Source organism: Aegilops tauschii, chromosome 5, assembly GCF_002575655.3.
Source record: "Aegilops tauschii subsp. strangulata cultivar AL8/78 chromosome 5, Aet v6.0, whole genome shotgun sequence".
NCBI classification, from domain to species: domain Eukaryota; kingdom Viridiplantae; phylum Streptophyta; class Magnoliopsida; order Poales; family Poaceae; genus Aegilops; species Aegilops tauschii.
In genome coordinates this window covers 163,424,522-163,712,879 of record NC_053039.3, presented here as the reverse complement: position 1 = coordinate 163,712,879, position 288,358 = coordinate 163,424,522, and positions in this window count along the sequence as shown.

Below are 288,358 nucleotides of genomic sequence, written 5' to 3'. Positions count from 1 at the left end.
ACGATGAACTAGATGCATAGGATAATTTTTTTGGTGGAACTCCAATTTCAAACGATTCCAATTCCATGATCCAATATCATCGCATAGCCTATACCATGCCAATGCTTTTACCTTCAAACATAAAGGGAAAACCTTTTTCATCACTTCATTTCCGGGTAAACCTGCAAGCTTAAACAATCCATAAATTTGTTCCACATATATCATGTGCATATCAGGATGTTTGGTCCCATCTCCTGCATAAGGATTAGCTAGCAGTTGTTCTATCATACCCGAAGGAATTTCATATTCAATATTTTCAGTAGGTGCAGTAGGTTGAGGGGTAGCTAATTGTGGTTCCGGACGAGGTGAAGATACCCCGAACAAACCCCTCAAAGGATTGTTTTCCATAGTAACAAGTGACAATAAATTTCAGCACACTATATAAATGTTTCCTTACCAAATTCCACTTACTAAAGGCGCTTCACTCCCCGGCAACGGTGCCAGAAAATAGCCTTGATGACCCACAAGTATAGGAGATCAATTGTAGCTCTTTTCGATAAATAAGAGTGTCGAACCCAACGAGGAGCAGAAGGAAATGACAAGTGGTTTTCAGCAAGGTAATGTCTGCAAGTGCTGAAATTGTAAGTAAGAGAGTAGTTTGATAGCAAGGTAATTTGTAACGAGCAAGTACCAATAGTAGTAACAAAAGTGCAGCAAGGTAGCCCAATCCTTTTGAGGCAAAGGACAAGCCAAAACGGCTCTTATGATAAGCAAAACGTTCTTGAGGGTACATGGGAATTTCATCTAGTCACTTTCATCATGTTGGTTTAATTTGTGTTTGCTACTTTGAAAATTTGATATGTGGGTGGACCGGTGCTTAGGTGCTGTTCTTACTTGAACAAACTTCCTACTTATGATTAACCCTCCCGCAAGCACCCGCAACTATGAGAAGAAGTATTAAGAATAAATACTAACCATAGCATTAAACTATTGCATCCAATCGGTCCCTTACGGAATAGCGCATAAACTGGGGTTTAAGCTTCTGTCACTCTCGCCACCCATCATCTAATTGCTACTCCACAATGCATTCCCTTAGGCCCAAATATGGTGAAGTGTCACGTAGTCGACATTCACATGACACCACTAAGGGAATCACAACATACATACTATCAAAATATCGAACACATATCAAGTTCACATGATTACTTGCAACATGATTTCTCCCGTGACCTCAAGAACAAAAGTAAGTACTCACAAATGATAAACATGCTCATGATCAGAGGAGTATTGAATAGAAAATTGGATCTGAACATATAATCTTCCACCAAATAAACCATATAGTAATCAACTAACAAGATGTAATCAACACTACTAGTCACCCACAAGCACCAATATATAGTTCCGGTAACAAGATTGAACACAAGAGATGAACTAGGGTTTGAGATAGACGGTGTTGTTGAAGATGTTGATGGAGATTGCCCTCCCCAAGATGGGAGAGTTGTTGGTGATGATCAGGACGATGATTTCCCCCTCCGGGAGGGAAGCTCCCTCGGCAGAATCGCTCCGCCGGAGGGCAAAAGTGCTCCTGCCCAGGTTCCGCCTCGAGGCGGCGGTGCTCCATCCCGAAAGTCCTCTACTTATTTTTTCTAGGTCAAAATGACCTATGTACCAGAAGATGGGCACCGGAGGTGGGCCTGGGTGAGCACAACCCACCAGGGCGCGCCTGGGCTTCCTGGCGCGCCTGGGCTTCCTGGCGCACCCAGGTGGGTTGTGCCCACCTGGTGGGGCCCCTTTGGTAGTTATTTGCTCCAATAATTCTTAAATATTCCATAAAAAATCTCTGTGAAGTTTCTCTTGTTTGGAGTTGTGCAGAATAGGTAGCCTAACGTAGTCTTGTAGGGTGGAACCCTAGATGGGGATCTTTCACGAATTGGAGGGGAAATCCCCAAGAACACGAAGAACACAAGAGAGGGAAAACACTCAAATTGACTAGATCCAATCACACATATGGAAGATCCAAGAACGCACAAGAGATCACAATGATTCAAGGACAACAAAGGAAAGATACAAGGTACTAGTTCATCCCAATCCTATGAGGAGAGAGGTCTTGATGATCCTATGATGGGGATCCTTCCCAAGATGGGGGCTTGATATCCACTAGGGATCTTCTCCTAGGAGGTCTTGATCTCCTAGAGGAGTGGGTACAAGGAGCAAAGCTCTCTAATGTCTCTCATATACTTTGCTATCCTCTAAATGAGCTAGGTGGGGGGTACTTATAGTCTAGGGGTGAAATAAGAGAGGGAGAGGGTTCCAAGGGAAAAAGCCCCAACTTGCACGCAGGCATTCGCGAAGTGGTCCGGGCACCCGGTGCAAAGAGGCCCGGGCACCCAGAGGTGGTGCAGCTGTAGGTGGCCGGGCACCCGGGGCCGAACGGTCGGGCACCGAGCTGGTTAGGGCCGGCTGTAGATGGCCCGGGCACCCGGGGGTTCCAAGCCCCGGCATCCGAGGGCGCGCCAGGTGGCTGGAGGCATGGGCCGGGCACCTGGGGAAGCCAAGGCCCGGGCACCCGGGGCGGGGCTGGCGGCTCAAGGCAGGCGGGCCGGGCACCCGCGGCTCCAAGGCCAGGCACCCGGGGTCGGCTGGGGCAGCTCCCAGGGAGAGGCCGGGCACCCGGGCCCCCTCATGGCCGGGCACCCGGGGCGGGCAGGGGCCGCGCCCAGGTTGAGACCGGGCACTCGGGGCCAAAGTGGCCGGGCACCCAGAGCGTGCAGGACTTCCCCTTCTTCGTCCTTCACGCTCCATTCTTCCTTCTCCTCCTCCGTAGGTCTCCAGTGAACTTGGTGATTTCTCCGTGCTTCATCGTGACGATCTCTGAAGTACCTCGGTTTCGACAGTGCGTGTGCGAGCTCTCGTCATAGGTCCTTTCCGTGCTTGCGGAGGTGGTGTGACATCCATGGTGGTGGTCGAGGGATGCTCCGCATCATCTCCCCCTCCCCCCTTGGGAGAGATCCGTCCACGGATCATGATCTTCATCACCATGGGAAAGAGAAGGTGTTGCTGTGTAGAAGTGGACACCCACCAAGCACTTGTCATGTTGAAGCTCGAAATGGTCACTCTCCAATGTCGCACTGTCTTGTAATTCCTTCAAAAGAAGCAAAGATAACAAGCACTTGGAAGAACAAATGTGGTTGGCATTAAAGCAAAACCAAGCATTCAAGAGGTGATTCACCCAACAAGTGTTGTCATCAAGCATAGCATATGGTTGGACAAAGAAGTGTGTCATGGCATTTAAGCATATAAATTGAGCACAAGCAAATACATCATGGAAACAAGCATGCAAATGGGAGGTGGAGATGCAAATATGTTTGACAAGTGAACTAGCATCTACCTCAAAGTCATAGCAAGAATGCATAAAGTGCTCAACAAATGGTCTATGGTATGCATAAGAACCATTCACAACACCAAACGAAATGAAATGTCTAAACACATGGGGCAAGCGCAAGTCAATCCAAGCATAATGTGCATATGGTGTGGTGAAGATAGTGAGGCACTCAACACAAATGAAGTCATTCAAGTGGCAATTTTGCAACAAGTGCCAGGCAATCAAGTCATTCAAGTGGCAAGCAATGGGACATGGCATATGTGAAGAAATGATATTATTGCAACCAAACATATGATAGGAGCAAATAATCCAAGAATTGGATGCAACACACAAGGCATATATATCATGATGCATGGAACAGTGAATATGACAAGTCGAAGCAAGTTCTCTAACATGTGTGCAATCAAGTGGTCCAAGATGAACATTAAGACTCATGGTGTAAGCAACAAAAGTAGTATGATCCGCGATATCCATGTTCAAGAAAGATGTCACCTCGAAGGCGTGTCCTTGTGCATTCTTCACAATGCTGAAGTGGTAGGAAAGGTGGTGTAGAAGCGATTCGTGGTCGAATGTATGAGGCTCGCTCTCAAGAGCTCGAATGATCAACTCACGTGACGTGGAAGTCGACACAAAGTCCAAGTATCCTACACATACACACAACAAAACAAAGAACATATGCGCATGGTAGATAAACACATCATCCATCATGATTGTTCTCTTCTCTTGCACATAACCATTAGAAGCACAAGTGCATGAATAATATGATGCAACAATGGCTATATCATGGCACTAGGTATATGGTGCAAAGAGGTAAGACAAGCATGCTTCACAAGAAATAGGTGAAAAACTCCAAATATATGTGAGAATGCTATGGGGGCAATATCATTAGCAAGAGGTAAATCATTGTTGCACTCAATATATGTCAAATCATCTAGCACGAGAGAGGCAACATATGGAGATATGTGACAAGAAGCAATAACAATCATGTGCAAAGCATGTAGATGGTTGTCATCAACCACATGAAATAAGCAAGTATGAATCATTGGTGATGCAACATAAGCAAGCATATCAATCATGTCGTGCAAACTAGTGGAGCGAAGATGCAACACACTAGAGGAAATCATGGCGATCATGTTATGTGAGAGAATAGTGGGTATAGGTAATGCACATGACATATGGCAAGCACGAGCACAAAGCAAGATCATAGTATCATCATAGGAATGGATCACAAAGGAAACATGGCAAGAACAAGCAATATCTCCACCAAGCTTGCAAATACACATACAAGTACTAGAATCAATCATCATGTGTAATGCAAAGCATGGGTCACAAATGCATGGCAAAGGCATATGAATAATCATGTCATGCAAAGTGAACATGGCAAGATGGGCATATAATATGTAATGGACAATAACCCTTAACCATGGGAGGGCCATGTAGAAGAAATGCGCGAAGTCTTTGCGCGAAGAGAGCGGTGGGAAAGACACTCCAAGGGATCCCAAGTCATCATTGCTCTCTAGAGCTCATTTTGTCAACTCATGGGATTGTGAAGTTGACAAGTATTCATGAGTACCATGTTCATTCCACTCAAGTGGTGTAGGTGATGTGGCAAAGATCAAATGGTGGTCATCATCATCAACTTGATGGAACCATGTGGGGGGTGCATCATATTCCACCATGGCCATCGTCTTGTCCAAAGGGAGGACGAAGTCATCGAGGATCGGCGTGTCATCATAAATGGGACCTAGCACCAAATGAGAAGACACAATAGAGGTAGAGGTTAAGTTGTTAGAAATCGAAATGGCCTCACATGCCCGATCAACTATCACACTCTCTCTATGTGGTGGTTCACTCACTCCCTCAAAATAGGTGCACTCAACGTCACATATGGTGGAGTCACTCATCTCACTCAAGTGGTGGGGGTTGTGGCTCTCCTCACATGGGAATTGTGGCAGCTCATCATACATGGGGCTAGTGGTGAAGTCACTCTCACTCCCAATATGGTGGAAAAAGTCACCCAAGTCATCATACGTCGCCGTGGTCGAAGGGAAGAACCCATGCTCAACCATCTCATAGTCGTCGCCGTGGATGAAGGCCGAAAATGGCACATCATCACTCTCGTCGTGGACGAAGGCCGAAGATGGCACAACATCACTCTCTCCATGGATGAAGGCCGATGTAGGCGTACTCGTTGTAAGTAGGCGAAGATGCCGTACTTCCAAAGGCGAAGATGCCTTGATAACCCTTGGCGAAGATGCCAAAGTAGTCGTGGTAGCCAGAGCTCCGTCTTGTTGGTGCTCGTCTCGTGGTCTTCTCTTGTGCTCATGAAGGTTTTCTTGATGGTGCCGCGTGGTATTTGCATCTTGTGGCCATTCCGAAGACTTGCGACTTGAGCGCCTCCGCCTTGAAGATGACGAAGAGGAAGAAGACTTGTAGTTGGCCCACACGTATCGGATGTCATCCAATTGTGCATCCAACTTGGCGTCGATGTAGTCCCTTGTCCATGCTTCGCTTTGGTGAATGTCGACGGTGAGTCGCTCAATGCCTCGCATTGCTTGTTGTAGTATGAAGATGGGCATTTTGGTGATGTAGTTGTTCGCGTCGTTGTTGTCGTGGAAGACCGGAGATGAAATGCCTTGCCTATCCATCACAAGACTCGAGCAAATGTGAGTGGAAGAAAGGAAAGAACTAGACCAATGTACCTTATCCAATGTTGAAGATGGATCGATGATCACTCAATAATGTAACAAGGAAATAGCACAATTGGTACCGGATCTTGTCAATTCTCACACATATACAATTAAGGCTTATGGTGGAGCTCGGTGAGGATAGTGGCACAAAAATTTGATGCAAAATTTTAGCAAGAGCCAATAATGTTGGAAAAGATTCACAAATTTGCAAGAGAAACAAGTAGACCAATAGCAAAGAATGGCACACGGAAACACGCACATAGATAGATAAATGGGGTCGTGCAACCAAGGAATGAGCACAAAATTTGGAATCCACGGAAAATGCTCGTGTTGCAAAACTCTAGAGAGATGCTAGCATGATTGCTCAATAGGCGGATACGACACTTGTGCACAACCTATAAGATGCAAAATGTATGAGCTTTCTATCCCAAGTATGCTATGTGTATGATGTTCCCGGTGTTCTTCTCAAGATGATCCGAGATGATCGGATATGACATTCTTATGCAATGTGGTATGATGCTATGGCTATTGCTTACACTCTTTGCTCTCTTTTTCTTTTGCTTAAAAGCTTATTCCTTTTTTTATATGGCCACTTATGCGAAATGCACAAACCAAGATAGCAATTGTGTATATGCAGGAACAATCTTGTGACACAAGGGATGATATGATGATACCAATATGATATGGAATGTATGCAATGGAATGGATCACTAATGTGCACAAGTAACGTTGCCGGCAATACTCAAAGGCTAGTCTCGATAGGCTAGTGACGCAAAATGGGCTAAAGGGTTAACAATGTAATGGCAAGAATGTACAATGATAGGATACCACGATACCAAGATGATATAGAGGTTACCGTTCTTGCTTACGGTTAGGGTGTCAAAATGGTGAAGTGGTCGATGTCGAGTCCTTGTCGAAGGTGAGTGGTGGTGTTGTCGATGTCGAACCATTCCTAGTTAGCCGAAACACCCTAGGAAATGAAAAAAACCGCAAACTCAAAATCTCAAAGGAAAATGTCAAATGGAGGTAGCGGAATGCGTTGTGGTTCCGGAGTTAGCAATGCAGAAGTGGTGGTGGTGGTTGATGACGAAGCAACCGTCCCTAAGTAGCCGAAACACCTTAGGAGACTCAAGTCACCACTCAAGCAACCACAAATGCTAAATGGGTTAAAAATGGGTTCGGTGGCGGAAAGCGATGGTGGTTTTGCGAAAGATATGGTGGATGGCCTATGCAATAATGCCAAAATGGTAAAATTTTGATGGAATCAAATGGTGTTGGAACCTACCTAGATGTATGGTGGATGTCAATAGCTACTCAACGAGCTAAAGAATGTCAAAATCGGACTCCGGGGGTGAAAGTTATGGCCGAAACCGTGATGGTGTTGGGCTGATTCGGGGGGATGCAGGTGCCCGGGGTTTGAGGGTGCGGGCACCAGGGGTGGTCTGCAAGGTTGGGCTAAAGAAGAGGCCCGGGGGTCTGGGTGCCCGGGGGCAAGAGGTGCGGGCACCCGGGGTGTTCCGGGGCAAACAGCCCGTGGTGCGGGTGCCTGGGGGCTCGGGGTGCGGACACTAGGGTGGTCAACAGAGACGCGCGGGAGGTCCGGGTGCCCGGGGTTTGAGGTCCAGGTGCCCGGGGGTGATGGATTTGGGCGGAAATTCATGGGAAAATGGGAGAAATTAATGGATTTCGTGGTGGGAAAGGTGGAGATGGATGGGGGAATGCTAGATCCACTTGAAACCAAACAAATCCATGGATCAAATCCAACAAAACCTCATCAAACCGACAAATCACAAAAAAAATTGGGGCTACTTTTGGTGGGGAATTTTTGAAATTGGGGAAGAACACAACAAAATTAGGCTAGAGAACAAGATGGGGGGCTCCAATTTCGTGACAAACCATGGCTCATGATACCAAGATGTTGTAGGGTGGAACCCTAGATGGGGATCTTTCACGAATTGGAGGGGAAATCCCCAAGAACACGAAGAACACAAGAGAGGGAAAACACTCAAATTGACTAGATCCAATCACACATATGCTAGATCCAATAACACACAAGAGATCACATGTCACATCCTAGTTAGTTCATGCATCAGAGTGTTGCATCATGTCTATATTTCACAGAAACCTGAAATGGGAATGCCAGAAAACCCCCAGCACCCCCCCTGGAACAACTGGGGTTTACTAAAATTTTTCCAATGAACCTGAAATGCCCTCCATAAATGTTCACCACCTTTGGTCTTGGCTAAAACCTCTGCCAAAAATGGTTTCATATTTTTGGAGGCCATCTTGGATTTTTGCACAAGCCATAAGTATTTGCATTTGGGCATTTTAAAAGCTATAAATATTTTTAAATGCCCAAATAATCTTGAAGGTATTTTTAGGCTGTTGGGAATAATCTCAAAGGTGCCTCAGAATATTTTCAGGATTTTTCCAAATGAAATAGTATTTTTACTATTTCAAAACACAGTACAGAAATAAATAAAAAAGAGAAAAGAACAGAAGGCAGAAAACTTACCTGGCAGCCCACCTGGCGGCCCAGCACTGTGCTGGCCCGCGCCAGTCAGCTGTCTGCTCTCGCCAGAGCAGGCAGAGAGGTGACGCCGGCGAGCGTGAGCTCGCCACGGCGCCAGCAGCTTGCCGCCCCCGCCGCGGATGAGCTGGCCGACCTACCTCGACGCGCCCCGAGCCCCTGGACATTGCTATTCTCCCCCATCGCCTCTCCCTCGCCTTCTCCCCACCATGGCCGACGCCGCCGCAGCCACCTCACCGGAGTAACCGCGGCCACCGTCGACCTCGCGCCGTACTAACGTGTCCTACAGCACCGCCGTCACCCACTCCTTCGAGCAAGCCGAGCCCCGAGCGCTCGTTTGCCCCGAAGCTCCGTTACCGACCTCGCCTTCGCCGCTCACCGTCGGAGATCCCCTCCGCCGTCGCCACTGCTACAGCTCGTCTCCGACCTCGCCGTCTGCTCCGTCGCAACCGCCGTGAGCATGGCCACCTTTCCATCCTCTCCTCTCTCTCTCTCGAGCTCTGCAGCCACCGCACGAAGTTCACCCGAACGCGCCGCCGCACGAGCTCGTCGCCGACGAGGCTCCGGCCATCCAACGGCCACACCACCGTAGCCATTAGCCTCACCGCAACGCCAGGAACCCGTAGCGCCATCGCTTGCCCCTCGCCGTGCTCTCTAGCTACGGTTCCGACTACGCCCGCACCCCGGCAGCCGCACGGCTCGTCGCCGGCGTCGATTCCGGCGACCCCGAGCTCCACTACCACCACCAGTCGACGCGGTTCGCCCCCAGCTACACATAGGTACTCTCCGCCGTCCTTTTGGTCGCCGGAGGGGGATCCCGCACTCCACCGCCGCGTCTGGACGTCGCCGGCGGCTAAACGCCGGCGAGTCAACGTGGTTTGACCACGGTTTAACCCCCCCAGGGTCACTGACGAGTGGGGCCCGCCTGCTAACTAATCTGAGTTAGAGTTAAAACTAATCCTAATTAACTAATTACCTAACAGTGACACTGACACAGGGGACCCACACGTCAGGATTGACCTGGACGACCCTGTTGACCTGCTGACGTCACACTGACGTCAGGCTGACGCAGTAAAGCTTTTACTGGAATTATTCTTATATTGGAAATTCCAGAAATTATCACAAACTTCAAAAAATCATAGAAAATAATCTATAGCTCAGAATGAAAAGATTTATATATGAAAAATGATCAGAAAAATCCACTCTATCCATCTGTACTGGTTTCATGCATGATTAAGCAAGTTAACTTACTGTTTTATACAGAACAAGATAAAGCACTAATATGGGCCATTTATGAACTTGGAATTTGAATCTTTGATTCAAATTAGTCCAAACCCTTCTGGCCTTAGTTGCATTAGCCCAATACATCCATTTTGCCATGTCCCATGCATGCATCATATTGTTGCACTTGCTTGATGTTGATTGTGCTTCGATGTGTTCATTGTGGTAGGCCCTGCCTCCGAGGATATTCACGAGTATCCAACTGAAGGGCAGTATCCCACCACCACTCTGTCAGGCAAGCAACCCATTGATCATTTCGATACAAACCCATCTTCTCGCTTCTGCTCTCGTTTACTGCATTAAGACAACGCGTTTCAAACTGCTGTGTGTTGCGGTAGTTGAACCCACTTTCCTTTGCATGACCTGTCATTGCCACAGTAACTAGATGAAACCCACTAGCATGTGTAGGAGTTGATTGAGCCTTGTTGTGTTCCTACAATGCTATGCTTGCTATGCTTAGAGTTGTGTCAGGTCTGGCTCATCAGGGTGATGAACTAGAGTGAAAGTGTGTGTGTCGGTAAGGAGAGTAAAGTGTTGAATACGATTTGGTAAAGGTATCGATGGGAGGCCATGTAGGAGTACATGGTGGGTTGTTTCATTGAGACCGTCCCTAAGAACTGAGATCTGTATGCGTGATTTAAGATTCAGCTACTACCACACATTGGGCCCGAAACCAATGGACCCCCTCGGCTTCTTAATCACCCTTGTCCTCTGTCCAGGAGTTGCACGTAGTTTCTGGTGTTTGTAGTAAGCTGGAGGCCGTGGACAGCGCTGACCAAGGGGTGGGCTGTGATGCGGTAGGCTCGTGGCCCGGTGTACCGAGTCGCCCGTTTGGTGACCGGGAACCCTGCACACATCGTTCGGGGCCGTATGTGGAAACCTCGGCCGGACTCCCTGCGGATGGAACCTGAATAGGCGATAAACCTGGACTAGAGACTCGAGTGTTTAGGTAGGCTGTGGCCGACACCCACGTTGGGCTTCCGCTTGAAGGTTGCCGAGTACACGTCGTGTAGCGACGATAAGTGGTGAGAGCGTGTGTGACGAAGTACACCCCTGCAGGGTATGAAACTATTCGAATAGCCGCGTCCGCGGTAAAGGACTACTTGGTCGCTTATGCAGTTCATAGACAAGTAAATGGATACTACTAAAAGCCTCAAGATAAGTGTGAGTACCGCGGATGGCCCTCTCGTTGGATGACGAGGGAGGATCCACGGTGGAGTATTGAGATGGTGATTAGTGGACTCGTGTGCGAAAACTATTTCACAAGTGGTGTACCGTAGGATAGCTTAGCCAAGAGTCAAAGCTGGCTTGCTGCAATAACCCCACTACCTCCTTGAGAATGAGCATGTATAGTAGGATCTGTTGTAAGACTTGCTGAGTACCTTTGTACTCATGTTGCTTTAATTACTGTTTTCAGACGACAACACCGCCCCTTCTGACGGGTTCTACGTAGAACTCGACGACGACGAGTGACGCGCCACCCAGGTGGTGATCTAGGCTTGTGAAGGGCCTATGTAGATAGACAGGCTTCGTCAAGCCTTCTTTCTTTCTAGTGTCTGTACCCAGACAGTTTGCTTCCGCATGTGCTTGTATGATTGTATGACTTGAGTGTCGGGTCATGTGACCCCTATCTGTATGAACAAGTTATGTAAGGCTCTCCGGAGCCCTTTAAATAAAGTACTTGAGTTGTAGAGTTTTGTTGTGATGCCATGTTGTATTTGCACATATCGAGCATATTGTGTGTATGTTTGAAATGCTTGGTATGTGTGGGATCCGACAATCTAGTTGTTTATCTTTAGCAGCCTCTCTTATGGGGAAATGTAGTCTAGTGCCTCCTTGAGCCATAGTAGTCCGCTACAGCCCGGTTCACCGGAGTCCTGCTAGCCCAGCACTACTGCTCTGGACACTTGACTGGCCGGCATGTGAGTCATATCGTTCCTGTGTCTGTCCCTTCGGGGAAATGTCACGCGGTGACATCCGGAGTCCTGTTAGCCCAGTGCTACAGCCCGGATTCACACGCTGCTGACCGACACGTTCGATGTTGATTCATGTATGCCTGTCCCCATACGTTAGTGCCGCTTTGGGTTCACGACTAGCCATGTCGGCCCGGGTTCTCTGTCATATGGATGCTAGCGACATTATCATATACGTGAGCCAAAAGGCGCAAACGGTCCCGGGCCATGGTAAGGCGACACCCGTGGGAGTACCGTGCGTGAGGCCGCAATGTTATATGAGGTGTTACAGGCTAGATCGGTGTGACTTGGAATCGGGGTCCTGACAGCATTGGCATCAGAGCCAGGCTGCCTGTAGGTGCGATAAGCCAAACTGGTCGATGTCGAGTCTAGAAATGCTTTAGTTATATGTAGGGGAATTGATTGTGGGAGGGAACGTAAGGTGCTTTTACTCCTTTACCTCATGCCCTCTGATCTGAGTCATACTCTTCTCATTCTACGCGGGTTAAGGACTAGGCTCTCTCCTCTCTATCAGGTTCACGTGTTACTAATCCGTAGTAACTTATAGGATTGTTGGTTCCATGCTTCGGTTCAGTTTCTATTACCCTAGTATGTTGTCGGTTGAACTAGAACCTTGACATGATGTTGTTGAGTGGTATTGCAAACTGTTGCGAATGTCTCAAATCCTTTTTCCGAGCATTTACAACCGTTATGCTGTCCAAATTCTCCTAGAAATACTAATGCCTTGTATTATTTCGTGCTTTCAGATGGCCACCCGTTCCCAGAACCAAGTGGTTCGTCTGACCCGGTGCATCGGCGTACCTGGTCACACGGCCATGTTGGTCCGAGTGATGGTTGAGACAGGCTATCGTTGGTATCCCGAGTATACCGTCGAGGAGCAGTTCCGAGACTTTAATCAAAGTCAGTATCTTTGCACAGTCAGGATCTTCCCATCCTACCCTGGAGCCACTGAACCCCTCCGTTGCTCTTATGGAGTTGGGGTTACTATCGAGATGTCTGTGCAGGACGCAACTTACTCAATGATGACTATCATGCGAGCCAGAACTGCCTTGCTTCAGAACACCGACTTCTGCTATATGCCAGCAGCACTCCCTGGGGCACAGGGGTACTATCAGGCCACTTACTGTGATTCTACCCATGAGGGCTCACTACTCCGTACCACCACCGAGATGCTTGAGGACAAGGACCGTGAGAATCGTGCCTTGCGAATGGAGCTCTTTAATGCTCGTGCTGATCACTGGGCCACACTGACACGGTTTGCACCTGCCGTGCAAGCTGGGTTCATGGACATGAGGGACATATATCCCGTGCGATCTGGCCTGCCAGAATGTATGGAATGGCGTGATGTAGGAGGCATCACCCCTCCTCGTGGACCTCGTCTGCCACCGTTTGTTGGACCAAGGCCACACCCGAGTCCCTATGGACCGCAAGCTCCACAGGACCGACTGTTTCCGGATGATCATGTTCAGCTCCCAGGACATGGCGGTGACTTCTATGAGGATTACTACGGAGACGTCTGAGTTGGTAGTAGCTCTACTAGTATTGTAACAGTTGTAATCTCCACAGTCCTGCGTGTCTTGTGGGATACGACTTGGTGTGTATCACGTTCCGGAGGTGTAGAAAAATAATGTATAGGAGCTTGGAATGCCTCTGATGAGATGTATCGTCCTTCATCGTAGCTGTACCTTGGCCTGGGCTTGTACTAAACTATGTATGGCGTGTATGACCGTTGGTATATGATGGTTAACACCCGCAACAACCCTGCTGTCCAGGCGCAGGATGAAGCCAATGCAGCCAGGGCGGAGGATCTGCCCCAACCGCCTTCACTGGCCGAAGTTATGCTGGAGGCAGAAAGAAACAAGCGTGAGACTAACCGCTTGCTAGAGCGAATTGAGCAGAATACTGCACGTCACCAGAGGAACGACCTGGTGTCCATCAATGACTTTATCAAGCTGTACCCACTGAAGTTCAACCACTCCGTCGAGCCCCTTGATGCGGATGATTGGCTTCGCAGCATCACCCATAAGCTACGTTCTGCCAACGTAGCCGAAGCTGATAAGGTTACCTATGCTGCCTATCACCTCGAAGGCCCTGCTAGCCTTTGGTGGGAGAACTTTGAGGCTATGCGCCCAGCTGGCCAAATCACTACTTGGGCTGAATTCAGTGAGGCTTTCCGTGAGCATCACATTCCGGAGGGTCTCATAGATCGTAAGCGGGAAGAATTCTGCAACTTCACCCAAGGCAGACTGACCGTGGATGCTTACAGCCGTGAGTTTGGAAATCTAGCATGCTATGCTCCTGAAGAGGTATCCACCGACGCCAAGAAGCAGGCAAGGTTCCGCAAGGGACTTAGCCCCGAGCTTCGCCGTGATCTCCGTCTGCATGAGTGCACCTCTTTCCAGAAGTTGGTCAATAAGGCCATCAGTGCCGAGACAGGACAAACTGACTATGACGCTGCACGCAAGCACTCTCGTGACTTTGGTTCCTCATCTGGCTCCGGATCCCAGAAGCGCCGGGTCTGGATTCCAAATACTGCTTTGCCACCCAGGTTCACTCCGAGGCCATCCTTCGAGGCGCCTCGCCCCAACCAGCAGCATGCACCGCCCAAGGTTTATGGTGGCCCCGCTGCTAATGCTGCTCCCCGCCCCAATATTGTGACATGCTTCAAGTGTGGAGAAACGGGTCACTATTTGCGCGAGTGCCCCCGAAACAACCTCAATCAACCTGGACAGTCCGTTGGCCGTGGTAAGCCAGCAGGAAAGACTTACTACGCCAAGCCAGCCACCACTGCACGTGGCCATGTCAACTATGTCTCTGCTGAAGGAACTCATGAGGATCCCAACGTCGTCCTTGGTACGCTCCTTGTTAATTGCCATCCGGCAACTGTTCTTTTCGATACTGGAGCATCTCATTCATTTATCTCTGAGAGCTATGCTCGATTACACAACACCACATTTAGTGACATGCCTACTTCCATGGAAATTCAAACTCCTGGTTCTAGATGGCAAACCTCTAAGATAAGCCATGGAAATGAAATTCTTGTTGACAGACTGGTCTTCCTTGCATCACTAATAGCTCTCAAGTCCTCGGACATAAACATCATCTTGGGTATGGACTGGATGTCAGCTCATTATGCTAAGATTGATTGCTCCACTAGAACTGTTCAACTCACCCATCCGTCGGGCAAGACAGTCAATGTTTTGACCCGAGTGTCTAAGCGTCAGCTCTACTCATTAAATGCCAACCCTCTTCCAGACCTCGAAGATGTGCCGGTAGTCCGTGACTTTCCGGATGTCTTCCCTGAAGAACTGCCAGGTATTCCACCTGACAGGGATGTTGAGTTCGTGATAGACCTTGTTCCAGGAACCGTCCCAATCTCCAGAAGACCCTATAAGATGGCACCCCTAGAGCTAGCCGAGCTTAAGAAACAACTCGATGAGTCCTTGAAAAGGGGTTTCATCCGTCCCAGTTCTTCTCCGTGGGCTTGCCCCGTCCTCTTCGTCAAGAAGAAGGATGGTACGGATCGGATGGTTGTAGATTACCGATCCGTCAACCTAGTAACCATCAAGAACAAGTATCCGCTTCCCAGGATCAACGACCTGTATGATCAGCTCGCTGGATCCTCAGTCTTCTCTAAAAAGGATTTGAGGTTGGGCTACCATCAAATCAAAATCAAGAACGGGGACATTCCTAAAACGGCCTTTGTTACTCGTTATAGCCAATACGAGTATACAGTCATGTCCTTCGGGTTAACCAATGCTCCAGCCACCTTCTCTCGGTTAATGAACTCAATCTTCATGGAGTATTTGGATAAATTCGTCGTAGTATACCTCGATGATATACTCATCTACTCCAAGAACGAGGCAGAACATGCCGAGCATCTAAGGCTAGTGCTAACGAAACTTCGAGAGCATCGCCTTTATGCCAAATTCTCCAAGTGTGAATTCTGGTTGCCAGAAGTGACCTATCTAGGCCACGTGATCTCTGGTAAGGGTATTGCTGTCAATCCAGAACGAGTTCAAGCCATCCTTGACTGGACTCCCCCTGAAACGGTCAAGCAAGTTCGGAGTTTCCTTGGCTTAGCGAGCTACTGCCGTCGCTTCGTCGAGAATTTCTCCAAGGTTGCTAAACCTCTAACCGAACTCCTCAAGAAAGATAAGAAGTTCGAGTGGACCCCACAGTGCGAGTTCAGCTTCCAGGAACTGAAAAGACGCCTGACGTCTGCCCCCGTACTCGTACCACCAGATTTTTCTAAAGACTTCGTTATTTATTGCGACGCCTCGCGACAAGGACTAGGTTGCATACTCATGCAAGACCGTCATGTGATTGCCTACGCTTCCCGACAGTTGCGTCCACATGAGGATAATTATCCCACACATGATCTAGAGCTTGCAGCCGTAGTCCATGCACTCAAAACATGGCGACATTACCTTCTCGGTAACCGTTGCGAGATTTTCACCGACCATCAGAGTCTGAAATACATTTTCACCCAACCGGATTTGAATCTCAGGCAAAGACGTTGGGTCGAGTTGATCTCAGACTACGACTTAGAAATAACTTACACCCCGGGCAAAGCCAACGTCATGGCTGATGCGCTAAGCCGTAAATCCTATTGTAACAACTTGATGTTACAACAAAGCCAACCACTTCTCCACGAGGAATTCTGTAAGCTTAACCTTTACATTGTTCCTCAAGGATTTCTATCCACCCTGGTGGCGAAACCTACCCTTACGGATCAGATCATTAAAGCTCAGAAGGTAGATCCGGGAATCTCCCGCATTAAGAGAAACATCAAGAAAGGAGTTGCGGATTGTTTCTCCGTTGATGACCAAGGTGTCGTGTTCTTTGGAGACCGCCTAGTGGTTCCTAAGGTGCGCAACCTGAGGCGATTGATCCTTAAAGAAGCTCATGAATCTCCTCTCACCATTCATCCCGGTAGTACTAAAATGTATCAAGACCTACGCCAGAGGTTTTGGTGGACTAGGATGAAGAGAGAAATTGCTCAATACATTGCTAATTGCGACGTCTGCCGACGTGTTAAAGCAGAGCATCAGCGACCTGCTGGCACCCTTCAGCCTCTGGCTATTCCTGAATGGAAATGGGATAAAATCGGTATGGATTTCATTACTGGGTTCCCCAGGACCAAGAGGGGAAACAATGCTATCTTCGTTGTTGTCGATCGTCTTTCCAAAGTAGCCCACTTCCTACCTGTTCGTGAGAGTATAACCGCTAGCCAGCTAGCAGACTTGTACATCTCCCGAATAGTGTCTCTGCATGGTGTTCCATTGGAAATTAACTCAGACCGTGGAAGTCTCTTCACCTCTCGATTTTGGGAAAGTTTCCAAAATGCTATGGGAACTCGTCTCTCTTTTAGCACCGCCTTTCACCCTCAATCAAGTGGTCAGGTAGAGCGAGTTAATCAAATCCTGGAGGATATGCTCCGAGCTTCTGTCATCTCCTTCGGCATGGATTGGGAGAAATGCCTTCCATTCGCCGAGTTCGCTTATAACAATAGTTACCAAGCTAGTTTGGGAAAAGCCCCTTTCGAGGTTCTCTATGGACGAAAATGTCGAACGCCTCTTAACTGGTCAGAGACCGGGGAAAGACAACTCTTTGGCCCGGATATGATTCAGGAAGCAGAAGAGCAGGTTCGCATTATTCGTGAGAAATTGAAAGCAGCCCAATCTCGCCAAAAGAGCCATTATGATCGCAAACATAAGGCTATGACTTTTGAGGTTGACGAGAAGGCTTACCTTCGGGTGACTCCTTTAAAGGGAACCCATCGATTCGGTATCAAAGGCAAATTGGCTCCTCGTTACATTGGACCCTTTCGCATTCTTGCCAAGCGAGGAGAAGTTGCCTACCAATCGGAACTTCCTCCGCATCTTTCCAAGGTTCATGACGTCTTCCACGTTTCCCAACTCAGGCGTTGCTTCTCGGATCCTATCCGTGGAGTGGACCACGAAACGCTTGATCTCCAAGATAATCTCACATATCGGGAGTATCCCGTTCGAATCCTTGATCAAGCCGAGCGTACCACTCGACGCCGAAACATCAAGTTTCTCAAAGTTCAATGGTCACACCATTCCGAGGAAGAAGCTACTTGGGAAAGGGAGGATCGTCTTCGACTTGAGTACCCCACCTTCTTCCCAACGGATCCTAAATCTCGGGACGAGATTCTTTTGAGTGGGGGTGAGTTGTCACATCCTAGTTAGTTCATGCATCAGAGTGTTGCATCATGTCTATATTTCACAGAAACCTGAAATGGGAATGCCAGAAAACCCTCAGCACCCCCCCTGGAACAACTGGGGTTTACTAAATTTTTTCCAATGAACCTGAAATGCCCTCCATAAATGTTCACCACCTTTGGTCTTGGCTAAAACCTCTGCCAAAAATGGTTTCATATTTTTGGAGGCCATCTTGGATTTTTGCACAAGCCATAAGTATTTGCATTTGGGCATTTTAAAAGCTATAAATATTTTTAAATGCCCAAATAATCTTGAAGGTATTTTTAGGCTGTTGGGAATAATCTCAAAGGTGCCTCAGAATATTTTCAGGATTTTTCCAAATGAAATAGTATTTTTACTATTTCAAAACACAGTACAGAAATAAATAAAAAAGAGAAAAGAACAGAAGGCAGAAAACTTACCTGGCAGCCCACCTGGCGGCCCAGCACTGTGCTGGCCCGCGCCAGTCAGCTGCCTGCTCTCGCCAGAGCAGGCAGAGAGGTGAAGCCGGCGAGCGTGAGCTCGCCACGGCGCCAGCAGCTTGCCGCCCCCGCCGCGGATGAGCTGGCCGACCTCCCTCGACGCGCCCCGAGCCCCTGGACATTGCCATTCTCCCCCATCGCCTCTCCCTCGCCTTCTCCCCACCATGGCCGACGCCGCCGCAGCCACCTCACCGGAGTAACCGCGGCCACCGTCGACCTCGCGCCGTACTAACGTGTCCTACAGCACCGCCGTCACCCACTCCTTCGAGCAAGCCGAGCCCCGAGCGCTCGTTTGCCCCGAAGCTCCGTTACCGACCTCGCCTTCGCCGCTCACCGTCGGAGATCCCCTCCGCCGTCGCCACTGCTACAGCTCGTCTCCGACCTCGCCGTCTGCTCCGTCGCAACCGCCGTGAGCATGGCCACCTTTCCATCCTCTCCTCTCTCTCTCTCGAGCTCTGCAGCCACCGCACGAAGTTCACCCGAACGCGCCGCCGCACGAGCTCGTCGCCGACGAGGCTCCGGCCATCCAACGGCCACACCACCGTAGCCATTAGCCTCACCGCAACGCCAGGAACCCGTAGCGCCATCGCTTGCCCCTCGCCGTGCTCTCTAGCTACGGTTCCAACTACGCCCGTACCCCGGCAGCCGCACGGCTCGTCGCCGGCGTCGATTCCGGCGACCCCGAGCTCCACTACCACCACCAGTCGACGCGGTTCGCCCCCAGCTACACATAGGTACTCTCCGCCGTCCTTTTGGTCGCCGGAGGGGGATCCCGCACTCCACCGCCGCGTCTGGACGTCGCCGGCGGCTAAACGCCGGCGAGTCAACGTGGTTTGACCACGGTTTAACCCCCCCAGGGTCACTGACGAGTGGGGCCCGCCTGCTAACTAATCTGAGTTAGAGTTAAAACTAATCCTAATTAACTAATTACCTAACAGTGACACTGACACAGGGGACCCACACGTCAGGATTGACCTGGACGACCCTGTTGACCTGCTGACGTCACACTGATGTCAGGCTGACGCAGTAAAGCTTTTACTGGAATTATTCTTATATTGGAAATTCCAGAAATTATCACAAACTTCAAAAAATCATAGAAAATAATCTATAGCTCAGAATGAAAAGATTTATATATGAAAAATGATCAGAAAAATCCACTCTATCCATCTGTACTGGTTTCATGCATGATTAAGCAAGTTAACCTACTGTTTTATACAGAACAAGATAAAGCACTAATATGGGCCATTTATGAACTTGGAATTTGAATCTTTGATTCAAATTAGTCCAAACCCTTCTGGCCTTAGTTGCATTAGCCCAATACATCCATTTTGCCATGTCCCATGCATGCATCATATTGTTGCACTTGCTTGATGTTGATTGTGCTTCGATGTGTTCATTGTGGTAGGCCCTGCCTCCGAGGATATTCACGAGTATCCAACTGAAGGGCAGTATCCCACCACCACTCTGTCAGGCAAGCAACCCATTGATCATTTCGATACAAACCCATCTTCTCGCTTCTGCTCTCGTTTACTGCATTAAGACAACGCGTTTCAAACTGCTGTGTGTTGCGGTAGTTGAACCCACTTTCCTTTGCATGACCTGTCATTGCCACAGTAACTAGATGAAACCCACTAGCATGTGTAGGAGTTGATTGAGCCTTGTTGTGTTCCTACAATGCTATGCTTGCTATGCTTAGAGTTGCGTCAGGTCTGGCTCATCAGGGTGATGAACTAGAGTGAAAGTGTGTGTGTCGGTAAGGAGAGTAAAGTGTTGAATACGATTTGGTAAAGGTATCGATGGGAGGCCATGTAGGAGTACATGGTGGGTTGTTTCATTGAGACCGTCCCTAAGAACTGAGATCTGTATGCGTGATTTAAGATTCAGCTACTACCACACATTGGGCCCGAAACCAATGGACCCCCTCGGCTTCTTAATCACCCTTGTCCTCTGTCCAGGAGTTGCACGTAGTTTCTGGTGTTTGTAGTAAGCTGGAGGCCGTGGACAGCGCTGACCAAGGGGTGGGCTGTGATGCGGTAGGCTCGTGGCCCGGTGTACCGAGTCGCCCGTTTGGTGACCGGGAACCCTGCACACATCATTCGGGGCCGTATGTGGAAACCTCGGCCGGACTCCCTGCGGATGGAACCTGAATAGGCGATAAACCTGGACTAGAGACTCGAGTGTTTAGGTAGGCTGTGGCCGACACCCACGTTGGGCTTCCGCTTGAAGGTTGCTGAGTACACGTCGTGTAGCGACGATAAGTGGTGAGAGCGTGTGTGACGAAGTACACCCCTGCAGGGTATGAAACTATTCGAATAGCCGCGTCCGCGGTAAAGGACTACTTGGTCGCTTATGCAGTTCATAGACAAGTAAATGGATACTACTAAAAGCCTCAAGATAAGTGTGAGTACCGCGGATGGCCCTCTCGTTGGATGACGAGGGAGGATCCACGGTGGAGTATTGAGATGGTGATTAGTGGACTCGTGTGCGAAAACTATTTCACAAGTGGTGTACCGTAGGATAGCTTAGCCAAGAGTCAAAGCTGGCTTGCTGCAATAACCCCACTACCTCCTTGAGAATGAGCATGTATAGTAGGATCTGTTGTAAGACTTGCTGAGTACCTTTGTACTCATGTTGCTTTAATTACTGTTTTCAGACGACAACACCGCCCCTTCTGACGGGTTCTACGTAGAACTCGACGACGACGAGTGACGCGCCACCCAGGTGGTGATCTAGGCTTGTGAAGGGCCTATGTAGATAGACAGGCTTCGTCAAGCCTTCTTTCTTTCTAGTGTTTGTACCCAGACAGTTTGCTTCCGCATGTGCTTGTATGATTGTATGACTTGAGTGTCGGGTCATGTGACCCCTATCTGTATGAACAAGTTATGTAAGGCTCTCCGGAGCCCTTTAAATAAAGTACTTGAGTTGTAGAGTTTTGTTGTGATGCCATGTTGTATTTGCACATATCGAGCATATTGTGTGTATGTTTGAAATGCTTGGTATGTGTGGGATCCGACAATCTAGTTGTTTATCTTTAGCAGCCTCTCTTATGGGGAAATGTAGTCTAGTGCCTCCTTGAGCCATAGTAGTCCGCTACAGCCCGGTTCACCGGAGTCCTGCTAGCCCAGCACTACTGCTCTGGACACTTGACTGGCCGGCATGTGAGTCATATCGTTCCTGTGTCTGTCCCTTCGGGGAAATGTCACGCGGTGACATCCGGAGTCCTGTTAGCCCAGTGCTACAGCCCGGATTCAGACGCTGCTGACCGACACGTTCGATGTTGATTCATGTATGCCTGTCCCCATACGTTAGTGCCGCTTTGGGTTCACGACTAGCCATGTCGGCCCGGGTTCTCTGTCATATGGATGCTAGAGACATTATCATATACGTGAGCCAAAAGGCGCAAACGGTCCCGGGCCATGGTAAGGCGACACCCGTGGGAGTACCGTGCGTGAGGCCGCAATGTTATATGAGGTGTTACAGGCTAGATCGGTGTGACTTGGAATCAGGGTCCTGACATCACAATGATTCAAGGACAACAAACAAAAGATACAAGGTACTAGTTCATCCCAATCCTATGAGGAGAGAGGTCTTGATGATCCTATGATGGGGATCCTTCCCAAGATGGGGGCTTGATATCCACTAGGGATCTTCTCCTAGGAGGTCTTGATCTCCTAGAGGAGTGGGTACAAGGAGCAAAGCTCTCTAATGTCTCTCATATACTTTGCTATCCTCTAAATGAGCTAGGTGGGGGGTACTTATAGTCTAGGGGCGAAATAAGAGTGGGAGAGGGTTACAAGGGCAAAAGCCCCAACTTGCACGCAGGCATTCGCGGAGTGGTCCGGGCACCCGGTGCAAAGAGGCCCGGGCACCCAGAGGTGGTGCGGCTGTAGGTGGCCGAGCACCCGGGGCCGGACGGCCAGGCACCCGGGCTGGTCAGGGCCGGCTGTAGATGGCCCGGGCACCCGGGGGCGCGCCAGGCGGCTGGAGGCACGGGCCGGGGACCCGGGGAAGCCAAGGCCCGGGCACCCGGGGTAGGGCTGGCATCTCCAGGCAGGCAGGCCGGGCACCAGGGGTCGGCTGGGGTAGCTCCCAGGGAGAGGCCGGGCACCCGGTGTGGGCAGGGGCCGCGCCCAGGTTGAGGCCGGGCACCCGGGGCCAAAGTGGCCGGGCACCCGGAGCGTCCAGCCTTCCCCTTCTTCGTCCTTCACGCTCCATTCTTCCTTCTCCTCCTCCGTAGGTCTCCAGTGAACTTGGTGATTCCTCCATGCTTCATCGTGACGATCTCCGAAGTACCTCGGTTTCGACGGTGCGTGTGCGAGCTCTCGTCGTAGCTCCTTTCCGTGCTTGCAGAGGTGGTGTGACATCCATGGTGGTGGTCGAGGGATGCTCCGCATTGCGTAGCTTTTACAGGTCCAGATTTCCAGCTGCCGGAATTCTCTCTCTCTCTGTGTATACCTTGCATATTATGAGAGAAAAGGCATTAGAATTACTCCATTAAGCTTTATTATGGATAAAAACATCATAAATAACAGTAAGAAAACATGATGCAAAAGGGACGTATCAGAAGCATACAGAGCAATTCTAACAAAACATGACATAATTTTGGCTCTCTCAAATAGGTGTGTCCAGCAAGGAATCCAGACTTAAAACACAAATTAAAACAAGCAAAGGCTCATATCATACAAGGCGCTCCAAGCAAAACACATAGTATGTGACGAATAAAAATATAGATTCGAGTAAAATACCGATGGTCGTTAGAAGAAAGAGGGGATGCCACTCGGGGCATCCCCAAGCTTAGTTGCTTGCTCTCTTTTGGATAATAGCTTGGGATGCGGGGGCATCCCCAAGCTTAGGCTCTTCTTACTCCTTATTCCTTCATCCATCGTAAGATAACCCAAAACTTGAAAACTTCAATCACACAAAACTCAACAAAACCTCTTTCAATAAGGATTATTTTCTTATACTTCAAATATGTGGGATTATTTTTAGCTAGGACACTCTTCCAAACCCTCTTTCAATATTATCACAAACATATTCATCATCAGGCTTAAATAAATTTTCAAGATCATAAGAAACATCGCCCCAATCATGATCATTGCAACAAGTAGTGGACATAGCAAAATTAGCATCCCCAAGCTTGGGGTTTTGCATATTATTAGCACAATTGACATTAATAGAATTTATAGTAAAAGCATTGCAATCATGCTCTTCATTCAAGGAGCTATCATGAATCACTTCATAAATTTCTTCATCACAAATTTCAGATTCACGAATCTCAAGCAAAACTTCATAAAGATAATCTAGTGAACTCAATTCACTAGCAATGGGTTCATCATAATTGGATCTCTTCAAAAGATTAGCAAGTGGATGAGGATCCATAATATTTGATTTTAGCAAGCGAAGATGCAAGCAAATATAAGACACATGGCAAAACAAGCAAACATGAGATCCGTCGAGAAAACGGCAAACGAAAAAGAGGGCTAAAAAAGGCAAATTTTTGTGAAGTGGGGGAGAGGAAAACGAGAGGCAAATGGCAAATAATGTAAATTGCGAGGAGATGAGATTTGTGATTAGGAACCTGGTATATGTTGAAGATCCTCCCCGGCAGCGGCTCGAAGCTACGTCGGTATTTCCCCAAAGAGGAAGGGATGATGCAGCACATCAGCGGTAGGTATTTCTCCCAGTGATGAAACCAAGGTTATCGAACCAGTAGGAGAACCTAGCAACACAACGTAAACAACCCCTGCACACAGATAACAAATCCTCGCAACCCGACGTGTTAAAGGGGTTGTCAATCCCTTTCGGGTAACGACGCCAGAAATTGGCAAACGGACGTAAGATAATTGTAGTATATTGATAGATCGAACGCCAAATAAAATAAATAAGAATAAAACACAGCAAGGTATTTTTGTATTTTTGGTCACTGGTGTGCGTCGGTCCTAAACAAACGGTTTTTAACCCCTTTCCGTGATGGCATTTGGAACCGTCGCCAAGTGAGTGTGGGCGATAGGGGGGTCCTTCCCACACGACCCAGAAACCGTCGGGGATAGGGCCCCTACAGTACTCCTACTCGTTTCTTCTCGCATTGCCATCGCAGTCGGTATTCTGTGGTGCTACGTTTACAATGCGCGACCCATCACAAACGGTTCACTATTATAGAACGTGTATGATGCGCAGACCATCACAAATGGTTCACCGTTAAGAAGATTAGCTAATCGTCGTACGAGTGTCGGACAGGATTACGAAACGTCGGACCGTCGTAACATCGTCGTACATGACAACTATCGCACACACTATTTTGTGGTGCAACGTTTATGATGCATACTTCATCAGAAACAGTTCATGGTTGTGAATTGTATACGATAAGGCAACTAACTCAAATGTTTAGTTTGCCCGCACCGTTTGTGATATTGTCTAACATCACACACGCTTTGCAAACGGCAACTGTGTGCATGCTTGCACATGTTTCCTCTTTGTGAACCGTCTCGGATTATGGTGCATATTGCAAACGTTTGTGTTTTACCAACCGTGTGTGCCGTAGCAACCTGGAGAGTGTAATTTCACCGTAATTTAATTGCTTCTTTTCCAAATTGTACCGGATTTGGATTTGAATTTGAATGTGTGCTACAACTTTATTCATATCCATTAGGTTCAAACAACCAATGAATTATTCGATTCATAGGTACATATGTTCAAGAATTACATAAGAACCAAATAAAGAATGATGAACCACAGTTGTATACTTGTACTATTAAAGACGGTAAAGAAAGAGGCGAAATATATTCCGGTTGCTGAACAAGGTGAAGCGGAATGCCCATATTGTGCCCTCCTCCATGCAGATGGAATGCACGACTCTAGTCCAACCCCTTGTGATGGCCGACCGCCCATCCTTCACGATCTTCATGAAAACATCTAGATAATCATCGTGTTCTGGTAACCTTTGCATGCCCACCAATCATGTAGTTTGAGAGGTAATCTTGAGTAAACTGCTTTGGCAACCACTGCAAAGGAAAAAGATTCAGACATTGTCATCTAACACAACTCATTATGGGCAGTAAAAAGAAGGCTGCAGAGTTCTTACTTACCATCCTGCAGTTCGCTGTTGTCTTGGATAAAGTGTAAACAAATAGTTTAATTGCCATCTTTGGACCCATTTTACTAACAATCTTTATCAACTTCCTCACTTGATGTTGGTTCATCGATATCTCATTGCCCCATAGGCAGAAAGGGTCGAAGCGCGGATCTTTACCAATGACATATGTACCTAAAAGTACCAAGTTAATATTAGAAGCTAAACAACAATTGCACAATGATGTAGTACAACACTCTTTTATAATATGTCTATATACATCCGTATGTGGTAGTCCATTTGAAATCTCTAAAAAGACAAATATTTAGGAACAGAGGGAGTATCTTATAACATCCAATATACTCACATATAAGATGAATAAACATCTTATATTATGGGCCGGAAGGAGTTTAGTTCATTCTTACAAATTATCGGCTGATTAACTGCTGCTGTATCCATGGGTTACAGTTAGTTTGAGCTAGTTCGGGCTCAAATATCCCTAAAGTATATCTAAACATGAGGGCTAGTTTGAGCTAGTTGCATCTATAACCCACCCAAAAAAACTATCCAACCCAAGAGGTGCTAATTGGAGCTAGTTCTCCTAGTGCATTTATTGTCAATCTAACCTTGCCATCCAAACAACTCTTTGGATGGAGTTAGTTCAGGGTTAGTAATGAGCTAGAAACTAACTCTAACCTCTAGCTAAGTTGAGTATCCAAACAGGGTTGTGTTGTTGCTGTTGCTGCTGCTGCTCTTCTACGTATATCTAGACATCATTAGAACATTAATGTAACACTCTTCCTTGTTGCTATGTAGCCTAGGATTGCATATATAGACATTAAGTACAATGCATGTTGCTATGTAGCCTCAGATATATAACATATGGCCCTAGTCAACCTGACGAAAAATGGGTTGTAGATATATTCAGTTAAAAGTCCGATTCACCGATTAGTCCCTTATCAGCCGCCGGCCTATATGGTACCAGCTACCGATATCCTGAACAGTGAGCAGATATAAGCCATGGGATGAAACTAACCTCGATGGAAAACAACAGTCGTTCCCAAAATTGTCCTGTGTAGGTACATCGAGAAGCATGTTAAGCACAACAGGCTAAACTTCAACCATAATTATACATGGCAGACAAAATAATCTCCAAAAGGTAGCTTCAGTGTGCAGGTTTAAGCATGCTAGTAAAGCAAAACAAGTGGAAAGGTGTGCTAACTTCAACAGGCCTAACATTTAGCAACAAGCAAACATAGTCATTCAAACTGGTATTGTGCCGGTCTAAGTACACTGGTTATGGTTAAATAAAAATGGAAAGGCATGTTAACTACAAGATGCAACAACCAAATGTAGTCATTCATAGTGGTATTGTTGAAACTGGTACTGATGAAATTGAACTGCACAGTTCATACTTGCACATATAGAACATCACATTGTGAATAACTGGAATAAACAAGGCAGACTACGAACAACCAAAGATAGCATTTGAAACTGAACATATGCTAACTACAAACAACCAAACAATCAAAAAACTTTAAAAGAGGCATATGCTAGCTATAACAGGCTTAACAGCAAGCAAATATATGCATTCCTATCGGTATGTTTAAAACTGGATTGATGAATGTACTGCACAGTAAATAATTGCACATATAGAGCATCACATTGTGAACAACTTAAACAAGGCATACTGCAAACAACCAGATATAGCAATTAAAACTGGACATATTCTCACTACACTACAAAAGGGACTCGACAAAAAAAATCATGGGTTTCCCCCTGTGAAGAGGCACGGCAAAACAAATCATAGGTTTCCTCACTTGTCACAGATGGGCTCGTTCCCGTGGGAAGAGCACGGACCCTGGATCCGCTCCATGTTGTCACAGATGGGCTCCTTCCCCTTGGAAGAGCACGGCTGTAGGGTGCCCTCCCTGATGTCGCAGACGGGCGCTTTCCCCTTAGAAGAGCAGATGGGCTCTTTCCCCTTGGAAGAGCCGGAGAGGGTGCCCTCCTTGTGGTCGCCGTCGATGAGGTCTAACTTGGAAGCTATGGATCCCAAGCCAGCGTCGCAGAACATGTCCTTCAGAAATGACAAAAGGGGCTCGATGGCGATGTAGAATGGCAAATTGTTGACAGCGAGCCAGAGGAGATCAGCGGCGGGGCCATGGATGAGATCGACGGCGATTGAACCCGTGGGGTTAGGGGTGGGCCACTTAACCTGTGACACAGCCCGCCTCAGGCCATCGCTGCCGATCACCTCGATGTCGTAGCCAGCGGCTGAGACATGCCTGCATACTCTAGCCCGCTGCTTGAGTGCCTACCGCCAGTAATGGTCGTTGGCTTCCTCGATGACGTCGGGCGAAGAGACCGCTATACACCTCTTTTGGACTAGTCGCTCCTCGAGCTCCATGGGAAGCATAGCCGGGCTTAGGCTGTGACGCTCTAGAGTGGGGGATGGGGATGGGGATCTGTGGGAAAGGGGGCGTTTGGCAGGCGCCATCTAAGAAACTCAGGGTGGCCTGGGTATGGAGATCGGTGGGTAAGCTGCACGGGCAAACCGGTAGATGTTGACAATGAAGGCCTTGCGGCGGCGGCGGCGGGGGGGGGGGGGGGGACCTTGCTAGGGTTTCGAGCGAGGGAGGGTGTGTGTGTGTGTGTCTGTGCGCTCGCCCGAGGAGGTTTTGGTGTGTGTGTGTGTGTGTGTGTGGAGGGGGTGCGGGGTGTTTGAGGAAATGATGCGAGTACTGAAAATTTTACTACGCGGGAGTCAAACACGGGAGTGAAATGCTGGGCTATTGAAAATTTGATGATTGTGCATCGCACACGGTCCCGAGATAACAACCGTGTGTTATGAAACAGAAAAACCCTCGAGGCGGGCAGATATTTTCTAGTGATGCAGGCGAGATTGGGAACAAGAGACATCACACACCGTCCGGAGATAACAACCATGTGTTATGAAACAGAAAAACCCTCGAGGCGGGTAGATATTTTCTAGGGATGCAAGCAGGATTGGGAACAAGAAACATCACACACGGTCCGAAGATAACAACTGTGTGTTATGAAACAGAAAAACCCTCGAGGCGGGCAGATATTTTTGAGAGGGGGAGCCTCGTGGAGCCCAATGTACTGTGCGGATGTGTGCGTGACAGGTGCGCCGGCGTGGCACACAGTTAGTTTGAGTGAACCGTGTCTGTTGCGTCATCCGACTTGTCTAATGTTCATAAATTTGGTGAAAAATGACGCGGGAGAGGGTCAGAACACGAACACACTTGCATGTGGACCAACTTTATGTATCAAAAGGATGGTTTGATTTTCAAATACCAAATGCAACTTTGATGTGGCACCTCTCTCGCAAAGCGCACGGTATTGCTTGCCCCCACCCCCCTCGTGTCGGCATGAAGGAATCCTAAGCTATGAATGCATGCCCCCTCCCCCAAACCGAGGTTCACCTAGCAAAGTGCGAAGTAGCTAGCAGCCCCACTCCTCCCTCGTATCGGCACGAAGTGAATCCTAAGCTATGAATGCATGCCCCCCAACCGAGGTTCATTCACTGAGCAAAGTGCGAAGTAGCTAGCAGCCCCCCTCCCTCGTGTCGGCACGAAGGGAATCCTAAGCTATGAATGCATGCCCCCCAACCGAGGTTCACCCTAGCAAAGTGCGAAGTAGCTAGCAGGCCCCCTCCCTCATGTCGGCACGAAGGGAATCCTAAGCTATGAATGCATGCCCCCCCAACCGAGGATCACCCTAGCAAAGTGCGAAGTAGCTAGCAGCACCCCTCCTCCCTCGTGTCGGCATGAAGGGAATCCTAAGCTGTGAATGCATGCCCCCCAACCGAGGTTCACCCTAGCAATGTGCGAAGTAGCTAGCAGCCCCCCTCCCTTGTGTCAACACGAAGGGAATCCCAAGCTATGAATGCATGCCCCCCAACCGAAGTTCACCTAGCAAAGTGCAAAGTAGCTAGCAGCCCCCCTCCCTTGTGTCGGCACAAATGGATTCCTAAGCTATGAATGCATGCCCCCCCAAACCGAGGTTCACCTAGCAAAGTGCGAAGTAGCTAGCAGCCCCCCTCCCTCGTGTCGGCACGAAGGGAATCCTAAGCTATGAATGCATGCCCTCCCCCCAACCAAGGTTCACCCTAGTAAAGTGCGAAGTAGCTAGAAGCCACCCCTCCCTCGTGTCGGCACAAAGGGAATCCTAAGCTATGAATCATGCCCCCCAACCGAGGTTCACCTAGCAAAGTGCGAAGTAGCTAGCAGCCCCCCTCGTGTCGGCGCGAAGGGAATCCTAAGCTATGAATGCATGCCCCCTCCCCCCCCAACCGAGGTTCACCTAGCAAAGTGCGAAGTAGCTAGCAGCCCCCCACCCCCCTCGTGTCGCCATGAAGGGAATCCTAAGCTATGAATGCATGCCCCCCCAACCGAGGTTCACCCTAGGAAAGTGCGAAGTAGCTAGCAGCCCCCCTCCTCCCTCGTGTCGGCATGAAGGGAATCCTATGCTGTGAATGCATGCCCCCCAACCGAGGTTCACCCTAGCAAAGTGCGAAGTAGCTAGCAGCCCCCCTCCCTTGTGTCAGCACGAAGGTAATCCTAAGCTATGAATGCATGCCCCCCAACGGAGGTTCACCTAGCAAAGTGCGAAGTAGCTAGCAATCCCCCTCCCTTGTGTCGGCACAAATGGATTCCTAGGCTATGAATGCATGCCCCCCAAACCGAGGTTCACCTAGCAAAGTGCGAAGTAGCTAGCAGCCCCCCTCCCTCGTGTCGGCACGAAGGTAATCCTAAGCTATGAATGCATGCCCTCCCCCCCAACCGAGGTTCACCCTAGTAAAGTGCGAAGTAGCTAGCAGCCATCCCTCCCTCGTGTCGGCACAAAGGGAATCCTAGGCTATGAATGCATGACCCCCCCCCCCCCCCCCCCGCAACCAAGGTTCACCTAGCAAAGTGCGAAGTAGCTAGCAGCCCCCCTCATGCCGGCACGAAGGGAATCCTAAGCTATGAATGCATGCCCCCCTCCCCCCAACTGAGGTTCACCTAGCAAAGTGCGAAGTAGCTAGCAGCCCCCACCCCCTCGTGTCACCACGAAGGGAATCCTAAGCTATGAATGCATGCCCCCCAACCGAGGTTCACGTAGCAAAGTGCGAAGTAGCAACCCCCCCCCACACACACACTTTCAGTCGGCGGGCCAGAGAGGCATATATCTCACCAAGATGGATCGTAAAATGGACCAAGAATAATCCACCTTGGTCGTACAATCTCTCTCTTGTTGTTGGTCAAAGTGATGCCGTCCATGCGACCACGGAAATGGGCTAGCTCGCCAATAATCACGCAAGTAGCTAGTCCCCGAAGACAACCACTGCATGCGTGTGGCCCAAACATACGTATGGAGATGTGTGTTTTTAAGTAACAATGGAACAACTTTGATGTGGAACCGTGATTTCGAACTAGAAATCCCCACACTGAGTGAGGGTTAGGTTGAAGATGCTTATGTAGGTTACACCACACTTCAAGCCAACAACGGGGATTCATGCATGCATGCGTGCATAGTATATGCGCTCAAACTTAATTAGGTCTGAATCTCACCATGACCTATACTACGATAACACGAACCAAATGAAGAATCCGCCATGGTAACCTATCTTGTTGTTGGTCAAGGTGATCATGGATGTCCATGCGGGCCCACAAATATATAGGCTTGTCTCCGGTAACCACGCGAGGGAGTGTATCGTTCGAAGGCAACCACTACATGCATATGTATGGAGGTGATGCGTGCATGCATGTTTGAATACACAACATTGATGTGGTGCGTGTGTCAAAAATTGTACACTAGCTCCCCACACAGAGCGAGATCGGTTCATGATGTGTCGTTGTACTAGCCACTTCGACTCGATGGGAGGGATTCATGCGTACACATGCATGTGTGTGTGCTCAAACTGTATCATGCATGTCATCCCGGAGCAAAAATAATAATCCCCTCCTAAGTCAAATTAACCTCTCTTGTTGTCAGGCAAAAAGTAGTGATGGACCAAGCGGGCCCACAGATGGAAAGCATCGATATCACTGATAACCGCTTAAGTGGGTGCGAGAGGACAACCACCACCGCTTTGCATGTGGGCCAAACATATATATGTTGAATACCCAAAATGCACAACTTTGATGTGCCACATGCCTCAAAAACCGTAAACCATGCACCCACACAGAGCGAGGTTCATATCAAGCGTACTACATATGATGGTCCCCTTCCCCCCTCTTCACCGCATACTATATGCTCCTGCCGTAATATATGTACAACCCAAAAGAATCCTCATCGATGGTGAAATTAATTAACATCTCCCGATATAGGTCTAAGTGATGCATGCATGCATCGACAATGGCCTCGTGGGCCCACAGATGGAAGCGTCACACGTAAGTGTCCTAGCTAGGATATGCATGTGGCCCAAAAAGGTGTTGTGTGATGTTGGAATAACCAATTTCACAATTTTGATGTGGCACGTGCCTCGGTAACCAAAAAGTCTCGACACTAAGTGAGGTGTACTTGTTCACGGACGCGTACGTATAGTATATATGCTAGTCCCCTCCCACCTCTTCGACGCGTAGTACATATACCACCATAACACAAACAAAAAAGATTCTACCTTGCTGTCAAATTAACCTCACTGCCGGCTGTTCGTCAAAGTGATGGACGACGACCTCGCGGGCCCATAGAAAGCGTCACACGCGAGTATCGAGTGTCGTGTAGGACAACCATCGACTGCATGTGGCCAAAACATTTATGTATGAAAGGGTTGTGTAATGTTTTAAATAATGATTTCACAACTCCGATGTGGCACCGGCCTGTCTAACAAAACGGCCAACCCACACGGTGGCTCACAACTCGTAGTGTACCGCGAGCCACCTTCCACCCCCATATGCACACACCCCCACACACACACCGTGAATCCACCGCAACTACGATGCATGTTAAATTAATTATCCTACGGTGAACATACATGTTACCAAAGGGGGACGTTTTAATTTCAAAAAAATCACAGAGATCATTAAGACGTTTTAGTACATTGATTGATTGATTTTCTACGGGTATAATGTGCAAAAATAAATTTGAGCTACATGCACACGTGACAGTGCACCTAAATGGATTGCAAAAACACATGTGTCTCACGGGGTGCATGTTTACTCCCCGTGCAACAAATTTCAAACATTGAGAATCTTGATTTTTAAATTCTAGTAAATCCAAAACTTATTTGAAGTTCATGAAACTTATTGTGTTTTCATATGGACACCAATACAAAGTGGCATTGTACTTTTTTTGTCAAATTTGAGACCAGTTTTGATGTAATCTTTATATAATTACAGACGTGAGATTATTAATAATTGGGAACCAATATCCCAAACGGATTATTTATTCGAACCGTGAGCGTTAGACCAACAATGGATACCTGCCATGCTTCAGTTAAGCAATAAAGCGGCAGCATTAATCATCCAAATAGAAAAACAATATATGTGCCGCCACACGACCGTGCGAGCAGGCGTGAGTTGACAGGACGCATGCGAGCAGTCCGCCGCGTAGGCAGACGGGGAGGCGTGCGTGCAGGTGTGTGAATTGACGGAGGCATGCTCACTGCGCAGTGTCATCGGGAGGCGTGCGAGTAGCTGTGTGAAACTTTGGTAGGCATGCCAGCAGTCCGGTGTGCAGGCTCACCGGGAGGCGAGCCATCGGTTTGACCGCCGCCCACCTCTCTCCCACTACTCCCACTACTCCATATTAATGGTGCGCCCGAGCGGCCGCACCCCCATCCTAGCTACGCACACACAATCCTCTCTCTCCGCTTGCATCCTCGATGCCGCTCTCAGTCCTCAAAGCCGTCAGTGTATGAGGATGCCGCCGAAGCGCCCCATCGGAGGGAGTGGCGACGCCGGGGCTGCTAAAGCACCGGAGCACTGCGTGGAGATGGAGACAGAGGTTGTCGTCACCGCCGGCGAGTTATCACTGCACCCTGACATCATCGACGGCGTCAAGCTTCCATAGCCGGAGGCGGAGTTCCACACCGAGTCCGACGACCACTTCGGCGATGACTCCGACGACCACTCCGGCGCCCACTCCGACGAGGACGGACAGCTGGTTAGTCATCTATACCCATTTATGTGTCAAATAGATCATAGGGTTTCTCTGATTACTCCTGCCTCCCCTTTTTGGAATAGAAGTCATGTGGTTATGTTCTCCCAATCCATGAAATCTGAGTAAGTTTCATTAGATCTGTGTAGTGTCTTGATTGTTTGAGTGGTATAGGTGATAAGTGATTAGTTGTTTCATCTGTGCAAATGATTTCTGCTAGTAATCCAACTAGGGTTAGTGTTCGTGCTAATAATTCCTAGCCAGGACTTGACAATTGATTTTTGAATGACCTACATATGTTTGTGCTATTATTTTCTTCAAGATTGGTCTGTACATAGACGACTGTGCTTAAAAATTGAACCATAATCTCTGGATATGTATAAATAAATAGCCATAAATTATTAATCCTACTTCACGACATGTAATCAGTGATTTGATGCCAAATTTGTTTTACTATTTGTATAGGTGCTGTCTGACGATGTGGACAGCGAGGATGAAGATGCCCAGAGGAGGTACAAAAGGAGAATCCTGAGGGAGCTTTATGCGGGAATGCATAACAGGCGTATTAGGACCTGGAACGACGACTATGGATGCCCATTTTGCAATCACAAGCTTCATGACGCGTATCTAAGTGTCCTGCCGCATGCAAGAGGACGGGCCGTTGGCTCCATCAAGCAGAAGTATTCTTGCAGGGTGGCGCACGGCGCGTACGCCGAGTACTTGGAGAAGCTTTAGGATCGTGCCGGACGCATGTGAGATGAGATGTGGGATGGATCGAACTATGTACGCTTCAGTATGCTTAATGACGGTTGAACTATGTACTTATGGTTGAACTATGCTTATGTACGTGTACGCTTATTATCTATGTCTGAGTATGTTAAATATTTCGCCAAATTTTGGTAAAAATTACAACGGGGGACCAATAAACCAGGACGGAGGTAGTACGTCAATCACACACGGTTCCCAAAATTGGAACCATGTGCAATGACTTTCATTTTGCCTGCTGCGTCAATCACACACGGTTCGCTCTAGCAAACCGTCGCCCCCAAAATTCTTTGTGGGACAGAAAACCCTCACAACCCAATTCAAAAAACAAAAAGAAACCCTCACCATCCCCACGTCACAAAAACCCTCACCCCGCCCGCTACCCCCTCGGCCCCTCCGGTACGTTCCCCATTCACACCTGCACAAGCTCCTCCGCGTCTATGCCATGGCACCGCCTATCGCGGCAGTAAACACTTAGCTCGCCGCCTGCCGCCGCCAGGCTACCGGCAAAGCCCACCGCATTTCGTCACTTCCGCTTGCCGCCGCCTATCGCCATCGACTTTCTCGATGCTGCTCGCGGTCGACCTAGCTCCGCTCGGTTGCGGAATCTGCCGTACTGAGGATTCTTTCTCATGGACGACAAGGTAACTAATTTAACGAGATATTATCTCATCTCTTATCCCAGTTCATCTGCCTCCTTTAATCACCTGGCGGAAATTGCCGTGAATTCATTTTTATTCGAGCTGGTTTGAGGGTTTACTTTCATTCATAGAATGTACAGTGCGCAGACACTTCAGGACTTTGCGACCGCCGCCAGAGATTCCATATCTCCGTACCAGATAACTTGAGGGCGCGTGGTATGTTCAATCTCACCCTAAATCGGTTGGCATGGCCTACTTTCCTGAACATATTCTAAATATTGCTACGTTTGGATAAAAGGTGCCACATGCACCATATACGTCAAAGGGGATTTTCCCCCTCTTATTTCTATATTAGGAAAATTAATGATGTATTGTTCTTTCGATTACTCTCATTTTTCCATGACACCATGTTTACCCTATCTGTTTAATTATAGATTTTTGTCCTTCGATTTCAACTGTTGTACAGTTCTTTCAATTTGGGCCCATATTTGCATGTTACCATATTTTCTTTAACAATCCTACCATTTTCTGCAGAACATCCCTCGCTATGCAACAGATTATGTAGTGCACAATTTTTCCCTTTACATAGATCAAGGCTCTACGGATGTCATACTGCACACAAACCATGGATTTACAATCGTTGCTACTGTAAGACTTGATGAATGTGGTGACTCCTATTTTGGCACTGGCTTTTGGAATGAAATTGCAAAGTTTTATGTACTGAAAGCTGGCACTAAAATTGCATTGCACATAAAAGGGCCTGGTCATGAGATATATGCTAACTTCCCCGACAAAATCATCCGTCCAAACTTTGTTCGGAGTAAATTTTCTTTTCAACTATCAACATATGTTGACTTACCCAGCAATGTCAAATGAATTGTGTAGTATTTAAGGAACCAATTGTTATTCCCTTTTCTTACTATATTCCTACCTAATAATTTCTAGTTACCAATACACTTTTCTATTGCCCTGTTTTAACTAAATATTCCCTGTACTCCCATTTCTATCAGAAAGCGCCGCTGACAAGGAGACTCCGGAGGTGGAGAACGGGGCTGCCAACAAGCAGAGGCGGGGCGAGCTAGAACCGCAAGCGACTCCAGCAGGCCTAGACTTAATCAGCAGCCTCCCTGATGATATGTTGAGAGTCGTCATCTCCCTCCTCCCAATCAAATATGGGGCGCAGACAACCCTCCTTTCCCGCGGTGGCGCCCCCTATGGAACTCCAGCCCTCTCGACCTCATGGACACCCACGAGCTCTGCCATGGCTATCGCAAAAGCTTGGATGCGTTCTCCAAGATCCTCGGCAGTCACCTTGGCCCAACCAAAGGCCTTAGAATGGGCAAGTTCCGTTCCAACGGCAAGGACCAAGCCAAGCTTGACGACTGGTTCCAATCCCCCGCCCTAGATCAGCTCGAGGAGCACACTTTGATGATGGGCATATGCGGTCGCTGCCAACGTCCGCACTCTGCCTCGCGCCCACGCTGCGCGTCGCCAAGTTCTGGAACTGCCATTTGCCGCCCCTTAATGACGCGCCCGCTCTTATTCTACCATGACTGAAGCACCTCGAGCTCATCGCCGTCTGCCTCTCAAAGGGTGACATGGAGCGCCTGCTCCGTGGCTGTACTACACTCGAGTACCTTTGTCTTCAGGCAATCAATGGGTTGAGTACCTTCCACATCACCTCCATGACTCTCCGGATTATTTATGTGTGTTGCTGGTGCGGCAGGAAGACATCACAAGATGTGTACCACGGTATGGTCATCCAGGACACACCTGCACTTGAGAGATTACTTGTAGTTGATCAAGAAGGTCCAACAAGAATCAATGTCATTTCTGTGCCTAAATTGACAGTGGTGGGCTACTCGTCTGACAAATACTCCGAACTTGTTATTGGATCCACACCCGTTCAGGTACAACAGCCGGCTTCTACCTCTCCTTCTACAAATTAACATTATTTATAATTTTAAAGATGTTTGTTTGTCTGTCATTCAGAAAATGATTCCGACAAGCTTGACCCCGAAACTGTGCACAGTGAAGGTCTTGGCACTAGAATCTATCGGGCCTGACCTGGAGCAAGTTGTCAGTTTCCTGAGATGCTTTCCGTGCCTGGAGAAGCTATATATCGAGGTGATGTTCCTTTCCTGTTGAATGTTAACCATAAGGGAGTTCAATTTTTGACACCTTTTTCCAAGTTTACAATGACTACGTACTACGATTTCTGAAGGTTCTTTTGGAGGATTTCAGTACATACATGTCCCCCCATATTGGTTGCTTGATCCATATGGTTACAATCAATAAGCATTTCTCCTTTGGATTCATCTGTACTAGTTTTCTTAGGGAACTTTTCATCCACTCCAACCTCTTGTGAAGAAGGCTACATTTTTCTAGAATATAATCAAATGCCCATGTTAATCATGTCATATCGAAGATGGCATGTTAGTGCATTTTACAAATCCTGCAAACCAAATAGCTAGGCTTGTAGTAATGTTCAAAACTGCATGTAGGCACTAACATGTTTTCTTCTTTTGCAGATAAGATTAGGCCCAGTGGTGGATAATGTGATACAATATAACAATCACGTCGAATGCCTAGATCTGCATCTCTCAGAAATTACTTTGAACTCGTATCGAGGGACCTTACCGGGGATTATATTCGCCAGGTTCTTTGTTCTCAGAGCAAGGGTGCTGAAGGAAATGAGGTTTGCCCTACATTTATTTCAAAAAATGAATGGTTTGTTGATCAGCGCCGGCGCCTGCGGCAGAATGGAGTAGGCTCCAAAAATGCTGAATTTCATTTTGGAACTTCAGATGACAGAGTAATCGGAAGTCATCGTGTCAACCCCATACATGACTTCTCAGTGGCTGACCACTTTGCAAAAATTGTGAGGTTTCGAAGCCAGACTTAGAAGCGGTGATATTAGTTTGAACCTCTCTGATATCCATGTTCAGCGGATCAGCGCGAGCGTTTACAGTTGATGAGCTGAATTTCATTTCTAATATCAGTTTGAACCTTGTAATCTTCGAATTTGAGCCATATAACTCGGGAATTTGAACCTTGTAACATTTCGAGCTTTTGTCGTACAATCATTGAAATGGCATCATATGAGACTCGTATATTGCTAGCACTATTTTGACCTTAATATGCAACGGTCTTAGATTTTATTGACCATTCTCGAATCAGTTTACCTTGTCGATCTCACAGCACACAATCTGTATAGCAAACTCGACTGCGATCTTCGACATTATTGCACACAGTTGGTTTCTTCCACCGTGTGCACTGTAGAGCACAGAATTAATTATCGCACTCGAGTGTCCATCATCACCCTTCTGTGTAACTTTGACCTCATCACCCAAGGGTAAACTTATGACCGAAGTCATCCCACACACTTCATTTTTACAAAGATTTTTGCCAATAAACGCCCATGATTTGTCCCTCTTCTAGCCAACACGTGGTCAAACTAGCCGGGCGGGAAGCTTGCGCGGTAAATAGCACGGTAGCGCAGGAACAGGCTCACCGACGATACATTTGGCGCCTCTTCGAGCCCACGCCCGCGGTGCGGTGTTGTCAAGCGTGCACTGGAATCCTCCGCTATGAACGCCGTGATAAGACGTGATGATTACAGGCCGGCCGGCCCCCATTTATTACAGCGGCCATTTAACCTACCCTTGTGTCTCTTCAACCTTTCGATCACGCCCCACCATTGCAAGAAGCACACCGACCATGAGAAATTCTTAGAGGGTATCCTGCGCGGCTCCAATGGCGCTCCGAGCGGCTACCGACGACGAGTAGCAGTTCACCATGCATGCCGTGGTGGACATCCACAGAAGGTTCATGGACCTCTAGGTGGTGTACACCAACGACCCGGTCTGGGTGGAGCACTCCATCCACATCATGGAGTTGTTGCTTACCGAGGAGAAGTACAAGCTGGTCGGGTTCGACCTCGAGTACACCCGCGCTCGTGCCGGGTCTCGTCCCAAGGTCATCATCGCCCAGATGTGCGTGTGCCACCACATCCTCGTCTACCACTACTGCTTAGCCACAAGGCCTTGCGAGCGTTTCTCCAGGTTTGTCAACAGCCCCTACTACATGTTCGCTACGGTGGACATCACGAACGATGTAAAGGCGCTAGAGAATTCGGGCATCGCCTGCCAGAATCTTGTCGACATCCAGGGCCAATACAAGATCTGGGGAAGCAAGGAGCATGAGAAGGACTCACTGGTTCACCTCACCGATGCCATCATCGACCCCTACTACAAAGACATGAAGGATTCGTGCAACAAGGACAAGTGTGCCTGGCACTCGGCCTGGATGGAGAAACTCGACAAAGCTCACGTCGTGTCAGCGGCCAAGGAGGCGTACACGAGCTACGACATGTACAGGCGGATCGTTGACATGAGGAAGGGCCTCCTTCCCCAAAACGGCCAGGGATCCAGCGGGAAGAAGAGCAATGACAAGCGTCGTCACAACAATAAGTAGATGATTAGATCCTCGTTTCTCCTACTTTAGCATGCATGTAATTGCTTTCTTTGGTGTGTGGAAATATTATGTTGAAGTCACTTGTGTAATTGTATGCTTAATTTGGTTATGGAATGCTGTTTTTTAAGTATATATGTTGATGCTCTGTAAACAGAGCGTACATGTTGTGCGGACAAAGAAAATCACATCGCACACGGACTAAACAATGGAACCCGTCGGTGATGTTTTCATCAATCACTCACAATTGTATACCAGCAATCGTTTGCTCACAACACACACGGCTTGTTAGCAGTACTCGTCTGTGTTGTTATCGGTCTTCGCACACGTTTCGGATTACAGACCTGTTTGCCTCGTATCACACACATCTTGTTCATTTGAACATTTCTGTTCTCATGTCTCAATGCAAACAGTTCATCCGAGTGAACCGCATGCCGTATATCGCACACACCTTTGATCTGGCTGACCGTTTCTTTTGTGTTGCCTAATCACAAATAGTTCATCCGAGTGAACCGTATGCTGTACATCGCACACACATTCATCTGGCTGCCCGTTTCTTTTGTTCCTCCTCATCGCAAACGGTTAATTGAGTTGAACCGTATGCCCTGCATCGCACACGCAACTAAAATCTGAACCGTGTTTGATGCATCCTCCATCGCAAACGTTTTGCACCTTTTTTGACGGTTTTTTCACCACCGTTTGCGATTATGGCATCACACATAGTTTCGTCGAAGGGTCTCTGATCATAGTGTCGCGTTAGCAGCATCCTGCAATAGTGGGTTTAATAAATCTGAAAATAAAAGGCAAATAAAATAGATCACGAAGGCAAATAATATGATAAAGAGACACGGGGGCCGTAGGTTTCACTAGTGGCTTCTCTCGAGAAAAATGGCAAACGGTGGGTAAACAAATTACTGTTGGGCAATTGATAGAACTTCAAATAATCATGACGATATCCAGGCAATTATCATTACATAGGCATCACGTCCAAGATTAGTAGACCGACTCCTGCCTGCATCTACTACTATTACTCCACACATCGACCGCTATCCAGCATGCATATAGTGTAATAAGTTCATGGAGAAACGGAGTAATGCAATAAGAACGATGACATGATGTAGACAAGATCTATCTATGTAGAGATAGACCCCATCATTTTATCCTTAGTAGCAACGATACATACGTGTCGGTTCCCCTTCTGTCACTGGGATCAAGCACCATAAGATTGAACCCACTACAAAGCACCTCTTCCCATTGCAAGATAAATAGATCAAGTTGGCCAAACAAAACCCAAATATCAGAGAAGAAATACGAGGCTATAAGAAATCATGCATATAAGATATCAAAGAAACTCAAATAACTTTCATGGATATAAAAAGATAGATCTGATCATAAACTCAAAGTTCATCCGATCCCAACAAACACACCGCAAAAAGAGTTACATCATATGGATCTCCAAGAGACCATTGTATTGAGAATTCAGCAAGAGACAGGAAGCCATCTATCTACTAACTACGGACCCGAAGGTCTACAAAGAACTACTCACGCATCATCGAAGAGGCACCAATGGAAGTGGTGAACCCCTCCGTGATGGTGTCTAGATTGGATCTGGTGGTTCTGGACTCTGCGGCGGCTGGAATTGATTTTCGTCGACTCCCCTAGGGTTTCTGGAATATTGGGGTATTTATAGAGCAAAGAGGCGGTCCAGGGGGCACCCGAGGTGGGCACAACCCACCAAGGCGCGCCTGGGCCTCCTGGCGCGCCCTGGTGGGTTGTGCTGTCCTCGGAGCACCCCCAGATGCAGGCTTGGCCCATTAGGTGTCTTCTGGTCCATAAAAAAGCTCCGTGAAGTTTCATTGCATTTCGACTCCGTTTGGTATTGATTTCCTGCGATGTAAAAAACATGCAGAAAACAACAACTGGCACTTGGCACTATGTCAATAGGTTAGTACCAAAAAACGATATAAAATGATTATAAAACATCCAAGATTGATAATATAACAGCATGGAACAATCAAAAATTATAGATACGTTGGAGACGTATCAAGTGCCAAAACATACATGAAATGAATCAATAGAACACCCCAATGACACCACGAGTATCCCACGCAAGACATACATCAAGTGTTCTCAAATCCATAAATGTATTCAATCTGATAATAATGAAACCGTAAAGGTAAAACTCAATTCATCACTAGAAAATAGAGAGGAAGAAACACCATATGATCCAACTATAGTAGCAAAGCTCGCGGTACATCAAGATCGTGCCAAATCAAGAACACGAGAGAGAGAGAGAGAGAGAGAGATCAAACACATAGCTACTAGAACATACCCTCGGCCCCGAGGGTGAACTACTCCCTCCTCATCATGGTGGCCACCGGGATGATGAAGTTGGCCTCCGGTGATGATTTCCCCCTCCGGCAGGGTGCTGGAACGGGTCCCGATTGGTTTTTCATGGATACAAAGGCTTGCGGCAGCGGAACTTCTCATCTAGGGTTCTTTTAGGTTTTTTTGGCATTTATAGGAATTTTTGGCGTCAGTCTCACATCAAGGGGGTGCCCGAGGGGCCCACAAGCCGGGGGGCGCGCCCTAGGGGGGAGGGCGCGCCCCTAGGTTTGTGGCCTCCTCGATCACTTCCTGGCCCAGCTCCAGTGCTTCGGGGGTCTCTTTTGGTCCATAAAAAAAATCACCATAAATTTTTAGCCCATTCCGTGAACTTTTATTTATCCACTAAAAACGACACCACGGTAGTTCTGCTGAAAACAGTGTCAGTCCGGGTTAGTTCTAATAAAATCATACCAAAACCATGTAAAATTGTTGCATACATGGCATGGATGCTTCATAAATTATGGATACGTTGAAGATGTATCAAACATCTTTTTGCAAGAGATTAGTAAGAGGCCTAGAAATTTTAGAGAAGTCTTTAATAATCCTTCTATAGAAACCAACATGACCAAGAAATTTTCTTATACCTTTTATATCTTTAGACATGGAATTTTGTCAATTGCATCAACTTTAGCTTTATCTACCTCAATACCTTGTTCAGAATTTTTTTGCCCAAGGACAATACCTTTGTTTACCATAAAGTGGCACTTCTCCCAATTCAAGACAAGATTAGTTTCTTCACATATCTGCAAAACACGATCAAGGTTGCTTAAGCAATCATCAAAAGAAGACCCATACACGAAAAAATCATCCATGAATACCTCAACAATCTTTTCACAAAAATCAGAGAATATAGTAGTCATACATCTTTGAACGGTAGCAGGTGCATTGCATTAGGAAAGGTACGTCTATAAGCATAAGTTCCAAAAGGACATGTAAATGTAGTTTTCTCTTGATCTTCTTTTGACACATGTATTTGAGAAAACCAGAATATCCATCAAGGAAACAAAAGTGTGTATGCTTAGACAATCTTTCTAACATTTGATCAATAAAAGTCAAGGGGTAATGATCTTTTCTAGTGACTTTTTTTTATTTCCCTGAAATCAATTACCATCCTATAACCACTTACAATTCTTTGTGGGATAAGTTCATTTTTATCATTACAATTCTTTGTGGGATAAGTTCATTTTTATCATTAGGAACAACGGTGATGCCTCCTTTCTTAGGGACACAATGAACATGACTTACCCATCTACTATCAGCTATGAGATAGATTATGCCTACCTCCAGAAGCTTTAATATTTCAGTTCTTACCACATCCTTCCTCTTAGGATTCAATCGTCGTTGATGATCAACAACTGGCTTAGCATCAGGCTCCATATTAATCTTGTGCTGACATAGAGTGGGACTAGTGCCCTTAAGATCATCAGGAGTATATCCAATAGCAGCACAGTGCTTCTTCAGAGTTTTTAGTAATCTCTTTTCTTCATGCTCTGAAAGGTTAGCACTAATAATAAAGATAACCCACAAGTATAGGGGATCGTAGCCGTTTTCGATGGTAGGGTATTCAACCCAAATTTATTGATTCGACACAAGGGGAGCCAAAGAATATTCACGAGTATTACCAACTGAGTTGTCAATTCAACCACACCTGAAAGACTCAATATCTGCAACAAAGTGTTTAGTAACAAAGTAGTATGGAAGTAACGGTAACGATGGCAAAAGTAACAACAACAGTTTTGTAGCGATTGCAACGACAGTAGCAATGAAAGTAGCTTAGCAAAGATCAATATGTGAAAAGCTCGTAGGCAATGGATCGACAATGATAATTGTGTCGGATGATATTTATCATGTAGCAGTTATAACCTAGGCTGACACATAATTAGCTCCAATTCATCAACATAATGTAGGTATGTATTCCATATATAGTCATACATGCTTATGGAAAAGAACTTGCATGACATCTTTTGTCATACCCTCCCGTGGCAGCGGGGTCCTAATGGAAACTAAGGGATATTAAGGCCTCCTTTTAATAGAGAACCGGACCAAAGCATTAGCACTTAGTGAATACATGAAGTCCTCAAACTACGGTAATCATTGGAAATAATCCCAATTATTGTCACCTTAGGGTATGCAGATCATAACTCGTAATAGGTGGTATGCAAATCATAACTCGTAATAAGTGTCTACAACTTGCAAGATCGGATCAAGAACACAAATATATTCATGAAAACATAATAGGTTCAGATCTGAAATCAGGCACTCGGGCTCTAGTGACAAGCATTAAGCATAGCAAAGTCATAGCAAAATCACTCTCAGAACATAGTGGATACTAGGGATCAAACCCTAACAAAACTAACTCGATTAAATGATAAATATCCTCCAACCCATCACCGTCCAGCAAGCCTACGATGAAATTACTCACGCACGGCGGTGAGTGTCGGTGTACAAAAGTAGGGGCTCTCCATTTTTACCCCTCTACTTGTGCACGGGCAGTCAGAGCCACGCCTACGGCCACACTTAGCAGGGCAAGGGGAGGGAGCAGAAGCGCAAAAACACCAGAAAGCGCTCCGGCCAAAAGCACGAGACGGGCAAAGCAATGCCAAGACCAAGAAACGCAAAGAGCGAGAGGGCGAGGTGGACTCCCCCGGCAAGAACCTTGCTGGGGCGGCCTCCGCAGCCCCGGCAAGAGCCTTACCGGGGCAACTTGCCCGACGCCAGCAGAGCGCGCCACCCTTGAGCCCAAGGGTTCCAACACCTGTCACAGCCCTAGAATAATTGTTTGTAATTAGTGGCATTGCATCCATGCATCATGTCTAAATTTATTTGAATTTGAAATGGGGACTGTTGAAACCCTAGCACAGATGAATCCAACTAGGTTCAAATAAAAATCATTTTTAATGAACCCAAAATTCCTTTGGAAAAGTTCATCATTTTTGAATTGGTATAGAACCTCTGCCAAAAATGGTGCACATTTTTCCTAGGTCACTTTGGATTTTTGAATGAAGTCATAAAGTATTTGAATTGGGGCATTTAATTGCTATAAATATTATTAAATGCTCCAACAATTCTGAAAATAGCTAAGGGCCTCTGAGATAATTCAGTAATTGCCCATAATTAATTTCAGGATTTATAGAAGTGATTCTGTGTTTTACTAAATCAAAAACAAACTTGCAAATTAGAAAACAGAACAAAAGTATAAATTAGAGAGAGAGAGTACCTGGGCCACTTACCTGGCCTTACCTGTAGCCGGCCCATTAGGCAGCCCAGCCCACCAGGCAGCCATACCATCTTCAACCTCTGCCAGTAGGCAGAGGCGATGACGCACGCGCTCGCTGGGAGGCCTCCACCTCCTGCTTCCACCGAGGCGTTCCTGAGCCTCCCCCTCGCGCCACCACAATGCCACGAACCCCCTGGAGCCCTCTCACTCTCTCCCTCGAGCGCCCTCCCCCTCCCCTACTCTCTCCACCGAGCGCAGCCGCAGCCGCACCGCCGACGTAACCACGGCCACCGTGCTCCCCTCAACTCCCCACCTCGTCTGCAAGCTCCGCCATCGTCCGCTGCTTCGCCCTACCCTGGCCCCGAGCGCTGGGACGGCCTGCATCGCCGGCGGCTTCATCTTCTTCCTCCTCGGTCGCCGAAGGCCGCGCCCGTCGATTCGCCGCCGTCTCCGCGTCCCCGAGCTCGCCGACCTGCTCATCCGACTCGCCGTGAGCCACTGACCCGAACCCCCCTCCTTTGCGCTCCATTTGCACGCTCTAGCCGTCGCTCTGCCGGAGACCGAACCGCGCCGCCGCCCGAGCTTCTCGCCGCCGTGGCCACAGTCGTCGTAGCTCCCAACCAAGCACACCCACGTGCTCACCGCGCCGCGTAGGTGCCGTAGGAGCTAAGCACGCCACTCCACGGCCACCGCAGCCCCGTTCCCGAGTGCGCCCGAGCTCCGGCCGCCGCGGTCAAGCTCCTCGCCATCGCCTCCGGCCACCCAAGGGCCCGACTGGCGCCACCGCCCGACGCACGCTGGTCTGGGCTCTCGAACGAGCCCAGCCACGCTGCGAACGGGGCACCACAGCCCGCGCCCGAGTGCCCCACCGCGTCTGCTGCCGCCGGCGGCTAAACACCGGCGAGTTGACCCCGTCTGACCAGGCTGACCCCCTCCCCTGAGTCAATGACAAGTGGGGCCCGCCTGCTAACTAACCTGGGTTAACTTTAATTAACTCTAAATTAGTTAGTTAACTAACAGTGACACTGACGTGTGGACCCCACACGTCAGGTTTGACCTGGACGACCCCGCTGACCAGCTGACGTCACAGTGATGCAGTGCTGACGCAATAACTCATTTCTGGATTTATTCTTATATAAGAAATTCCAGAAAATGCACAAAACTTCTAAAAATCATAGAAAATAATCTATAACTCAGATGGAAAACATTTATATATGAAAAATGATCAGAAAAATCCAATCTATCCATCTGTACCATTTTCATGCATGTTAGAACAACTTATGGCTGCTGTTTACGCCAAATCATGTAAATGGCATTTGAATTTCCACATATGAAGTTTGAATTTGAACCTAAGGTTCAAACCAACTCCATTTAATATGTTGCTAGTTGCATTAGCTCAAAACACATTCATATTGCCATGTCATAGCATGCATCATATTGTGCATTGCATTGATCGTGTTTCTTCTCTGTTTGCCGGTGTTGTCCCCTCTCAGTAGATGTTGCTTCGACGATGCGATCGATGACACCGATGAAGAGCTACACTATCTTCGGAAGTGTCAGGCAAGCAAAACCCCCTTGCTCATTCTGATACAATCCCACTCTCTCGCTCCTGCTCTCTTTTACTGCATTAGGACAACAACGATTCATCTGTTACTTGCTGCGGTAGCTGAACCCCTTCATCCTCTGCATGACCCGTCATTGCCACAGTAAATAGATTAAACCCACTAGCATGAGTAGGAGTTCTTTGAGCCCTGATGTGCCTACTCATTGATGCTTGTTGTCATGCCTGCTATTGCTTAGAGTTGTGTCAGGTCTGATTCATCGGGAATGAATTGGAAAGTTGTGAACATGTCCTACTGTGTGAGAGCTAAGTGTGTGAACACGATTTGGTAAAGGTAGCGGTGAGAGGCCATGTAGGAGTACATGGTGGGTTGTCTCATTGAAACCGTCCTCAGGAACTGAGTTCTGTGTTTGTGATCCATGAACAGTTACTACCACACATTGGGTTTCGGTAACTCGACCCCTCTCGACTTATTAATCAACTTGATCTCTGTCCAGGAGTTGCAACTAGTTTCTGGTGTTTGTAGGTAGTGTTAGTAGTCTACCAAGTGGCACCCGGTACAGGTGGGCTTGGGACAGACTAGGCACCATGGCACGGTGTACCAAGCGTAGATCCATCCGTCGAGGTGGGCTTGGGAACCCTGCACACATCGTTTGGGGCCGTGAGCGACACCCCGGCCGGATCTCCTTGCGGATGGAACCCGAATAGGTGATAAACCTTGACTAGAGACTTGTGTGGTTAGTCAGGTCGTGGCCGACTCCCTCGCCAGGCTTCCGCTTGAAGGTTGCCGAGGTACACGACGTGTACATGGTGGTAAGTGGCGAGAGCGTGTGTGACGAAGTACACCCCTGCAGGGTTAATATGATCTATTCAAATAGCCGTGTCCGCGGTAAAGGACTTCTGGGTTGCCTATAACAGTTCATAGACAAGTGAAAGTGGATACTCTAAAATGCGCAAGATAAGCGTGAGTGCTATGGATGGCGTTCTCGTAGGGAGACGGGAGCGGATCCATAGTGGTGTATTGGTATGGTGAATTTGTGGACTCGTGTGCGCCACCTCAAAAGAGTTACTTGCAGTCGTAGTTCAGGATAGCCACCGAGTCAAAGCTGGCTTGCTGCAGTTAAACTCCACCACCCCCTTTGTTGATACCGATGCATATGTAGCTAGTTCTGATGTAAGTCTTGTTGGGTACATTTGTACTCACGTTTGCCTATTTTATGTTTTGCAGAGAGATGTCAGTCTCGCTAGTAGTTCCATGTGGACTTTGACGTTTAGCTTGATACCTCAGCTACGATCTTGTGCCCTCGGCAGGATCTGGTAGATAGTCAGGCTTCGCAGCCTTTTTCTTTTGTAGTTGTCTGTACTCAGACAAGTTAAGCTTCCGCATGTGCTTGTTGCTTGTATGCTCTGAATGTTGGGTCATGAGACCCATGTCTGTAATATCTCGCTCTTCGGAGCCTAATGAATAAATACTCTGAGTCGTAGAGTCTTGTTGTGATGCCATGTTGTATTTGCACATATCGAGCATATTGTGTGTATGATTGAAATGCTTGGTATGTGTGGGATTCGACAACCTAGTTGTTTATCCTTGGTAGCCTCTCTTATGGGGAAATGTAGTCTTGTGCTTCCATGAGCCATAGTAGTCCGCTACAGCCCGGTTCACCGGAGTCCTGCTAGCCCAGCACTACTGCTCCGGAACACTTGACTGGCCGGCATGTGATTCACTTCGTTCCTGTGTCTGTCCCTTCGGGGAAATGTCACGCGGTGACATCCGGAGTCCTGCCTAGCCTGCTACAGCCCGGTTCACCGGAGTCCTGTTAGCCCAATGCTACAGCCCAGATTCGCACGCTGCTGACCGACATGCTCGATGTTGATTCATGTATGCCTGTCCCCGTAAGTTAGTGCCACTTTGGGTTCACGACTAGTCATGTCGGCCCGGGTTCTCTGTCATGTGGATGCTAGCGACACTATCATATACGTGAGCCAAAAGACGCAAACGGTCCCGGGCCATGGTAAGGCGACACCCGTGGGAATACCGTGCGTGAGGCCGCAAAGTGATATGAGGTGTTACCGGCTAGATCGATGTGACTTGGAATCGGGGTCCTGACAGCTTTGGTATCAGAGCCTGACTGCCTGTAGGTTTACGAAGCCAAACTGGTCGAAGTTGAGTCTAGAAATGCTTTAGTCATATAAGGGAATTGATTGGGGAAGGGAACGTAAGGCTCTTTTTACTCCTTTACCTTATAGCCTTCTGATCTGAGTCATCCTCTTCTCTTCTACGGGGATTAAGAACTAGGCTTCTCATCTTTCCATCAGGATCACGTGTTACTAATCCGTAGACTCGTAAGATTGTTGGTTCCAGGCCTCAGTTCAGTTTCTACTACTTTTAGTATGTTGTCAGTTGAACCAGAACCTTGATATTATGATGTTGTTGAGTGGTTATGCCACCATTTTGCAGGATGTCTCAAATATTTTTGAGCATTTACAGCCGTTATGCTGTCCGAGTCATCCCAGGTTTCTAAAGAATCTGATGCATTTGCAAATCCTTCCTCCCAGTTTCCGATGTTCTTTTGGGCCAGATTAAGCGGACTAAACGGTCTGTTGAGGTACTCCATTGCCCCGACATATATGTTGGAGCTATTATTATGACCCTAGGTGTCATAGAGGACCACTCAGTAATCTAGCAATGCTTTGTATCCCCAGTGTGATGATTCTGGCCATTATTCTCGAAAGCATCCCGCGATGCCATTTAGTTAGTAGGCATTCTATTCTGGGTTCTTGAGCCCGAGATTCACTCTACTCATTCATGTTGGTAGTGTTTGCTAGTTCCTTTAGGATATTAGTAACCTTTGCGATAGTCCTCGAGGTCCGTGGTATCTCCTTCTTCCAAATACCATGAACTACTTATGGTAGAAGTTCTCTTGAACCGAAAGATCACAACCAGAGTGCTCTTGACGAGTTCTCCATTCACATTGTGAATCTGCCAGTCCTTCTTCTTCTGCATGGGTTATCCGGGAGAAATATGTTGAACTTGTTCGACATACTAATCCATGCATCCACAACTCAGATAATCATATGTTCTTCTGGGTTGCCCTCTTCACTTGTATTCCGACCATTGTCTATCAATTGATAGTCAAGAGTATGTGTCCATTCGTTCATCGATGCCTATTATTCTTGTAGTCCGTCAAGTCGTTCTATTCCGGAATGACTAGGAGAAAAAAACTCCAGTACCTCATCCATTTTGAGGATTGGGTCAAAGTAGTTGTATTCCGCAGATCAAATTGCTAATCCAGCCTTTGATCTGTTCTACCTTGGAATGTCACCCTCTTTATGTCAAGAGTGTCATGGGAATTGCACCACCTCTTATGAATTCTTGACGTAGTAATACTTCTTACCATCATTGTTGATTCCTCGGTTCCCGTGTTATTGTAACCGGAATGCCGACAAGTGAATTGTGATGTGTGAAATCAATACTCCTAGCAACTCTGTTGCTTGGTAGTTATTGGACAATACTCTCATCCTTAGTATGCCAGTTATTGAATCGTCATCCTAAGATTTATCGTGCGACCTAGTCCATTTTTCCTGGTGCACTCCTCGATTAATGAGATAGGATTGTGTCAATCCATCACTCTCTTGGTCATATGGTCTTGCCCTGAAAAGCAAGATTGTTCTCGAGCTTAGCAACATATCGGTGGTACGTGATTTTCCGAATATCTTCTCAGAAGTATCACCAGGTCGTCACCTGACCGCTATGTTGAGTTCGTGATCATGTTGGTATTCTTGTAAACCACCCTTTCTCCAAGAATCTGTGTTGGATACCCCTGAGCTAGTTGGTTAAGCCAAACAACAACTTGGAGAGTTGGAAGATAAAAGCTTTCCTGGCTTAGTTCATTTTAAGGGATATCTTTTTGTGAGTGTGTTGAAGAAAGATGATATCTTCATTGATTGATCCTCGTGATCAGTTGTTGGACCTATCATCTTAACCAAACTTTGATTTGAGTATGGGCTATCATCAAATCAAATCAGAACCAACGATGTTCGTAATGTTGTCTTACTCGTGGTTGATCCTTTGAGCATACACCATTACATCCTTTGGTCTGATCAATGCTATCACCGTGTTCACATGTTGGTGGAAGTCCAGTGATATGGAAATTCCGATGAGTTGCTGTTGAGCCCATCAGCAGCATTTTGTCTCCCCCATGATTCATGTTGAATATCAACCTAGTGTTGAAAACTTTGTAACCATTGCCTTCATGTTGCGTTCATGAGGTATATGTTTGGTGCAAGAAGTGGCTTTCTCCAAGTTCACGTGCATTAGGTGCCAGTTGCCGTCGTGAATTCGAGAAAGTTAGTTTTGCTTCCTCTGGAATCATCCCAAGTCAGTCATGCACGTGCGAATGTATTCTATGGTTTGGTAGATTAATCACCTCACTCCATATGTATTCCCTAACATGCCAAGCCACTGATTGATTTGTTCAAAGAAAAGAAGTTCATGCGCTAATCCTGAAGGGCCCGGACGGATATGCACAAGACTTCATTATCTCGATGATGGTTCCCAATCAAAACTCGGTAGTGTTTTATTATAAGACTACCACGTGGTCATGCTTGTCTTGGACAACGTGCTCACATGTGTGTAGCAGAACCAACTCATGTTTTGGAGCTTGCTATCGTAGTTCATCTCCCGAGAATCTCGCAACGTCATCTCGTCGATTTGTGTTGCAAACCTTCATTTTCTTCTAGACTCGATGAGTCTGGAATATCCTGTTACCAACTAGATCTGAATCTCAGGCAGATATGACGGTTGGAACTTTTCCAAGATTATGATGTAGGTCCCGACAAGGTTGATGTTCTGGCTGACACACCTAGCCGGAAGATCTATCATTGTAGTATCTTGTTTGAGCTATTTAACCATCTTCTCCATGAGGATTTAGTGCAACTTATTCTAGAAGTTGATCCTCAGGGGTCCTTGTGCTCTCGGTTTCCTCGATTATGCTAGAACCATTCAACGGTGGAATCACTCTCGTTGAGTTATCCCCAGTTACCAGAATCATTCCCATCATTAGCATTTTGTTCCTAGCTTGCACCGCCATTGTGCCATTCTAACATGGACTACCCTTCTCGGTAATCTCTGGTTAGGATCATCTTCAACAGTGGTCCTACCACGTGCCCCATCCATTTCCGATGATAAGCAAAATCATTCGTTGCGTTGTCCTCAACAAGGTAGTTCACATCATCTATTCTAATCCGGGGATGCCATCCCTTCGTATTCCGCCAAACGATCGTTCGTGATTTTTCCTTAGGCTGGTTTAGAGAGTTTCAGTGATCTTTGTATCAAAAGTAATTCTTTTTGTCACTTAAGGGAATAATTCTACGAGTCATTTTCCCTAAGGTGCCGTTTTGGAATCATAGTAATTCACCTCCTTGCTACCCTGAAACCATGCATCATTCTTCTAAAGCGTGGAATTGTTGCCCACCAAATCGAACTTCGTCATTGTTTCTTCCATCCCTCTCGATGTGTGTTTTGTGTCTCAACTCGAGATGTTTCAACATCTCATTCCACGAGTTGATCTTGAATAGCTCAATCTTCGAGAAGATCAATCCCAGTAGAGTTTCTTTCCGTCATCGTCGCGTGGGTGAAGATCTCAAAAGCGAGGATGTCGAGATCAACATGATGCAACAAATCAACGTTCTTATGAAGTGCAATTGGACCATGGAGCTTGTGCTAGTTTTGTGACCCCTCTTCCTCTTACCCTACGTCCTGAATCTCGGGACGAGATTCTTGTTTAATGGGGGTGAGTTGTCACAGCCCTAGAATAATTGTTTGTAATTAGTGGCATTGCATCCATGCATCATGTCTAAATTTATTTGAATTTGAAATGGGGACTATTGAAACCCTAGCACAGATGAATCCAACTAGGTTCAAATAAAAATCATTTTTAATGAACCCAAAATTCCTTTGGAAAAGTTCATCATTTTTGAATTGGTATAGAACCTTTGCCAAAAATGGTGCACATTTTTCCTAGGTCACTTTGGATTTTTGAATGAAGTCATAAAGTATTTGAATTGGGGCATTTAATTGCTATAAATATTATTAAATGCTCCAACAATTCTGAAAATAGCTAAGGGCCTCTGAGATAATTCAGTAATTGCCCATAATTAATTTCAGGATTTATAGAAGTGATTTGGTGTTTTACTAAATCAAAAACAAACTTGCAAATTAGAAAACAGAACAAAAGTAGAAATTAGAGAGAGAGAGTACCTGGGCCACTTACCTGGCCTTACCTGTAGCCGGCCCATTAGGCAGCCCAGCCCACCAGGCAGCCGTGCCATCTTCAACCTCTGCCAATAGGCAGAGGCGATGACGCACGCGCTCGCTGGGAGGCCTCCACCTCCTACTTCCACCGAGGCATTCCTGAGCCTCCCCCTCGCGCCACCGCGATGCCACGAACCCCCTGGAGCCCTCTCACTCTCTCCCTCGAGCGCCCTCCCCCTCCCCTGCTCTCTCCACCGAGCGCAGCCGCACTGCCGACGTAACCACGGCCACCGTGCTCCCCTCAACTCCCCACCTCGTCTGCAAGCTCCGCCATCGTCCGCTGCTTCGCCCCACCCTGGCCCCGAGCGCTGGGACGGCCTGCATCGCCAGCGGCTTCATCTTCTTCCTCCTCGGTCGCTGAAGGCCGCGCCCGTCGATTCGCCGCCGTCTCCGTGTCCCCGAGCTCGCCGACCTGCTCGTCCGACCGCCGTGAGCCACTGACCCGAACCCCCTTCCTTTGCGCTCCATTTGCACGCTGTAGCCGTCGCTCTGCCGGAGACCGAACCGCGCCGCCGCCCGAGCTTCTCGCCGCCGTGGCCACAGTCGTCGTAGCTCCCAACCAAGCACACCCACGTGCTCACCGCGCCGCGTAGGTGTCGTAGGAGCTAAGCACGCCACTCCACGGCCACCGCAGCCCCGTTCCCGAGTGCGCCCGAGCTCCGGCCACCGCGGTCGAGCTCCTCACCATCGCCTCCGGCCACCCCAGGCCCGACTGGCGCCACCGCCCGATGCACGCTGGTCTGGGCTCTCGAACGAGCCCAGCCACGCTGCGAACGGGGCACCACAGCCCGCGCCCGAGTGCCCCACCGCGTCTGCTGCCGCCGGCGGCTAAACGCTGTCGAGTTGACCCCGTCTGACTAGGCTGACCCCCTCCCCTGAATCAATGGCAAGTGGGGCCCGCCTGCTAACTAACCTGGGTTAACTTTAATTAACTCTAAATTAGTTAGTTAACTAACAGTGACACTGACGTGTGGACCCCACACGTCAGGTTTGACCTGGACGACCCCGCTGACCAGCTGACATCACAGTGATGCAGTGCTGACGCAATATCTCATTTCTGGATTTATTCTTATATAGGAAATTCCAGAAAATGCACAAAACTTCTGAAAATCATAGAAAATAATCTATAACTCAGATGGAAAACATTTATATATGAAAAATGATCAGAAAAATCCAATCTATCCATCTGTACCATTTTCATGCATGTTAGAACAACTTATGGCTGCTGTTTAGGCCAAATCATGTAAATGGCATTTGAATTTCCACATATGAAGTTTGAATTTGAACCTAAGGTTCAAACCAACTCCATTTAATATGTTGCTAGTTGCATTAGCTCAAAACACATTCATATTGCCATGTCATAGCATGCATCATATTGTGCATTGCATTGATCGTGTTTCTTCTCTGTTTGCCGGTGTTGTCCCCTCTCAGTAGACGTTGCTTCGACGATGCGATCGATGACACCGATGAAGAGCTACACTATCTTCGGAAGTGTCAGGCAAGCAAAACCCCCTTGTTCATTCTGATACAATCCCACTCTCTCGCTCCTGCTCTCTTTTACTGTATTAGGACAACAACGATTCATCTGTTACTTGCTGCGGTAGCTGAACCCCTTCATCCTCTGCATGACCTGTCATTGCCACAGTAAATAGATGAAACCCACTAGCATGAGTAGGAGTTCTTTTAGCCCTGATGTGCCTACTCATTCATGTATTGGTATGGTGAATTTGTGGACTCGTGTGCGCCACCTCAAAAGAGTTACTTGCAATCGTAGTTCAGGATAGCCACCGAGTCAAAGCTGGCTTGCTGCAGTTAAACTCCACCACCCCCTTTGTTGATACCGATGCATATGTAGCTAGTTCTGATGTAAGTCTTGCTGGGTACATTTGTACTCACGTTTGCCTATTTTATGTTTTGCAGAGAGACGTCAGTCTCGCTAGTAGTTCCGTGTGGACTTTGACGTTTAGCTTGATACCTCAGCTACGATCTTGTGCCCTCGGCAGGATCTGGTAGATAGTCAGGCTTCGCAGCCTTTTTCTTTTGTAGTTGTCTGTACTCAGACAAGTTAAGCTTCCGCATGTGCTTGTTGCTTGTATGCTCTGAATGTTGGGTCATGAGACCCATGTCTGTAATATCTCGCTCTTCGGAGCCTAATGAATAAATACTCTGAGTCGTAGAGTCTTGTTGTGATGCCATGTTGTATTTGCACATATCGAGCATATTGTGTGTATGATTGAAATGCTTGGTATGTGTGGGATCCGACAACCTAGTTGTTTATTCTTGGTAGCCTCTCTTATGGGGAAATGTAGTCTTGTGCTTCCATGAGCCATAGTAGTCCGCTACAGCCCGGTTCACCGGAGTCCTGCTAGCCCAGCACTACTGCTCCGGAACACTTGACTGGCCGGCATGTGATTCACTTCGTTCCTGTGTCTGTCCCTTCGGGGAAATGTCACGCGGTGACATCCGGAGTCCTGCCTAGCCTGGTACAGCCCGGTTCACCAGAGTCCTGTTAGCCCAGTGCTACAGCCCAGATTCGCACGCTGCTGACCGACATGCTCGATGTTGATTCATGTATGCCTGTCCCCGTAAGTTAGTGCCACTTTGGGTTCACGAGTAGTCATGTCGGCCCGGGTTCTCTGTCATGTGGATGCTAGCGACACTATCATATACGTGAGCCAAAAGACGCAAACGGTCCCGGGCCATGGTAAGGCGACACCCGTGGGAATACCGTGCGTGAGGCCGCAAAGTGATATGAGGTGTTACCGGCTAGATCGATGTGACTTGGAATCGGGGTCCTGACAGCTTTGGTATCAGAGCCTGACTGCCTGTAGGTTTACGAAGCCAAACTGGTCGAAGTTGAGTCTAGAAATGCTTTAGTCATATAAGGGAATTGATTGGGGAAGGGAACGTAAGGCTCTTTTTACTCCTTTACCTTATAGCCTTCTGATCTGAGTCATCCTCTTCTCTTCTACGGGGATTAAGAACTAGGCTTCTCATCTTTCCATCAGGATCACGTGTTACTAATCCGTAGACTCGTAAGATTGTTGGTTCCAGGCCTCAGTTCAGTTTCTACTACTTTTAGTATGTTGTCAGTTGAACCAGAACCTTGATATTATGATGTTGTTGAGTGGTTATGCCACCATTTTGCAGGATGTCTCAAATATTTTTGAGCATTTACAGCCGTTATGCTGTCCGAGTCATCCCAGGTTTCTAAAGAATCTGATGCATTTGCAAATCCTTCCTCCCAGTTTCCGATGTTCTTTTGGGCCAGATTAAGCGGACTAAACGGTCTGTTGAGGTACTCCATTGCCCCGACATATATGTTGGAGCTATTATTATGACCCTAGGTGTCATAGAGGACCACTCAGTAATCTAGCAATGCTTTGTATCCCCAGTGTGATGATTCTGGCCATTATTCTCGAAAGCATCCCGCGATGCCATTTAGTTAGTAGGCATTCTATTATGGGTTCTTGAGCCTGAGATTCACTCTACTCATTCATGTTGGTAGTGTTTGCTAGTTCCTTTAGGATATTAGTAACCTTTGCGATAGTCCTCGAGGTCCGTGGTATCTCCTTCTTCCAAATACCATGAACTGCTTATGGTAGAAGTTCTCTTGAACCGAAAGATCACAACCAGAGTGCTCTTGACGAGTTCTCCATTCACATTGTGAATCTGCCAGTCCTTCTTCTTCTGCATGGGTTATCCGGGAGAAATATGTTGAACTTGTTCGACATACTAATCCATGCATCCACAACTCAGATAATCATATGTTCTTCTGGGTTGCCCTCTTCACTTGTATTCCGACCATTGTCTATCAATTGATAGTCAAGAGTATGTGTCCATTCGTTCATCGATGCCTATTATTCTTGTAGTCCGTCAAGTCGTTCTATTCCGGAATGACTAGGAGAAAAAAAACTCCAGTACCTCATCCATTTCGAGGATTGGGTCAAAGTAGTTGTATTCCGCAGATCAAATTGCTAATCCAGCCTTTGATCTGTTCTACCTTGGAATGTCACCCTCTTTATGTCAAGAGTGTCATGGGAATTGCACCACCTCTTATGAATTCTTGACGTAGTAATACTTCTTACCATCATTGTTGATTCCTCGGTTCCCGTGTTATTGTAACCGGAATGCCGACAAGTGAATTGTGATGTGTGAAATCAATACTCCTAGCAACTCCGTTGCTTGGTAGTTATTGGACAATACTCTCATCCTTAGTATACCGGTTATTGAATCGTCATCCTAAGATTTATCGTGCGACCTAGTCCATTTTTCCTGGTGCACTCCTCGATTAATGAGATAGGATTGTGTCAATCCATCACTCTCTTGGTCATATGGTCTTGCCCTGAAAAGCAAGATTGTTCTCGAGCTTAGCAACATATCGGTGGTACGTGATTTTCCGAATATCTTCTCGGAAGTATCACCAGGTCGTCACCTGACCGCTATGTTGAGTTCGTGATCATGTTGGTATTCTTGTAAACCACCCTTTCTCCAAGAATCTGTGTTGGATACCCCTGAGCTAGTTGGTTAAGCCAAACAACAACTTGGAGAGTTGGAAGATAAAAGCTTGCCTGGCTTAGTTCATTTTAAGGGATATCTTTTTGTGAGTGTGTTGAAGAAAGATGATATCTTCATTGATTGATCCTCGTGATCAGTTGTTGGACCTATCATCTTAACCAAACTTTGATTTGAGTATGGGCTATCATCAAATCAAATCAGAACCAACGATGTTCGTAATGTTGTCTTACTCGTGGTTGATCCTTTGAGCATACACCATTACATCCTTTGGTCTGATCAATGCTATCACCGTGTTCACATGTTGGTGGAAGTCCAGTGATATGGAAATTCCGATGAGTTGCTGTTGAGCCCATCAGCAGCATTTTGTCTCCCCCATGATTCATGTTGAATATCAACCTAGTGTTGAAAACTTTGTAACCATTGCCTTCATGTTGCGTTCATGAGGTATATGTTTGGTGCAAGAAGTGGCTTTCTCCAAGTTCACGTGCATTAGGTGCCAGTTGCCGTCGTGAATTCGAGAAAGTTAGTTTTGCTTCCTCTGGAATCATCCCAAGTCAGTCATGCACATGCGAATGTATTCTATGGTTTGGTAGATTAATTACCTCCACTCCATATGTATTCCCTAGCATGCCAAGCCACTGATTGATTTGTTCAAAGAAAAGAAGTTCATGCGCTAATCCTGAAGGGCCCGGACGGATATGCACAAGACTTCGTTATCTCGATGATGGTTCCCAATCCGAACTCGGTAGTGTTTTATTATAAGACTACCACGTGGTCATGCTTGTCTTGGACAACGTGCTCACATGTGTGTAGCAGAACCAACTCATGTTTTAGAGCTTGCTATCGTAGTTCATCTCCCGAGAATCTCGCAACGTCATCTCGTCGATTTGTGTTGCAAACCTTCATTTTCTTCTAGACTCGATGAGTCTGGAATATCCTGTTACCAACTAGATCTGAATCTCAGGCAGATATGACGGTTGGAACTTTTCCAAGATTATGATGTAGGTCCCGACAAGGTTGATGTTCTGGCTGACACACCTAGCCGGAAGATCTATCATTGTAGTATCTTGTTTGAGCTATTTAACCATCTTCTCCATGAGGATTTAGTGCAACTTATTCTAGAAGTTGATCCTCAGGGGTCCTTGTGCTCTCGGTTTCCTCGATTATGCTAGAACCATTCAACGGTGGAATCACTCTTGTTGAGTTATCCCCAGTTACCAGAATCATTCCCATCATTAGCATTTTGTTCCTAGCTTGCACCGCCATTGTGCCATTCTAACATGGACTACCCTTCTCGGTAATCTCTGGTTAGGATCATCTTCAACAGTGGTCCTACCACGTGCCCCATCCATTTCCGATGATAAGCAAAATCATTCGTTGCGTTGTCCTCAACAAGGTAGTTCACATCATCTATTCTAATCCGGGGATGCCATCCCTTCGTATTCCGCCAAACGATCGTTCGTGATTTTTCCTTAGGCTGGTTTAGAGAGTTTCAATGATCTTTGTATCAAAAGTAATTCTTTTTGTCACTTAAGGGAATAATTCTACGAGTCATTTTCCCTAAGGTGCCGTTTTGGAATCATAGTAATTCACCTCCTTGCTACCCTGAAACCATGCATCATTCTTCTAAATCGTGGAATTGTTGCCCACCAAATCGAACTTCGTCATTGTTTCTTCCATCCCTCTCGATGTGTGTTTTGTGTCTCAACTCGAGATGTTTCAACATCTCATTCCACGAGTTGATCTTGAATAGCTCAATCTTCGAGAAGATCAATCCCAGTAGAGTTTCTTTCCGTCATCGTCGCGTGGGTGAAGATCTCAAAAGCGAGGATGTCGAGATCAACATGATGCAACAAATCAACGTTCTTATGAAGTGCAATTGGACCATGGAGCTTGTGCTAGTTTTGTGACCCCTCTTCCTCTTACCCTACGTCCTGAATCTCGGGACGAGATTCTTGTTTAATGGGGGTGAGTTGTCACAGCCCTAGAATAATTGTTTGTAATTAGTGGCATTGCATCCATGCATCATGTCTAAATTTATTTGAATTTGAAATGGGGACTATTGAAACCCTAGCACAGATGAATCCAACTAGGTTCAAATAAAAATAATTTTTAATGAACCCAAAATTCCTTTGGAAAAGTTCATCATTTTTGAATTGGTATAGAACCTCTGCCAAAAATGGTGCACATTTTTCCTAGGTCACTTTGGATTTTTGAATGAAGTCATAAAGTATTTGAATTGGGGCATTTAATTGCTATAAATATTATTAAATGCTCCAACAATTCTGAAAATAGCTAAGGGCCTCTGAGATAATTCAGTAATTGCCCATAATTAATTTCAGGATTTATAGAAGTGATTTGGTGTTTTACTAAATCAAAAACAAACTTGCAAATTAGAAAACAGAACAAAAGTAGAAATTAGAGAGAGAGAGAGTACCTGGGCCACTTACCTGGCCTTACCTGTAGCCGGCCCATTAGGCAGCCCAGCCCACCAGGCAGCCGTGCCATCTTCAACCTCTGCCAGTAGGCAGAGGCGATGACGCACGCGCTTGCTGGGAGGCCTCCACCTCCTGCTTCCACCGAGGCATTCCTGAGCCTCCCCCTCGCGCCACCGCGATGCCACGAACCCCCTGGAGCCCTCTCACTCTCTCCCTCGAGCGCCCTCCCCTCCCCTGCTCTCTCCACCGAGCGCAGCCGCACTGCCGACGTAACCACGGCCACCGTGCTCCCCTCAACTCCCCACCTCGTCTGCAAGCTCCGCCATCGTCCGCTGCTTCGCCCCACCCTGGCCCCGAGCGCTGGGACGGCCTGCATCGCCAGCGGCTTCATCTTCTTCCTCCTCGGTCGCTGAAGGCCGCGCCCGTCGATTCGCCGCCGTCTCCGTGTCCCCGAGCTCGCCGACCTGCTCGTCCGACCGCCGTGAGCCACTGACCCGAACCCCCTTCCTTTGCGCTCCATTTGCACGCTGTAGCCGTCGCTCTGCCGGAGACCGAACCGCGCCGCCGCCCGAGCTTCTCGCCGCCGTGGCCACAGTCGTCGTAGCTCCCAACCAAGCACACCCACGTGCTCACCGCGCTGCGTAGGTGCCGTAGGAGCTAAGCACGCCACTCCACGGCCACCGCAGCCCTGTTCCCGAGTGCGCCCGAGCTCCGGCCGCCGCGGTCGAGCTCCTCACCATCGCCTCCGGCCACCCCAGGCCCGACTGGCGCCACCGCCCGACGCGCGCTGGTCTGGGCTCTCGAACGAGCCCAGCCACGCTGCGAACGGGGCACCACAGCCCGCGCCCGAGTGCCCCGCCGCGTCTGCTGCCGCCGGCGGCTAAACGCTGTCGAGTTGACCCCGTCTGACTAGGCTGACCCCCTCCCCTGAATCAATGGCAAGTGGGGCCCGCCTGCTAACTAACCTGGGTTAACTTTAATTAACTCTAAATTAGTTAGTTAACTAACAGTGACACTGACGTGTGGACCCCACACGTCAGGTTTGACCTGGACGACCCCGCTGACCAGCTGACATCACAGTGATGCAGTGCTGACGCAATATCTCATTTCTGGATTTATTCTTATATAGGAAATTCCAGAAAATGCACAAAACTTCTGAAAATCATAGAAAATAATCTATAACTCAGATGGAAAACATTTATATATGAAAAATGATCAGAAAAATCCAATCTATCCATCTGTACCATTTTCATGCATGTTAGAACAACTTATGGCTGCTGTTTAGGCCAAATCATGTAAATGGCATTTGAATTTCCACATATGAAGTTTGAATTTGAACCTAAGGTTCAAACCAACTCCATTTAATATGTTGCTAGTTGCATTAGCTCAAAACACATTCATATTGCCATGTCATAGCATGCATCATATTGTGCATTGCATTGATCGTGTTTCTTCTCTGTTTGCCGGTGTTGTCCCCTCTCAGTAGACGTTGCTTCGACGATGCGATCGATGACACCGATGAAGAGCTACACTATCTTCGGAAGTGTCAGGCAAGCAAAACCCCCTTGTTCATTCTGATACAATCCCACTCTCTCGCTCCTGCTCTCTTTTACTGCATTAGGACAACAACGATTCATCTGTTACTTGCTGCGGTAGCCGAACCCCTTCATCCTCTGCATGACCTGTCATTGCCATCGTAAATAGATGAAACCCACTAGCATGAGTAGGAGTTCTTTGAGCCCTGATGTGCCTACTCATTCACGTATTGGTATGGTGAATTTCTGGACTCGTGTGCGCCACCTCAAAAGAGTATGAGTAGGAATTTGTGGAGTCCTGTTAGCCCAGTGCTACAGCCCAGATTCGCACGTTGCTGACCGACATGCTCGATGTTGATTCATGTATGCCTGTCCCCGTAAGTTAGTGCCACTTTTGGTTCACGACTAGTCATGTCGGCCCGGGTTCTCTGTCATATGGATGCTAGCGACACTATCATATACGTGAGCCAAAAGACACAAACAGTCCCGGGCCATGGTAAGGCGACACCCGTGGGAATACCGTGCGTGAGGCCGCAAAGTGATATGAGGTGTTACCGGCTAGATCGATGTGACTTGGAATCGGGGTCCTGACAACAACACCAACAACCACATTGGAACCAAGGATCGGGAGGCACCTCCATGGTGGCATGCAGATCTTTGTGAAGATCATAAGCACTCAAGATCAGATGAGGACCAGAAGACGACGATCCTCGGCAAGATCCTTGCCGAGGAAATCCACGAGACCCCCGACAAGATCCTTGCCAGGGACGACTGTGATGCCGCGGCAAGACCCTTGCCGGGGGCACCTGCAAGGCCACAACCAGGCCCGCGTCTGCCAAGACTCCACCGCCGTTCCCATACAGCTGCCAGCCCAACCAGCTGGGCAGGCACCTGCGTGGCAACGTGCGGCTTCCAGGCCAGCTCAGCAAGCACCTGCATGGTGGCATGCAGATCTTCGTGAAGACCCTACCACCATGCCATCTCAGCAGCCTGCCAGCCTACATGGCGCTGCATGCATCATTGGCCTGGACGCGTGGCGGAGCAAGGCGGGGCGGCGACGGACGGGCCGGGCCTCGTTGCCATCCCCATTAAAGCAACGGGACACCTAAGGGGGCGCATTTAATGCGTCTTGTCCCGTAATGACAGGCGATAAGCTTGCGCACTGTACGCCTTTCCACCTCCTGTGTGCCACTGTGGTGACCCCTTTTGTCTATAAAAGGAGGCCCGAGGCGTCCAGGAGAAGGATTCGGATCTTTTGGGTTGCACATGCACCGTAGCTAGCTTAAGAACTCAAGAACACTCAAATACATACACCAAAGCAGGACTAGGGTATTACGCATCTTTGCGGCCCGAACCTAGGTAAACGATCCTTGTGCTGACCGCCAGATCCGCTCTTTGCACAACCCCGCGCCCGCCAACCGTAGAAGTGATCCCAGTGATCCCATAGGTGTCGTTCCCACCGACATCTTTGGCACGCCAGGTAGGGGGCGCCGTTGTGGAAATCCGGTCTGGTTGAAGCAGCGATTTCATCATGGTCGTCACTCCAAGGAAGAAGATGACCAAACGGGCGGCGTCGCCTGCGGATGCGGTGAACGCTCGCGCAACGACAGAAAAGCTAAGTCACGCGAAATCTTGTTTATTTTCACTTGTATAAGGTTGTTCTCCCCGAGAGATCTCGTTCTTTGTACGGGAAACCTTCCGCTATTGGCAACGCCTTTGTTTCTGTCTCGAGCCCGCTCGACAGTTCATGCGGCCGCGCTGGCGGCGGCAAGGTGGCCTACCGTTCCCAGCTGCGCTCTTGTCCTGCCTCGAGTACGCTCGACAGTTCAAGCGACCGCGCTGGCGGCGGCAAGGTGGCTCGCCCGGCAGCAAGCGGCCTTCCCGCAGGGTTCTAAGGATCCGTCCTTAAAGCACCACAGCATGGGTTTACGCGTCGGTAGCCTTATCTCAACAAGCGTAGGGTATGAACATACGAAGAAAGATCTAACGGGAAGATAGCATGCATGATATTAAAAGTACTGCAGAGTTATACTACATGAATTGTTGCTGCGGTTCTAACTAAAGATAAAAATTGTCTTGGTTATGAACCTGCAGCGGCGATAAGAAACGGGGTGCCTAATCCTGGCACTGGCCCTCTACCCTCCGAACTCTGTCGACGCGGCTGATGATAGGCTCGATACGCTCCTCGAGCGCCGCGAGGTCCGCATCCTCCGACAAGCTCTCTAGCGCAGCGTCAAAGTCGAGGTTGGGGTTCCAGTACGCCACCTTGGTGAGGACCTTGGTCATGACACCCCGGCAAAGCTGCCGGGCCTCATTGGCCAGAGAGGCCGCCCTGTTGGAATGGAACTGCTCCAGGGCCCCGAGAACACCCTCGAAGAACAGGGTCAGATTCGCATTGGGACTCACGTTCGGCTCCGAGACGTACCTCACGTTTGGCATCCCCATGGTAGCCAGCTGCGTGGTGATCCTGCCGACGACGTCGGCGAGGTGGCTGACCCAGAGGTTCTCGCCGTTCACGAAATCCTCGTGGTTGGCGGTGTCGTTCTTCCGCAGCTGCCTCTCCTTCTCCAGATTCTTGGCCAGGGTCTCCTCTCGGGCCTTGACCTCCGAAAGCGTCCCTTCAAGACCCTCCAGCTTCAGCTTCAGGTCTTTGATGGAGTCGTTGGCCTTGGAGAGCTGCTCAGCCTTGCCGAGGACTATAGCATGCGCCTCGATCAGAGCGCCGTTGAGCGTGTCCTTCTCCTTCGCCAGCTTCAGGGCCTGGTCCATCAGCCCGTCCCGCTCCACCTCCGCTCTTTCACCTTGCCGGCATGGACCAGGGCTTGGGCATTGAGCACCTCCTTGTGCCTCTGCTCCAGCTCCTGGGTCCGCTGCACGACAAGCTTCTCCACCTCCTCATCCTTGCCGCGGAGTGTTGCGGCGAGCTTCTCCTCGTGAGCGGCAAGGTCCTCCTCCTGTGAGTTTAGCTCGGCCTGGTGCTGGTGCCGAGCGGCCTCATCTTTGGCGGCCTGCTCCTTCGCCAGCTCCCGGGCCTTCTCGATGTCGGCCTGCTTCATGACAAGCTCCAGCTTGCACTCAGCCAGCACGTCCTGGGCGGCCTTCAAGTCCTTGTGGGATTGGGGGAACCAAGCCTGCGCCTCGGCGACGCGCTCCTCGAGGTCCACCTCCGCCTTGTCCACCACTGCCATCCTGGACTTGGCCTTGTCCAGGCGGGCACGGTGAAGCGCCTGGAGCTTCTAGAAGTTGGCGCTCATGGCCTGGAGGAGCCGCTCTTCCTAGGAACCGCCGCCACCGGCGCTTGGTTCGTCGACAACCTCGAGCCCGGCAGCGGCGAGCACCTCATCATCAAACACCTCCCCCTTGGTGGGCGCCCCGGTGCTCGCCGTCCCTGGGAGGTGGACTAACAGGTCATCGCTCACCTTCAGGTACCGGCCCAAGCCAGAGGCAGCGGAGGAGGAAGGTTGGTCGTCAACCACCCCCTCCTCGGCAGCGGCCTTGCCGGCCTCCCCGGCAGGACCCTTGCCGGTCTCCTCGGGAGCGGCCTTGCCGGTCTCCCCGGCCAGCTCCTTGGCGGCATCCTCAGCAACATCCTTGGCGGCCTCCTCGGCGGCGATCTTGTTGGCTTCGGCCTCAGCATCCCTGGCGACCTCCTCGATGACAGTATCGATGTTCTCCTGGTCTGCCAAGGGAGCGCCTAGATGCCAAGAAGGGGGATGAGGCAAAGCCGAATCAAAGTTCAAAAAGAAAAAGAACGAACAGGGACAGAAGGCAAATAACTCACCCGTGCCAGGCTCGGAAGAAGTGGCCCCCTCCCCACCAAGATTCGGTGCCGGGACGGAGCCGTCGGCGCCCGGGTTTGCCTCCTCCTCCTCCGTGTGCATGGGCTCGGTGCTTGGCGCCCTTGCCGGGGACGCCCCTCGGGGTGGCGTGGTTGATGGGGGCGGCATGTTGGGGGTGGCCCCGGTGTCGGCGCTGCTGGCCTCCCCAGCGGACTCCGCCCACCCGGCAAGCTCCTTCTCCTCCGCGGCAGCCTCGTCCTCCACGTGGCTGTCGCTGCCAGCCTCCTTGGCGAGCTCCGCCTCCGCCGCCCTGGCGGCGATGTAGTCCAGCTCCGCTTGGGTGGTGTCCCGGGTGAGCAGCGGCTCGGCATGGATGTACTTCTCCGACAACTTGTCGAAGAACTCCTGCACCTGATCCGCCCCCGGCTCGGCCCAATTTGGGTCAAGGCCATGCGCGTTGAAGTCCGGCATCATGGCAGTGATGTCGGTTTGGCGAGAGTTGTTGCTCAACGGGACCACCCCCGCCGGCAACCCAAACAGGGGCCCCTTGACGACCTTGCCGGCCTTCGCGGCCTTGCCGGACCTCTCGGTCCTGCCATCGCGGTACACGTCGACCTGAAAAAGCCTCTGGCACAAGTGGGCGTGCCCCATCACCGTGAAGTTGTGGTCCAAGCCAGGGCGAAGCCTCATGATGTCAGCCGCGTTCCTGAAAAGCCAGGCCGGCCTCCCCTTGTTATGCAGTGGAGCGATTCGGCGGCCGATGAAATCCGCCCCAATCATCTCGAGGGTGAGCCCGGCCATGGTAAGGCGGTGAATCCTGGTGGTGGCGAACGTGAGCTTCTCATCATCGGCGTCGACATCGCTCCAATCATCTCTGCGAACCGGCGGCGCCTGGCGAACCCGGCAGAATTCTTGCGGGTCCTCCTCCACAATCCAGCACCATCGGCCCCGCCACTCCTCCCACCTCTCCCTCTGAGCGCCTTTCGAATATGTCCCCTTCCCCTGGCTCCTTGGGATCTAGGCGACACAACCGGAGATGGCGCCTCCCTTTTGGATACGAGGATAAAAATAGTGGCGGAAGAGCGCCGTGCTCGGATGCACTCCGGCGAAGCCCTCGCAGAGATGGGCAAAAAGGGCCATGCACGCCACGACATTTGGAGTGAAATCCAGAAGGTGGAAGCCGTAGGTGTGCATGACGTCGTTGAAGAAATCGGAGAAAGGGGGGCAGAGCCCGCAGGAAAAGTAATCGACGAAGAATGGGTACCGATTCGGGCTGGCCTCGGCGAAACCGGCGGGGATGATGCGCGTGGCGGGGTGCCCCTTCGTCTTGCATCCCCACAGGGGCTTGAAGTAGTCCCGGAGGTGGATCGCGTCGACCGTCGAAGGAAAGTAGGCGAGCTGCATCTGCCGCGCTGCCAACTCGCTCTCCGGCGCCCCCTTTCCCCCGGCGTCCTAGGCCACTCCCTTGCCCTTGCCGGTTTTGGATGCCATGGCGGCTGAGGAAGACAAAGGATGAGGGACAACAAAGGCGCGGCGGCGGCGGCGAGCGAAAGCAAGAGCTTGAGAAGGAAGAAGGGAAGGATGGCGGTTCCGAGATTGAGGAAGGCTCAGAGGGTAAATGGGCGTCGCACCTGCGGTTTTTCCTTTTTATTGGGAAGGCGCGGGCCGCTTCGTTACCATTTACTGCGATGTGACGCATGAGGGCAGCAGCCACCCCAAGCATGACCCCCACGTCACGTACGACCCTCCACGTCGTGCATTCAACGCGGGTCGTGGGGAAGTGCAACGAGCGAAGGAATTACTGCAGAAAAAATCTGCCCCGCCTGCCCGCGCACCGTTCTGGGCCTGGCCCAACAACGCGTTGCGCTTATGTGTGGCCCAGGCCCGGGGGCTCCTGTCGGTGTACAAAAGTAGGGGCTCTCCTTTTTTACCCCTCTACTTGTGAACGGGCAGTCAGAGCCACGCCTGCGGCCACACTTAGCAGGGCAAGGGGAGGGAGCAGAAGCGCAAGAACACCAGAAAGCGCTCCGGCCAAAAGCGCGAGACGGGCAAAGCAACGCCAAGACCAAGAAACACAAAGAGCAAGAGGGCGAGGTGGACTCCCCCGGCAAGAGCCTTGCCGGGGCAACTTGCCCGACGCCAGCAGAGCGCGCCACCCTTGAGCCCAAGGGTTCCAACACCACCAACAACCACATTGGAACCAAGGCTCGGGAGGCACCTCCATGGTGGCATGCAGATCTTTGTGAAGATCATAAGCACTCAAGATCAGATGAGGACCAGAAGACGACGATCCTCGGCAAGATCCTTGCCGAGGAAATCCACGAGACCCCCGGCAAGATCCTTGCCAGGGACGACTGTGATGCCGCGGCAAGACCCTTGCCGGGGCCCCGGCAAGACCCTTGCCGGGGGGCACCTGCAAGGCCACAACCAGGCCCGCGTCTGCCAAGACTCCACCGCCATTTCCATACAGCTGCCAGCCCAACCAGCTGGGCAGGCACCTGCGTGGCAACGTGTGGCTTCCAGGCCAGCTCAGCAAGCACCTGCGTGGTGGCATGCAGATCTTCGTGAAGACCCTACCACCACGCCATCTCAGCAGCCTGCCAGCCTACATGGCGTTGCATGCATCGTTGGCCTGGACGCGTGTCGGAGCAAGGCGGGGCGGCGACGGACGGGACGGGCCTCGTTGCCATCCCCAATAAAGCAACAGGACACCTAAGGGGGCGCATTTAATGCGTCTTGTCCCGTAATGATAGGTTATAAGCTTGCACACTGTACGCCTTTCCACCTCCCGTGTGCCATTGTGGCGACCCCTTTTGTCTATAAAAGGAGGCCCGAGGCGTCCAGGAGAAGGATTCGGATCTTTTGGGCTGCACACGCACCGTAGCTAGCTCAAGAACTCTAGAACACCCAAATACATACACCAAAACAGGATTAGGGTATTACGCATCTTTGCGGCCCGAACCTGGGTAAACGATCCTTGTGCTGACTGCCAGACCCGCTCTTTGCACAACCCCGCGCCCGCCAACCATAGAAGGGATCACAGTGATCCCATAGGTGTCGTTCCCACCGACAGTGAGCATCATGGAATTGGTGATGGAGGAAGGTTGGTGATGATGATGGCGACGAATCCCCCTCTTCGAAGCCCCGAACGGACTCCAGATCAGCCCTCCCGATGAAGAACAGGAGGTGGCGGCGGCTCCGTATCGTAAAACGTGATGAATCCTTCTCTCTGATTTTTTTCTCCACAAATACGTACTTATAGAGTTGGGATTAGGGTCGGAGGAGCTCCAGGGGCCCCACAAGCCTGCAGGCCGCGCCCTAGGGGGTGGGCACCCCCCCAGGGCTTCTGGCCTCTTGGTGCCCCCTTTGGTTGATTCTTGCGCCAATATTTTTTATATATTTCAAAAATATTCTCCGTAAATTTTTAGGTCAATCTGAGAAAATTTTATTTCTGCACAAAAATAACACCATAGCAATTCTGGTGAAAACAGCGTGAGTCCGGGTTAGTTCCATTCAAGTCATGCAAGTTAGAGTCCAAAACAAGGGCAAAAGAGTTTGCAAAAGTAGATACGATGGAGACATATCGAATAACATGATATATCTTATTTTTATCAAGATAAGCATGTTTCAGTGTATCAGGTAATTGCTTAATTCGAATACGGAGTCACTCTTAGGGGGAAGAGGATCCCCAAGAGTTCCAACAGGCAAGTTATGTTTAAGGATCGGTACTTGTTTGAATAATATATCATCTATTTCATTCCTTTCATTCATATACATATCATTTTCATGGTCTAGCAAATATTATTCTAAAGGGTCGGTAGGAGGAACAACAATAGAAGCAAGACGAATAATTTCATCCTTACTAGATAATTCTTTTCCATGAGGTTGCCTATGAAACATAGAGAAATTGCACTCATGAGATACATCACCAAATTTTACTCTAACCTTCTCTTTAACACAATGAATTTCAGCATTAACTATAACAACCCGAACCTGATAAGATTCGATGTCTCTGTGCTCACTATGCTAGTCCCTGGATCAATAGCTAGCACACATAGTACAAGATGTAATATCGAAATAAAACAACATGTCATAGTATTACATCGTAGATCTAGAATTTAATATAATACATACCTGCATAGCTCAAGGCTAGCTCACAACAAAAACATAGCGGAAAAGCAAATAAAATCTCCATGAAGTCCATCAACACCACAGGCAAATGTCGAGTATAGACATCGTAACCTACATCGTATCACTCACTCGTCGTATACAATCTGCAACATGAAACATTGCAACCACGAAGGGTCAATACTTTGAACGTATTGGCAAGTCACACAGGGAATGATATAACAGACCTACATCTACATGCAAGGTATATCAAGAGGATAGTGTAGTGGTTGTTTTGCAGAAAAGCTAATTTTTCCCTGATAACTACATAATATAATAGTCAAATTTTAATTATGTCTTGCTACAATTAAATACATATGGATGAATTGGGCAATCCAATTATAGCCTATCCCAATTATTAAGTTTCCCACTCAGTTTTTATTAAAGTATCATCTGTCAAGATCATCCAACAACTGTAATGGCATAGTCGCTCAAATTTGTCCATAACCGGGGACACGGATAATCATGATTAGTTTTAATACTCTGCAATGTTTTGCACACTTTACCCACTAGACTCAACCCGAAGATTGAGACGAAGTCTTTCAGAAGTAGTCACCTCCACCCACCGGCAGCCGGTACACCTACTCATATCTACATCTGCTAGCTTACTTGGGCGAGGATCCCACAACCTACTCAACTAAGCCAGAGCCCATTTAGCTAGTGGTTGCGCATGGAAACTACTAGTCACTAAGTCTGTCTGATCGTTTTGAGCCTGGGCGGCCGCCCACTTACATTCAGAGGGTATAAACCATGATGTTCTTGAAACCACCTTCAATACAAATTCCGCCCAGAGGTGATTTAAATCCTTAGTTACTACTCAATTTGTTATATGTATAATCCTCACATAAGCTCATTGTATACACGAACCAATCCCCGTCTATATATCATAGCAAGAATACACTACCGCGATCTACAATAAGGCCATCCTAACTGCATCTCAATAGCAATAGCATACTACCATAATATTCCTACACATGCATAATATAGTAATGTGATATAGAACTACATGCATAAAAAATAATAGGATGAAGGATGATCAAGGTGTAACTTTCCTAGTACGTTTGATGAAGTTCGTCGGACTCACAATTCCTCATAATTCTACTCGTCATGCTCTGAGTAATCTATCGCAATGAAATAACTCAAATCAATAACCATGTCATATAGAAGAACCAAAAGAACAACAAAAAAAATATGGCAAGGTTGAACAAGAATAATACATATAGGCTTAATATATAATATAGATCTCGATGTGCTATAAGGTGACAAGTGAAGAAGTCAACTCCAAAGAGTCAATTGACATAGAGAGATTGCTATATAGGATTGTATTTGAGATAATATGGAATAGGCTCAAAATTATAGGGAAAACAACAAACATGTTCTTGAATAGAAAACACATGACATAGGTGTTCATTTGCAAAAAGAACGAATTGAACAGGAGCACTACAACTCAAGTTATAGTGATATGAAGTTTGAATGAAATATTTGAATTGAAAAGGACAACAATATTTGAATCTGGAGTTCACATGATATTTTCAGGAAGTATTGGATACAAACAATATATATGCCAAAGGAATCAACCGGATCGGATACATGGTTTGCAAGATATGATCAACATATTATTTGAATTGCTAAAATTTGGAAAGTTTAGAAGTTGAAACTAATGATTCCGGTGGATAGATAAGATCAATATGAACACACAGGAAAATGTTTCACTGAGTTTGGATGTGTAGATCAAAAGTTATAGCCGAAACAAAATGTGCACATATTGTGTTAAAAAAATTCTGCCGTGGCAGCGTTTTGAAGATGATGCTGCTGTGTTGTGCGGGTGCCATGTGGCAGTCCATGATTCGACAGAAAATGTCCTGTGTGTGGCGTGCTCACCTTAAACGGAGGTAAACTGCGGAGGCAGTGCTCCGGTGATCTTCTAGTGAAGAGAGTGATGGGAGGGTCCAGCGCACGTTTGAGGTGACGATAGGAACAGCTGGGATGACGGGGACGATAGGCATAGGGACTGCGGTGGCGCTCCGCGATGCTTTGGAGCGACATGGTGTTGGAATATTAGGCAAGTTCATGATTAATTCCAGTAAATAATTCATGACTAGAAGAGATACTAGCATGCAATAATCTAGCAAACTAGAAGAACAGCAAGACATGCATAACAGCAGCAAACACGTAACAATAGCTGTAGAAACAGACATGAACAGAGGATGTTGGACGTACTGATCGTTAGCTATTATGGGTGCGACAGTGTTGATGACGATGTTGGCGACAATCTGCTGCTGACGGCGATGAATACGACGATGAGTAGCACCGCCCGACTTGGACGGAAGACGACCCGTGATGACGAATTTGAGCAGTCGCGCACAGCGCTTCCCAAAAACCTAATTCGTCCTCTCCCGGTGCAGGATCGCAAAGACGAACGGTTCCGAAGACCTGCTCTCCCACGCGCCGATGCACGCCGGCGTTTGGGATGGAGTAGACTACGCTGGCGGCGCAAGTTGTGAGATGAGGCAAAACCCTAGGTGTTTTTCGGTGTGTCTCTGGCCGCAGCCGGTAGCTGTATATATATTAGGACCAGAGGCGGTATTGTGTCGCGACCACAATCCCAAACCGACTCGGTTTCTAATTCGTATACTTACCGGACAAGAAATCAAAAACTTGTCTGCCAAGACATAAAAATAAAACGGCAAAAGGAAGCTGCGCTCCTGCAAGGAGACGGACCGGATTTCGGCGGACCATTCACGCGCATGTCGCATGTACGCGCCGCCTCGCCTCGCCACGCCACGCCACGGCCCGGCCCGGCCCGGCCCGGCCAGGCGAGGCGAGGCGAGCGAGCGCGCGCGTGTGGTTTTCCCTTTCTCTTCTCACACACCACTTAGAGTGGTGGAGAGAACCCACTATATAAAGAGGTCCAACTCTTCTTCAACTTCCAAGGTGGGACTAAACTTAGCACCACCACTTGCCATTTTTACACATGGGCTTTGAGATTTCAGAAATTGCTATGGGCCTAGCCCATTAATTCTAACAATCCCCCACCAGATCTCAAATACCCATTTAGAGATTTGCCTTCTCTCATCACTTGTTTAATATACCAGTGTTTCAGCAGAGACTGTTAAGTTGAACTTCTGCCTAGAACTTTAAGCTACATCCATTCACAACTTGACAATGGACTATGCCTTGAATTGCTAGTTTTGTGTGAACAGGTTTCACTAAAAGTCTTAACCAGTACCTGACCGCCAGTAGGCTACCCCGCGGTTTGGAGCTTATACGTCATACTCCCTGGTCTCTTCGTGAGCTTACTAGAGATCACCCAAATCTCATAGACTGCGACGTTTACAGTCAGAACTCATATAGGTGTGTTCTTTCAAGACTGCTCTGTAGGACAGCATCTTTGCTAATTATAGCCAATAAAACCACATTAAGGCATGTTGCCAACCTGCCTTACAGATCTGAGCCTTACAGCTCTGAGAGTTTTGCATCTTCACTTGGAGACGATCATAAGTTATTACTCTCCTCAGTTAACCAATAGCTTGTTCTTCCCAGATCCTAATTCACGGGATCTCCGATCACAAAGGTTGGGTTACTACTATGGTGTAACATCTATGGGTCTCATACCCATCTCCCTCGATGCAATATCTATCACATTTCGTGATAGTCCCTTTGTAAAGGGATCTGCCAGGTTTTTGTCTGTTTGTATATACGTAACAGTTATTACTCCGGAGTTTCTCAACTTCCTGACAGACTTCAAACGTCTTTTCACGTGTCTTGATGACTTTGCATTATCTTTAGAATTGTTCACTTTAGCGATAACCGTTTGGTTATCACAATTCATAAGAATAGCCGGTACAGGTTTTTCAACAACCGGCAAGTCCATCAAGAGCTCACGCAGCCATTCTGCCTCAACAGTAGCTGTGTCCAAAGCAGTTAATTCTGCTTCCATAGTTGACCTCGTCAATATGGTTTGCTTGCAAGACCTCCATGACACTGCGCCACCACCATGAGTAAATACATACCCACTTGTTGCGTAAAGTACATCAACATCGGAGATCCAATTTGAATCACTATATCCTTCTAGCACAGCAGGATGCCCTGAATAAGTAATTCCGTAACTCATAGTACCTCTCAGATAGCACAAGACCCTTTCTAGTGCATGCCAATGATCATCACCCGGGTTGGACATGAACCTACTCAGTTTGCTCACAGCAAAAGAGATATCTGGTCTTGTAGCGCTAGCTAAGTACATGAGTGAACCGACAATTTGAGAGTATCTTAATTGATCTCTCGTTTCTTTCTTGTTCTTTCTGAGTGTCACGCTGGGATCATAAGGTGTTGGAGAAGGCTTGCTATCCATAAAACCGAATCGGTTCAAGACCTTCTCAACATAGTGAGATTGCGTTAATGTAATCCCACTCTCATCCTTAATAAGTTTGATGTTTAGAATTACATCGGCTTCTCCCAGATCTTTCATGTCAAAACTTTTCGATAGAAAAGACTTGACCTCATTAATTGCATTAATGTTTGTACCAAAGATCAGTATGTCGTCCACATACAAACATAATATGACACTATTGCCCCCACCATGGCGATAGTAAACACACCTATCAGCCTCGTTAATGACAAATCCTGCAGAAGTCAGAGTTCTTTCAAACTTCTCATGCCATTGCTTAGGTGCCTGTTTCAGACCATACAAAGATTTTAACAACTTGCACACCTTTCTCTCTTCACCCTTTACCACAAACCCGTCAGGCTGATCCATATAGATCTCCTCTTCCAACTCTCCATTGAGAAAAGCTGTCTTTACATCCATTTGATGAATGATAAGACCATAAGAGGCAGCCAAGGAAAGTAACACTCGAATGGTGGTCATTCTAGCAACGGGTGAATAGGTGTCAAAATAATCTTCGCCTTCTTTCTGAGTGTAGCCCTTGGCCACTAGCCGCGCCTTGTACTTATCAATAGTACCATCAGGCTTCAGCTTCTTTTTGAACACCCACTTACAGCCCACAGGTTTACAACCATATGGTCTATCAGTTAGTTCCCAAGTTCCATTAGAAAGAATTGAGTCCATCTCATTATGAACAGCTTCTTTCCAATCATCTACATCCGGAGATGCATATGCTTCTGCAATCGTCTTGGGTGTGTCGTCCACAAGGTATACAATGAAATCATCACCAAAGGATTTTGCAATCCTTTGTCTCTTGTTCCTTCTAGGAACTTCATTGTTATCCTTCTCAAGGACTTCCTCATGTGATTGTTCGAAATATTCATCAGTTGTACTAGATTCAGGAATTATCTCAGAAGAAAATCTAGCAATGCTATGCATATCTTTCATAGGAAATATGTTCTCAAAAAATGTTGCATCACGAGATTCCATTATAGTATCAACATGCATATCAGGTACTTCAGATTTTACCACTAAAAACCTATAAGCAATGCTCCGTTGAGCATACCCTAGAAAGACACAATCCACTGTCTTTGGTCCAAGTTTGCGTTTCTTAGGAATAGGAATATTGACCTTTGCCAAACATCCCCAAGTACGCAAATAAGAAAGTGATGGTTTTCTCCCAACCCACTCCTCATAAGGGGTTTTCTCTTTATTATTGTTGGGAACTCTATTCAGGACATGACATGAAGTCAATAGAGCCTCCCCCCACCATGCCTTAGATAAACCAGCAGTGTCTAACATGGCATTCACCAAGTCAGTCAATGTGCGGTTTTTCCTCTCGGCCACTCCATTTGATTGAGGTGAATAGGGAGGCGTCCTCTCATGAATAATACCATGTTCCTCACAAAATTCATCAAAAACTTTTGGAAAATACTCTCCACCACGATCGGACCTAAGACGCTTGATCTTTCTCTCTAGTTGATTTTCAACTTCAGCTTTATAGATTTTAAAGTAGTCTAATGCTTCATCTTTAGTTTGCAACAAATAAACATAGCAAAATCTAGTCGCATCATCAATCAAAGTCATGAAATATCTCTTTCCACCTTTTGTCAACACACCATTCATCTCACAAAGATCAGAATGTATGAGTTCTAGAGGTGCCAAGTTTCTCTCCTCGGCAGCCTTATGAGGCTTTCGAGGTTGCTTAGATTGCACACAACTATGGCACTTAGAACCTTTGGCAACTGTGAAGTTCGGAATTAAACTCATGCTGGATAGCCGAGACATTAAACCAAAATTAATATGACATAAACGAGAGTGCCAAATACTTGCATCATCATTAACACTAGCACAAATTTGGTTTATTGACTTATTGCAAAAATCTGAAAGAGAAAAGCGGAACAAGCCTCCGCACTCATAGCCTTTTCCTATAAATTGTCCAAATCTTGACACGATTACTTTATTGGACTCTAAAACTACCTTAAATCCATCTCGACATAGAAGGGAGCCGCTAACTAGATTCTTGTTCATAGTAGGGACATGCTGCACGTTCCTTAGTTGCACGATCTTTCCCGAAGTAAACTTCAGATCCACCGTGCCAATGCCACGAACAGAAGCATGTGACCCATTCCCCATTAGGACGGAAGAATCCCTTGCGACCTGATAAGAAGTAAACAGGGAGATGTCAGCACACACATGAACGTTAGCACCCGAATCAATCCACCACGAAGATGATTGAAATACTGAAAGCACAATAGGTAAATTACCATACCCATCAGTATTGCTAGCGGTCACCATGTTGACAGTCTTGGAGCTTGTTTTCCCTCTGCGGTCTGCACGTTCAGGGCATTCCTTGGAAAAGTGTCCAGGCTTCCCACAGGCGTAGCACTCTAGCTCAGCCTTGTTGAACTTCTTCTTCTTGAAAGTAGTAGTCTTGGTAGGCTTGTTGAAAACAGGTTTGTTCTTCCCTTTGTTCTTGTTCTGTGGGTACCTCTGCACCATGTTAGCAGTAGGCTGAACCTCACCTCCTTTTTCAGTGGTATCTTTAGCCCGAGCTTTTTCTTCAACATCAAGAGATGCAATCAGATTTTCAACTGATATCTCCTGTCTCTTATGCTTCAGAGTTGTGGCGAAATTCCTCCATGAAGGAGGCAACTTTGCAATCATGCACCCAGCCACGAATTTGTCGGGTAGAACACATTTAAGGAGTTCAAGTTCCTTCACAATGCACTGTATCTCATGAGCTTGTTCAACCACAGAACGGTTATTCACCATCTTGTAGTCATGAAAACTCTCCATGATGTACAGTTCACTGCCTGCATCTGTTGCACCGAATTTTGCATTCAGTGCATCCCACAGAATTTTTCCGTCGTTTATGTGCATGTACACATCACACAGACGGTCAGCAAGAACACTCAGAATGCATCCCACAAACATAGTATTGGCTTCCTGGAATTTTCTCCGATCTTCGTCGGTTATTCCCTCTGGAGCACCAACACTAGCGTGGAAAACTTTCAGAGCAGTAAGCCAGAGCGTGGTCTTCACCTGCCACCTCTTAAAGTGCACACCGGTAAACTTATCCGGCCTCAGTGCATCAGCAAATCCAGCCATAGTTAACTCAGGAAATTGCCTACAATTAGGTTTTTGGATTGTTGGAATATTAGGCAAGTTCATGATTAATTCCAGTCAATAATTCATGACTAGAAGAGATACTAGCATGCAATAATCTAGCAAACTAGAAGAACAGCAAGACATGCATAACAGCAGCAAACACGTAACAATAGCTGTAGAAACAGACATGAACAGAGGATGTTGGACGTACTGATCGTTAGCTATTATGGGTGCGACAGTGTTGATGACGATGTTGGCGACGATCTGCTGCTGACGGTGATGAATACGACGATGAGTAGCACCGCCCGACTTGGACGGAAGACGACCCGTGATGACGAATTTGAGCAGTCGCGCACAGCGCTTCCCAAAAACCTAATTCGTCCTCTCCCGGTGCAGGATCGCAAAGACGAACGGTTCCGGAGACCTGCTCTCCCACGCGCCGATGCACGCCGGCGTTTGGGATGGAGTAGACTACGATGGCGGCGCAAGTTGTGGGATGAGGCAAAACCCTAGGTGTTTTTCGGTGTGTCTCTGGCCGCAGCCGGTAGCTGTATATATATTAGGACCAGAGGCGGTATTGTGTCGCGACCACAATCCCAAACCGACTCGGTTTCTAATTCGTATACTTACCGGACAAGAAATCAAAAACTTGTCTGCCAAGACATAAAAATAAAACGGCAAAAGGAAGCTGCGCTCCTGCAAGGAGACGGACCGGATTTCGGCGGACCATTCACGCGCATGTCGCATGTACGCGCCGCCTCGCCTCGCCACGCCACGCCACGCCACGGCCCGGCCCGGCCCGGCCAGGCGAGGCGAGGCGAGCGAGCGCGCGCGTGTGGTTTTCCCTTTCTCTTCTCACACACCACTTAGAGTGGTGGAGAGAACCCACTATATAAAGAGGTCCAACTCTTCTTCAACTTCCAAGGTGGGACTAAACTTAGCACCACCACTTGCCATTTTTACACATGGGCTTTGAGATTTCAGAAATTGCTATGGGCCTAGCCCATTAATTCTAACAATCCCCCACCAGATCTCAAATACCCATTTAGAGATTTGCCTTCTCTCATCACTTGTTTAATATACCAGTGTTTCAGCAGAGACTGTTAAGTTGAACTTCTGCCTAGAACTTTAAGCTACATCCATTCACAACTTGACAATGGACTATGCCTTGAATTGCTAGTTTTGTGTGAACAGGTTTCACTAAAAGTCTTAACCAGTACCTGACCGCCAGTAGGCTACCCCGCGGTTTGGAGCTTATACGTCATACTCCCTGGTCTCTTCGTGAGCTTACTAGAGATCACCCAAATCTCATAGACTGCGACGTTTACAGTCAGAACTCATATAGGTGTGTTCTTTCAAGACTGCTCTGTAGGACAGCATCTTTGCTAATTATAGCCAATAAAACCACATTAAGGCATGTTGCCAACCTGCCTTACAGATCTGAGCCTTACAGCTCTGAGAGTTTTGCATCTTCACTTGGAGACGATCATAAGTTATTACTCTCCTCAGTTAACCAATAGCTTGTTCTTCCCAGATCCTAATTCACGGGATCTCCGATCACAAAGGTTGGGTTACTACTATGGTGTAACATCTATGGGTCTCATACCCATCTCCCTCGATGCAATATCTATCACATTTCGTGATAGTCCCTTTGTAAAGGGATCTGCCAGGTTTTTGTCTGTTTGTATATACGTAACAGTTATTACTCCGGAGTTTCTCAACTTCCTGACAGACTTCAAACGTCTTTTCACGTGTCTTGATGACTTTGCATTATCTTTAGAATTGTTCACTTTAGCGATAACCGTTTGGTTATCACAATTCATAAGAATAGCCGGTACAGGTTTTTCAACAACCGGCAAGTCCATCAAGAGCTCACGCAGCCATTCTGCCTCAACAGTAGCTGTGTCCAAAGCAGTTAATTCTGCTTCCATAGTTGACCTCGTCAATATGGTTTGCTTGCAAGACCTCCATGACACTGCGCCACCACCATGAGTAAATACATACCCACTTGTTGCGTAAAGTACATCAACATCGGAGATCCAATTTGAATCACTATATCCTTCTAGCACAGCAGGATGCCCTGAATAAGTAATTCCGTAACTCATAGTACCTCTCAGATAGCACAAGACCCTTTCTAGTGCATGCCAATGATCATCACCCGGGTTGGACATGAACCTACTCAGTTTGCTCACAGCAAAAGAGATATCTGGTCTTGTAGCGCTAGCTAAGTACATGAGTGAACCGACAATTTGAGAGTATCTTAATTGATCTCTCGTTTCTTTCTTGTTCTTTCTGAGTGTCACGCTGGGATCATAAGGTGTTGGAGAAGGCTTGCTATCCATAAAACCGAATCGGTTCAAGACCTTCTCAACATAGTGAGATTGCGTTAATGTAATCCCACTCTCATCCTTAATAAGTTTGATGTTTAGAATTACATCGGCTTCTCCCAGATCTTTCATGTCAAAACTTTTCGATAGAAAAGACTTGACCTCATTAATTGCATTAATGTTTGTACCAAAGATCAGTATGTCGTCCACATACAAACATAATATGACACTATTGCCCCCACCATGGCGATAGTAAACACACCTATCAGCCTCGTTAATGACAAATCCTGCAGAAGTCAGAGTTCTTTCAAACTTCTCATGCCATTGCTTAGGTGCCTGTTTCAGACCATACAAAGATTTTAACAACTTGCACACCTTTCTCTCTTCACCCTTTACCACAAACCCGTCAGGCTGATCCATATAGATCTCCTCTTCCAACTCTCCATTGAGAAAAGCTGTCTTTACATCCATTTGATGAATGATAAGACCATAAGAGGCAGCCAAGGAAAGTAACACTCGAATGGTGGTCATTCTAGCAACGGGTGAATAGGTGTCAAAATAATCTTCGCCTTCTTTCTGAGTGTAGCCCTTGGCCACTAGCCGCGCCTTGTACTTATCAATAGTACCATCAGGCTTCAGCTTCTTTTTGAACACCCACTTACAGCCCACAGGTTTACAACCATATGGTCTATCAGTTAGTTCCCAAGTTCCATTAGAAAGAATTGAGTCCATCTCATTATGAACAGCTTCTTTCCAATCATCTACATCCGGAGATGCATATGCTTCTGCAATCGTCTTGGGTGTGTCGTCCACAAGGTATACAATGAAATCATCACCAAAGGATTTTGCAATCCTTTGTCTCTTGTTCCTTCTAGGAACTTCATTGTTATCCTTCTCAAGGACTTCCTCATGTGATTGTTCGAAATATTCATCAGTTGTACTAGATTCAGGAATTATCTCAGAAGAAAATCTAGCAATGCTATGCATATCTTTCATAGGAAATATGTTCTCAAAAAATGTTGCATCACGAGATTCCATTATAGTATCAACATGCATATCAGGTACTTCAGATTTTACCACTAAAAACCTATAAGCAATGCTCCGTTGAGCATACCCTAGAAAGACACAATCCACTGTCTTTGGTCCAAGTTTGCGTTTCTTAGGAATAGGAATATTGACCTTTGCCAAACATCCCCAAGTACGCAAATAAGAAAGTGATGGTTTTCTCCCAACCCACTCCTCATAAGGGGTTTTCTCTTTATTATTGTTGGGAACTCTATTCAGGACATGACATGAAGTCAATAGAGCCTCCCCCCACCATGCCTTAGATAAACCAGCAGTGTCTAACATGGCATTCACCAAGTCAGTCAATGTGCGGTTTTTCCTCTCGGCCACTCCATTTGATTGAGGTGAATAGGGAGGCGTCCTCTCATGAATAATACCATGTTCCTCACAAAATTCATCAAAAACTTTTGGAAAATACTCTCCACCACGATCGGACCTAAGACGCTTGATCTTTCTCTCTAGTTGATTTTCAACTTCAGCTTTATAGATTTTAAAGTAGTCTAATGCTTCATCTTTAGTTTGCAACAAATAAACATAGCAAAATCTAGTCGCATCATCAATCAAAGTCATGAAATATCTCTTTCCACCTTTTGTCAACACACCATTCATCTCACAAAGATCAGAATGTATGAGTTCTAGAGGTGCCAAGTTTCTCTCCTCGGCAGCCTTATGAGGCTTTCGAGGTTGCTTAGATTGCACACAACTATGGCACTTAGAACCTTTGGCAACTGTGAAGTTCGGAATTAAACTCATGCTGGATAGCCGAGACATTAAACCAAAATTAATATGACATAAACGAGAGTGCCAAATACTTGCATCATCATTAACACTAGCACAAATTTGGTTTATTGACTTATTGCAAAAATCTGAAAGAGAAAAGCGGAACAAGCCTCCGCACTCATAGCCTTTTCCTATAAATTGTCCAAATCTTGACACGATTACTTTATTGGACTCTAAAACTACCTTAAATCCATCTCGACATAGAAGGGAGCCGCTAACTAGATTCTTGTTCATAGTAGGAACATGCTGCACGTTCCTTAGTTGCACGATCTTTCCCGAAGTAAACTTCAGATCCACCGTGCCAATGCCACGAACAGAAGCATGTGACCCATTCCCCATTAGGACGGAAGAATCCCTTGCGACCTGATAAGAAGTAAACAGGGAGATGTCAGCACACACATGAACGTTAGCACCCGAATCAATCCACCACGAAGATGATTGAAATACTGAAAGCACAATAGGTAAATTACCATACCCATCAGTATTGCTAGCGGTCACCATGTTGACAGTCTTGGAGCTTGTTTTCCCTCTGCGGTCTGCACGTTCAGGGCATTCCTTGGAAAAGTGTCCAGGCTTCCCACAGGCGTAGCACTCTAGCTCAGCCTTGTTGAACTTCTTCTTCTTGAAAGTAGTAGTCTTGGTAGGCTTGTTGAAAACAGGTTTGTTCTTCCCTTTGTTCTTGTTCTGTGGGTACCTCTGCACCATGTTAGCAGTAGGCTGAACCTCACCTCCTTTTTCAGTGGTATCTTTAGCCCGAGCTTTTTCTTCAACATCAAGAGATGCAATCAGATTTTCAACTGATATCTCCTGTCTCTTATGCTTCAGAGTTGTGGCGAAATTCCTCCATGAAGGAGGCAACTTTGCAATCATGCACCCAGCCACGAATTTGTCGGGTAGAACACATTTAAGGAGTTCAAGTTCCTTCACAATGCACTGTATCTCATGAGCTTGTTCAACCACAGAACGGTTATTCACCATCTTGTAGTCATGAAAACTCTCCATGATGTACAGTTCACTGCCTGCATCTGTTGCACCGAATTTTGCATTCAGTGCATCCCACAGAATTTTTCCGTCGTTTATGTGCATGTACACATCACACAGACGGTCAGTAAGAACACTCAGAATGCATCCCACAAACATAGTATTGGCTTCCTGGAATTTTCTCCGATCTTCGTCGGTTATTCCCTCTGGAGCACCAACACTAGCGTGGAAAACTTTCAGAGCAGTAAGCCAGAGCGTGGTCTTCACCTGCCACCTCTTAAAGTGCACACCGGTAAACTTATCCGGCCTCAGTGCATCAGCAAATCCAGCCATAGTTAACTCAGGAAATTGCCTACAATTAGGTTTTTGGATTGTTGGAATATTAGGCAAGTTCATGATTAATTCCAGTAAATAATTCATGACTAGAAGAGATACTAGCATGCAATAATCTAGCAAACTAGAAGAACAGCAAGACATGCATAACAGCAGCAAACACGTAACAATAGCTGTAGAAACAGACATGAACAGAGGATGTTGGACGTACTGATCGTTAGCTATTATGGGTGCGACAGTGTTGATGACGATGTTGGCGACGATCTGCTGCTGACGGCGATGAATACGACGATGAGTAGCACCGCCCGACTTGGACGAAAGACGACCCGTGATGACGAATTTGAGCAGTCGCGCACAGCGCTTCCCAAAAACCTAATTCGTCCTCTCCCGGTGCAGGATCGCAAAGACGAACGGTTCCGGAGACCTGCTCTCCCACGCGCCGATGCACGCCGGCGTTTGGGATGGAGTAGACTACGATGGCGGCGCAAGTTGTGAGATGACGCAAAACCCTAGGTGTTTTTCGGTGTGTCTCTGGCCGCAGCCGGTAGCTGTATATATATTAGGACCAGAGGCGGTATTGTGTCGCGACCACAATCCCAAACCGACTCGGTTTCTAATTCGTATACTTACCGGACAAGAAATCAAAAACTTGTCTGCCAAGACATAAAAATAAAACGGCAAAAGGAAGCTGCGCTCCTGCAAGGAGACGGACCGGATTTCGGCGGACCATTCACGCGCATGTCGCATGTACGCGCCGCCTCGCCTCGCCACGCCACGCCACGGCCCGGCCCGGCCCGGCCAGGCGAGGCAAGGCGAGCGAGCGCGCGCGTGTGGTTTTCCCTTTCTCTTCTCACACACCACTTAGAGTGGTGGAGAGAACCCACTATATAAAGAGGTCCAACTCTTCTTCAACTTCCAAGGTGGGACTAAACTTAGCACCACCACTTGCCATTTTTACACATGGGCTTTGAGATTTCAGAAATTGCTATGGGCCTAGCCCATTAATTCTAACAATCCCCCACCAGATCTCAAATACCCATTTAGAGATTTGCCTTCTCTCATCACTTGTTTAATATACCAGTGTTTCAGCAGAGACTGTTAAGTTGAACTTCTGCCTAGAACTTTAAGCTACATCCATTCACAACTTGACAATGGACTATGCCTTGAATTGCTAGTTTTGTGTGAACAGGTTTCACTAAAAGTCTTAACCAGTACCTGACCGCCAGTAGGCTACCCCGCGGTTTGGAGCTTATACGTCATACTCCCTGGTCTCTTCGTGAGCTTACTAGAGATCACCCAAATCTCATAGACTGCGACGTTTACAGTTAGAACTCATATAGGTGTGTTCTTTCAAGACTGCTCTGTAGGACAGCATCTTTGCTAATTATAGCCAATAAAACCACATTAAGGCATGTTGCCAACCTGCCTTACAGATCTGAGCCTTACAGCTCTGAGAGTTTTGCATCTTCACTTGGAGACGATCATAAGTTATTACTCTCCTCAGTTAACCAATAGCTTGTTCTTCCCAGATCCTAATTCACGGGATCTCCGATCACAAAGGTTGGGTTACTACTATGGTGTAACATCTATGGGTCTCATACCCATCTCCCTCGATGCAATATCTATCACATTTCGTGATAGTCCCTTTGTAAAGGGATCTGCCAGGTTTTTGTCTGTTTGTATATACGTAACAGTTATTACTCCGGAGTTTCTCAACTTCCTGACAGACTTCAAACGTCTTTTCACGTGTCTTGATGACTTTGCATTATCTTTAGAATTGTTCACTTTAGCGATAACCGTTTGGTTATCACAATTCATAAGAATAGCCGGTACAGGTTTTTCAACAACCGGCAAGTCCATCAAGAGCTCACGCAGCCATTCTGCCTCAACAGTAGCTGTGTCCAAAGCAGTTAATTCTGCTTCCATAGTTGACCTCGTCAATATGGTTTGCTTGCAAGACCTCCATGACACTGCGCCACCACCATGAGTAAATACATACCCACTTGTTGCGTAAAGTACATCAACATCGGAGATCCAATTTGAATCACTATATCCTTCTAGCACAGCAGGATGCCCTGAATAAGTAATTCCGTAACTCATAGTACCTCTCAGATAGCACAAGACCCTTTCTAGTGCATGCCAATGATCATCACCCGGGTTGGACATGAACCTACTCAGTTTGCTCACAGCAAAAGAGATATCTGGTCTTGTAGCGCTAGCTAAGTACATGAGTGAACCGACAATTTGAGAGTATCTTAATTGATCTCTCGTTTCTTTCTTGTTCTTTCTGAGTGTCACGCTGGGATCATAAGGTGTTGGAGAAGGCTTGCTATCCATAAAACCGAATCGGTTCAAGACCTTCTCAACATAGTGAGATTGCGTTAATGTAATCCCACTCTCATCCTTAATAAGTTTGATGTTTAGAATTACATCGGCTTCTCCCAGATCTTTCATGTCAAAACTTTTCGATAGAAAAGACTTGACCTCATTAATTGCATTAATGTTTGTACCAAAGATCAGTATGTCGTCCACATACAAACATAATATGACACTATTGCCCCCACCATGGCGATAGTAAACACACCTATCAGCCTCGTTAATGACAAATCCTGCAGAAGTCAGAGTTCTTTCAAACTTCTCATGCCATTGCTTAGGTGCCTGTTTCAGACCATACAAAGATTTTAACAACTTGCACACCTTTCTCTCTTCACCCTTTACCACAAACCCGTCAGGCTGATCCATATAGATCTCCTCTTCCAACTCTCCATTGAGAAAAGCTGTCTTTACATCCATTTGATGAATGATAAGACCATAAGAGGCAGCCAAGGAAAGTAACACTCGAATGGTGGTCATTCTAGCAACGGGTGAATAGGTGTCAAAATAATCTTCGCCTTCTTTCTGAGTGTAGCCCTTGGCCACTAGCCGCGCCTTGTACTTATCAATAGTACCATCAGGCTTCAGCTTCTTTTTGAACACCCACTTACAGCCCACAGGTTTACAACCATATGGTCTATCAGTTAGTTCCCAAGTTCCATTAGAAAGAATTGAGTCCATCTCATTATGAACAGCTTCTTTCCAATCATCTACATCCGGAGATGCATATGCTTCTGCAATCGTCTTGGGTGTGTCGTCCACAAGGTATACAATGAAATCATCACCAAAGGATTTTGCAATCCTTTGTCTCTTGTTCCTTCTAGGAACTTCATTGTTATCCTTCTCAAGGACTTCCTCATGTGATTGTTCGAAATATTCATCAGTTGTACTAGATTCAGGAATTATCTCAGAAGAAAATCTAGCAATGCTATGCATATCTTTCATAGGAAATATGTTCTCAAAAAATGTTGCATCACGAGATTCCATTATAGTATCAACATGCATATCAGGTACTTCAGATTTTACCACTAAAAACCTATAAGCAATGCTCCGTTGAGCATACCCTAGAAAGACACAATCCACTGTCTTTGGTCCAAGTTTGCGTTTCTTAGGAATAGGAATATTGACCTTTGCCAAACATCCCCAAGTACGCAAATAAGAAAGTGATGGTTTTCTCCCAACCCACTCCTCATAAGGGGTTTTCTCTTTATTATTGTTGGGAACTCTATTCAGGACATGACATGAAGTCAATAGAGCCTCCCCCCACCATGCCTTAGATAAACCAGCAGTGTCTAACATGGCATTCACCAAGTCAGTCAATGTGCGGTTTTTCCTCTCGGCCACTCCATTTGATTGAGGTGAATAGGGAGGCGTCCTCTCATGAATAATACCATGTTCCTCACAAAATTCATCAAAAACTTTTGGAAAATACTCTCCACCACGATCGGACCTAAGACGCTTGATCTTTCTCTCTAGTTGATTTTCAACTTCAGCTTTATAGATTTTAAAGTAGTCTAATGCTTCATCTTTAGTTTGCAACAAATAAACATAGCAAAATCTAGTCGCATCATCAATCAAAGTCATGAAATATCTCTTTCCACCTTTTGTCAACACACCATTCATCTCACAAAGATCAGAATGTATGAGTTCTAGAGGTGCCAAGTTTCTCTCCTCGGCAGCCTTATGAGGCTTTCGAGGTTGCTTAGATTGCACACAACTATGGCACTTAGAACCTTTGGCAACTGTGAAGTTCGGAATTAAACTCATGCTGGATAGCCGAGACATTAAACCAAAATTAATATGACATAAACGAGAGTGCCAAATACTTGCATCATCATTAACACTAGCACAAATTTGGTTTATTGACTTATTGCAAAAATCTGAAAGAGAAAAGCGGAACAAGCCTCCGCACTCATAGCCTTTTCCTATAAATTGTCCAAATCTTGACACGATTACTTTATTGGACTCTAAAACTACCTTAAATCCATCTCGACATAGAAGGGAGCCGCTAACTAGATTCTTGTTCATAGTAGGGACATGCTGCACGTTCCTTAGTTGCACGATCTTTCCCGAAGTAAACTTCAGATCCACCGTGCCAATGCCACGAACAGAAGCATGTGACCCATTCCCCATTAGGACGGAAGAATCCCTTGCGACCTGATAAGAAGTAAACAGGGAGATGTCAGCACACACATGAACGTTAGCACCCGAATCAATCCACCACGAAGATGATTGAAATACTGAAAGCACAATAGGTAAATTACCATACCCATCAGTATTGCTAGCGGTCACCATGTTGACAGTCTTGGAGCTTGTTTTCCCTCTGCGGTCTGCACGTTCAGGGCATTCCTTGGAAAAGTGTCCAGGCTTCCCACAGGCGTAGCACTCTAGCTCAGCCTTGTTGAACTTCTTCTTCTTGAAAGTAGTAGTCTTGGTAGGCTTGTTGAAAACAGGTTTGTTCTTCCCTTTGTTCTTGTTCTGTGGGTACCTCTGCACCATGTTAGCAGTAGGCTGAACCTCACCTCCTTTTTCAGTGGTATCTTTAGCCCGAGCTTTTTCTTCAACATCAAGAGATGCAATCAGATTTTCAACTGATATCTCCTGTCTCTTATGCTTCAGAGTTGTGGCGAAATTCCTCCATGAAGGAGGCAACTTTGCAATCATGCACCCAGCCACGAATTTGTCGGGTAGAACACATTTAAGGAGTTCAAGTTCCTTCACAATGCACTGTATCTCATGAGCTTGTTCAACCACAGAACGGTTATTCACCATCTTGTAGTCATGAAAACTCTCCATGATGTACAGTTCACTGCCTGCATCTGTTGCACCGAATTTTGCATTCAGTGCATCCCACAGAATTTTTCCGTCGTTTATGTGCATGTACACATCACACAGACGGTCAGCAAGAACACTCAGAATGCATCCTACAAACATAGTATTGGCTTCCTGGAATTTTCTCCGATCTTCGTCGGTTATTCCCTCTGGAGCACCAACACTAGCGTGGAAAACTTTCAGAGCAGTAAGCCAGAGCGTGGTCTTCACCTGCCACCTCTTAAAGTGCACACCGGTAAACTTATCCGGCCTCAGTGCATCAGCAAATCCAGCCATAGTTAACTCAGGAAATTGCCTACAATTAGGTTTTTGGATTGTTGGAATATTAGGCAAGTTCATGATTAATTCCAGTCAATAATTCATGACTAGAAGAGATACTAGCATGCAATAATCTAGCAAACTAGAAGAACAGCAAGACATGCATAACAGCAGCAAACACGTAACAATAGCTGTAGAAACAGACATGAACAGAGGATGTTGGACGTACTGATCGTTAGCTATTATGGGTGCGACAGTGTTGATGACGATGTTGGCGACGATCTGCTGCTGACGGTGATGAATACGACGATGAGTAGCACCGCCCGACTTGGACGGAAGACGACCCGTGATGACGAATTTGAGCAGTCGCGCACAGCGCTTCCCAAAAACCTAATTCGTCCTCTCCCGGTGCAGGATCGCAAAGACGAACGGTTCCGGAGACCTGCTCTCCCACGCGCCGATGCACGCCGGCGTTTGGGATGGAGTAGACTACGATGGCGGCGCAAGTTGTGGGATGAGGCAAAACCCTAGGTGTTTTTCGGTGTGTCTCTGGCCGCAGCCGGTAGCTGTATATATATTAGGACCAGAGGCGGTATTGTGTCGCGACCACAATCCCAAACCGACTCGGTTTCTAATTCGTATACTTACCGGACAAGAAATCAAAAACTTGTCTGCCAAGACATAAAAATAAAACGGCAAAAGGAAGCTGCGCTCCTGCAAGGAGACGGACCGGATTTCGGCGGACCATTCACGCGCATGTCGCATGTACGCGCCGCCTCGCCTCGCCACGCCACGCCACGCCACGGCCCGGCCCGGCCCGGCCAGGCGAGGCGAGGCGAGCGAGCGCGCGCGTGTGGTTTTCCCTTTCTCTTCTCACACACCACTTAGAGTGGTGGAGAGAACCCACTATATAAAGAGGTCCAACTCTTCTTCAACTTCCAAGGTGGGACTAAACTTAGCACCACCACTTGCCATTTTTACACATGGGCTTTGAGATTTCAGAAATTGCTATGGGCCTAGCCCATTAATTCTAACAATCCCCCACCAGATCTCAAATACCCATTTAGAGATTTGCCTTCTCTCATCACTTGTTTAATATACCAGTGTTTCAGCAGAGACTGTTAAGTTGAACTTCTGCCTAGAACTTTAAGCTACATCCATTCACAACTTGACAATGGACTATGCCTTGAATTGCTAGTTTTGTGTGAACAGGTTTCACTAAAAGTCTTAACCAGTACCTGACCGCCAGTAGGCTACCCCGCGGTTTGGAGCTTATACGTCATACTCCCTGGTCTCTTCGTGAGCTTACTAGAGATCACCCAAATCTCATAGACTGCGACGTTTACAGTCAGAACTCATATAGGTGTGTTCTTTCAAGACTGCTCTGTAGGACAGCATCTTTGCTAATTATAGCCAATAAAACCACATTAAGGCATGTTGCCAACCTGCCTTACAGATCTGAGCCTTACAGCTCTGAGAGTTTTGCATCTTCACTTGGAGACGATCATAAGTTATTACTCTCCTCAGTTAACCAATAGCTTGTTCTTCCCAGATCCTAATTCACGGGATCTCCGATCACAAAGGTTGGGTTACTACTATGGTGTAACATCTATGGGTCTCATACCCATCTCCCTCGATGCAATATCTATCACATTTCGTGATAGTCCCTTTGTAAAGGGATCTGCCAGGTTTTTGTCTGTTTGTATATACGTAACAGTTATTACTCCGGAGTTTCTCAACTTCCTGACAGACTTCAAACGTCTTTTCACGTGTCTTGATGACTTTGCATTATCTTTAGAATTGTTCACTTTAGCGATAACCGTTTGGTTATCACAATTCATAAGAATAGCCGGTACAGGTTTTTCAACAACCGGCAAGTCCATCAAGAGCTCACGCAGCCATTCTGCCTCAACAGTAGCTGTGTCCAAAGCAGTTAATTCTGCTTCCATAGTTGACCTCGTCAATATGGTTTGCTTGCAAGACCTCCATGACACTGCGCCACCACCATGAGTAAATACATACCCACTTGTTGCGTAAAGTACATCAACATCGGAGATCCAATTTGAATCACTATATCCTTCTAGCACAGCAGGATGCCCTGAATAAGTAATTCCGTAACTCATAGTACCTCTCAGATAGCACAAGACCCTTTCTAGTGCATGCCAATGATCATCACCCGGGTTGGACATGAACCTACTCAGTTTGCTCACAGCAAAAGAGATATCTGGTCTTGTAGCGCTAGCTAAGTACATGAGTGAACCGACAATTTGAGAGTATCTTAATTGATCTCTCGTTTCTTTCTTGTTCTTTCTGAGTGTCACGCTGGGATCATAAGGTGTTGGAGAAGGCTTGCTATCCATAAAACCGAATCGGTTCAAGACCTTCTCAACATAGTGAGATTGCGTTAATGTAATCCCACTCTCATCCTTAATAAGTTTGATGTTTAGAATTACATCGGCTTCTCCCAGATCTTTCATGTCAAAACTTTTCGATAGAAAAGACTTGACCTCATTAATTGCATTAATGTTTGTACCAAAGATCAGTATGTCGTCCACATACAAACATAATATGACACTATTGCCCCCACCATGGCGATAGTAAACACACCTATCAGCCTCGTTAATGACAAATCCTGCAGAAGTCAGAGTTCTTTCAAACTTCTCATGCCATTGCTTAGGTGCCTGTTTCAGACCATACAAAGATTTTAACAACTTGCACACCTTTCTCTCTTCACCCTTTACCACAAACCCGTCAGGCTGATCCATATAGATCTCCTCTTCCAACTCTCCATTGAGAAAAGCTGTCTTTACATCCATTTGATGAATGATAAGACCATAAGAGGCAGCCAAGGAAAGTAACACTCGAATGGTGGTCATTCTAGCAACGGGTGAATAGGTGTCAAAATAATCTTCGCCTTCTTTCTGAGTGTAGCCCTTGGCCACTAGCCGCGCCTTGTACTTATCAATAGTACCATCAGGCTTCAGCTTCTTTTTGAACACCCACTTACAGCCCACAGGTTTACAACCATATGGTCTATCAGTTAGTTCCCAAGTTCCATTAGAAAGAATTGAGTCCATCTCATTATGAACAGCTTCTTTCCAATCATCTACATCCGGAGATGCATATGCTTCTGCAATCGTCTTGGGTGTGTCGTCCACAAGGTATACAATGAAATCATCACCAAAGGATTTTGCAATCCTTTGTCTCTTGTTCCTTCTAGGAACTTCATTGTTATCCTTCTCAAGGACTTCCTCATGTGATTGTTCGAAATATTCATCAGTTGTACTAGATTCAGGAATTATCTCAGAAGAAAATCTAGCAATGCTATGCATATCTTTCATAGGAAATATGTTCTCAAAAAATGTTGCATCACGAGATTCCATTATAGTATCAACATGCATATCAGGTACTTCAGATTTTACCACTAAAAACCTATAAGCAATGCTCCGTTGAGCATACCCTAGAAAGACACAATCCACTGTCTTTGGTCCAAGTTTGCGTTTCTTAGGAATAGGAATATTGACCTTTGCCAAACATCCCCAAGTACGCAAATAAGAAAGTGATGGTTTTCTCCCAACCCACTCCTCATAAGGGGTTTTCTCTTTATTATTGTTGGGAACTCTATTCAGGACATGACATGAAGTCAATAGAGCCTCCCCCCACCATGCCTTAGATAAACCAGCAGTGTCTAACATGGCATTCACCAAGTCAGTCAATGTGCGGTTTTTCCTCTCGGCCACTCCATTTGATTGAGGTGAATAGGGAGGCGTCCTCTCATGAATAGTACCATGTTCCTCACAAAATTCATCAAAAACTTTTGGAAAATACTCTCCACCACGATCGGACCTAAGACGCTTGATCTTTCTCTCTAGTTGATTTTCAACTTCAGCTTTATAGATTTTAAAGTAGTCTAATGCTTCATCTTTAGTTTGCAACAAATAAACATAGCAAAATCTAGTCGCATCATCAATCAAAGTCATGAAATATCTCTTTCCACCTTTTGTCAACACACCATTCATCTCACAAAGATCAGAATGTATGAGTTCTAGAGGTGCCAAGTTTCTCTCCTCGGCAGCCTTATGAGGCTTTCGAGGTTGCTTAGATTGCACACAACTATGGCACTTAGAACCTTTGGCAACTGTGAAGTTCGGAATTAAAATCATGCTGGATAGCCGAGACATTAAACCAAAATTAATATGACATAAACGAGAGTGCCAAATACTTGCATCATCATTAACACTAGCACAAATTTGGTTTATTGACTTATTGCAAAAATCTGAAAGAGAAAAGCGGAACAAGCCTCCGCACTCATAGCCTTTTCCTATAAATTGTCCAAATCTTGACACGATTACTTTATTGGACTCTAAAACTACCTTAAATCCATCTCGACATAGAAGGGAGCCGCTAACTAGATTCTTGTTCATAGTAGGGACATGCTGCACGTTCCTTAGTTGCACGATCTTTCCCGAAGTAAACTTCAGATCCACCGTGCCAATGCCACGAACAGAAGCATGTGACCCATTCCCCATTAGGACGGAAGAATCCCTTGCGACCTGATAAGAAGTAAACAGGGAGATGTCAGCATACACATGAACGTTAGCACCCGAATCAATCCACCACGAAGATGATTGAAATACTGAAAGCACAATAGGTAAATTACCATACCCATCAGTATTGCTAGCGGTCACCATGTTGACAGTCTTGGAGCTTGTTTTCCCTCTGCGGTCTGCACGTTCAGGGCATTCCTTGGAAAAGTGTCCAGGCTTCCCACAGGCGTAGCACTCTAGCTCAGCCTTGTTGAACTTCTTCTTCTTGAAAGTAGTAGTCTTGGTAGGCTTGTTGAAAACAGGTTTGTTCTTCCCTTTGTTCTTGTTCTGTGGGTACCTCTGCACCATGTTAGCAGTAGGCTGAACCTCACCTCCTTTTTCAGTGGTATCTTTAGCCCGAGCTTTTTCTTCAACATCAAGAGATGCAATCAGATTTTCAACTGATATCTCCTGTCTCTTATGCTTCAGAGTTGTGGCGAAATTCCTCCATGAAGGAGGCAACTTTGCAATCATGCACCCAGCCACGAATTTGTCGGGTAGAACACATTTAAGGAGTTCAAGTTCCTTCACAATGCACTGTATCTCATGAGCTTGTTCAACCACAGAACGGTTATTCACCATCTTGTACTCATGAAAACTCTCCATGATGTACAGTTCACTGCCTGCATCTGTTGCACCGAATTTTGCATTCAGTGCATCCCACAGAATTTTTCCGTCGTTTATGTGCATGTACACATCACACAGACGGTCAGCAAGAACACTCAGAATGCATCCCACAAACATAGTATTGGCTTCCTGGAATTTTCTCCGATCTTCGTCGGTTATTCCCTCTGGAGCACCAACACTAGCGTGGAAAACTTTCAGAGCAGTAAGCCAGAGCGTGGTCTTCACCTGCCACCTCTTAAAGTGCACACCGGTAAACTTATCCGGCCTCAGTGCATCAGCAAATCCAGCCATAGTTAACTCAGGAAATTGCCTACAATTAGGTTTTTGGATTGTTGGAATATTATGCAAGTTCATGATTAATTCCAGTAAATAATTCATGACTAGAAGAGATACTAGCATGCAATAATCTAGCAAACTAGAAGAACAGCAAGACATGCATAACAGCAGCAAACACGTAACAATAGCTGTAGAAACAGACATGAACAGAGGATGTTGGACGTACTGATCGTTAGCTATTATGGGTGCGACAGTGTTGATGATGATGTTGGCGACGATCTGCTGCTGACGGCGATGAATACGACGATGAGTAGCACCGCCCGACTTGGACGGAAGACGACCCGTGATGACGAATTTGAGCAGTCGCGCACAGCGCTTCCCAAAAACCTAATTCGTCCTCTCCCGGTGCAGGATCGCAAAGACGAACGGTTCCGGAGACCTGCTCTCCCACGCGCCGATGCACGCCGGCGTTTGGGATGGAGTAGACTACTATGGCGGCGCAAGTTGTGAGATGAGGCAAAACCCTAGGTGTTTTTCGGTGTGTCTCTGGCCGCAGCCGGTAGCTGTATATATATTAGGACCAGAGGCGGTATTGTGTCGCGACCACAATCCCAAACCGACTCGGTTTCTAATTCGTATACTTACCGGACAAGAAATCAAAAACTTGTCTGCCAAGACATAAAAATAAAACGGCAAAAGGAAGCTGCGCTCCTGCAAGGAGACGGACCGGATTTCGGCGGACCATTCACGCGCATGTCGCATGTACGCGCCGCCTCGCCTCGCCACGCCACGCCACGGCCCGGCCCGGCCCGGCCAGGCGAGGCGAGGCGAGCGAGCGCGCGCGTGTGGTTTTCCCTTTCTCTTCTCACACACCACTTAGAGTGGTGGAGAGAACCCACTATATAAAGAGGTCCAACTCTTCTTCAACTTCCAAGGTGGGACTAAACTTAGCACCACCACTTGCCATTTTTACACATGGGCTTTGAGATTTCAGAAATTGCTATGGGCCTAGCCCATTAATTCTAACAATCCCCCACCAGATCTCAAATACCCATTTAGAGATTTGCCTTCTCTCATCACTTGTTTAATATACCAGTGTTTCAGCAGAGACTGTTAAGTTGAACTTCTGCCTAGAACTTTAAGCTACATCCATTCACAACTTGACAATGGACTATGCCTTGAATTGCTAGTTTTGTGTGAACAGGTTTCACTAAAAGTCTTAACCAGTACCTGACCGCCAGTAGGCTACCCCGCGGTTTGGAGCTTATACGTCATACTCCCTGGTCTCTTCGTGAGCTTACTAGAGATCACCCAAATCTCATAGACTGCGACGTTTACAGTCAGAACTCATATAGGTGTGTTCTTTCAAGACTGCTCTGTAGGACAGCATCTTTGCTAATTATAGCCAATAAAACCACATTAAGGCATGTTGCCAACCTGCCTTACAGATCTGAGCCTTACAGCTCTGAGAGTTTTGCATCTTCACTTGGAGACGATCATAAGTTATTACTCTCCTCAGTTAACCAATAGCTTGTTCTTCCCAGATCCTAATTCACGGGATCTCCGATCACAAAGGTTGGGTTACTACTATGGTGTAACATCTATGGGTCTCATACCCATCTCCCTCGATGCAATATCTATCACATTTCGTGATAGTCCCTTTGTAAAGGGATCTGCCAGGTTTTTGTCTGTTTGTATATACGTAACAGTTATTACTCCGGAGTTTCTCAACTTCCTGACAGACTTCAAACGTCTTTTCACGTGTCTTGATGACTTTGCATTATCTTTAGAATTGTTCACTTTAGCGATAACCGTTTGGTTATCACAATTCATAAGAATAGCCGGTACAGGTTTTTCAACAACCGGCAAGTCCATCAAGAGCTCACGCAGCCATTCTGCCTCAACAGTAGCTGTGTCCAAAGCAGTTAATTCTGCTTCCATAGTTGACCTCGTCAATATGGTTTGCTTGCAAGACCTCCATGACACTGCGCCACCACCATGAGTAAATACATACCCACTTGTTGCGTAAAGTACATCAACATCGGAGATCCAATTTGAATCACTATATCCTTCTAGCACAGCAGGATGCCCTGAATAAGTAATTCCGTAACTCATAGTACCTCTCAGATAGCACAAGACCCTTTCTAGTGCATGCCAATGATCATCACCCGGGTTGGACATGAACCTACTCAGTTTGCTCACAGCAAAAGAGATATCTGGTCTTGTAGCGCTAGCTAAGTACATGAGTGAACCGACAATTTGAGAGTATCTTAATTGATCTCTCGTTTCTTTCTTGTTCTTTCTGAGTGTCACGCTGGGATCATAAGGTGTTGGAGAAGGCTTGCTATCCATAAAACCGAATCGGTTCAAGACCTTCTCAACATAGTGAGATTGCGTTAATGTAATCCCACTCTCATCCTTAATAAGTTTGATGTTTAGAATTACATCGGCTTCTCCCAGATCTTTCATGTCAAAACTTTTCGATAGAAAAGACTTGACCTCATTAATTGCATTAATGTTTGTACCAAAGATCAGTATGTCATCCACATACAAACATAATATGACACTATTGCCCCCACCATGGCAATCGCCACGCCACGGCCCGGCCAGGCGAGGCGAGCGAGCGCGCGCGTGTGGTTTTCCCTTTCTCTTATCACACACCACTTAGAGTGGTGGAGAGAACCCACTATATAAAGAGGTCCAACTCTTCTTCAACTTCCAAGGTGGGACTAAACTTAGCACCACCACTTGCCATTTTTACACATGGGCTTTGAGATTTCAGAAATTGCTATGGGCCTAGCCCATTAATTCTAACACATGGTTCTGAGCGGGCGCTCTTCGAGGTTCTCTAGGGCATCTCGATGCGGTGAGAAATGCGGGCAGCGACGGGCGGTGCTCCTGGTGGCCATAGGGGATCGGTGAAGATGGTGGGGGACGAGGTTGTCCCTGTGGAGTTCGGTGGTGTCACTAGGGCGCTCCGGTGCGTCATGTAACAATGGCGACGAGCGGTTGAAGTCAAGATTGCGGGCTGCTGCTTCGGTCGAGGTTCTCCTTCTGGTGTGTGCCCCTGCGTGAGAGAAGATGTGAGGGAGATATGGGAGAACACAAAGAACCTTCAAGATCAAAAGGGAAGGCCCCAGAGTGCAGGAGTCGCCGGAATTTATCACCGGCGTCGGGCATGGCGGCGGATCTCCTCGAGCTCGGTTCCGCGAGGGGAGTGAGGGAATTGGACGAGGGGATCGAGAGCAGTCGATCTGTGCCCACGAATTCGATGGAGGGGGGTTAGGGATCGGGCGAATCGAGCGTGGTCTGACTCTGCAGCGGCGGCGTTGACGTGTGGGAGGAGGAGACCGAGCGGAGATGGAAGACAACCAGGTGGGGCCCGCTTGTCGGCTGAACAGAGAGAAAGAAAAAAACACAGAGACGAAGTGGGTTATGGCATGCTCGGCGCTGGGCTGCTGTTCGGCTCCGGCCTGCTGGGCCCTCTGCTGCTGCCCGCTGCGCTGTGCGCCAGATAGCCCCTGGATTGGGCAAATACTCCGTTTTAGTTCTTTTCACTAACGGGCGCATACCCCCGCAGCGGCTTGGGCTCGGCCCGTCTACGTTCTTTTTTCTGCTTTCATCCCGCAAAAAAAGCACGAGCGTCGGTGGGAATCGAACCCACGACTTCTTCGTTCGAATTATGTCGCTGTAACCAGCCAGACAACCAGATACTATGTGTTCATTTACATCCTCTTTCTTTTTTTGTACTTTTTCTTTTTTCCTTTACTCTATTAATTTCTTTTTCTTTGTTAAATGCCTGAACGTTTTTCAATTTCTTGAACTTTTTTTTTCCAAATCTGATGAACCTTTTTCAAATTCTTGAACTGTTTTTTCAAAATCGATGAACTCTTTTTCAAAACCGATGAACTCTTTTTTGAAATTGATGTACTCTTTTTGAAAATCGATGAACTCTTTTCAAAATTGATGAACTATTTTTCAAAAACCGATGAACTCCTTTTCGAAATCGATGAACTTTTTTTGAAAATCGATGAACTTTTTTCGAGATCGATGAACTGTTTTTCGAAATCGATGAACTCTTTTGAAAATCGATGAACTTTTTTTCAAAACTGATGAACTCTTTTCAAAATCATTGAACTCTTTTCAAAATCGATGAACTTTTTTTCAAAATCGATGTTTTTTCCAAAATCAGTGAACTTCTTAAAAAAATTGATGAACTTTTTCTTAAAAATTCATGAACTTTCTAAAAATCGATGATCTTGTTTCCAAATTTACCTTTTCTTTTTTCAAGAGAATTTATATTGGTTCTTACTAAAGAAAACATTAAACAGGACGGTTTTATTGTATTAGATAGAAGAACCAGCTTGGTCTGGTGGTTAATGCATTAAGTTGCGACTGGGTTGGTTCTGGGTTCGATTCCCAGATATCCCATACCTACCATATTTTTCAATTACGATTAGTTTTCTATATTTTTCTTCGCGTTTGCTTGCTGAGTCGGTTGGTGGGTCGGCCCGCTACGCGTCGCTAGTGAGCGCCCGTATCGCCAGCCGGCGCCTGAAGCGCTGGTTAGGAGCACCCCCTGGATAGCTGGGTAGGTTTAGTGTAGAATAGGTTTACGATTTCCTATATTTATTTTGTTTACAGAAATGACTGTGGCTCCAAGAATGAACCAAATCATTTTATAAATAACACCAGAACATTTGTAGAAGTATATATACTAATATAGAAAATAGTGAACATTTTCCAGTCAAAATAATTATATAACATGCATATACTATTTTCATAAACTTTACTTTGACACTTATAAAATGTCCCATTAAATATTTTTGAACTCCAGAAAAATGCAAATAACATTTAAATCATATCCAACTCTCTTGTATTGAAGGAGTCATATTACCTTCTCTCATAATATTTATTTTTGAGTTGGAATTGTTTTAACTGTTTAACATCCAAATGAGAGAACATTCAATTATTCACCAATATTATTCTTTGAGGAAGTCATCTCATCCTCTCTCATATTTGAATTGGAAATATTATGAATATTCTCAAACCCAAATAAGATCCAAATGAATAGTTGGGAAAGTCCTTTTATTCCCTCTTGTTTATTATTCATTAAAAGCTCCAAAAGCTTCAAACATTAGTCAAATTCAACAAACAACAAGCAACACAATCAAGCTTTTAATTAATTCTATTTAAATAATTAACATCCCAAAATTTAGAATTTTGGGATGTTACATTAACTGTATTCAAGAAAAGTCTACCAAATATAGTGGCACAAAAATTATCTTGTTGTGAACCAAGTACTAGGAAATCAATAGGGTATTTGATCTTACCACACAAGACTTCAACATCTCAAACAATCCCAAGCGGTGTAATAGCATCTCTATTTGCTAGCTTAATAGTGACATCAATATCTTCAATCTTAGCAGGTGCGATATCATTCATAATTTCTTGATATACGCTGCGTTTGGATGTCTCAATTGGGGCCCTTGAATTGGATTTCGTATTGATAAACTTTCAATTCACATGTTTCGCTGGACACTGAATTGGCAGTCTGTATTGAAACCAAATTTCAGGCTGAAATCACTCCCACAGGAAGTGCCCATCCGCAATACAGAGGTCTACCGCTCCGAATTGCACTGAATCGAGAAATCCTGCAAAATGTACCGCTTCGGCCCTCACGCCCCATTCCTGTTTCCCCCGCTCGAACAGATAAGCAGAGAATGCAGAGCGAGCGGCGGCGGCGGACCTCGCCAACGTCCATGCATGTTCCCTCTCCGCCCCCTCCTCCTACATCTCCCGCGTCCCCATATGTTACCCATCCTCCCAGGTCGCCCTTCCTCCCCATCTCCCGTCGGTCCTCCTCCTACCAGGTCGTGGCTGCCTCCCCCATCCCCAGTCGCGGCTGCCTCCCTGGATGCGTCGATGACCTTCTCCCTTCCCTGCCCGGTGCGTCGCCAGCACCCTCTGTCGGCGTCCTGGGAACAGGGATCCCCAGACTTGCCTGGCTGCGGCCCACGACGCGGCTCCACCAACGGCCTGGTACGACCCATCTTCAGCAACAACCTCTCAAGACCCTCGCGAGGGGCCAAGCCTCGCGAGGTGGACGACACCGAGACCTCCTCAGGGGCGGCCTCACTAGGCTGGCTCCCGAGGAGCGGAGATATCTATGCAAGGGGCACCTCGCGAGGTTCACGTGACGTGAGCCATGACGACCAAGGCCAGGCGGGCGCCAGCGGGCGCAATGCACCAGTTTTCTCTTTGGTGCTAAAGAGGCAAGCGCAGACGACGAGTCCCGAGGCGTCAGGCAAAGGTTTCCATATCGGTGCAATGAGACCAAGACCAGCAGGACGGCGGGACGGAGGTCACTGCGGAGCCCGCGACGGCGTCACCACCAGAGCCTTTGGCAGGCGAAGACCACCTTTTGTCAGGATATCTTGTACTAGTTGTCTCCCTTCGAAATTGGCCGTTGTGGGATCCCTTCCCGCCTAACATTCGGGGAAGAGGACCAAGGACTCTATAAATAGGACTAGCCACTAGGATAGGAGGCAACAAAGCTTGGATCGGATCCATTCGACCAAGGACATCCCACTAGCTTACCGAGCCCAAGAACACCTCTCCTCAGGAGGTTGTTCTTACCTTGTACTTGTTCATCTTCAGCTTGCAAGGCAATCCACCACACCACACTGGAGTAGGGTATTATACCACAACGGTGGCCCGAACCAGTATAAACTCTCGTGTCTCTCGTTCTTTGGGTTCGTCGAGCTAGGCCTTGCGATCGTCGTGCGAGCGAGCAAGGGAGAGAGAGAGTTCTTCGTGCGCACCCCAGTGTTTGAACCTCAAGGGTTTGCCGGAACCCGTAATCCGACATTTGGCACGCCAGGTAGGGGGTGCACCGAAGCTTTCCCTTCGTCGATCCACGCTCCACTGCTCCGCCGCACCCATGGCCGACGCTCGCCGGGCCCGTGCTGAGCGCCGAGCCGCCCTTGCCGCCCGCGTCGCTCAGACGGCAGCCGTTGGCGGACCTCCTCGCCGTTCTCCATCACCCGCTGCCAACACCGCCACCAGCCCGACCGGAAACGCAACAAGCCTCGTCGCTGCACCCTTCTGTGTGGTGGGACGGACGCACCGCCACCCCGTCGCTGACTCCGGCCGGCTCGTCATCCCATGCTCGTCGCGCGCCCACGGACGCGCAGGCCATGCTGCTCGTGGCACATGAGCTCCTGCGCTACCGCCCGGTCGACGACCTCTACGACGATTGGCTAGACCGCATCGCCGAGCTCGTCAGCGCCGCTGGGGCTCTCCTGCACCGTCCCTCTCGCTACCTCGCCCACCTCCAGGTGCGGGCGACGTAGCCCACGGAGCGCCTTCACCACCTCCGCATCAAGACGCCGCCCTCGCACCAAGACGCGCGGCCCCGCGGCGTGACCCACCGCGCAGGGCACCCGCGCACGAAGAAGGAAGCTGCCAAGAAGTCCCTCGACCGCAAGAAAACGCCCCTGCACTCCCAGCACCACCACGTCAAGACCGCGAACCGCCTACGGCGGCGGCGCATGGATACCATGAAGGAAATATGCCCTAGAGGCAATAATAAAGTTATTATTTATTTCCTTATTTCATGATAAATGTTTATTATTCATGCTAGAATTGTATTAATCGGAAACATAATACATGTCTGAATACATAGACAAACATAGTGTCACTAGTATGCCTCTACTTGACTAGCGCGTTAATCGAAGATGGTTGAGTTTCCTAGCCATGGACATGAGTTGTCATTTGATTAACGGGATCACATCATTAGGAGAATGATGTGATTGACTTGACTCATTCCGTTAGCTTAGCACTTGATCGTTTAGTATGTTGCTATTGCTTTCTTCATGACTTATACATGTTCCTATGACTATGAGATTATGCAACTCCCGTTTACCGGAGGAACACTTTGTGTGCTACCAAATGCCACAACGTAACTGGGTGATTATAAAGGTGCTCTATAGGTGTCTCCGAAGGTACTTGTTGAGTTGGCATATTTCGAGATTAGGATTTGTCACTCCGATTGTCGGAGAGGTATCTCTGGGCCTACTCGGTAATACACATCACTATAAGCCTTGCAAGCATTGTAACTAATGAGTTAGTTGCGGGATGATGTATTACAGAATGAGTAAAGAGACTTGCCGGTAACGAGATTGAACTAGGTATTGAGATACCGACGATCGAATCTTGGGCAAGTAACATACCGATGACAAAGGGAACAAAGTATGTTGTTATGCGGTTTGGCCGATAAAGATCTTCGTAGAATATGTGGGAGCCAATATGATCATCCAGGTACCGCTATTGGTTATTGACCGGAGATGTGTCTCGGTCATGTCTACATAGTTCTCGAACCCGTAGGGTCCGCACGCTTAACGTTCGGTGACGATTTGTATTATGAGTTATGTGATTTAATGTACCGAAGGTAGTTCGGAGTCTCAGATGAGATCGGGAACATGACGAGGAGTCTCGAAATGGTCGAGACGTAAAGATCGATATATTGGATGACTATATTCGGACATCGGAAAGGTTCCGAGTGATTCGGGTATTTTTCGGAGTACCGGAGATTTACGGGAATTCGTATTGGGCCTTAATGGGCCATACGGGAAAGGAGAGAAAGGCCTCAAAAGGTGGCCGCACCCCTCCCCATGGTCTGGACCGAATTGGACTAGGGAGGGGGGGCGCCCCCTTCCTTCCTTCTCCTTTTCCCTTCCCTTTTCCTATTCCATGTGGGAGGAGGAGTCCTACTAGGACTAGGGAGTCCTAGTTGGACTCCACACTTCTGGCGCGCCCTAGGGGCTGGCCGGCCTCCTCTCCTCCATCCTTTATCTACAGAGGCAGGGGGGCACCTCTAGACACACAAGTTGATCTGTTGATCTCTCCCAGCCGTGTGCGGTGCCCCCTCCACCATATTCCACCTCGGTCATATCGTAGTAGTGCTTAGGTGAAGCCCTGCGTCGGTAGCAATATCATCACCGTCATCACGCTGTCGTGCTGACGAAACTCTCCCATGAAGCTCTGCTGGATTGGAGTTCGCGGGTCGTCATCGAGCTGAACGTGTGCTGAACTCGGAGGTGCCGTACGTTCGGTACTTGGATCGGTGGGATCGTGAAGACGTATGACTACATCAACCGCGTTGTGCTGACGCTTCCGCTTTCGGTCTACGAGGGTACGTGGACACACCCTCCCCTCTCGTTGCTATGCATCACCATGATCCTGTGTGTGCGTAGGAATTTTTTTGAAATTACTATGTTCCCCAACAGTGGCATCCGAGCCTGGTTTTATGCGTAGATGTTATATGCACGATTAGAACACAAGTGAGTTCTGGGCGATACAAGTCATACTGCTTACCAGCATGTCATACTTTGGTTCGGCGGTATTGTTGGCTGAAGCGGCCCGGACCGACATGACGCGTACGCTTACGCGAGACTGGTTCTACCGACGTGTTTTGCACATAGGTGGCTGGCGGGTGTTAGTTTCTCCAACTTTAGTTGAACCGAGTGTGGCTACGCCCGGTAAAAACACTAACTTGATGAACTATCGTTGTGGTTTTGATGCGTAGGTAAGAACGGTTCTTGCTCAGCCCGTAGCAGCCACATAAAACTTGCAACAACAAAGTAGAGGACGTCTAACTTGTTTTTGCAGGGCATGTTGTGATGTGATATGGTCAAGACATGATGCTATATTTTATTGTATGAGATGATCATGTTTTATAACCGAGTTATTGGCAACTGGCAGGAGCCATATGGTTGTCGCTTTATTGTATGCAATGCAATCGCCTTGTAATGCTTTACTTTATCACTAAGCGGTAGCGATAGTCGTAGAAGCAAAAGTTGGCAAGACGACGACGATGCTACGATGGAGATCAAGGTGGCGCGCCGGTGACGATGGTGATCATGACGGTGCTTCGGAGATGGAGATCACAAGCACAAGATGATGATGGCCATATCATATCACTTATATTGATTGCATGTGATGTTTATCTTTTATGCATCTTATTTTGCTTAGATCGACGGTAGCATTATAAGATGATCTCTCACTAAATTTCAAGATAAAAGTGTTCTCCCTGAGTATGCACCGTTGCCAAAGTTCGTCGTGCAGAGACACCACGTGATGATCGGGTGTGATAAGCTCTACGTTCATCTACAACGGGTGCAAGCCAGTTTTTGCACACGCAGAATACTCGGGTTAAACTTGACGAGCCTAGCATATGCAGATATGGCCTCGGAACACTGAGACCGAAAGGTCGAGCGGGAATCATATAGAAGATATGATCAACATAATGATGTTCACCATTGAAAACTACTCCATCTCACGTGATGAGCGGACATGGTTTAGTTGATTTGGATCACGTGATCACTTAGATGATTAGAGGGATGTCTATCTAAGTGGGAGTTCTTAAGTAATATGATTAATTGAACTTTAATTTATCATGAACTTAGTCTTGGTAGTATTAGCATATCTATGTTGTAGATCAATAGCTCGCGTTTAGCTCCCCTGTTTTATTTTTGATATGATCCTAGAGGAAACTAAGTTGAAAGATGTTAGTAGCAATGATGCAGATTGGATCCGTGATCTGAGGATTATCCTCATTGCTGCACAGAAGTATTATGTCCTTGATGCACTGCTAGGTGACAGACCTATTGCAGGAGCAGATGCTGACGTTATGAACGTTTTGACAAAAGCTCGGTATGATGACTACTTGATAGTTTAGTGCACCATGCTTTACGGCTTAGAACCGGGACTTCAAAAATGTTTTGAACGCCACGGAGCATACAAGATGTTCCAAGAGTTGAAATTGGTATTTCATACTCATGTCCGTGTCAAGAGGTATGAGACCTCTGACAGTACTTTGCCTATAAGATGGAGGAGAATAGCTCAACCAGTGAGCATGTGCTCAGATTGTCTGAGTACTACAATTGCCTGAATCAAGTGGGAGTTAATCTTCCAGATAAGATAGTAATTGAGAAAGTTCTCTAGTCACTATCACCAAGTTACTAGAACTTCGTGATGAACTATAATATGCAAAGGATGACGAAAGTAATTCCCGAGCTCTTCGCGATGCTGAAATCGATGAAGGTAGAAATCAAGAGAGAGCATCAAGTGTTGATGGTTGACAAGACCACCAGTTTCAAGAAAAGGGCAAAGGGAAGAAGGGGAACTTCAAGAAGAACGACAAGCAAATTGCTTCTCCAGTGAAGAAACCCAAGTCTGGACCTAAGCCTGAGACTGAGTGCTTCTACTGCAAAGGGACTGGTCACTGGAAGTGGAACTGCCCCAAGTATTTGGTGGATAAGAAGGATGGCAAAGTGAACAAAGGTATATTTGATATACATGTTATTGATGTGTACTTTACTAGTGTTTATAGCAACCCCTCAGTATTTGATACTAGTTCAGTTGCTAAAGAGTAGTAACTCGAAACGGGAGTTGCAGAATGAACAGAAACTAGTTAAGGGCGAGGTGACGATGTATGTTGGAAGTAGTTCCGAGATTGATATGATCATCATCGCACACTCCCTGTACTTTCGAGATTAGTGTTGAACCTAAATAAGTGTTATTTGGTGTTTGCGTTGAGCATGGATGTGATTTGATCATGTTTATTGCAATACGGTTATTCATTTAAGTTAGAGAATAATTGTTATTCTGTTTACATGAATAAAACCTTCTATGGTCATACACCCAATGAAAATGGTTTGTTGGATCTCGATAGTAGTGATACACATATTCATAATATTGAAGCCAAAAGATGCAGAGTTGATAATGATAGTGCAACTTATTTGTGGCACTGCCAATTAGGTCATATTGGTGTAAAGCACATGAAGAAACTCCATTCAGATGGACTTTTGGAATCACTTGATACTTCCGAACCATGCCTCATGGGCAAGATGACTAAAACGCCGTTTTCCGGAACAATGGAGCGAGCAACTGACTTATTGGAAATAATACATACTGATGTATGCGATCCGATGAGTGTTGAGGCTCGCGGCGGGTATCGTTATTTTCTGACCTTCACATATGATTTAAGCAGATATGGGTATATCTACTTAATGAAACATAAGTCTGAAACATTTGAAAAGTTCAAAAAATTCAGAGTGAAGTGGAAAATCATCGTAACAAGAAAATAAAGTTTCTACGATCTGATTGTGGAGGAGAATATTTGAGTTACGAGTTTGGTCTTCATTTGAAACAGTGCAGAATAGTTTCACAACTCAAGCCACCTGGAACACCACAGCGTAATGGTGTGTCCGAACATCGTAATCGTACTTTACTAGATATGGTGCGATCTATGATGTCTCTTACTGATTTACCGCTATCATTTTGGAGTTATGCATTAGAGACGGCTGCATTCACATTAAATAGGGCACCATCTAAATCCGTTGAGACGACACCTTATGAACTATGGTTTGGCAAGAAACCAAAGTTGTCGTTTCTTAAAGTTTGGGGCTGCGATGCTTATGTGAAAAAGTTTCATCCTGATAAGCTCAAACCCAAATCGGAGAAATGTGTCTTCATAGGATACCCAAAGGAGACAGTTGGGTACACCTTCTATCACAGATCCGAAGGCAAGACATTCGTTGCTAAGAATGGATCCTTTCTAGAGAAGGAGTTTCTCACGAAAGAAGTGAGTGGGAGGAAAGTAGAACTTGATGAGGTAACTGTACCTGCTCCCTTATTGGAAAGTAGTTCATCATAGAAATCTGTTCCTGTGACTCCTACACCAATTAGTGAGGAAGCTAGTGATGATGATCATGTAACTTCAGATCAAGTTACTACCGAACATCGTAGGTTAACCACAGTGAGATCCGCACCAGAGTGGTATGGTAATCCTATTCTGGAGGTCATGTTACTTGACCATGACGAACCTACGAACTATCAAGAAGCAATGATGAGCCTAGATTCCGTGAAGTGGTTTGAGGCCATGAAATCTGAGATGGGATCCATGTATGAGAACAAAGTATGGACTTTGGTTGACTTGCCCGATGATTGGCAAGCCATAGAAAATAAATGGATCTTCAAGAGGAAGACGAACGCTGATAGTAGTGTTACTATCTACAAAGCTAGACTTGTCGAAAAAGGTTTTTAACAAAGTTCAAGGTGTTGACTACGATGAGATTTTCTCACTCGTATCGATGCTTAAAGTCTGTCCGAATCATGTTAGCAATTGCCGCATTTTATGAAATCTGGCAAATGGATAACAAAACTGCAATCCTTAATGGATTTATTAAAGAAGAGTTGTATATGATGCAACCAGAAGGTTTTGTCAATCCTAAAGGTGCTAGAAAAATGTGCAAGCTCCAGCAATCCATCTGTGGACTGGTGCAAGCATCTCAGAGTTGGAATATACGCTTTGATGAGTTGATTAAAGCATATAGTTTTATACAGACTTGCGGTGAAGCCTGTATTTACAAGAAAGTGAGTGGGAGCACTACAGCCTTTCTGATAAGTATATGTAAATGACATATTGTTGATCAGAAATGATGTAGAATTTTCTAAAAAGCATAAAGGAGTATTTGAAAGGAGTTCTTCAAAGAAAGACCTCGGTGAAGTTGCTTACATGTTGAGCATCAAGATCTATAGAGATAGATCAAAATGCTTGATAAAGATTTTCAATGAGTATGTACCTTGACAAGATTTTGAATTAGTTCAAAATGGAACAGTCAAAGAAAGAGTTCTTGCCTATGTTGCAAGGTGTGAAGTTGAGTAAGACTCAAAGCCCGACCACGGCAGAAGATAGAAAGAGAATGAAAGTCATTCCCTATGCCCCAACCATAGGTTCTATAAAGTATGCCATGCCGTGTACCTAATCTATTGTATACCCTACATTGAGCAAGGAAGTACAATAGTGATCTAGGAGTAGATCACTGGACATCGGTCAAAATTTATCCTTAGTGGAATAAGGATATGTTTCTCGATTATGGAGGTGACAAAAGGTTCGTCGTAAAGGGTTACGTCGATGCAAGTTTTGACACTGATCCAAATAACTCTAAGTCTCAATCCGGATACATATTGAAAGTGGGAGCAATTAGCTAGAGTAGCTCCGTGCAGAGCATTGTTGACATAGAAATTTGTAAAATACATACGGATCTGAATGTGGCAGACCCGTTGACTAAACTTCTCTCACAAGCAAAACATGATCACACCTTAGTACTCTTTGGGTGTTAATCACATAAGCGATGTGAACTAGATTACTGACTCTGGTAAACCCTTTGGGTGTTGGTCACATGTCGATGTGAACTATGGGTGTTAACCACATAAAGATGTGAACTATTGATGTTAAATCACATGGCGATGTGAACTAGGTTATTGACTCTAGTGCAAGTGGGAGACTGAAGGAAATATGCCCTAGAGGCAATAATAAAGTTATTATTTATTTCCTTATTTCATGATAAATGTTTATTATTCATGCTAGAATTGTATTAACCGGAAACATAATACATGTGTGAATACATAGACAAACATAGTGTCACTAGTATGCCTCTACTTGACTAGCTCGTTAATCGAAGATGGTTGAGTTTCCTAGCCATGGACATGAGCTGTCATTTGATTAACAGGATCACATCATTAGGAGAATGATGTGATTGACTTGACCCATTCCGTTAGCTTAGCACTTGATCGTTTAGTATGTTGCTATTGCTTTCTTCATGACTTATACATGTTCCTATGACCATGAGATTATGCAACTCCCGTTTACCGGAGGAACACTTTGTGTGCTATCAAACGTCACAACGTAACTGGGTGATTATAAAGGTGCTCTACAGGTGTCTCCGAAGTTACTTGTTGAGTTGGCATATTTCGAGATTAGGATTTGTCACTCCGATTATCAGAGAGGTATCTCTGGGCCCACTCGGTAATAAACATCACTATAAGCCTTGTATGCATCGTAACTAATGAGTTAGTTGCGGCATGATGTATTACGGAACGAGTAAAGAGACTTGCCGGTAACGAGATTGAACTCGGTATTGAGATACCGATGATCGAATCTTGGGCAAATAACATACCGATGACAAAGGGAACAACGTATGTTGTTATGCGGTTTGACCGATAAAGATCTTCGTAGAATATGTAGGAGCCAATATGAGCATCCAGGTTCCGCTATTGGTTATTGACCGGAGATGTGTCTCGGTCATGTCTACATAGTTCTCGAACCCGTAGGGTCCGCACGCTTAACGTTCGGTGACGATTTGTATTATGAGTTATGTGATTTAATGTACCGAAGGTAGTTCGGAGTCCCGGATGAGATCGGGGACATGACGAGGAGTCTCGAAATGGTCGAGACGTAAAGATCGATATATTGGACGACTATATTCGGACATCGGAAAGGTTCCGAGTGATTCGGGTATTTTTCGGAGTACCGGAGAGTTACGGGAATTCGTATTGGGCTTTAATGGGCCATACGGGAAAGGAGAGAAAGGCCTCAAAAGGTGGACGCACCCCTCCCCATGGTCTGGTCCGAATTAGACTAGGGAGGGGGCACGCCCCCTTCCTTCCTTCTCCTTTTCCCTTCCCTTTTTCCTATTCCATGTGGGAGGAGGAATCCTACTAGGACTCCACACTTCTGGCGTGCCCTAGGGCTGGCCGGCCTCCTCTCCTCCATCCTTTATATACGGAGGCAGGGGGGCACCTCTAGACACACAAGTTGATCTGTTGATCTCTCCCAGCCGTGTGCGGTGCCCCCTCCACCATATTCCACCTCGGTCATATCGTGGCGGTGCTTAGGCGAAGCCCTGCGTCGGTAGCAACATCATCACCGTCATCACGCTGTCGTGCTGACGGAATTCTCCCATGAAGCTCTGCTGGATCGGAGTTCGCGGGACGTCATCGAGCTGAACGTGTGCTGAACTCGGAGGTGCTGTACGTTCGGTACTTGGATCGGTCGGATCGTGAAGACGTACAACTACATCAACCGCGTTGTGCTAACGCTTCCGCTTTCGGTCTACGAGGGTACGTGGACACACTCTCCCCTCTCGTTGCTATGCATCACCATGATCCTGTGTGTGCGTAGGATTTTTTTTGAAATTAATACGTTCCCCAACATACCAGGACCAGGCTCCGCCTCCGCGACGGGCCCCAGTGACCACAACAGGCCGTTGTGCCTTCACTCCCGAGCTACACAGCGTCGTCTGGCCCGGCGAGCCCGCCCTCGGCGTCGTCGCGCCCGTCGTGAAGACCCAGCTCGTCATCACCATCGCTGTCCTCAGGGCAGCACCCTGCACGGCGGCCATCTTCCCCGAAAACGCTCACGTAGAGGGTCGCGGTGCCATCATACTTGAAGTGGAGGGTGCACCTCCTGCCCAGGCCACGCGCGCGGGCAAATGTTTGCCAGCCGCGGGCCAAGACTGTGTTGCCCGCGGTGGAAACCTCCACCGCAGCCCACAAGGCCTTGCTGCAACAGCCATCAGCTTGCAGCCAGAAGCCGTCGAGACCTGCGGCCGGCAGCTCGCTGGCGAAGGAGCGCGGGAGCTGGAGCCATGTGCCGGCCGGTCGCTCCCTCCACACGACGAATTCCAGGAGCACCTCCGCCGAATGGAAGCGCGACCGAGGGGGCCGGGCGACCACGGCGTGCCTCCCCTCGGCGCAAGGGCTGCTTCGCACGGAGCGGCCCCCGCCGCGAGAGGAGGCACCACCGCGGCCGCCAAGGAAGACGCCGGGTCCCGAGGGGTGTGCCCTTGCCCCTGGGGGACCACGATAGGGGTCACAACGTGCTTGCGGGGACGGCCATGCCCCCACTTGGGCGGTGGCGAGCCGGGTTCCTCCTCGCGCGCTTTCCCCTTCTCTGCGGCTGAGAACCTCTTCATCGGCGCCATCGGTATCGTGACAAGATGGCGAAGTTAGAGGGAGGAAGAAGAAGCAGATGGAGTGGAGAAAGAGATAAGCGACGGGGGCTCCGCCCCCCTCCTCATTTATAGCCGGAAGGAGGCCAACCGCCGACCTCCACGATCATAGGTAATGATGGTTTTCTTTTGCATGCAGCAGGGTCTCGTCAACTCGAACGGTTGCCGAGGCAGCGTGGGGAAGCGGAGACGCCCATGTCCCGTAAATTGCCACGCGTCAACCAAGGCCGCAAGCTGTTGGGGCCCGCGGCGCTCCGCATTTTCCCTTTGGCTTCGCCTCGAAGCCAAGCCCGAGCGTGCCCTGGGCCCGGGGCTACTGTCGGCATCCTGGGAATAGGGGTCCCTAGACTTGCCTGCCCGTGGCCCACAACGCGGCTCCACCAACGGCCTCGTACGGCCCATCTTCAGCAACAACCTCTCAAGACCCTCGCGAGGCGGATGACACCGAGACCACCTCAGGGGCGGCCTCACTAGGCTGGCTAGGTTCACGTGACATGAGCCATGACGACCAAGGCCAGGCGGGCGCCAGCGGGCGCAATGTACCAGTTTCCTCTTTGGTGTTAAAGAGGCAAGCGCAGACGAGGAGTCCCGAGGCGTCAGGCAAAGGTTTCCATATCGGTGCAACGAGACCAAGACCAGCAGGACGGCAGGACGGAGGTCACCGCGGAGCCCAAGGCGGCGTCACCACCAGAGCCTTTGGCAGGCGAAGACCACCTTTTGTCAGGATAGCTTGTACTAGTTGTCTCCCTTCAAAATTGGCCGTTGTGGGATCCCTTCCCGCCTAACATTTGGGAAGAGGACCAAGGCCTCTATAAATAGGACTAGCCACCACCATAGGAGGCAACAGAGCTTGGATCGGATCCATTCGACCAAGGCCATCCCACCAGCTTACCGAGCCCAAGAACACCTCTCCTCAGGAGGCTGTTCTTACCTTGTACTTGTTCATCTTTAGCCTGCAAGGCAATCCACCACACCACACTGGAGTAGGGTATTACACCACAACGGTGGCCCAAACCAGTATAAACTCTCATGTCTCTTGTTCTTTGGGTTCGTCGACCTAGGCCTTGCGATCGTCGTGCGAGCGAGCTAGGGAGAGAGAGAGAGAGTTCTTCGTGCGCACCCCAATGTTCGAACCTCAAGGGTTTGCCAGAACCCGTAATCCGACACCCTCCCCACTCGCTGCCGCCCGGGTCGTGCCTCCCGCTTCCAGCATCGTCCCTGGATGCGTCGGCGTCGCTCGTTTGGCTGGATGAACGACCACCCCATGGCCCGCTCTGAACCCTCAATCTCTCTTGTAGGTGATGGTCGTACATCCACCAGAACATCAATAGTACAACCGCCCCATGGCACTCCCTTGCTTTTGTCCTAAAATATCTCTGGTTATCTCACTGAACCAGAGATAGTTATATGTTCAGATTCATGTGTAAGGACGAATTTGATGTTTCATATGCATGGTCAGATTCATCATATGTATATGGATAAATTTGATGTTTCATGTGTATAGTCAGATTCATATGTATATGGATGAATTTGGGGTTTTATGTGTATTGCGTGATTCTTGTATGGAAGCATATTCACACTCATGTAAATATGCAATTTCAATACCGAGTCATCCAAACATGAGTTGGTATTGAAACCTCAATAGCATTTCATAAGCCAAGTCAGTGACCAACCAAACAAATGAATTCATATTCATGTCGATTTTAGTTTCATTGTTTAATTGGTGTTCCAACCAATTCAATACGGAGCCCTCCAACACAGACATCCAAATGCAGCGATAGAGTAAATGGAATAACACTAACACTAGCACCCATATCACATACACCATGATAAGAATGATCTCCAATTTTAACGGAAACAACAGGCATGCCTACTACGGGTTTATTCTTATCTAGCTTATCACGTCCATTTCTAACGGGTTTGGCAATTCTAGCAGCATCATCGCAAAAATATATAACATGCCCATCAATATTATCAACCAAGAGATCTTTAACAATTGCTATATTAGGTTCAACCTTAATTTATTCAAAGGGTCTAGGTGTTCTAATATTACTTTTATTAACCATGGTTGTAGCTTTAGCTGTTCCTTAATTCTAATGGGAAAATGAGGTTTCTCAATATAAGGAGTAGGCACAACTTTATCAACATTGTAAATGATTGTAACACCCCGGATGTAACTTTCCATATTTGTAACTCCAACTCTTGCCATTTTCGGCTATGTGTTATGATATTCCCTTCGTGGTCGGGTTTTGTTTTTCGTTTGCATTTTGTTCATGTCATGCAAATCATATCATGTCATCATGTGCACCTCTTTTTCATACGTGTTCGTCTCATGCATCCAAGCATTTTCCCCGTTGTCCGTTTTGCAATCCGGCACTCCCACGCGCACCGGCGCGTCCCTCTTGTTTCTTTTCGTGAGCGGGTGTTGAACGTTCTCGGAATGGACCAAGGTTTGTCAAGTGGCCTTGGTATACCACCGGTAGACCACCTATCAAGTTTCGTTCCATTTGGAGGTCGTTTGGTGCTCCAACGGTTAACCGGGTAACCGCAAAGTCCTTTTGTGTGTTGCAGCAAAACCCCCTCTTCAAACAGCCCAAAACCCATCTAAGTCACTTCCATGCTCTAGGTCGTTCGATCACGATCGTGTGGGCGAAAACCGCACTCCATTTGGAGTCTCCTAGCTCCCTCTACCAATAAAATACCTCCCGCCTCCAAAATCTCGGGCAAAAACCACCGTAACCCTAGATCAAATCGCCCCGCCGCCACCGGACGTGTCCGTACCGTGCCGGACGGAGCCGCCGCCGCCCGCAGCCAACGGGACGCCGCCACGTGGCGCCCCGCGCCCACATCGCCGGCGGCCCGCCGGGGCCCTCCCGGCCCGCGCCTCCTCCGCCCCGCGCCCGAGCCCGCGCCTCACCGCGCCGCCTTCCCCGCCGGCCCGCGCCCATCGCCGCCTCCTCCCGCCGTGGAAGCCGCCCGTCCCCGCCGCTATCTCCGTTCCCCGCCGCCATGCCCCGCGCCGGCGCCGGGCCCCACGCCGGCGCCGGGCCCCGCGCCGCCGCCCGTCTCCGCCGCCCTAGCTCCTTCTCCGAGCTCCTCTTCCTCCTCCTCAACCCGGCCGGCCGCCGTCTCCCCGAACTCCGGCGAACTCCCACCGGCCCGATCCGATCTGGAACTAGGTTGACTTCTCCCCCCCCCCCCAAAATTCTTCCAAGTCCCGAGATAATTGCTATATGTTGCTAACTTCATTGCATCATAACTCTCTGCATATAGCTCTGTTTCGTGCGTGTAATATATCGAAATGTTTGCCTCGAGATGCTCTTCATTTTGTTCCATTATGCCATGTTCATTTGAGTCCATATTGATGCCCAAATCTCTGGTGCAAAAGTGCTATATGCTGTTAACTGCTGTTACTTATCAGAACATGAGGATTTGTTATTTTTGTTAAATTTAATGTGTGCATCTTATGGGAATGAGCTCTACATGTGTTTTTATGTATGCCATGCCATCTTTACAGGGGTGTATGCCATGTATTTCTGTGATCTCTCTGGTGACTAGCACAAGCATGCAAACTAGGCTTCGTGATGTTTCTGTTTTTAAAGACTTAGTAATTTTGCCAAGTCTGTGACTGCTGTTATTTTATTGCTATGTATCCATGTGTCTACAGAGAGATCCATGCTCCTTTTGGAGATGTTCAGTAAGGATGTTTTGTAGATATAGTTGTGCTATATCCATCCATGCCCCTGTTTGAAATTATGGAGTGCCATAGCATGACTCAATCTTGCTCTACTTTTGTTATAAAATATTTCTGGCAGATTGTTTACGTGTTATTGAATTTGGCCAAGGTTGTTGTAGTTGTTTCATACATGCTATGTACTTGCTCTTGCCATGGATAGCTTCATAAAGATGCCACCTTGCTGTAGGTGTACTTGTTTTGTCATGCATTGCTTTGTGGTGAGTGAATCAAGCTCACAAAGATGCCCTCATAATGTCTGTTTCTGCCATACTCTGTTTTCTGCTAAGTCTGAAACCTGTTAACGAAACTTGCTATGTTTACATGGGTGCCATCATATCTTCTGATCCTTTTTGGCTTATGGTCAGTAAGGGACTTTTGTTCTTTTCATTCATTAGATTCATACCATGCCTTGTTTTGCTATGTTAAATTCCTGTAGCATGTGTTTGGCTTGCTCTGAACTTTGCTACCTGATGCTGTTTCAGCCATGTCCAGTAATTTCACAAAGTCTGTGAACCTGATATCTTTTGCACTTTTGCCATGCTTGTTTGAACCTGCTGTGGTGTGATCTAGCCGTAGCTCAGTGTTCATCTTTGTCAAGCATCTTCTGTAGATTACTGCCATATGCTTTGTTGCTATGTTGGAGTGCTGTAGCATAGTTTCTTGATGTATTCTAAGTGCTATCATGCTGTTAATCGCAGATTCGTGTCATTCTTGTTTTGCTTGCCATTTGCAAACCGTGCATTCGTTTCCGGTGATCTTTATATTGATTTCAACCGAAATCATCTCATATTTCCAGTGGCATGCTTGGTTTGCCAAGTTACTGCCTTGTTCATCATTTTTTCTTCCGGAGCACGCATATGCATCGCATACCACATCTCGCATATCATACATGTATTGCATCATATTGTTTGTGCATTTCCCGTGATTGATTGTGGTTCCATTGCTTGTGTTCTTGCTGTGGGTAGAGCCGGAAGACGAGTTCGTGAATGAGGAACCTGTTGAGTACGCTTACGAGGATCAAGCTTTCGACAACTCTGAGAACCTTGTAGGCAAGATGACCATGCCCTCGAAATCACTTCTATCTTTGCTTTGCTAGTTGTTCGTTCTATTGCCATACTGCGCTACCTACCACTTGCTATATCATGCCTCCCATTTTTGCCATGTCAAGACTCTAACCATCCTTTCCTAGCAAACCGTTGTTTGGCTAAGTTACCGCTTTTGCTCAGCCCTTCTTATAGCGTTGCTAGTTGCAGGTGAAGTTGAAGTTGGTTCCATGTTGGAACATGGATATTTTGGAATATCACAATATCTCTTATTTAATTAATGCATCTATATATTTGGTAAAGGGTGGAAGGCTCGGCCTTATGCCTGGTGTTTTGTTCCACTCTTGCGGCCCTAGTTTCCGTCATACCGGTGTTATGTTCCTTGAGTTTGCGTTCCTTACGCGGTTGGGTGATTTATGGGACCCCCTTGACAGTTCGCCTTGAATAAAACTCCTCCAGCAAGGCCCAACTTTGGTTTTACCATTTGCCACCTAAGCCTTTTCCCTTGGGTTTTCGCGAGCCCGAGGGTCATCTTTATTTAAACCCCTGGGCCAGTGCTCCTCTGAGGATTAGTCCAACCTGTCAGTCGCCGGTGGCCACCAGTGGCAACTCTGGGCTCGCCTATCGGAAGCTTGGACAATCCGGTGTGCCCTGAGAACGAGATATGTGCAGCTCCTATCGGGATTTGTCGGCACATTCGGGCGGATTTGCTGGTCTTGTTTTACCATTGTCGAAATGTCTTGTAAACCGGGATTCCGAGACTGATCGGGTCTTCCTGGGAGAAGGTTTATCCTTCGTTGACCGTGAGAGCTTATAATGGGCTAAGTTGGGACACCCCTGCAGGGTATTATCTTTCGAAAGCCTTGCCCGCGGTTATGAGGCAGATGGGAATTTGTTAATGTCCGATTGTAGAGAACTTGTCACTTGACTTAATTAAAATACATCAACCGTGTGTGTAGCCGCGATGGTCTCTTCTCGGCGTAGTCCGGGAAGTGAACACGGTTTGAGTTATGCATGAACGTAAGTAGTTTCAGGATCACTTCATGATCATCCCTAGCTTCGCGACCGTTGCGTTTCTTCTCTTCCCGCTCTCATTTGCGTATGTTAGCCACCATATATGCTTAGTGCCTGCTGCAGTTCCACCTCATTACACCATCCTTTCCTATAAGCTTAAATAGTCTTGATCTCGCGGGTGTGAGATTGCTGAGTCCTTGTGACTCACAGATTCTACCAAAATAGTTGCAGGTGCCGATGATGCCAGTGCAGATGACGCAACCGAGCTCAAGTGGGAGTTCGACGAGGAACGTGGTCTTTACTATGTTTCTTTTCCTGATGATCAGTAGTGGAGCCCAGTTGGGACGATCGGGGATCTAGCATTTGGGGTTATCTTATTTTCATTCGGATTTGACCGTAGTCGGTCTATGTGTGGATTTTGGATGATGTATGAATTATATTTATGTATTGTGTGAAGTGGCGATTGTAAGCCAACTCTCGTTATCCCATTCTTGTTCATTACATGGGATTGTGTGAAGATGACCCTTCTTGCGACAAAACCACAATGCGGTTATGCCTCTAAGTCGTGCCTCGACACGTGGGAGATATAGCCGCATCGTGGGCGTTACAATGATAGTTTCATCTTTAACTATAATGGATTCCTCTATATTTTCTTTAATAGGGGGATGATATTTAAACCACTTCTCCTTAGGGAGATCAACATGAGCAACAAAAGATTCACAAAATGTAGCTACTATCTCAGAGTCAAGTCCATATTTAGCACTAAACTTATGAAAAGTATCGGTTCGCATACAAGATTTAACATAATCAAACTCAATATTTATACCTGACTCTTTACCTTTGTCGGACTTCCATTCTTCAGAGTTGTGTTTAATTCTCTCCAAAAGATTCCACTTGAATTCAATATTTTTCTTCATAAAAGAGCCAGTAGAAGAAGAATCGAGCATGGATCGATCATTATGAGAAAGCCATGCATAAAAATTCCGAATAATAATTTATCTTGAGAGCTCATGATAGGGCATGTGTGCATCATGTACTTAAGCCTCCCCCAAGCTTGAGAGATACTTTCCCTTTCACAAGGCCAAAAATTATATATATAATTCCGATCGGGATGAACTAGATGCATAGGATAAAACATCTGATGAAATTCCAATTTCAATCGGTTCCAATCCCACATTCAAATATCATCACATAGCCTATACCATGTTAATGCCTTTATCTCCAAAGATAAAGAGAATACCTACTTCTTAACTCCATCTTCGGATAAACCTACAAGCTTATACAATCCACAAATTTCATCCACATAGATTAAGTGCATATCAGGATGCACCGTTCCATCTCCTACATAAGGATTGGCTAGCAGTTTCTCTAACATACCTGAAGAAATCTCGTAATAAATATTTTCAGTAGGTGCAGTACGTTGAGGGGAAACTCTTTGTGCTTCTGGTCGAGGTGAAGATACCCGAACAAACCCCTCAAAGGATTGTTTTCTATAGTGACAAGTGAGAGTAAATTTCAGAATGGTGGAAAAAGGAATAAGCTTTATTTTCTGTTTGGGAACCGCCTATGATATATCTAGCATGGAAACTACTGGGAATTACTCAGTCGTTTTCGTTGACGGGAAAAGTATGCATCTAAAAAAAAATTATCTCTCAATTTAAGCTTTGAGCTCTTGCACCTCTACAAATCTCTACTACCCTCTGCGAAGGGCCTTTCTATTTACATTATGCAATTCTTATTTTTCGAGTCTCCATCTTTTCTTACAAAGCACCAACTAAGGGGAACTATGATCATACTTGAGTATTGGATGTAGCTAATATGTGAGTGTGTTTCATGAATGGATCAATGATTGAGCATGATGGGCTAGGGATAACTTGCTTTAGTGTTGATATTTTGAAAGACATGGTTGCTTATTGATATGCTTTAGTATTGAAATCTTTATGTCGAAACTAGACTATTGCTCTGAATCATACAAAAGTCCAAATGTCCATGCTACAAAGAATATGTGATGAACATGTTAGGCAGCATTCCACATCAAATTTTTTGTGTTTATCATTTACCTACTAGAGGACGAGTAGGAATTAATCTTGGGGAGTTGATACGTCTCCAACGTATCTATAATCTTTTGCTTGTTCCATGCTGTTATATTATCATTCTTGGATGTTTTACAATCATTTTTTAGCAACTTTCTATCATTTTTTGGGACTAACCTATTGACATAGTACCCAGTGCTAGTTGCTTATTTTTACTTCACAGAAAGTCAATACCGAACGGAGTCCAAACGCAGCAAAACTTTTTGTTGATTTTTTAGACCAGAAGACACTTGTTGGGCCAAAGAAGTACCAGAGGGGGGCTCCGAGGGGAGCACAACCCACCAGGGCGCACCTGGCTCTAGGTTGAGGGAGAGAGGTGACTTCTTGATCCTCTTCCATCTCTTCCTCTGTTGACCACCCAAAGGGATTAGCTTCGTTGTATGCTCTTTGAGCCGGTGTTGGGTGAGAGACCCGACTCTCCCCGACCGGCTCTTGCAAAGACATCTTGCTCTAAATCTGCTGTATAATTAGCTCGAAACAAGAACAGAGGATATTCCTGTGATACAATGGTCAAAACCTTTGCGAGATTATATAATGAATTTTTGTCGTGTAAAACAAGTATTCTGGGAGAAAGCAGAGTCTAGAGGGCACACGAGGTGGCCACAAGATCGGGAGGCGTGCCCAGGGGGTAGGGCACACCCCAAGGCTTGTCGCCTCCTCGTGCACTATTCCGACTACTTCTTATTTTCTAATCTTTAAATATTCCAAAACGGAGTAAAATTGCTTTTGGAAATTTTTTGGAGTCGGTTTACTTACCGTATCACATACCTATTCCTTTTAGGGTTCTGGAAGCTTTCCCTTATGTACTCCTCCGGTGTCATGGTATGAATAATATTAGTTTCGACATTTATGGGCGTACCTGAGATATAATGTTTGATTCTTTGCCCATTCACCACCTTCGGGTTGTTGCCCTCGGCATTGTTGATCTTGACGGCACCAGAACAATAAAATTCTTCGATAATGTAAGGGCCTTCCGATTTGGAGAGAAGTTTTCCTACAAAAAATCTTAAACAAAAATTGTATTGCAAGACATGGTCACCTACATTAAATTCCCGCTTTTGTATTCTTTTGTCTTGCCATCTTTTAACCTTTTATTTAAGCAACTTGGCATTTTCATAGGCTTGGGTTCTCCATTCGTCAAGTGAGCTAATGCCAAATAACCTCTTTTCACCGACAAGTTTGAAATCATAATGGAGGTCTTTAATTGACCAATAAGATTTATGTTCTAATTCGAGAGGTAAGTGACATGCTTTCCCATAAACCATTTTATATGGAGACATACCCATAGGAATTTTATAAGCAGTTCTATAAGCCCATAATGCATCAACAAGTTTCGTAGACCAATTCTTCCTAGATCTATTAACGGTATTTTGCAAGATTCATTTTATTTCTCTATTACTTAATTCTAGTTGACCACTAGACCGAGGATGATATGGAGATGCAATTCTATGGTTAACATCATACTTAGCAAGCAATTTACGGAAAGCACCATGAATAAAATGTGAACCACCATCCGTCATTAAAATATCTAGGGACTCCAAACCTTGGAAAAATAACTTCTTTAAGCATTTTAATGGAGGTGTTATGATCAACACTACTAGTTGGAATAGCTTCTACCCACTTAGTAACATAGTCAACAACAACCAAAATATGTGTATACCCATTAGAGAAGGAAAATGTCCAAATCAAATCCCAAACATCAAATGGTTGAATAACAAGTGAATAATTCATAGGCATTTCCCGACGTCTGCTAATGTTACCAAATCTTTGACATTCATCACAAGACAAGACAAACTTACGAGCATCCTTGAAAAGAGTAGGCCAATAAAACAAGATTGTAATACCTTGCGTGCAGTTCTATCTCCAGCATGATGTCCTCCATAAGTCTCGGAGTGACACTTGTGTAGGATTTGTTCCTGTTCATGCTCAGGTACACAATGTCTAATAACACCATCTACTCCTTCTTTATAAAGGTGATTGTCATCCCAGAAGTAATGTCTTAAATCGTAGAAAAACCTTTTATTTTATTGGTATGTGAAACTAGGTGGTATAAATTTAGCAACATTAAAATTAGCATAGTCTGCATACCAAGGGGTACTACGAGAAGAATTTATGACAGCTAGTTGTTCATTAGGAAAACTATCGTCAATAGGTAGTGGCTCATCAAGAATATTTTCTAACCTAGACAAGTTATCTGCTATGGGGTTCTCAACTCCCTTTCTATCAATAATATGCAAGTAAAATTCTTGTAACAAGAGAGCCCACCTAACGAGTCTAGGTTTAGCATCTTTCTTTTCCATGAGGTACTTAATAGCAGCATGATCAGTGTGAACAATTACTTTAGAATCAACAATGTCAGATCTGAATTTACAACAAGCAAACACAGCTGCTAAGAATTCTTTTCAGTGGTAGCATAATTTCTTTGAGCACTGTCTAGAGTTTTACTAGCATAATGGATAACATTTAATTTCTTATCAACTCTTTGTCCCAGAATAGCACCAACAGCATAATCACTAGCATCACACATAATTTCAAAGCGTAGGTTCCAATCAGGTGGTTGAACAATAGGTGCAGAAATTAAGGCGTTCTTAAGGATTTCAAATGCTTCTACACAATCATCATCAAAAACAAATGGAACATCTTCTTGCAAAAGATTGGTAATAGGCCTAGAAATTTTAGGGAAGTCTTTATTAAATCTCCTATAGAAACCAGCGTGACCAAGGAAACTCCTTATACCTTTGATATCTTTAGGACACGACATTTTTTCAATAGCATCAACTTTAGCTTTATCAACTTCAATACCTCGTTCAGAGGTTTTATGCCCCAAGACAATACCTTCATTAACCATAAAGTGATACTTCTCCCAATTCATGACAAGATTAGTTTCTTCACATCTCTGCAAAACACGATCAAGGTTGCTCAAGCAATCATCAAAAGAGGATCCATAAACGGAGAAATCATCCATGAAAACCTCAAAAATCTTTTCACAAAAGTCAGAGAATATAGCAGGTATACATCTTTGAAAGGTAGCAGGTGCATTGCGTAAACCAAAAGGCATGCATCTATAAGCAAAGGTACCAAAAGGGCATGTAAAAGTAGTTTTTTCTTGATCCTCTTGTGACACAGGTATTTCAGAAAAACCAGAATATGCATTTAGAAAGCAAAAATGTGTATGTTCTGATAGTCTTTCTAGCATTTGATCAATAAAAGGCAGAGGATAATGATCTTTCCTTATAGCTTTGTTTAGTTTTCTAAAATCAATTACCATTCTTTAATCGTGGTTAATTCTATGTGGGATAAGTTCATTTTTATCATTAGGAACAATAGTAATACCTCCCTTCTTAGGGACACAATGAACATGGCTTACCCATTTACTATCAGCTATGGGATAGATTATACCTGCTTCCAGATGCTTTAATAGTTCAATTATTACCACTTCCTTCATCTTAGGATTTAACTGTCACTGGTGATAAACAACTGGTTTAGCATCAGGCTCCATATTAATTTTGTGCTAACATAGAGTGGGACTAATGGCCTTAAAATCATCAAGAGTATATCCAATAGCGGCATGGTGCTTCCTTAGAATTTTCAATAATCTCTTTCCTTCATGCTCTGAAAGGTTAGCGCTAATAATAATAGGATATATCTTCTTTTCATCAAGATACACATATTCCAAAGTATCAGGTAATTGTTTAAGGTCAAACACGGGATCGCTCTTGGGGGGAAGAGGATCTCCAAGAGTCTCAGGAAAATTGTGTTCCAAAACAGGCATTTGTTTAAAGAATATCTCATCTATTTCGTTTCCTTCATTCATAAACATATCATTTTCATGGTCTAGTAAGTATTGTTCTAAAGGATCATTAGGTGGCACAACAATTGAAGCAAGACTAGTAATTTCATCTTTACTAGGCAATTCTTTATCACGAGGTTGTGTACGGAATTTTGAGAAATTAATCTCATGAGACACATCCCCAAAACTTACACTAACAGTTTCTTTCTCACAATCTATCTTAGCGTTAAGGTGTTCAAGAAAGGTCTAACAAATATAATGGGACGAAAATCATCTTGTGTAGAACCAAGAACTAGAAAATCAGTGGGGTATTTTATTTTCCCACACAGGAATTCGACATCTCTAACAACCCGAAGTGGTGTGACAGTATCTCTATTAGCAAGTTTAATAGTAACCTCAATATCTTCTATTTCAGCAAGTGCGATATGATGTCTACTACACAACTTGTTCCTGTAGACTCATGTTGGTGCTCCAAGCGCAGAGTTTTGTAGGACAGTAGCAATTTCCCCTGAAGTGAATGAAGATGGTCTCTCTCAAACAACCCTGCAACCAAATAACAAAGATTCTCTTGTGTCCCCAACACACCAAATACAATGGTAAATTGTATAGGTGCAATAGTTCGGTGAAGAGATGGTGATACAAGTGTAGTAATGATAGTAGATATTGATTTTTGTAATAGGAACAATAAAAAATAGCAAGGTAGCAAGTAACAAAAGTGAGCACAAACAGTATTGCAATGATTAAAAATGAGGCCTAGGGTCCGTACTTTCGCTAGTGCAATCTGTCAACAATGCTAATCAAATTGGATCATGTAACCATCCCTCAACGTGTGATGATGAATCACTCCAAAGTTCTTATCTAGCAGAGAACATAAGAAGAAATTGTTTGTAGCGTACGAAACCACCTTAAATTTATTCTTTCCGTTTGATCTATTGAAGAGTTCGTACTAAAATAATGCAAAGTTATTCTTTCCATTTGATCAATCCAAGAGTTCGTACTAAAATAAAACCATATGATACGCATCAACCAACTCTAATGTCACCTAGATACTCCAATGTCACCACAAGTATCCATGAGTTAATTACACGATACGCATCAAACAATTTTAGATTCATAATACTCTATCCAACACAAAGAACCTCAAAGAGTGCCCCAAGATTTCTACCGGAGAAACATGGACAAAAGCGTGCATCAACCCCTATGCATAGATTACCCCAATGTCACCTCGGGAATCCGCGAGTTGAGTGCCAAACCATATATCAAGTGAATCAATATAATACCCCATTGTCACCACAGGTATTCATATGCAAGGCATATATCAAGTGCACTCAAATCCATAAAAATATTCAATCCGATAAACGAAATCTCAAAGGGAAAAGTCAATTCATCACAACAAGATAGAGAGGGAGAAACACCATATGATCCAACTATATTAACAAAGCCCGCGATACATCAAGATCGTGCCATCAAGAAAATGAGAGAGAGAGAGATTAAACACATAGCTACTGGTACAAACCCTCAGCCCCGAGGGTGGAGTACTCCCTCCTCATCATGGTGGCCATAGGGGTGATGAAGATGGCCACCGGTGATGATTTCCCCCTCCGGCAGGGTGCCGAAACGGGGTCTATATTGATTTTTCGTGGCTATAGAGGCTTGCGGTGGCGGAACTTCTAATCTATTGACTCCGCTAGGGTTTTTGGAATATTTGGGAATTTATATGGCGAACAGGCGGTGCGGGAGGCCACCGAGGTGGGCACAACCCACCAGGGCGCGCTTGGGCCCCCAGGCATGCCCAGGTGGGTTGTGCCCCCCTCGGGGCACCCCTCTGGTACTACTTTGGCCCAAGTTGTGTCTTTTGGTCCATAAAAATTCTCCAAAAAGTTTCGCTGCGTTTGGACTCCATTTGGTATTGATTTTCTGTGATGTAAAAAACAAGCAAAAACAACAACTGGCACTGGGCACTATGCCAATAAGTTAGTCACGAAAAATGATGTAAAGTTGCTATAAAATGATTGTAAAACATCCAAGAATGATAATATAACAGCATGAATACTTCATAAATTATAGATACGCTGGAGACGTATCAGCATCCCCAAGCTTCATTTCTACTCGTCCTCGAGTGGGTAAATGATAAAAGAAATAATTTATGAAGTGTGAATGCTAGCAAAGTGCATAAGTTGGATCAATGATAATTTCAATCACTTTTCCTAGCATCATAACAACAATTCTTTCTCATAAAACTTGTCATGTTAAAGTAGCAACCAATTCACATATTAAGGTTCAAACAATGAATTCTCTTGAAACTCAACAACCTATATTCTCAGTCACCATGCAATTGCAATTCAACTTATTCAAAAAATTCTAAGTAAGAGCTCCACATACTCAATCGTATAGTCTTCCATGATTGGTAGTACTCAAAGCATATTCTTAAAGACATCCATCGAACACAGAGAAAGGTAGGGGCTTAATGTTTCACCTCCCAACTCATTTATCATAGAGATAATTGTCAACAATAATAATTCATGATCAAATATATTTGACTGGTCATATGTGCCTAGATCTTTCCCCACCACATGATGCTTGCCAACTAGAGAATAATTGAGGTTGAAATGAGAATGCATACTATTGACTCTTGCATAAAGGTAAATACTGAAAAGTAAAAGATAGGCCCTTCGGAGAGGGAAGCAGAGGTTGTCATGCGCTTTTTATTTGGATGCCCAAACTCTTAATGCAAAGGAACGTCATGTTATATTGCCCCTTATGATAGCAACCTTTATTATGCAGTCCGTCGCTTTTATTACTTTGCCATCACAAGTTCGTACAATGTTCAATTTTCCCTTACAATAAAAGATCAGACATATTTAGGAGCAATTTTTATTGCTTTATGCACCGATGACAACTTACATGAAGGATCTTATTCAAACCATAGGTAGGTATGGTGGAAAATCATGGCAAGAAACTAGGTTTAAGGGTTTTTGGATGCACAAGTAGTATCTCTACTTAGTACGAATTTTTGGCTAGCAAAAGATCCTAAGCAAACACCACATGTTGGAGGATCCATAACAATATAACTTCTATGCAAATATACCCAAACATAACTCATTACGTTGTCTTCCTTGTCCAACTTCAACTAATTTGCTCAAGTTTGAAAATAATTAATGGGTATTCACAATCATAGAAGATGTCCAAGATAATATATTTGCATGTGAAAGTTCTCTTCCTTATACTATTCATGAATTGCTTGTATGACCAATATTGTGATTGTCAAGCTTCAAAAGATTTCACTTTCTAAACACAATGTGAAGCTACTACTAGGCATGATATGAGCAGATAATTTCAACTTTATGATATTCAATTCATTCAACAATTTACTCTTAGGATATAAGTGAAGCACGAGAGTAAATGACAAACTACTCCAAAAAGATATAAGTGAAGGTCAAGAAGTAGTAAAGTAAAGGGGTAGCTAATTTAGGACTCTCTCTTATTTTAAAAACTTTCAGATCTAAGTATTTTATTAAAACAACAAGCAAATTTACATTCCAAGGATAGCACACATCATGTGAAGAAGCAAAAACTTAGGCTCAACCGATACTAACTGATAATTGTTGATGAAGAAAGGTGGGATGCCTACCGGAGCATCCCCAAGCTTAGATGCTTGAGACTTCTTGAAATATTATCTTGGGATGCCTTGGGCATCCCCAAGCTTTAGCTTTTGTGTCTCCTTAACTCCTTTTACATCACGGTTTCCCTAAATCTCAAAAACTTCATCCACACAAAACTCAACAAGAACTCGCGAGATAAGTTAGTATAAATCAATGCAATAACCTTATCATACTCTACTGTAGCAAATCACTAAAATTATTATTTAACATTGCATACTAAATGCCTCTGCATATTTAATACTCCTATCCTCAAATAGAATCATTAAACAAGCAAACATATGCAAACAATGCTAACATAATAGCGATATGTCAAATCAGTACAGTCTGTAAAGAATGCAAGAACATTCATGCTTCTGTAACTCCAAAATTTCTGAAAATTTACCACACTGTAGAAAAATTTATCATAGCTTATTGTGCAAAAAATTTCAACATTTTATCACATTCTTCCATTTTTTAACAATTCACGCACTAGCGTGCAACTTTCTGTTTTCGAACAGCCACATATAGACTTGCAAAATAAGCATGGTAAAGGCTATATGTCGGATTTCGGGTTCCGGAAAAACCCTATAGGTTCGAACACTAGGGTGCGCACGAAGATCTCCCCCTACCAAATCGCGCCCTCAGCCTCACCGAGATCTCTAATCTTAGCTCGACGAGCTCGCAACACAAGAGACACAAGATTTATACTGGTTCGGGCCACCGTTGTGGTGTAATACCCTACTCCAGTGTTGTGTGGTGGATTGCCTCTCGGGCTGAGGATGAACAGTACAAGGGAAAGAACACCCTCCTGAGGTGAGGGGTTCTTGTGCTTGGTGGGTGTGAGGATGAACTGAATGAGCTCGAGACCAGTTGCCTCCTACTATGGTGGCTAGCCCTATTTATAGAGGCCTTGGTCCTCTTCCCAAATATTGAGCGGGAAGGGATGCCACAAAGGCCAATTTGAAAGGGGACAGCTAGTACAAGCTATCCTGACTAAAGGTGGTCTGTGCCTGCCAAAGGCTCTGGTGGTGACGCGGCTTGGGCTCCACGATGACCTCCGTCTTGCCGTCCTGCTGGTCTTGGTCTCGTTGCACCGATATAGAAACCTTTGCTTGATGCCTCGGTACTCCTCGCCTGCGCTTGCCTCCTTAGCACCAAAGAGGAAGCAAGGACACCGTGCGCGCTGGTGCCCGCCTGGCCTTGATCGTCATGGCTCACGTCATGAGAACCTCGCGAGGTTTGCCTTGCCTTGATCTCTCCGCCCCTCGCGAGCCAGCCTGGTGAGGCCGCTCCCGAGGAGGTCTTGTGTTGTCCGCCTCGCGAGGGTCTCGAATGCTTGTTGGTGAAGATGGGCCGTACGGGCCCGCTCGCAGAGCCACGCCATGGGCCGCGGGCAGGCAAGTCTGGGGACCCCCGTTCCCTGAACGCCGACAGTAGCCCCCGGGCCCAAGGCGCGCTCGGACTTGGTTTCGAGGCGAAGCCAAAGGGCAAGTACGGAGCGCCGCGTGCCCCAACAGCCTGCGACCTTGGTCGACACGTGGCGGTTGATTGGACGTGGGCGTCTCCGCTTCCCCACGTAGCCTTGGCAACTGCCCGACTTGACGAGTCCCTGCTGCATGCAAGGAAAAACCATCATTACCTGTGATCGTGGGGGGCGCTGGTTGGCCTTCTCCTGCTATAAATGGGGAGGGGGGCAGAGCCCCCGTCGCCCATCTCTTCCCATTCCGCTCGCTTCTCCCCCTTTGCTCCATTGCCAGTAGCGACACTAATGGCGCCGTCGAAGAGGTTCTCCGCCACGGAGAAAGGGAAGACCCGTCAGGAGGGGCTCGGCTCTCCGGTGCCCAAGCATGGACGCGGCCGTCCCCGCAAGCACACCGCGACCCCCGCCGCGGCCCCCCGCTGCCGTGGCGGTGCCCCTTCGCGTGGTGGGGGCCGCCCCGGTCGTGGCAGCCCTGTCGGTGAAGCGAGACGTGTCGTGGTCGCGCGGCCTCCCCGGCCGTGCTTCCACTCGGCGGAGGTGCTGCCAGAGTTCGTCGTCTGGTCGGAGAACCCGGCCGACAACTGGCTTCAGCTCATGCGCTTCTTTGCCGACGAGCTGCCGGCCACAGGTCCAGGCGGGCTCTGGCTGCAGGCGGACGGCTGCTGCAGCAGGGCTTCCTGGGTCGCGGTTGAGGTCTCCGTCGCGGGCAATATAGCCCTGGCCCGCGGTTGTCAGACGTTTGCCCGCGCGCGCGGCCTGGGCAGGTGGTGCACCCTCCATTTCAAGTATGACGGCGACGCGACCCTCTACATGAGGGTGTTTGGGGAAGATGGTCGCCGCACCGGGTGCTGCCCCGAGGTCAACGACGGCGACGAGGTGATCGGCCTTGGGGATGGTCGTGACGAGGATGAAGGCGAACCCGCCCTTGGTGCCGACCACGTCTCGTCCAGCTACGGCGGTTCTTTCTCCGGCGATAGCTCCAGCAGCGGTGGTTACGACCAGCCGCCGCGCCCGCTTTGAAGGCGGCAGCAGGTCGTCTCGTCGCCGCGCCTCCTTGAAGCGCAAGGAGGGGTTTGGCTGAGCTCGGGACGACGCCAAGAGCCCGCCCTCGCGGACTGCTGTGGAGGCACGCGCCGCTTTTATTTTGTTCTTCCTTTCCTTCCTATATTAAGAAAGAAACCAGTGTGGGGCCCCGGAGAGGCGTGCAACGAACTATGATTTCTCAGTTATTATGCTATGTTTATCGTTCCTGTGTTGTATCGCAACATTGTCGTTTTATGTAGAGATAACTTAGCTTGACGTGCTCGGAGTAGTCTCCTCTTCGCGAGGTGCTTGCTTCCTGGTGCCTGTCGAGGCCTCCTTGGCCTGGTGGGCGCTTAGGAACTGCAAAAAACTCGTTAGGAGGCTTATTGTTTACCCGAGCCTTGGTCGCAGGCGCCGCTGGCCTTGACCCAGCGCTTCGTATCGTGGTACCCGAGGGGCACGGATTAGGAGAGGTGCGCCAACTTGCGAGCTCGAACGAGGGTGCCTCGCGAAAAGCAGAAAAAGGAAAAATGCTCACGAGGGCACCTGTCCAGCCCCCTCGCGAGGTATGCGAGAGAGTATAGGCTAAACTGAACACGGAAACAGAGGCAGAAGGCGATGGAACCAAATCAGCAAGGAACACCAGAAGCAAACTTCAATTAAAGAGGGGCGAGCCAACTATGGAAAGCAAATGAAAAGCCGCGTCCGGCACCTAGTCTAGTCTTCATGTCTTCTCACCAGCGCAGAGCTAAGTGCTGCCACTAGGACGTGGGAGGGAGCCCCCAAGGCCCGAGGGCGGCACTCCTGAGACTCCGGGGTGCGTACAGCCCCACTCATTATTACGTGAGAGTGTCACGAGCGGAGACCTTCACAGGCACTGGGCCTTCTTCACAGGCGCTAGGCCTTTCTTCATGGGTAGAACTTCCGGAGGTGCTGGATGTTCCAGGCGTTCTGGATGGGTACCCCGTCCTGCATCTCCAGGCGCGCGGCGACAGGCCTGGAGACATGGACGACCTTGAACGGGCCCTCCCACATGGGTGAGAGCTTATGCAGCCCTTCCCTGGAGAGCACCCACCTCAGGACGAGGTCACCCACCTCGAGCGTCCTGGAGCGGACGCTGCGATAGTGGTACCGCCGCAGCGCCTGCTGGTATCTTGCCGCCCACAATGCAGCTTCGCGGCGGTGTTCCTCCCCCAGCATGAGGTCCATCACCCGCGTGGCGTCCTGCTGCATCTCATCAAACGCAAGGGCCCGTGCGGAGCGATGCTTGACCTCGTGAGGGAGAACCGCTTCTGCTCCATAGACGAGGAAGAATGGGGTCTTCCCCGTTGGCTTGGTGGAGGTTGTGCGGATGGACCACAGCACAGACTAGAGCTCGTCGTGCCAGCCCCTGCCGCAGGCTTCGAGCTTCTTCTTGAAGGTCCTGGTCTTGAGGCCTCTCAGGACCTCCGCGTTGGCGCGTTCGGCTTGACCATTGCTCCGGGGGTGCGCCACTGAAGCATAGTAGATCTGCGTTCTAAGGTTAGCACAGTATGTTTTGAAGAGATTACTAGTGAACTGTGAGCCATTATCGGTGATGATGCAGTTGGGGACCCCAAAATGGCTCACGAGACCCTTGATGAACTTGACCGCAGAGCCAGCTGGGATGGTGCGGACGGCTTCCACCTCCGCCCACTAGGTGAACTTGTCGATGGCAACTCAGAGGTATCGGTAGCCCCCAGGCGCTCGAGGGAACGGGCCCAGGATATCCAGTCCCCAGACCGTGAACGGCCACAAGAGTGGAATGGTCTGGAGGCCCTGAGCTGGCTGATGGATTTGCTTGGCATGGAATTGGCAGGCCTCGCAGGACTTCACCAGCTCAGCTACGTCGTTGAGCACCGTAGGCCAGTAGAATCCGCTCAGGAATGCCTTGCCGACGAGGGTTCATCACGACGAGTGGTGCCCGCAGTCCCCGCCGTGTATGTCGGCTAGCAGCTCTTTCCCCTGTTCCCTGGAGATGAAACGCAGAGAAACATCATTTGGCTGCTTCCTGTATAACTCACCATCCTGGATGCAGTATGCCGTGGCTTGCCGGGCCACACGCTCCGCGTCCTCCTCCTTCTCCGGCAGCGTCCTTGCGTTAGATATTCCTTGAATTCCTTGGTCCAGCATCCCTCCTGGGGCTCGAGTGCCAAGAGTAGACGCGCTCTCGAGGTCGGGCCACAGGCTGGGGCTCCTGTGGCAGGTGGCTGTGGGAGCTCCTCCTGAGGCTGCGTTGTCCTTGAAAGCGGTGGTGTTGCCGATGGCTTGAAGAGCCACTCCTCGAAGACGCCAGGCTCTTGGGGTTGTCGCTTGGATGCCCTTCTTGCGATGTCGCCGGCTTCCTTGTTGGTGCCATGGGGCACGTGCTGCAACTCCAGGCCCAGGAACTGCTTCTCCATCTTGCGCACCTCCGCGAGGTATGCCTCCATGTGTTCGTCCTTCGGCTCGTATACCTTGTTGGATAAGTTGACGAGGAGCTGCGAGTCGCCCCTGATGGTGAGACGCTTCACCCCCAGGGCCGCCGCAGCCTTCAAGCCTGCTATGAGGCCTTCGTACTCTGCAATGTTGTTGGAGACCTTCTCGCCCTGCTGGAAGCAGAGCTGCACAGCGTAGTAGAGCTTGTCCTGAGTGGGCGAGATGAGCACTGCTCCAGCCCCCGCGCCCTGGCGCGCGAAGGCACCATCGAATTACATGACCCAGCCATCGGGTGCCTCACTTCCCGGCAAGAGGGACCAATCCTCGCCTATTTCAAGCGCCGGGACGTCCGTCCATTCTGCCACGAAATCGACGAGCGCGGCTCCCTTGATGACCCTGGTGGTGCTGAACTCCAACTGGAATGCCTGCAGCTCGATGTTCCACTCGGCGACCCTCCCGGTAGAGTTGGGGCTCCTGAGCACCCTCTCCAATGGGTAGGCCGAGACGACCTTGATGGGGTGACCTTGAAGTAATGCCGCAGCTTACGCGAGGCCACCAAGAGCACAAGTAAGAGGTTCTGAGGCATGGGGTTCCATGCCCTTGCATCCCGCAACACCGTTCTGACGAAATATACCGAGTGCTCGACGAGTGCGGGTGCACTAATGAGGCTTGCGCCTTCCGGATGTTGTGGCGCCTCCTGAGGTGGTGGAGCCCCCACCGCATGATCGCTTGTCAGGGTCCCTGTAGGCTCGGGGCGTCGTCCTGCTGAGCTTGATCCTTTGCTGCTGCAGCTGTGGCCTTTGCGACGCCCTCCTGGTCTTGCATCGTCCCTACTGGGGGCGTAGCTCGGCGTGATGCGCCCTTGGCTTGGTGTTCTTCCCGAACCGCCACTAGAGCCGCGCTGGCGGAGTAGGGAGTGGCGGCAAGGTAAACTAGGGGCTCGAGAGGTCATGGCGCCACCATCACTGGAGGGCTGGTCAGATATCTGTTGAGGTCTTGAAATGCTTGGTCGGCCTCCGGGGTCCACTCGAATGGGCCCTTCTTCTTCATCAGCTTGAAGAAGGGTAGGGCGCGCTCTCCTAGCTTGGAAGTGAAGCGTCCCAACACAGTCACCCGTCCAGCAAGCTTCTGCATTTCCTTGAGGGTTTGCGGTGGACTCATGTCTTCGATGGCCTTGACCTTCTCTAGGTTGGCCTCGATCCCCTTGTGGGACACAAGGAAGCCCAGTAGCTTGCCGGAAGGGACGCCAAACACGCACTTCTCCGGGTTGAGACGCAAGTCCACCTGGCGGAGGCTCACGAAGGTTTCCTCCAGGTCTTGATTCAAAGTTCTCGCCTCCTGAGACTTCACCACGATGTCGTTGACGTAGGCTTCAGCGTTTCTCCCGAGCTACCGACCAAGGCGATGTGCATCAGCCATTGGAAGGTTGCGCCTGCGTTGCGCAGCCCGAACGGCATGCAAGTGTAGCAGTACACCCCACACGGGGTCAGGAAGGCTGTCTTCTCCACATCTTCTACCGCCATCTTGATCTGGTGATATCCTGAAAACACATCCAGGAAGCACAGCAAGTCGCACTCGGCGGTGGAGTCGACGATTTGGTCGATGCGTGGAAGCGGGAACGGATCTTGGGGGCAGGCCTTGTTGAGGTTGGTGAAGTCGACGCACATACGCTCCTTCTTGCCTTTCTTTGGCACGATGATGGGGTTCGCCAGCCACTCGGGGTACAGAACCTCGCGAATGACACCCGCAGCCTCCAACTTGCGGGTCTCTTGGACGATGAAAGCTTGCTTCTCCGTGGACTACCGCCTCGCCCTCTGCTTTACGGGGCGTATGTTGGGGCACACCTTCAGGTGGTGCTCTATCACCCCTCTTGGGACCCCTACCAGCTGATCGGGCTCCCAAGCGAACACTTCCTTGTTTGCGCGCAAGAACTTCACCAGCGCCTCCTCCTGATCAGGCTCAAGGTTGGCGCCTATGGTAAAGGTTGCCCCCGAGGACCCGTCCTCCTTGACCGGCAGCTGCTTGGTTTCTGCCTTGTCTTGAGTGAACAACTTCTTCTTCTTGGTTGGTGCGGCTTCCTTGGCCTTGGAGGCGTCTGCTTCGGCGGGCTGCGCCGTCGCAGCGGTCTTGAGGGCAAGCTTGAGCGTTATCAGGGCTTCCTTGGTGTCCCTGTCACATCCTAGCTAGTTCATGCATTAGAGTGTTGCATCATGTTTACTTTTTCCAGAAAGTTGAAATGGGGATGACAGAAACCCCCAGCACCCCCCCTGAACACAACTAGGGTTTACTAAAATCCTTTTCAATGAACCTGAAATGCCCTTCATAAATGTTCACCATCTTTGGTCCTGGCTAAACCCTCTGCCAAAAATGGTTTCATATTTTTGGAGGCTATTCTGGATTTTTGCACCAAGCCATAAGTATTTGCATTTGGGCAATTTAAATCCTATAAATATTTTAAAATGCCCAAATAATCTTGAAGGTATTTTTAGGCTGTTGAGAATATTTTCAAATGTGCCTCTGAATATTTTCAGGTTTTTCCTAAATGGAATAGTATTTCTACTATTTCAAAACACAGAACAAAAACAAATAAAAAGAAAAACAGAAAGCAGAGAGAGAAACTTACCTGGCAGCCCACTGGCCGGCCCAGCACTGTGCTGGCCCGCGCCAGTCAGCTGCTTCCTCCCGCCAGAGCAGGCAGAGAGGTGACGACGGCGTGCGCGAGCTTGCCACGACGCCACCTACTTGCCGCTTCGCCCGTGGACGAGCTGGACGACCTCCACGTCGCGCCCCCGAGCCCCTGGACACCCCCATTCGCCCCCTCCACCTCTCCCTCGCCTCCCTCCACCATGGCCGACGCAGCCGCTGCCACCTCGCCAACGTAGCCGTAGCCACTGCCGTCTCCGCGTCACCTGACCGTGTCCAGCAGCTCCGTCGTCGCCTTCTCCTTCGAGCAAGTCGGGCCCCGAGCGCTCGCTTGCCCCGAAGCCACTGCTCCGACCTCGCCTTCACCGCCCACCGCCGGAGATCCCCTTCGCCGTCACCACCGCAGCAGTTCGTCCCCGACAGCGCCGCCTAGCTCATCGCCTTTGCCGTGAGCTTCTGCCCCTTCCCCTTCCTCTCATTCTTGCTGCCGCCCTCAGCCTCGACCGCAACAAGCAGCACCGCACGCGCCGCCGCACGGGCTCGTCGCCGACGAGGCTCCGGTGACCAAATGGTCCAGTGCATATGTCTGTCATCTTCGTGAGCACAAGCAGCACCCGTAGAGACTAACCATTGATCCTCCCGTGCACCGTGTCGTCGTTTTCGTCGGCACCCGAACTCCGGCGGCCGCAAAAGAGCTCGCCGTCGTCGACTCCGGCCACCCCAGGCCCAACCACGGCCACCAACGGACGCGCCGTTGCGTCAGCTACCCGAAGAGCCCAACGACGCCTCGAACGGTGCCCCGTAGAGCAAACCCGAGGCACAGGAGCGCCGCTGACCTCGCCGGCGGCTAACCGCCGGCGTGTTAGGCCTGTTGACGAGGGGTTTGACCTCCCCTGGGTCGTTGATATGTGGGGCCAGCCCTTGTTAATTTCCTAGTTTAGGTTAACTAAAATAGGATTAGCCCTGTGACACTGACAGACGGGTCCCACCGTTCAGGTTTGACCTGGACCGCCCAGTTGACTTGCTGACGTCATCATGACACACTGCTGACGCAATAAGTAATTTAATTACTGGAATTATTTCTATACAGGAAATTCCAGAAAATATCACAAACTTCAAAAAATCATAGAAAATAATGTATAGCTCAGAATGGAAAGATTTATACATGCAAAATGATCAAAAAAATCCATTCTATCCATCTGTACTGGTTTCATGCATGTTTAAGCAAATTAACCTGCTGTTTAATGCAGAACAAGATAAAGCACTAATAAGGGCCACATATGAACTTGGAATTTGAATCTTTGATTCAAAATAGTCCAAACCCATCTGGTCTTAGTTGCATTAGCCCAATACATTCATTTTGCCATGTCTCATGCATGCATCATATTGTTGCACTTTGCTTGGTGTTGATTGTGCTTCGATGTGTTCATCGTGGTAGGTTCTGCCTCCGAGGATATTCACGGGTATCCAACTGAAGGGCAGTATTCCACCACCACTCCATCAGGCAAGCAACCCATTGATCATTTCGATACAAACCCATCTTCTCGCTTCTGCTCTCATTTACTTCATTAAGACAACGCGATTCTAACTGCTATGTGTTGCGGTAGTTGAACCCACTTTCCTTTGCATGACCTGTCATTGCCACAGTAACTAGATGAAACCCACTAGCATGTGTAGGAGTTGATTGAGCCCTGTTGTGTTCCTACAATGCTATGCTTGCTACGCTTAGAGTCGTGTCAGGTCTGGCTCATCAGGGTGATGAGCTAGAGTGAAAGCATGTGTCGGTAATGAGAGTGAGGTGTTGAATACGTTTTGGTAAAGGTATCGATGAGAGGCCATGTAGGAGTACATGGTGGGTTGTTTCATTGAGACCGTCCCTAAGAACTGAGATCTGTATGCGTGATTTAAGATTCAGCTACTACCACGCATTGGGCCCGAAACCAAGTGACCCCCTCGGCTTCTTAATCACCCTTGTCCTCTGTCCAGGAGTTGCACGTAGTTTCTGGTGTTTGTAGTAAGCTGGAGGCCGTGGACAGCGCTGACCAAGGGGTGGGCTGTGATGCGGTAGGCTCGTGGCCCGGTGTATCGAGTCGCCCGTTTGGTGTCTCGGGAACCCTGCACACATCGTTCGGGGCCGTATGTGGAAACCTCGGCCGGACTCCCTGCGGATGGAACCTGAATAGGCGATAAACCTGGACTAGAGACTCGAGTGTTTAGGTAGGCTGTGGCCGACACCCTCGCTGGGCTTCCGCTTGAAGGATGCCGAGTACATACTGTGTAAACGGTGGTAAGTGGTGAGAGCGTGTGTGACGAAGTACACCCCTGCAGGGTATAAAACTATTCGAATAGCCGCGTCCGCGGTAAAGGACTACTTGGTCGCTTATGCAGTTCATAGACAAGTAAATGGATACTACTAAAAACCTGAAGATAAGTGTGAGTACCGCGGATGGCCCTCTCGTAGGTTGACGAGGGAGGATCCACGGTGGAGTATTGAGATGGTGATTAGTGGACTCGTGTGCGAAAACTATTTTACAAGTGGTGTCTCGTAGGATAGCTTAGCCAAGAGTCAAAGCTGGCTTGCTGCAATAACTCCACTACCTTCTTGAGAATGTACATGTATAGTAGGATCTGTTGTAAGACTTGCTGAGTACCTTTGTACTCATGTTGCTTCAATTACTATTTTCAGACGACAACACCGCCCCTTCCGATGGGTTCTATGTAGAACTCGACGACGACGAGTGACTTGCCACCCAGGTGGTGATCTAAGCTTGTGAAGGGCCTACGTAGATAGACAGGCTTCGTCAAGCCTTCTTTCTTTCTAGTGTCTGTACCCAGACAAGTTTGCTTCCGCATGTCCTTGTATGATTGTATGACTTGAGTGTCGGGTCATGTGACCCCTATCTGTATGAACATGTTATGTATGGCTCTCCGGAGCCCCTTTAAATAAAGTACTTGAGTTGTAGAGTTTTGTTGTGATGCCATGTTGTATTTACACATATCGAGCATATTGTGTGTATGATTGAAATGCTTGGTATGTGTGGGATCCGACAATCTAGTTGTTTATCCTTGGCAGCCTCTCTTATGGGGAAATGTAGTCTAGTGCCTCCTTGAGCCATAGTAGTCCGCTACAGCCCGGTTCACCGGAGTCCTGCTAGCCCAGCACTACTGCTCTGGACACTTGACTGGCCGGCATGTGTTTCACATTGTTCCTGTGTCTGTCCCTTCGGGGAAATGTCACGCGGTGACATCCAGAGTCCTGCCTAGCCTGCTACAGCCCGGGTTCCCGGAGTCCTGTTAGCCCAGTGCTACAGCCTGGATTCACACGCTGCTGACCGACACGTCCGATGTTGATTCCTGTATGCCTGTCCCCATACGTTAGTGCTGCTTTGGGTTCACGACTAGCCATGTCGGCCCGGGTTCTCTGTCATATGGATGCTAGCGACATTGCCATATACGTGAGCCAAAAGGCGCAAACGGTCCCGGGCCATGGTAAGGCGACACCCGTGGGAGTACCGTGCGTGAGGCCGCAAAGTGATATGAGGTGTTACAGGCTAGATCGGTGTGACTTAGAATCGGGGTCCTGATAGCGTTGGCATCAGAGCCGGACTGCCTGTAGGTGCGTTAAGCCAAACTGGTCGATGTCGAGTCTAGAAATGCTTTAGTTATATGTAGGGGGATTGATTGTGGGAGGGGACGGAAGGCGCTTTTACTCCTTTACCTTATGCCCTCTGATCTGAGTCATTCTCTTCTCATTCTACGTGGGTTAAGGACTAGGCTCTCTTCTCTCTATCAGGTTCACGTGTTACTAATCTGTAGTAGCTTATAGGATTGTTGGTTCCATGCTTCAGTTCAGTTTCTACTACCTTTAGTATGTTGTCGGTTGAACCAGAACCTTGATATGATGTTGTTGAGTGGTTTTGCAAACTGTTGCGAATGTCTCAAGTCTTTTCCGAGCATTTACAGCCGTTATGCTGTCCGAATTCTCCTAGAAATTCTAATGCCTTTGCATTATTTCGTGCTTCAGATGGCCACCCGTTCCCAGAATCAAGTGGTTCGTCTGACCCGGTGCCTCGATGTACCTGGTCACACGGCCATGCTGGTCCGAGTGATGGTTGAGACAGGCTATCGATGGTATCCCGAGTATACCGTCGAGGAGCAGTTTCGAGACTTTAATCAAAGCCAATATTTTTGCACAGTCAGGATTTACCCTTCCTATCCTGGAGCCACTGAACCCCTCCATTGCTCTTATGGACTTGGGGTTACCATCGAGATGTCCCAGGACGCAGCTTACTCAATGATGACTATCATACGAGCCAGAACTGCCTTGCTTCAGAACACTGACTTCCGCTATATGCCAGCATCACTCCCTGTGGCACAAGGGTACTATCAGGCTATTTACTGTGATCCTACCCATGAGGATTCACTACTTCGCACCACCACCGAGATGCTTGAGGACAAGGACCGTGAGAATCGTGCCTTGCGAATGGAGCTCTTTAATGCTCGTTCTGATCACTGGGCCACTCTGACACGGTTTGCACCTGCCGTGCAGGCTGGGTATATGGACATGAGGGACTTGTACCCCGTGCGGTCTGGTCTGCCAGAATGTATGGAATAGCGTGATGTAGGAGGCATCACCCCTCCTCGTGGACCCCGTCTGCCACCGTTTGTTGGACCAAGGCCACACCCGAGTCCTTATGGACCGCAAGCTCCACACGACCGAATGTTTCCAGATGATCATGTTCAGCTCCCAGGACATGGTGGTGATTTCTATGAAGATTACTACGGAGACGTCTGAGTTGGTGGTAGTTCCACTAGTATTGTAATAGTTGTATTCTCCACAGTCCTGCGTGTCTTGTGGGATATGACTTGGTGTGTATCACGTTCCGGAGGTGTAGAAAAATAATGTATAGGAGCTTGGAATGCCTCTGATGGGATGTATCGTCTTTCATCGTAGCTGTACTCCAGCCTGGACTTGTACTAAACTATGCATGGTGTGTATGACCGTTGGTATAAGTATGTCAGTTGCTATATTACCATGTCATACTGATGATCATCTCTGCATTCCGTGTTATCGATTACATTCCGCATTTCCTTGCCAAGATTTAGCCATCCTTGTCTAAACCGTTGTCTTGTTTCTCCTAGGATGGTCAACACCCGCAACAACCCTGCTGTCCAGGTGCAGGGTGAAGCCAATGCAGTTAGGGGGGAGAATCTGCCTCAACCGCCTTCTCTGGCCGAAGTCATGCTGGAGGCGGAAAGAAACAAGCGTGAGACTAACCGCTTGCTAGAGCGAATTGAGCAGAATACTGCACGCCATCAGAGGAACGACTTGGTGTCCATCAATGACTTTATCAAGTTGTACCCACCGAAGTTTAACCATTCCGTCGAGCCCCTTGATGCAGATGATTGGATTCGCAGCATCACCCATAAGCTACGTTCTGCCAACGTAGCCGAAGCTGATAAGGTTACCTACGCTGCCTATTACCTCGAAGGCCCTACTAGCCTTTGGTGGAAAACTTTGAGGCTATGCGCCCAGCCGGCCAAATCACTACTTGGGCTGAATTCAGTGAGGCTTTCCGTGAGCATCACATTCCAGAGGGTCTCATAGATCATAAGCGGGAAGAATTCTGCAACTTCACCCAAGGCAGACTGACTATGGATGCATACAGCCGTGAGTTTGGAAATTTAGCACGCTATGCTCCTGAAGAGGTATCCACCGACGCCAAGAAGCAGGCAAGGTTCCGCAAGGGACTTAGCCCTGAGCTTCACCGTGATCTTCGTCTGCACGAGTGCACCTCCTTCCAGAAGTTGGTCAATAAGGCCATCAGTGCTAAGATAGGACAGGCCGACTACGACGCTTCACGCAAGCACTCTTGTGACTTTGGCTCCTCATCCGGCACTGGATCTCAGAAGCGCCGGGTCTGGATTCCAAACACTGCTCTGCCACCTAGGTTCACTCCGAGGCCATCCTTTGAGGTGCCTCGCCCCAACCAGCAGTATGCACCGCCCAAGGTCTATGGTGGCCCCGCTGCTAATGCTGCTCCACGCCCCAATGTTGTGACATGCTTCAAGTGTGGAGAAACGGGTCACTATTTGCGCGAGTGTCCCCGGAACAACCCCAATCAACCTGGACAGTCCGTTGGCCGTGGTAAGCCAGCAGGAAAGACTTACTACGCCAAGCCAGCCACCACTGCACGTGGCCATGTCAACTATGTTTCAGCTGAAGAAACTCATGAGGATCCCAACGTCGTCCTTGGTACGCTCCTTGTTAATTGCCATCCGGCAACTGTTCTTTTCGATACTGGAGCATCTCATTCATTTATCTCTGAGAGCTATGCTCGATTGCACCACACCACATTTAGTGACATGCCCACCTCCATGGAAATTCAAACTCCTGGTTCTAGATGGCACACCTCTAGGATTACCTATGGAAATGAAATTCTTGTCGACAGATTGGTCTTCCTTGCATCACTAATAGCTCTCAAGTCCTCGGACATAAACATCATCTTGGGTATGGACTGGATGTCAGCCCATTATGCTAAGATTGATTGCTCTACTAGAACTGTTCAACTCACCCATCCGTCGGGCAAGACAGTCAATGTTTTGACCCGAGTGTCTAAGCGTCAGCTTTACTCATTAAATGCCAACCCTCTTCCAGACCTTGAAGATGTTCCGGTAGTCCGTGACTTCCCGGATGTCTTCCTAGAAGAACTGCCAGGTATTCCACCTGACAGGGATGTCGAGTTCGTGATAGACCTTGTTCCAGGAACCGTCCCAATATCTAGAAGACCCTATAAGATGGCACCCCTAGAGCTAGCCGAGCTTAAGAAACAACTCGATGAGTCCTTGAAAAAGGGTTTCATCTGTCCTAGTTCTTCTCCGCGGGCTTGCCCCGTCCTCTTCGTCAAGAAGAAGGATGGTACGGATCGGATGGTTGTAGATTACCGACCTGTCAACCTAGTCACTATCAAGAACAAGTATCCGCTCACCAGGATCAACGATCTGTATGACCAGCTCGCTGGATCCTCAGTCTTCTCTAAAATGGATTTGAGGTTGGGCTACCATCAAATCAAAATCAAGAACGGGGACATTCCTAAAACGGCCTTTGTTACTCGTTATGGCCAATACGAGTACACCGTCATGTCTTTCGGTTTAACCAATGCTCCAGCTACCTTCTCTCGGTTAATGAACTCGATCTTCATGGAGTATTTGGATAAATTCGTCGTAGTATACCTCGATGATATACTCATCTACTCCAAGAATGAGGAAGAACATGTCGAGCATCTAAGGCTAGTATTGACGAAACTTCGAGAGCATCGCCTTTATGCTAAATTCTCCAAGTGTGAATTCTGGTTGCCAGAAGTGACCTATCTAGGCCATGTAATCTCTGGTAAGGGTATTGCTGTCAATCCCGAGCGAGTTCAAGCTGTCCTTGACTGGACTCCACCTGAATCGGTCAAGCAAGTTCGGAGTTTCCTTGGCTTAGCGAGCTACTGTCGCCGCTTCGTCGAGAATTTCTCCAAGGTTGCTAAACCTCTAACTGAACTCCTCAAGAAAGATAAAAAGTTCGAGTGGACACCACAGTGCGAGTTCAGCTTCCAGGAACTGAAAAGACGCCTGACATCTGCTCCCGTACTTATACCACCAGATTTTTCTAAGGACTTTGTTATCTATTGCGACGCCTCGCGACAAGGACTAGGTTGCATACTCATGCAAGATCGTCAGGTGATTGCCTACGCTTCCCGACAGTTGCGTCCACATGAGGATAATTATCCCACACATGATCTAGAGCTTGCAGCCGTAGTCCATGCACTCAAAACATGGCGACATTACCTTCTCGGTAATCGTTGTGAGATTTTCACCGATCACCAAAGTCTAAAATACATTTTCACCCAACCGGATTTGAATCTCAGGCAAAGACATTGGATCGAGTTAATCACAGATTACGACTTAGGAATAACTTACACCCCGGGCAAAGCCAACGTCATGGCTGATGCGCTAAGCCGTAAATCTTATTGTAACAACTTGATGTTACAACAAAGTCAACCACTTCTCCACGAGGAATTTCGTAAGCTTAACCTTCACATTATTCCCCGAGGGTTCCTACCCACCCTGGTGGCGAAACCTACCCTAACGGATCAGATCATTGATCCGGGAATCTCCCGTATTAAGAGAAACATCAAGAAAGGAGTTGCGGATTGTTTCTTCGTTGATGACCAAGGTGTTGTGTTCTTTGGAGACCATCTAGTGATTCCCAAGGTACGCAACTTGAGGCGATTGATCCTTAAGGAAGCTCATGAATCTCCTCTCACCATTCATCCCGGTAGTACTAAAATGTATCAAGACCTACGCCAGAGGTTTTGGTGGACTAGGATGAAGAGAGAAATTGCTCAATACATTGCTAATTGCGACGTCTGTCGTCGTGTTAAAGCAGAGCATCAACGGCCTGCTGGCACCCTTCAACCTTTGGCTATTCCTGAATGGAAATGGGATAAAGTCGGTATGGATTTCATTACCGGGTTTCCCAGGACCAAGAGAGGGAATAATGCTATCTTTGTTGTTGTCGATCGTCTTTCCAAAGTAGCCCACTTCCTACCTGTTCATGAGAGTATAACCGCGAGCCAGCTAGCTGACTTATACATCTCCCGAATAGTGTCTCTTCATGGTGTTCCATTGGAAATTAATTCAGATCGTGGAAGTCTCTTCACCTCTCGATTTTGGGAAAGTTTCCAGAATGGTATGGGAACTCGTCTCCCTTTCACCCTCAATCAAGTGGTCAAGTAGAACGAGTTAATCAAATTCTGGAGGATATGCTCCGAGCTTCTGTCATCTCTTTCGGCATGGATTGGGAGAAATGCCTCCCATTCGCCGAGTTCGGTTATAACAATAGTTATCAAGCTAGCTTGGGCAAAGCTCCTTTCGAGGTTCTCTATGGACGAAAATGTCGAACGCCTCTTAACTGGTCAGAAACCGGGGAAAGACAACTCTTTGGCCCGGATATGATTTAGCAAGCAGAAGAGCAGGTCCGCATTATTCGTGAGAAATTGAAAATCAGCCCAATCTCGCCAAAAGAGCCATTATGACCGCAAACATAAGGCTATGACTTTTGAGGTTGATGAGAAGGCTTACCTTCGGGTTACTCCTTTAAAGGGAACCCATCGATTCGGTACCAAAGGCAAATTGGCTCCTCGTTACATTGGACCCTTTCGCATTCTTGCCAAGCGAGGAGAAGTTGCCTACCAATTGGAACTACCTCCGCATCTTTCCAAGGTTCATGACATCTTCCACGTTTCTCAACTCAGGCGTTGCTTCTCGGATCCTATCCGTGGAGTGGACCACGAAACGCTTGATCTCCAAGATAATCTCACATATCGGGAATATCCCGTTCGAATCCTTGATCAAGCCGAGCGTACCACTCGACGCCAAAACATCAAGTTTCTCAAGGTTCAATGGTCACACCATTCTGAGAAAGAAGCTACTTGGGAAAGGGAGGATCGTCTTCGACTTGAGTACCCCACCTTCTTCCCAACGGATCCTAAATCTCGGGACGAGATTCTTTTGAGTGGGGGTGATTTGTCACATCCTAGCTAGTTCATGCATTAGAGTGTTGCATCATGTTTACTTTTTCCAGAAAGTTGAAATGGGGATGACAGAAACCCCCAGCACCCCCCTGAACACAACTAGGGTTTACTAAAATCCTTTTCAATGATCCTGAAATGCCCTTCATAAATGTTCACCATCTTTGGCCCTGGCTAAACCCTCTGCCAAAAATGGTTTCATATTTTTGGAGGCTATTCTGGATTTTTGCACCAAGCCATAAGTATTTGCATTTGGGCAATTTAAATCCTATAAATATTTTAAAATGCCCAAATAATCTTGAAGGTATTTTTAGGCTGTTGAGAATATTTTCAAATGTGCCTCTGAATATTTTTAGGTTTTTCCTAAATGGAATAGTATTTCTATTATTTCAAAACACAGAACAGAAACAAATAAAAAGAAAAACAGAAAGCAGAGAGAGAAACTTACCTGGCAGCCCACTGGCCGGCCCAGCACTGTGCTGGCCTGCGCCAGTCAGCTGCTTCCTCCCGCCAGAGCAGGCAGAGAGGTGACGCCGGCGTGCGCGAGCTCGCCACGGCGCCACCTGCTTGCCGCTTTGCCCGTGGACGAGCTGGACGACCTCCACGTCGCGCCCCCGAGCCCCTGGACACCCCCATTCGCCCCCTGCACCTCTCCCTCGCCTCCCTCCACCATGGCCGACGCAGCCGCTGCCACCTCGCCAATGTAGCCGTAGCCACCGCCGTCTCCGCGTCACCTGACCGTGTCCAGCAGCTCCGCCGTCGCCTTCTCCTTCGAGCAAGTCGGGCCCCGAGCGGTCGCTTGCCCCGAAGCCACTGCTCTGACCTCGCCTTCACCGCCCACCGCCAGAGATCCCCTTCGCCGTCACCACCGCAGCAGTTCGTCCCCGACAGCGCCGCCTAGCTCATCGCCTTTGCTGTGAACTTCTGCCCCTTCCCCTTCCTCTCATTCTTGCTGCCGCCCTCTGCCTCGACCGCAACAAGCAGCACCGCACGCGCCGCCGCACGAGCTCGTCGCCGACGAGGCTCCGGTGACCAAATGGTCCAGTGCATATGTCTGTCATCTTCGTGAGCACAAGCAGCACCCGTAGAGACTAACCATTGATCCTCCCGTGCATCGTGTCGTCGTTTTCGTCGGCACCCGAACTCCGGTGGCCGCAAAAGAGCTCGCCGCCGTCGACTCCGGCCACCCCAGGCCCAACCACGGCCACCAACGGACGCGCCGTTGCGTCAGCTACCCGTAGAGCCCAACGGCGCCTCGAACGGTGCCCCGTAGAGCAAACCCGAGGCACAGGAGCGCCGCTGACCTCGCCGGCGACTAACCGCCGGCGTTTTAGGCCTGTTGACGAGGGGTTTGACCTCCCCTGGGCCGTTGACATGTGGGGCCAGCCCTTGTTAATTTCCTAGTTTAGGTTAACTAAAATAGGATTAGCCCTGTGACACTGACAGACGGGTCCCACCGTTCAGGTTTGACCTGGACCGCCCAGTTGACTTGCTGACGTCATCATGACACACTGCTGACACAATAAGTAATTTAATTACTGGAATTATTTCTATACAGGAAATTCCAGAAAATATCACAAACTTCAAAAAATCATAGAAAATAATCTATAGCTCAGAATGGAAAGATTTATACATGAAAAATGATCAGAAAAATACATTCTATCCATCTGTACTGGTTTCATGCATGTTTGAGCAAATTAACCTTATGTTTAATGCAGAACAAGATAAAGCACTAATAAGGGCCACATATGAACTTGGAATTTGAATCTTTGATTCAAAATAGTCCAAACCCATCTGGTCTTAGTTGCATTAGCCCAATACATTCATTTTGCCATGTCTCATGCATGCATCATATTGTTGCACTTTGCTTGGTGTTGATTGTGCTTCGATGTGTTCATCGTGGTAGGTTCTGCCTCCGAGGATATTCACGGGTATCCAACTGAAGGGCAGTATTCCACCACCACTCCGTGAGGCAAGCAACCCATTGATCATTTCGATACAAACCCATCTTCTCGCTTCTGCTCTCATTTACTGCATTAAGACAACGCGATTCAAACTGCTGTGTGTTGTGGTAGTTGAACCCACTTTCCTTTGCATGAACTGTCATTGCCACAGTAACTAGATGAAACCCACTAGCATGTGTAGGAGTTGATTGAGCCATGTTGTGTTCCTACAATGCTATGCTTGCTACTCTTAGAGTCGTGTCAGGTCTGGCTCATCAGGGTGATGAGCTAGAGTGAAAGCATGTGTCGGTAATGAGAGTGAGGTGTTGAATACGTTTTGGTAAAGGTATCGATGAGAGGCCATGTAGGAGTACATGGTGGGTTGTTTCATTGAGACCGTCCCTAAGAACTGAGATCTGTATGCGTGATTTAAGATTCAGCTACTACCACGCATTGGGCCCGAAACCAATGGACCCCCTCGGCTTCTTAATCACCCTTGTCCTCTGTCCAGGAGTTGCACGTAGTTTCTGGTGTTTGTAGTAAGCTGGAGGCCGTGGACAGTGCTGACCAAGGGGTGGGCTGTGATGCGGTAGGCTCGTGGCCCGGTGTACCGAGTCGCCCGTTTGGTGTCTCGGGAACCCTGCACACATCGTTCGGGGCCGTATGTGGAAACCTCGGCCGGACTCCCTGCGGATGGAACCTGAATAGGCGATAAACCTGGACTAGAGACTCGAGTGTATAGGTAGGCTGTGGCCGACACCCTCGCTGGGCTTCCGCTTGAAGGTTGCCGAGTACATACTGTGTAAACGGTGGTAAGTGGTGAGAGCGTGTGTGACGAAGTACACCCCTGCAGGGTATAAAACTATTCGAATAGCCGCGTCCGCGGTAAAGGACTACTTGGTCGCTTATGCAGTTCATAGACAAGTAAATGGATACTACTAAAAGCCTCAAGATAAGTGTGAGTACCGCGGATGGCCCTCTCGTAGGTTGACGAGGGAGGATCCACGGTGGAGTATTGAGATGGTGATTAGTGGACTCGTGTGCGAAAACTATTTTACAAGTGGTGTCTCGTAGGATAGCTTAGCCAAGAGTCAAAGCTGGCTTGCTGCAATAACTCCACTACCTTCTTGAGAATGTACATGTATAGTAGGATCTGTTGTAAGACTTGCTGAGTACCTTTGTACTCATGTTGCTTCAATTACTGTTTTCAGACGACAACACCGCCCCTTCCTATGGGTTCTTTGTAGAACTCGACGACGACAAGTGACTTGCCACCCAGGTGGTGATCTAAGCTTGTGAAGGGCCTACGTAGATAGACAGGCTTCGTCAAGCCTTCTTTCTTTCTAGTGTCTGTACCCAGACAAGTTTGCTTCCGCATGTGCTTGTATGATTGTATGACTTGAGTGTCGGGTCATGTGACCCCTATCTGTATGAACATGTTATGTATGGCTCTCCGGAGCCCCTTTAAATAAAGTACTTGAGTTGTAGAGTTTTGTTGTGATGCCATGTTGTATTTACACATATCGAGCATATTGTGTGTATGATTGAAATGCTTGGTATGTGTGGGATCCGACAATCTAGTTGTTTATCCTTGGCAGCCTCTCTTATGGGGAAATGTAGTCTAGTGCCTCCTTGAGCCATAGTAGTCCGCTACAGCCCGGTTCACCGGAGTCCTGCTAGCCCAGCACTACTGCTCTGGACACTTGACTGGCCGGCATGTGTTTCACATTGTTCCTGTGTCTGTCCCTTCGGGGAAATGTCACGCGGTGACATCCGGAGTCCTGCCTAGCCTGCTACAGCCCGGGTTCCCGGAGTCCTGTTAGCCCAGTGCTACAGCCCGGATTCACACGCTGCTGATCGACATGTCCGATGTTGATTCATGTATGCCTGTCCCCATACGTTAGTGCCGCTTTGGGTTCACGACTAGCCATGTCGGCCTGGGTTCTCTGTCATATGGATGCTAGCGACATTGTCATATACGTGAGCCAAAAGGCGCAAACGGTCCCGGGCCATGGTAAGGCGACACCCGTGGGAGTACCGTGCGTGAGGCCGCAAAGTGATATGAGGTGTTACAGGCTAGATCGGTGTGACTTAGAATCGGGGTCCTGACAGCCCCCAACTACTGTGAGGACACCCTCCCGGGCATCTTCATGAGGTTGTAGGCCGGATGGGTCGCCGCCATGAACTGAGCCAGGGCTGGGTACCCGAGGATGGCGTTGTACGGGAGGCCGATGCGGGCGATGTCGAAGTCGACCAGTTCGGTGCGTTAGTTGTCGCGCGTGCCGAAGGTTACGGGGAGGCGGATCCGCCCCAGGGAGTGGGCGGAGCCTCCACCAACCCCTGAGAAAGGCTTGCTAGGGCAGAGCCGCTCGAGCGGTACGTGAAGAAGGCTGAAGGCCTCGACGGAGAGCACGTTGAGGCCGGCACCACCGTTGATGAGCGTCTTGGTGACGGACACACTGCAGATGGTGGGCGTGAAAAGCATTGGGAGCACACCCGAGCCGATGGTGGAGATGGGATGATCCCCTGAGTCGAAGGTGAGATCGGCCTCGGGCGCGTCCCAGCTCGGGGGAGCCCCCGGGCGCTTGGAAGTGGCGCCGATCTGGTGAAGGAACGGATTGATGTGACGATCTGAGGGCGGTGCCTGCGAGCCGCCGAGGAGGGCCGCGACCGCATGATGCGGCGGTGCCGCGTAGCGCGTAGTGAAGAGACCGCGCAGCTCCTCCCAAGATGCCACCGTGGATCCGAGGAGGTTGAGCAGCCAGGCGCGCGGTGTGCGAGTGAGGGCCATGGGAAGCCAGTTGGCCATGACCTTGTCGTCGCCCCCGGCCTTAAGGACGACTTCCTCGTACGCCAGCAGGAAAGCCGACGGGTCCGCCGCACCGTCATAGCGTGGCGGCATCTCCGGCTTGAACTTGGGTGGCCACTGCACCTGCTGCAAGGCGGGAGCAAGGGCTCGGAGCCCCAGGCGTCACCGTGGGCGCGCGTAGATCTAGCCGGAAGAGAGGCGCCAGCCATGGGGAATGGGTGTGAAGATGGTGGAGCGTGAATCAACGGAAGGAAAACTCCGGTGCACCCCTACCTGGCGCGCCAAATGTTGGATTTCGGGTTCTGGCAAAACCCTCTAGGTTCGAACACTGGGGTGCGCATGAAGATCTCCCCCTACCAAATCGCACCCTCAGCCTCACCGAGATCTCTAAGCTTAGCTCGACGAACTCGCAACACAAGAGACACAAGATTTATACTGGTTCGGGCCACCATTGTGGTGTAATAGCCTACTCCAGTGTGGTGTGGTGGATTGCCTCTCGGGCTGAGGATGAAGAGTACAAGGGGAAGAACAACCTCCTGAGGTGAGGTGTTCTTGTGGTTGGTGGGTGTGAGGATGAACTGAATGAGTTCGAGACCAGTTGCCTCCTACTATGGTGGCTAGCCCTATTTATAGAGGCCTTGGTCCTCTTCCCAAATATTGACCGGGAAGGGATGCCACAATGGCCAATTTGAAAGGGAACAACTAGTACAAGCTATCTTGACTAAAGGCGGTCTTCGCCTGCCAAAGGCTCTGGTGGTGACGCCGGCTTTGGCTCCACGACGACCTTCGTCTTGCCGTCCTGCTGGTCTTGGTCTCGTTGCACCGATATGGAAACCTTTGCTTGACGCCTCGGTACTCCTCGCCTGCGCTTGCCTCCTTAGCACCAAAGAGGAAGCAAGGACACTGTGCGCGCTGGCGCCCGCTTGGCCTTGATCGTCATGGCTCACGTCATGAGAACCTCGCGAGGTTTGCCTTGCCTTGATCTCTCCTCCCCTCGCGAGCCAGCCTGGTGAGGCCGCTCCCGAGGAGGTCTTGTGTTGTCCGCCTAGCGAGGCTTGGCCCCTCGCGAGGGTCTCGAATGCTTCTTGGTGAAGATGGGCTATACGGGCCCGCTCGCAGAGCCACGCCGTGGGCCACAGGCAGGCAAGTCAGCGGACCCCCGTTCCCAGAATGCCCACACTATACTTGACATTTTTATTGAAATAAAAGATGCAAAAACATTATATAAATAACAGAAATCAAATCCTAACAAAATAAAATGACGATCCAAGCAAAACTCATATCATGTGACGAATGAAAATATAGCCCCAAGTGAGGTTACCGGTAATGTTGAAGACGAAAGAGGGGATGCCTTCCGGGGCATCCCCAAGCTTAGTTGCTTGGATATTCCTTGAATATTAGCTTGGGGTGCGTTGGGCATCCCCAAGCTTAGGGTCTTGTCACTCCTTATTCTCCTCATATGGATATCTCACCCAAAACTTGAAAAATTCAGTTACATAAAACTTAACGGAACTTTGTGAGATAGGTTAGTATGATAAAGACAAATCATTCACTTTGGTACTTCCAAAGTCAAGATTCATGTCGGTGTACAAAAGTAGGGGCCTTTTTGTACCCCTTTACTTGTGCACGGGCAGTTGTAGCCACACCTGCGGCCATGCTTGGCGGGGCAGAGGAAGCAAAGGTACAAGACTGCCAAGGCAGTACTCAAGCCAGTGGCGCGAAGAGCAAAGGGACAAAATGAATTTCCCCCGGCAAGAGCCTTGCCGGGGCGACCTACATAGCCCCGGCAAGAGCCTTGCCGGGGCAACTTGCCCAACACCAGCAAGGCCACCACCCTTGAGCCTGAGAGTTCTGACACCATCGAAAACGTCGAGACCAAGACTCAGGGGCGCCTGTGTGGTCGCATGCATATCTTTGTGAAGAACAAAGGCCTGCGAGTCTAGATAGGAACCAGAAGGCGGAGACCCCCGGCAAGAGCCTTGCCGGGGACAGGCGAAGACCCCCAGCAAGAGCCTTGCCGGGGACAGATGAAGACCCCTGGCAAGATCCTTGCAGGGGACGCCCGCGAGACCCCGGCAAGACCCTTGCCGGGGGCTTCTTCGGGGCCGAGGCTAGGCCCGCAACCACCAACGTTTCGCTGCCCCGCGCCCGTTCCGATGTGGCAATCAGCCCGCCAACTAGGCAAGCGCCTGCGTGGCGGCATGCAACTTCTAGGCCAACCAGTCAAGCACCTGCATGGTGGCATGCATATCTTCGAGAAGAATCTGTCATTGCGCCAGCTCAGCAGCCAGCCAACTAGCATGGCGCTCCATGCCTCATCAGCTTGGACGCGCATCAAAGCAAGGTGAGGCGGCGACGGACGGAACGAGCTTCTTTACCGTCCCCGATAAAGCAAGAGGGCACATTGGAAGCGCATTAAATGTGTTTGTCCTACGGTGCCAGGTGATAGACTTGTACACTGTAGATACTTTCCACCTCCTGTGTGCCACTGTGGCGACCCCTTTGACATATAAAAGGAGGCCCGAGGCATACTGAGAAAAGATTCAGACTTTTTGGATTGGGCATGCACCGCAGCTAGTTCAAGAGCTCAAGAACACTAAATAAACACAGACAAGCAGGACTAGGGTTTTACGCACCATTTGCGGCCCGAACCTTGGTAAAAATCCCCTCGCGCTGATCTTTTCAACCCGCTCTTTGCGCAGTTCCACGCCCCGCCAATCGTAGAAGGGATTCCCCAGGATCCCATAGGTGTCGTTTCCCCCGACAATTCATAATTGTTATCACACAATGCCTACTGTATCGTATCATTTCCACCATTTTTATTGAGCAATATAAGCCACAGAAACTAGGAAACAAGCAAACTATGAATTGAAAACAGAATCTGTCAAAAACAAAACAGTCTGTAATGATGTGGACAACTACCATACTTCTGCTACTTCAAAAATTCTAAAAAATTAGGACAACATAGGAAATTTGTATATTAATCATCTATAAAAAATTCATAATTTTATCATGTTCCAATGAATTTAAACAATTATATTACTGGAAGCAAAAGTTTCTGTTTTTGCACATAATCAAGTCAACCATTATCCAAACTATCCCAAAGGCTTTACTTGGCACATTATTGAAATAAAAGCTATAAAACATGATTACTACAATAGCTAAATCATGTGAACACAGAAAAACAGTAGGTTAAATGTTGGGTTGTCTCCCAACAAGCACTTTTCTTTAATGCCTTTTTAGCTAGGCATGATGATTTCAATGATGCTCACATAAAAGATAAGAATTGAAACACAAAGATAGCATCATGAAGCATATGACTAGCACATTTAAGCCTAACCCACTTCCTATGCATAGGAACTTTGTGAGCAAATAATTCATGGGAACAAGAATCATCTAGCATAGGAAGGCAAAACATGCATAACTTCAAAACTTTCAACATGAAGAGAGGAAACTTGATATTATTGCAATACCTACAAGCATATGCTCCTCTCTCATAATAATTTTCAGTAGCATCATGAATGAATTAAACAATATTGCTATCACATAAAGCATTCTTTTCATGATCCATAAGCGTACAATTTTTGTTACTCTCCACATAAGCAAATTTATTCTCATGAATAGTAGTGGGAGCAAACTCAACAAAATAACTATCATGGGATTGAAAATTAAAATCATGAGGACAAGTTTCATGGTTATCATTATTCTTTATAGCATACATGTCACCACCATAATCATCATAGATAGCAACTTTGTTGTCATAGTGAATTGAAACATCTTCCAAAATAGTGGATTCATCACTAAATAAAAGTCATGACCTCTCCAAATCCACTTTCATAATTATTAGAATAAGATCCAGCACCCTCCAAAATAGTGGGATCAAACCCACATTCATCAATATAATCATCATAACTAGGAGGCATGCTATCATCATAATAGATTTTCTCATCAAAACTTGGGGGACTAAAATTATCATCTTCATTAAATATAGCATCCCCAAGCTTATGGCTTTGCATACCATTAGCATCATGGATATTCAAAGAGTTCATACCAACAACATTACAATCATGCTCATCATTCAAAGAATTTTTATCAAACATTTTATAGAATTCTTCTTCTATTAATTGAGCACAACTTCCCTTTCCATCATTTTCAGGAAAGACATTATAAAGATGAATAATATGATGCAACCTCAATTCCACTTTTGTAGTTTTCTTTTGTAAACCAAACTAGTGATAAAACAAGACTAAAAGATTTAATTGCAAGATCTAAAGATATACCTTCAAGCACTCACCTCCCCGGCAACGATTCTAGAAAAGAGCTTGATGTCTACTACACAACTTGTTCTTGTAGACTCGTGTTGGGCCTCCAAGCACAGAGCTTTGTACAATAGCAATTTTCCCTCAAGTGGATGACCTAAGGTTTATCAATCCATGGGAGGCGTAGGATGAAGATGGTCTCTCTCAAACAACCCTGCAACCAAATAACAAAGAGTCTCTTTTGTCTCTACCACACCAAATTGAAAGTGCAACTAATTCCAGGGTGGTTTTGGTAATTCATAAAAACATATAGCTCATTGAACTAATATCCTTTCAAGATGAGTATTTCAGAAAGTTCAATGATTGGCATGGCGTGGACTAGAGATGTGGAGCCCACAAAATGCGAAGGACAAATATTGGCAAAAGCTCAAGACTCTTCATTTCAATTTTGGTGATCCAAGATCACATTGAGTCCATAGGAAAGCCAATACTATTAAAAGGGGATGAGGTGTTGCTTAATGGTCTACTTGCTCAAAATGCTTAGTGATATGCTCCAAAACCCTCAACCACTTTCTCTATTCCAAATATGTCCTAAACCTAAAGTCAAAGTCGGCCCCACCGATTTGATCTATCCGGCGCAACCGAGTTCACTTGACATAGCCATTACCAGAAACCCTAATCATTTCGTGTTGGGGAACGTAGTAATTTCAAAAAAATTCCTACGCACACACAAGATCATGGTGATGCATAGCAACGAGAGGGGAGAGTGTGTCCACGTACCCTCGTAGACCGAAAGCGGAAGCATTAGCACAACGCGGTTGATGTAGTCGTACGTCTTCACGATCCAACCGATCCAAGTACCGAACGTACGGCACCTCCGAGTTCAGCACATGTTCAGCTCGATGACGTCCCGCGAACTCCGATCCAGCAGAGCTTCACGGGAGAGTTCCGTTAGCACGATGGCGTGGTGACGGTGATGATGTTGCTACTGACGCAGGGCTTCGCCTAAGCACCGCTACGATATGATCGAGGTGGAACATCATGGAGGGGGGCACCGCACACGGCTAAGAGATCAAGAGATCAATTGTTGTGTCTAGAGGTGCCCCCTACCCCCGTATATAAAGGAACGGGGGGAGGAGGCGGCCGGCCAGGAGGAGGGCGCGCCAAGGAGGAGTCCTACTCCCACCGGGAGTATGACTCCCTCTTTTCCTAGTTGGAGTAGGAGGGGGAAAGGAAGGGAAGGAGAGAGGAGGAAGGAAAGGGGGCGCCGCCCCCCCTCCTTTTCCAATTCGGAGTAGAGGGGGAGGGGGGCGCGACCAGCCCTAGCTGCCCCTCCTCTTCTCCACTAAGGCAAATCTTGGCCCATTAAGCTCCCCGGGGGGTTCCGGTAACCCCCCGGTACTCCGGTATATGTCCGAAACTCCCCGAAACCATTCCGGTGTCCGAACATAGTCGTCCAATATATCGATCTTTATGTCTCGACCATTTTGAGACTCCTCCTCATGTCCGTGATCACATCCGGGACTCCGAACTAACTTCGGTACATCAAAACACAAAAATTGATAATACAATCGTCATAGAACTTTAAGCGTGCGGACCCTACAGGTTCGAGAACTATGTAGACATGACCGAGACACGTCTCCGGTCAATAACCAATAGAGGAACCTGGATGCTCATATTGGCTCCCACATATTTTACGAAGATCTTTATCGGTCAAACCGCATAACAACATACGTTGTTCCCTTTGTCATCGGTATGTTACTTGCCCGAGATTCGATCGTCGGTATCTCAATACCTAGTTCAATCTCGTTACCGGCAAGTCTCTTTACTCGTTCCGTAATACATCATCCCGCAACTAACTCACTAGTTACAATGCTTTCAAGGCTTATAGTGATGTGCATTACCGAGTGGGCCCAGAGATACCTCTCCGACAATCGGAGTGACAAATCCTAATCTCGAAATACGCCAACCCAACAAGTACTTTTGGAGACACCTGTAGAGCACCTTTATAATCACCCAGTTACGTTGTGACGTTTGGTAGCACACAAAGTGTTCCTCCGGTAAACGGGAGTTGCATAATCTCATAGTCATAGGAACATGTATAAGTCATGAAGAAAGCAATGGCAGAATACTAAACGATCAAGTGCTAAGCTAACAGAATGGGTCAAGTCAATCACATCATTCTCCTAATGATGTGATCCCGTTAATCAAATGACAACTCATGTCTATGGCTAGGGAACATATCCATCTTTGATCAACGAGCTAGTCAAGTAGAGGCATACTAGTGACACTCTATTTGTCTATGTATTCACACAAGTATTATGTTTCCGGTTAATACAATTCTAGCATGAATAATAAACATTTATCATGATATTAGGAAATAAATAATAACTTTATTATTGCCTCTAGGGCATATTTCCTTCAGGCTCTCACTTGCACTAGAGTCAATAATCTAGATTACACAGTAATGATTCTAACACCCATGGAGGTTTGGTGCTGATCATGTTTTGCTTGTGGAAGAGGCTTAGTCAACGGGTCTGCAACATTCAGATCCGTATGTATTTTGCAAATCTCTATGTCTCCCACCTGGACTTGGTCCCCGATGGAATTGAAGTGTCTTTTGATGTGCTTGGTCCTCTTGTGAAATCTGGATTCCTTTGCCAAGGCAATAGCACCAGTATTGTCACAAAAGATTTTCATTGGACCCGATGCAGTAGGTATGACACCTAGATCGGATATGAACTCCTTCATCCAGACTCCTTCATTTTCTGCTTCTGAAGCAGCTATGTACTCCGCTTCACACGTAGATCCCGCCACGACGCTTTGTTTAGAACTGCACCAACTAACAACTCCACCGTTCAATGTAAATACGTATCCGGTTTGCGATTTAGAATCGTCCGGATCAATGTCAAAGCTTGCATTGACGTAACCATTTACGACAAGCTCTTTGTCACCTCCATAAACGAGAAACATATCCTTAGTCCTTTTCAGGTATTTCAAGATGTTCTTGACCGCTGTCCAATGATCCACTCCTGGATTACTTTGGTACCTCCCTGCTAAACTAATAGCAAGGCACACATCAGGTCTGGTACACAACATTGCATACATGATAGAGCCTATGGCTGAAGCATAGGGAACATCTTTCATTTTCTCTCTATCTTCTGCAGTGGTCGGGCATCGAGTCTTACTCAATTTCACACCTTGTAACACAGGCAAGAACCGTTTCTTTGCTTGATACATATTGAACTTCTTCAAAACTTTGTCAAGGTATGTGCTTTGTGAAAGTCCAATTAAGCGTCTTGATGTATCTCTATAGATCTTGATGACCAATATGTAAGCAGCTTCACCGAGGTCTTTCATTGAAAAACTCTTATTCAAGTATCCTTTTATGCTATCTAGAAATTCTATATCATTTCCAATCAACAATATGTCATCCACATATAAGATAATAAATACTACAGAGCTCCCACTCACATTCTTGTAAATACAGGCTTCTCCAAAAGTCTGTATAAAACCATATGCTTTGATCACACTATCAAAGCGTTTATTCCAACTCCGAGAGGCTTGCACCAATCCATAAATGGATCACTGGAGATTGCACACTTTGTTAGCACCCTTTGGATCGATAAAACCTTTAGGTTGCATCATATACAATTCTTCTTCCAGAAATCCATTCAGGAATGCAGTTTTTACATCCATTTGCCAAATTTCATAATCATAAAATGCGGCAATTGCTAACATGATTCGGACGGACTTAAGCATCGCTACGAGTGAGAAGGTATCATCATAGTCAACTCCTTGAACTCGAAAACCTTTCGCAAGAAGTCGAGCTTTGTAGACAGTAACATTACCGTCAGTGTCTGTCTTCTTCTTGAAGATCCATTTATTTTCGATGGCTTGCCGATCATCGGGCAAGTCAACCAAAGTCCACACTTTGTTCTCATACATGGATCCCATCTCAGATTAGATGGCCTCAAGCCATTTTGCGGAATCTGTGCTCATCATCGCTTCCTCATAGTTCGTAGGTTCATCATGGTCTAGTAACATGACATCCAGAACAGGATTACCGTACCACTCTGGTGCGGATCTTACTCTGGTTGACCTACGACGTTCGGTAGTAACTTGATCTGAAGTTTCATGATCATGATCATTAGCTTCCGCACTATTTGGTGTAGGTGTCACAGGAACCGGTTTCTGTGATGAACAACTTTCCAATAAGGGAGCAGGTACAGTTACCTCATCAAGTTCTACTTTCCTCCCACTCACTTCTTTCGAGAGAAACTCCTCTAGAAAGGATCCAAATTTAGCAACAAAAGTCTTGCCTTCAGATTTGTGATAGAAGGTGTACCCAACTCTTTCCTTTGGGTATCCTATGAAGATACATTTATTCGATTTGGGTTCGAGCTTATCAGGTTGATGCTTTTTCACATAAGCATCGCAGCCCCAAACTTTAAGAAACGACAACTTTGGTTTCTTGCCAAACCATAGTTCATAAGGCGTCGTCTCAACGGATTTAGATGGTGCCCTATTTAACGTGAATGCAGCCGTCTCTAAAGCATAACCCCAAAATGATAGCGGTAAATCAGTAAGAGACATCATAGATCGCACCATATCTAGTAAAGTACAATTACGACGTTCGGACACACCATTACGCTGTGGTGTTCCGGGTGGCGTAAGTTGCGAAACTATTTCACATTGTTTCAAATGAAGACCAAACTCGTAACTCAAATATTCTCCTCCACGATCAGGTCGTAGAAACTTTATTTTCTTGTTACGATGATTTTCTACTTCACTTTGAAATTCTTTGAACTTTTCAAATGTTTCATACTTATGTTTCATTAAGTAGATATACCCATATCTGCTCAAATCATCTGTGAAGGTAAGAAAATAACGATACCCGCCGCGAGCCTCAACATTCATTTGACCACATACATCAATATGTATGATTTCCAACAAATCTGTTGCTCGCTCCATAGTTCTGGAGAACAGCGTTTTAGTCATCTTGCCCATGAGGCATGGTTTGCAAGTACCAAGTGATTCATAATCAAGTGATTCCAAAAGTCCATCGGAATGGAGTTTCTTCATGCGCTTTACACCAATATGACCTAAACGGCAGTGCCACAAATAAGTTGCGCTATCATTATCAACTCTACATATTTTGGCATCAATATTATGAATATGTGTATCACTACTATCGAGATTTAATATAAATAGACCACTCTTCAAGGGTGCATGACTATAAAAGATATTACACATATAAATAGAACAACCATTATTCTCTGATTTAAATGAGTAACCGTCTCGCATCAAACAAGATCCAGATATAATGTTCATGCTCAACGTTGGCACCAAATAACAATTATTTAGGTCTAAAACTAATCCCGAAGGTAGATGTAGAGGTAGCGTGCCGACCGCGATCACATCGACTTTGGAACCATTTCCCACGTGCATCGTCACCTCGTCCTTAGCCAATCTTCGCATAATCCGTAGCCCCTGTTTCGAGTTGCAAATATTAGCAATAGAACCAGTATCAAATACCCAGGTGATACTGCGAGCATTAGTAAGGTACACATTAATAACATGTATATCACATATACCTTTGTTCACCTTGCCATCCTTCTTATCCGCCAAATACTTGGGGCAGTTCCTCATCCAGTGACCAGTCTGCTTCCAGTAGAAGCACTCAGTCTCAGGCTTAGGTCCAGACTTGGGTTTATTTTCTTGAGCAGCAACTTGTTTGTTGTTCTTCTTGAAGTTCCCCTTCTTCTTCCCTTTGCCCTTTTGCTTGAAACTGGTGGTCTTGTTGACCATCAACACTTGATGCTCCTTCTTGATTTCTACCTCCACAGCCTTTAGCATTGCGAAGAGCTCGGGAATTGTCTTATCCATCCCTTGCATATTATAGTTCATCACGAAGCTTTTGTAGCTTGGTGGCAGTGATTGAAGAATTCTGTCAATGACACTATCATCCAGAAGATTAACTCCCAGTTGAATCAAGTGATTGTTATACCCAGACATTCTGAGTATATGTTCACTGACAAAACTATTCTCCTCCATCTTGCAGCTGTAGAACTTATTGGAGACTTCATATCTTTCAATCCGGGCATTTGCTTGAAATATTAACTTCAACTCCTGGAACATCTCATATGCTCCATGACGTTCAAAACGTCGTTGAAGCCCCGGTTCTAAGCCGTAAAGCACGGCACACTGAACTATCGAGTAGTCATCAGCTTTGCTCTGCCAGACGTTCTTAACGTCGTCAGTTACATCTGCAGCAGGCCTGGTACCCAGCGGTGCTTCTAGGACGTAATTCTTCTGTGCAGCAATGAGGATAATCCTCAAGTTACAGACCCAGTCCATGTAATTTCTACCATCATCTTCCAACTTTGCTTTCTCAAGGAACGCATTAAAATTCAACGGAACAACATCATGGGCCATCTATCTACAACAACATAGACATGCAAAATCCTATCAGGTACTAAGTTCATGATAAATTAAAGTTCAGTTAATCAAATTATTAAAGAACTCCCACTTAGATAGACATCCCTCTAATCCTCTAAGTGATCACGTGATCCATATCAACTAAATCATGTCCGATCATCACGTGAGATGGAGTAGTTTCAATGGTGAACATCACTATGTTGATCATATCTACTATATGATTCACGCTCGACCTTTCGGTCTCAGTGTTCCGAGGCCATATCTGCATATGCTAGGCTCGTCAAGTTTAACCTGAGTATTCCGCGTGTGCAACAGTTTTGCACCCGTTGTATTTGAACGTAGAGCTTATCACACCCGATCATCACGTGGTGTCTCAGCACGAAGAACTTTCGCAACGGTGCATACTCAGGGAGAACACTTTTATCTTGAAATTTAGTGAGAGATCATCTTATAATGCTACTGTCAATCAAAGCAAGATAAGATGCATAAAAGATAAACATCACATGCAATCAATATAAGTGATATGATATGGCCATCATCATCTTGTGCTTGTGATCTCCATCTCCGAAGCACCGTCATGATCACCATTGTCACCGGCGCGACAGCTTGATCTCCATCGTAGTATCGTTGTCTTCTCGCCAACTTATGCTTCTACGACTATCGCTACCGCTTAGTGATAAAGTAAAGCATTACAGGGCGATTGCATTGCATACAATAAAGCAACAACCATATGGCTCCTGCCAGTTGCCGATAACTCGGTTACAAAACATGATCATCTCATACAATAAAATATAGCATCATGTCTTGACCATATCACATCACAACATGCCCTGCAAAAACAAGTTAGACGTCCTCTACTTCGTTGTTGCAAGTTTTACATGGCTGCTACGGGCTGAGCAAGAACCGTTCTTACCTACGCATCAAAACCACAACGATAGTTCGTCAAGTTAGTGCTATTTTAACCTTCTCAAGGACCGGGCGTAGCCACACTCGGTTCAACTAAAGTTGGAGAAACTGACACCCGCCAGCCACCTATGTGCAAAGCTCGTCGATAGAACCAGTCTCGCGTAAGCGTACGCGTAATGTCGGTCTGGGCCGCTTCATCCAACAATACCGCTGAACCAAAGTATGACATGCTGGTAAGCAGTATGACTTGTATTGCCCACAACTCACTTGTGTTCTACTCGTGCATATAACATCTACGCATAAAACCTGGCTCTGATACCACTGTTGGGGAACGTAGTAATTAAAAAAAAATTCTACGCACACACAGGATCATGGTGATGCATAGCAACGAGAGGGAAGAGTGTGTCCACGTACCCTCGTAGGCCGAAAGCGGAAGCGTTAGCACAACGCAGTTGATGTAGTCGTACGTCTTCACAATCCGACCGATCCAAGTACCGAACGTACGGCGCCTCCGAGTTCAGCACAAGTTCAGCTCGATGATGTCCTACGAACTCCGATCCAGCGGAGCTTCACGGGAGAGTTCCGTTAGCACGACGGCGTGGTGACGGTGATGATGTTGCTACCGACATAGGGCTTCGCCTAAGCACCGCTACAATATGATTGAGGTGGAATACCGTGGAGGGGGGCACCACACACGGCTAAGAGATCAAGAGATCAATTGTTGTGTCTAGAGGTGCCCCCTGCCCCCGTATATAAAGGACCAGGGGGAGGAGGTGGCCTGCCAGGAAGAGGGCGCGCCAGGGAGGAGTCCTACTCCCACCGGGAGTAGGACTCCCTCTTTTCCTAGTTGGAGTAGGAGGGGGAAAGGAAGGGAAGGAGAGAGGAGGAAGGAAAGGGGGCGCCGCCCCCCTCCTTGTCCAATTCGGACTAGAGGGGGAGGGGGCGTGCGGCCAGCCCTATCCGCCCCTCCTTTTCTCCCCTAAGGCCCATCTTGGCCCATTAAGCTCCCCGGGGGATTCCGGTAACCCCGCGGTACTCCGATATATGTCCGAAACTCCCTGAAACCATTCCGGTGTCCGAACATAGTCGTCCTATATATCGATCTTTACGTCTCGACCATTTCAAGACTCCTCATCATGTCCGTGATCACATCCGGGACTCCGAACTACCTTCGGTACATCAAAACACAAAAACTCATAATACAATCGTCATCGAACTTTAAGCGTGCGGATGGGTTCGAGAACTATGTAGACATGACCGAGACATGTCTCCGGTCAATAACCAATAGCGGAACCTGGATGCTCATATTGGCTCCCACATATTCTATGAAGATCTTTATCGGTCAAACCGCATAACAACGTACGTTGTTCCCTTTGTCATCGGTACGTTACTTGCCCGAGATTCGATCGTCGGTATCTCAATACCTAGTTCAATCTCGTTACCAGCAAGTCTCTTTAATCGTTCCGTAATACATCATCCCGCAACTAACTCATTAGTTACAATGCTTGCAAGGCTTATAGTGATGTGCATTACTGAGTGGGCCCAGAGATACCTCTCCAACAATCAAAGTGACAAATCCTAATCTCGAAATACGCCAACTGAACAAGTACTTTCGGAGACACCTATAGAGCACCTTTATAATCACCAGTTACGTTGTGACGTTTGGTAGCACACAAAGTGTTCCTCCGGTAAACGGGAGTTGCATAATCTCATAGTCATAGGAACATGTATAAGTCATGAAGAAAGCAATAGCAACATACTAAACGATCGAGTGCTAAGCTAACGGAATGGGTCAAGTCAATCACATCATTCTCCTAATGATGTGATCCCGTTAATCAAATGACAACTCATGTCTATGGCTAGGAAACATAACCATCTTTGATCAACGAGCTAGTCAAGTAGAGGCATACTAGTGACACTCTGTTTGTCTATGTATCCACACAAGTATTATGTTTCCGGTTAATACGATTCTAGCATGAATAATAAACATTTATCATGATATAAGGAAATAAATAATAACTTTATTATTGCCTCTAGGGCATATTTCCTTTAGTTCGGTCTCACCGATAGGGATCCTTGTCTCACCGAGATGGGATTGCAAACTCTCTGTTTCCCTTCGTAACGTTTCGGCCTCACCGAAATGAGCGATCGGTCCCACCGAGTTCGCAATGCAAACTCTTTGTTTACCTTTCGTAATGTTTCAGTCTCACTGAAAGGAGAGATTGGTCTCATCGAGTTTGCCTGACCAACTCTCTCTTTGCTTGTTACTGAAATCGGTCTCACCGAGTTGAAGTAATCGGTCAAACCTAGATCAAGTTTTTCCCTAACCCTAGCTCATCGATCCCACCGAAAACCCTAACGTTCACATTTTGAACTAAATCGGTCTCACCGAGTTCTCAAGTTCGGTCTGATCGTGTCGGATCTGTGGTTCCGGCAAAACCCTTAAGGTTCAAACTCTGGGGTGCGCGCGAAGTTCTTTCCCTCCTATCGATCCACGCCCTAGCTCGCTAAGATCTCGCGGACGAACTCGACGAACTCGCAACACAGAAAGACACGAGATTTATACTGGTTCGGGCCACTGTTGTGGTGGGCTGATGGTGAGCAGTACAAGGGGAAGAACATCCTCCTGAGGTTGAGGTGTTCTTGTGCTTGTCGAACTTGTGTGGGTGAAGGCTCGATCAGTTTAGGCTCAGTTGCCGCCTACTGTGGTGGCTAGCTTTACTTATATAGGCCCTGGTCCTCTCCCCAAATATTGAGCGGGAAGGGAGCCAACAACGGTGGGCAAATTTGAAAGGGGAGAACTAGTACAAGCTATCCTGACAAAAGTGGTCTTCGCCTACAAAAGACTCTGGTGGTGACGCCGTCTTGGGCTCCACGGTGACCTCCATCTTGCCGTCCTGCTGGTCTTTGGTCTCGTTGCACCGATATGGAAACCTTTGCTTGATGCCTCGGTACTCCGCGCCTGCGCCTGCCTCCTTAGCACCAAAGAGGAAACAAGGACGCTGCGCGCGCTGGCGCCCGCCTGGCACCCGCCTGATGTCAATCGTCATTGCTCACGTCACGAGAGCCTCATGAGGTTTGCCTCGCCTTGATATCTCCGCTCCTCGTGAGCCTGCCTGGCGAGGCCGCTCCGAAGGAGGTCTTGCGTCGTCTACCTCGCGAGGCTTGGCCCCTCGCGAGGGTCTTGAATGCCTTGTCGATGAAGATGGGCCGTACGGCTCCTAGCATAGCCACGCCGTGGGCCGCCGGCAGGCAAGTCTGGGGACCCCCGTTCCCAGAACGCCGACAGTAGCCCTCGGGCCCAAGGCGCGCTCGGGCTTGGCTTCGGGGCGAAGCCAAAGGTCAAGTACGGAGCTCCGCGGGCCCCAAAAGCCCGCGGCCTCGGTTGACGCATGGCGGTTGATTGGACGTGGGCGTCTCCGCTTCCCCATGCTGCCTCGGCAACTGCTCGACTTGACAAGTCCCTGCGACATGCAAGGAAAACCATCATTACCTGTGATCGTGGGAGGCGCCGGTTGGCCTTCTCTCGCTATAAATGGGGAGGGGGCGGAGCCCCCGTCGCCCATCTCTTCCTTGCTTGCTTGCTTCTTCCTTTCCTACTCCTCTGCTTGCAACAATGTCGCCGATCCGAAGGTTTTCCGCGGATGAGAAAGGAAACGCCCCCTGAGACGATCCGGGGCCGATCCCGCCGAAGAAGAGGTCGGTCCATCATCGCGACGAGGCGTCGATGCAGGTGGTGACGAGGCCTTGGTGCGAGCGGCCTCCTCCGGGGTACCCGCTTCCCTTGTACGCCCGAGCCGAGGGCTCAGGAGGGCGGAGCGACGAGCGGCGACGCCCGGGCCGCGCCCATGGTCGCCGTGCGATGGCGATGTGTGCCGTTGCTCCTGGAATCCACGCCGCGGATTCCTCGCGCGAGCTTGTGCTATGGGCGCTGATGCCCCCAAGTTCCTGGATCCGCTTCCCGCGGTTCTTCTCCGACGCGATGCCGCCGAGGAGGCCTTTCAAGCTCTGGCTGCAGCATGCCGACTGCAACGCCCCGGCGACCGGAGCAGAGATCGAAGTGGTCCCCACCGGCAAGATCTTCATGACCCGCGGCTGGGGTGAGGTTGCGCGGGTCTGCAGCGCGGAGGGTGCCCTCGCGATCCACTTCAAGTACGACGGCGCCTCCACGCTCTTCTTCAAGTTCTTTGACGCGGAGGGCCGCCGCCTGGAGTGTTGTCCTGGAGGGGAGCGCCAGGCTGACGCGCGCTCTGCTCGTGGCTACTCTAGCAACAGCAGCCCCTTGGACTCTAGCGACTCTCCTGAGCCTTACGAGACTCTGGAGACGAGCGACGACAGCTACGTGCCCCCGAGCTCACGCCGGGCTCGAAGCAGGGCCGCGGTGTCCAGCTCTCAGGACCCCGATTCCAAGTCACATCGATCTAGCCGGTAACACCTCATATCACTTTGCGGCCTCACGCACGGTATTCCCACGGGTGTCGCCTTACCATGGCCCGGGACCGTTTGCGTCTTTTGGCTCACGTATATGATAGTGTCGCTAGCATCCATATGACAGAGAACCCGGGCCGACATGACTAGTCGTGTACCCAAAGTGGCACTAACTTACGGGGACAGGCATACATGAATCAACATCGAGCATGTCGGTCAGCAGCGTGCGAATCCGGGCTGTAGCACTGGGCTAACAGGACTCCGGTGAACCGGGCTGTAGCAGGCTAGGCAGGACTCCGGATGTCACCGCGTGACATTTCCCCGAAGGGACAGACACATGAACGAAGTGAATCACATGCCGGCCAGTCAAGTGTTCCGGAGCAGTAGTGCTGGGCTAGCAGGACTCCGGTAAACCGGGCTGTAGCGGACTACTATGGCTCATGGAAGCACAAGACTACATTTCCCCATAAGAGAGGCTACCAAGGATAAACAACTAGGTTGTCGGATCCCACACATACCAAGCATTTCAATCATACACACAATATGCTCGATATGTGCAAATACAACATGGCATCACAACAAGACTCTACGACTCGGAGTATTTATTCATTAGGCTCCGAAGAGCGAGATATTACAAACATGGGTCTCATGACCCAACATTCAGAGCATACAAGTCAAAGCACATGCGGAAGCTTAACATGTCTGAGTACAGACATCTATAAATGAAAAAGGCTGAGAAGCCTGACTATCTACCAGATCCTACCGAGGGCACAAGATCGTAGCTGAGGTATCAAGCTAAACGTCGAAGTCCACACGGAACTACTAGCGAGACTGACATCTCTCTGCACAACATAAAATAAGCAAACGTGAGTACAAATGTACCCAGCAAGACTTACATCAGAACTATCTACATATGCATCGGTATCAACAAAGGGGGTGGTGGAGTTTAACTGCAGCAAGCCAGCTTTGACTCGGTGGCTATCCTGAACTACGACTGCAAGTAACTCTCTGAGATGGCGCACACGAGTCCACATATTCACCATATCAATACACCACTATGGATCCGCTCCCGTCTCCCTACGAGAACGCCATCCATAGCATTCACGCTTATCTTGCGCATTTTAGAGTATCCACTTTCACTTGTCTATGAACTGTACATGCAACCCAGAAGTCCTTTACCGCGGACACGGCTATTCGAATAGATCATATTAACCCTGCAGGGGTGTACTTCGTCACACATGCTCTCGCCACTTACCACCATGTACACGTCGTGTACCTCGGCAACCTTCAAGCGGAAGCCTGGCAAGGAAGTCGGCCACGACCTGACTAACCACACAAGTCTCTCGTCCAGGTTTATCGCCTATTCGGGTTCCATCCGCAAGGAGATCCGGCCGGGGTGTCGCTCACGGCCCCAAACGACGTGTGCAGGGTTCCCGAGCCCACCATCCGGGTGCCACTCGGTACACCAGGCCACGTGTGCCTAGTCTGTCCCAAGCCCACCTGTACCGGGTGCCACTTGGTAGACTACTAAGACTACCTACAAACACCAGAAACTAGTTGCAACTCCTGGACAGAGATCAAGTTGATTAATAAGTCGAGAGGGGTCGAGTTACCGAAACCCAATGTGTGGTAGTAACTGTTCATGGATCACAAACACAGAACTCAGTTCCTGAGGAGGGCTGCAATGAGACAACCCACCATGTACTCCTACATGGCCTCTCACCGCTACCTTTACCAAATCCTGTTCACACACTTAGCTCTCACACAGTAGGACATGTTCACCACTTTCCAATTCATTCCTGATGAATCAGACCTGACACAACTCTAAGCAATAGCAGGCATGACAAACAAGCATGAATGAGTAGGCACATCAGGGCTCAAACAACTCCTACTCATGCTAGTGGGTTTCATCTATTTACTGTGACAATGACAGGTCATGCAGAGGAAAGGGTTTCAACTACCGCAACAAGTAACAGATGAAACGTTGTTGTCCTAATGCAGTAAAGGAGAGCAGGAGCGAGAGTGTGGGATTGTATCGGAATGAACAAGGGGGTTTTGCTTGCCTGACACTTCTGAAGATAGCATTGAGTCTTCATTAGTGTCAATGATCACAACGTCGGAACAGCGTCTACCGAGGGGAACAAATACCGGCAACAGAGAAGGAAAACACAATCAATGCAATGCACAATATGATGCATGATCATGACATGTCAATATGCTGTGTTTTAAGCTAATGCAACTAGCAACATGTTAAATGGAGTTGGTTTGAACCCTAGGTTCAAATTCAAACTCCATATGTGAGGGTTTAAATGCCATTTATATGATTTGGCCTAAACAGCAGCCATAAGTTGTTCTAACATGCATGAAAATGGTACAGATGGATAGATTGGATTTTTCTGATCATTTTTCATACATAACTTGTTTCATTTGGAGTTATGGTTGAATTACTATGAATGTTAGAAGTTTATAGCATTTTCTGGAATTTCCTGTATAAGAATAAGTCCAGAAAATCTATTACTGCGTCAGCATTGCGTCATGTTGACCTCAGCAGGTCAACAGGCGCCGTCCAGGTCAAACCTCACCAGTGGTTCCCACTGGTCAGTGTCACGGTGCTAGGTAGGGTCACTGACATGTGGACCCAGTCAATGGCCACGTCAGCATGGTCAACGCTGACGCGTGGGGCCACTGTGATTAGTTAAAGCTAAATAGAAACTAATCTAACTTTAATTAGTCAGTGGGGCCCTGCTGTCAGTGTCACTAGGTGTTGACTAAGTGCGTCATTAGCCCTAACTAATCTGCCATGTCACCCTCGCCGGAGTTACGCCGGCGGCGACCAAAACGCGGCGGAGGCGCACTGGAGTGACTCGGGTTTCGCCTACAGGCCACCGTTTGACGCACGGAAGGGCGCGTTTGAAAGAGGGAAGCGAGGCGCATCTGTGGGTGGCCGTGGTTCGAGTGGGGGTGGACAGAGTCAATGGCGGAGCGCTCTTTTGCGGCCGCTGGAGTTCGGGTGTGCACCGAACCGGGGCTACGGAGCACGGCGTGAAGATCTGGTGGGTGTGCTCGGACCCTGGGAGTGCTCTGAGTGCAGCGGTGGGCTCGGACGCGTGCTTGCACGGCAGTAGTCGCGGTGGCGACATGACCGGCGGCGAGGAGCTGTCGGCTCCGATGGCCACGGTGGCTAGAAGGCGCGGACAAGCACGGGGAGAGAGGGGAAAGAGGCAGGGGCTCACGGCGAATCCAGTAAACGCAACGGCGAGGCCCGGGAGGGACTGGAGCTCGCGAATCCCCGAAGAGTTCGCCGGCGGCGAGAGGTTGAAGATGATGTCGGGGACGACGCTGCAGGGCTTCCGGCGGGGCGCGGCTCGGTGGAGAAGAAGAGGGGGTCGAGGCGGAGCCTCTGGGCCGGTCAGAGGAGCGAGGGGGAGGCGATGGCTTCAGCTACGGCGAACGGCAGCGTCAGCTGCGTTCGGTGAGGTGGGGATCAACGAGGGAGAGAGCAGGGGAAGAGTGAAAGGGTTCGAGTGGCTCGGGACAACGCTGGGGCGTTCACCCACGCGTCCAGAGGCTCGGCGGCAAGCAGGAGGAGGCGTGGCGCCTCGCGCGCGCGTGCGCTGTCCCGCCTCTGCCTACTGCCAGAGGTTAGGGATGACTGGCACCAGGCCAGTGGGCTGGGCTGTCCACTGGGCCGGCCATGTCAGTTCTCTCTCTCTCTAACAATGATTTGTTCTGCTTTTCTATTTTTGTTATTTTGTTTTGATTTAGTTTATAGCCCAAATCATTTTAATAAATCCTGAAAATAATTGTGGGCATTAAACGAATTATTACAGAGGCCCTTAACTATTTTCAGAATTGTTGGAGCATTAGAAAATATTAATAGTATTTAAATGCCCCAATCAAATACAGTATGGATTAATTCAAAGACCATAAATGGCTTGGAAAAGTGTGCATGACCTCTTGTAAAGGTTTTAACCTTTTTCCATAAATAATGAACATTTTTTAAGGGCATTTTGGGTTCATTGAAAATATTTTTATTTTGAACCTAGTTGAATTCATTTGGTGCTAGGGTTTAACAATTCCCAATTCAACTTTAAATGAAATTTAGACATGATGCAGCAACCAAGCTAGTCCAAGTGCATAGCAAGGCTAGGGACGTGACATTAAGGAGGAGACAAGATGCTGTTGATGGGATCAATAGCAACTCATCAGAATTTCCATATCACTGGACTTCCACCATCATGTGAACACGGTGATAGCATTGGTCAGACCAAAAGATGTAATGGTGTATGCTCGAGAGATCAACCACGAGTAAGACAACATCACGAACATCGTTGGTTCTGCTTTGACTTGACGATAGCCCATACCCAAGTCAAAGTTTTGACAAGGCAATAGATCCAACAACTGATCACGAGGACCAATCGATGGAGATATCATCTTTCTTCAACACACTCACAAAAAGATATCCCTTAGAATGAACTAAGCCAGGCAAGCTTTTAGCTTCCAACTCTCCAAGTTGTTGTTTGGCTTAACTAACTAGCTCAGGGGTATCCAACACACACTACTGGAATCAGCTAATTTGCCATCTGCCAGCTCTTTGCCGTCTGCTAGCTGACGGCAAAGAAGCTCTTTGCCATCAGCTACCCAAAAGCAGACGGCAAAGAAAGGGCAGACGGCAAAGAAGCTCTTTGCCATCTGCCAGCTCTTTGCCGTCCGCCAGCCGATGGCAAAGAGTGAGGTGGCCCCCACCCCCCGCCCGTTTGGGAAAAACTTAACGGGCCACCTCTTTGCCGTCCGCTAGCAGATGGCAAAGAGGCAAAAAAGCGGACGGCAAACAGGGGCGGACGGCAAAGAGCTCACTATCTAACGGCCCGTACCCCCCGCCCGTTACTCACTTCTTCTCTCCCTCGCCGTTTCTCTCCTCCCACCCCGCCGCCGCCGCCGCCGCCCCGGCTCGCCGCCGCCCCGGGGCCCCGTCGCCCCCACCGCCCCGTCGCCCCCCCGCCCCGGCCCCCCGCCGCCCCGCGCCCCACCGCCCGGGCCCGCCCCCCCGCCGCCCCGTCGCCCCGGCTCGCCGCCGCCCCGGGGCCCCGTCGCCCCCTCGCCCCGGCCCCCCACCGCCAGGGCCCGCCCCCCCGCCGCCCTAGGCCGCCTCCTCCACCGCCCCGCGCCCCTCCTTCACCGGCCTCCTCCACCCCCAGGTGAGCCCCCCTTTTTCTGTTTTTTTCCTTTTTAGTTTTAGTTTTAGTTTAGATTTAGTTTTAGTTGTAGTTTTAGGTTTAGTTTAGTTTGAGGAAAGAAGAAGAAGAAGAAAAAAGAGGAGAGGAGGAGAAGAAGAACAGGAAAAAGGAAAGGAAGAAGAAGAAGAGGAGGAGGAGAAGAAAAAAGAAGAAGAGGAAGAAGAAGAAGAAAAAAGAGGAGAGGAGGAGAAGAAGAAGAGGAAAAAGGAAAGGAAGAAGAAGAAGAGGAGGAGGAGAAGAAAAAAGAAGAAGAGGAAGAAGAAGAAGAAAAAAGAGGAGAGGAGGAGAAGAAGAAGAGGAAAAAGGAAAGGAAGAAGAAGAAGAGGAGGAGGAGAAGAAAAAAGAAGAAGAGGAAGAAAAGGAAGAATAGGAAGAAGAAGAAAAGGAAAAAAGAGGAAAAAACCCCGACCCGACACGGCACCCCGACCCCGACCCGGCACCCCGACACGACACCCCGACCCCTAGACCCCGACCCCGACACCCCGACCCCAACCCCGACCCGACACCCCGACCCCGACCCGGCACCTCGACCCGGCACCCCGACCCGACACCCCGACCCCGAGACGGCACCCCGACCCGACACCCCGACCCGGCACCCCGAGCCGAGACCCCGACCCCGAGCCTGACCCGACACCCCGACAACGACACCGACACGGCACCCCGACCCCGACCCGACACCCCGACCCCGAGACAGCACCCCGACCCGACACTATTTCAATTCAACATTACTTCTGTTTTAATTTTTTAAGAGAACAATTTCTTTGTTTTTGATACTATTATTTATTGTCCACCTTTGTTTCGTTTTTTATTTCCTTTCCTAATTTTTAGAATTTTTTTATTTCTAAGTTTAACTCATTTCTGTTTTTAAAATTTATTTTCATTCTATTTTGCTAATATTATTTAGCTGTCCTCTTTTTTTCTTTTTTATTTTCTATCCTAATTTTCAAACTTTTTTTGCAAACATAATAGTATTAATTCGAAAATTCAATTTGCAAACAATAATTTAAAACCACGCAAACACACTCGATATTTCATCATAGTTTTCATAAATATTTTACATAATACTAGAAATTAAACTTGCCTAAACTAAACAACATTAGGAAAATAATTAAACATTACTAAACGTTATTCCGAAAATAACCTAAACTAAACTACTCGTCCTCGACGCCGCCAAAGTCCATCTCGTCGTAGAGCCCGTCGCTGTCGTCACCGTTGTCGCTGCTGCTATCGTCCAGGTCCACCACCGGCGCAGCCATCGAGTCGGCCACAGCGGCGTGGTAGCCGGGGAAGTCCGGCGGGTCCTCTGGGTGGACGGCGACCGGGGCAAGCTGCATGTACTCCTGCATGAGGCGTGGCGGCATCGGCGCGTTCTCCGACTCCCGGATCGCCGTCAGGTAGCCCGGCATGTCCTCCGGGTCGCCGGCCTCCGCCGCCAGCCGCCTGTACTCGGCCAGCAACGCCGGCTCAGGTTCCGGCGCCGGCTCTGGCGGAGGGGCGCAGCTGGACGACCCGGCGCCGTCCCGCGCGCGTGTGCGACGGTCGCCGCTGCCGAGGCGGTCAGCACCGCGGTCATCGTCGAGGGGCCAGCGCGGCGCCGGCGGCCGCCTGCACGCGGTACGGCGCGACGCCGGCGGAGCGGGCACGGCGCCGGCGGCCGCCTGCACGCGGTACGGCGCGACGACCTCCTCGAAGGTGCGCCCGTCCCAGAGCTGATGCCGCCGCGCGCGGTTGTGTTTCGTCGACGGGCGCGGGCCGGCGTACGCGTGGAGGCGGCGCAGGTGGTCGTCGGCGAGGCGGTCCGCCCAGCCGGGGTTGTTGGGGGCGTACTGGGGGTCGGCGAGTTCCTCCGGCGAGAGGCGCGCCCTGTACAGGCCGACGGCGCGGGCGAAGAGGTGGGTGCCGACCTCGGGCACCGGCGCCACCGGCACGCCGTCGACGCTCAGGCGCCACCTCGCCGGGAGGCGCATGTCGGGAGCGGCGGGGATGACGAAGTGGGCGAGCTCCTCCGCCTCCTCGAGGGTCAAGGTGGAGCGGGCCATCGTCGACGAGAGGGAGAGGTAGGGCGCAAGAGGGGCGATGCCGGCGGCAGGGGGAGAAGGAGAGGGAAGGCGAGGGGCGGTGTGAGAGCCACGGCGGGGCGAGGTGCTTTTTATAGGCGTGGTGGGCGGGGTGGGTGCCGGTGATCAATGCCGGGCCAGCCGAGCGGTCAAGGGCGCAGAAGGCCAGGCGGCGGCGGGCGAATCGGCGCCGGCGATTAATGCCGGGCCAGCCGAGCGGTCAAGGGCGCAGAAGGCCAGGCGGCGGCGTGCGAATCGGCACCGGCGATTAATGCCGAGCTGTCAAGGGCACAGGAGGCCAGGCGTCGGCGTGCGCGGGCGGTCAAGCGGTGGCGTGTGCAGGCGGGCGTCGGGCAGTGGCGTGTGAATCAGCGCCGCCCGCGGACCGCCGCCGCCGACGGGACGTCTCACTGCGCCGGCGCCGATGGCAAAAAGCCATCAGCGGCAGACGGCAAAGAACCTGCCATCTAGTGACGTGTAGATGACATCATACGGCGGACGGCAAAGACCATAGAAATTTTGCCGTCAGCGGCGGACGGCAAAGGCCTACCGTTAGCCACTTAATGGACTGACAGCGCAATTATTGCCGTCCGCTCTCTTTGCCGTCCGCCGCAGACGGCAAAGAGCCTTTGCCGTCCGCCGCCAGCAAGCGGACGGCAAAGCAGCTGTTTACCGTAGCCTACTTTGCCGGAGCCTTTTGCCGTCCGCGGCTGACGGCAAAGGCCTTTGCCGTCCGCCGTTCGAGCCTTTGCCGTTCGCCGTGGCAGACGGCAAAATAGCTGTTTCCTGTAGTGACAGATTCTTGGAGAAAGGGTGGTTTACAAGAATACCAACATGATCATGAACTCAACATAGCGACCAGGTGACGACCTGGTGATACTTCCGAGAAGATGTTCGGAAAATCACGTACCACCCATATGTTACTAAGCTCGAGAACAATCTTGCTTTTCAGGGCAAGACGATATGATCAACTGAGCAATGGTTTGACAAAAATCCTAACTCATTGATTGAAGAGTGCACCAAAAATAAGAACTAGGTACACGATCAATCTTAGGATGATGATTTAATAACCAGCACACTAAGAATGAGAGTGTTGTCCATTAACTACCAAGCAACGGAGTTGCTAGGAGTATTGATTTCACACATCACAGTACACTTGTCGGCATTCCGGTTGTGACAACACGGGACCGAGAATGAATAATGATGGCGAGAAGTATCACTGCGCCAAGAATTCATAAGAGGTGGTGCAATTCTCATGACACTCTTGACATAAAGATGGTAACGCTCCAAGGTAGAGCAGAGCAAAAGCTGGATTGGCATTTTGGTCTGCGGAATACAATTGCTTTGACCCAATCCTAGATATGGACGAGGTTCTGGAGTTTGTTTCTCCTAGTCATTCTGAAATAGAACGGCTTGACGGACCACAAGAATAATAGGCATCGATAACACAAATGCACAATTACTCCTGACTATCAATTGATAGACGAGGGCCAGAAAATAACTAAAGAGGGACAAATCAAAGAAACAAATGATCTTCTGAGTTATGGATGCATGGTTTAGCATGTCGAACAAGTTCAACATATTTCTTCCGGATAACCCATGCTGTAAAGGAAGGACTGGCAGATTCACAATGTAGAATGGAGAACTCATCGAGAGCACTCTTGTTGTGATCTTTTGGTTCAAAAGAACTTCTGCCATGATGGTTCATGGTATTGGAAGAATGAGATACCACAGACCTCGAGGACTATCGCAAAGGTTACTAATATCCTAAAGGTACGAGCAACACTATCAACACGAGGTAAGTAGAGTGAATCTTGGGTCAAGAACCCAAGAGTAGAATACCTACTACTGAATAGCATCACGAGATGCTTTCGAGAATGGTGGCCAGAATCATCACACCGGGAACACAAAACATGGCTAGATTACTAGGTGACTCCCTAAAACACCTAGGGTCATAATAATAGCTCCAACATATATACCGAGGCAATAGAGTGCCTCAACGCACCGGTAGTGTGCTTAATCTGGCCCAAAGGGACACAAAAACAGAGGGAAAGGATTTTGCAAATGCATCAGATTGTTTAGAAACCTGGGATGACTCGGGCAGCATTACGGCTGTAAATGCTCAAAAAGGGTTTGAGACATCCTGCAAAATGGTGGCATAGCCACTTAACATCACAATAGCAGGGTTCCGAGACCAACTGCTAACACAGGAAAATACTAGGAACTGAACTGAGACTTGAATCCATCAATCCTAAGATTCTACGGATTAGTAACACGTGATCCTGATAGAAAGATGAGAAGCCTAGTTCTTAATCCCCGTAGAAGAGAAGAGGGTGACTCAGATCAGAAGGGCATAAGGTAAATGAGTAAAAAGAGCCTTACGTTCCCTTCCACAATCAATTCCCTTATATAACTAAAGCATTTCTAGACTCAACTTCGACCAGTTTGGCTTGGTAATCCTACAGGCAGTCAGGCTCTGATACCAAAGCTGTCAGGACCCTGATTCCAAGTCACATCAATCTAGCCGGTAACACCTCATATCACTTTGCGGCCTCACGCACGGTATTCCCACGGGTGTCGCCTTACCATGGCCCGGGACCGTTTGCGTCTTTTGGCTCACGTATATGATAGTGTCGCTAGCATCCATATGACAGAGAACCCGGGCCGACATGACTAGTCGTGAACCCAAAGTGGCACTAACTTACGGGGACAGGCATACATGAATCAACATCGAGCATGTCGGTCAGTAGCGTGCGAATTCAGGCTGTAGCACTGGGCTAACAGGACTCCGGTGAACCGGGCTGTAGCAGGCTAGGCAGGACTCCGGATGTCACCGCGTGACATTTCCCCGAAGGGACAGACACAGGAACGAAGTGAATCACATGCCGGCCAGTCAAGTGTTCCGGAGCAGTAGTGCTAGGCTAGCAGGACTCCGGTAAACCGGGCTGTAGCGGACTACTATGGCTCATGGAAGCACAAGACTACATTTCCCCATAAGAGAGGCTACCAAGGATAAACAACTAGGTTGTCGGATCCCACACATACCAAGCATTTCAATCATACACACAATATGCTCGATATGTGCAAATACAACATGGCATCACAACAAGACTCTACGACTCGGAGTATTTATTCATTAGGCTCCGAAGAGCGAGATATTACAAACATGGGTCTCATGACCCAACATTCAGAGCATACAAGTCAAAGCACATGCGGAAGCTTAACATGTCTGAGTACGGACATCTATAAATGAAAAGGGCTGAGAAGCCTGACTATCTACCAGATCCTGCCGAGGGCACAAGATCGTAGCTGAGGTATCAAGCTAAACGTCGAAGTCCACACGGAACTACTAGCGAGACTGACGTCTCTCTGCAAAACATAAAATAAGAAAACGTGAGTACAAATGTACCCAGCAAGACTTACATCAGAACTATCTACATATGCATCGGTATCAACAAAGGGGGTGGTGGAGTTTAACTGCAGCAAGCCAGCTTTGACTCGGTGGCTATCCTGAACTACGACTGCAAGTAACTCTTTGAGATGGCGCACACGAGTCCACATATTCACCATATCAATACACCACTATGGATCCGCTCCCGTCTCCCTACGAGAACGCCATCCATAGCACTCACGCTTATCTTGCGCATTTTAGAGTATCGACTTTCACTTGTCTATGAACTGTACAGGCAACCCAGAAGTCCTTTACCGCGGACACGGCTATTCGAATAGATCATATTAACCCTGCAGGGGTGTACTTCGTCACACACGCTCTCGCCACTTACCACCATGTACACGTCGTGTACCTCGGCAACCTTCAAGCGGAAGCCTGGCAAGGAAGTCGGCCACGACCTGACTAACCACACAAGTCTCTCGTCCAGGTTTATCGCCTATTCGGGTTCCATCCGCAAGGAGATCCGGCCGGAGTGTCGCTCACGGCCCCAAACGACGTGTGCAGGGTTCCCGAGCCCACCATCCGGGTGCCACTCGGTACACCAGGCCACGTGTGCCTAGTCTGTCCCAAGCCCACCTGTACCGGGTGCCACTTGGTAGACTACTAAGACTACCTACAAACACCAGAAACTAGTTGCAACTCCTGGACAGAGATCAAGTTGATTAATAAGTCGAGAGGGGTCGAGTTACCGAAACCCAATGTGTGGTAGTAACTGTTCATGGATCACAAACACAGAACTCAGTTCCTGAGGAGGGCCGCAATGAGACAACCCACCATGTACTCCTACATGGCCTCTCACCGCTACCTTTACCAAATCCTGTTCACACACTTAGCTCTGACACAGTAGGACATGTTCACCACTTTCCAATTCATTCCCGATGAATCAGACCTGACACAACTCTAAGCAATAGCAGGCATGACAAACAAGCATGAATGAGTAGGCACATCAGGGCTCAAACAACTCCTACTCATGCTAGTGGGTTTCATCTATTTACTGTGACAATGACAGGTCATGCAGAGGAAAGGGGTTCAACTACCGTAGCAAGTAACAGATGAAACGTTGTTGTCCTAATGCAGTAAAGGAGAGCAGGAGCGAGAGAGTGGGATTGTATCGGAATGAACAAGGGGTTTTTGCTTGCCTGGCACTTCTGAAGATAGCATTGAGTCTTCATTAGTGTCAACGATCACATTGTCGGAACAGCGTCTATCGAGGGGAACAAATACCGGCAACAGAGAAGGAAAACACAATCAATGCAATGCACAATATGATGCATGATCATGACATGTCAATATGCTGTGTTTTAAGCTAATGCAACTAGCAACATGTTAAATGGAGTTGGTTTGAACCCTAGGTTCAAATTCAAACTCCAAATTCTAACATGCATGAAAATGGTACAGATGGATAGATTGGATTTTTCTGATCATTTTTCATATATAACTTGTTTCATTTGGAGTTATGGTTGAATTACTATGAATTTTAGAAGTTTATAGCATTTTCTGGAATTTCCTGTATAAGAATAAGTCCAGAAAATCTATTACTGCGTCAGCGTTGCGTCATGCTGACCTCAGCAGGTCAACAGGCGCCGTCCAGGTCAAACCTGACCAGTGGGTCCCACTGGTCAGTGTCACGGTGCTAGTTAGTGTCACTGACATGTGGACCCAGTCAATGGCCACGTCAGATTGGTCAACGCTGACGCGTGGGGCCACTGTGATAGTTAAAACTAAATAGAAACTAATCTAAGTTTAATTAGTCAGTGGGGCCCTGCTGTCAGTGTCACTAGGTGTTGACTAAGTGCGTCATTAGCCCTAACTAATCTGCCACGTCACCCTCGCCGGAGTTACGCCGGCGGCGACCAAAACGCGGCGGAGGCGCATTGGAGTGACTCGGGTTTCGACTACAAGCCACTGTTTGACGCGCGGAAGGGCGCGTTTGAAAGAGGGAAGCGAGGCGCATCTGTGGGTGGCCGTGGTTCGAGTGGGGGTGGACGGAGTCAACGGCGGCGAGCTCTTTTGCGGCCGCCGGAGTTCGGGCGTGCACCGAACCGGGGCTATGGAGCACGGCGTGAAGATCTGGTGGGTGTGCTCGGACCCTGGGAGTGCTCTGAGTGCAGCGGTGGGCTCGGACGCGTGCTTGCACGGCAGTAGTCGCGGTGGCGACATGACCGGCGGCGAGGAGCTGTTGGCTCCGATGGCCACGGTGGCTAGAACGCGCGGACGAGCACGGGGAGAGAGGGGAAAGAGGCAGGGGCTCACGGCGAATCCAGTAGACGCAACGGCGAGGCCGGGGAGGGACTGGAGCTCACGAATCCCCGAAGAGTTCGTCGGCGGCGAGAGGTTGAAGACGATGTCGGGGACGACGCTGCAGGGCTTCCGGCGGGGCGCGGCTCGGTGGAGACGAAGAGGGGGTCGAGGAGCGTGGGGGAGGCGATGGCTTCAGCTACGGCGAAGGCAGCGTCGGCTGCGCTCGGTGAGGTGGGGATCAACGAGGGAGAGAGCAGGGGAAGAGTGAAAGGGTTCGAGCGGCTCGGGACAACGTTGGGGCGTTCACCCACGCGTCCAGAGGCTCGGCGGCAAGCAGGAGGAGGCGTGGTGCCTCGCGCGCGCGTGCGCTGTCCCGCCTCTGCCTACTGCCAGAGGTTAGGGATGACTGGAACCAGGCCAGTGGGCTGGGCTGTCCACAGGGCCGGCCAGGTCAGTTCTCTCTCTCTAACAATGATTTGTTCTGCTTTTCTATTTTTGTTATTTTGTTTTGATTTAGTTTATAGCCCAAATCATTTTAATAAATCCTGAAAATAAATGTGGGCATTAAACGAATTATTACAGAGGCCCTTAACTATTTTCAGAATTGTTGGAGCATTAGAAAATATTAATAGTATTTAAATGCCCCAATTCAAATACAGTATGGATTAATTCAAAGACCATAAATGGCTTGGAAAAATGTGCATGACCTCTGGTAAAGGTTTTAACCTTTTTCCATAAATAATGAACATTTTTGAAGGGCATTTTGGGTTCATTGAAAATATTTTTATTTTGAACCTAGTTGAATTCATTTGGTGCTAGGGTTTAACAATCCCCAATTCAACTTTAAATGAAATTTAGACATGATGCAGCAACCAAGCTAGTCCAAGTGCATAGCAAGGCTAGGGATGTGACACCAGCCGCCGCCGTCACTGATCTGGATGAGGTTGGCGCCGGCCTCCCATGGCCCACTGTTGATGATGGCGTCCGCCACGGGAGGGTGTAGATAGGATTCCTCTTAGTTCTCGTCTTTTGTCCCCTGCGAAGAATTATGAAGTACCCCGTGGGGGTGTGTAAAGGGTCTGTAATGTCTTTTGCGTTTATATCCCCTGTTATGAAAATTTGCGAATGCATGTCCTGTTAAGGCTCGGTCTCCCCTTTCCGACCTCGTGATAGCTTGTTGCTCTACGCTGACAGGTCCCGGTCCCCAAGCAGACTGCAGCCGTCGCTGGTATGCCAGGTCGCGTGCCGTGGTCAAGGCCAGGAGGTGGGCGGCCTAAGGTCCAGTAAGAGCCTCTGAGGCACGATGCTCAGGAGGTCCCCTTTAGCGCTCAAGCAGCTATGGCAAGATGAGAAAGGGAGGCGACGTGGCCGCGACAGGGCTGGAATGATCGTGACCTTAGGTTCCAATGATTAGCCGATCTGAGTGCGAAACTTATCTCAGTAGTTCGGGATCGACTCTTCGCGATGCGCCAGGCCTGTGCGCAAACATTCGCAACGTAGCTAGGTGAGGCCCGTACGAGTCCCCCTCCTCTCGTGTTCTCCTTAGTGCTCTACGTCCTCAGGTCCCGGCCCTCGAGCAAGCTCACCGTCGCTGGTATGCCAGTCACGATGCCGTGGTCAAGGCCAGGGGGTGAGGGCTGATGAGCCAGTAAGAGCTCCTGAGTCATGATGCTCAGGAGCCCCCTTTTAATGCACAAGCGGATTGCACGAGAGAAAAGGAAGCCCGTGGTGCCGCCCGCTATCCTCTTCATGAGATCCCTGCGATCCATCACAAGGAGAAACATGGTTTTGCCGTTATGGTCGCCAGCCTGCCCCTGGCTGCTTCACGAGGAAATGAAGGCACTGAGGCCCTGGTGAGGTGGCGTGCGCGTGGCGTGCCGCTAGCCGGAGCTCAACCGCTCAGGTTTGTCGACGTGGCAGGGACAGACCCATGCACCAGCGCCGTGCCAGTGTCAGAAGGCCCCGTGGGAGGCGACGATCGAGCAGGTGGTAATCGGGCAGATTAAGCATGGAAGGCAAATCAGCTTGGGTAAATGCAGAGAGATACATGCCACTGGGTCAGGCTCGAGCGGCTTGGGGATGATGCAGCCCGAGGGGCGCCCCCAGCAAGGTAACCTAAAGACATAAGAGAAGGATACACGCCACAGGGACGGACCCACGCGGCCTGGGAATAATGCAGCCCGAGGGGCACTCCCAGCTAAATGAACTTGGAAAATGTCACCTAGTTCTGTTGATGACGGAGAGTTGAGGCAGCTGAAGGCGTGCAACGGAGGGGTAGCTCCTCACGAGCCACCGGCCCCTGAGCCTCGGGAGGCTCTGGGGTCTCAGATGGTTCCTTGAGGACCGTCTCCATCTCCGCCAAGACGGCGTGGTGCCTGGCCTCTTGAGCCGCCAGGATACGCCGCATGTTACGATGATAGGCCGACGACACGCTCGGTAGGCCAAAGGGCATGCGAACGTAGCTGTGCGGTGGACCCTCGCAGCGTCCCACGCGCGAAGGCCAGAAGAGCTCCTGAGAAGCGGCCCTGTTGAGCCCTGGTGCCTGGACGGGAGCTACGCCTCGTGAGCGGCGGTCGCCAAGCATGGCCCTTGCATCTTGCAATTCCTGAGTGGTCTTGGTGATGAACTCCTGACGGTGGGCGCTCCTTGCCCTGTGTTCTCCTGAGGGAAACGTGCCGCGAAGCACGCCTCCAAGCGGTGCCCAAGCGCCTCCCTCATGATGTTGGTGAAGGAAATATGCCCTAGAGGCAATAATAAAGTTACTATTTATTTCCTTATATCATGATAAATGTTTGATATTCATGCTAGAATTGTATTAACCGGAAACATGATACATGTGTGAATACATAGACAAACAGAGTGTCACTAGTATGCCTCTACTTGACTAGCTCGTTGATCAAAGATGGTTATGTTTCCTAGCCATAGACATGAGTTGTCATTTGATTAATGGGATCACATCATTAGGAGAATGATGTGATTGACTTGACCCATTCCATTAGCTTAGCACTCGATCGTTTAGTATGTTGCTATTGCTTTCTTCATGACTTATACATGTTCCAATGACTATGAGATTATGCAACTCCCGTTTACCGGAGGAACACTTTGTGTGCTACCAAATGTCACAACGTAACTGGGTAATTATAAAGGTGCTCTACAGGTGTCTCCAATGGTACTTATTGGGTTGGCGTATTTCGAGATTAGGATTTGTCACTCCGATTGTCAGAGAGGTATCTCTGGGCCCACTCAGTAATACACATCACTATAAGCCTTGCAAGCATTGTGACTAATGAGTTAGTTGCAAGATGATGTATTATGGAACGAGTAAAGAGACTTGCCGGTAACGAGATTGAACTAGGTATCGAGATACCGATGATTGAATCTCGGGCAAGTAACATACCGATGACAAAGGGAACAACGTATGTTGTTATGCGGTCTGACCGATAAAGATCTTCGTAGAATATGTAGGAACCAATATGAGCATCCAGGTTCCGCTATTGGTTATTGACCGGAGAGGTGTCTCGGTCATGTCTACATACTTCTCGAACCCGTAGGGTCCGCACGCTTAACGTTACGATGACAGTTATATTATGAGTTTTTATGTTTTGATGTACCGAAGGTTATTCGGAGTCCTGGATGTGATCACGGACATGACGAGGAGTCTCGAAATGGTCGAGACATAAAGATTGATATATCGGAAGCCTATGTTTGGACATCGGAAGTGTTCCGGGTGAAATCGGGATTTTTCCGGAGTACCGGGAGGTTACCGGAACCCCCCGGTAACTTAATGGGCCTTAGTGGGCCTAGGTGGAAGAGAGGAGAGGAGGCCAGGGCAGGGCCGCGCGCCCCTCCCCCCCGTCCGAATAGGACAAGGAGAGGGGGGCGGCGCCCCCCCTTCCTTCCTCCCCTCCACCTCTTCCCCCTTTCTCTCCTAGTCCAGCATGGAAAAGGAGGGGGAGTCCTACTCCCGGTAGGAGTAGGACTCCTCCTGGCGCGCCTCTCCTCTAAGGCCGGCCGAACCCCCCTTGCTCCTTTATATACAGGGGCAGGGGGCACCTCTAGACACACAATTGATCAACGATCTTTTAGCCGTGTGTGATGCCCCCCTCCACCATATTACACCTCGATAATATCATAGCGGTGCTTAGGCGAAGCCTTGCGTCGGTATAACATCATCATCATCACTACGCCGTCGTGCTAACGAAACTCTCCCTCAACACTCGGCTGGATCGGAGTTCGAGGGACGTCATCGAGCTGAACGTGTGCTGAACTCGGAGGTGCCGTGCGTTCGGTACTTGATCGGTCGGATCGTGAAGACGTACGACTACATCAACCGCGTTGTGTTAACGCTTCCGCTTTTGGTCTACGAGGGTACGTGGACAACACTCTCCCCTCTCGTTGCCATGCATCACCATGATCTTGCGTGTTCGTAGGAATTTTTTTGAAATTACTACGTTCCCCAACAGTGGCATCCGAGCCAGGTTTTATGCGTTGATGTTATATGCACGAGTAGAACACAAGTGAGTTGTGGGCGATATAAGTCATACTGCTTACCAGCATGTCATATTTTGGTTCAGCGGTATTGTGAGATGAAGCGGCCCGGACCGACATTACGCGTACGCTTACGCGAGACTGGTTTCACCGTTGCGAGCACTCGTTGCTTAAAGGTGACTGGCGGGTGTCTGTCTCTCTCACTTTAGTTGAACCGAGTGTGGCTATGCCCGGTCCTTGCGAAGGTGAAAACAACACCAACTTGACAAACTATCGTTGTGGTTTTGATGCGTAGGTAAGAACGGTTCTTGCTAAGCCCGTAGCAGCCACATAAAACTTGCAACAACAAAGTAGAGGACGTCTAACTTGTTTTTGCAGGGCATGTTGTGATGTGATATGGTCAAGATATGATGCTATATTTTATTGTATGAGATGATCATGTTTTGTAACCGAGTTATCGGCAACTGGCAGGAGCCATATGGTTGTCGCTTTATTGTATGCAATGCAATTGCCATGTAATTGTTTTACTTTATCACTAAGCGGTAGCGATAGTCGTAAAAGCAATAGTTGGCGAGATGACAACGATACTACGATGGAGATCAAGGTGTCGCGCCGGTGACGATGGTGATCATGATGGTGCTTCGGAGATGGAGATCACAAGCACAAGATGATGATGGCCATATCATATCACTTATATTGATTGCATGTGATGTTTATCTTTTATGCATGTTATCTTGCTTTGATTGACGGTAGCAATATAAGATGATCTCTCACTAAAATTTCAAGATAAAAGTGTTCTCCCTGAGTATGCACCATTGCGAAAGTTCTTCGTGCTGAGACACCACGTGATGATCGGGTGTGATAGGCTCTACGTTCAAATAGAACGGGTGCAAAACAGTTGCACACGCGGAATACTCAGGTTAAACTTGACGAGCCTAGCATATGCAGATATGGCCTCGGAACACGGACACCGAAAGGTCAAGCGTGAATCATATAGTAGATATGATCAACATAGTGATGTTCACCATTGAAACTACTCCATCTCACGTGATGATCGGACATGGTTTAGTTGATATGGATGACGTGAACACTTAGAGGATTAGAGGGATGTCTATCTAAGTGGGAGTTCTTAAGTAATATGATTAATTGAACTTAAATTTATCATGAACTTAGTCCTGATAGTATTTTGCAAATTACGTTGTAGATCAATAGCTCGCGCTATTGCTTCCCTGTGTTTATTTTTGATATGTTCCTAGAGAAAAATTATGTTGAAAGATGTTAGTAGCAAAGATGCGGATTGGATCCGTGATCTGAGGATTATCCTCATTGCTGCACAGAAGAATTATGTCCTTGATGCACCACTAGGTGACAGACCTATTGCAGGAGCAGATGCAGACGTTATGAACGTTTGGCTAGCTCAATATGATGACTACTTGATAGTTTAGTGCACCATGCTTAACGGCTTAGAATCGGGACTTCAAAGACGTTTTGAACGTCATGGACCATATGAGATGTTCCAGGTGTTGAAGTTAATATTTCAAGCAAATACCCGAGTTGAGAGATATGAAGTCTCCAACAAGTTCTATAGCTAAAAGATAGAGGAGAATAGGTCAAGCAGTGAGCATGTGCTCAGATTGTCTGGGTACTACAATCGCTTGAATCAAGTGGGAGTTAATCTTCCAGATAAAATAGTGATTGACAGAATTCTCTAGTCACCATCACCAAGTTAGTAGAACTTCGTGATGAACTATAGTATGCAAGGGATGACGAAAGTAATTCCCGAGCTCTTCGTGATGCTGAAATCGACGAAGGTAGAAATCAAGAAAAACATCAAGTGTTGATGGTTGACGAGACCACTAGTTTCTAGGAAAGGGCAAAGGGAAGAAGGGGAACTTCAAGAAGAACGGCAAGCAAGTTGCTGCTCAAGTGAAGAAGCCTAAGTCTGGTCCTAAGCCTAAGACTAAGTGCTTCTACTGCAAAGGGACTGGTCACTAGAAGCGGAACTACCCCAAGTATTTGGTGGATAAGAAGGATGGCAAAGTGAACAAAGGTATATTGGATATACATGTTATTGATGTGTACTTTACTAGTGTTTATAGCAACCCCTCGGCATTTGATACTGGTTCAGTTGCTAAGAGTAGTAACTCGAAACGGGAGTTGCAGAATAAACATAGACTAGTAAAAGGCGAGGTGACGATGTGTGTTGGAAGTAATTCCAAGATTGATATGATCATCATCACACACTCCCTATACTTTCGGGATTAGTGTTGAAACTAAATAAGTGTTATTTGTTGTTTGCGTTGAGCATGAATATGATTTGATCATGTTTGTTGCAATACGGTTATTCATTTAAATTAGAGAATAATTGTTGTTCTGTTTACATGAATAAAACCTTCTATGGTCATACACCCAATAAAATGGTTTGTTAGATCTCGATCGTAGTGATACACATATTCATAATAATGAAGCCAAAAGATGCAAAGTTAATAATGATAGTGCAACTTATTTGTGGCACTGCCGTTTAGGTCATATTGGTGTAAAGCGCATGGGGAAACTCCATACTGATGGGATTTTGGAATCACTTGATGCTTGCGAACCATGCCTCATGGGCAAGATGACTAAGACTCTGTTCTCCAGAACAATGGAGCGAGCAACTGCTTATTGGAAATAATACATACTGATGTATGCGGTCCGATGAGTGTTAAGGCTCACGGCAAGTATCGTTATTTTCTGACCTTCACAGATGATTTGAGCAGATATGGGTATATCTACTTGATGAAACACAAGTCTGAAACATTTGAAGAGTTCAAAGAATTTCAGAGTGAAGTGGAGAATCATCGTAACAAGAAAATAAAAGTTTCTACGATATGATCGCAGAGCTAAAATACTTGAGTTATGAGTTTGGCCTTCAGTTAAAACAATGTGAAATAGTTTCACTACTCACGCCACCTGGAACACCATAGTGTAATGGTGTGTCCGAACATGATAACCATACTTTATTAGATATGGTGCGATATATGATGTCTCTTACCGATCTACCACTATCGTTTTGGGGTTATGCATTAGAGACAGCTGCATTCACGTTAAATAGGGTACCATCTAAATCCATTGAGACAACATCTTATGAACTGTGGTTTGGCAAGAAACCAAAGTTGTCGTTTCTTAATGTTTGGGGTTGCGATGCTTATGTGAAAAACTTTCATCCTGATAAGCTCAAACCCAAATCGGAGAAATGTGTATTCATAGGATACCCAAAGGAGACACTTGGGTACACCTTCTATCACAGATCCGAAGGCAAGACATTCGTTGCTAAGAATGGATCCTTTCTAGAGAAGGAGTTTCTCTCGAAAGAAGTGAGTGGGAGGAAAGTAGAACTTGATGAGGTAATTGTACCTGCTCCCTTATTGGAAAGTAGTTCATCGCAGAACCAGTTTCTGTGATGCCTATACCAATTAGTGAGGAAGTTAATGATGATGATCATGAAACTTCAGATCAAGTTATTACTGAACCTCGTAGGTCAACCAGAGTAAGATCCGCACCAGAGTGGTACGGTAATCCTGTTCTGGAGGTTATGTTACTAGACCATGACAAACCTACGAACTATGAAGAAGCAATGATGAGCCCAGATTCCGCAAAATGGCTTGAGGCCATGGAATCCGAGATGGGATCCATGTATGAGAACAAAGTATGGACTTTGGTTGACTTGCCCGATGATCGGCAAGCCATTGAAAATAAATGGATCTTCAAGAAAAGACTGACGCTGACGGTAATGTTACTGTCTATAAAGCTCGACTTGTTGCGAAAGGTTTTCAACAAGATCAAGGGATTGACTACGATGAGACCTTCTCACCCGTAGCGATGCTTAAGTCTGTCCGAATCATGTTAGCAATTGTCGCATTTTATGAAATCTGGCAAATGGATAAACAAAACTGCATTCCTTATTGGATTTATTAAAGAAGAGTTGTATATGATGCAACCAGAAGGTTTTGTCAATCCTAAAGGTGCTAACAAAATATGCAAGCTCCAGCGATCTATCTATGGACTAGTGCAAGCATCTCGGAGTTGGAATATACGCTTTGATAAGTTGATCAAAGGATATAGTTTTATACAGACTTGCGGTGAAGCCTGTATTTACAAGAAAGTGAGTGGGAGCACTACAACATTTCTGATAAGTATATGTGAATGACATATTGTTGATCGGAAATAATGTAGAATTATTCTGCAAAGCATAAAGGAGTGTTTGAAAGGAGTTTTTCAAAGAAAGACCTCGGTGAAGCTGCTTACATATTGAGCATCAAGATCTATAGAGATAGATCAAGACGCTTGATAAGTTTTTTCAATGAGTACATACCATAACAAGATTTTGAAGTGGTTCAAAATGGAACAGTCAAAGAAAGAGTTTCTTGCCTGTGTTACAAGGTGTGAAATTGAGTAAGACTCAAAGCCCGACCACGGCAGAAGATAGAAAAAGAATGAAAGTCATTCCCTATGCCTCGGCCATAGGTTCTATAAAGTATGCCATGCTGTGTACCAGATCTATTGTATACCCTACACTGATTTTGGCAAGGGAGTACAATAGTGATCTAGGAGTAGATCACTGGACAGCGGTCAAAATTATCCTTAGTGGAATAAGGATATGTTTCTCGATTATGGAAGTGACAAAAGGTTGGTCGTAAAGGGTTACGTCGATGCAAGTTTTGACACTAATCTAGATGACTCTAAGTCTCGGTCTAGATACATATTGAAAGTGGGAGCAATTAGCTAGAGTAGCTCCGTGCAGAACATTGTAGACATAGAAATTTGCAAAATACTTACGGATCTGAATGTGACAGACCCGTTGACTAAAATTATCTCACAAGAAAAACATGATCACACCTTAGTACTCTCTGGGTGTTAATCACATAGCGATGTGAACTAGATTACTGACTCTAGTAAACCTTTGGGTGTTGGTCACGTGACGATGTGAACTATGGGTGTTAATCACATGGTGATGTGAACTATTGATGTTAAATCACATGGCGATGTGAACTAGATTATTGACTCTAGTGCAAGTGGGAGACTGAAGGAAATATGCCCTAGAGGCAATAATAAAGTTATTATTTATTTCCTTATATCATGATAAATGTTTATTATTCATGCTAGAATTGTATTAACCGGAAACATGATACATGTGTGAATACATAGACAAACAGAATGTCACTAGTATGCCTCTACTTGACTAGCTCGTTGATCAAAGATGGTTATGTTTCCTAGCCATAGACATGAGTTGTCATTTGATTAACGGGATCACATCATTAGGAGAATGATGTGATTGACTTGACCCATTCCGTTAGCTTAGCACTCGATCGTTTAGTATGTTGCTATTGCTTTCTTCATGACTTATACATGTTCCTATGACTATGAGATTATGCAACTCCCGTTTACCGGAGGAACACTTTGTGTGCTACCAAACGTCACAACGTAACTGGGTGATTATAAAGGTGCTCTATAGGTGTCTCCAAAGGTACTTGTTGGGTTGGCGTATTTCGAGATTAGGATTTGTCACTCCGATTGTAGGAGAGGTATCTCTGGGCCCACTCAGTAATACACATCACTATAAGCCTTGCAAGCATTGTGACTAATGAGTTAGTTGCGGGATGATGTATTATGGAACGAGTAAAGAGACTTGCTGGTAACGAGATTGAACTAGGTATCGAGATACCGACGATCGAATCTCGGGCAACTAACATACCGATGACAAAGGGAACAACGTATGTTGTTATGCGGTCTGACTGATAAAGATCCTCGTAGAATATGTAGGAACCAATATGAGCATCCAGGTTCCGCTATTGGTTATTGACCGGAGAGGTGTCTCGGTCATGTCTACATAGTTCTCGAACCCGTAGGGTCCGCACGCTTAACGTTACGATGACAGTTATATTATGAGTTTATATGTTTTGATGTACCGAAGGTTGTTTGGAGTCCCGGATGTGATCACAGACATGACGAGGAGTCTTGAAATGGTCGAGACATAAAGATTGATATATTGGAAGACTATGTTTGGACACCGGAAGTGTTCCGGGTGAAATCGGGATTTTTCCGGAGTACCGGGAGGTTACCGGAACCCCCTGGTAACTTAATGGGCCTTAGTGGGCCTAGGTGGAAGAGAGGAAAGGAGGCCAGGGCAGGGCCGCGCGCCCCTCCCCCCCAGTCTGAATAGGACAAGGAGAGGGGGGCGGCGCCCCCTTCCTTCCTCCCCTCCACCTCTTCCCCCTTTCTCTCCTAGTCCAACATGGAAAAGGGGGGGAGTCCTACTCCCGGTAGGAGTAGGACTCCTCCTGGCGCGCCTCTCCTCTAAGGCCGGACGAACCCCCCCTTGCTCCTTTATATACGGGGGCAGGGGGCACCTCTAGACACACAATTGATCAACGATCTTTTAGCCGTGTGCGGTGCCCCCCTCCACCATATTACACCTCGATAATATCGTAGCGGTGCTTAGGCGAAGCCCTGCGTCGGTAGAACATCATCATCGTCACCACGCCGTCGTGCTGACGAAACTCTCCCTCAACACTCGGCTGGATCGGAGTTCGAGGGACGTCATCGAGCTGAACGTGTGCTGAACTCGGAGGTGCCGTGCGTTCGCTACTTGATCGGTCGGATCGCGAAGACGTACGACTACATCAACCGCGTTGTGTTAACGCTTCCGCTTTCTGTCTACGAGGGTAAGTGGACAACACTCTCCCCTCTCGTTGCTATGCATCACCATGATCTTGCGTGTGCGTAGGAATTTTTTTGAAATTACTACGTTCCCCAACAGTTGGCAAGGTCTGAGGCCCTCCAGAAGAGAGCCCCCGAGCCCTGCCCGAGGAGGGCGCTGGGCGCGCCTTCCTATGCGATGGAGGGAGGCGCCCGTGGAGCGGGCGCTGACCCTGACGAGGTTCCAGCCATGATGCCACCCTCCTGAGGTCCGGCACGGGGCATCTGCTTCTTCTTGGGGATGGCCTCTGGAGGGCCCTCACTTTTGCTGTCGGGGTCGTCGATTGCTGCAGCTTGGAAGGCGCGCTCGAGGGAGCACACCGCATCTCTCTCTTCGCATGGGACTGTGATGATTCCACCGCTTCCCGGCATCTTGAGGATGTGGTAGCCATGGTGAGTGACGGCCATGAACTTCGCCAGGGTTGGATACCCGAGGATGGCGTTGTACGGTAGACGGATGTGTGCGACGTCGAAGTCCATGAGCTCGGTGCGGTAATTCTTGCGTTCTCCAAAGGTGACAGGGCGGCGGACCTGCCCTACCAGCCTGGTGGAACCGTTGGTCACTCCTGAGAAAGGCTTGGTAGGCTGAAGCTGGTCATATGGGACTTGGAGGTTGTTGAACGTATCGACGGACAAGACGTTGAGCCCTACGCCGCCGTCGATGAGGATCTTGGTAACTTGCACATTGCTGATGACTGGGGAGCACAGCATCGGGAGGGCGCCAGCGGTAGCCGCGCACTTGAGCTGATCGGCCGAGCTGAATGTGATGGGGCACTGGGACCGTCTGAGTGGGCGCGTGGACTCGAGCTTGGGGAGGACTGCATTCACTTCATGAGCAAACTGCTTGAAGATACGTTGCGAGGCTGGGGCCTGGGCTCCGCCCAAGATGCAAGCAATAGCACGCGGCTCTTGGAAGCCCCCAGCCCCCTCGTCTTGATTGTGGTCCTCGTTCCTTCTTGGCGATGGCGGCAATGGGGGAAGACCGGCGTTGCCCTGAGGACGGTCCTCGCGAGGCTGGTCTCTCCAGGTGCCCTCGCGAGGATGATCCTGCCAGCGGTCCTCATGAGGCTGGTCGCGCCACTCCTGGCGCGGGCCACGGTCATCCCAGCGTCCGCCACCACGTCCTCCTCCTTGGCCGTAGCCCCGGTCGCTGCGTTCGGGGCGTCGGCTGTAGCGTCCTTCGCGAATTGCTATGAGCTCTTGACAGTCACTGGTGTTGTGGGTGTTCAGGTTGTGGAAGGCGCAAAACGGCCGGCTGTTCTTGGATGACTCGAGCTGATCTCTACCTCGCTGGGTGTCGGGCTCCGCTGGGAGCACAACTGCTTCCTTGCGCTTCACGTCCTTGGCCTTGGCCTTCCTCTCCTCTGCGCGTGCAGCTGGCAGCTCGAGGAGGGAGAGGCGGCCCTCCTCAGCTCTTGCGCACTTGGTTGCCAGGTTGAACAGCTCCTGAGATGTGCACAGCTCCTCGTGGATAGCGAGCTCTTCCTTCATCTTGATGTCGCGGACGCCATTGGAGAACGAGGAGATGATGGCCTCGTCCGTGACCTTGGGGATCTTGAGACGAGCGTTGTTGAAGTGCTGGATGTACTTCTGGAGGGTCTCTCTTGGTTGTTGCTTGATGCGGCGCAGGTCGCCCGCGGCCGGCGGGCGGTCGCGGGTGCCCTGGAAGTTGGCGACGAAGCGGTCGCGCGTCTTGTCCCAGGAGGAGATCGAGCCTTGCGGCAGGTGTCGGAGTAAATGGCCACGGGTAGCCTAACCGACTACCCATGGTTCTTCAAAAATTATCAGGCCGATTGAGCCTTCAAGCGTTCGAAGCATTGGGCCGACTTCCCCTGGCCGACTACCGCAGGGGCCAGCTCTCCAAAGGCGACCCGGCCCCGGTAACCTCCCCCAAGATGGTTGCGAGATGGCCGACTCCAGGAAGCAGGCGCCAAGAGGACCGACTCCCAAGAGCCAGCCATGAAGCACGCCGACTCCACAAAGCCGGCCAAGACCGCAGCCACCAAAACTACACCCCCATAACGGTGACAAGACGGGGTGTGGCCACAGGGCGGCCCACTACCGCCGAAGCCCGAGGCAGGCATGGCCACAGGACGCCGTACGGGTCGGCCATCTCCCGTCCGGCTCGGCACTATAGCCATGCTGGCCTCAACGTCATCCACGACATACGCCAGTACGACCCACGGGCGGCGGGCCCCTTTAGCCAGAGAGAGGCGCGAAGGCGGCCCGGCCTCCCCCAGTCGGCCAAGGGCGTAGCCGGCCCCCAGAAGCCGGCTACCCCCTCCCTCGAAGCATGTGCCACATTAAGGAGACAAGACGAGGTAAGGCCACAGTGAGAGCCCTCGAGGGGGCACACTGTAGCCACGCTTACCTCGACGAAGCCCTCGTCATCAGGGACGAGGCTACAGTAAGCAGCCGCCGACAAGACCCCTAGGCAGTGGGGCCGGCCTGTCGACCAAGAGGCCGGCAGCCGGCGGGACCCACCAGTCGGCGGGCCCCAACGGCCGGCGGAGAAGCCGGCGAGCGCAGACACTGACGACTGGGACCCGCGCCCAGCCGGATTACAATTATACCCCCGGGGGGTAGGCCTGTATAAACCCCCCGGGGCACCCATGCAAAGGGTTGGCTTCTTAGAGTTACACACACACCATAGAGAGAGGGAAGCAAGAGCTAGCCTTGCTCTTCTTCTCCCTTGAACCCAACAGCTCAAGGAGCATTTGTAGCTACTCGTTCTGATTTAGTGATCATGCGGAGACCCCGCAGAGTAGGATTAGGGGTGTTATCTCCACGGAGAGCCCCGAACCTAGGTAAGATTCGCCGGCGTGCATGTCTTCGCCTCATCCCATTTCCAGGCACCGACGACGTCTTACTGGCACCCACCATGATAAGTCACCCGTTGGCATATGTCGCACCTACCACCCGACATTTGGCGCCCACCGTGGGGCCAGGTGCACCGTCGTCCGGAGACCTGTTCTGGACGGGAACCCTCTTTCTCCCCCGCGAGCGCAGCCAGCCTGCTGCGCCCGATGGCGTTTGCCTCGACGCGCTGCAAGGCGTCGACGACGCCTGCGCGGCGAGCTGCCTCGCCGATCTTCTCGGCGAGACTCGCATCTCCGACGAGCCTGCGTCCGACGCGGGCATGGACTACCCTGAGAGCCGCCTCGTTAGCCTCCTCGACCAGCTTCACGTCTCCAGCGAGCCTGCTGCAGACTTGGAGTCGATCGGCTCCACCGACCCGATGCTCGTCGATTCCGACACGGCATCGCTCGACGCCTACCCCTCCGACGTGGTGGTCTTCGACGATCCTCTCCCTCGAGCTGACAGTGGCAGCAGCGCTGTCACCGAAGTGTTGGTCATCAGCCACGTCGCCAACTCGGGCGAGAACGCCCACGACGCCGTGCAAGCGGCGATGCATGACCTATCCGTCCCCATCCCGGCCGACGCCGACGCCAAGACCCTGGAGGCACGCCGCCTCGCCCTCTTCGCGGAAGGCCAGAAGATAGCCTCCTTGAGACGCCTCACCGAGGCCCACCAACGCGAAGTCGACCGCGCCGCCTTCGGTACGACGCCGCCTAGCGGGCCGAGCCGAGCCAGCTTCGTCCAGAAGCGCGGCGCGGATATCGCCAGCATGCTGGGGGCAGATCGCCCCGTCTACGCCACCCCGCTCGAGAATCTGCGAGCCGCTCAGGCGGCCGCTGAGGAGCTAAATGGGCTGGGAGCCGACGAGCTCCCCTATATGACAAGGCGGATCCAGCAGTTGATCGACGCGGCTGCAGAACGGCACGAAGCCGGCACCCGCGCCGGGAGCACGCCGCGACGTCCCGCTCGCCGACTGCGAGCGGCGCCCGCCAGAGGAAAGACAAGGAGCCGGCTGCTAGCCGCAGCCGGACTCGTATCACCATCAAGCGCGACGCGGAAGGCCGCCCTCGAGCGGTGGAGCGCCAAGGAAATCCGCCTCCTCCCCCGCCTCGAAGGGAGAGACGTCCCACCCCGCCGTCCGTCACGCACCCGACTCTTGGTGACCGACTAGGCCTCCGAGAAGGAGTCGGCGAGAACGACGCCCGCCACCTGATCGACCGCCTTGCTCGATCCCTGGCGCTAGAAGAAGAAGACGATGTCGGCCCGCCATGCTTTGGCCCCCGCATCCACGACGAGCCCTTCCCCAAAGGGTTCTCGCTCCCCAGAGACACGCCCAAGTACAACGGCTCTGTGAAGCCGGAAGATTGGCTCATCGACTACTCCACTGCTGTCAGCATAGCCAACGGCAATCGGCGTGTGGCCGTGAAGTACATCCCCCTCATGCTGCAAGGCATGGCGCGCACCTGGCTCAACAGCCTCAAGCCCTACAGCATCAACAGCTGGCTGAACTTCACGGAAGTCTTCGTCTGCAACTTCACCAGCACGTACAAGCGGCCTCCCAAGCCTCGCCAGCTCTCCCTATGCGTCCAAGGGCCCAACGAGTCGACCCGCTACTACCTCACGCGGTGGGCCGAGCTCCGCAACTCCTGCGAGGGGGTGCACGAGGTTCAGGCCATCGAGTACTTCACCGCCGGGTGCCGAGAGGGCACCCTCCTCAAGCACCGACTCCTCTGCGATGAGCCGGCTACCCTCGACGAACTGCTGATCATCGCGGACAAGTACGCCACGGCCGACTCCTCGATGAAGACCGAGCTCCGAGTGGACGCCTCTGGGAAGGTGCTCGCTCCGGCTCCAAAGACGCCGGCTAGCGACTCCAATCGGCGCCCCTACCAGAACGATCACAAGCGCAAGGCCCCCATGCCGCCTTCCACCAGTCGGCAGGTGGCCACAGTTGAAGATGAGCAGCCCGAAGAGCGGCCCGCTCCCAAGAAGAAGGGTGGCAGGCCGGCTTGGCAGCCGGCTTTCTCTTACGAGCAGACTCTCGACGCCCCCTGCAAGTTCCACAGCGGCGCGAAGCCGTCCAACCACACGACCCGAAAATGCCACTGGCTCACGCGAATCTCTAAGGGCGAAGGGTTGGTGCCGCCTCCGCCTCCCGGCCCGCCGCCTCCAGCCCCCCAGCAGCCGGCGGCTCGGCCGGCAGTCGGAGCCATCCAAGATGAATTCCCTGAAGAGCACGCCGCCTACATCGTCTTCACAAGCCAAGCCGAAGACAAGTGCAGTCGGCGCCGTCAGCATCAAGAGGTCAACGCGGTCGCCTCTAGCGCCCCCGAGTTCATGCCCTGGTCCGAGAAGCCCATCAACTGGAGCCAGGCCGACCACCCAGAGGTGATGCCATCCCCTGGCTCCTATGCACTGGTCTTGGATGTCACCCTCACGACGGAGAGGCAAGCTGCCCGATTCTCCCGCGTCCTGATAGATGGCGGAAGCAGTATCAATATACTGTACCGCGATACCATGGAGAAGCTGAACATCAAGGCAAAGCAGCTTATGCCAAGCCGGACCGTGTTCCATGGCATCGTCCCCGGCTTGTGTTGTTCCCCGATCGGCAAGATCAAGATGGATGTTATCTTCGGAGACAAGGATCATTTTCGCCGAGAAGCGATCTGGTTTGAGGTAGTGGATCTGGAGAGCCCCTACCATGCTTTGCTTGGCCGACGTGCTCTGGCCAAGTTCATGGCTGTGCCCCACTACGCCTACCTGAAGATGAAGATGCCGAGCTCGAAGGGGATCATCACCGCAGCCGGTGACTACAAGAAGTCCATCGAGTGCGCCATGGCCAGCAGCCGGCTGGACGAGTCCCTCGTAGTGGCGGAAGAGAAAAAGATGCTGGAGCGGGTTGTGGCCATGGCCGGCAAGCAGCCGGCCCTGTCCCCCAATCCCAAAGATTGTGATGCACAAGGCTCCTTCCAGCCGGCCAAGGAGACTAAGAAGATACCTCTGGACCCGGAGAATCCAGAAAGGTTTGCTGTCATTGGGGCAAACTTGGACAGTAAATAGGAAGGCGAGCTCGTCGACTTCCTCCGTGAGAATCGAGACATTTTTGCATGGTCCCCAAAGGACATGCCGGGTGTCCCGAAGGATTTCGCCGAGCACAAATTACACGTCCGAGCCAACGCGAAGCCGGTCAAACAGCCCCTTCGCCGACTGTCAAGCCCGGCTCGGAAGTGTTTTTTCCAGAGTGGCTTGCCAACCCAGTTCTGGTATTGAAGAAGAACAACAAGTGGCGCATGTGTATAGACTACACCAGCCTCAACAAGGCCTGCCCCAAGGATCCGTTTTCTTTGCCACGGATTGACCAAGTGATAGACTCCACAGCCGGATGCGAGCTGTTGAGTTTTTTGGATGCCTACTTAGGGTACCATCAAATCAAGTTGGACCCAGCAGACCGACTGAAGACTGCCTTCATCACACCATTCGGAGCTTTCTGCTACCTGAATATGACATTCGGCCTGAGGAATGCCGGTGCCACTTTTCAGCGTTGCATGCAGAAATGCCTCCTCAAGCAACTCGGCAGAAATGCCCACGTCTATGTAGACGACATTGTGGTGAACACAGAGAAGCACGACACCCTGCTGGAAGATCTCAAAGAAACATTCGCCAACCTGCGCCGATTCCAAATCAAGCTCAACCCCGAGAAATGCGTGTTCGGAGTACCAGCCGACCAGCTGCTAGGCTTCCTAGTCTCCGAACGCGGCATCGAGTGCAACCCTGTGAAGATCAAGGCCATCAAGAGGATGGAGATCCCCACCAAATTGCGAGATGTGCAGAAGTTCACCGGGTGCTTGGCCTCCCTAAACCGCTTTATCAGCCGGCTAGGAGAAAAGGCTCTCCCCCTGTACCGACTCATGAAGAAGTCCACTCACTTCGAGTGGATGACCAAGCTGACCAAGCCTTCCATGAGCTGAAGAAAATGCTGACCACCCCACCTGTCCTGGCGGCACCGACTGAGAAGGAGCCCATGCTCCTCTACATTGCCGCGACTAGCCGAGTGGTCAGTACAGTTGTCGTGGTCCAGTGCCCGGAAGAAGGCCGAGCCCAGCTAGTCCAGAGGCCGGTGTATTATCTAAGCGAAGTACTATCCAGCTCAAAGCAAAACTACCCGCACTACCAGAAGATGTGCTATGGGGTGTACTTCGCCGCCAAGAAGCTGAAGCCCTACTTCCAAGAGCATCCCATCACGGTCGTGTGCACCGCCCCGTTTGCTGAGATCATAGGCAGCCGGGATGCATCCGACCGGGTGGCTAAATGGGCCATTGCGTTAGCACCATATACAATCTTCTACCAGCCCCGCACCGCCATCAAGTCCCAAGCATTGGCCGACTTCCTCGTCGACTGGGCGAGACCCAGTACCTACCGCCAGCTCCCGACTCTACCCATTGGCGGAAGCACTTCGACGGGTCCAAGATGCGCACCGGCTTGGGAGCCAGCATCATCCTCACCTCTCCCAAAGGCGACAAACTCAGATACACGCTGCAAATCCACTTCGCCGCCTCCAACAACGTGGCCGAGTACGAGGCGCTCGTACATGGGCTCCGGCTAGCCAAAGAGCTCGGCATATGCCGGATCCTGTGTTACGGCGACTCAGACTTGGTGGTCCAGCAGTCGTCTGGCGACTGGGACGCCAAGGACGCGAACATGGCGAGCTATCGATTCCTCGTCCAGCAGATCAGTGGGTACTTCGAAGGGTGCGAGTTCCTTCACGTGCCAAGGGCCGACAACGACCAAGCAGATGCCCTGGCACGGATCGGCTGCACCCGACAGGCTATACCGACCGGCGTCTCCCTCCAGCGCCTCCTCAAGCCATCCATCAAGCCGTCCCCAGAGTCGGACTCTATCTTCGTACCGCCTGTCCCCGATGCAGCCGGATTCGACTGGAAGAATCCCACAGGCGGCACGGGGACTTTGACAACTGGCTCGCCGACTGCCGTAGTCGCACCCGGCCCGGGGACTACAGCAGTCGGCCCGGGGACTACAGCAGTCGGCCCAGGGACTGCAGCAACACAAGAAGCGGTGGCCGACTCCAATTTCACGCCACCCGACCCACCCACCCGAGTCATGGTGGCTACACTAACAGAAGAAGAAGTCACAACTCCATTTTGGGCCCAGCCCATCCTCAGATTCCTAGTCAGTAGAGAGCTGCCGGCTGATGAGATCTCAGCAAGACTAGTGCAACGACGAGCCGGAGCATATGCAGTAATCAACAGAGAGCTTGTCAAGCGCAGCCTCACTGGAGTCTTCCAGCGTTGTGTCGAGCTAGAAAAAGGAGTGGCAATCCTCAAGGATATCCATCAAGGCGAATGCGGCCACCACGCAGCCTCAAGATCACTTGTGGCCAAGGCTTTCCGCCATGGTTTCTTTTGGCCGACTGCTTTGGAAGATGCCAAAGAGATAGTCAAGAGCTGCAGAGGATGCCAAGTTTTCAGTTCGAAGCAACACCTGCCAGCTTCTGCACTCAAGACCATTCCCCTCACCTGGCCCTTTGCCGTCTGGGGACTGGATATGGTGGGTCCTTTCAAGACAGCCCGCGGCGGCTTGACACATCTTCTCGTCGCCGTGGACAAGTTCACAAAGTGGATCGAAGCAAAGCCAATCAAGAAGCTGAACGGGCCGACTGCCGTAACATTCATCACCGACATCATTACTCGGTACGGCGTACCGCACAGCATCATCACCGACAACGGCACAAACTTTGCCAACGGAGCACTGGCACGTTTCTGCGCGACGCAGGGTATCCGACTGGACTTAGCGTCCGTTGCCCACCCGCAGTCAAACGGCCAGGTCGAGCGAGCAAATGGACTCATCCTCTCCGGCATCAAGCCCCGACTGGTTGTACCACTGGAGCGATCGGCCGGCTGCTGGCTTGATGAGCTGCCGGCTGTCCTCTGGAGTTTGCGTACTACCCCCAACAAGTCAACCGGCTTCACTCCGTTCTTCCTTGTATATGGTGCCGAGGCTGTCATCCCAACCGACATCGAGTTCGACTCGCCTCGAGTCACCATGTACATGGAGGCGGAGGCCAAGGAAGCAAGAGAAGACGGCGTCGACCTACTAGAAGAAGGCCGGCTGTTAGCACTCAGCCGGTCCGCCATCTACCAGCAAGGGTTGCGCCGTTACCACAACCGCAAGGTCAAGCCAAGATCCTTCCAAGAGGGCGACCTTGTGCTTCGGCTGATCCAGCGAACAGCCGGCCAGCACAAGCTCTCGGCCCCTTTGGAAGGCCCCTTCGTCATCAGCAAGGCACTAGGCAACGACTCCTACTACTTGATCGACGCGCAAAAACCAAGAGCACGCAAGAGGGATGACTCCGGCAAGGAGTCGGAGCGACCATGGAACGCGAACCTCCTGAGAAGATTTTACAGTTGAAAGCAGTATGTATCATGCTACCCTTTTGTATTAAGTATGAAACAACAGGCCCCCCGAACAGTACTCGGGGTCTGCCTTCATTTATCTATCAGTGACGAGTGTCATATCCATAAATGTATCATTACATTTGATTTCTTGTCTGGCACCGGGTTCGACTAGTCGGCCTGGGGACTGGCCGCCTTATGCTATATTAAAAGTTCTACCTGAAGTCAGACAAGTAATGTGCCGGCTCCCGAGTCCTCTCTTGTTGAAAGTCGCAGCTCGAAGAACCGACTGTCCGACTAGCAAGAGACAAGGCAGAAAGGACGCCCACACAAAAAACGGCTAAGGACTAATGAACTCATATAGCGAAAAGACGGCCTCCAACCACGCTTGCCGGCTGTCAGAACAGCCGGCTGGCCGGCTTCCCAAACACTTAGCTATAATCCAACAAAGCTAGAGTACTTGCCCTCCCAATTGGCCAAGCACTTCTCCAGCCACAGATTGCAGAGCAACTGTCTGACTGAGGAGGCGGCAACCAAGGGAGGGCGGCAAAGGAAACAGCAGAAGGATGAAAAGCAAAGAACGAGGAAAAGCCAAACACATGCATAGCCATATATACATATAAAGCCCCCAACAGGCCGGCAATCGACATAGTTCGAATACACCCCCAGTGGGTGGAATTGTGTAAACTTAACAGAATATTGTTCCAAAAGTGACAAGACAGGAAGACAAAAGATAGCAGACTAGACTAAAGTCGCGGTGCGGGAGCCGGGTTGGTCGGTGGAGACGGCGTCACCGGCTGAAGGAGTGGCCGGCTGGCGGGTCTCGGCCTGGTCACCACCGGTGGCAGGCGACGCACCCGCGCGTGACGTGGTGCTGGAGGCGCGGTCAGGCTGAGGCTGGCCGGCCGCTCCACCATCCGGCCCGGCGTCTTCACCCTCCTCCTCCTCCTCCTCCTCGTGGCACGGGGACCATGCATGCGAGCCGCACTCATCGTGGCACGGGAGCTGCTGCGGTGCAGGTTGGCAGAGAGCGGCCGCGACGCGCTGCTGGAGCGCGTCGCCGAACTGCTCGACGCTACTTGCAGGGGTACGACGCCCTTCTGCTCCTTGCCCACGCCTCAGGTTGTGGCGGAGGTGCGCGCGAGGCCCATACAGGCTCGCGCGCCTCCCGAAACGTTGGGGGGATCCGACGACATCAACATGGTCCCCGGCGTAGCGCGTCCTACCACGACGGCGCCACCTCCAGGAGTAACAAGCGCTGTCGGTCCCTTGCGAGGCCATGCCGGGACGCAGCCCGGCGCCCACCAAGGCCAGGCGCCGCGGCCGGCGGCCCAAGGCGTGGGACACCCAAGCGATGGCTCCGGCACGGCGGCCACGGACGCCTACGTGCCCCGCATGATAGATCTGAGTACACACCGGGAGAAGGCCCTAGCTCGTTCCTCGAGCCAGGATGGGAAGGCAGAATGCCCGAGGCTGGGGTCTTCTACGAGCTGCCAGGAGGCTTCACCGACCCCTTCAGCGACGACGACAATAGGGTACAGCCGGTGACTTGGGAGCATGCTTATGCTAACCCTGGGCTGCAGGTGAACCAGGTCACGGCAACGGCCGGGGGGCCGGGTCGGTGGCCCCTCTCCCGGCAGGAGTGGCGCACTGGGGGCTGCGCGGCAGGGGCCAGGAGCTAGGGCCTCTCCTGTGCCGCGCGGAGCAAGGCGCTGCACAGAGGTAGGTCCTTTGCTGGGGGAGGCACCGGCGAGTCCTTTCCCCTGGCAGAGGCCTCGTGGTCGCCGAGGGCGCCACTAGCGTCCCTCTTGCCCCTTGGTCTCGTCCTGGTTTCCGGACGCCCCAATGGTGGTCGGGGATGGCGCAGGGCGGGGCCCTTGCCTGGCGATATGAAGCAAGGCTCACGCCTGTGAAGGTCTCCGCTCGTGACACTCTCACGTAATAATGAGTGGGGCTGTACACGCCCCGGAGTCTCTAGAGCGCCGCACCTCGGCCTCGGGGGCTCCCGCCCACGTCCAAGTGGAAGCACCATGCTCCACGCTCGCCGTCGACACTGTCCACCAATGACTATGCTCACATCCAGTGAAAGCACTTAGCTCCACGCTGGTGGGAAGACAAGAAGACTAGCTAGGTGCTGATGACCCACAAGTATAGGGGATCTATCGTAGTCCTTTCGATAAGTAAGAGTGTCGAACCCAACGAAGAGCAGAAGGAAATGATAAGCGGTTTTCAGCAAGGTATTCTCTGCAAGCACTGAAATAATAGGTAATAGATAGTTTTGTGATAAAATAATTGGTAACGAGCAACAAGTAACAAAAGTAAATAAAGTGCAGCAAGGTGGCCCAATCCTTTTTATAACAAAGGACAAGCCTGGACAAACTCTTATATAGAGGAAAGCGCTCCCGAGGACACATGGGAATTATCGTCAAGCTAGTTTTCATCACGTTCATATGATTCACGTTCGGTACTTTGATAATTTGATATGTGGGTGGACCGGTGCTTGGGTGCTGCCCTTACATGGACAAGCATCCCACCTATGATTAACCTCTATTGCAAGCATCCGCAACTACAACAAAAGTATTAAGGTAAACCTAACCATAGCATGAAACATATGGATCCAAATCAGCCCCTTACGAAGCAACGCATAAACTAGGGTTTATGCTTCTGTCACTCTAGCAACCCATCATCTACTTATTACTTCCCAATGCCTTCTCCTAGGCCCAAATAATGGTGAAGTGTTATGTAGTCGACGTTCACATAACACCACTAGAGGATAGACAACATACATCTCATCAAAATATCAAACGAATACCAAATTCACATGACTACTAATAGTAAGACTTCTCCCATGTCCCCAGGAACAAACGTAACTACTCACAAAGCATATTCATGTTCATAATCAGAGGGGTATTAATATGCATAAAGGATCTGAACATATGATCTTCCACCAAATAAACCAACTAGTATCAACTACAAGGAGTAATCAATACTACTAGCAACCTACAGGTACCAATCCCGGTCTTAGAGACAAGAATTGGATACAAGAGATGAACTAGGGTTTTGAGAGGAGATGGTGCTGATGAAGATGTTGATGGAGATTGCCCTCTCCCGATGAGAGGAGCGTTGGTGATGACGATGGCGATGATTTCCCCCTCCCGGAGGGAAGTGTCCCTGGCAGAACAGCTCTGCCGGAGCCCTAGATTTGTTCCGCCAAGGTTCCGCCTCGTGGCGGCGGAGTCTCGTCCCGAAAGGTTGCTTATGATTTTTTTCCTGGACGAAAGACTTCATATAGCAGAAGATGGCCACCGGAGAGCCAACAGGGGGCACACGAGGCAGGGGGGTGCGCCCTGGGGGGTAGGGCGCGCCCTCCACCCTCGTGGCCAGGTGGGGCCCCCCTGACGTACTTCTTCCGCTCAATATTTATTATGATTTCCAAAAATAACTTCCGTGGAGTTTCAGGACTTTTGGAGTTGTGAAGAATAGGTCTCTAATATTTGCTCCATTTCCAGCCCAGAATTCCAGTTGCCGGCATTCTCCCTCCTTATATAAACCTTGTAAAATAAGAGACAATAGGCATAAGTATTGTGACATAATGTGTAATAGTAGCCCATAATGCAATAAATATCGATATAAAAGCATGATGCAAAATGGACGTATCAGGTGCCACACGTGGCCGTTTGCTTTTGTCCCTTTTTCTGTAACTCGATTCACCGCCTTTTGGACTGAGACTTGAAGTTATTTTTGTCATCTAAAGGTGGGGGGAGTGTTTCTCTGGTTTTTGCCCGCTTCATTGCATTTTGATTGTGTCTCTTGTTTTTAAGGCACGCACCCCCGACCTTCCGGCTCGGGGGCTGGTCGGCAGACCGCGCCAGGCGTGTCTGGACAACCTGGGCAGGACCCCCTCGGGGCAAAGAGTGTACACGCCGCAAGATTGCCGCGTACGCATCCTGCCATGGTCTGTAGGACGCTCCTGGCGTGGCCCTCTCGGACGGATCCGCTGGCTCCTCAGGACGCCCAGAGCCCGCGAGCTCCTGAGGCCTCACCTCAGGAGAAAGGCACGCCAACAAACACTACAAAAAAAGACACTTCCGTGATGATATGTGTTTGTCTCAGTAGGTCACGTTTTCTGTCATGCATGTACATCCATGATGATTTTATAACAGAATCAAGATAGTCATACTTGTGCTGTCGTAGAAGTGTTCCATGACATTACCAAAATTATCATCACGGAAGTGTCCACTTCCATGAAGATAAATCGCGCGTCATAGAAGTGCTTTCGTCAAGGGTGCCGACATGTGGCATCCACCGTAATGGCTCACTGTTAAGCTATTGAGTCCGGTTTTGGATCCGATAACCCGTTAACAGCCCGGACCAATGAGGATTTTCCACATGTAAAATTGTCATATGCCGGAGGAAACACGTGTTGGCTCACCGTTGGGACAGATGTCATCCATTTATTGGACAAGAGGCGCCTATGATACGTCAACACGTGGCATGGCCCAACAGAGGCCCATTCCGGTGAAGAGGCCGGCCCATTTGACTTGGTCAAACGGTAACGGCCCGGCCCACGGAAAGCCTGTTAACGGCATGTTCGTATATTGCCCATTTACGGCCCGCTAACTCACAGCCTATTACGGCCTACCGGAATTAATCCCAGTAGCTTCATCTAGACCGTCCAATATTATTCCAGCCCATTGTAACTTCCGGCCCATGTATGGCCCATGATGTCTGTCGGCCCATACGAGGCCATTTGTAACTCTTGGACCATAAACGGCCCGTGGTGAATCTGGCCCGCAATGAATAGTGTACCGCTTTATACCCATTAACGGCCCATTATTCCAATGGGCCATTTCCAACCCGTGTTATCTTTCGGCCTTCTAAGGGCCCATTTATTCTTGGGCTTATTTCCAGCATTCGGTTACTTACGGCCCGTTACTGGCCTTTTCTGCTTGTGGGTCAAATTCAGCCCGTGGTTACAATCGGCCCATTTGTGGCCCGTTAATCCATTGGGCCGTTTTCGCAGCGTCATCAAATACGGCAGATTAACGACGACCCGTTATGGTTGGCCTATGAACGGATGATTCCAAATCTAGCCCATTTACGGCCCATAATGCGGTCTGTTATTGGCCCATGTTTGGCCGATCGATCATACGGTTCGTAGAAGGCCCGTTGATGCTGCGGCCTGTAGAAGGCCCATCGTTTCTACGGCCCTTAGAAGGTCCATTGTTTCTACGGCCCGTAGGAGGCCCATGGTAACTACAGTAAATATGTAGCCCATGGTTATTGTGGACTAGTTTTGAAAAATAGGTTATTGTGGCCACTAGCAAACCGCGGAAAAAGAACTGCACTGACTACAAGCAAACAAATAAACAAGACAACATGGAAATAAATAAGCAAGCAACTTACGCTAGGCTATCACGGCTATTACACATATTACATCCACTGGGCATCAAAGTTCGCCACCAGTACAAATATAGGGAACAAAGCCGCATACCATATACACTGGTTGTCAAACTTGGCGACCAGTGCAAATAAACGCCGTAGCAAAACAAGTCCAGAACTGAAACCACTTCAGAAGATCTCAAGAAACAATATCCTGGGTACCCATAATGCTGGCAAGATGCTTAGCAAGCTTATTAACCTTCTCTTGTTTGGCACTTAAATCCTCCAGCACTTGCTGTTGCACAAGAAAGTATGCATCTGAATTCTGTAGGGACTTCCTCAGTCCTTCAGCTTCATGCCACAACACAGCTGACTGATGCCTTTCAGCTTGTAGCTAAGACTGAAGAAGTTGAAGTGATTCAGGCAGCGAGTTCGAAGAGCTTGTGCCAGCGGTACTGGCCAGTAACTCGAACATTACATCAATGCAGGACTGTGGGGTTTTCTCACTGTCTACAAGATCGTTTTTATCACCTTTCTTGGAGACCAACAGGGCTGTCTCACTATCTTGAACCTTATCTGCATTACTTTCTCTACCATTGCATAGTGGGGTGCTCTTCTCCAATATTCTGTTCGCATACTAGAAGAGAAACAAGCAGACTTATCACAGGTTTAGCATGTAGTATACGGAACTCATTTTGGTAAACCGGTTCAGTAGTAAGGTGGACAGGATAACAGCATGAAACAAACATATATCTATGTACTATGGTCACTGTATTGTCCATATCATTCTAGTTTATGTTGCCAAATCAAGATAGAGACACAGTTCAACTCATATATTTTTAAGACACAATAGCATAGACAGAATATAAGTGTGAGAAACTACACAACATTGGCAACACTTGTAATGTGCATCACATGAGAACACAACTGTTTATACAACTGAAACTGAAATCAACATAGAGCAAGAAGTTAGAACAACAATCCAGTTAAAGAAATAGGTTTAAAACATACCTGTTGCGCCATTGGAGTTTCAATTGGATCCTTCAAATTCGAAAGTAGTTGGTATGAGTAAATATAGTGATGCAACAACAAAGGAGTATGGACCATAGCTACAGAATCTGACCTGAGAATAGTTGCTCTCCTGCTTTAAACGTGGTGTTTGGGTTCGCTGTGGTGGTCTTCATGCTTTGGGCACTCCAGTTGCTTTACAAACTGCTCGTGTTGGGGTACTCTGTGGTGGACATGGTGCTTTGCCAACTAGAAGTGGGTTACTATCCGCTGGGGTTGGGGTTTGATGGGTTGTAGCTGGTTCTCTACCCAACGGTGTAAGTGTGCAATCTTGAAGAGTCTCGATTATGTGTGGTGGGGCTAGTTTGTGGGCCAGTACAACCATGGTTCTATCTGCATCGACGGGTAGCACTGTCTTTTGTGAAGAACGTGTTTTTGCTCCCTTAGACACTGCTATCACCCCCTCCAATTTAAATGGCTGATAAACAAGAAAAGAAATTGAATGTATAGACATTGTATGATAGACAGATGTGGTAATTCACATATATGTTGTCTAACCAAACAGGACAACATGACACAATTTCACATATATGATGCCTAACTAAACAGGATAGCATGACACAATTTTAGATATATGATGGATAACTTAACAGGATATAATGGCATAATTCAACATATGATGAGTATCTAAACAGGAAGACATGACAAAACTATATGATGTCTTTCTAAAATAGGTTGGGATGAAATAATTCACATACATGTTGTCTAAGTATACAGGATGGCATGATACAATTGACATAATTTATTCATATACTAAGCAGCTGGCACTCGCATGTATGATCTCTAAACTAAGCAGCTGGCACTCGCATGTATGATCTCTAAACTAAGTAGATGGAATTCAATATTGTGCATATGATGTCTAAACTAAGCAATGCAAGACACCATATGCATGATATGAGAAATATAAACATTGCAACTTAGAGCATACACCTCTGGTGGGATATAGGTCTGGTCATCTATCTCTGAATCCTCCTCTGAGGAGCTCCCTGTAACCATCGAGATATATGCTTCAACAAGTACCATTGCCTGCTCTGAAGACCTTGTTTTCACTCCTGGTTTTTCCATAACCGGCTCAAATGGCAGATACACATGAAGAGTAGTTCAATATACACAGATTGTCGACAAATGGAATACGTAATGAAAAAAAGATGGCATGAGATAATTCACATATATGATGCCTGGCTACATGGCGGTGCATAATTCACATATATGACAACTGGCTTAAAAACATGGCATTGCATAATTCACATATCTGATATAGAAAGCAAACAAGAGACATTCACACAAAGCATGTCTAATCTAAGCAGATGGCATGGCAATGCAAGACACCATATGCATGATATGAGCAATATAACCCTGCCAAGTTAGAGCATGCACCTTGGGGGGGGATACGACTGGTCATCTGTCTCTGAATCCTGCTCTGAGGAGCTCTCTGTAACCAGCAAGAAATCTGCATCGACAGGTAGCACTGACTGCTCAAAAGACCTTGCTTTCACTCCAGATTTTCCCATGACTGACTCAAATGGCTGATGCACAGGAAGAGTAGATGAATGTATAAACATTGTTGACAAATGGAATACATTATGAAAAAAGTATGGCATGATACAATTCACATATACGATGACTGGCTAAACAAGATGGCATTGCATGATTCACGTATATGATGCCTGGCTAAAGAAGATGGCATTGCATAATTCCCATATACTCCCTCCGTTCCTAAATATTTGTCTTTTTAGAGATTTCAAATGGACTACCACATACGGATGTATATAGACATATTTTAGAGTGTAGATTCACTCATTTTGCTCCGTATGTAGTCACTTGTTGAAATCTCTAAAAAGACAAATACTTAGGAACGGTGGGAGTATGATATAGAAACCAAACAGGTGGCATTCACACAAAGCAAATCTAAACAAAGCTGATGACATATAAGATGTATAATGTAAGCAATGCGAGGTGCCATATGCATGACATGACCAACATCAGGATGCCAGGTTAGAGCAAACACCTCAGGTGGTAAATAGGAGTGGTCGGCTCCCTCTGAATCCCCATACGAACAGTTATCTTCCTCTGGAATACAATCTAGAATGGCGGGAGGGGGGCCACTTCGCCCACCATGGAGCAGCGTCTGCATGACATTATATTCCCACGCAATGGTCTTCTCTACATGTTCAGTACGATTGTGTACAATAACTAACATGCATAATAAAAAAATAGTTAGATTTTGTAAGGCCTAAGGGGTGCATGCAGAAATCAAGACTGATGGTAGCAAACGAGTGGGTAGATCCAAAACTAATGATAGCGGGTAGATTATAGCTTCAGTTTTAAAAAGATAGAGAATGGATCATCTACTGTTTGTTGCCCACCCAACATGAACCACATAGAAGACCCCAGATGAACCAGATAGTAGATAGATACTATTCGTTGTTGCCTCAATATGAGACTCACGGGCATTTTAAAACTTGAGTTTGAACTATAAAGTAGCAGGTAATAATAACCAATATATAATGTAAGCAAACACAAAAGACTGCGACCTCTCTTCTGGAACTGTGTAGTCCTCAGGTTCATCTGCTCCGTCGATGATGGTAATGTAGTTGGCGTGGCTGCCGGCAACGGGGAAGATGATCTGAGGCGGCGAAAGAAAGTCTATAGGGGGAATCTCTGCTGCAGTGAACACTTCTGTCGATGGTGCACCTCAAGTGGGGTGGATGACGGCACGACAGGAGCAGGATATAACACACAGAGTTTTCTTTGATGCCTATGTGAAAATGAAGTAAACCTGTAAGGGCTCCTTAGAATTGGAGGATTCTATAAACGCAGGCAGAAAAAAACATAGGAATAGGATAGGAATGCACGTGCAAAACAGAGCATTTGGAAACATAGGATTTCTGTCAACCTAGGTGTTTGGTTCACATGAATTCGAAGAACACAGGAATGGAGAAACATGGTCAAATTAAAGTCAAACCATGTGAAAATGAAAAAAATAAGAATCTTATTATGCCAGTAATGCAATTCGTCCTTTTCTTCATGCATATTAATTTGAAAAGGACGTCCAAGTGGATATTAAAATTCCTACGTTTTTTCTTTGAAAGAGACACCAAAGGAAAAAAATCCTCCAGTTTTGCTTTGCTCCACTCCTTCTAACCAAATGCATGAATAGTAGTACCATAGTAGTTCCATAGCAAAGGAACCCTGAGGGTTCGACATGAATGCAGAGTAACAAAGTGATGCAACAAGTGTACAACCTCTTTGGCATAGCCTTGTCGACCTCAGCATCATTGGGTTGGACGTGGAGGATGGTGATGCTGGTGTGACTGTCGGAGGCGGGGAAGAATATCTGAGGCCTCTGAGGGTACTGCTCCACTGTGATGGACGGTCCCGTCGTTGGAGCAGATCCGATGAGGTGTACGGCGGCGAGGCTGAAGCAGGACAAGACAGACAACGTTAATCTGAAGTGGGACTCTAATATCATCTGCAATAGATGATGTAAAATACATCACCAAAAAGTGCTAGATGTAAATCGCATTAGCCGCGCCACGGCCGCTCCGACAGATGCTGTAAATTCTGTTCACTCTGAACTTAACTGAAGAAACTGAACTTTACAGTCGAAACTGAATTTTAATATCAAAACTGATTGAACTAGTAGTAGAGAATTGCAATAGATGTTTAGGGCATTCAAGCACTAGTAGCAGAGAAGAAGTGATCTAAATCAGCAGACGCTCTAGGAGGGAACGCACTAGTAGAGAGCAAGTCGTGCAGCAGCACCGCGAGCGAGTGCTAAAGCAGCAACTCATGTAGCTTCCGGAGGTCGTGTAGCAGCAGCAGAGCGAGCGAGAACAAGAGCAGAGCAGCAGCACGAATGAGAGCAAGAGCGGAGCAGCAGCGCGTCTGACATCAATAGCAGAGAAGAGCAGAAGCACGAACGAAGCAAGAGCAGTGCAACAGCGCGACCGACGGCAAGAAAAGAGCTGCAGCGCAAGCGAGAGCTGGAGCAGTAGCAGCAACGCGAGCGAGAGACGGAGCAGCTGCAGCTAGTGCCGGTCTGGAAGTCGCCATTGAGGAAGCAACGACATGGGGGAGAGACGCTGTGGATGAAGTGGCCGGCAACGGCGCCGTCGATGGAGACCCGCCATGGCTGCTCGGTATCGAGCACCAACAGCCCCGTGAGATCAAATAAAAGATAAAATGCAGCAGTGAGTGCAGAACCTCCTTGGTGGCGCCGAGTGGGCCTCGGCTTCATTGGAGGAATTGGTGAGGGTGCTACGGTTCCGGTGGGGCAGGTCAAGACGGCGCTGTGGGGATGGAGGTGGCGCGATAGATGAGGCGAATGTTGGGGCAACTCCTTGGAGGTGGAGGACGGGGCGGCTGGTCTGGTGGGACGACAAGATCGACGACGGATCCTCATCCGGCGCGGTGGATGAGGGATAGCGAGATGTTGCGATGGACGACGTTGTCGGGGAAGAGTCTCCGGCTGGGCGGCAGTCGGGAGGCCGACGGAGGAGAGTGGGGTTTCGCGGGTTTTGGCAGCCTCAGTGTACGAATGGGGGAGGCGAAGGGGAAGGTAGGGGGAGCCATGGCTTAGGGACGTGCTTGTCCGAAATGTAGGGTAAGTTACCAGCGTACCCCTACCGGTTTTGACACCGCGATGTCGAGCCGGCATTTCCGGCTGAGGGGTAGAAGGGGGATTTCATGTGTCTGGGCTGCGGGACCGATTTCGGATGACGAGGGAGTTTTCGCGTGTATCGAAATTTCGGGATAACAAGGTGCGGAGCGGGTTGAAGAGGCGGGAGTTTCAAAGCAGATGAGACAAAAGATACTCGAGCTTGAAAATTTCGGGATAACAAGGCGCGGATTCCTTGTTCGGTAGAACAAACTTAACGTACAAAAAACAATTCATACAAGACACAAGAGAATCATGTTCCCTTTTACTATATTGCTATAGATGCCATTGAAAAAACTACAAGAAAAATGTAAAAAATTCGGGAGAACAAGATTACCCTGTACAGTACCAAATCGATTCGCACTTCCCTCAACAACAACCAAAAACGCATCAATTCCCACCAAAAGAAAGAGTCATGTACCTTTTTATATGATTACAAATGCCAGGATCTCGAATTTCAATTTTTGAATCCACGTTATGTTGAATTCGAATATATCATCACGTGACCTTGCGGTTTATAATGGATGTAGTCCTACATTTTGATCTTCCATCATATATGAACATTTTACTCCACCCTATGAACATATATTTGTCGTCTACCATATGGACTAAATTTGAATCAATTTTCCTTATTTGAATACAATTGTTGTCAAGTTATACAATCATTTAAATGTTATCTTGATAACAAAAAACATGCATATAGCAGTAATCATATTTCACTATGAACTACATGTACCATACGATCTCCAATTCAAATATTTGTATCCATTTTATGTTGAATTCAAATCAGAGTACATTGGTGTAGGTAGCGAGATGTTCGGGATAATCTAAACCCTGTTTTCATATGTATATTTTTTGGCTGAATTGGGACAAGTTTTGGTATAAGCTTCTTGCAAAACCGGAGATTCTCTCAACAAGCCTCGTGGTTCCGAGAGGGAACGTGTCACCTTTGTGTGCGAAACGATATACGCTGCCTCCCCCCTGATTTTCTTTACAGAGGCAACATAGAACTATATGAGTGCCTTGTTAAATTTTGGAATTATTCCGTGTTTGTTTGGCCTTTTTTTATACATTAACTGAGTTTTTGGACATTTAATGTGCATAATCCAAATTTGAACTGCAAGCACATGCTCCGGTGCACCAAAGTTGGTTGAAAAATCACATGTGTGTCCTTGGGTGAATTTCTAGGTCCCATGCAAGAAATGGGAATCAAATTCAAACATCTTGGCGTCGTGACTCGGCCGAGAACATAGAGAAACTTGGTTTTAAAATTCATGTAAATCCAAAACTCGCCTGGAAATCATGAAACTTCGCATGGTGTCATGTCATGGCACTAACATGCTGTGGTAAAAAATTGGGCCGATTTGCAACAAGTTTTGGTCTAAGCTTCTTGCAAACCGGAGCTTTTCTCAAGAAGGCTCGTGGTTCTGAGAGGGAACGTGTCACCTTTGTGTGCGGAACGATATACGCTGCCCCCCTGAGTTTCTTTACAGAGGCAACATAGAACTACATGAGTGCCCTGTTAAATTTTGGAATTATTCCGGGTTCGTTTGGCCTTTTTATACATTAATTGAGTTTCTAGTCATTTAATGTGCATAATTCAAATTTGAACTACAAGCACATGCTCCCGTGCACCAAAGTTGGTTGAAAAATCACATGTGTGTCCTCTGGTGAATTTCTAGTTCCCATGCAAGAAATGGAAATGAAATTCAAACATCTGGGCATCGTGGCTCGACCGAGAACATTGAGAAACTTGGTTTTAAAATTCTTGTAAATCCACAACACGCCTGAATATCATGAAACTCGGCATGGTGTCATGTCATGGTAGTACCATGCTGTGGTAAAAAAATTGGCCGAATCGGAATAAGTTTGGGTATATGCTTCTTGCAAACTAGAGCTTCTCTCAAGAAGGCTCGTGGTTCTGAGAGGGAACGTGTCACCTTTGTGTGCATAATTCAAATTTGAAATACAAGCACATGCTCTAGTGCACCAAAGTTGGTTGAAAAATCACATGTGTGTCCTCGGGTAAATTTCTAGGTCCCATGCAAGAAATGGGAATGAAATTCAAACATCTGGGCGTCGTGTCTCGGCTGGAAACATTGAGAAACTTGGTATTTAAATTCCTGTAGATCCAAAACACGCATGAAAATCATGAATCTTGGCTTGGTGTCATGACATGGCACCCAACATGCTGTGGTAATTTTGCTGTCCGATTTGCGAAGGCGCACACATTAACAATCAACAAAGTCATTTTGGAACAAGTGCTGTCACATTACAATCGGAAACACAAGTATTATTGAAACCGTGGGCGTTCTATTTACCATTTACGAGTAGCCACAAGTCCCCTTTTTTTCTTAGCTTGGAGGCGCCATGCTGGGCAGTTATTTGAGTACGGGAGGCGTGCGATCAGACCCCTGCGCGTGCTTATCGGGAGGAGAGCCCTTTGACCTCCATCTACCGTCCACCTCTCTCCCAAGGTCTCCATTAATGGCGCCCGAGCCTTTGTTTAAAGGCGTGGATATGTCTCCCTCGACTGAGATTTAAGAGAGAGAAAAGAAAATCTGAAGAGAAATTTTTGCACCGATCTTGATGTAAGATCCGACGGACCTATATAGCATCTACTGCGACTTATAGCAAGACTGATGAATATATAAGGACGGCGACAGTGGATAATAATTGTCTTACATAATTAGGAAGATGATTAAAAAAGCCACATGCGGCTACGCCCCGAAATACACAAGGGCAAAAGAAGAAGGAAGACAACGATCTGGCACGCCGATCTCTACTTTCTTGATGCGTTGCTGCAGGCTGCGGGAACTAGTCTCCGCGGCGAGCGGCGATGTGCTCTGTCGTGTCCTCCAGACGCTGCTTGAGAGCATCCACAGATTCCTCCACCAGCCTTTGGCGCTCGATGCAGAGCATGTAATTCTCGTCCAGAAGTTTCTTGACGATGACGCCGGTCCTCTTCAACAAGGCACTGGTCTCTTCCTGCTGCTCTGTACTTCGAACGATCTTCGCCCTCAGCAGGTCGCGCTCGGCCCGGAGCCTCTCATTGCCCTCCTTTAGTTGTCGGATGGCGCCGGTAGCCTGTTGAAACGAGGCTTTCATGTCGTCCTGCAACCTCGCCCAGCCGGAGATCTGATCCATCTGGCTATGGACGATCGCATGCATGCGCCTGTAAGAGTCGTCGCCTGCCCGCGAGACATTTTCCCAGGCCGCCGTGGCATGGCGGGACATCTCCGCTGCATTCGCGGCGATGTGGGACATCTCTGCTGCTTCCGCGGCACGGCCGGAGCAGTCTATTGCATCGACGGCGCGGCGGGACCTCCGTGCTGCTTCGGCGGCATGGTAGGACCTCTGTGCTACTACTTCCGCGTGGCGGTACATGTCAGCTACTTTTGAGGCGAGGCGGGACATCTCTTGTGCTTCCGCTTCCATGCTCGCCTCTACCTGGTGGTAATCTCTCGACCCAGAACTCACGCAGGCCATGGTAGACGCAAGGGAAGGATGCTGAATGACTTGTTTGTTTTTGTGGATGAGGAGTTGAGGAGGAATATGCAGTCATCTTGGCATAGTAGTGTTTATAACCGAGTACTAATACGCTCCTAAGTGGGAAACTATTTACTCCCTCTGTCCAGGTGTGTAAGTCATCTTATGAAAACCAAATAATCCCAAAACACATAGGCGCGGTGCATTAACTTCTACCTCGTTTCTTGTTTCTTGACATATCAACCAATAAGAGATGTGGGTGTGCATGATTTTAATGACTTGAGACTACCAAACACAACATGCAGTGGTTAGTTCATTGCATACAATGCTATTAATTAGCAAATAAACATTATCTTCTCTTGTTTTCCCCTCCTCCTTGGTCACGGTGCACAACCTAAGATGACGACGGAGGGATTAGGTTGTGATTGGTGTGAACAGGTTTGCAATTAAATATAGCGTGGTAGTAGTAGTAATTTGGAATGTGATGAGACACGCTCAAAATTTATTGATGGTTCTAGTTTCGAAGTGCGACACTATTCCCGGATGGCGTAACGTGGGCATGTGTTCTCGGCCATGGTGTAGCATATGCCATGGTACTACTCCCTCCTTTCCGGTTTATAGGGCTTATCTCAAAATTTTAATTTTTCCATTTTATAAGGCTCAATTTGGTTGTATCCCATCACATGTTCAGATTCCAAGGTGCATTAAATCATTGCATGCAAGTATAAAGAGAAAATTGACCAATGCATGCATTTTATTCATGCATGCATTGCAATTAATGCATTGATAAACATATTTTTTTGAGGAAAACAAGAGCATTAATTAGGTGCTTTTGAAAACTACAAAAAGTATTCCAGCACTCACCATCTACCTTCGTTGGTGAGATTTTTGAATTGAGCCCTATAAACCAGAAAGGAGGGAGTAGTTATTTTTCCACTGCTGTGTACATGCAATAACTGGCACCGTCAGATACATATCTTACGCTTATTGAGGCGTTCGACGGGAATAGCCTCGTGGCGAGCTACAAACTACTCTTTTTTTCAGACGCATTACACATATCTCTCATGACTTCTCGCATGCACCATCTCTAGCTCCCTAGGTCGATGCCACCCACATACACTTGTACTCTGAGTTTAATGTAAAATACTGGAAGAGAAGAGGTGCACGCACGCACTCGTCCTCTCTCACACACGCATCTATAGCTACGAATTGTAGTGTTCTCAACCATCTGATTGGCTCTATCATAGGTTTCACGTTGCTCCTTGGTCTTGAGATTGAGAAGTTTAAAATGCGGAGGCTAAGATGGAGGCACGAGGTTTTGGTTAATGTCTGGACCGCACACGGCACCAACATGACACGAGCTTCGTCTGCCTGGTGCGCATGCAGTCGGGTGAGTTGTCCAAGTATAGACACAACTAGGCCCTCCTTGGTATCCGCGCCTCGACTTAGGCTGGTCATAGTGGAGAGTAACATAGACTAGTTACTAGTCTATGTTACTACCTTCATAGTGGGTAGCATCATATATGTGATAACATAGTACTAGATGTCTTCATTTATTACTTTGTAGACTCATTTTGCATTGGAAAGCGCTATGTGATGGTAACATATTATGTTACTCTATTTGCCTCTCTCCTCATTAATTACTTGCCACCTCATCATTTTTGCTTATGTGGCATCTATGTTACTACCTATGTTACTCCCACTATGACCAGCCTTATGCACAGAGAAACTAGGATCGGAGGGAGTACTACTACTAGTAGTACTACTTCGATGTGTCGCGTCAACTCGCACAAGTATGCAACACTTCCTGAACAAACAAGCATATAAGCTGTTATACTTCTTACCCAAAGGATCTTTACATCCAACAGACACAAAATATCCGTTTGACTGTTGGAAACTACTTTAACTGCTGATCTGATGTCGAAGTAATTGCTGCATCGCCACCAAAGCCCACCATCTCTTAAGCTAAAGTAGACCGAGCTAACCCCTATATTGGCATATTACTAAGATAAACAGAAGGCACTTTAGAATCATTTAGGACGTGAGCTTGTCAATCTAAATGTGGAGGGACACCAGGTTAGCCTTGGCCAGCAGCTTGGGCGGAACTGTGAAGAAGGTCAGCTCGTGCACGACGACGTCGCCAGGATCCTTGCTGCTTGTCACGTCCATTTCCACCTTGACGGCGTCGGTCCTGCCTTTGGGCCCCCCCGGCTGGCCGTTCGCCCACAGCTTGGCCACATAGTGCGGTAGTGGGGACGACCCCGCTCTGATGCACACAACCGACACGGCGATAGGCGCGCCGATGTCGAGCACGCCGTTGACCAAGAAAAAACGTGTGGCCGTCCTCCTCCACGAACATCAAGAGTTGTGGCTCCGACAGTGGCACTTGCAGCTGGAGCACCTTGCCGTACTGGATCCGGTGCACGGGCATGTGATGCATGGTGCTGATGTGGTGGGAGAGCACCGGTGGTGGGCCTTCGTAGCCGCAGACGAGCACGGGGCATTTGCAGGGCGCGAGCGGACACACGCTCTAGTGATCGGCGAGCTTGTGGTAAGTGACGTAGAGCCCACAGCCTTCATGCGGGTACTCCACCCTCATCGAGGAGAGGACGGCATCCACTGCCGTGTTCCACACGTCGAAGCCACCGCCATGCTCGCACTTCTGGCACTGCCACTGGTTCCCGGGGCGCTCGACGCAGCAGTCGGCGCAGGCCAGTTTGCACTGCACAAATCAATCGAACAACACATCAATTAAGAAACCTGCACCTTACTCGATCAGCCGAACAGACGAGGTGTATTCGAACCTTATACACTAGAGGCTTCAAGGGGCAGAGGCACAAGGGGCAGTGGAGCAAGGTGAGGTCCATCGAGACCATAGAGAGCTCCATCGTCGGGTCATGTTCCGTGTGCATGATCTCGCCCTCCTTGTGCACAACCATCTCTAGCTTCATTAGGGCCGGGGCATTACAAAGCTTTACCATCACATATTCAAACTACTTCAATGTGCACTAAATCAACACATGGAAGTATCAAAAGGAGAGTCACGGCATGCATGCATGCATTGTAATTAATGCATCGGTAAATGAAAATTATTGAAATATATCGAGTGCAGTGCTTTGATGTGTCGCGTCAACTCATACAAGACCGAGAAGTTTGATTACCACAATGCCCTCTCCCTCGTGGACTGAGCTCCGGTGCCTTAACTGCACCTGCCTTTGGCTGCATGACAGGTGGACCACCCACCTCTTGGGCCCACCTGTCATACACGCAAAGGAAGGAGCAGTAAGTCAATGAAGCTGCGTCCCTCCCTCGCCCATAAGCGTGGTGGCTGGCAGGACTAGGAGAAGCTGTTGTTCGCTACACGCTCTCCCTACCGCACGCGATGGACATGCAGCAATTCAATCGATGTCAGATGGCCAGAAGCATACTGTAGTACTACTCCTCCACTGCAGTAGTACTCCATCATTGTTCGACTTCCCGAAGAGGCGAAGAGCCAAGTGCAGCCCGGACGCTCGTGTGGCAGTTTCGTGTGTAGAGTAGTCTAGGATAGCGTGTACCGTGCTTGTAAGCTTAAAATCGTTGGGGTTGGCTCCATGCTTTTTCTTGATTAAAATAATCTTCTAGCCCTACCTGTCATCCTGGTGATTGTAGTTTGCACGCTCATCTGGTCAAGACAGGAATATATATTTTAACTTGTGGTGGGGTAAATGTAGAGGTTGCAGCAAATGGAGTATTGTACACTGCGAGTCTTGCAGCCAAGTTTAGAGGCAACCATGTGGGGCCAGTGCTATGATGTGTCACGTCAACTCGTACAATGAGGAGAACCTTGATTTTACTACTACACGCCTTCTCCCTCGCCCATTCACGCGGTGGCTCGCAGACGAGGATAGGCTTTTGCTTATAGTACTACAACAAGCTATCCCTCCTGCTCGTGGTGGACGGACATGCAGCAGTGGATTCGATACTGTAGAAGTAGTAGTAGTAACACCATTCTTCATCTTCTCGAAGAGGCGAAGAGCCAAGCGCAACCCGAACGTGGCAGTTACGAACCTTGGAGCACGCATATAGGCAGGATCTTGCACGAGACAAAATTGCTATGTGAGCCCACTATTGTAGTACTTGGCTGGGCTGCCGTGGTTCGCACTCCTCCGACGTGAGTAGCAGTACTACTAGTATATACCGCATGATTCTTTGCTCCTTCTTACTACTATGTACTTCGCGGACATGTGGGAGAGCCAGCATCTGGGTCGACGTATCATGCACCAGATTAGAGTGTGGAATGGAAGGGGGCATCACCCAGGTCGTACCGCCAGTAATTCATGACTATAGTGAGTAGTCGTATCACAAGTCTTTCCAGCAGTAACGCGCCATCAAATTGCACAGCCCGACCTTTCCAGCAGTAAGTAAGTTGAATCCGCTACTCCCTCACCCTCCTCGTCTCTCTGTCAAACCGCCTATGCAAAAACTGTCGCGCGTACTGCCCGGGAAAAGCCCCACCCTCAACTTTTAACTACGTGAAAATAGTTCGAGCTTGTTCGTTCTATATAAATACTAGTATTGTATGTTTATTCACCCGTGGGGTTGTTCAATGAATGGAGGGCCGGGGAGCACAAGTGAACAATACTACTACTAGTAGTAGTAAGTAGGAGCCGTACAATTAGTCACCTTAAATAGAGAGTTTCTTTTCTTTAATGCCACGTACACAAATTGAAACGCTTATTGTGGAGAGAAAAAGATAATCAGTCCACTATATATGTACGCAGGGGCCTGAGCGCTTGCTTTACTAGGGTTGCTCTCTTCATTCTCTCATCCTTTCCAGATCTAAACAAGACAGCAGTAACGACATTTTCTGTCTGCTCACCGCTGGTCATAGATCCGGCCGGATCCCTTCGGCTGGTGTGTGTAGAGGACTAGGTGCATCGTTCACGCGGTCATCACCGACGAGGGAGGAAACCGACACCTGCCGGAGGGGCCCGATCCTCTGCCCGTACCATTCTCTCAGACACAGTGCCGGCTCGGGAGGTCCTCCGACCCTTCTTCCTCCCTGCCGTATTGTGCACAGATCCGACCTGCCGCCGCCGACACCCCGACGACCCTCAGGTATAAGTTCTTCAAAAGCGGCCTTACTCGACTGCCCCAGCTCCCCACGTGTCTGCATGTGCGTCTTTTTCTACTCCTATGAGCTCTTCCAAAGCCACCTAAATTTTTAGTATTATTAGAGGTAAAACTACTTCATGCATTCGAATCTAGGACTTGGTTCAAACAACAAAGAAAGGGGGGAAAGTTGGAGCATGAATCTAGGACTTGATTCAAAGAGGAAATAATATGGTGAAAGTAGTAGAGACCGGATACCCAACCAATCTCTTGGTTGAAAAGGGAAATAATGGGAAAACACAGTACAAACTGGATAAGGAATAGATCTATTATTGGTTGAAAAAAGTGTAGAAAGTGGTGGCTGGTGGACAAGTCAACAGAGTATTTCCAGGATTAGATTTGTTGCCCTCACATAGTAAAAGGTCTCCAGGATTAGAATTGCTGACCTCACATAGTAAAAGGTCTCCAGGATTAGATTTGCTGCCCTCACATAGTAAAAGGTCTCCAGTATTAGATTTTCTGCCCTCACATAGTAAAATGTCTCCAGGATTAGATTTGCTGCCCTCACATAATAAAAGGTCTCCAGGATTAGATTTGCTTCCCTCATAGAGCATGAACAAACTCGGCATCACCACTTTATGCCTCCTTGTAGGTACATTGTGCTGATGTGTCCACTGTCGCATGTCCTTATACCAACCTTTTGCCGCTGTTAATGTAAGGGCGCATGTAAAATGAAGCGATCACACTATTACCTTAAAGACATGTCTAACCAGTGTTATTGTTAATCTACTGCCTCCAGTTGTCAGGACCCCGATTCTAAGTCACACCAATCTAGCCTGTAACACCTCATATCACTTTGCGGCCTCACGCACGGTATTCCCACGGGTGTCGCCTTACCATGGCCCGGGACCGTTTGCGCCTTTTGGCTCACGTATATGATAGTGTCGCTAGCATCCATATGACAAAGAACCCGGGCCGACATGACTAGTCGTGAACCCAAGGTGGCACTAGCTTACGGGGACAGGCATACATGAATCAACATTGAGCATGTTGGTCAGCAGCGTGTGAATCTGGGCAGTAGCACTGGGCTAACAGGACTCCGGGAACCCGGGCTGTAGCAGGCTAGGCAGGACTCCGGATGTCACCGCGTGACATTTCCCCGAAGGGACAGACACAGGAACGAGGTGAATCACATGCCGGCCAGTCAAGTGTTCCGGAGCAGTAGTGCTGGGCTAGCAGGACTCCGGTGAACCGGGCTGTAGCGGACTACTATGGCTCATGGAAGCACAATACTACATTTCCCCATAAGAGAGGCTACCAAGGATAAACAACTAGGTTCTCGGATCACACACATACCAAGCATTTCAATCATACACACAATATGCTCGATATGTGTAAATACAACATGGCATCACAACATAACTCTACGACTCAAGTATTTATTCATTAGGCTCCGAGGAGCCAAGTATTACAAACATGGGTCTCATGACCCCAACATACAGAGCATACAAACAACAAGCACATGCGGAAGCTTAACTTGTCTGAGTACAGACAACTACAAATGAAGAAGGCTGAGAAGCCTGACTATCTACAAGACCCTGCCGAGGGCACAAGATCGTAGCTGAGGTAACAAGCTAAACGTCGAAGTCCACGCGGAACTACTAGCGAGACTGACGTCTCTCTGCAAAAACATAAAATAGGCAAACGTGAGTACAAATGTACCCAGCAAGACTTACATCAGAACTAACTACATATCCATCAATATCAACAAAGGGGGGTGGTGGAGTTTAACTGCAGCAAGCCAGCTTTGACTCGGTGGCTTTCCTAAACTACGACTGCAAGTAACTCTTTTGAGGTGGCGCACACGAGTCCACATATTCACCATATCAATACACCACTATGGACCCGCTCCCGTCTCCCTACGAGAACGCCATCCATAGCACTCACGCTTATCTTGCGCATTTTAGAGTATCCACTTTCACTTGTCTATGAACTGTACAGGCAACCCAGAAGTCCTTTACCGCGGACACGGCTATTTGAATAGATGATGTTAACCCTGCAGGGGCGTACTTCTTCACACACGCTCTCGCCACTTACCGCCATGTACACGTCATGTATCTCGGCAACCTTCAAGCGGAAGCCTGGCGAGGGTGCCGGCCACGGCCTACCTAAACACTCAAGTCTCTAGTCCAGGTTTATCGCCTATTCAGGTTCCATCCGCAGGGAGTCCGGCCGAAGTTTCCACATACGGCCCCGAACGATGTGAGCAGGGTTCCCGAGACACCAAACGGGCGCCCGGTACACCGTGCCACGTGCCTACCGCATCACAGCCCACCCCGCGGGTCCGCTGCGCACGGCCTCCAGCATACTACAAACACCAGAAACTACTTGCAACTCCTGGACAGAGGACAAGGGTGGTTAAGAAGCCGAGAGAGTCAATTAAGGATCCCAATGTGTGGTAGTAGCTGTTCATGGATCACAAACATAGAACTCGGTTCCTGAGGACGGTTTCAATGAGACAACCCACCATGTACTCCTACATGGCCTCTCACCACTACCTTTACCAAATCGTGTTCACACACTTAGCTCACACACAGTAGGACATGTTCATCACCATTCCAATTCATTCCCGATGAATCAGACCTGACTCAACTCTAAGCAGTAGCAGGCATGACAAACAAGCAAGAATGAGTAGGCACATCTGGGCTCAAACAACTCCTACTCATGCTAGTGGGTTTCATCTATTTACTGTGGCAATGACAGGTCATGAAGAGGAAAGGGGTTCAACTACCGCATCATGTAACAGTTGAATCATTGTTGTCCTAATGCAGTAAAAGAGAGCAGGAGCGAGAGAGTGGGATTCTATCGGAATGAACAAGGGGGTTTTGCATGCCTGGCACTTTTGAAGATAGTATAGTTCTTCATCGGTGTCATCGATCACATCGTCGGTAGGTCGTCTACTGAGAGGGGACGAACACCGGCAACAGAGAAGGAAACACAATCAATGCAATGCACAATATGATGCATGACCATGACATGGTAAAATGAGTGTGTTGAGCTAATGCAACTATAACCAGATGGGTTTGAGCTATTTTGAACCAAAGATTCAAAGTTCAAACTCATTTGTGATCTTAAATAGTGCTTTATCATGTTTTGCACTACACAGCAAGTTAACTTGTTTAATCATGCATGAAACCAGTACAGATGGATAGATTGGATTTTTCTGATCATTTTTCATATATAACACTTTGCATTTTATGATTTTTAGAAGTTCAAATCATTTTCTAGATTTTTCTGGTTATTTAGAAATAAACAAAATCCAGAAAAGGATTTACGGCGTCAGCACTACGTCAGGGTGACATCATCAAGTCAACCGGTCAGCCCAGGTCAAACTGACCAGGGGGGCCGCGTGTCAGTGGCTAACTAAACTAACGTAGTTTAATTAGCACTAACCTAGGTTAAACTAATTAAGTTTAAACCTAAACTAGGTTAATTAGCCGGGCGGGGCCCGCATGTCAGTGACTTTGTGGGTTAACTAAAAGTTAATTAGCGCTATGCTAAAATTAGCAGGGCTCTGGGCCCACCTTTCATTGACCTAGGGGAGTCAAACCCTAGGTCAAACGAGGTCAACTCGCCGGCGGCTCGACGCCGGCGACGACAGGCGCGGCGGAGGGGCTCGGAAATGAGCCACAGGGCATCATTTTGGCCGCGGTCTGTTGCGTTCGAACGCACGCGGTTGCACGCATCGAGTGGTGGCAGCGGTAGGTGCTAGGGTGGCCGGAAAAGTGGCTGGCGACGAGGTTCAGCGGCGGCAGCAGCTCGGGCATCCTCGGGGTAGCGCTACAAAGCACGGGAGGAGGCCCTACGGGTGTCTACGGGCTCATGAGATCGTTCTGAGCACGATGGTGTGCTCAAGCACGAGCTGCGGTGGCTGTGGCCACGGCGGCGAGAAGTTTGGCGGCGGCGCGGGTCGGTCTCCGGCGGAACGACGGCTATGGCGTGAAAACGGGACAACGGAGAGGGGGGTTCGAGGGAGAGGCTTACGGCGGTTGCAACGGTGCAGACGGCGATCTCGGAGAAGGCCAGGAGCGGTCGGGGCGGCAAGATGGATCTCCGGTGACCGAGGAGGAAGAAGGGGTCGGGAACGGTGAAGCGAGGCACGTCCGCTCGCGTGGCTTAACGGAGACGATGTAGAGGTCGACGGAGGAGCTCCTTGGCGTGTCGGGGAGGCGAGGGGAGCATGGTGGCTGCGAGCTTCACGGCGGCGAGCGCTCGACAGTGTCAGCCATGGCGATCAGAGGAGAGGGAGAGGGTGAGGGGGAGGAGTGAGGTGTCCAGTGGGGTCGGGGCGTCTCCGTGGCGTGCGAAGGGAGCTCGGGAGCGTGAGGCAGGCAGGGAGGAGGTGGAAGCCTCGGGCGCGCAGGCGTCGACACGCCTCTGCCTACTGGCAGAGGTTGAAGACAACCGCTCCGGCCAGTGGGCTGGGCCGTCCAGCTGGCCGCGCCAGGTAAGTGGCCCAGGTGGGTTTTCTGCTCTGTTTTTGCTTTTGTTCTGTTTTCCTATTTATGTAAATTTGTTTTAATTTGGTTTTCAAACCAAATCACTTTTAAAATTCTGAAAATAGTTATGGGCACTAAATGAATTATTCCAGAGGCCCTCAACTAATTCCAAAATTGTTGGAGCATTTAAAAATATTTATAGTATTTAAATGCCCCAATTCAAATACAATATGAGTTAATTCAAAAATCCAGAATGGCCTAAAAATATGTGCATCATTTTTGGCAGAGGTTCTAGACCAATTCAAAAATGATGGACATTTATTAAGGGCATTTTGGGTTCATTGAAGAGATTTAATTTTGACCCTAGTTGAATTTCATTTGCTGCTAGGGTTTATCAGTCCCCATTTCAGCTTTACATAAAATTTAAACATGATGCAACAGACAAGTGCTAGCCTAGTGCAAGGTAAAGCTAGGGATGTGACAACTCACCCCCACTAAACAAGAATCTCGTCCCGAGATTCAAGACTTGAGGTAAGTACAAAGAGGGGACACAAAGCTAAGACGATCTCATGATCCACCTTCCCTTCTCGAAGATGTTGATTTATTGCTTCATATTGATCTTGACGTCTTTGCTTTCGAGATCTTCATCCAACACGATGATGACAAAAGGAAACTCTACAGGAAACGATCTCCTCGAAGATCGAGCACTCAAGATCAACTCACGGAGTGAGACGTTGAAACATCTCTTGAGCTGAGACACAAAGCATACATCCAAAGGGATGGAGTGAAACATATGATGAAGGTTCACTAGGTAGGCAACAATTCCACACCTAAGAAGATGGTGGACGAAGTCAGAGTAGCGAGGAGTTAATTGCTATGATTCCATAACGGGGCACCTTAGGGAAGGTGGCTCGTAGAATTATTCCCTTAAGTGGCAAAAGAATTACTTTGGATGCAAAGATCATTGAAACTCTTTATACCAGCCTAAGGCAATCACAATCGATCTTTTAAAGGAGTTCGAAGGAATGACATACTCAGACTAGAATGGATGATGTGGACTACCTTGTTGAAGACAAAGCAATGCATGATTTTTGCTTATCATCGGAAATGGATGGGACCCCTGGTAGGACCACTTTTGAAGATGATCCTGAACAACAATTACTGAGAAGGGCAGCCCATGGGAAAAGGGTACAATGGCAGTGCAAGCTAGGAACAAAATGCAAATGTTGGAATGTTCCAACCATCATATCTGCCTGAGATTCAGATCTGGTTAGTAACAGGATACTTCAGACTCAACATGTCTGAAAATAAGAATTGCAACACAAATCGACGAGATAACGTTGCAAGATTCTCAAGAAATGGACTACGGTAGTAAGCTCCAAAACATGAGTTGGTTCTGCTACACACATGTGAACATGCTGTCCCAGACAAGCATGACCACGTAGTAGTCTTATAATAAAACACTACCGAGTTCGGTGGGGAACCATCAACGAGGATATCGAAGTCCTTGCATAAGGCATGCTCTTAAGAAGGAACTTCTTCTCCTTGAACAAGTCATTCAGTGGATTGGTGTGCTAGGAAACACATATAGAATGGAGGTAGCGAGCCTGTCAAACCATAGCATACTTCGCACATGCATGACTGACTTGGGATGGTACCAGAGGAAACAAAAACAATCTTTCTCGAACTCACGGCGGCAACTTGCACCAAATGCACATGAATCAGAGAAAGTCGCTTCTTTCATCCAACATATGCTTCATGAACGGGATATGAAGATAATGCTTTTAGAAGTTTCCAACACTAGCGGGATGTTCAACACGAATCATAGAGGAGATAAAAATGTTGCTGATGGGCTCAACAACAATTCATCCAGGTTTCCATATAAGTGGAATTCCATAATTATGTGAACAAGGTGATAGCATTGGTCAGACCCAAAAGATATAATGGTGTATGCTCAAAGAAACAACCACGAGTAAGAGAACATTACGAATATCGTTGGTTCTGATTTGATTTGAGGATAGCCTATACTCGAATCAAAGATTGGATAAGATGATAGGTCCATTAACTGATCACGAGGGTCAATCGATGAAAATACCATCTTTCTTCAACACACATACAAGATATCCCTTAAAATGGACTAAGTCGGACAAGCTTTTATCTTCCAACTCTCCAAGTTGTTATTTAGCTTAACCAACTAGCTCAGGGGTATCCAACACAGATTCTTGGAGAAGAGGTGGTTTATAAGAAACCAACTTGATCACGAACTCAACATAGCGGTCAGGTGAGAACCTGGTTATACTTCCGAGAAGATATACGGAAAATCACGAACCACCGATATGTCACTAAGCTCGAGAACAATCTTGCTTTTCAGGGCAAGACGATATGATCAAATAAGCAAGGATTGACACTATGCTAACTCATTGATCGAAAAGTGCACCGGAAATAAGGACTAGGTAGCATGATAAACCTTAGGGTGATGATTCAATAATCAACACGCTAAGGATAAGATTATTGTCCATTAACTACCAAGCAACACAGTTGCTAGGAGTATTGATTTCACACATCACGATTCACTTGTCGGCATTCCGGTTGTGACAACACGACACTGAGGAATGAATAATGATGGCGAGAAGTATCACTACGTCAAGAATTCATAAGGGAAGGTGCAATTCTCATGACATTCCTGACATAAAGTGGGTAATACTTCAGGGTAGAACATACTAAAAGCTTGATTACATTTGATCTGCGGAATACAACTGCTTTGACCCAATCCCAGATATGGATGAGGTACTGGAGTTTGTTTCTCCTAGTCATTCTGAACTAGAATGGCTTGAAGGACCACAAGAATGATAGGCACCGATGAACGAATGCACGAATACTCTTGACTATCAATTGATAGACGAAGGTCAGAAGACAACTAAAGAGGGACAATTCAAAGGAACATAAGTTTTTCTGAGTTGTGGATGCATGGATTAGTATGCCGAACAAATTCAACATATTTCTTCCGGATAACCCATGCGGAGAGGTACGATTGGCAGAGTCACAATATAGAATGGGGAACTCATCGAGAGTACTCCTGTTGTGATCTTTTGATCCAACAAACTTCTGCCATAAGTGGTTCATAGTATTTGGAAGAAGGAAATACCACGGACCTCGAGGACTAATGCAAAGGTTACTAATATCCTAAAGGTACGAGCAACACTATCAACACGAGGTAAGTAGGGTGAATCTTGGGCTTAAGAACCCAGAAATAGAAGGCCTACTAACTAAATAGCATCACGGGATGCTTTCGAGAATGGGGGCCAGAATCATCACACTGGGAACACAAAACATTGCTAGATTACTGAGTGGTTCTCAAAGACACCTAGGGTCATAATACTAACTCCAACATATATGTCAAGGCAACGGAGTACCTCAACAGACCGATTAGTGTGGTTAATCTGGCCCAAAGGAACATTGAAAACGGGAAGAAGGAATTTACAAATGCATCAGATTGTTTAGAAATGTGGGATGACTCGGACAACATAACGGTTGTAAATGCTCAAAAAGATTTGAGACATCCTGCAAAAATTGTGGCATAACCACTCAACATCACAATATCAAGGTTCCGAGATCAAGTGTCAACACACAGAAATAGTAGGAACTGAACTGAGAATTGAATCCATCAATCATGTAAGTCTATGGATTAGTAATACGTCATCCTGATAGGTATATGAGAGGGCCTAGTTCTTAATCCCCGTAGAAGAGAAGAGGATGACTCGGATCAGAGAGGCATAAGGTAAAGGAGTAAAAAGAGCCTTACGTTCCCTTCCACAATCAATTCCCTTACATAACTAAAGAATTTCTAGACTCAACTTCAACCAGTTTGGCTTGGTAATCCTATAGGCAGTCAGGCTCTGATACCAAAGCTGTCAGGACCCCGATTCTAAGTCACAGCAATCTAGCCTGTACCACCTCATATCACTTTGCGGCCTCACGCACGGTATTCCCACGGGTGTCGCCTTACCATGGCCCGGGACCATTTGCGCCTTTTGGCTCACGTATATGATAGTATCGCTAGCATCCATATGACAGAGAACCCGGGCCGACATGACTAGTCGTGAACCCAAAGTGGCACTAACTTACGGGGACATGCATACATGAATCAACATCAAGCATGTCGGTCAGCAGCGTGTGCATCCAGGCTGTAGCACTGGGCTAACAGGACTCCGGGAACCCGGGCTGTAGCAGGCTAGGCAGGACTCCGGATGTCACCGCGTGACATTTCCCCAAAGGGACAGACACAGGAACGAGGTGCACCACATGCCGGCCAGTCAAGTGTTCCGGAGCAGTAGTGCTGGGCTAGCAGGACTCCGGTGAACCGGGCTGTAGCGGACTACTATGGCTCATGGAAGCACAAGACAACATTTCCCCATAAGAGAGGCTACCAAGGATAAACAACTAGGTTGTCGGACCCCACACATACCACGCATTTCAATCATACACACAATATGCTCGATATGTGTAAATACAACATGGCATCACAACATAACTCTACGAGTCAAGTATTTATTCATTAGGCTCCGAGGAGCCAAGTATTACAAACATGGGTCTCATGACCCCAACATACAGAGCATACAAACAACAAGCACATGCGGAAGCTTAACTTGTCTGAGTACAGACAACTACAAATGAAGAAGGCTGAGAAGCCTGACTATCTACAAGACCCTGCCAAGGGCACAAGATCGTAGCTGAGGTAACAAGCTAAACGTCGAAGTTCACGCGGAACTACTAGCGAGACTGACGTCTCTCTACAAAAACATAAAATAGGCAAACGTCAGTACAAATGTACCCAGCAAGACTTACATCAGAACTAACTACATATGCATCAGTATCAACAAAGGGTGTGGTGGAGTTTAACTGCAGCAAGCCAGCTTTGACTCGGTGGCTATCCTAAACTACGACTGCAAGTAACTCTCTTGAGGTGGCGCACACGAGTCCACATATTCACCATATCAATACACCACTATGGATCCGCTCCTGTCTCCCTACGAGAACGCCATCCATAGCACTCACGCTTATCTTGCGCATTTTAGAGTATCCACTTTCACTTTTCTATGAACTGTACAGGCAACCCAGAACCGCGGACACGGCTATTCGAATAGATGATGTTAACCCTGCAGGGGTGTACTTCTTCACACACGCTCTCGCCACTTACCGCCATGTACACGTCATGTATCTCGGCAACCTTCAAGCGGAAGCCTGGTGAGGGTGTCGGCCACAGCCTACCTAAACACTCAAGTCTCTAGTCCAGGTTTATCGCCTATTTAGCTTCCATCCGTAGGGAGTCCGGCCGAAGTTTCCACATACGGCCCCGAACGATGTGAGCAGGGTTCCCGAGACACCAAACGGGCGCCCGGTACACCGTGCCACGTGCCTACCGCATCACAGCCCACCCCGCGGGTCAGCGCTGCGGATGGCCTCCAGCATACTACAAACACCAGAAACTACTTGCAACTCCTGGACAGAGGACAAGGGTGGTTAAGAAGCCGAGAGAGTCAATTAAGGATCCCAATGTGTGGTAGTAGCTGTTCATGGATCACAAACACAGAACTCAGTTCCTGAGGACGGTTTCAATGAGAGAACCTACCTTGTACTCCTACATGGCCTCTCACCGCTACCTTTACCAAATTGTGTTCACAAACTTAACTCACACACAGTAGGACATGCTCACCACCATTCCAATTCATTCACGATGAATCAGACCTGACTCAACTCTAAGCAGTAGCAGGCATGATAGACAAGCAAGAATGAGTAGGCACATCAGGGCTCAAACAACTCCTACTCATGCTAGTGGGTTTCATCTATTTTCTGTAGCAATGACAGGTCATGCAGAGGAAAGGGGTTCAACTACCGCAACATGTAGCAGTTGAATCATTGTTGTCCTAATGCAGTAAAAGAGAGCAGGAGCGAGAGAGTGGGATTGTATCAGAATGAACAAGGGGGTTTTATTTGCCTGGCACTTCTGAAGATACTATAGTTCTTCATCGGTGTCATCGATCACATCGTCGGTAGGTCGTCTACTAAGAGGGGACGAACACCGGCAACAGAGAAGGAAACACAATCAATGCAATGCACAATATGATGCATGACCATGACATGGTAAAATTGAGTGTGTTGAGCTAATGCAACTATAACCAGATGGGTTTGAGCTATTTTGAACCAAAGATTCAAAGTTCAAACTCATTTGTGATCTTAAATAGTGCTTTATCATGTTTTGCACTAAACAACAAGTTAACTTGTTTAATCATGCACGAAACCAGTACAGATGGATAAATTGGATTTTTCTGATCATTTTTCATAGATAAAAATTTGCATTTGGAGTTACAGATTAATTTCTATTATTTTTAGAAGTTCAAATCATTTTCTAGATTTTCTGGTTATTTAGAAATACAAAAAATCCAGAAAAGGATTTACGGCGTCAGCACTACGTCAGGGTGACATCATCGAGTCGACCGGTTAGCCCAGGTCAAACTGACCAGGGGGCCCGCGTGTGAGTGGAAAACTAAACTAAAGTAGTTTAATTAGCACTAACCTAGGGAGAGGCCCGCGTGTCTCCGGTGAAACGACGGCTATGGCATGAAAACGGGACAACGGAGAGGGGGGTTCGAGGGAGAGGCTTACAGCAGTTGCAACGGTGCAGACGGCGATCTCGGAGAAGGCCAGGAGCGGTCGGGGCGGCGAAATGGATCTCCGGTGACCGAGGGGGAAGAAGGGGTCGGGAATGGTGAAGCGAGGCCCGTCCGCTCACGTGGCTTGATGGAGACGATGTAGAGGTCGACGGAGGAGCTCCTTGGCGCGTCGGGGAGGCGAGGGTAGCATGGTGGCTGCGAGCTTCATGGTGGCGAGCGCTCGGCAGCGTCGGCCATGGCGATCAGAGGAGAGGGAGAGGGCGAGGGGGGAGGACTGAGGTGTCCAGTGGGGTCGGGGCGTCTCTCTGGCGTGCGAAGGGAGCTCGGGAGCATGAGGCAGGCAGGGAGGAGGTGGAAGCCTCGGGCGCGCAGGCGTCGACATTCCTCTGCCTACTGGCAGAGGTTGAAGACAACCGCTCCGGCCAATGGGCTGGGCCGTCCAGCTGGCCGCGCCAGGTAAGTGGCCCAGGTGGGTTTTCTGCTCTGTTTTAGCTTTTGTTTTATTTTCCTATTTATGTAAATTAGTTTTAATTTGGTTTTCAAACCAAATCACTTTTAAAAATTCTGAAAATAGTTATGGGCACTAAATGAATTATTCCAGAGGCCCTCAACTAATTCCAAAATTGTTGGAGCATTTAAAAATATTTATAGTATTTAAATGACCCAATTCAAATACAATATGAGTTAATTCAAAATCCAGAATGGCCTAAAAATATGTGCATCATTTTTGGCAGAGGTTCTAGACCAATTCAAAAATGATGGACATTTATTAAGGGCATTTTGGGTTCATTGAAAAGATTTAATTTTGACCCTAGTTGAATTTCATTTGCTGCTAGGGTTTATCAGTCCCCATTTCAGCTTTACATAAAATTTAAACATGATGCAACAAACAAGTGCTAGCCTAGTGCAAGGTAAAGCTAGGGATGTGACACCAGTGATATGATGCAATTAAACTGTGTTACGAATGGTACTCCTGCTGTTTTCCCCAGTATGATAAGTAAGTTGCTCCTTTACGCTGCTGAGTGTCCTGGTGTCCCCACGGTCCCATGCCCTTAAACCAATTCTTTAACTACTGTTGATTTACTGAATCTGGTAAACAAGCAATGCCACCATTAAAGTAATCCCATATTTGACGAATGTCATTGTTGATTGTAATGCTTCCGTTAACATGAAGCATTGCTGATGTTTTAAATTTCTATTGTCCTTGCGTGATTGCCATGAACATAATTAAGATGCTTCTTTTCATTTCGTGTATGTTTCGTATATTCTTATTGACCAACAACTTTTTACTTTCTATCTTTTTGTGTAGATAGGGATATCCATTTCACCTTGTTGCTATTGTGACCTTTTGGTGAACTGCACAAAACACTTCTTTTGGAATGAGTGTCTTATGCAGTTCAACTAAAATGTCATGTGGGCAACATCTCTCAATTTTGGTGGAACTGCACAAAATGGTGATTGGAGTTTCCAAAATCTCCGTCAAATTCTGCTGGTAATCTCGTGCAACATTTTATTAGACTTTGCAAGATGAGCCGTCACTGTCACCACAATGGCACTTTATTTTAGTGGAACTACACAAATGGATAAGCAAATTATAGTTGCACCTTACATGAGCCGGATAGCCAACCTTAATGTTCCTCAATTTTAGTGCAACTACTAAAGAAGAACCTGCCACCTCACGAGAGCAAGTACTTCTTGCTAGCCGAATGATGAATCTTTGCTTCATTTCAGGTGAACTGCAGAAAAAGGCGCATGGATTGAATTATGGAACTCCAGGCAGGCCTCATCTGAGTGGAGCTAGAGGTTGAGTTCAAGGAGTGCCATTACTATAGTAATCATGCTCTTCTTATTTGTGTTGTGCAAATAGGAATACTCAACTACAGATGTTGTGACAGTCAAGAGCATTCGCCAGGTTCTTCGGTTGTATGACACGGCTAGCCAAGATGGATTTAATCCCAATATTCACTTTATAAAAAGGCTCTAATGGGTTGGTTCTGAATCTAGCAAGCTGGGAATCAATGAGATGTGTAGGCATCTTTGTTGTACTTATTACTTGAATCTTATTTGTTGGTTCTGAATCTTGCAAGCTGGGAATCAATGAGATGTGTAGGCATCTTTGTTGTACTTATTACTTGGATCTTATATGTTGGGTCTGAATCTTGCAAGCTGGGAAACACGGCATGATGATGCAGAGGACAACAGCCATAACAAACAATTCAAACTTGGTAGTATTATCTGTGTTAATGTGCGACAGATGTGCTAATCGTGTGCATCTTGAGAATAATAATTCTAATTGTTGTGCATATTGATCCTGTGGCACTGATAGAACGAGCCAATGCATTGCTTGTTTTAAATATAAATTTCTATTAAAGCTAATTAAATTTAAGTAAAGTGACCACTAACTCTTGTTATCACAGTACCAATACAGACCCGCTCGTGAACCGACGTGTGGCCTGAGTAGGTTTCTTAATGGAGGCGTTTGAATGCGCCGAGGGTGCATCTTCTGCCGGGCGTGTAGCGGGCGAGGGAGGGGTAGTAACTGTTGTCGCATGTACACACTCAGTTTACTGTTGAATCCAGTTCCCCAAGAGCTGAAAAACGAACTGCTGCTGCCGCCAACCCACTCGTTCACTTGAAGAGACTCCAATGGCGATTCGAGGGGTGAGCGTACTGGATATGGACTTCAACAAGGAGTTCCCCTTTGAGTCCGCACCAAGTTGAATGTGATGTACACCAACGATCCGGACTCGGTGAAGCTCTGCCTCGCCGAGTTCAAGCAGTACCTACAGGACGAGAAAGCACAAGGTCGCAGGACTAGACCTTGTGCCCATCCATTCGTCTCCTGATAGGGACCAGCGTATCGCCGTCACCTAGGTATGTGTGCGGGACGAGGTTCTCGTCTGCCACTGCTGTAGGGCCCTCAGAGGTTCTGGAGCATTCGCCAGTTTCATTGGCAGCGCAGACTGCACCTTCACTGTGGTGGAGAGAAGGAAGAACGCGACGATTCGGCCATCTGGTGCAACAAACTTGTCAACATCCAGAAGCAATACAAGATCATCGGCAATGGGCAGGAGAAGGACTCTGTGGTTTACCTCGCCGAGACCATCATCGACCCCTGATACGCCAACATGAAAGAAGACAATGATACCAAAGGACCTGAACATGTGGGAGGTACCTCTGAATCTAGCCTACATAACCTACGCGGCCAAGGACGCATACGCATGCTATGACATGTACATGCGGATCTTGGACATGAGGGCGTGTCTGCTTCCCGTAACCGACGAGTACACGGACAACCGCAACGTCATGATCAAGCATGCCAAGAAGGTCTAGATGTTGTACTTTATCTGTTTATAAGCACCTTTATCAGTTGAGTGTTTCATGCATTAGCCTATGTGTCGTAATTATCTGTTTTGTCCGAAATATTTCTTTTAAGAACCAATTAACCTGTTTGCTTTTTTTAGTGGCTATTTGCTCATGTATGTAACTAGTTCACTCGTTCATTTAAAAAAACTAGTTCACTCGGCTGCCGTGCTTTGAATCTACTTCCTCCCAACATATTCCCCTTCTCAGGTGGACCCGGCTGGTCTCGTACACAGACATATGGGACCAACCACCTATCCATTTGTATTTCTTTATTTTGTTCAATCTTCCGTGCTCTTCCTATACAGCGGATGGCCATCATAGCCTATGGCGTTGGTCAGGCCATCCCTCTACTCCAACCCATTGTCCGGCGGTGTAAGCCGGACCATCCCACCCTGCACCCGAACAAGTCAACCCTCGTACTCCCCTCCGCCTGCGTCTTCCCCCGCTCCGGTTCGTTCGGTCCGAGGTCTCGACATCATCCTCCGCCTTGGTGCTCTCGCAGCGGCGCCGCCGTCTGTCGTTCCCAACATGGTCAGCAAAATGTGCCTGCCTTTTCATACAGAAATGAGCTCCACTATGTACCCGGGCGGGTGTGGTTGGGAAAGAGACGGGAGTACGTGCGCCGTGCGTGCACCTCTTCTCTTCTTGCACGTCTCCCACCTACGTGGGTGTGTGAGAGAGAGATACAAACCTAGACATAATGCGTCGTCCATCCCCATGCCTCCGTCCAGTCCGACCAGTAGTCACCACCACGCCCCACTCCTCCTCACCTTATCTCTCATCTTTCTCGATATCATTTTTTTGACGAAATTATCGAGATACCATTTTTCTGATAAAATTCTCGAGATATCATTAGTTCTTACAAATGGGATTACTCTTGCATGGGTCAATCACAATAGGTGTTTTGTAAAAAAAAATGCATCTTGATGTTCCTTGCAATGCACGGGCATCTTGCTAGTCCATGAAAACAACACATGGCAAAATTTCATGGCGAACGAGGGATTTGAATCTGCTGGGAGGGGCTGTTTGGATTTTGCCCGGGGTAGCCAAAATATTGGCGACCCTTTTGTCCACTGGTGCCTTTGCCACCGATGAACGAGGAATGGCTCGCGTGCTCATGCATCCTCCAGCGCACACATTGGAGACGAGCTCGTACGATCTATGCTTTTTTTGTTCCACCACACCGCCCGAGCCGGCTGCAGACCGACTGGCGACCCGCATATAACGCCATCTAACCGTAACTGCACACATTCTGAGAGCAACTCAACCAACCGGTCGAAATTCATGCAAACACGGCGATATTTCTCATAAACAATGACGGAATTCATATAAAATACCGGATTTTCATACAAACATGACGGATTTCATTACATTCAAATCAACTAAGCGGTGCTAGTGCTGGACAGCACGGGTATATAATAACTGGCCTAAATGGTCGTCGGCAGATCCATTTGTGTTCCTCATGTCCGGCAACACGATCACCGGACTGCCGGGAGCTCCACAGTTATATGCTTCAGCGCAAAGGACGGCTCGCTTCCCTGCTGCCCAACTGATATGGTTGGCTGATGCCCAAGATGATGGTGGAAGGGGGCTTCTCTGCTTCCGTGGAGCCCATACGGGGTCGACGAAGGTCCTCGCAACAAAAGGATCCGGCAAGACACGTGTTGTGTACGCCGGCGTCGCCTCCGCAGTGGCCTTCATGGGACCCAAGCGGCGGCGGCCTCCCGTGTTCTACTTCTCCTCGATGATGGCGGCAGACACTGAGGCGCTGGCCACCGACTCGTCGCTCTCCGCGCACCCGGCTTCTGTCTGCTTGCATGGCACGGCCGCCGGCATGGGAGTCTCGGCCACAGAAACGGGAGACACGGTCGCAGACACGGGAGGCACGGTGGGAGGCGGCGGCGTGGACGGCAGCGACGACGCCCGTGCGCCGCTCCTCGTCGAGCTGGCCTGGAGCGGCGAGTTTCTGAACCGCGCACCGGCTTGGGGCGGCAACTGGCTCCGTCGGGCAAGGGGAGGGAGGTGGATCAGTGAGCTTCATAGCTCGTATCCGGCGGGCTCGGCGGGCCACCTAGCCGGCTTGGATGCGGGATAACTACTCTTCGTAAGCCATTGTAAGAGTGGACAAAATGGTGGAGGACGAGATAAGGGAGCGGCGGAGGGGTGCGATTCTTGGCCGGCGTTTGGCCTCGTTTAAATAGGAGACTAAATAGATGGCGGACAGGAGGTGCTCGGCCGGCATTGCGTTTAATTCCGGCCCGGTCATGAACCGACGTGTGTCCAGAGTGGGTTTCTCGGCTTCCACACGGGTTTGATGGAGGCGTTTGAATGCGGCAAGGAGGCGTGTTTAGCCGGGCGTGCATCGAGTGGCGCCCTCGACTTTGACGTACGACACCTCGCCGTTCTTCCACTGACCTGTGGGCTCTTTGGGTACATGGCCTGCATGTCAGTGAGCCAACGCAGGCAACGCACGGCAGAGGAACTTTTGGTGGGCCAGGGCAGTCAGAAGCGGGCATTTCATAAACCGATGATTGTTCATTGAGTGTGACATCATCTATGTCATCTAGATAAGCTTACTATATAATGTAAGAGAATTTTAAAATTTTCATATATACGTTGATAGCCCATTCGATACGTTGTGATTCATAAAGACCGCTGCAAACATCAATGTTCTGCTTATCACAGATAAGATTGATTAAACCTTGCAAAAGAAGATAAGATTGATTAATACCCGTAACAATCCATGTCCTTAACAAAGGGTGCATGCACGTATAGGTTGAGCGTGGGTCTTGTGTCGTGTTCGGTGTGCATGCAGGCGTGCAAGTGTTGCATGCGTGCATGTGTACGTTTCAGTGTTGCATGCATGTGTGCGTACGTGCGTGTGTTCGTGAGTGCATGCGTACCTGTCAGTGTTGCACGCCTGCATGCGTGCGTGTGTTTGTTATGTGTACGTGTCAGTGTTGCATGCCTGCATGCATGCGTGTGTTTGTGCGAGTGTTGCGTGCATGCATGTGTACGTGCGGGGTGAGGCTACACATCAGTCGACTGACTTTTTCATCTTTGGTCAGTAGTTTTTCCAGCCGTTGGATATGAAATCAAGGGCCTGCAGTTTATCTTCAACCTCCACCCCCTGGGCCGCTAGCCACCGCCGCCCGCGGCCGGCCCGCGTGGCCACGCCACCCCGCCAGCCCTGAAACCACTCCCCACCGCCGGTCCGCCCCCGCCCCGGCCATCCCTCTAGGCCCGCGCGCGTCGAGCTTTTTCTCCGGCGATCCCCATGCCACCGCCCAATCACCTCGCCCCCCACTGCCGGTGACTACCAACCAGAGGTCTCACGACTTTGAATCCCCACCGACCGCTAATTTATTACCATTTTTGTCCTTCATATACGCGCTGAAGGGTGGGCCCTATGGTAATGTGCGCTACTGAATGTGGACCATTTGACTGGTCAATTGATTGTGTCATCAGCAAATTACGGAGCTGTATGCTGAGCCAGTAACCGTATGATCACCCTAAAATGTATTTTATTAACATAGTACAGACTCAAACTACCATTTCTTTCTTTCATATATGCACTGACAGGTGGGCCCCACGGTTACGCGCCCCGATGGTGCAACACTAGTTGCGCCACGTGGAATGTTTGACTGGTCAATTGATTGTGTCGTCAACAAAATACGGAGTTGTACAGGTGAGCCAGTGACCATATAATCAGGACATGTATTTTTTTAACACAGTACAGAAGCAAGCGCTCATATATACGCGCAAGCACTCACCGCTATAAGTGCACACACGCAGACCCTACCCCTATGAGCACCTTCGAGGGAGTGAGGCAGCATATGATCTTGAGATTTTACGAAGTCACCATAGGTGCCTCATAGTCGAGTGGAACGTCTCCTCCCACTGAATGCACATCGCCGGAAAAATACTGAAATTACCCCAAGATAAATGCGAGCACCAGGACTTTAACCCTGGTGGGCTCGAGAAACCACTGTGTTGGGGATATAATTATTGGGCATGACCCGCCCAGGTGGGGCTGGGTCATACCACTGGCGATTCATCATTAACAAAAGCCCGTGAAGATGTTGAAGATGGCGGTCCATGAAGCAAGCTTACTGAAGGGCCGGAGCCCAATGGCGGCTTACGGCCGGTAGGTGTAAACTGCCATATATGTGTGACTTGTATTGTAAGGTATGAGTAGTTAGTCACCGAGCCGGACACGTTGTATAAGCCAGCCGGGACTCCATGAGACGATGGGCGTCAACCTTTGTATATAAAGGGACGACCCGGCGGTGGTTTAGGGACAAGAAACAACACATCGAGAACTAGGTCAAGCGTATTCGCTCCCTGGTAATCGAACCCCAAGCAATACCACCTCAAACTGGATTAGGCCTTTACCTTCACAGCAAGGGGCCGAACCAGTATAAACTCCTGTGTCCTTTGTCCCATTTAGCCCCTTTAGGTTAACCTAGCCACGATGGCTCCACGACTAAGTCCTTCTGCTAGAACATCTGCCGTGACAATTCCACGACAGTTGGCGCCCACCGTGGGGCTTGCACACGGTGGTTTCGAGTTCTTGAAGGGCAGCTTCGAAGGGATCAAACGATACGCAGTGGGCCGGATGACCAAGAGTCATCGCGGCAAGCACTACATCGACGACGCAGACTGGGGCCCCGAGGCCGGCTCAATCGAGTACGGGTACCGGGTCTCCTTCGGCAGAATCCACGTCTTCATCGACAAGATCGGCGAACCGGGCCCTGAGCCGAACATCTGTACCAACATCGTCGAAATGGCTCAACGTGCACGACCTGCCCAAGTTCAACCCGTTGCGAAGCGTGCCTTCGTCAGTTTCATCCATGGGGCAGAGATTGAAGATGGATCTGTGTCTGGCGGTGAGACGGTCATCTACTCTGATGGTGAGTCGTCCACGGGCGAGACTGCATCCTTGTATCAACTGCAAGATGGCTGGCTTGGGGGCTATTCCGATGGTGACATCATTCCGGACCCCTATAAGCCGCCTAAGAGGGTCGCGATCTTCATGGCCGGTACACAACCAATGCTTGGTTCAACCGCCACGGCTATGACCTCCGGTTCAATGGTTGCGGCGACCGCTGGTGCTAGCGGCTCTACGCGCCCGCCGGCTCAAGTTCTCACCCAGTTGCTAGAGTCTCTGGCAACTCTGATGGGGGCGGAGGTAACCCCAGACAACCAGGAATAGCACAAGGTGGATGTGGCTAAGCTGTGAGATGAGATAGCTCAAGCCAAGGAAGAGCTGACGGCTGAAAACACAAGGATGGCTGCGGAGCGGGCTGTTTTGGAGGCTCAGGCACAACGGATCCAAGCTAATTCCTTCTGGCTCACATTGGATCAGAATGCTTCAAACGAAGTAATGAGGAGGAGACATCGGAGTCGTCTGCCTCCGGTTTACGAGGCGAGGAACCTCATCAACATGCCTGGTGCAGGGACCAGTGACCCGCCAGTGGTAAACCAGACGGTTGAAGCGCTTGGGGGTGGAGCACTAGTTCAGGCACGAGTGATGGGTTCTCCTTGTATGAACAATAACCCGCCTCAACATGTTTTGACGCCGCCGGGTCATTATTCCAACCCCTTGGACAATATGATTGTTGCGGCAACACGATTGGCGGCTCTGCCAGTTGAGGGCGAGTCTCCAACGGCGGTTGAAATGCGGAGGGCCAGAGAACTTCTTCAGACGGCATTGCAGCAGTAGGCGGCTTATTCATATAGTCATGAGCGGATTCACTCAACCCCTCGTCTAAGATAGAGTTACAGTCAGCACGTTAACTCACCAGCGGTTTCAAGTACTGAACAGCGCCGTAACCAGCCCCGTGGACATGACCCGGCGCATGGTAGGGCCAATGCTCAGACTTTGGTGGATCAGGGCAGAGCGCGTAGGGAGGCCGAGCTGGCGGCTCAGCTAGCGGCTCATCAATACGCCCCGGCTTATCCGATGAATTCAGTGGAGGCAGGCATGACCTCCAGAAGCTTGGGTGTGCTGTGTTTAGTGCCGCCTCTGCGTAACGAGTGTCTGCCCAAGGATTTCAAGGGTCCTCGTAAGGTGCCTAATTACACAGCAGATCAGCCCCCTGAAGCTTGGGTGGAGAGTTATGAGATGGCCATGGACATGCTAGATGCCGGTGAAGCTGCATGCGCTAAGTATTTCACCATGATGTTGGAAGGGCCGGCTCGTACTTGGTTGAAGGGGCTGCCCGCCAACTCCATTGGGTCATGGGCGGAGCTGAAAGCCCGTTTTAGTCAAAACTTCAAAGATACATGCAAGCAGCCTATGTTAATCGTGGATTTATTCTCTTGTGTTCAAGGTGAGGGCGAGTCAACAAACAGCTGGGTGCGTCGGGTCTCAACTATCATACGCTCATCAGATAGTATCAACATTGCCTCAGCAGTTTCAATGTTCTAGAAAAATTGTTGTTTCCTCCCTCTCAAACAGAAACTTGGGCGGCTTGAGCGCCATTGCAGTGATATGGGGGAGCTCATGGCGGACCTTGTCAAGTATGCCGACTCTCATGGTACCAAGGACGCCGAGTCTGATGATGAAAGGACAAGCAAGAGAAAGAACAGTAGCGGCATGAAAGGGCAGCAACACATCCCGGCCAGTCAGGGTGGCAACGGTAAACGCAGAGCTGAAGGGAATCTAGACTTTGTGGCCAACACTGGTATGCGGAATAATAAAAAGCGTCGCAAAGGGAGGCTGGCTCAGTCTAGAGGCTCAAAACTCGACCTTGAGGCAATGATGAATTAGCCATGTCCGAAGCACGGAACACGTGAGCGACCATTGGCCCATTTGTGGAAAGATTGTTATATCATGAGAGAGTTCAGGGATTCTCATCCTTTTCAGCATAACCATGGCCCGAATGGTGGTTTAGGGTCCGGTCCTCATGGTTCGAGTCATGGAGGGGGCGGTTCAAGTTCCGGTTTTCAAGGACAAGGTAATCAGGGTGGTTATAACCAACAGAATAATCAGGAGAATTAGCAGCAGCAGTCTGGTTATCAGAGTAACCTGAAGCATTTGAATAGTGGGCAGTACCACGTCTTCACAATAAGTTTATGTAAGCGGGATCAGAAGCTTCAAAAAGGGCAGTGAACGCCGTTGAGCCGGTGGTGCCTCGTTATTTGTGATGGTCTGAACAACCCATTCTCTAGAACCGTGAGGATCACCCGCCCCGGGTTGACAATCCGGGTCACTTGGCGTTGGTGGTGGCGCCTCAAGTTGAAGGATACAAATTCACCAAGGTGCTCATGGATAGAGGCAGCAGCATCAACATCCTTTACTATGAAACTTTCCGTCGCTTGACCGGCAGAAATCTTAAGCCGTCGAACACTATTTTTCACGGTGTGGTGCCTGGTAAGTCGGCATATCCAGTGGGTAAAATATCTTTGGAGGTTGCTTTTGGAGATGAGTATGATTCCAGGTCTAAGACGTTGACCTTTGAAGTGGTCAAAATCAAGAGCCCTTATCATGCTTTGTTTGGGCGACCAGCTTATGCGTTCATGGAAGGCCTTGTTATGTTTATTTGCAGCTGAAGATGCCGGGTAACAAGGGCACTATAATAGTGCATGGGAGTCGCAAAATAGCCTTGGAGTGTGAAGAAGGCGATGCTACTTACGTTGAGTCTATTTGTGCAACAGAGGAGTTGAAATTTTACAAGGATAATGTTGACCTGGCGGATATGACATCTTTGAAAAAGCCAACCAAAGAGCATGATCCCTTGTTGAAGTTTAAGTCGGCAGACGACACTAAGCTAGTTGACTTCGTTCCTGGCGACTCGTCCAAGCAGTTCAGTATCAGTGCTAATCTGGATCCGAAATAGGAAAGCGCGCACATCGGGTTCATCTGTGAGAACCGGGATATCTTTGCATGGAAGCCTTCAGACATGCCAGGTGTACCAAGGGTATTCGCTGAGCACACTCTCAATATTGATCCAAAGTTTAAACCGGTCAAACAATTCCTTCGCCGTTTCAAGGAAGAGAGGCGCAAGGCTATTGGTGAGGAGGTAGCGCGGCTCTTGGCGGTTGGGTTCATTGTTGAAGTTTTTCACCCTGAGTGGTTGGCTAACCCAGTGCTCGTACTTACACTACAAAAAAGACACATCCATGACATTTTGGGCCGAACGATTTTTTTTGTCATACTTATGACACTTGTATGACAATAATTGTGACAAAACCCGGTATCATCATAGATGTGGCGGGCAGGAGACGCAGCTGCATGACATTCTTTGGGCCGTCCATGACGGAAAAAACAATGGTAGAAGCGAGGGCGAGGAAAATATCGGGGAGTTCCCTGTTACGGTGGCTGGTTGTAGCGATCCGCCCTCAGATGGTCAAATCTCTGTGCATAAGTGTCATCCCTGGATTGGTAATGCTAACACACACAGTACTCGAAGGATTTATAACAGAGTGCAATCACACACTTATTACGTCGAATGTCTCAAAAGAGAACTTATTACAATAAATATGGCTTAAGGCCATCTAAATAAGATAACAGCGGAAGGCTTGGAAGATAAAGTGAGTCCATCAACTCCAATGGCACAGCTGAATGCACAACAACGGCCTAGCGAACCTTACTCATCGTCTGAAAAGTCTGCAACATAATACGTTGCAGCCCGAAAATGGGTCAGCACATGGAATATGCTGGCAAAGTAACATAGTAAAGCAATGAACAAATGAATACTATCACTACATGGATATATGGCTGGTGGAGGCTGTAATGGTTAATATGTTTTGCGAAAAGCCAATTTTTCCCAACAACAAAGGAATAAATTTTTATTTAACTATCATGGTGGTTGAACAACACTGAGAATGGTACCCCCATCTCAATCCCAATTAAGGTAAATAATCATCAACCCAACAGTTTAATTTTTAGAGTGATGAGATACAATAGGATAGTCCAAGTACTAGATACTCAAGATGTCCATAACCGGGGACACGGCTAACCATGATTAGATTGTACACTCTGTAGAGGTTTGCGCACTTTTCCCCACAAGACTCGATCTCGTCTGTTGGATTTCTTGCACTACATGGCGTTTGAGAAACGGATGACCGAGACACAGTCTTTCAGAAACATTAACTCTTTACTCCGGGTGGACCGGTACACCTACTTTCCCCTACATCTGCTAGTCCACCTCTTCAAGAGGTCACGTAGCATACTTAACTAAGCCAGAGCCCATAATGGCTTGTGGCTGCACACGGAAGTTTCTAGCATGAATATCTCACGATCCCTTTGAGCCTGGGTGGCGGACCATAGGAGGATCACACGGTATATCCCCGGGATCTCCTAGGACAACACTAGATTCCCTAGGTGCGAAAACAGGCAATCCACCCAGATGTGTATTAAAGTTGCCACCTTAAGTTGAACCATTAAATAACAATCTCACATCTATCAGGGATTCACTCACCCAAACCACGTCTATGAGCATAGCATAGCAATAATAGAATAACGTAGAAGTAACTCCCGAGGTTTGATAATAAACAGGGCAATAGGTTCTACCTCATCATCTACCTTCGAATACCCACTAGTTAATCACATCCTAATCATGCAGTGTTTGAGGATTGGAACTAATGCATAAAAATTGGGTATGAAACGAGTATGATCAATGTGTTACTTGCCTTGCTGACGATCTGCAAAACCTAGAGACTCGTAGTAGCACACTTCGCACTCCGGGAATTCTATCGCCAAAAAACAATAGCATACATAAGAAATCAATCATTGATGCACGGTTAAACTCAAATAAAAAGATCGAATCAGAAAACGCAACTGAAGAGATTCGATTTGCAAAAAGAATCAAATCAAACGGAGCAACGAAACTCAAACTACGAAAGAAACAAGATCCGTTTACTAATCTGGACTAAAGTCAAATTTTACAGTACCAAAATCTTATTCAAGTTGGTTAACAGAAAGAGGGTTTCGAGACGAAGATCTAGGCGCTTGAATCGCCTGATTCTGATAAACGAGCGAAAAGATAAACTAAAACGAAAATCGGGTCAGAAATCACGATCGAAAATAATCGCGAAAAACCCAGCAAAAAGAAAAACTGACGAACAGGCTAACGAATGAACATTCGCTATCTGTAACTAACGGCTGAACAGCGTTCGTTAAATCGAACGTACGGACGAGCGTCCGCAATTTAACCGAACCGAGAAAAACCGAACCGATCTATTTTTGAAGAAAACAGATCTAGGGTTTAAAAAAACTGAACTAACCGAAAAAAACCGACGGTCAACTCGCGAAAACCGGCGGCGGCAGCTACCTCGGCGGTGGCATCCGGCGGGGCGGGGCGGCGACTCCGGGCGGCGGCGGCGCGGGCGACGGCGGCACACGGCAGCGGCGAGTGGTGGCTCGCGGATCGAGGCGGTGGCGCGGGCTGGCGGCTACGGTTCGAGAGGCGCGGCGCGGCGGCTGGTGAGCTGCAGGGTCTCGGGCCCCCGGCTTATAAATGGGCCGGCTGGGTTGGTGTCCAGGTCGGACATGGCCCGGTAAGGCGGTTGCACATTTTTTTTTAAATTATCCGATGTGCAGAAAAACGAAGAAAAGAAATACTAAACATACTCCAAAAATCCTGAAATAAATTTTCCCCGTCGTCTAAAAATCTACCGGACAAGGTGGGCGTTTATTTAGGACTCTAATGCAATTTTGAAAAACACATATTTTTCCTAATTCAAATAAAATAGCAATAAAATTCCCAATAAAAATGTTTATTTGTTTTTTATATTTTTCCTCCACTATTTCATTATTTTGGGGAAGTCATATTATCCCCTCTCATATATTTTGATATGAAATATTTTCGGAGAGAAAAATAATTAAAACAAATGACCCTTGTTTCAATATTTGATATAATTCAAATATGAAAACGATGAAATCCCCAACTCTCTCCGTGGGTCCTTGAGTTGCTTAGAATTTCTAGGATCGCAAAGCAAATATGCAAATGAAATATGATATGCATGAATGATCTATGTATAACATTCCAAATTGAAAATTTGGGATGTTACACTGGTCGGGGGCTGTGCGATGCGTGTTTCTCTCGTACGTACGCGCGTGTGTGCGAGGCGTTGCGCTCTAACTGAACCCGAGCAAGGCGTTGGGCTCTAACTGAACCCAAGCGATTGCACTATAGGCTACGCGTTACTGAACCCGAGCGATCGATCGATGGCTGTTAAGTGAACCCGATCGAGCGATTCCTTTGCTACTACTGCTAACTGAAGCTGATCAATGCTGCCTCTAGATGAATAGTGAGCGTTGTTGGGGGGGGGGTTGGATGAACAGTTCCTGGTGGGGGTTGGATGAATAGGAACCCGTGGTAGTAGAGGCCGTTGCCGCTGGATGAGCAGTACCCCGATCGATCGAGCCGGTGGATGAACAGGACCCCGTGGAGGCTGGATGAACAGGGCCCCGTGGAGGGCTGGTTGAACAGTAGCCTGTGGAGGGCTGGTTGAACAGTAGCCGGTGGAGGGCTAGATGAACAGTAGCCCATGGAGGAGTGGTTGAACAAGACCCCGTGGAGAGGGCTAGTTGAACAGTAGCCGGTGGAGGCTGGATGAACAGGAGCCCGTGGATGAATAGTCACAGGTGGAGGCTGGAGGAGGTCGACGGTGGATGAACAGGAGCCCGTGGAGGCTGGAGGAGGTCGACGGTGGAGATGACCAATATCCCGTGGAGTCCTGTTTTGTGGTACGCCACACCCCTCCCGATGAACAGTACCCCCGTTTCGACCGTAGTGCTCCAACACAAGTCGGTTTCCTCCGTTTTGCGGTATGCCACACCCCTCCCGATCAACAGGATCCCGTTTCAACCGTAGGAGGTCCGTTTCCTCCGTTTTGCGGTACGCCAGACCCATCCCGATGAACAGGATCCCGTTTCGACCGTGGCCAATCGAACACAAGGCCGTTTTCTCCGTTTTGCGGTACGCCAGGCCTCGTTTCCATCGGCTGTTCCATCCAAGCCGGTTGGCTCCCGATGAACAACATGCATTCTGTTGCCTCCCGATGAACATGACGCATTCCGTTGCCTCCCCATGAACACAACGACAACGCAGTTTCTCCGTTCCGACCCATCCACAGCCATGTACACGAGCCATGGTCGTACGTATGCGCGAGTAGGCGTTCGAGACCCCGCCCGTATGTACGTACGTGGCCGTATTTACTTTCTTGCACCCTAGCCGCTGTACGTACGTGTACATGCTACGTGCACGCCTCTACTACCACACGTGTGCGCCTCTACTACCACATGTGCCCTTCCTTACATGGCCACGGTTCATCGCTGCAGCCTGTAGACAGACCGATCGAGCAGTATGTACGTACACGTTCGCGGCCAGAATCACAACGCTACGTACGCTTTGACCGGGTGGGTCCCAACTGTCAGGCACTTCCTTGCGTGCGAAGATGTAGCTGGTAGGTCCCAGCAGTCAGGGGACGAATCATTTTTTTTTGCCCGTAATATGGACGCACTTCCTTGCGTGCGAAGATGTAGCTAGTGGGTCCCAGCAGTCAGGGGGGAAACATTTTTTTCGCAAAATACGGTGGCCCGTCCGGTGGGTCCCTGATGTCAGGTGGAGGAATAATTATTTTCCGCGTAATAAGGAGGCACTTCCTTATTGCGGCCGTGGACCCAGCTGTCAGCCTCTCCACGTACAGTACTCTTCCGATGGAAGTCGGTCGTTGACCACATTGAGCACGCCATGCCGAGAGCACCAAGGCGGTGGACGACGGCAAGGCCTAGGAAGGGGACAACACGGAGCCGAGGAAGACGCGGCAGTGGATGCCCACGCGGAGAGGAGTACGAGGGTTCACTGGTTCGGCTGCGGTGTGAGGATGCCGTTGCTGCAGGGCCTGGCCAGCGGTGGGAGTGGTAGGGGGAGGTGACGCCTCCGCGGCAGCACAACCGACCACGGGAGGCAGGAGCAGGCGGCACGACCGGCACTGCTTTGGGCGGCTGGAGCAAGAAGACCAGAGGTTGAAGAATCACAACGGCCGTTGGATGGACATAGTACGGTCACTGCAGCTAGAATCGTTTATATTGACTAAGTTGACAAAGCCCTTGCTACACGTCAACTTAGTAGGCCCACAGGTCAGCCTCTGAAACGGTGCGCCCCAGATGTCAGGGGGAGGAATCATTTTTTGGGCAGCTGAAGCTAGAATATCCGAGATTGAAGAAGAAGCACGACATCCGCTGGATGGACATCCAATGAACACTGCTACTAGAATCGTGTGTTGACTATAAGTTGACAAAGCCTTGCATACGCGTCAACTTAGTAGGCCCACAAGTGTGTGGCAGAGAACTTATAGCCCATTTGCGATTTGTAAGAATGCACAACCCATTTTTGAATTCTAATGGAATTTAATACCTCCCATTTACAGTTGTTAAAAGTACAACCCATTTTCTAGCTAGACAACGATTAATAATTTCAACCAACCGTTCGAAAGAGAATTCAATAAAATTTCCCACATTTTGATAGGATCCGCAATATTTTTTCCTGAAATTTCTAGTCTGATTAAATACAATTTCAATATAATTTTGTATTACGTAAAAGTCCAACGAAACATTGCGTGCGCAACAATTAACGAAATTAAAATTTTCAAAATTTCAAAATTAATATTTTATAAACTAATTACATGTTTGGTGCATTTTTTTATAGTTACTGCCCAGTTTTTATAATTACATCCCATTTATTATTTCTTAAAGCCCATTTTCTTGTTAAGCCTAATGCATCCCTCCTAGGAAAGATTTGCAGCCCAGCGGGGCGGAGAATAACAAGTTGACCCGGATTGTGTACAACTGTCGGCAAAGTCGCATTGCTGATGTTGAAAAAAAGCCCTGTGTAGTACAGTACAACCTTACATGGCTAGTCAGCCCACATTCAGCGATGCCGGAAAGGCCCAAACAAGGCTTCTATACAACTTTTTGAAGTCAATGAGTACAATGGAACCTAATTAAAAGCTGTCACGAGCGAAGAAACAATTCAACGGGTCCCACTTGTGCGTGTTTGTGTGTGTGTGTGAGAGAGAGAGACCCATTGGTCGATGCTCGTAAATACATCTTTCAGCCATATGCATTGATGATGCTCAGTTGAAACTTATATAGTTGACACAATCATATAGAACATCATAGCACACTAAACTTGCACACAAAAATTTCACGCAGGCGGCACAATCAGGGTGGAAGCAGTGGATCGCTAAGGGTAGGGCTATGTTGAAACCAACGAACTCGCACATAATAGTTCATCGTCTTTATCAATGACGGGGAAATATCTTGAATGTTGTGCAAAGAAAACAGACAGACAACCCAATATATAAGTTCTGCTAGAACATTAAGTTGACGTACAACCCTTTCTAAAAAAAGTTCAGGTAAAAAAATAGAACAGGTCGTCTGACAAGATTCAGTTGTTACCTCAAATTAGAGCACATCCAGGCAGCCAGCCCTGCCTCTTCTCCCAAAGAAGCAGTGGCCTCTGCCGCGCGATGGAGCAGGCCCTGTGCCATCCATCATTCTGAGCAACACGGGGAAAGTCTAACGTTGACTCCTGTAATGGATGTCGCCGATGGACCCGGGCACCAGCGGCGGTGGCAGGAATTCGATTGATGGATTGACCACTTCTTCGACATGCACGAACAATTGATACTGGTACATCCCTAACGTGGTCCGCGGCGGCCTTGGTGGTGACGAATATTACAACCCCGGTTCCTGCACCGGTATATCAACACCAATCACCTTCGGTATGGTGGACGGCTTCTTTATCCATGCCATAACCGTCAGAGCCCAGCTGTCTAGAGGAACAAACATACATACGAGCTCACCTCCAAGGTCGTTGATAAGCTCATTCATGGACTCGCTGTTCCAAGCACGTCGAGGCATGCCATGGAAGGTAAGCTTTGTTAAAAACTCAAGCTCAGAGGGCACCGCACCCCATCTTGGGTGCCACCGATCAAATCTCACCAGCGCGCCATCGCAGAATAAACGCCGGGAAGATTCGAACACACGACTGCAGTCGAAAGTTGTCCGGAACCTGACGAAGAAATCAGCCAGTGGCGGACAGACTTCGACGAGCAAGTCACTTATTTGGATGTCGTGCGCAATGCCAAGAGCTTTGACAAGATCGTCCAGCGAGACGGTAGGCCGGTTGCCGTTGATGGTTACCATCAGCACTTTGCCGGCAAACTGGTCGTCTAGCACCGCCATGCCACTGTTGAGCGACAGGATGCAGCGCTCAAAGGCAGGACGGACCTCAGGATCTCCGGCTCGGGGATTTGGGGGAACTGGAGTAGGAATCAAGATTCCAGAGGTGGGGGAGGGGCGGTTCATTGGGGATGAAAAGGTAGCATGAATTTCGAACACGCGCCAATATGCTCTCGGCGCGCAAGCGCACGAAAACACCGGTGGCGCCCACATGTCGGCATAAGAGTCCCTATTCTTTCTTTTTTTAGAGCCCGGCCTTTTTTTGAGGATCTTTTCAGAGCCCGGCCTGAGAGTCATAATTGACCTATTTGGCATTGCGTTACTACTCGGCCCATATTCAACGACACCTCACTGGCCCAAACAAGTGTACATCATCGAAAAGACAGTGATCTTAAATTATAACTTGAAAAAGGAGATATACTCTGAACACTGGAGAATAGTGATGCCCTCATTCATGGATTTTGATCTCTCTTCCCTCATTGAACCAGTTGTGGGTTTGGATATTCTCACTAAGCCTTTTGAGAAGGAGGAAATGGACATGATTGTCAAGCATATGCCAGTTGATAAAGCTCCAGGTCCAGATGGTTTTAATGGTCTCTTCTTCAAAAGGTGCTGGCACATAATTTCCCAGGATTTTTATGAATTGGCCCAGGCTTTCTTTGATGGTACTACTCATCTGGAAAATATCAATGACTCATACATAACTCTGGTGCCTAAGAAGCCCTCCCCTGAAGAGGTGGGTGACTTCAGACCTATCTCTTTAACAGGAATGGGTCTTAAGTTCTTGTCTAAGATGGCAGCCAATAGGTTTCAAGAGGTGATTATGCAGTGTGTCCACAAGAACCAGTATGGTTTCATAAAAAGCAGAACAATTCAAGATTGTATTGGGTGGACCTTGGAGTATTTACACCGGTGCCACCAGTCCAAGAGACCTATTGTGATTCTAAAGTTGGATTTTGAAAAGGCTTTTGACTCCCTTGAGCATGAGGCCATTGTGCAAATATTGAGATATAAGGGCTTTAATGAGAAGTGGATTCTTTGGATGAAGCAACTTCTATCCACAGGTACCTCATCTGTTCTGCTTAATGGAGTTCCTGGTAGGAAGTTCATATGTAAAAAGGGTGTCAGACAGTGTGATCCAGTCTCTCCCCTCCTTTTTGTCCTAGCTGCTGATCTTCTGCAGACTGTAATTAATGACATGTTCAGAAGGGGCATTCTTCACTTACCTATACCTTGTCATGATCAGGATTACCCTGTGATTCAGTATGCTGATGACACTCTTATTATCTTGCCTGCGGACAAGGACCAACTTATAGCTCTGAAGGATATGCTCAGGTTCTTCTCTGTGTCCACTGGTCTGGATGTGAACTATCACAAATCCTTTATTATTCCCATCAATGTGGACACTGCTGTCATGACTGAATTAGCCTCTGCATTTGGATGCCAGATTGGGAAAATGCCATTTACCTACCTTGGGTTACCAGTAGGAACTACAAGGCCTAAAATGGTGGATTTTATGCCATTGGTTGATTGCATGGAGAGGAGAATGACAGCTAGTTCATCTTTTTTAAATCAGGGGGAAAGACTGCAGTTTCTTAACTCTGCCCTGTCCTCTATGCCCATTTTCTTCCTTTGCAGTTTGGCTATCCCTGCTGGAGGAGGAATAGGGGTCAGCCTGCCCCCTCCCTAGCTGCGTGGGACCTTATTTGCAGGCCAAAAAACAGGGGAGGCCTTGGTATTCTTAACCTTGGTTCTCAGAATGTTGCACTTCTGATAAAACATGCGAATAACTTTCTTAATAAAAAGGATCTCCCTTGGGTGTCTTTAATTTGGGATACCTACTATCATAATAGGGTCCCCCAAGGAACTTCTAATTGTGGCTCTTTCTGGTGGAAGGATATTTGCAAGGTCATGCACCATTTTAGGGAGTGTGCTTGGGTTCAGATTAATGGAGGGGACACTGCTCTCATGTGGTCAGATAACTTGCAGCTTAATGGTCAGGTGTCTAGCATTCAACTCAGATTTCCCAGGCTCTATTCCTATGTTAAGGACCCCTGGATCACTATTCATGAGTTCTTGGACTCTCAGGATATGTTCCAGCACTTCCACCTTCCTTTGTCCAGCCAGGCTTTTGATGATCTGACTATTCTCCAGTCCATGTTGGGTGGCCTCAATAGAACACCTGGGTCCAAGGATATTTGTTTTTGGAAGGGCACTGCCAAGGGATACTCGCCAAAGTTGTTTTACTCACATACTTTTGCATCAGAATCCTTCAACCCTTTGACAGCTTGGATCTGGAAGTCCTCTTGTACAATGAAAATTAAAGTTTTTGCTTGGATGCTTATTATGGACAGGTTGAACACCAAGGACATGGTGGATAGGAGGCATTGGCATTTGGAGGATGGAGTAAACTGTGTCCTTTGTCCTTTGCAGACTAGGGAAACAAGGGATCATCTGTTCTTTAATTGCAACTTTAGTGTCAGAGTGTGGAACTATCTGCAAATTGATTGGTCATCTGGTGACTCCATGGCTCATTTGGTTATTAATGCTAGCAGGAGTTTTAGGAAGCCCTTCTTCACCGAAGTGGTATTCATTGCTTGCTGGAATATCTGGATCATCAGGAACGCTAAGGTCTTCAGGCATGAGAGAGCTAGATTCAATAAATGGAGAAGTGCATTCATCCATGACATCAGCTTAATGCAATATAGAGTGAAAGCTGCCTACAAAGATGATCTCCTCCGCTAGATTTCTTTTCTGCCACCTTGAGGCCAATAGTCTGTATCTCTTAACTTGTTAGTTCTCCTTCTTCCCCTAGCTTACTTTGATTACCTCTTGTAATCCCCCATTATGCTTGTACTGGCTCTCTTTTTATCAATAAAGTTTTGATATGCTGTGGGGGTTTCCCCTACAGTTCCCAGTCAAAAAAAAACATTCAAACACTAACTAGTGACTACTACTAACATAAACAACAAGACATAATAGTTCACAAGAAGTCTTGCTACACCACCAAAACGCACCCATATGCAGCACTCTGACTCTCGTGATCCAGATGAGAATGACATTCTAAATAGAGGCAACTATTACATAGTAAGAGTGACATAGATGAGGATGACCAAATGACAAGGAATATGCATAACAAAAGAGAGAACTACCCATCCAGAACAAGCAGCAAAGACAACAAGTCATTCGAAGAGGGATGATCCAACACCATCATAATTTGCAGCCCCGGTTCAGCCACCAGTGATCCGGAGACACCAGTACTCCACCCTTTCGACGCAACAACCCAATTACCTATCAACCTGAAGGCTTGAACCACATCACTGCCTGTCGGGCTCGACACATCCAAGGACCAAAGTTAATCCAGATGCCTTTGTCATTATCACCCTCTTTTGGCTGCAGGCTGTATCGTTGACAATCAGGGGAGTTTGCTCCCGAACTCCTAGGGCTCACCGTGTAGACACCGTTTTCCATAGCAAACAGAGCCTCTCTGCCATCAAGGTCCTTGCCAACGGTGATCTCCTAGTTAATCGGATAATTGAGTCCAAGAAACAGAGAGTATGAACCAAGGCTGTTTACCCGCCTCCAACTCAAAAATCCTGCAGGCCCCAACAAGCTGGTATCCTGCTCATAGACGTAACAGCCACTGTCCGGATACTCACGTATTTCACGGTGCTTGCATACAGTGGGGTTTTTGCAATATAACTTTTCCGGCTCATGTGACTGAATGATCATCAGTCTTTTGCCGTCCTCTGACGAGCGAGGAACCAGTTGTGCTTCCCTATTTTTGGCAAAGGTGGTGTGATTACAAAGGGCAGTAACTGTAGGGACACTGCATCATATCAAAAAGGACAGGCATTGTTAATGTAAAATCAACATTTTTCAGAGTATGATTAGGATAATGCAAAAACAACATTGATAGGTCCATGTTAGAACTGGGAGGAAAATAACGGGAAATGTATACTGGGTTCGAAAATATAGAAGTGCCATGCATGGTTATACTCATGTTATCTCACAATCGATTCTTCACAGGAAAGTACCATGTCATGCATGTTATGTAATCATGTTCTGTCCTCACAAACAAATTCTTCAAGGAAACTAATAGACCATGCATTGTTATATACTCATGTTCTGTGGGCAAAATTTTTGTGAGCATATTATTCTAGCTATTGATTGCTGAAGGGCGAACATAGGTATGTACACATGGTAAGCATTACAGGATTTCACTACTTCAAAATATAGAGTTCTCCATATGCACATTTACTTCCCTAATGTATGGTTATATGCAATCAACAGTGTGATGCATGTTTTTACATCATGAAAATGAGGAAACTAACATGGCCATTGATACACACTCATATTTAGTAGTATATATAGATCACTATAAAATAAGGTGATTATCAATATCTTCCTAACAGTTTGATTATTCAGGGGTACAAATTGGTTGTAATGACATGGTCACAATCGCATGAACTAACTCATTCCAAATATAGCTGATTTACAGCGTCTCTAATACATTGCCATAGTTCTACTCAAATTCTGCTCAAACAGGGATATGTCAATCATCACAAAAAGTTCAAAAAGTGTCATGGCATCATCATTAACATCAGATGGAAACAACTTACATGCACCGCCCCAGCAATACGTGGTGCCATCTGCTTTCTTGATCGCGTAGATGATGCCATTGTGTTCAATAGCATAACAGAGGTGTGTATTAGCTTTGACGACGATCCACTGCGAGCTGAGTTGTCTCCAGCTAAAGAAGGCACCGGCGGAAAGATAGGCGAGTCCCTTGTCGAACAACGCAATTAGCTTGAATTCTGCGTAATCCGCATGTCGGGTGGGCACTTGGCAGATTACAATCTTCTGCAAAACAAGGTGCGTCCAACTGACGACGTAATCTAGCTGACTTGGACCGCGAAGGTAAAACTCTATATCATCCAACGGTGGAAGGGTAATCTCATGGGAGGTCTGGAAGTTCACGAGCACCAACTTTTCACCGTCTTCTCTGATGCAGCCATCCAGTGGGAGTTCATGCCGACCCAGTACATACTTGCAAGAACTTACGGGCGATGGTGATCGGATCAAAGTCGAGGGAAATGATGTACGGCGACCCACTACATAGTTGCAAGGAAGTTTTGGCTAATGGAGGTCGGATTGAAGTCGAGGGGCATCATGTACGCCTCCATTTGATGGTGAGCAAATCTCGCAAGACCAGATAGAAGCAAGCAGGGTGTCTTGAAAAGCTTGGGCCTCGCTTCAACGATGGTCGTGTGCATGCCCCTCGAGCATGCAGCCAGCCGCAGGGCGCTCAACATATCCATACACGAACAACAGAGGTCGAGGACGTCACTTGGGAGATTGCTCCAATCGCGGCTCATATGGATGCTGCGCGGTTCGCGTTTGGCTATGGTGGAGTTTGGAAGGTGGGTTTTTGGCGGGCTTGATTTACAGGGGAGAAGGCTTTCGGTGCTGGAGCGGCTAGCGAGGGAATAGTGGTATTGGGGGAGGCAAGCGAGGCGAGGGTACGCGGGGGCACAGTGAGATGATGAACAGTGACCTCAGGATCTCCGGCGAGACGGAGATGGAGATGGAGTGGTGCTAGGGGAGAGGGAGACGAGGTGAGGCATGCTATACAGCGGCAGTGACAGTGACTGCACAGTGCACAAGGTGAGGCTGACTTTGGTAACCCAGACACGCCGCCTGGACTGGTGTCACCTCGGGCGCAGGGTCTTGTCACTTCACTGTGAGGACCGGATGAATAATAGTATTTTGACCATCAAGTGTACCATAGTTGTACTACTACTAGTAGTAGGAGTAGTAGGAACATGAGTAGTACTCCCGTGCTAGCATGCCTCTGGGTTCACTTCATCCTCAAGGTATCATCCATATTGCGAGCAGAACCAAATTCTCGTGCATGCGGGAGCGCGAAGAAGGACTTTTCTTTTTTGAGGATAACCACATATTCCATAACTAGAGAATGTTGTGTCTCCCACGCACACGCCAATATCCATCCGAACCAGCTACGACACATTTTTTATCCGTTTACATAGGTCCCACCTGTCAGGAGGGGTGCAAAAATAAAAAGGAATCATAAAATGTCTCGCCACGGTGATTCGAAAGAGTGGCCTCAACTAGCTAGTGGCACATGTAGCGCTGGAAGGATGGGCACGTACAGGGACAGGCCCCACTCCTCAGTCTACCCATGTAGCCTTTTCGTTTAGTCTACCTAGCCGTCTAATCAACTGCCTGCAGGCCACTTCTCCCATTTACTTCTCCACCGGGAACCGATTTTCCTCGGCTTCTTCACTACTCCTTGATCTTCATTTGCATCCAAACCACACTGCATTCACATTGTTTTAACCTCTTCACATCCTCCTGGAGTAATTTCGAAGCCCCTATAAATAATCATATTCTTCAGTTAGACTAGCCATCTAATCCTAATTCTCCAAACCATAGCCCTCTGATCCAGCGGTTCCAAATGGCGAAAGAGATCGAGATGCAGGTGTTTAGCGTCCAACATGTCCTCGTCGAGGGCTCGTTGAGCATAGTTGCCACAGTCACCGACCACCCAAGGGTTGTTCGGAAGTGGATCAACAATGTATCCAACTCCCTCCAAAAGGTAGAGATGAATGTCATCGGTCTCGACGCAGAGTACACGGAGCGTGCCACTGGGAAGATCCAACGCGCCACCATCCTTCAGCTGTGCCTCGAAGATGGTGTTTTGGTGTACCACATCATACACGCGCCCTCCATACCAGGTGAGCTTCACGATTTCTTGTCTTAGGAGGACATATACTTCTATGGGGCAGCCTTCGGAGGGGACAAACAGAAGTTGGAGCCGTACAACTTTGATTTGAAAAGCATCGCTGACATACAAACCAAAATAAAAATTCCTGTAGAAGATTGTGATAAACCGACACCATCCCTATTCAACATAGCAAATTTTGTGCTAGGAACAAATCTTCAGAAGGGTGACGAGACGCTGGCATTAAGGTCGTCTGGATGGGAGAATTATCCCTTGACATATGAGCGGATAAAATATGTTGCCCTTGATGCCCGTGTGAGTTTCGAGATAGCTGCAAGGTCCAGAGAGCTTGTTGCGAAGCCGTCTCCCACAGAAAATGAGAACAAGAAGAAGAAGAAGAAGAAGAAGATGGTACACCAGCAGCAGGGCATTATGGATGGATGAACTATTTCCTCTCTCGTAAAAGAATATATTCCATCTCTATGTATATTGATATAGATGGACTATTTCGATGGTGTGCATGTCTTTGGAACAAGTAGTAGCGTGGGTCCGCTTGACTATAAGGAACTATTTATCTGCCTAGCTTCCTCTACTACTCATTCCAGTGATCGATATGCAATGCATGTGTCCGTAGACATGACAACTTTTCAATGGAAGTTGAACCACAACGACCATCACGTTTCTTGTTTCTACCACTGCCACACCCACCCGCGATTCCCACGACGCTGCTCCAACCACCAGCATGACGTCCCCCGACATGCGCCTCATCCCTCTCGGCCCCACCGCTCCTCTGCCTTTGTGTGCATGACATGAGGGCTAGTGAACTGTGGCGACCATCAACTTTCTACCATAGCCACACCCGATTGGACGCGGTTTGCCTGCTCCGATCCGTACTCCCGCACCATCGAATTTTCATCCAGCGGCTGTGACACATTTCGTCCCGGGCATCAATCCTCAGCTGGAGTACTTCTGTACTACAGTTAGTACCCACCGGTGTGGCCATGTACGCCTCGTAACGCCTCGACGTCCAGCTGTGGCACCCTCGCCACGGCCACGCCACCACCGGCCGGTTCATCTCGAACGAGTGAGTCGCGAACCACGCCACCACCATGAGAATGACATGTGGGCTACCAGGATTTAAGGTCCGCATGTCATTGACTCATAGGCCGGTGCAGTAAGCCACTGAAGCTCGGTCCTGTGGGCCTCGAGAGGGAAATGTAACTCCTGCGGCAGGCCTTGTGGTGCTCCCGCAGTACGAGTTCGTGCCAAACCCGGATGAGATTTGGTAACCAACTAGTAAGCTACGCGTGCATTGCACGCATGAGATTTGGTAACCAAATCTCTACTCTCTATATCTATATCTATCTATATCTATATCTATACTCTTATAAAAAATAGAGTTGGTGATGATGGTGTGCCTACCATCCTGCAATATAGGCCGTCCGATTTATATCTGACAGATAGGAAGGAAACTTTGGCAATTTTGCAAAAAGATGCCCACACACCTCTCCACATTTGCAAATAAGGCCTTCTCTTGTTCATCCTTTTCTCCCACAACATAAACTACTCATACAAATGCATCTTGATTTTCCGTGCAACGCATGGGCATCTTGCTAGTTATGAATAAATAACACTCTATCAACAAGCCCCATCAGACACCAAATTTCTTGGCTTCCGTGCTACAGCTAGATCTTCCCCTCGTTTCTATTTTCCACCCTGGCGGCGGGCGGGGTGCGGTTTGCCAATGGTCGGTTTGCTCAACGGCGGTCCCACATGAAAGTGAAAATGCTAGGCAACACGCCTTCCCTGGCTATGTGGCTTGCCAGAGGGGCCGTGGAGTGCTCCCGATTCCTGGGCGTGTGGGGGTGCGACGCGAACGTGGCAGGCCTTTTCCTTTTACTGGCAACGTGCTCGTGCATTGCGACGGATCCAAAGTAGTAGAATAGTAGTACTTGTTCACAAACTTGAAAGAAATCACTCTTGTTTGATATACTCTGAATATATTACTTTTCACTCAAAATATATTTCTCAGGCTGTTTTGATGAGGTGAGGGAGGGATGTGGTTAATTTCAAGATAATAAGGGGTTTTCTGCAAATTGGAGCAGAGAAGTGGGCTATTGTTGCAAAAATGCCACAACTTACCTCACAGCCGTTAGATGCAGATCTAATGGTCAGAAACGATGGATGGCAGACACACCACCATCACCAACTGAGTGTTTTATAGGAGTAGGAGTAGAGAAAAATGTATAAATTGTAACATTTGGTTTTGCTCCTTGGCACGATCGATAGATAGAAATAACGATTGGAAACGCTAGGGTAGGGCTATTTCCGCCAGATAAGAAGGGTTCGTAGTAGCTAGGTTGGCGCATCGTCGGTTTGGTCACATGCGGTCCGACATGTTCTAGTGTTTCTAGCAAGATGCCCGTGCGTTGCACGAAGTTGATGGAAAAGGTAAGCACAACTTATAAATTGATGGATGGAGTACTAGTTATAGTGATGCATATAATTAAGCAAAGGGATCGCACATGTCGGTATTGACTGGAACGATAATGCAATAGCACAATAAGAATTAAGGCCACGATGATGCGATCGTAGTGGTGGCTACATGAGGCAAGAAGAAAGATTCATCCATCAACGTACGACCTCCTCCTCCTCAACTTAGTGTGCCGGGCCACCGACCGGCGGCTAAGGAGCGGCGGCTTTTGTGGCGAGGTCAAGGTGCTTCTCAACAAAGGCATCCAAGGCTTCAAGCCGGTTGAGGAAGGCCAACGTCATAGCATCCTCAATGGCCTTGTAGATACCTATGTACATGATTTGCTCGTACATGTGTATGTGTAGGTCGACGAATTCTTGCAGGGCGAGGCGCCTCGCGGCGAGCGCGACCTCCACGTGGACATTCTTCGTGGCGTTGGCGGGCAGTCGCAGGGCCACTAGTGCTTGAAAGAGGTTCCGGCCATGGAGGCCGATTAGGGTGGTAGGCAATGAGGAGCCTGGGCGCGCGGTCTGGAGGAGTACGGCGATGTTGTCCCCAAGCTTCTTTAGGACGGTGAACTTGTTGGTGGTGGCAACGATCATTTGGTCTAACTGAGAGTCATAGTTGGCGTTGACGGCGGCCATCCACCAGCTGGTCGCGAACACCGTCTGGAGACGATCCTCGGCGCCATGCCGTAGGCCGGCGTCGTGGACCATGTGGCACAACCGCATGCCGCTCGCGCGCATCGCCGCCATGGGTCTGGAGTGAACACTTTTGCACTTAGTGTAGGTGCTTAGGGAAATGCTTAGGTGCGTACGATGTGGTAGATGCATTGGAATGGAGGGGCGCCTTTATATGAGTGCAAACTGCGTTGCATTCACATCGTGCAGCCTCTTTTCCCGGTCCTCCTCCCATTACTTCCCTCATGCATGCACGATGCTAATTGAAGGAGGATGCATCATTGGCCGTTCAACATTTCGGGAACCGCTACCCCTCCCTCGTCTGCATTAAAGACGTATCGGGAACTGCGCCGCCCGCTGTCAAATCGAATAGTACTGCGCCGCCCGCTGCACGCTCGGCTGAACACGCCTCCTCACCTCCATCAAACCCCTCCGCTAAACGCGCATGCAAACCGAGAAACCTACTCCGGCCACACGGGCCGAAATTAAACGCAACATCGGCCGAGCTCCTCCCGTCTGCCCTAAGTTTAAACTAGGACAGACACCGGCCAAGCTCCTACCGTCCGCCCTCTATTTAAACGAGGCCAGACAAACAGCGGGCAAGAATCGGACCCCTCCGCCGCTCCCCCATCTCCTCCTTCACCATTTTCTCCACTCTTCCGATGGCTTCCCAGGAGCCATTCTCCGGCATACTACCCGGCTGGGTGGCCCGCCGAGCCCTCCGGATATGGGCGAGGCCGTTCGGTGCTTCATCAACCTCGCTTGGCCCGACGGAGCCAGTTGCCGCCCCAATCCGGTGCGTGGTTCAGCAACTCGCCCCTCCAGTTCAGCTCGATGAGGAGTGGCGAGTTGCTCCACGCCGGCACGTCGGCGAGCATGCTGGTACGGGCGTCGTCGCTGCCGCGTCGTACCGCACCACCAGTGTCTGCGGTGGCCGCGCCTCCCGTGTCTATGGGCGCGCCTCCCGTGCCTGCGGCAATGCCATGCAGGCAGAGACAGAAGCTGGGTGTGTGGAGAGCGACGAGTCGGTTGCCAGCTTCTCTGTGTCCGCTGCCATCATCGAGGAGAAGTAGAACACGGGAGGCCGCCACCACTTGGGTCCCATGAAGGCCACCGCCGAGGTGACGACTGTGCATTCATGTGGTTTCTTTGTTGCTTCATCTCTTCCGAGGACCTTCGTCGACCCCGCAAGTGTCTGCCGGACATGAGGAAGACAATGGGATCCGCGGGGGGCCATTTAGATTAGGTACTCCCTCCCTGCTGGCGGGAAATATTTGTTCTAAGAATGGATAAATTCGATGTGTTTATAACTAAAATAAGTCTAGATACATCCATTTCTAGGACAAGTATTTCCGGATGGAGGGAGTATTAATTATACCAAGAGAGCCGGATTAGCACTGCTTAGTTCATGTAAATGTAATGAAATCCATCACGTTTATATGAAGATCCAGCTTTTTTATACGAAACCCTGTATGCTTATATGAAAACAGTCTGTGTTTTCTTAAATTTCATCTGGTTGGTTAGAGTTGTGAAAATGTATGCCGCTGGCGTTTGATGTCGTCCTCCATGGAAGGAAGCGGGAGAAAATTTGCCAGCTGCCGTTGGAGATGCTCTTATGCTGGAAATAATAGAGTCACATCCAATCCGTTTGAGTTAATTCGTGTATGATTCTCCCTCTATAAAAAGTTAATTCCATGTACAGTGTACATGTGACTTGTAGGGTGGCTACAGCTTCGTACAGAAAGTTAAAAAGAAACAAGTCCATCCTTAATATTGTATTCTAAGTACTCTGTGGGTTCCACTGTCATACAGTAGCGAAAGAAGTATATATTAAATAAATAATATATAATATAAAAATCTAAAGTTAAAGACAAAATTCAAACTCAGGTCATCGCGTTGCGAGCATCCGGCGCTAACCAGTCCAGCACATTTTTGTTGTAGACCATGCTGGAGATATATCTCCATGTCTACTCTTATACTCCATCCGTTCCTAAATATTTGTCTTTTTTAGATTTCAAATGGAGTACCACATACGGATGTATATGTAGACATATTTTAGAGTGTAGATTAACTCATTTTGCACCGTATGTAGTCACTTGTTGAAATCTCTAAAAAGACAAATATTTAGGAATGGAGGGAGTAGAAAACAGAGTTGGTGATGATGGTGTGCGTGCCATCCCGCAATATAGGTCGTCGGATTTATATCTAACGGATAGGAAGGAAACTATCGCAATTTTGCAAAAAGATACCCACACCCCTCTCCACGTTTGCAAAAAAAGGCCTTCCCTCGTTGATCCTTTTCTATACTCTTACTAGCAATGTGCCCGTGCGTTGCAACAGATCCAAAATAGAATAATACATGTTCACAAACTTGAAAGAAAAACACTCTAGTTTGGTGTATATATCACTAAAAATACTCGTATTAGGTTTCACTCAAAATATATTCCTTGTGGCTGTTTTGATGGGGTGGGCGAGGGATGTGGTTGGTTTCAAGATACTAAGGGGTATCTGCAAATTGGAGCGGAGAAGTGGGGTCTTGTTGTAGAAATTCCACGACTTACATCATAGTCGTTAGATGCAGATCTGATGGTCAGAAATGATGGGTGGCAGACACACCATCATCACCAACTGAGTCTTTTATAGGAGTTAGAGATAAAAAAACAGAGTTGGTGATGATGGTGTGCCTACCATCCTGCAATATAGGCCGTCCGATTTATACCTGACGGATAGGAAGGAAACTATGGCAATTTTGCAAAAAGATACCCACACCCCTCTCCATATTTGCAAATAAGGCCTTCCCTCGTTCATCCTTTTCTCTCACAAGATAAACTACTCATATAAATGCATCTTGATGTTCCGTGCAACGCATGGGCATCTTGCTAGTCTCTCACAAGATAAACTACTCATACAAGTGCATCTTGATGTTCCGTGCAACGCACGGGCATCTAGCTAGTTTCTTTTAAAATAGTTACCGCGATAATTGGGTTGAAGTGATATATTATATGTCTGCCCCGAATGATTTCAGATTCACTAGTAGTAACAAAGAAAAGGTTGTCTTGTTAATTAACAGAAAACAGGGTGAAAACTATCACATGAGGCTGGTGAAAACAAGGCACATTGGGTTCAGCGTCATCGTCACTACAGCTGTGCGCGCGCGAGAAGTCTACATATCGAGTGGGCTACGGAGAAAAAGACGTATCTCGTGTGTTTGAGCGAGGCACAGAGACATAATGTTTGAGAGAGAAACCGATTGAAAGATTAAGATCAGATCGAGTTGTCACCCTTCTGCTGTCATTGTTGGGGTTGGGGGTGGGGAAGGGGAGGGAGAGAAAGACGTATCGAGAGTGTGCGCGGTAGGCACAGAGGCACAACTAGCAAGTGTGTGGGTGTGTGTGTGTGTATCTGTGTGTGTTTGAAAGAGGAGTAGATAGATTACTATCAAGATCGAGGTGCCACCCTACTCCTTCGGTGTCGGGTAGTGTGTGTGTGTGTGTGTGTTTGAGATAGAAGCCAGTCGATAGATTAGTATCAAGATTGAGGTGTTACCCTACTCCTTCGGTGTGGAGAAGTGTGTGTGTGTGGGTGGGTGCGTGGGGGGGGGCAGTGACACTTACATATCTCTACTCTTATAAAAAACAGAGTTGGTGATGATGGTGTTCCTGCCATCCTGCAATATAGGCCATCCGATTTATATTTGACGTATAGGAAGGTAACTATGGCAATTTTGCAAAAAGATACCCACACCCCTCTCCACATTTGCAAATAAGGCATTCCCTCATTCATCTTTTTCTCCCACAAGATAAACTAATCATACAAATGCATCTTGATGTTCCGTGCAACGCATGGGCATCTTGCTAGTAGGGAGAAGGAGTTTGTGTGACCCATATCTATATTAAGGGATAGGTAGATAGGATGTGTGTGAGCCATACTTACAGCATCACGGAGATAAACAAACGGTGTGCATGCAAGTGCCGGAAAAATGAAGCAATAAACAATGTCTACGCGCATGTGTGTGTGTGAGAGAGAGAGATAGAGATAGAGAGAGAGAGCGAGATCTCAAAACAAAAGGTGCTCTACTGGAATCCCATTGTATGTATTCATATGGTTCCGTAACTCGAGTTAACCTTAGGCATATGTGTGAGAGACATAATTGTCCTTTGACACATTAGTGGTTGTGGGTGGGTGGAATTAAAGGGGTGGGCATGTTGGACAGAGAGAGCGTGTGTGTTTCTGTGTGAGAGACTTGTAGGACGGGATAGAAAGGCGAATTCTAACCTTGACGGAGGGAGAGAAATACATGAAGTGCGCGTGTGTGATTCCGATGCCCACGTGGAAATGAGATATGTATGCGTGTGAGTGAGATTGCACAATTCATTCACGTATCACTATCTAGCGATCGTGGACGTGCATCCCTTGAACATAAATCAATATCTACTTCATATCGTGGACAAAGGTACAATATCGATTCAACGCTATAAGTATTGGACTCTCACATATCACATTCTTTTCTATCTAAATAAACCTTTTCAATTGTGCATGCCAAAGTTAAGGTGATGTTTCTTCAAAAAACCAATGTAGCTATCATGTGCATGCACCATTGTTACTCTTGCATTCAAATTCATTAGTCTTGGATGATTTAAGTTTCTATTATGAAGTAATATATGTAATATTCATATATGAATTCAACGGGTACGCAACTTATGAAATGGAGGCTATGTAATCACATGAGGTAACAATTTTAAGTAGCGGACTACAATATCCATTTCTTTTGTGGGACTACAATATCCATTTCTTTTTGTGCGCCTCTACACTAACACGTCAATGCATTATGTTTAAAGTAAATAACCAATGGCACTAAATTATCTATTTACACGAGAAATACATAGGCTGAGCGTTTGGTCCTTTTTTTGTGAACGCGCCTCTACACCCATACGATTGGCCGCGCCCGTGTGAACGTCCAAGTTATCGGCGCATCATCTCGAGTTATTGCCTTTTTTCTCGGGTGGACTTCACACCAGTTATTAACTGCTGACGCGTGCCCCGTGTACACAGTCTCGCATGACCTTGCCGCTAGAACGGTCCAAAATTGTTGAAACTTGATACGAATGATCTCGCGGGCGGCAAAATCTCCCGCCTCCTTCTAAAATTTCCGCCACCTAGTCTTTAGCATGCGAAATTCCCCTTTTATCCTTGGTGCACGGAGAACAACAGTAACAATACCGCCCTCATCTACATAATAGGTCGGGGCTGCTTTGGTAACTTCCGGTTCCCCCCACCACACGGCACCCCCATTTCCTCCCCCCCCCCCCCCCCCCCCGCAAAAACGACTAACTCCACAACACCAGAGCATCTTACATCACGCCGTCCGTACTTCATCAGCCTTTCTACCACTCCCCTCTCGAAACCCTAGACTGCTTATCCACCAGCGTACCAGAGCCCATTCACTGCCAGCGGCGTCCACCTCGCCGGATCTGCTTCTGCGGCCGCATCTACCCCTCCCACCTCCACTAGAAACAAGTAGACTACTCATCCACCACTGTACCACAGCCCATTCAGTGCCGGCCTTGTCCACGGCGCTGGATCTGCTTCACCGGTACTCTCGTCAACCGTAGTGCATCTGCAGCGGCTCATTCGTACTCCCCACCGGAGACGCTTCATCCACACCCCCCTGTAACGCCCCGAGACCGATGCTCCAGACGCCTTCCTTATATTTCATGTTCGCCGTGTGTATTTATTTGTTTGTTGCATTCATCATCACATCATACGCATTGCATCCGCATGTTTTCTTAAACTTGTGGTCCGTTCATAGTTCCCGTTTCTCCCTGTTGCCTTCATTGTCCCTTCGAGACCAACCGTTCTTTTGTTGTCCGACCGTCTGAGCCTCTCTGCACAATGCACAAAACCCCTTCTCGCGCGCGTCCGAAACCTGTCCCGAATTCGACCGCTCAGTTATCACCGTTGGGTCCGGATCATCACCAAACATCCATAAAACATCGCCGTTTCTTATTTAGACTTTCCTAGCCTATCTATTCTCGACCGTCAAATTTTGATCGGATGATCCAACTCCCCTCCTTTTCCATATATATAGTCTACATCTAGTCCACCCACATGCCTATTTGGACAAACCCTAGACCAACTCCCTAAAATTCCTCCTCGGCCGCCGCCACACTCAAATCCCACCTCGGTATCGTCCCAGATCCATCTCCCTCCAACCAGCGCCCGAGGCCGTGCCTCCATTTCCCTCCTCTGCTCGATCCTCCTCTTCCCTCCTCTGCTCGATCCCGAATGGATCGTGAGCACCGAGCGCCTCCCCGTCGCCTTGCCCGTCCACGCCACCGGCGACAACATCAGCAGCCCCCACGTCCCCGAGCACCTCTCCTCTCGTTCCCGCAATGCCCCAGCTCCCTGCCTCCCGTGCTCGTCCCCGAGCAAGCAGCTCAGCGCCCCGCCGGCCCCCACTGAACGAACAGATGAGCGTCGTCGCTCTCTCCCTTGTTCCTCCTCCCTCCCGTGGCTTCCTCTGCCTCTCATCCATCCTCTCTCTTCTCTGTACAGGTGCTCCCCGTGCCATGGAAGCCACCGCAGGCCTCCACGTCGAGCTCCGCCGCCCTTGGATCTCCTCTCCCCGTGGAGCTACTCGAGCCCTGCCCAGAGCATCCAAGCCGCCGGTGAGCTCCTCCGCCGCGCACACCCCCTTCTCCTCTCCTTCTATTTCTTTTCCTCCCTCTGTATCTTCTCTGAATTTTCCCCCGTCATGGCCTTGCAGTTTCCGCCACGGCCCTACTCCGTTCGTCGCAGTCTCCGTCAGATCCGATGAGTCCCTGCAACCCGGCCTCGTCCCTGCCTCCAGGTCGCCGCTCCGTCGCCGGAGATCAAGCTACCGCCGCGCCTGGCTCCTGCCACGACCTGGTGCCAGCGCCGCGCCTGGCCCCTCCTGGCCGTGTCCCACCTCCGGCCCAACGCAGCCCCCTGCCGGCCTCACCTATCCACCGACCGGGCCAAGGCCCATGGTGAGGCCACCCCCCAGCGCCTCTTGTTTTTTTACTGTTGGGTCTGCTCCAGTTTCAGTTTCGGCCTGTGTAGGTTTTTTTTCCAGATCTGCGAAGTTAGCTATTATCCCGGAGTTTACAGATTTACAGAAAAGTCCCTCTAGATCATGCATTTAATAACTCACAAATGGTGCATCGGTTTAAAATGATTTTAATATGTAAAATGCTTAGAATTCTGTCTAGTTTCACATTATGCCACTCTCATCCATGTTTAAAATGTCTAAATTGTTGTTTGATTAAATTTGCTCAAATGCCATGTTAAAATGATTTATTTCATAACTAAATAACCGTAGCTCGGATTTTAATAAACTTGATATGTAAATGGGGTAGAAAAATGCCTAGTTTGACATGGTGCACTCATCTTGCATGTTTAACATCTCTAAAATATGGTTTAGGGCAGAACAGTACCAATTCCAAAATATGCATATGAGGATTTTCCGGAATTGTTGTTTATAGTTTCCGGCCTCATTTAACTTGCTTAAATAGTTAGTTTACTTATGCTTCACCTCTTGCCATGCTAATCAACATTTAATATTGTTGGGTATATAAATGAGAGAGAACTAAATAATTGATGTGGTGTTTTGTCAATATGCAACTCGTTGCATATTGAGCTCCACTTAACTTGTAGTTTTGTTTGTGCACTTTGCCATGCCATGCCTCCTTAAACCAGACATGCATCATACTTGATTGTGCATCATGCCATGTTTATGTGATGGTTGTTTATCATGTTGTTTGCTTCTTTCCGGTGTTGCTTCTTCGGGTTAGTTCCGATAACATCGCGTTTGTGAGGATTTGTTCGACTTTGTCCGTTTGTCTTCTTCATGGACTCGTTCTTCTCCTAGCGGGATTTCAGGCAAGATGATCATACCCTCGAAATCACTTCTATCTTTGCTTGCTAGTTGTTCGCTCTATTGCTTTGCCGCGCTACCTACCACTTGTTATATCATGCCTCCCATATTGCCATGTCAAGCCTCTAACCCACCTTTCCTAGCAAACCGTTTTTTGGCTATGTTACCGCTTTTGCTCAGCCCCTATTATAGCATTGCTAGTTGCAGGTGAAGATGAAGTTTGTTCCATGTTGGAACATGGATATGTTGGGATATCACAATATATCTTATTTTCATTCATGCACCTATATACTTGGTAAAGGGTGGAAGGCTCGGCCTTATGCCTGGTGTTTTGTTCCACTCTTGCCGCCCTAGTTTCCATCATACCGGTGTTATGTTCCTTGATTTTGCGTTCCTTACGCGGTTGGGTGATTTATGGGACCCCCTTGACAGTTCGCTTTGAATAAAACTCCTCCAGCAAGGCCCAACCTTGGTTTTACGATTTGCCTACCTAAGCCTTTTCCCTTGGGTTCTGCAGACTCAAGGGTCATCTTTATTTTAAACCCCCGGGCCAGTGCTCCTCTGAGTGTTGGTCCAACCCGTCAGTCGCCGGTGGCCACCAGGGGCAACTCTGGGCTCGCCTATCGGAAGCTTGGACAATCCGGTGTGCCCTGAGAACGAGATATGTGCAGCTCCTATTGGGATTTGTCGGCACATTCGGGCGGCTTTGCTGGTCTTGTTTTACCATTGTCGAAATGTTTTGTAAACCGGGATTCCGAGACTGATCGGGTCTTCCCGGGAGAAGGAATATCCTTCGTTGACCGTGAGAGCTTATAATGGGCTAAGTTGGGACACCCTTGCAGGGTATTATCTTTCGAAAGCCGTGCCCGTGGTTATGTGGCAGATGGGAATTTTTTAATGTCCGGTTGTAGAGAACTTGACACTCGACTTAATTAAAATACATCAACCGTGTGTGTAGCCGTGATGGTCTCTTTTCGGCGGAGTCCAGGAAGTGAACACGGCTTTTGGGTTATGTTTGACGTAAGTAGGAGTTCAGGATCACTTCTTGATCATTACTAGTTGACGACCGTTCCGTTGCTCCTCTTCTCGCTCTTATTTGCGTATGTTAGCCACCATATATGCTTAGTGCTTGCTGCAGCTCCACCTCATTACCCCATCCTTCCCATAAGCTTAAATAGTCTTGATCTCGCGGGTGTGAGATTGGTGAGTCCTCGTGACTCACAGATTCTTCCAAACAGTTGCAGCGGCCGATGATACCAGTGCATGTGACGCAACTGAGCTCAAGTGGGAGTTCGACGAGGACCTTGGTCGTTAATATGTTTTTGTTTCCTGATGATCAGTAGTGGAGCCCAGTTGGGACGATCGGGGATCTAGCATTTTGGGTTGTCTTCTTTTCTTTTGGTTCCGTAGTCGGACCTATGTGTATACTCTGATTGATGTATGATTTTATTTATGTATTGTGTGAAGTGGCGATTGTAAGCCAACTCTTTATCCATTTTTGTTCATTACATGGGATTGTGTGAAGATGACCCTTCTTGCGACAAAACCACAATGCGGTTATGCCTCTAAGTCGTGCCTCGACACGTAGGAGATATAGCCGCATCGTGGGTGTTACAAGTTGGTAATCAGAGCCATCCCCGACTTAGGAGCTCCCTACTTGATCGAATCGCTGACGTTGTTGAGTCTAGAACAAAAATGTTTTGAGTCTTAGGATTATATATATCGGAGAGTAGGATTCTTTTTACTCCTCGGTCCCTTCGTCGCTCTGGTGAGGCCTCCGGACGTAGAAATTTTGACTCTTCTCTCCTCAAATTTCACTAAAAAAAATTTAGGATCACACGGGTTTCTGGGAAACGTTCTGATGGTTTTGTGACGAGAACACTGTTATTGGTGCCTCCTAACATTTAGGGGTGTGGTAGTGTCCCGAGGAGTTGAGCTCCGAGGTGTTGTCGTCACAATTTTATCGTTGCAGTTCTGGAATACCTGAGTTTCGCCGACATCGAAAATCTCTTTTATGCAGTTGTTGGTGAGATCACCTCGACGCCACCCAGTACTGGGGCGGGAGTTCGGGAGTATTGCCATAACTCGTATAACGGATGCTTTCCGAAGGTTGAGGTACACGATTTCCGAAGGTTTCTTGGTTATGTGTTGAAGGATGGATACAGCTGGATCTAGGTATTGTTAGTTTGGGTTAGATATATTGTGTCCCCTGTATCCCCAACACCTGATTGCATAACCAGAAAGTTTTGGGAGTTTATAAGTGGGAATTCAAGTAGCTCCTAGGATATCTTTCCGACAGATGCATGATATGAGATTGGGGTTCGATGTCTAGTGGTCCGCCTTTCCACGGTTGGTTTTACAGTGGTCTCGTAGTGTCTTAAAGAGTCCTTGGCTATGCCGACTCGGGGACGCTTCGTATGTCATGTGCACTGCCTTGCACATGATGGTGCTGTACGATCGAGCCCGTGTGGGCCCCACCACGAAAACTTCGGACGAAATCTCTATCATATGTTTGTTCCGGCTTATTCTGCAAGCCAATCCTTTGTTTTGTTTTAATTTGTGGTATTCGAGTTGCTTCGGTGTCAAGTGTTGATTCCCTACCTTATTCTAGGTGGTTTTCTCATATTTCTATGGGGATACTAATCCTTCTTGACCATCGAGATTGCCATCTTAATTCTATTTCCAACCGGTGCGTTTCTCTTTGAGATAATCCCATCATTCTTCCCATCCGGAAGATCAATTATAAGTTTTCTCAACGGTGTTTATTCCATCCGCCCCAAGTTGCTTTTGTTTTCCCACCCTCCCACCCTTTTCTTCAAGGACTCAGATTTCTTAACCAAGTATCCATTTTATTGACTGAAGTTTCTTCATTCTTTTCCTTTAATGTTTTTATCTGGTGATTTCCCATGAAGATACTAACGGAGTTTCAAGTTTATTATTCTTCGTTCTTTTTCTTCTCCGGTGGACTCAAGTCAAGCTTTCAGTGTTGATCGTATTCTTTACCTCATTTCAAATGCTTTCTCATGTCGGTGCATCTCTTAATCATCCACCTCTTGCTATTCATGTTATCTGGAGTGCTGAAGATATCTCAGAAGATTCGCATTTCATTCCCAATCCGTTCAAGCTATCTCGAGTTTGTTATCTCTTTTGAGCCATTTAATTCAACCGGCGCAATCTTTCTTTTAATCATTCAACGGTGTATCTTTTGAGTGGGCCCTAACCCACAGGTTTTTTCCCAGGATCTTACCTAACTCTTCTAATTCTTTCCGGAGTTATTATCAAATTCATTGCAAAGTTTGACTTAAGAATGAATTATCATCAGTCAAATGTCTTTCTCCAATATCTTTCAAATTATTTCATCGTTGGTTCAACCTTCTATTCTTCATTCCGGAGTGCCAACAATTCATGGTGGTGTTTCTCATCGTCATTCTCAACATCTGAAGACCGAAGAAGAGTTTCTCTCAAATCTTGCTCCATTCTCTTCAAGATTCAGGGTTCTAGCTTGATGCCATCCTCTCATAATTGTTTTCGATTGTGAGAATTCTTTTCACGCATCCGGAGCATTTCAGGACTCTTTTCAGTTTGATTCTCCGGAGCCCATCATCACAGAATTATTCATTCTTAGCTTTCAGATCTCATTCTCCAAATCTTACCGGTGCATCATTCAAATATCCTCTAATCAGTTCATGATCTCTTCGTTCTCATGTATCTAAATTCTGTCAAGTATCTTTATTCGTTTTCTAATTCTTCCCGGTGAATTGCGCCTTTTCTACTTTCATTTCCAATTCTTATGGTGGTTCATTCAAGAGTTCTCTTTCTTGGTTATCATATTAATTCATTCGTTGTTTCCAAATCCCACCGGTGGTTCCATCAAGACCTTATTCAAGTTTGCGCTATATCTATCTTAATCCTTTCTACGAGAATAAGTAGTATGCCAAATCCGTTGCTTGTCATCAATCTAAATTGGTGAAGGATACGCGTAATGTAATTCTTATTCTTGTTTCATCCAAGTGATTAATTCCTTATTCCGGAGATTCATCAAAATTCTTGATCTCATTTGTTCATTTTTCTTTCCGGAGCTACAAGTTATTTCAATTATATCATTTCAAAGCTTCATCTAATCATTGCAAGGCTTCTCCCGGAGTTCTTTTCAACTTTCCCTTTCGTTTGATCATTCTTTTATTATCGGAGTTCTTCATGGAGGATCAACATGGTGGCTCATCAAGTATTCCATTCATTCTTCAATTGTTCTTCAAGAATTCTCTCGAAGTTATGATCCGCCAAGCTATACTCAAAGATAAACATGGTGTTCAACACATGTTCTGTTTTGAGGAGTTCAAGCATTCTTCATCTTGCATTCTAAAGTGCAATTCATTCTACCTTATCATTTGAGGTGGTGTTATGTCATTCTTGACAATTTGAGTTCGCGTTTCATGATTCACATGTTGTCAAGAATGAGATATTTTAAATCCACCAATCTCTTCGTTGGATTTATCTTGTGTCATGTTTCACCTAAAGTCTTCCCTAAGGAATGTTGCTAATTGTGGTGTCTATCAATGATCCAAGTTTTCTCCTATCCTCTTGGCGAGAGAAGTTTTCATCTCTTCGTTGATCTCAAGCAAGCAATTGTTTCCGTTAGTGGCAGGTTGTCACCTCATAATTTTGAGATGTGTTCCATAAGCCCACAACAAGCTTGTTCTTTTCGTTGTTGATTTCCCAACAACTCCGTTATAACCTTCTTGGAAGGATGCTGTCCAAGCTCATTTATGGCAGAAGTTGTCATTTTCTTCTCCATTCTTTATTCCAAGGATCTATCTTCTATTATTTATTTCTTCCAGAGGCATTGTGATATTGCTCTCTTCGACCCATCTTCTTGTTTTGTCAAGATCATCTTCTTTCCTTGCTAACCATTTAACCGGAGTGTTGTGTCATCTCCTCAATTTCTTTTCATCTTATCAAGTTTTCCTTCTCGTTTTCAATAGTTCCGGAGGCAGAGTGTTGTTGATTTCATCAAGTATCATCCCATCTTCTCAAGTTCATGTTAATTCCTTCCATTTTCTATCGGAGTGTTGTCCAAATTATGTCATTCTTGTTCCTTGTTTCTCTTTTCTACCGGTGTGCTTTCATATTAATTTTGATCCGTTAAGCTCTTATTTCATGTCTTTCAACCTACAAAGGTTCTCACAATGTTCCATGTTCCTCTTTGATAACGGAGTGTTTTCAATCTTGTTCATCTCCCTTGTATTCTCTCTTTTCGTTCATTCAATCTCTCAAGGTTCGTGGTTTCACTCGTTTGTCAAAGAAGCAACTTAGCTTTACCTCTTCTCTCCCTCGTCCGCTTTTCTCCGGTGCCGTCCTTAGATCTCGGGACGAGATCCTCTTGTAGTGGTGGAGTGTTGTAACGCCCCGAGACCGATGCTCCAGACGCCTTCCTTATATTTCGTGTTCGCCGTGTGTATTTATTTGTTTGTTGCATTCATCATCACATCATACGCATTGCATCTGCATGTTTTATTAAACTCATGGTCCGTTCGTAGTTCCCGCTTCTCCCTGTTGCCTTCCTTGTCCCTTCGAGACCAACCGTTCTTTTGTTGTCCGACCGTCTGAGCCTCTCTGCACAATGCACAAAACCCCTTCTCGCGCGTGTCTGAAACCTGTCCCGAACCCGACCCGCTCAGTTATCACCGTTGGGTCCAGATCATCACCAAACATCCATAAAACATCTCCATTTCTTATTTAGACTTTCCTAGCCTATCTATTCTCAACCGTCGAATTTTGATCGGATGATCCAACTCCCCTCCTTTTCCATATATATAGTCTACATCTAGTCCACCCACATGCCTATTTGGACAAACCCTAGACCAACTCCCTAAAATTCCTACTCCGCCGCCGCCACACTCAAATCCCACCTCGGGATCCTCCCAGATCCATCTCCCTCCAACAAGCGCCCGAGGCCGTGCCTCCATTTCCCTCCTCTGCTCGATCCTCCTCTTCCCTCCTCTGCTCGATCCCGAATGGATCGTGAGCACCGAGCGCCTCCGCGTCGCCTTGCCCGTCCACGCCACCGGCGACAACATCAGCAGCCCCCACGTCCCCGAGCACCTCTCCTCTCGTTCCCGCAATGCCCCAGCTCCCTGCCTCCCGTGCTCGTCCCCGAGCAAGCAGCTCAGCGCCCCGCCGGCCCCCGCTGAACCAACAGATGAGCGCCGTCGCTCTCTCCCTTGTTCCTCCTCCCTCCCATGGCTTCCTCTGCCTCTCATCCATCCTCTCTCTTCTCTGTACAGGTGCTCCCGCCGCCATGGAAGCCACCGCAGGCCTCCACGTCGAGCTCCGCCGCCCCTGGATCTCCTCTCCTCGTGGACCTACTCGAGCCCTGCCCAGAGCAGCCAAGCCGCCGGTGAACTCCTCCGCCGCATGCACCCCCTTCTCATCTCCTTCTATTTCTTTTCCTTCCTCTGTATCTTCTCTGAATTTTCCCCGTCATGGCCTTGCAGTTTCCGCCGCGGCCCTGCTCCGTTCGTCGCTGTCTCCGTCAGATCCGACGAGTCCCTGCACCCCGGCCTCATCCCTCCCTCCAGGTCACCCCTCTGCCGCCGGAGACCAAGCTGCCGTCGCGCCTGGCCCCTGCCTTGACCTGCTGCTAGCGCCGTGCTTCCTCTGCTTCGCCCGAACAGGAGCGCCCGCCTCCAGCGCCCTCTTGGCCGCGTCCCGCAGCCGGCCCAACGCAGCCCCCTGCCGGCCTCACCTCTCCACCGACCGGGCCAAGGCCCATGGTGAGGCCACCCCCCAGCGCCTCTTGTTTTTTTTACTGTTGGGTCTGCTCCAGTTTCAGTTTCGGCCCGTGTAGGTTTTTTTTTCAGATCTGCGAATTTAGCTATTATCCAGGAGTTTACAGATTTACAGAAAAGTCCGTCTAGATCATGCATTTAATAACTCACAAATGGTGCATCGGTTTAAAATTATTTTAATATGTAAAGTGCTTAGAATTCTGTCTAGTTTCACATTATGCCACTCTCATCCATGTTTAAAATGTCTAAATTGCTGTTTCATTAAATTTGCTCAAATGCCATGTTAAAATGATTTATTTCATAACTAAATAACCGTAGCCTGGACAATCCGGTGTGCCCTGAGAACGAGATATGTGCAGCTCCTATCGGGATTTGTCGGCACATTCGGGCGGCTTTGCTGGTCTTGTTTTACCATTGTCGAAATGTCTTGTAAACCGGGATTCCGAGACTGATCGGGTCTTCCCGGGAGAAGGAATATCCTTCGTTGACCGTGAGAGCTTATAATGGGCTAAGTTGGGACACCCCTACAGGGTATTATCTTTCGGAAGCCGTGCCCGCGGTTATGTGGCAGATGGGAATTTGTTAATGTCCGGTTGTAGAGAACTTGACACTTGACTTAATTAAAATACATCAACCGCGTGTGTAGCCGTGATGGTCTCTTTTCGGCGGAGTCCGGGAAGTGAACACGGCTTTTGGGTTATGTTTGATGTAAGTAGGAGTTCAGGATCACTTCTTGATCATTACAAGTTGACGACCGTTCCGTTGCTCCTCTTCTCGCTCTTATTTGCGTATGCTAGCCACCATATATGCTTAGTGCTTGCTGTAGCTCCACCTCAATACCCCATCCTTCTCATAAGCTTAAATAGTCTTGATCTCGCGGGTGTGAGATTGCTGAGTCCTCGTGACTCACAGATTCTTCCAAACAGTTGCAGGTGCCGATGATACCAGTGCATGTGACGCAACTGAGCTCAAGTGGGAGTTCGACGAGGACCTTGGTCGTTACTATGTTTTTGTTTCCTGATGATCAGTAGTGGAGCCCAGTTGGGATGATCGGGGATCTAGCATTTGGGGTTGTCTTCTTTTCTTTTGGTTCCGTAGTCGGATCTATGTGTATACTCTGATTGATGTATGATTTTATTTATGTATTGTGTGAAGTGCCCATTGTAAGCCAACTCTTTATCCCATTCTTGTTCATTACATGGGATTGTGTGAAGATGACCCTTCTTGCGACAAAACCACAATGCGGTTATGCCTCTAAGTCGTGCCTCGACACGTGGGAGATATAGCCGCATCATGGGCGTTACACCCCCGTAGCTGCCCCATCGACGGCCTATGATCCTCTTCGCCGACACCTTCCTCAACCTTACCGGAGCCGCTTCGCCAATACCATCTTCAACCCTACCAGCATAGCTTCGCCTATACCAGTCACCCTACCATGGCCGCTTTGCCAACTCACAAGTCCACGACCACAGATCCTCTTCATCGCACCCTCATCAAACCTACCGGAGTAGCTTCCGAAGCCCCTTCCACAGCCGCAGATCTGCATCGTCGACACCATCCTTAACCTAACCACCAGAGCAGCTTCACCGACGCCCTCATCCACGGCCACAGATCCGCTTCGGCCACACCATAGTCCACCCTACCGGAGCCGCTCCACAAACACCCTACTCGACGGTTCTAGATATCCTTACCGGACCCCGATAGCCAGCGCAGCGTCATCACCCTTGATGTTTCTAACCTGATTCCCACCGCCTGGCAAGATGCCAACCATGCGCCATGGCCTAGGTACTTGTCACCTTTAAACCCGTCCAGCATCACCTGCCCGATGTACTTCAAATATACTAACAGGTCGCTGTTACCTTTATGCAGCTGGCAAAAACTACAAGGGCGATGTTTCTTCTGGATCTAACAACTTGGCCAATCAAGATCCTGGACTAAGGCATTGCTATGATCTTGTAAGTGCGTCTCTCTCTCTTGTATTGTTGTGTGCCTGCCAGCATGCTTTGCTAGGATTTTCAACCAGTAATCCCTTTGTGCAAACAATGATTTCTACTACTGGCTGCTAAATTAGATATGTAGATGTCATACATGATACTACCTCGTACCTCCGTTCCTAAATATAAGTCTTTCTAGAGATTCCACTATAGGCTACATATGGAGCAAAATGAGTGAATCTACACTCGAAAATGCATCTATATACATATGTATGTGGTCCATACTGGAATCTCTACAAAGACATATATTTAGGAACAGAGGCAGTACATTACACAAAATCGTAGGTGGCATGTAGGAATTCCAGCGCACTACATTAGGCTCCCTTAGAGTGCCTGCTAGTCCAGCACACAGAGTCATGGCTAGTTTATGCTATGGACACAATCATTAATAGGTGGTTTAAATATGCGCAAGGGATATGCAATGTATTATCATGTAGACAAGTCTGAAATTAGCCGTGTCAACTTGCAGATAGGGTTACACAATGAAAAAGTACAAGATGTATGTGGCAATTTCATGGAACATCGCAAAAAAGGAGAGGCAGCGGTGAGCCTATACAGTGTGCTATGGTAGGTCACTCCTCCATTGCAATCATCGTGACATGTTATTTGTATGTCAGTTCTATTGGCCAAGTTTCTTAGGGACAATTATCACGAGTTATCCTAATAAAATAAGCACCTGTGAATATAAGCTCTAGGTAATAAGCCAACCAGTTCTTTTCATTGCCTTCCTTTTCAGCTTATCTTTGGTATGATCAGTGAAAAGTCTAGATTGCATTATATTTTTTCATTTTTCTGCCCATATGAAAAATAATTTGACTTGCAAACATCACAAATTGAACCCAGTGCACTAATTAATATGATAGGAAAACAGACCATCACTATTTGTTCAAAATGTAAACACAAAGATACCATCTATTTGGCACAATCTACTTTGGTCAATGTCTTCCATAGAGATCCCATTGCCTAATTTAAACGAAGAACACATGACCCACATTTAAATGAAGAACAATTATTTATTGAAATTCGATGGTCCAAGTGGCTGGTTATTATCATATAGCAGCACCACCTGAAAGCATCATATAGCAGCAACAGTGTGCAATTCAGCATATACCTGCAGTAGCTCATAGCAATTCATCATATAGCAGCAGTAGGAGCAGCTCATAGCAATTCATCAAATAGCAGCAGCAGGAGCAGCTCATAGCAATTCATCATACAGCAGCAACAGGAGCAGCTTATAGCAACTCATCATATAGCAGCAGCAGCTCATAGCAATTCATCATATAGCAGCAACAGCTCATAGCAATTCATCATATAGCAGCAGCAGGAGTAACTCATAGCAATGCATCATATAGCAGCAGCAGAAGCAGCTCATAGCAATTCATCGTATAGTGGATCAGAATGAAAATTTGGCAAAAAATCAGAGGAGATCCTCACCTTGTTGGATGAGCTCATCCTTCAATAGCACCTCAAGGCCACGGCCTCGGAGGAGGGGAGGGGGAATAAGGTGCCTTCTGCTGCAGTGTGGCATTAGCCGTAGTTGTGCGGCGCCCGCCAGAGTAGTGCATTGGATGGACCAAATGGAGCAGCTACTGGAGACCATGAGAATGAGGGGCGGCGCTAGAGGGAGGAGCAGCCAGGGAGATTTGCCCATACCTACCGACCATGTAGCCTAGCTGGACAGAGCATCGTTGAGGACCAGGCCAGATGGGACCCGAGGCGACGGCTCGCTGGAGGAACCCTAGGGCTGCAGGCAGGGGATCGAGGTAGAGGGAAAGGGGAGAGGAGATGCAAGCGGGCAGGGCAATGAACGCTTACGTGTTTGTTTTTACTTGAGGGTCAGGTGTGACGCGGGCATGAGCAGTTGCATTTTGAGTGTAATATAGGCAGACAACAGAGTCATTTCACTATTCCCCTTCCCTTCAATTTTTAGTGAGCTTCTACCTGAAACACCCCCCTCCAAAGCGAAATAAGTTAAGCCCAAGCCCATAACTGAAAAATGACTTCTTTACATCTTTTCTGGCTTATTTTGACAATAAGCCCTGAAAAGGCGGAATCAAACTGGCTCTTAACCTGCAGATCAATTGTGCATGCAATGATGAATCACTCCTACCTGCTATAGTGTACATTTAGACATCATCATACATGGCAAGACCTAATAGATGTGCATTCCATTGTAGAATCTGGAATATGCAATGTTTATGTTAGTTCATACGTTGCATATGATGTTTAAATGCCCCTTAAATCTGGTCAGTCAAGTGATGGTCTTTAAGCCTCCTTCTTTGCTTCTTTTCTTGATATGTAAGATTTGCTCACACATCTGTTCAATTGTTGTTTGCATCAGCCAGCCATACTAGGACTGTTTGCTTTGATTACTTGCTGTTCTTGACCTAACACTCTAACAGAGCTTGTCAACGATTTAAACATGAAGGGCTGCTGTAGTGGGGCCTTGTCTAACTCGTAGGTGACATAAAGGTTTGGCTGTACTCTAAAGTAGGCTCTCCAAGAGTACCTGGAGATCCAGTTCGAAGGTATGCCTAGTTTTTACATAGTGCAGATATAGTAAATGCTCATTTCATTGTGTGCAAGTGCAAGAGATGTGGCATGTTTCATTATGTGGTATTGTTTTGTTATAATCTCATCCTTTTGTGTTGTTCACAGATTGGAAAGTATGCATATTTATCTTCCAAGGAGACGAGTAACTAGTTTGTGTCACCTTGCAGAGGGGGTGCAATGAAGATAAGATTGAGTATTTCCAAGTACAAGATGTTAGGAAGGAGCCTTGCAAGAGAAGTAGGAGCTGCACTGAGCCTGTTCAACCAGTTAAGGTAAGTCACAGTATCCAACTCAACAGTTCAATTCCTTGTTTGTTTCAGGCATAGTTAATTTGCTCTTTTCAATTGCTCTATTTGTCCTCAGTTAATGAGATGCCCAAACAATGATGCCTGATGTCGGGTACTTGTATAACTATTAGTTGACATAATTAAAGGCCCTAACATTTAATTACTCTGGCGAAGTGTGCCTGAAGCTTTGAAGTCTATTAACCAACTATTATTGCATGAGGCTCACAATCTAGTCTATACTAGGCTAATGATTGCATAGTTTTGCTTGCTGTAGTAGGTTTGTATGAATCCCTCTGCTATTCATTATGCTCCCTAAGACTTTAATTGAGCTACAGAATGGTCAACTGCTTGCTTACTTAAACGCAACGTGCTGTCTAAATTTGTAACTTGTCTGTGTTTTGGATTGGGCCCCAACATCATGCTCCTCTGGTGAGCTAAGAGAGATTTCTGTATGCAGGCTACACAGACTACCTCTTTTATAATTTTTAAAATATCACCTGCTTATGCTTCATGACGTGTAACATTATTGTTAGTCCTGTTTTTCCATGTACAAAATAGTCTGTCTTGCTCGCTTCACTGTTGTAACTATATTTTTGCCCTAGTCATGTGTACTTACAGAAACATTTCAGGATGAAGTGACATCAACACAAAGATCTACGAGTAGTGCGGCATGGCCGTTAACGAATGATTATGGATTGGAATTGGAATGTGCTGATGTTCTCGAGCATCAACTAGAGGTGGCAAGACAACGTGTACATGATTCTTAATGTACAATCAACAAGTTGAGACTGGACATGCAGGTATTAGATGCAGGAGTCAAAAAAATGAAACAAGACAATAAGGTAACCACGAAGGAATTGGAGGTTTTGCAGACTGCAATTTGTGCTATCTGAATCCGACCAATCCTTTTTTCTGAAGAGATTATAGTTCAAATGGTAAGTTCTGTTGATGCGTGTCCATGATGTATGAGCTTTATTTGTCCAGTGTATGTAATTTGCTGTTCGTGTACGTTTTATAATCACTGGTGCCGAACTATAATGCCCAGTGGGTATATTCGGCTATAATTTCTTTATTGTATAGTGTAGGATTATTCTACGTTTCTCTGCTTTTTATTGTATAGTGTATGTTTTTAGAGGTGATAGTATAGAGTAGGATATTTCTTGAATATGTTATACCGTTGAAATGGGGGCCAACACGCCCAAACATTTCCTGGACGCCATACAAATGAACAAACATGGGCAGTCAAAGCGGGCCTTAATTGGGCTGGTCAAAATAATATTAAGTGGATCCCAAATGGGCCCACCGTAACAACGGCTCTTAGCAGGCTGTCAACAGGCCTAAAGCTCGATAGGGCCGTATAAATGGAAATGGCCTGCGGGCCTTTAGCAGGCAATAAATGTCAATTTTGTCTTGGCCCTTTTACTTTACGGGCCAGTAAGAGGTCGAAAGTGTTATGGGCGAGAGGAGGCCCAATTTGCAAACTAGGCTTTTAACATGTCGAAAGTCGCGTTGGGCTGAAATGATGCCCTGCGGAATGTGGCCCCTAATGGACCTAAAGTCAAAGGCCCAACTATTCTGCGGGCCCTTAACAGGCCGAGAGACAAAATGGGCTAAGAGTTGGCCCATTTACCGAATGGGCCGAGGACAGGCCTAAAGTCACAGCGGGCTAGAACTGGCCCAACTGCAGAGTGGGCTGAGAAAAGGCCGAAAGAATTTCTGGGCCGTTAACGGGCTGGAACTGATGATGGGCTGCTAACAGGTCGAAAGAAGCTCGGGCCACAATTGGCCCCAAAAACGTAGCGAGCCATTAACGGGCTTAAACTGACGATGGGCTGGAAATTGTTGAATCTAGAATGGTCCTTTGATGGGTCGATTCTGTGTCACTTGTATGGGACGTACTTGTAAATGGGCCAGACTCAAGTAGGCCGCTAATGGGCCGGCCCTCTTATTTTCACAGGCTTGGCGTTTTCACCAGAATGGGCCTCTGTTGGGCCGTGCCATGTGTCGACGTATCATAGGCGCCTCCTGTTCAATGAGTGGATGACATCTGTCCGAACGTTGAGCCGACACGTGTTTCCTCCGGCCAATGAGAAATTTTACACGTGGAAAATTCCCATTGGTCCGGGCTGTTAACGGGTTATCGGATCCAAAACCGGACCCGATAGCTTAACAACGTCCTGTTACGGTGGATGTCACGTGTCGGTCATCGTTGACGAAAGCACTTCTATGACGCGTGATTTATCGTCATGGAAGTGGATACTTCCATGATGATAATTTTCGTAATGTCATGGAACACTTCTACGACAGCACAGGTATGACTATCTTGATTCTGTCATAAATTTTTCATGGATGTACATGCATGATAGAAAACGTGACCTACTGTGACAAACACGTATCATCACGGAAGTGTCTTTTTTGGTAGTGTTAAGAAAAATGGCACCTGGCGCATGTGTGTGGATTATACGGACTTAAACAAGGCTTGTTCGGCTGATCCCTTTGCTCTCCCCCACATTGATCAGATTATTGATGCTACGACGGGTTGTGAGCGTTTAAGATTTTTGGATGCGTATTCTGGTTAAGGACCAGGAGAAAATAGCCTTCATCACTCCTTTTGGAGCCTTCTGTTATGTGTCTATGCCTTTTGGGCTCAAGAGTGCCCAGGCGACTTACCAGTGGTGCGTGCAGAATTGTCTTCATGATCAGATTGGCGCAATGTTCATGCCTATGTGGATGATATTGTGGTGAAATCTAGGAAGAAGGAAACTTTGATAGATTATTCAAAGGAGACCTTTGACAATCTCTGGATTTATAAGATGATGCTTAACCCGACCAAGTGTGTTTTTGGTGTGCCAGCAGGCAAGCTCTTGGGATTTCTGGTTTCAGAACGGGGTATTGAAGCTAACCTAGAGAAGATAAAGGCTATCACCTCTCTGGCTAAGCCGGCGTGTATCAAGGATGTTCAACGTTTGGCGGGTCGTATTGCGGCCTTAAGCCAGTTCATAAGCCGATTGGGTGAAAAGGCTATCCCTCTGTACCAGATGATGAAGAAGACAGATCACTTTGTCTGGAGTGATGCTGCTGATCAGGCATTTGAGGCCTTGAAGAAACAATTGGCTGAGCCCCCGGTTCTTGCTGCTCCCATTGATGAGGAGCCTTTGTTGTTATATGTGGCTGCCAATAGCCGAGCTGTTAGTGTAGCCATTGTGGTGGAAAGGAAGGAATCAGGCAAGGAGCATCCAGTTCAACGGCCGGTTTATTACATTAGTGAGGTACTTATTGAGTCCAAACAGAGGTATCCACATCGGCAGAAGCTTGTGTATGGGGTGTTCATGGCTAGTCGAAAGCTCAAGCAATATTTTCTTGGTCATCCCATCACTGTGGTTAGGTCTGCTCCTTTAGGGGATATTATTCAGAACAGAGAAGCCACGGGCCGGGTAGCCAAGTGGGCCATTGAGCTTGGACCTCATGGTTTGAAATATATGCCTCGAACAGCCATTAAGTCTCAAGCGCTTGTGGATTTCATAAATGATAGAACAGAGCTGCAGATGCCTGATGAGAAGCCGGATAACACTTATTGGACTATTCACTTTGATGGATCTAGGAAGTTGGAGGGCTCGGTGGATGGAGTTGTCTTGAGTTCCCCACGAGGTGATAAATTTTCTTATGTTCTTCGGTTGATGTTCCCTTGTACTAACAATGCAGCTGAGTATGAGTCCTTGCTCCATGGTCTTCGGATGACTAAGGAGATGAATTTAAGCCGGGTGAGGTGTTTTGGCGACTCAGATTTAGTGGCTTAGCAAGTTTCTGGTACTTGGGATTCCAAGAATCCACTCATGGCGGCTTATCGTCGAGCGGTTGATGATATCACGGGTCATTTCAAAGGTTATCAACTTGAACATGTTGATCGCAGCAAAAATGAGGCGGCTGATGCTTTAAGCCTGTTAGGATCCCAGCGTAAGCCGGTGCCACCTAACACTTTCCTCGATATCCCGCATAACCCTTCGGTCAAATTGCCCACAGAGGAGGATCTTGCTATTCCTGACCCGGAAGCACAACTGGTGGCGGCTCTTCATGCTATTCGTGATTGGATAGTTCCTTATTTGGCTTATATGACCCAGGGCAAGTTACCTGAGGATGAAACTTTGGCCAGACAGATAACCTGGCGGTCTAAGTCAATGTCTATTGTCAATGGAGAGTTGCATCATCGCAGTGTCACAATAGTGTTTCAACATTTCGTTTCTCCTGAAGAAGGCTGTGAAATTTTACGGGAGGTCCATGAAGGAGATTGTGGTCATCATGTCGACTCTAAGTCTCTCATAGCCAAGGCGTTTCGTCACAGATTTTATTGCCTGACGGCTTATGCTGATGCAGAAGATCTGGTCAGTAAATGTGACAGTTGTCAGAAGTTTGCACGGCGAGCTCATGTGCCGGCTCAGGAATTGAGGATGATTCCAATTGCTTGGCCATTTGCAGTCTGGGGGCTTGATATGATTGGGCCTTTTAAAAGGTCCAAGGATAAAAATACCCACCTTTTGGTGGCGGTTGACAAGTTCACAAAGTGGGTTGAAGCAGAGCCGGTTAGTAAGTGTGATGCGGCGACCGTGGTTCAATTCATCAAAAAGGTGATTTTCCGTTTTAACTTTCCCCACAACATTATAACTGATAATGGCACTAATTTATCCAAAGGTGCTATGAAAGAGTTTTGTCAACGAGAGCATATTCAGCTTGATGTATCCTCAGTGGCCCACCCCCAGTCCAATGGTCAAGCTGGGCGAGCTAATCAAGAGATTTTGCGAGGCATCAGGCCCCGTCTTATGGTCCCTTTGCAAAGGACGCTGGGTTGTTGGGTGGAGGTGTTACCATCAGTGTTATGTAGTATCAATACTACCCCCAACAAATCTATGAGTTACACACCTTTCTTCATGGTTTACGGAGTATAGTCGGTTCTCCCTAGTGACATCCGTCACGATTCGCCCCGTGTGACAGCTGATAATGAAAAAGCAGGTCAAGATACTCTTGACCTGTTGGATGAGGAGCGTGACCTTGCGGCGGCTCATTCGGTGATTTACCAGCAGGATCTGCGTCGTTATCACAGCCGCCGGGTGAAAACCAGAACCTTTCAAGAAGGCAACTTGGTGCTCCGGCTTATCCAGGATTAGACTGATATGCACAAACTATCCCCGCCTTGGGAAGGGCCTTTTGTGGTCAGCCGGAATCTGAATAATGGGTCATACTATCTTATAGATGTTCAAGACTACAAGGACTCACGCACGTCGGAGGAGGAGACCTGTCGGCCATGGAATATTGCTCATCTTTGGCCTTACTATACTTGAGCCTCCGGTTCTTGTGATGTACATATTTTGACGATGTATATATTATAATGAGTATAATAAAGCTGGCATCCCTGATAAATTCAGGGCCTTTGCCGTTTCATTTCTTCGAAACTGAGTCTTTATTTTCATCTCACATGGTCACTTAAGAGGCTTAAATGCCCGAGTCACAGGGACCAAAGAGAGTTGGATGCACAGCACAGCTCAAACGTAGGTACCCGCTGAGTACAACTCAGAAATATATCACTTGGGGGCTTCCTGTTCAAAGAACATAGCTATATTCACCCTTTTGATTGGGTTTGATGCCAGGTGTATTCACCAAAAATCCGGGTTATCCTGCCTGTATGCAAGATGCTTTCCATCAGGTAATCTTGAATGACCCACTGTACTCTTAACAGTCAATCTTTTAATAAGACCCTGAATTGGTTAAGGTTAAAACAACGGTTTGTCATGTGAGGGCCGGCTTACGGAACGCAAGGATAAACCCAGACTATTAAGCCGCCTTCCGTGAAACTTGGTAATACCGGCCTGTTTTGCACGATGCTACTCGAACCCCGCATACTCTCGATAAGTCAATCTTCTAAAAGACCCTGAACTTATCCGGGTTAAAATGTCGATTGGGTCATGTGAGAGTAGGCTCACAGAAATCGCGGATACTCCAGTGGCTATCAAGATAGTTTCATTGAAGTAGATATTTTGGCTTGGCGGCCTATGAAAGCCTCGTGTTTTTCGGATTTTTTTATTTTCGGCTTGGATTTATATCGCCTCTTCTTTTTTTACCATATAATTTTCACAAGTCGGGCCAAGCAGCCTTGACTATGTTTCATATTTGGGATATTATACCGTTCCCTGGTTATGAACTTTTATGGTCACCAGTGGACTTATGCTGGGCATCATGACTCGCCCTACGGTAAACCGCCAGGGCACTTGTGATTTGTTTGTGTGCAGGAAAAAAGGATACACAACTGATTTACATGATGATATCATCAACACAAATTGCATATCTTCAACTGGTGCATCAGCAGTATCATACAAAATAAACCATGCACGATGGCATGACAACTCAAAAGTTTAAACTAGCCTATTACAAGGCACCTGATGGCCCAATGAGAATAAGTGTTTTGGGAGGTGTTAACATAGCAAAGTATTTCTGCTTAAAAAACATCAGCTTATGATGGTTGGCAGTTTGAAGCCTCCGGGTCTTCCTGCACCTCTTCTTCATCTTCAGCTCCTTGATTATCCACCAGCTGGAAGTCAGGCGTATCCCAGTTGATACCGGTCAACGCTCTAAATACAGCTTCGTCATCAATGAGGTTTGATGGATCAATGTCAGGGGTGAAGGTGTGCTTACGAGTCGGCGGGATGAGATCTGTTGGCTCATGAACCAGCACGCTAACTCTCTTGTTGTCAGCGTCATAAGCCGTCTGGTATGAGGATAGACTGGTTTCGTCAACCAGCTTGCTTGCTAAGGGGCGCATGGCTCTTGCTATCTCTACAAAATCGTCAGCACTGAAGGCAGATCCGTCTTCTTTGACATCGGGGCAGCCGTTGGCCAAATGCTCCGGGTCAAGATCAGCTTGCCATGCCTTTGCCTGGCTTAAGGCAGTCAAAGCGTCGGCTCTGGCAGCTCCCCATTTTAATTCATCAATTCTTTTTGGCAGCACGGATAACTGTTTCAGTGTACCTTGATAAGTGTGGAGGGAGTTTTCTCGTGCAGCATAGAAGCAATGGCTCGTTGGGCACCAGTGTATAAATGTTCTACAAGAGTGTATACAGCATTAAGCCGGACGCGCATGTCTGAGCCCAGCTTCGTGCTCCGCGAACGTATATCATTAAAAGTTATGGGTAAGCCTGCAGCCGTTTATAATATGATTATTAAGATACAAGGAGATATGTTCTTACCAAAGATGGCTGAGGACATAATATTAATCTGCTGTTTTAAGCCAGATAACTCTTCTGTCACCGGCTTAAGTGCAGTTTCAGCTTCTTCTGCTCTCTTTAACAGAGCTGCCTTTTCAGTTTCCCAGCCATCTTTTTCATTGTTGAAGTTTTGCTTGAGCTGCTCAATGGTCTCTAAAGCAGTCTTCAATTCGGACTTGGCCTTGGATGTTTTAGACTATTAGTCTTTATATTGGCCTTCAGATCATTGAGCTGCGAGTTCTTGTCAGAAAGTTTAGCCTGTGATATAAACATAGACAGAATATTGTGAGTATTGCTAAAGTCCCAAGCACAATACAAGTATGATACTTGGCACTTGGGGGCTAATGCATATTGCTCTTTTTAAGACAAATTTTTGGAAGTCACAAACACAATATAAATATTATCCTTGGCACTTGGGGGCTAATGCCTATTGCTCTGTTCTAAGACAAATTCATGACCCGGAAAAAAAGTGTCCGGATTATAAAGACGACACATTGGGTTGTTGATTTTGAACCAGGATGATTAGTCCCGACTTATTCATCACTGATTAAGCCGGCCCTTGAGGGCTACGGAGGCAAAGTTGGTTTTTTACTACTGCAAAGTCCCGGCTTAATATATTTATTAACCCGGCCCTTGGGGGCTATGGAGGGAAAGTTGAAGTATTGGTGTTATAAGTCCCAGTTCATGTAGAAAAGCATAAACCGGCCCTTGGGGGCTACTGGATTTGATCTATGCAACTGTTGAAGTTTACAGTGCATTCTATTCTATCATGCCCAATAAACTTGGCGACTAAGGAACGTATACTCATACAAAAAGGAGTTGCAGCGTTCTCCTCATATCGCTCTTTCATCAGATTTACTAAATCGGCTTCAAAGTCACGGCTGGTGTATAGACGGTTCAGGTAACCAGAGTCGATGTCTTTGGCACTGAAATGGGTGTAGCTCTCCAAGTCTACTTTCCATTTGCCTTTATCTTCAGCAGAAATTTCTTCTTTAGCGCTGTGCTTGGATAAGACAGTAGGTTGACCCGGGGCGGTGAATCCAAAACCAGTAACAACAACATCATCAGTCTTTTCCTCAGCAGGCTTGATTGGGCTTGGCGGTTTAGAGATAGCCGTTTCAACATCCATATCATCTGGGGAGACTCCATGGTCTTGTGGTGGTGGATCGTCAAGGGTGGCCTCAACAATCGGGTTAGAAGGTTCTGATTGTTTTTTTTCCGGTTCAGACGGGTTGGCGTCGTCGACCGGCTTATTCAGCTTGGCCTTCTTGCTGGGTTTGGCCTAGCCCCTTAAAATAAGAAGTGTAAAGAGGTCAGTACAATGATCAGGTATAAGGTATAAATAACGGAGCATATTCTTACCCAGGTACAGTCTTTAAAGCGGGGAATTGAGAAATTGACTCGCCAGAAGAGGAATGAGAAGTCCCCTGATAGTTTGAATCAGACGGGTTAAGAGGATGGCAGAAATGACCCGCCCTAGGATAAAGTATATCAGAAATATGTAAGACCTGTGGGCAGCGTTTGCGAACCGGTGTGTTCGTTAAGCCGGAGGAAGTAATCACGCCGCCACTATGCCGGGTGGTGTGGCGAGCTTCGTGTTGCTGTTTCTTCAAAAGAAAGTTGGGATCCAAGGAGCTAGAGGGTGAGAAAAGCTTCCTTTCTGGCCTGCTTGTCGGGTTTTCTCTGTTGGCAGAGGTTCTGAGCCGGAGGAAAGAATAATTACCTCTACATCACCGGCATGGCTAGCCTCTGCTTGTCTTGATAACAGTCATTGCCAATGAGATGTATAAAAAACGAGCCAAGAGAGTCAAGTTCTACCTCTGACTCATGATCACTATCGTCATCATCAATGTTTACACTGACGTGTTCGATGGTCTTCTTCTTGGCAGGTTTCTTGGTGACCTTGGTTTTGGTACGAGCCGGTTTAGCCGGCTTATCTTGCGGTTTCTTCTTCCAAAAGGGAGAATCAGCCTGTTAAAGTCGAAAAGATTATAAGTGGGCATAATTATTGAAAATACTGATGGAGAAGAAGGTGTGCAAACTTACGGCTGGCGGCTTGTTGAAGGTGCTAAAAGGACTAAGTCCTATTTTCCTGCATTCTTTTAAAGGTTCGTTCAACAATTTCTTAGTGGCTTCATTGATTTCCGCATCAGACAGTTGGATGTCAGAGTGGCGCTGGGGATCTTTCACATTGCCAGTATATTCACAGATTAAGCTGGGGCGACGGCTTAATGGCAAGATACTCCAGGACACCTAGCACCGGACAAGGTCGACGCCGGTTAAACCATTAGCCATAAGGGCTCTGAGCTTTGAGAATGCTGGTGCATATTTAGCCCGATCCTTTGCACTCAGCAGTGAGGGGAGTGGATGCGTGTTGCTAAGACGGTGATCGCGATAACCCGGTAAGGGATTTTTGTCGGCTAGAGATGTGTCTTGGCAGTAGAATCAAGTCTGGTTCCAGTCTTTGGGATGACTTGGCGGCTTAGCGTATGGAAAGCTGACGTCTTTCCTCTTTTGAATTGACACCCCGCTGAGTTCAGTGTTGGGCCCATCAACAAACTCAGTCTGGCGGTTTAAATAGTAGAACTCTCTAAATAAGTAAATTGTGGACTCCTCCTGAAGATAAGCTTCGCAGAAGACTTGAAAATTGCAAATGTTGGACAAGGAGTTGGGTCTGATATCCTGAGGGTGAAGTTGGAGAAAATGAAGCACATCATGAAATAATTTTGAGCCAGGTGGACTGAACCCCCGACTCAGGTGATCAGCAAAAACGATTACTTCTCCGTCCTTGGGTTTAGGAGGAAATTCTTCACCAGGGACCCTCCAGTGAATGACTTCTTTTTTGGCTAAAGCGCTAGTTGCAACGTAGTTGTTCAGTTCTTCCTCAGTAACCCGAGATTGGACCCAGTTACAAGCAGAATATGTCTTAGCCATTATCGATGAGCTGAAAGAAAGATTGTGCTGGTTCAAGATTCTATGGTTAAGCCGGTTGACGAGTTACAAGGTGAATAAGAATGAAGCATGCATAAGTGGTAAACCGGAAGATGGCATTGAAATTAAAAAGATAAGCTATTGGCGACTTAAGAGGGGACTAATGATACCTGGCGGGTTATGCTTTCTAAAGTTAAGCCGCCCATACAGATATTGAGTCACAGATCTGAGAAAGGAAAAATTGCGAAGTGATAAAAAAAGGTTTCACAGATTTATGCTATGGCATTGGATCTACGGCACTTCAGATAATGAAAAAATATCCAGACCTAAATTACGGTGCTTGAGCAGTTCATATGTCCAGATCGGATTTTTTATGCAAAAGGAGATGCCTTGGTAGCGAAAATGAATATTATAGCTACCACCGCACAGGAGAGGTACCAAGTTCAGTTTAAAGTGTTACAAGCTACAGCGAAGAACAACGATGAACTCCGACAAACTCGAAGGAAACCCTAATGGGATCTAGAGGAAAGGGAAGGAGGAAAACTCACCAGAGCTGTTGAGCGGCGGAGGCGCGGGACCGAACTCTGGACAAATCAGGTTGATACAGCGGCCGTTGTCGAGGCAGTAGCTGAGGTCGACGACGGTGGCGGAGCTCGAGCGCTGGAGCAATGCAAGGAGGGAGACAGAGACGAAGAGGCAAGGGGGGACAGTGTGTCCTCCTAACCATCCAACCACAAGTTGGTTAGCGCCACAAAATGTATGTGCTGACCGTGATGAGCTTATTTTGAAGTCCAGTGACAATATCGTGCTTTCGCTTCAAATACAATGACCATAAGTGTCGCCAACAAAATACGGAGCACGCATCAAATACAATGTCCGTCAGTGTCATCAACAAAATACGGAGACGTATCGTGAGCTAGATACCGTATGATCACCAGGAGAATATATACGGTGACCATAATGAGCATATTCTGAAGTCCACCGACCGTATAGTGTTTTCGCATGAAATACAGTGACCGTCACGCGTGAATGTGTCATGGGCATGCATACTTTTAGAGGGCCGAGAGATAGTTTGTGTGCGTACATGAAAGTGGTGTAGAAAGAGGGGGTGTCCGGTGGAGACAAGGAGAGATATGCCCTTCGTTTCTCTTTCCCGTGACTAATATTTTAGGAGAAAATATAAACATTCACAATGCAGAACAAATATTTTTGGATGCACCATGCAATTAACTTTCATTTATAACATTGTACTATTGTATATGCTTATTTTCTTAGTGGCCGATTGCATGTGTGGTGTGGTGGGCACATCATTTCTAGTTGGGGTGGGCACATCATTTCTAGTTGTGGTGGGTCAACATGAGGACTCATGGGTCGGTTCCATCCTACGCCACATAGGTTGGACCGAGACGCATTATACGAAGACCCATGTAGAGGACTCAGTATACAATACGAAGCTACCAGAGTCATGGAGGACTCTATCCCCACTGATGATAAGCCGACTATATATGATTTGTAACCCTAGGCCCCGAGTATGTTATAGAAGCCTAGGGGCTGGTTCGACGATAGTATAGACACACGCACAATGCCTGGTATTCACGTGTACTTTGTACACACCCCTATCACTAATATACAGTACCAGGAGTAGGCTTTTTCCTCAACTGCAAGGGTCTCAACTTGGGTAAAACTTTGCCTTGTATTACCATCCAGCCTAACAATCAGGGATATCCTACCGAATGATCTGATGGAATCATATCTGCCAACTACTAAGAGAGAGGTGTGTCTGTGGGGGGCAATGTGTGTGAGAGAGGCCTAAAGATAATGTGCGTGTGGGAGACACGTAGGCACATATATGTGCGTATAGAGGGCTAGTAGAGACCATGGTGTGTATATATCGATGTGAGAGAAATAGTGTTTTTCAACTGAGATTAGTGAAAAGAGTGGTACATAGTAGTTAGAAAGAGAGAGAGAGAGATACAGAGGGAGTGTGTGCGTGAGACACCCCGACACCCCGGGAGAGATTGTGAGCATGTGTGAAAGAGAAATGCTGATGTATATAAAGTGTGTGCACTTATGCGTTAGATAGAGAGATATATAGCACATTTGTGAGAACGGGCCGATGCATAGTGCATCTACGTGTAAAAGGCGGTTCTATGCATTAAATTAAAATATAAATGGCATTGTTATTTTTGGATGAGATCATGAATTTTGCAATTTGTGTATGAACGAAAATCGGTCTATCAGACACCCATACTCTATTGAATTCTAACATGTGCGTGTGTTTA